This window comes from Ostrinia nubilalis, chromosome 30, assembly GCF_963855985.1.
Source record: "Ostrinia nubilalis chromosome 30, ilOstNubi1.1, whole genome shotgun sequence".
NCBI lineage: Eukaryota > Metazoa > Arthropoda > Insecta > Lepidoptera > Crambidae > Ostrinia > Ostrinia nubilalis.
Window position 1 is genome coordinate 1339070 of NC_087117.1, and position 288358 is coordinate 1627427.

At 39.9% G+C, this 288358-nt stretch overlaps 4 protein-coding genes across 4 annotated transcripts; 3 read left to right on the forward strand and 1 right to left on the reverse strand.

Moving 5' to 3' along the window:
* The first annotated feature begins 402 nt into the window (after positions 1-402).
* Positions 403-24185, forward strand: LOC135085890 (serine/arginine repetitive matrix protein 2). The gene is made up of 21 exons (XM_063980675.1): positions 403-518; positions 796-923; positions 3793-3893; positions 4641-4761; positions 5147-5239; positions 5932-6108; positions 8585-8681; positions 14655-14767; positions 17531-17657; positions 18686-18885; positions 18983-19108; positions 19453-19599; positions 19823-19892; positions 20299-20475; positions 20527-20648; positions 21284-21488; positions 21690-21850; positions 22368-22556; positions 22643-22704; positions 23343-23469; positions 24020-24185. Exons 3-21 carry the CDS (start codon positions 3794-3796, stop codon positions 24183-24185), a joined length of 2580 nt encoding a protein of 859 aa, XP_063836745.1. The 5' UTR covers positions 403-518; positions 796-923; position 3793.
* Positions 24186-31109: 6924 nt separating this feature from the next.
* Positions 31110-37374, forward strand: LOC135086206 (uncharacterized). Its single transcript, XM_063981005.1, has 4 exons — positions 31110-31231; positions 32436-32545; positions 35538-35686; positions 36637-37374. The coding sequence occupies exons 2-4, from the start codon at positions 32461-32463 to the stop codon at positions 36766-36768; spliced, it is 366 nt and encodes a 121-aa protein (XP_063837075.1). The 5' UTR covers positions 31110-31231; positions 32436-32460; the 3' UTR covers positions 36769-37374.
* Positions 37375-46386: 9012 nt separating this feature from the next.
* On the reverse strand, positions 46387-182804 carry LOC135085891 (1-phosphatidylinositol 4,5-bisphosphate phosphodiesterase epsilon-1-like). The gene is made up of 43 exons (XM_063980676.1): positions 182698-182804; positions 177826-177941; positions 161835-161993; positions 139388-139533; positions 120947-121120; positions 115259-115357; positions 114015-114138; positions 111722-111906; positions 109248-109449; positions 108107-108239; positions 107562-107691; positions 106684-106884; positions 105553-105706; positions 104799-104912; positions 102352-102464; positions 91058-91162; positions 89375-89497; positions 88048-88181; positions 87322-87420; positions 86691-86803; positions 85492-85619; positions 82544-82697; positions 70053-70183; positions 69659-69752; positions 69018-69113; positions 68037-68146; positions 67543-67691; positions 66172-66362; positions 62975-63103; positions 62130-62314; positions 61256-61447; positions 60523-60742; positions 59799-59923; positions 58971-59178; positions 57830-58044; positions 55887-56034; positions 55333-55409; positions 51109-51205; positions 50532-50658; positions 49321-49420; positions 48543-48645; positions 47796-47921; positions 46387-46459 (listed from the first exon to the last, which is right to left on the reverse strand). Exons 1-42 carry the CDS (start codon positions 182756-182758, stop codon positions 47805-47807), a joined length of 5781 nt encoding a protein of 1926 aa, XP_063836746.1. The 5' UTR covers positions 182759-182804; the 3' UTR covers positions 46387-46459; positions 47796-47804.
* LOC135086208 (cleavage stimulation factor subunit 1) lies at positions 70737-81954 on the forward strand. Its single transcript, XM_063981007.1, has 11 exons — positions 70737-70901; positions 71435-71521; positions 71988-72091; positions 73079-73233; positions 75477-75568; positions 76220-76358; positions 77715-77875; positions 78705-78855; positions 79543-79636; positions 80411-80561; positions 81605-81954. Exons 1-11 carry the CDS (start codon positions 70822-70824, stop codon positions 81693-81695), a joined length of 1305 nt encoding a protein of 434 aa, XP_063837077.1. The 5' UTR covers positions 70737-70821; the 3' UTR covers positions 81696-81954.
* Positions 182805-288358: the final 105554 nt, after the last annotated feature.

Sequence of the window (288358 nt, forward strand, 5' to 3'; positions counted from 1 at the left end):
ATGCACCCCCCGAGAAAGCTGCGGTAAAACTATTTTTTTATTCATTCTTGTCTTTCTTGATTGACAAATTTTATTAAGAAAGAAAAAACGCAATGTTAATTTATTATTTGATAAGATAACTTTAATATCTTTTGGTTTATTATTTTGTTCTTCCACTTCATTTTATTTCCGGAAAAGCCTGAATTACATTGATCAATAAAATAATTTCGAGAAAAAATACTAAGCGATATGCAATAACGAAACGCACTAGCGTAAGAAAAAGGTCGATGTCCCTTTTCACAGCGTAATCACCAATGAAACGCGGTGAAAGTATTAAGCGTGCTCGCTGATTGGTCGATAAGCTGTCAAATGATAGGTAATTTATTTTTCAATACGTGACGTTTCATGAATGAAAGAAAATCTCAGGCAAAACAAAATGGCCGATGGTCCGTGCAAGGTGTGTCGCGGATAGTCGAGTTATTTTTACAGCGAATTACCATTGAACTTCAGTGAAAAAGTTACGGTGTTTATTGCTACTGGTTCGTAACTTTGTTTTGTGATTAATATAAGGTGGAATAAGTATGTTTAATGTTCAGCCGCCGCCGCATCGCAGCTGGGGTGCTGCGCACAATCCGCACAAAGGAGTTGAAGTTTGTATGGCGCCGTGTCTGGCCTTTTCCGTTTGGCCCCGTCGCGTGAGCCCGGAGGCTGCATGTTTGCCTCACGTGGGTCGTTTCGTGCGCGTAGCCTCGCCTCGAGGTGTTCGTTGTAGCCCGCGCGCCGCTCCCGTGAAATTAAGGATGTCGATGTTTGCAGCGGCGCAGCGGGCTTCGCGTCAGCCCGGCGCGGTTCCGTCGCCCGCGACATCGGGGCTTCGCCCTTCGCGACTCGCCGCGCGCGTTCGGAGCCCTAGCTCCCTCGGTACCGTGAGCCCTGCAGTGGAGGTAAGGTTTTCAATGATTTGAGATGGCTGATTTTTGGATCAATACCTGGGCGGCCATTTTGTGAAAGTAACTAATTTTAGAATGTATTTAGGGCATAGTTGGAGATGATTTGATTTTCTGTAGGGTTCTTGTTATTCCATGTAGTATTTACACATCATTTTCTGTTTTCTAGGTGACTTACATAAGATGTAAGTCACCTATTTATTGGCTCACATCTTCATCTACTGAATTCAACCAGTTGTGTGTCGGTGTGTCATTTTGTGTAGATAAGAATCTTACTTTTGGGTCAAAAACACCATGCTTTTTCTATGTTATGTCAAGGGATTCTTTTAATGTCGACTTTCTTCTTTCTACTGTTCTAAAACTATGTGTTATCCAAATAATCAGGTACTTCTGTAATGTTACTTGAACTTGGCTTAACATGCTACCGCGTGTCTAGATTGTTAGCGCTTCCATCACCAACGCTAGCGTCATCCACTTTGTTAGCAACTACCATACTTAGGATCCCACCATCATCGTAGATGAGTGTCCGTTCAGAATGTAACAACTACCAACAAACGTCACTGAGTCTGCAAAGCATATCGAGTACGATTTGTAGTTTCGATACTATTTGTCTTGGCAGTCGATATAATTATTATAATTTAACACAATATCTTTGAGTTAAGTTTTCAGAGAAGCTTCTTCTTCATATATTTATTTTCATCTTTTCTTTTCTAACATAATGAATATCATCATACACTCGACAGCAAATAAATCGCACCACCCGCGACGCGAACTTTAAAGATTTTCTTTTGACACAATAATGGTGCCCCAACAATATTGGTGTTATTTGAAAGCCCAATAAATATCCTTAAAGAAAAACACATTTAATTTCTTAATAAATGATTAACATATACCATAAATGTGACTTGAAAAAAGACCTCACTTTGGGCTCACAACTGGGATCAATTAGACCAAATTTTATGGTTATAAAACCAAATAATGATCACACGTGTCCTCTTTAACAGATGGATAGCGATTAATCCCAACTTAACAGTTTTATCTATACTTATAATAAATCTGTAGAGAGGTCAATTCTGTACATGAAATATATTTTCAAAATAACTATCAGGGGGTGATTAGTGATCGATACTGATGCCAAAAATGCAATCAGTAAAATTTTTGTCTGTCTGTCTGTCTGTCTGTCTGTCTGTCTGTCTGTCTGTATGTTCCTTATAGAAACAAAAACTACTTGACGGATTTTAACGAAACTTGGTACAATTATTCTTCGTACTCCTGGGCAGGTTATAGGATACTTAGGAATTCCCACGGGCACGGGAATTAGCGGGAAAATCCTTTTGTATGAAAATTCTAAACTGCTTAAGTTAGACGCTTGAAATTTAGCATGCAGGTACCTTAGTAAACTTAAAGCTTAGTTACAACAGGATATTGCAAAATTCCCACGGGAACGGGAGTTAGCGGGAAAAAACATTTGTATCAAAAATCTAAACCGCTTAAGTTAGACGCTTGAAATTTGGCATGCAGGTACCTTTGTAAACTCAAAGCTTAGTTACAACAGAATATTGCAAAATTCCCACGGGAACGGGAGTTAGCGGGAAAAAACATTTGTATGAAAAAATCTAAACCGCGTAAGATAGATGAAGGGGGTAAAACGGGATCCACGCGTACGAAGTCGCGGGCGGCCGCTAGTAGTCATAAAAAATGGCTATAGCGTAACTACCTATTTTTTGAAGAAGTGACTCTGGATCCTTGTAAAGACTTTTGGGGTAAAAACCTTTCCTTTAATAAAATTAAGTTTAGAACTAGGCTTTTAAATGGTGCCAATATTGGTGGGAAGTAGGGATGGTAACGTTTGAAAATGCTTGTCGCGGGTGGTGCGATTTATTTGCTGTCGAGTGTATTTCGAACTTCTATCGTGTTGTAAAATATCGTCTATAATGCTACATATTCATGGACTTATTTACTTCTCTAAAAGATCACAAACATCTTCTAAATAGTTATATTTCTCTCTTCTTGATACTATGTATTTATTTTTGTCTTGGTCATTAATATGTAATATTTGTTCGGTTCGTCAATATTTGTGGGTGTGGTACATGCTCTTTCTGATGTTTACGTTATTATAGAAAACTTCCAGTAGCACATTGAGTAAATCTAATTTCTATAGGCTCAGTTACTATTCTTACGTAGCAGCGATCATCGTTCTGTCAATAACTTAACTTATTTATTAAATTAGGATCATGTTGACATCATCATTGGGATATGCTTACTTTGTATATTATTAAAAATGCAATAATTATAAACAATGCCTCATTAACCTCAATTTGCAACGTTTCAATTAATTTCCTAACTGTAAAATGTTTCGATTGTTGCATTCCTAACATAATTTCTCATTTATAAATGCTTTTGTCATCGCTAAATTGTGTAAGAACGACATATCAAGCTAAAAACTGTTGATACTTAAATTAGTTGTAATAAGTGTGTTTTTGCAAAGAATATGTATAGGTTGATTGTCTTTTTTCCTTAGTATTAGATATTTTTTATCCACAATGGGTAAGCTCTTGGCCTGTATCTCACTAATGGAATGTGATAATTATTCTTTTATGAGTTTTATTACCATCATTATTTCAGACGTCCATTATTGAACATAATCCCCCAATGATTTCCACATCGCCCGGTTGGTAGCGACCTGCATCCATCGCCTGCTACTTATATGGGACTTCCCACCTCTCGTTCCCACCGCTGCAACTCCTGTGTAGCCAGGATCTACAGCTTGACCGCAAATAACCCAACCAGTGAAGGTCAAGTTTGTCCCGGGGGAAAGTTAAACTGCTACCTATATGAGGTTATAACATCCTGTTTCTTATTGCAGGATGTCGTCCCGCCGCAACGGGTCGGTGTCCCGCGCCGCGGAGGCCGCGTCCAAGAACCGGCTGCACATGGACCGGAACCCCCAGCACTCCAGGATCACTGGTAACGAGTAGTGAATGTGTAGCGGTGCTTTTGTATTATTTTTTAGTTAATACAACCTTAGTTTTTTATTTTAGAATGTGTACAGATTTGTAGTTTTACAATTCTTTATTTTTTTTAATCATATTAAAACACTAGCGGCCTCCCGCGACTTTGTACGCGTGGATCCCGTTTTACCCCCTCAGGGGTGGAGTTTCGTAAAATCCTTTCTTAGCGGATGCCTACGTCATAACATCTACCTGCATGCCAAAATTCAGCCCAATCTGTCCAGTGGTTTGGACTGTGCGTTGATAGATCACTATGTCAGTCAGTCAGTCACCTTTGAGTTATTTAAATTTAGATTATTTTATAAGTAACTAGCTTTTACCCACGACTTGGCTCACGTTAAACTTTGGACCCCCATTTCATCCCCATCAGGGGTGAATTTTAGATTTTTTCCTTCCTGCCTTTGCCGAAATCGTAATAACTATCTGCACACATAATTACAGCGCAATACGTTCAGTCGTTTGTGCTGTGTGTTGATAAGTCTGTCAGTAAAAGATTGCCTTATAAAAGACAGCATTTGCCCACGGCTCAAAATCTTACCAGCGCAGAACTTAGGTGTTCTGCCTTGTCTATTTTACTATTTGAGTTTATTGCTTTCATAATGTAGGTGATACATACATTGATTTTACAGTAGGAATAATGGTTTTACTTTCAAGACTCAGGTGAAAGTATTTAGGAAACGAATAAACCCTAACTTTTTCTCAGATCCGTCGAACCCTGCCGGTCGGCGGAAGGAGATCGACAATGTAATGAAGCGAGCGCGCCAGGCCTCGCCCGGCAGCTGGGACCGAAAGCTGTTGGAAGTCGAGGAGAAAGACCCCAACAGGTAAGCTACTAAAGCCTGGTCCGTGAGCACGTAGAATCCCGTCCAATGACCCCAAGCTACCCATCCTTATCGCTCGCGCGTAATTATATTTCTGTCGCGACTGTGCGACGCGCGCCCGCAGTGACTGCGAGCGCGACAGCAACATAATTACGTGCGAGCGACAAGGATGGGCAGCTTGGGGTCATTGGACGGGATTCTACGTGCTCACGGACCAGGCTTTATAGACTCGTAGTCTTCACCGACAGATGGCGTTGACGCGGACATAACTATGGCACGCGCCGCTGCGCCTACAATCCTGCATCGCGGTATCAAAGTTTTTCGCCCTAAGGTTCCTAAGGGACCGATGTTCGTTCTGATTGATACTGATTGACGTTTTTGTCGACAGATGGCGCCACACGGGCTACAAGCAGATGTACATAGACGGGTCCGGGTCGGTATCCCCGCGACGGTCTAGGTCTCCGAGACCCCGTCGGTCCCGGTAAGTAAAATCAAGTTTCAGTTAACTAAAATGATACTTATTACGTGCCGTGTAAGCTATAAACTACTGTATTGGATTGAAAAAGAGGTTGACAAAGGTGACCGAAGTTTCTTCCGGCACTTCTTCTCAGCACCAGCCCATATGTTGTCCCGAAGTGGTGGTAGAAGCTATACTTGGGGCGCGTATAAGTGCCCTGGATAGGGCCTATGTACTGAATAAACAATTTCATTTCGATACCCCATGAGACTGGTGACTTTCTGCCATGTATTGAAACCAAAAAGATGTAGTTTAGCTGACAGAAGGTGCTCTTGAGTTACTGGTGAAATAGTCTCTTAAATATCTGAAGTCTTTTATAAAAAAACTCTTGGATGGCCAAAAGAAGGGCCATTTGGTCCTATGGCAAACGCGGCACCGGGTTCGAATCCCGCTAGTCCAGGGGCAAATGTGTGGCCTGCGCATCGGCCATGCGGCTAGTCTTAAGCCGGGTCCAGCCAGACGGCTTTAATGTGTAATGTAACACTAATTCTATGTGTGGCACTACGAGCATTACATGTAAAGTGCTACCCATACTATTTCCATTACATTACACGATACATTCCATTACGCGTTACACCGGTCTGGACTCTGCTTTACGTGCTAACATCCCTAATAATATTGTAGTTTTCTATTACAATGTGTCTTTTGCATTACAGTTCGCCCATAGCCGCTCGTCGCTCGCGTACGCCGATCGCTCGCCGCTCGCGCTCGCCCATCGCTCGTCGCTCTCGTTCGCCGATCGCGCGGCGCTCGCGCTCGCCTGTAATCCGGCGCTCGCGATCGCGCTCGCTCCGCCGCTCGCCGCGGCGCAGTCCTAGGAAGAGTCCTGTCAGGTAAGATAATGCGTGTATTTAAAATGTTATGAAGCTCTTTGGCTTGTATTTCATAAATCACTAGCTTTCCGCCCGCGGCTTCGCCCGCGTGGAATTTTGTCTGTCACAGAAAAACAATATCGCGCGCGTATTTGCTCACCGTTTAGACCTACCCTGGACTACGACAAACATTTTAAAACCAAAATCAGCTCAATCGGCCCAGCCGTTCTCGACTTTTAATCAGACTAACGAACATCAATTCATTTTTTATTTATATAGATATATAGATAGATGATAGCTAGCGGCCGCCCGCGACTTCGTACGCGTGGATCCCGTTTTACCCCCTTCATCTATCTTAAGCGGTTTAGACATTTTTCATACAAATGTTTTTTCCCGCTAACTCCCGTTCCCGTAGGAATTTTGCAATATCCTATTGTAACTAAGCTTTAAGTTTACTAAGGTACCTGCATGACAAATTTCAAGCGTCTATCTTACGCAGTTTAGATTTTTTCATACATATGTTTTTTCCCGCTAATTCCCATTCCCGTGGGAATTTTGCGATATCCTGTTGTACCTAAGCTTTAAGTTTACTAAGGTACCTGCATACCAAATTTCAAGCGTCTAACTTAAGCGGTTTAGATTTTTCATACAAAATGATTTTCCCGCTAATTCCAGTTCCCGTGGGAATTTCGGGAATTCCTTTCTTAGTGCACCTCTACGGTACCTAAACTACGTCCCTTCCAAATTTCAAGTGCCTACGTTTAGCCGTTTAGGCTGTGCGTTGATCTGTCAGTCAGTCAGTCAGTTTCTCCTTTTATATATTTAGATATTGTAGACCAGTGGTTCTTAACTGGTGGTCCGCGGACTACTGGTGGTCCCTGGAGGCATTCCAAGTGGTCCGCGAAGACATCGTAATAAACAAGTGACGTGACGTGATGAGTCAACACAACGCAAACGGCGCACAGTGGGAGAAATCGACCTCCCCTTTCATTGGATTTTCAAAAAAAAAGTGGTCCCTGTCAAGACAGAAATTTGGTAAAATGGTCCTTCGTGACTTTTGGTAAAATGGTTAAGAACCACTGATGTAGACAGTTGAAGATTTCACATTTCGGAAATTTCTGTTAAACAGATAATTATTGAATAGAAATAAATTAAAATAGGACAACCCCCATTCTGTAGATGTCGAAAGAGGCGACTAAGGGGCAAATATGCGAACATCTAGCCTTTCATTACCCAATATAAATATACTATAGTAAACCTTTTAATCAACGTGGAAGTCATTGGGGGAGGCCTATGTTCAGCAGTGGACGTCCTATGGCTGAAATGATGATGATGACGAAAGTGAAACCTTTCAAAGTGGCTGACAAAATTGCCCGAGTTTTTGTGCTGCTTCTTCTCAGCAAAGGCATCTGTTCTCGAAGCAGAAGTGGTAAAGTTAAAGTTACACAGGGTGTCCCGTAAATTGAAAGAAAGAAAGTGTTTATTCAGACAACCTTCCTGTCACATTATTCTATACATAGTGGTGACCAACTTTTGTTGTGACCTAAAAATGTGAATATTATTTTTTATAATTCTATACAAATTCAATTGGCTGTTTGATAACATACAAATATTGGAAGACGAAAATAAAAGAACAAACGTTTTTCAACGTGAGTTGTAAGCAGTGTTGGCAAGAAGTTAATCTGATTAATGATTAAAAATTAATGATTTAAAAAATAATCATTTTTTTTTATCATTAATCATTAATCAAAAATTTTGATTAAGATTAATTAATCATAATCATTAATCGTTAATTTGATTATTTGATTAACTATCTACTATTTTCATAAGAAAAGGGTTGGGGGTGTATGAAAAGGTACCCGCGACTTATAAAATGTCTAGCAAAGGGGGGATCTGGAGTTGTACTGTCGTTTTCTCAAAAAACTGCGTCAATTTTCACTACTCAAAACACTTATCGCACTAGTTTTGTTTCTCACAATTCCTTCTATTCTTCCGGTATCCTCCAGCAAAATTGGGTCAGGAAAGAAGTTAAGCGGGCTGGCTGACGATAGGGGAGGAGTTATGATTACTTTTTTAATCATGATTATTTTAATCAGGATTAATTTAATCATGATTCATCATCAACAGCTCTTTACAGTCCACTGCTGGACCTCCACTATAGTGGAGGGTTTTGCCATAATCTCCACGCTAGACAGGCGGGTTGGAGATCGCAGTTTAAAAGATTGATGTTTTTCAGAGAGCGCTGCTGCCCATTCTCTGTTTGATGTGTAGTCCCTAAGTCGCCTCTTACGACACCCGCGGGAGAGTAGGGGTTGGTGACAAATGTATTCTACTCTGCCGTCACCACACGGCTTAATCATGATTAAAATTAATCAAATTAATTAATTGATTAAAAAGTTTATTGATTAGTGCCAACACTGGTTGTAAGGTTGTACCTGAAAATATTCCGTATAGGACCGAGAGACGTGTAAAATGAATGATTGATTTTTTGTTGCAGACGCAGCCCGGTGGCGCGGCGTCGCACGCGCAGCCCGCGCGCGCGCCGGCCCCCTGCGAGGCCCCCGCGGCCGCCCTCCCCGCCCGACCCCCGCCAGGTGAGACACGGCTTATTTCAGTGGTTCCTAACCTAAAACGGAAGTTCTAGAGGGGTAACACGGGATGGCACGAAAAAGTATGAAAATAGAAATAAACAAAATAATAGTACGGTATAGGCCGCGCCAAACTTATTTAGCAAAAAATTGCGTGATGTTGGTAAATTTGGCCGTCGTAAAATGTATCATCGTATGCCTTCGGTTACAGAGTACATTTTACAATGAGCAAAAGACAATGCCGGAAATTGGCGTCTTTTTTTTTTCGCGCGGCCATCGACCAAACCTTGTTTTTTGATTATAAAATAGTGTAATAAACCAAACTTATTATGACATGTATACCTCTAAACTCAGTCTGAACTGAGTTACGAGCATTAGAAGTTTGATGATTTTCATACTAGATTTGCTTTTTGCGCGCAAAGTTTTCTAAGAAATTGCAACAAAATAGTGAGATTGTATGTGTAAACAAACAATATCATCCATTAAAGGCTCCAGACATCAGTATGGAGCAGAATCAGCGCAATAAAAAAATAGCGCAATATTTTGTTGCAATTTCTTACAAAACTTGCGCACAAAAAGCAAATCTAGTATGAAAATAATTAAACTTCTAATGCTCGTAACTCAGTTCAGACTGAGTTTAGAGGTATACATGTCTTACTAAGTTTGGTTTATTACACTATTTTGTAATAAAAAAACAAAGTTTGGTCGATGGCCGCGCGAAAAAAAAAAAGACGCCACCTTCCATACAAAATCTGGCATTGCCATTTAGCGTGGATTAGCGGGGAGTTGCCCCGAATTTTGTCAGTGTGTGCGTGCGCGCCGCATACGTATTGGCGCGCTCACACACAAACCGCGCTCGGGCGTTTCTATGAAGATGACCTACTCATTTGTATTTACTCTGTCTATAGTCTGGTCTGTGAGCACGTAGAATTTTGTCCAATGTCCCCAAGCTACCCATCCTTATCGCTCGCGCGTAATTATATTGCTGTCGCGACTGTGCGACGGGCGGCAGCAGTGAGTGTGAGATAAAATATAAATGAAAAATGGGCTTAAACTTGACAAAATGTATTTATTAACTTTTAGCAACTCGTAACCAAATACAGAACAACCGCCATGACATTTAGAGAGAGAAGACGATATCTCTGTCTCACTCGCACCTAGACCATATTACATTGCACATTATTAACTTTTCATAACACCCCCTCTCAATGTAATAATCTGGATACTTAATTACTATTAACTTAAACTAAATTATCTACTGAGAAATGAACTTTGCAATGCAACTACTAAAACAATAGGTACTCTAATAACATTCTATGCAGTTGAGTTACTTTAAACCACACATATTTACAAATTTTAACAATGTATTATTTTTCAAAGGTTTCGTCAACATATCAGCGATTTGCTCCTCAGTTTTCACATATTTAAGACATACTTTTTGTTTCTCAATAAGTTCCCTAATAAAGTGATACTTAATATCTATGTGTTTTAATCTCTTAACAGTGTTGGTATTAGCAATAACCATGGCAGACTGATTGTCACAGAATAAGATAGCTGGAGTTACATTTTTTATATTAAAATCGCACAACATATTGCTCAGCCAACATGCCTCAGCTCCTGCCATACTCATTGCTACATATTCGGCCTCGGTGGAAGAAATACTAACTGTGCTTTGCTTCTTTGAGCACCAAGAGATCAGGCAGTTTGCATACTTAAAACAATAACCTGTGGTAGATTTCCTATCTGTCAGGTCTCCTCCCCAATCAGCATCACAAAATCCCACCAACTCCTCATCATTACAATTATAAATCAATTTATAGTCTATTGTGTGTTTGATGTATCGCAGAACTCTTTTCAAAGCTACTAATAACATGTTACTAGCTCTATCTTGATATCTACTTAAGATTGATATTGTAGCACAAATGTCTGGTCTGGTACCACAAGCTGCATACATCAAACATCCAATTATTTGTCTACATAAATTTTCAGTTTCAGTTGAACACTTATTATTCTCAAATTCCTTTACATTAAAATTCTGGTCCATAGGTGTGCTAATTTGTTTACATTCATACATATTGAATCTTTTAAGAACATTTTCCAAATAATTTCTTTGACATAATACTGTAACACGAGTTTCTAAATTTTGCTTTACATTAATTCCTAAAAAATCAGAGACCAGACCCAAATCTTTCATTTTAAATTCCTTTTTTAATACTGACTTTAAATGTGACACAGAATCTTCATTACTACCAAAAATCAATAAGTCGTCAACATATATAAGTACATAAATCTTTTCAGTTTTATTACATTTAGAATACAAACAAGGATCACATTCAGATCTTTTAAAATCTTCTCTAATTAGCACAGAGTTGAACTTATCATTCCAGTACTTTGGTGACTTCTTTAAGCCATACAACGCTTTATTTAGCTTTACAATACAATTGGAATTTTCATAGGCTCCATCAGGTAATTTGATGTATACACTTTCATTTATTTCCCCATATAGAAATGCTCCCGTAACATCCATTTGATATACAGGTAAGTTGAATTTTGTTGCAATAGCTATAAACAGTCTAAAAGTAGCCAACTTAGCCACAGGGGCATATATTTCACTATAACTTAATACATTTTCCTGCTCAAAACCTCGTGCTACCAACCTAGCTTTATATTGAATATCATTGTTGTTTTGTTTTATTTTAAATACCCACTTAGTACTAATTGCTTTCTGATTACCTGGTAGATCACTCACTGTCCATGTATTATTTTCTTTTAATGTTTGTAGTTCCCTCTGGATCGCTTTCTTCCACTCAGATGCCTCTGGACTCCTCATAGCCTCCTCATACGATTTAGGCTCACAATCTTCTACCAAAACATTATTACAATTAAAGAATTGAGTCTGCTTTCTGACACGCTTGTTTTCATGGTTTATGGGTGGATTTTCATAATTTTCGCCTTCACTACTATCACTTGGTTCATATAAGCTGCCCTCAGAATCACTCTGTAAGGTATTCATTGTGTTATCATCTTCTTCAACAAGTTGCGCTCGATCTTCAGCATCCTCCTTCCCTGCATCATCCGGATTGAACTCCTCCACTTTGTTGTATACATATGGCACTGTTGTCGACTCTGGTTCTTGTTCTTTATTTTCTTTCACAAAAACAATATCTCTTTTTGTTTCTACAGTATTCAAGTGTGGGAAAAATACTCTGTATCCTTTAGTTGTCTCTCCATAACCAACTAAAATACCCTTTTCACCTTTAGGGTCCCACTTACGCCTCTTTTCTTTCGGTATATGGACATATACTGGAGTACCAAACACTTTAAGGTTGTTGATATCAAATGTTTTGTTTGACTATAACTCATATGGAGTTTTTCCATCAACTGAGCTTTTTCCAGTTCTGTTAATTACATATGCTGCTGTATTTATCGCCTCTGCCCATAGTTTGGTAGGTAAATTTTTTGCAAATAACATTGATCGGGCCGCTTCTACTAAAATTCGATTTTCTCGTTCAGCTCGACCATTTTGTTCTGGAGTAAAAGTCACTGATGTTTGATGTACTATTCCTCTTGCCTGAAACATTTCTCGTACCTCGTTATTTACGAACTCAGTTCCGTTATCAGTACGAAAAATCTTAATTCGGTTTCCAGTCTCATTTTCAGCTCGAGCAATAAAATTTCTAATACACAGTTTAATTTCATGTTTTCCTTTAACAAAACACACTTCCCTGTATTTTGAAAAATCGTCCTTGAACACGACGAAATACCTCGAACCCCCAATAGAACTCTCTTCCATCGGTCCGCATGTATCTGCATGAATTATTTCACATGTCCTGGAGCTAACATTTTCACTTCTAGGGTAAGGCAGACGGTGAATTTTACCCTTCATGCAACTTTCGCATGTCGCCGAGTCGGACAATTGAGTACAAATATCAACTTTATTGTTCTTCAACACTTCTTTCACATAAGTCATGTTTTGATGCGCCATTTTTTCATGCCATTCGTGCAAAACTGAACGCTTTATCTCCGCAACGTTGGCTTCGGACGTATTATGGTAACGAAAGTTCAAATAATACATGCTCCCATTACGCTCAGCAACTGCCATTACCATATTTTCTCTATAAAACTTGCATTCATTTTCACTTGTCACAATAACATAACCTTTACTTGTTGCGCGGTTCACAGAGAACAAATTGGTTGACAGTTCGGGAACATGTAGTACGTTGTCTATGGTAGTGTTGATCCATTCGTTCCCGTTCCATACTTGTACTGCCACCTGTCCGCTGCCCTTGACACTAATTTGCGTTCCGTTTCCCACAGTAACATATTTACCTTCTACGGAACAATATGAATTGAATAGTTCGTAATCACAACACATATGTTCGCTTGCACCCGAGTCCACCAGCCATTTTGTTTTATTAAAATATGCAGTAGATTCACTAATTTTGTCCATGACCACGAATGCATTACCTTTTTTGTCCTTTCTAAAACGGCACTGACTTTTTATATGTCCTGGCTTATTACAGTAATAACACCTCACTTCCAAATGATGATCCTTGGAATTACGAAAGTCATCAGTCTTATTAAATCGGCACTCACTTATATAATGTCCTAGTTTATTACATTTAAAACACTTGACAGTTTTTCTGTTTGTTTTTTTAGCCACAAACGCTGCCGATGATTGCGAGCTTCCGCCTTTTTCTTTAATTCTCTCTTCTTCTATTAACAACCTGGCGACTAGGTTATCATAGGTTTGCTTATCGTCTGGAGCGGATTCCCAAGCCGAGACAAAATGTTTATAATCTTCCGGTAACGACATCAAAATCTTAGTTATAACAAACTTCTCAGATATTGCTTCGCCGAGCTGTTTCAGGTGGTTTTGTATCTCCTGTATCTTCGATAAAAATACGGACATATCTGAATTTTCATCGTATTTGAATTGGAAGAAACGTTGTTGTATTATGTGGATGCTTGTTTCGGATTTCTGTTCATAGACACTCAGTAATTTCTGCCACATACTAGCTGAGGTCTCACACGAAATGATATGTAGCATGACTTCTTCCGACATTCTTGTGACCAACAACATTTGAGCTTTCGCATCCTGAGCCTCCCAACGACTTCGTTGTACTTCATCCTCAGGTTTAACTGAAGTTCCATCCACTATATTGTAGACACCTTGACCCCGCAGTAATACGGACGTTTGAAATTTCCATATGTTCCAATTTCTGGCACCTTCCAGTTTTATAGTAAAATGATTGTTCTGTACGGACTCCATTTTCTTCCTTCCTGTAGACTTTCCTGCCTTGTTGAACTTTTTCGAACAAGTAATTTCCTTCCCGACTTAACCTCAAAACTTTTGCTGCCAACGCTCGCCGGTTTTTGCACTTTTAAACTACAGTATTTACTTTCCTTTTAAACTCTTACATTTTTCTATTTTAGTTCGTTATCTGGGCCCATAACCAGATAAAATATAAATGAAAAATGGGCTTAAACTTGACAAAATGTATTTATTAACTTTTAGCAACTCGTAACCAAATACAGAACAACCGCCATGACATTTAGAGAGAGAAGACGATATCTCTGTCTCACTCGCACCTAGACCATATTACATTGCACATTATTAACTTTTCATAACAGTGTGCGAGCGCGACAACAACAATTGAACAAAATTCTACGTGCTCGCAGATCAGACTATACTAGCGGCCGCCCGCGACTTCGTACGCGTGGATCCCGTTTTACATATTTAGATATTCCACTATCCTATAACAGTTTTATTTGATTAATGTCTATTTCCTTTGTTTGTGGCCCCGCTTGGATAAAAGCGTCATCTTTCCCTGCCGTTAGCTGTGTGCATCAAAGTTTTCTCTGTCTGGTTTGTTATTTATTTATATTTGTTTATTTACACACACGTTATGTCATCAACCCATCTGAATTTAAGTACTTGTTTCTATGAAAATGTAACCTGTTAAATCTTGTCCACAGTCATCCCCTTCTGGTTCGTCAATGAGTAGCTGCTCGGACGAGTCCTGCTCTGTCTGCTCTGCCAAGAACAAGAAGCCTGCCCCTCCGCCAGGGAAGCCAGGGAAACCGCCCAGGTGAGAACAAAAATAAATAAACAAAAAACAACTATTTTGTAAGACACACAACATAACAATCTTCAGAGTTCAGGGAAGCCCAGATAAGAACAGATACTTTAAATAACTCCAAAGGCTCAATTGCTGAATAACTTTTTCCTCATACGGATACGGATAAATAGACATAATATAAAATTATTTATTTGTGTCAAAACATTGTTCAACAGTAGTAGGGTGATTGCTATAGTAATTGGCCTGTACATAGTTATTGGCCACCTTGGCTAAAATAAAAATAAACAAGCATATGTACGTTATTAAGAGTGGAAAAGAGACACAAATACTTTCTCTGTGCAATACGCTGTCCAATGTAGTATGTCAGAGTAAGAACAGATGGCACTCTAAACAGCAGAAGCTTTCTTTCGACAACGAGTCGTCCGAGTAGCCGCATGCTTGTCAAAATTTTAAGGTAAATATTTATGAATATTGTTCGTAATTTAATTGTTTTTGCTTGTTATAGTAATTTTACTGTTTTTTTGTAAAGAGATAAATGGTAGCTTATGTAGATAGATTAAGTTACTTTGTTTTGGAATAAAATAACTTTAAAATTATACCGGCCAATAACTATACCACGTTTCAATTTATTTCAGTTATTGGCCATGGGTGGCCAATAATTAAATTTTACTTTTATTGTATTTTTATTCAAGATTAAGTTAATTTAACCCTTAAATATTTGCTATTAAAATACTAACGTCCTAACCTATTAGGATCAGTAATTAGCCGGGGGGCCAATTACTGACACTTATGCACGGCCAATAACTATTTTTATTGATTTACTTTACCTAGATTGTTACAAGATGCCGTAGGTAACACAGTATACTAAGGTTGGTATAAGTAGTTGGAACAGAAACACTTAATCAGTTTAAAAAAATAAAACAAATAATACCTGAAATGCAAAACAATGAATTTTTTTTATTCTCTATCGTTTGTGGGACTATTTATTATAAGCAAAATGGATTGGAAGCGGAAGTTACAGATGAACCTGAACCTGTAAGTCGGGAGAAAGAATCAACATTGAGTGAAATAGGAGAACTTCAAACTAGAGATAGAGAAAGAGAGACAAAAGACCCTAAAACTGGGACCCAAGAAGATGAGATAGGTACTTGTAGACGAACGAGAACGACGAGATGAACCGTTGGCCCAAGAAAAGGAAATAACAGTTAATGAAGCAGCGTTATCTGAATATAGAACACAACAAAAAATAAATATGACGACCTGGAAAAAACTGAAACAAGGACTACCAATACTTTTATTAGTAGCACAGCAGAAGACATCCACTACCGGCTAAATTGACGAAAAAAAGACAATGATCACTAAAACGTACATTAAGGTGAAAGAAATAGAACGAAACAACTTTGATTTAATAGAAATAGAAAACGAAAACTGTAAAGAAACTTTAGAAGCAGAAAGAGGAAGCTATGCTGATCTCATCACTTTTTGCATCACGCCAACGGCAAAAAAAAAATCAAGTCTGAAGGACTTTCTACGGATTCCCCCAGAGCCAACTCGAAAAGGGAAGAGAAATATATCGCGATTACCGTTTCACATATCAGGCCAGAATATCAGAGGATTCTGGAAGAAAAAGCTTAAGAAAAAGAAATCCTCGAGAAAAAAAAAGGGAACGGAAAATTGAAAGACAACAAAAAAGAGAGGACAGAAAACGGAAAGCTGAAGAAAAGAAAACTGCTAAAATAAAAAAAGTAAGAATAATATATCTGTATCCAATCAAATCTGTAATATTTGCAAAAAGCTTATAAAAATAGACTTTTAGTATGCTCTGAATGTCACCGTGTCTTTCATAAATCTTGTGCAACAGCATATTCCTGAAGAAGAAGGAGACAGTTATCTTTATCACAATTGTTACAATGTTACTGAATGTACTGACGATGATGAGATAGATGAAGAAATCGATAAGAGTGATACTGATGACGAATTCTTAGCTAATCTTAAGGAAAGACAAAATGAGTTAGGATTACAAAGCGTGAAGTTTCAGTGATTTTTATGGTTTTTTTTCGGTGGCTAATAACTGTACTTCTAGGAGCCAATTACTGTGTTTTTGGGGCCAATAGCTAAATTTAATGTGATCTCTGATATTTTTAAAATTATTATTGTAATTCTTATCGTATAACACCAAATAGGTACTAGCTTAAATAGCAGCAATATTGTTTTCTCATAATAAAATATAAAAAGTAAACAAAAGTCGAGTTTTTGTTACATTTTACACAAGTTAACTTACACAATGCTCTTAAAGGGCCAATAACTGTAGCAATCACCCTATGTTCCAATATGGTCTATGACTCAGTGACTGATCCTGCTTTAGCCTAAATATGAATATCATTTTGCACTTAAATAACAATAAAGTAACAATAATTAGTTTCGTAGGAAAAAGTCGGAGATATAACCATATTTAAGTGCAAAATAATATGGCATTCACTGCGTGTGCATAGATCGCCGCGGCCAAGAAGCTTTACGCATTTAATTTGGCGCCCAAAAAGTCGTATCGGCAGAAAGTAAAACTCCAAAAATGGTCATCGTAGAATAACAGCGTCATGTTCTGGGTTTTATTTACTACTCCAGACCATGACACATGCTGAACGGTGGCCAATTTTGGTTCTAACTACTTGTATTTGCTTTTTGTTATCTGTGTGGTATATTTTAGGTTGGAACCAAATAAATGTTTTTCTTTCTTCTTTCTCTCTTTCTAAATGATTTATAAAATCTTCACAGGCCGGGTTCTACGTCTCCAAGACGGGCAGCCAAACGACCAGCGCCGCCGCCCGCCGCCCGTGCCGTTCAACCTACTAGAGAGTTGCTCAAGGCGAGAGAAGCCAGCAAGCGGACTAGAGAGGAAAAGGTATGTTACTCTCCGTCCTCTCAGAATTACAGGCTACATTCAGAGTCTTCCTGAAGGCTAGAGGCGAGCAAGCGGACCCAGGAAGAAAACGCTGCTACACTTCTAATGTCCGTTTTCACCATCAATCCCTAATTTTTAAGTGACCCCTTTGAAAACAAAATTCTTGTTGTGTTACCATAGGGGTCACTTAAAAATTGGGGATTGATAGTGAAAACGGGCATTAGATTGCTAGATTACATTATGTGCGGTGCGCGACAAAGCACGGACACGAGAGGAGAAGGTATGCTGTCGAGAAAGTTTGCTGAACCTTTACACGGTGTCATCAGTAAGCGGTATGCGTGATACGATGATACGTCGCATAATGGCGCTTAGACTGTAAAAAAAGGAAATAAGGGTTCGTCGCCGTCGACTTATTGCATCGTAATAACAATCACCCGCAGAATCGCTAAAATCAAATGGCAGTGGGCGGGGCACATAGCTCGCAGAGACGATGGCCGTCGGGGCAGAAATGTTCTCGAATGGCGACCACGGGCCGGAAGACGTAGCGTGGGTCCTAGGTGGTCCTAGATCCTCCTGCTAGGTGGACCGACGATCTGATAAAGGTCGCGGGAAGAGCCTGGATGCGGGCAGCGTAGGACCGTGCATTGTGGAAAACATTGGAAGCCTTTGTCTAGCAGTGGACGTCATTTTTCTGAAACGAACGGACGAACTGTACTTACCCATCTAACAGAGGCTTTATTTGCAAGTGTTGAATTAGAATAGAATAGAAAACTATTTATTTGCAAGAAAGGTATACAAGCAGGCAAGACATAGATTAAAACAGAGAGAAATATACAAGTGGACAATTAACTGCTTGTGCCCCTCTGACAAAATGGCACCCGCTTAGTGTACGTACATCAAGACTGCCAGGGCTTGTCTTGAAACTGATTTTCAGCGGGGGCTCTCTGTTGTAACGGCTTACCCCTGCTGACGGAGATGTAAGAGGAGAATTGAACATGCTTTAAACGTAAGTAATTCTTTTGTTCCAGGTTCTAGAATGGCAGCGCTCCCAGCTAGCGGCCCGTGCGCCCCCTCCCGGCGCGCCCATCCCCCCCGCGCACATCAAGCGCGAGGGCGCGCGCCGGGGCCCCGCCCGCGCCCCGCGCGCCGTGTCCCCCGCCGCCATCGCCGCCGCCCTCGCCGGCAGCGGCAGCGGGAGCGACTCCACGCCCGACCAGCAGCCGCCGAGGTGAGGAACATGTTGGCTTTGTGCCCAAAATTGCCGATAGATAAGCCAGGAGCATTGTCAAAATAGCAGGGAACAGGAACATTATCAATATTGCCAGGAACAGGAACATTGTCAGAAAAGCAGGGAACAGGAACATTATCAACATTACCAGGAACATTTTGCAAAATTGCCTCGCTGGCAGCGGCAGCGGCTCGGACTCCACGCCCGACCAGCAGCCGCCGAGGTGAGTCGGCCATATGACGTCCATAGATAGACAAAGACGTCCCCCAAAGTGTGTTTATGGGTGACCTTGAGTCTTTTTATGAAGTCCACGCTGGCAGTCGCCCGCTGAAAGCGGGAACGATAGCAATAGGACGCTGGAAAAGCAGCCGCCGAGGTGAGTCAGCCAAATGACGTCCACAGATAGACACAGGCGTCGCCCAAGGTCCCACCTTGAGTCTTATGAGGCAGTGGCAGCGATAGTGACAAGATGCCGGACCAGCAGCCGCCGAGGTAAGGAAACATTGTCTACACTGCCAGGAACATTGTCGAAATAGCAGGGAACAGGAACATTATTAATATTGCCAGGAACATTATCAAAATTGCCAGGAACAGGAACATTGTCAAAATTGCCAGGAACAGGAACATTATCAACATTACCAGGAACATTTTGCAAAATTGCCTCGCTGGCAGCGGCAGCGGCTCCGACTCCACGCCCAACCAGCAGCCGCCGAGGTATGACGCACACAGCTAGACAAAGACGTCCCCCAGAGTGTGTTTTTGGGTGACCTTTAGTCTTCTTATGAATCCTACGCTGGCTGTCGCTCGCTGAAAGAAGGAGCGGCAGCGGCTCCGACTCCACGCCCGACCAGCAGCCGCCGAGGTAAGGAAACGTTGTCTATACTGCCAGGAACATTGTCGAAATAGCAGGGAACGGGAACATTATCAATATTACCAGGAACATTATCGACATTGACAGGAACATTATCAACATTTCCAGGAACATTATCAACATTTCCAGGAACATTGTAAAATTGCCGGGAACATTGGCAATATTCACAACGACGTCCGCCATTATTATTCCTGTAACAGCGAGGGGAGTGACATTTGAGAATTGTGGCGACATCTAGCGACTCGTCACTGTAAACGAGTGGCAGGCATCAGTCAATTGATGACGCTGATTCTAAGTTACTATAGGACACGCCTATCGCGCTCTATTCCTGCACAGAGAAGTCTCCTAGACTGCTAGTAAGACGGCAGTACTTGTATAAGTATCTAGCTACACGAGCCCGGGCCCATCCCCCCCGCGCACATCAAGCGCGCGCCGTGTCCCCCGCCGCCATCGCCGCCGCCCTCGCCGGCAGCGGCAGCGGGAGCGACTCCACGCCCGACCAGCAGCCGCCGAGGTATGACGGCACTCCAGCGAGTGTCTAGCTACACGAGCCCGGGCCCTGTCCCCCCGCGCACATCAAGCGCGAGGGCGCGCGCCGGGGCCCCGCCCGCGCCCCGCGCGCCGTGTCCCCCGCCGCCATCGCCGCCGCCCTCGCCGGCAGCGGCAGCGGGAGCGACTCCACGCCCGACCAGCAGCCGCCGAGGTATGACGGCACTCCAGCGAGTGTCTAGCTACACGAGCCCGGGCCCTGTCCCCCGGTGCACGTCAAGCGCGAGGGCGCGCGCCGGGGCCCCGCCCGCGCCCCGCGCGCCGTGTCCCCCGCCGCCATCGCCGCCGCCCTCGCCGGCAGCGGCAGCGGGAGCGACTCCACGCCCGACCAGCAGCCGCCGAGGTATGACGCCCACAGCTAGACAAAAACCTCGTCCAAGCTCCTCATCGTCTTATGGTCTTTCTTATGAGGCCCACGTTGGCAGTCGTCCAAGGTCCCACCTTGGAGTTTTTTTATGAGGCTCACAGTGGCAGCGACAGCGATAGGACGCTGGACAAGCAGCCGCCGAGGTGAGTCAGCCATCGTCCACAGAAAGACAGGACTTCCCCAAGGTCCTCATCGCTCTTTGGGTGACCTTAAGCTTTCTCATGAAGCCCACGCTGGCAATCGCTCGCTCGCTAACAGTGGGAGCGATAGTGACCGAATGCCGGACCAGCAGCCGCCGAGGTATGACGGCACACAGCTATAGGCTGGTCTGCGAGCACGTAGAATTTTGTCCAATGACCCCAAGCTACCCATCCTTATCGCTCGCGCGTAATTATGTTGCTGTCGCGACTGTGCGACGGGCGCCCGCAGTGAGTGTGCGAGCGCGACCGCAGTGAGTGTGCGAGCGCGACAGCAACATAATTATGCGCGACGGACCAAGCTTTAGACACAAGCCTCCCCCAAGGTCCTCATCGCTCTTTGGGTGAACTTGAGCCTTCTTATGGAGACCCACGTTGGCAGTTTCTCGCTGAAAGCGAGAGCGATAGCAATAGGACACTGGAAAAGCAGCCGCCGAGGGCGCCCCCTCCCGGCGCGCCCATCCCCCCCGCGCACATCAAGCGCGAGGGCGCGCGCCGGGGCCCCGCCCGCGCCCCGCGCGCCGTGTCCCCCGCCGCCATCGCCGCCGCCCTCGCCGGCAGCGGCTCCGGGAGCGACTCCACGCCCGACCAGCAGCCGCCGAGGTATGACGGCACTCCAGCGAGTGTCTAGCTACACGAGCCCGGGCCCTGTCCCCCGGTGCACGTCAAGCGCGAGGGCGCGCGCCGGGGCCCCGCCCGCGCCCCGCGCGCCGTGTCCCCCGCCGCCATCGCCGCCGCCCTCGCCGGCAGCGGCAGCGGGAGCGACTCCACGCCCGACCAGCAGCCGCCGAGGTATGACGGCACTCCAGCGAGTGTCTAGCTACACGAGCCCGGGCCCTGTCCCCCGGTGCACGTCAAGCGCGAGGGCGCGCGCCGGGGCCCCGCCCGCGCCCCGCGCGCCGTGTCCCCCGCCGCCATCGCCGCCGCCCTCGCCGGCAGCGGCAGCGGGAGCGACTCCACGCCCGACCAGCAGCCGCCGAGGTGAGGAACATGTTGTCTATACTGCCAGGAACATTGTCAAAATAGCAGGGAACAGGAACATTATCAATATTGCCAGGAACATTATCAATATTGCCAGGGAGATTATCAACATGCCAGGAACATTTGCAATATTGCCAGGAACATTGCAAAATTACCGGGAACATATTGCAAAATTGCCTCGCCGGCAGCAGCAGCGGCTCCGACTCCACGCCCGACCAGCAGCCCCCAAGGTATGACGCACACAGCTAAAGCCCGGTCTGCGAGCACGTAGAATTTTGTCCAATGACCCCAAGCTACCCATCCTTATCGCTCGCGCGTAATTATATTGCTGACGCGACTGTGCGACGGGCGCCCGCAGTGAGTGTGCGAGCGCGACAGCAACATAATTATGCGCGACGGACCAAGCTTTAGACACAAGCCTCCCCCAAGGTCCTCATCGCTCTTTGGGTGAACTTGAGCCTTCTTATGGAGACCCACGTTGGCAGTTTCTCGCTGAAAGCGAGAGCGATAGCAATAGGACACTGGAAAAGCAGCCGCCGAGGGCGCCCCCTCCCGGCGCCCCCATCCCCCCCGCGCACATCAAGCGCGAGGGCGCGCGCCGGGGCCCCGCCCGCGCCCCGCGCGCCGTGTCCCCCGCCGCCATCGCCGCCGCCCTCGCCGGCAGCGGCAGCGGGAGCGACTCCACGCCCGACCAGCAGCCGCCGAGGTATGACGCACACAGCTAGACAAAGGCGTCCCCCAAAGTGTGTTTTTGGGTGACCTTGAGCCTTCTTATGAGGCCCATGTTGGCAGTCGCTCGCTGAAAGAAGGAGCGGCAGCGGCTCCGACTTCACTCCCGACCAGCAGCCGCCGAGGTATGACGGCCACAGCTCGACAAAGACGTCCCCCAAAGTGTGTTTTTGGGTGACCTTGAGCCTTCTTATAAAGCCCACGCTTGCCGTTGGATAAGCCAGGAAAATTGTCAAAATAGCAGAGAACAGGAACATTATCAATATTACCAGGAACATTATCAACATTGCCAGGAACATTATCAACATTTCCAGGAACATTGTAAAATTGCCGGGAACATTGTAAAATTGCCGGGAACATTGGCAATACAACGACGTCCGCCATTATTATTCCCGTAACAGCGAGGGGAGTGACATTTTGAGAACTGTGGCGACATCTAGCGACTCGTCACTGTAAACTAGTGGCAGGCATCAGTCAATAGATGACGCTGATTCTAAGTTACTATAGGACATGCCTATCGCGCTCTATTCCTGCACAGAGAAGTCTTCAAGACTGCTGGGTAGATAGCAGAAGTATCTAGCTACATTACTGGGTGACCTTGAGCCTTCTAATGAGACCCACGATGGCGGTATTTTAGCCACTAAAAACTCAATAGATGGCGCTGATACTAAGTTACTATAGCACACGCCTATCGCCGTCTATCCCTGCGCACAGTAGGCTCCAAGACTGCTAGTAAGACGGCAGTATTTGTATAAGTATCTAGCTACACGAGCCCGGGCCCCGTCCCCCGGCGCACATCAAGCGCGCGCCGTGTCCCCCGCCGCCATCGCCGCCGCCCTCGCCGGCAGCGGCAGCGGGAGCGACTCCACGCCCGACCAGCAGCCGCCGAGGTGAGGAAGCATTGTCTATGCTGCCAGGAACGTTGTCAAAATAGCAGGGAACAGGAACATTATCAATATTACCAGGAACATTATCAACATTGCCAGGAACATTATCAACATTGTCAGGAACATTATCAATATTTCCAGGAACATTATCAACATTGGCAATATTCACAATGACGTCCGCCATTATTATTCCCGTAACAGCGAGGGCAGTGACATTTTGAGAACTGTGGCGACATCTAGCGACTCGTCACTGTTAACTAGTGGCAGGCATCAGTCAATAGATGACGCTGATTCTAAGTTACTATAGGACACGCCTATCGCGCTCTATTCCTGCACAGAGAAGTCTTCAAGACTGCTGGGTAGATAGCAGAAGTATTACTGGGTGACCTTGAGCCTTCTAATGAGGCACATTATGGCGGTATTTTAGCCACTAAAAAAACAATAGATGACGCTGATACTAAGTTACTATAGCACACGCCTATCGCCGTCTATCCCTGCGCACAGTAGGCTCCAAGACTGCTAGTAAGACGGCAGTATTTGTATAAGTATCTAGCTACACGAGCCCGGGCCCCATCCCCCCCGCGCACATCAAGCGCGAGGGCGCGCGCCGGGGCCCCGCCCGCGCCCCGCGCGCCGTGTCCCCCGCCGCCATCGCCGCCGCCCTCGCCGGCAGCGGCAGCGGGAGCGACTCCACGCCCGACCAGCAGCCGCCGAGGTGAGGAACATGTTGGCTTTGTGCCCAAAATTGCCGATAGATAAGCCAGAAACATTGTCAAAATAACAGGGAACAGGAACATTATCAATATTGCCAGGAACATTATCAACATTGCCAGGAACATTATCGACATTGCCAGGAACATTATCGACATTGCTAGGAACATTATCAACATTGCCAGGAATATTGCAAAATACCGGGAACATTATGCAAAATTGCCGGGAACATTGGTAATATTCGCAACGATGTCCGCCATTGTTCCCGTAATACCGAGGGCAGTGACATTTTGAGAACTGTGGCGACATCTAGCGACATCTAGCGACTCGCCACTATAAACTGGTGGCAAGCATCACTCAATAGATGGCGCTGATTCTAAGTTACTATAGGACACGTTTATCGCGCTCTATTCCTGCACAGAGAAGTCTTCAAGACTGCTGGGTAGATAGCAGAAGTATCTAGCTACATTACTGGGTGACCTTGAGCCTTCTAATGAGGCCCACGATGGCGGTATTTTAGCCACTAAAAACTCAATAGATGGCGCTGATACTAAGTTACTATAGCACACGCCTATCGCCGTCTATCCCTGCGCACAGTAGTCTCCTAGACTGCTAGTAAGACGGCAGTATTTGTATAAGTATCTAGCTACACGAGCCCGGGCCCCGTCCCCCGGCGCACATCAAGCGCGCGCCGTGTCCCCCGCCGCCATCGCCGCCGCCCTCGCCGGCAGCGGCAGCGGGAGCGACTCCACGCCCGACCAGCAGCCGCCGAGGTAAGGAACATGTTGTCTATACTGCCAGGAACGTTGTCGAAATAGCAGGGAACAGGTACATTGTCAACATTTCCAGGAACATTATTAAAATTGCCAGGAACATTATCAACATTGCTAGGAACATTATCAGCGTTGCCAGGAACATTATCAACATTGCCAGGAACATTATCAAAATTTCTAGGAACATTGCAAAATTACCAGGAACATTGGTAATATTCGCAACGATGTCCGCCATTGTTCCCGTAATACCGAGGGGAGTGACATTTTGAGAACTGTGGCGACATCTAGCGACTCGTCACTGTAAACTAGTGGCAGGCATCAGTCAATAGATGACGCTGATTCTAAGTTACTATAGGACACGCCTATCGCGCTCTATTCCTGCACAGAGAAGTCTCCTAGACTGCTAGGAAGATGGCAGAAGTATCTAGCTACATTACTGGGTGACCTTGAGCCTTCTAATGAGGTCCACGATGGCGGTATTTTAGCTACTAAAAACTCAATAGATGGCGCTGATTCTAAGTTACTATGGTACTCGCCTATCGCCATCTATCCCTGCGCACAGTAGTCTCCAAGACTGCTAGTAAGACGACAGTATTTGTATAAGTATCTAGCTACACGAGCCCGGGCCCCGTCCCCCGGCGCACATCAAGCGCGCGCCGTGTCCCCCGCCGCCATCGCCGCCGCCCTCGCCGGCAGCGGCAGCGGCAGCGACTCCACGCCCGACCAGCAGCCGCCGAGGTACTTCACACTAGATGACAGAAATGATGATGTATCTTCATTGAGAAGACGTCCACTGCTGAACATAAGGGAAAGCCCAATGATTTCCGTATTTACCGGTTGGCTAGAGGCATGCATCTAGCGCCTTCCTGGTACCCTTCTATCCATTTAGTGGGAGGCATGCTTACACTACGTCTTTCAACTCGTTGCTGCCACCACAGAATAACAATAAGTACTACGTACAGAAGTTTTACTTCGCGAAGGTATTTAAAAAAATGTATGCTCAATGTCATTAACAATATGGTGTAATTTAGCAGTGATCGGCACTGCGCCGAAGTTATAGGGCTGACTTCGGTAAAATGATATGACGTGAGGTGCCAAACTGCGGAAAATGGCGGAGGAAATACATGATTTAGCATGAATTATCATGAATAATATTAACTACTTATTTACCTCTCAGTGTATTTGAGGCAACTTAAAAAAGTACATTCTGTGTTTTTATTATTATTTAGGCAGTTAAATACTGCACAGTATTTAGTACACCATTCTCTTTGTTTTCTTCCATCATACACAAGAATACGCGTGCGTGAGTCAATGTTCGCTCGTATGTGAGGCCTTGTCGAATACTATCCTGTAGGTGGGCCATCGTGCGTGTTTTGTTTTCGATGTAAACTCGCCGAGATGAACAGGCCTGCCCACGCTGGCAGTCGCTCACTAAAAGCGGGAGCGACAGCGATAAGACGCTGGAAAAGCAGCCGCCGAGGTGAGTCAGCCAACGTCCACAGCTAGACACAGGCGTCGCCCAAGGTCCCACCTTGAGTCTTACGAGGCTAACAGTGGCAGCGATAGTGACAAGATGCCGGACCAGCAGCCGCCGAGGTATGACGGCCACAGCTAGACACAGGCCGCGTCCAAGATCCACGTGGTCCTATAGTTCACCTTGAGTCTTTCCCCCAAGGTCTCATCGCTCTTTGGGTGACCTTAAGCTTTCTCATGAGGCCCACGCTGGCAATCGCTCGCTCGCTAACAGTGGGAGCGATAGTGACCGAATGCCGGTCAAGCAGCCGCCGAGGTATGACGTCCACAACTAGACAAAGGAGTCCCCCAAGGTCCCCATCGTCCTGTGGTCTTTCTTATGAGGCCCACAAAGGCCCAAGGTCCTCATTGTTTTTGGGTGACCTTGAGCTTTCTTATGGAGGTCATGCTGGCAGTCGCTCGCTGAAAGCGAGAGCGACAGCGATAGAACGCTGGACAAGCAGCCCCCAAGGTATTTACCTTATTATCATCATTTCAGCCATAGGACGACCTTTATGTACCATATGACAGCCATATGACGTCCACAGCTAGACAAAAATCCAAGGTCCTCATCGCTCTTTGGGTGAACTTGAGCCTTCTTATGAAGCCTACGCTGGCAGTCCCTCGGTGAAAGACAAGCAGCCACCGAGGTTAGTGTCATTTTGGCCCCCAAGGTCCTCATCGTCTTATGGTCTTTCTTATGAGGCCCACGTTGGCAGTCACTCGCTCGCTGACAGCGGGAGCGACAGCTATAAGATGCCGGATAAGTAGCCACCAAAGTGAGTGTCATTTTGGAAAATGCAAACACTAAAAACCCCCCAGTAGATGAGGCTGATACCGAGTTACTGCGACACGCCTCTGCGTCTAAAGTCCGGTTGCCGAGCACATAGAATCTCGTCCAATGACCCCAAGCTACCCATCCTTATAGCTCGTGGTCGCCACACGAAAACTTTCTGTCCCAGCAGTCGTCAACTACGAGCTACATAACTCGTAGAGCAAGTGACAGTGGGCGGGACACATGCAATATTGGCGAGAAAATTGGTAATTTTGGCAATATTGCCGGGAATCATTGACAATATTACCGCAAATATTTTAGTGGTTAGTGGTTGGGCCTATGTCCAACTTTCTTATCTTCCTTTTCTTCTCCAACTTTCGGTGGCTCCAACTCTCAAAATTATCTAGCTGCATGAGCTGGTTTCCCACCAATTTGTTTATCGGATTCGGGGCCAGCACCTTCGCAGGAGCCAAGTGGCCAGTGTCGCGTGACACTTGGAAAAACCTCTATAGTAAATTAAGAAGAAAAATCTCTATGTTGTCTTGGAACGTCTGTCAATGAAGTCATATGAAAAAGTCCGCTGAATATAAATTGAATTAATTAAAACCGCAAGAAATATCGACGGGTCGACCCTCGAAGCCTGGTCTCCGTCTCCTGATCCGCAGGTTGGTGGTTTCCGTTTTATGCAGCTGTATTTTTGAGTTGTTTGGAGTCACCAGCCGATCCCCGCATCGCCTTCCTTCCCCGCAATTTTTATTCCTGGTGTGGCTATTTACACGCCACACCAGTTAGAATAGAATAGCATAGAAATTATTTTTTTTAAAACAGAAAAAAATAACAGGTACAGCACAAAGAAGCTTGTGTTATTTTACTATATTTTATTTATATTTCTTCTTGTTCCCAGGCTGACACTATCCGAGCGCTTCGGCAAAATGGCGCAGTGGTCGGCCGACCGCTCGGCGCGCCTCGACAACATGCGTATCACGCGCCGTGACGCCACTCTACACGTGCGCATCGAGCGGGCCGAGGACGAAGGAGATCCGCCGGCACCCGGGGAGCGACCGTGAGTGACCGCTGGTGACATCCCTAGACACCCCTAGTGTGTTCCCTAGACAAAGCTTTTGACCTACCTAGACACTGCTGATGACCTTCCTAGACACCGCTGGTGACCACTCTAGACACCGCTGGTGACCTCCCTAGACACCACTAATGACCACCCTAGACAACTGATGACCTCACTAAAGACCTCCCTACACACCACTGATGACTTCTCCTTTCACCAATGATGCCATTTCCCCTTACCCATGATGACTTAAATGATGTCTCGACAACATGCGCATCACGCGCCGCGACGCTACTCTACACGTGCGCATCGAGCGCGCTGAGGACGAAGGAGACCCGCCGGCACCCGGGGAGCGACCGTGAGTGACCTTTGACATCACCTATGACCGTAAGGTCTTCTGTAAAGAAGACCTCCCTAGACACTGGTGGTGACCTCATTGAAGACCTCCCTAGACACCCCTAATGTGTTCCCTAGACACTGCTGGTGACCACTCTAGACGCCGCTGGTGACATCCCTAGACACAGCTTGTGACCTTCCTAGACATTGACCTCCCTAGACACAGCTGATGACCTACCTAGACACCGCTGGTGACCTGCCTAGACACAGCTTGTGACCTTCCTAGACACAGCTTGTGACCTCCCTACACACCGCTAAGGACCTCCCTAGACACCACTAATGGCCTCCCTAGACACCACTAATGACAACCCTAGATACCACTAATGACCTCCCTAGACACCACTAATGACCACCCTAGACAACTGACGACCTCACTAAAGACCTTAGACACCACTGATGACATTCTCCTTCACCAATGATGCCATTTCCCCTTACCCATGATGACTTAAATGATGTCTCGACAACATGCGCATCACGCGCCGCGACGCCACTCTACACGTGCGCATCGAGCGCGCTGAGGACGAAGGAGACCCGCCGGCGCCCGGGGAGCGACCGTGAGTGACCTTTGATACCGCTGGTGACCTCCCTAGACACTGCTGGTGATCTACCTAGACACTGCTGGTGAACTCTTTACACACCGCTGATGACCTCATTGAAGACCTCCCAAGACAACCCTGGTGACCTCCCTAGACACAGCTGGTGACCTCCCTAGACACCCCTAGTGTGTTCCTTAGACAAAGCTGGTGACCTACCTAGACACTGCTGGTGACCTCATTAGACACCGCTGGTAATCTCCCTAGACACAGCTTGTGACCTCCCTAGACACCACTAATGACCTCTCTATACACACCGCTGATGACCTCACTAAAGACCTTAGACCACTGATGACTTCTCCTTCCCCAATGATGCCATTTCCCCTTACCCATGATGACTTAAATGATGTCTCGACAACATGCGCATCACGCGCCGCGACGCTACTCTACACGTGCGCATCGAGCGGGCTGAGGACGAAGGAGACCCGCCGGCACCCGGGGAGCGACCGTGAGTGACCTTTGATACCGCTGGTGACCTTACAGAAGACCTCCCTAGACAACCCTGGTGACCTCCCTCGACACCACTGGTGACCTCCCTAGACACTGCTGGTGACCTCCCTACACACTGCTGATGACCTCACTGAAGACTTCCCTAGACGCCACTGATGACCTCCCTAGACACAGCTTGTGACCTCGCTAGACACAGCTTGTGACCTCCCTAGACACAGCTTGTGACCTCACTAGATACTGCTGGTGACCTGCCTAGACACTGACCTCTATAGACGCCCCTGGTGACCTCCCTAGACAACCCTGGTGACCTCACTGAAGACTTCTCTAGACACTGCTGGAAACCTCCCTAGACACTGCTGGTGACCTCCCTAGACAGCACTAATGACCTCCATACATACCGCGGATGACATCCCTAGTCACCACTGATGACTTCTTTCACCACTGATGGTCTCTCCCCTCATCACTGATGACCTATTACCTCCCCTCCCCCATGCTTCTCTTCAAAACTGATGACCTTTCTTCCTCCAATCTACTGAGATGGTAGTAAAAAGCCTCCACTGCGGTTGTAGACATCCGTTTTGTAACCGGACGACGGACGGACCGTCAAAAAATGGATATCCTTTGTTTGCTGTCAATTTTCTCGCCGGACCTATGTCCGATGCATCAAAACCATACACCACCGCGAAATCCGCCGAAAAAACGAGTCGTTGTTCGGTAAAAAAACGGATGTTTACAAACGGCTTTTTGATCTCATCTTTTAGTTAAGCCTGCCACTGACAAAGCAACGCTTCATTTGTCATATCTTTTACAACTACACTCAACATCAAATAAACCGCACCTTCCGCGACGCGAACTTTAAAGATTTTCTTCTGACACAATCATGGTACCCCAACAATATTGGTGTTATTTGAAAGCCCAATAAATATCCTTGAAGAAAAATACATTTCATTTCTAAATAAATTATTAACAAATACCATAAATGTGACTTGAAAATAGACCTCACTTTGGGCTCACCTCTGGGATCAATTAGACCAATTTTTATGGTTATAAAACCAAATAAAGATCTCACGTGTCCTCTTTAACAGGTGGATAGCGATTAATCCCAACTTAACAGTTTTATAGTCATAAAAAATGGCTATAGCGTAACTACCTATTTTTTGAAGATGTGACTCTGGATCCTTGTAAAGACACATTTTTGGGGTAATAACCTTTCCTTTAATGAAATGAAGTTTAGAACTAGGCTTTCAAATGGTACCAATGTTGGTGGGAAGTGGGGATGCATACGTATGATAAGTGCTTTTCGCGGGAGGTGCGATTTATTTGATGCCGAGTGTACATTATTTAATTAATCCATCCTTCCACAGGGGCCTGGAACCGGCTCCAATAGGCAGCTACCCTGAAGAGCTGTTGGCGGCGGCGCCCGGCGGCCTGCCGTCCTGGGACGACGTGCGAGTGCGCTACGATTACTACAAGAAACGCGGATACTTGCGGGGTAAGTTTAAGGCATTTATTTATAACCCCCGACTCAAAAAGTGGGGTGCTGTAGTAGGACCAATACGGTATTTGACACCACCAATCAATGGAGAAGTTTCCACGGTAAGCATTGTTTTTGAAACTAGAACGGGCGCTGCGGCACCGCCTATAAATAATAATAAAAAAATAAATTTATTTCAACAACAAAATGTGACTTACAGAATAGTCGTATACTTGTAAAGTAAGTAGGTAGTTATACAAAAAAGAAACTATAAATCTAAAATGCAATTTAAGTAATCTAAGTAATTAAAAATAATAAATACAGTCTTTTAAGATTAAAAACTATGATGGAATACATTAATAATATGTTGGTATACGGCTAAAATCCTTTACCTCCCGTACTAGTTAAAATTGTGTTACGGCCTATTTTTTAAATATGTAGGTAATTTAAATAATTAATTACTCAGCAATTTCTTGATGGATTTAAGAAAAAACTTAACCGTCTTTTTAGTTTTGGTCTATATTTTAATCCCATTCAGAGAAATATAATGTTTTTACTATCAGGAAACTTCTCCATTGATGTAATTATGCAAGTAGGCTTTTAAAAAGCACTTTTACACGTCCCAGTATTAACCCTACCACTGCTTCAGGACAATAAATGGCCAGTGCTGAGAAGAAGTAGCGCAAGAAACTCAGTCACTAATGTCAGCCTCTTTTTCAAGGGTTTACAGACTTTAACATATTTAAGAAGAATAGAATAATGTTTTATCTGAGTCTAAATGCAGGATGTCTCAAAATTACCACTGTAGAAGGACCTTTTCTAGATTACCAGAAGCAAAGATTAATTTGAACCAAATCTTATATGCACATAAAACAGTGTACATAAGGCGGACTTAATGCCTTTCGGTATTTTCCTCCAGTCAAGGCCCTAAGGTTAGGGCCAAACTGAAAATAAAGTAGGCGATATAAAATTTATATTAACTTAGATGAAATAAGATTACATAACCATGGTTAAGGAAAAGGAAAACCTTTCCATAAGTCCACTTTGGAACCGATGGCATTGTCTCTACAGGATCCAAGAAAAACTATCGTGTTCTATTGTAAAAAAAGTCACATGACATTTTCAGAAATGAACCTCATAAAGTAGTGTAGTGGCTACAAAGACGGGAGCAACTTCACAATTATTTGCTTGATATTGTGTTAATGGTGTTCGTTTGTTTCAGGTCTAACCCTGAGCGACTATGTCAAATGGGAGGAGTGGTGGTACAAGTACCAGGAGTGGCTGAAGAGAGAGCGGGCCTACGAACGCTGGGCCGAGGGCGAAGTGGGAACGGTGAGTGTACAACTTAGATTAATAAAGCCTAGATAAGTAGATAGTGACGACCACGAGCCGGAAGACGTAGCGTGGGCAGACCTCCCACTAGGTGGACCGACGATCTGGTGAAGGTCGCGGGAGGTGCCTGGATGCGAGCGGCGTAGGACCGGTCTTTGTGGAAATCCCTGGGGGAGGCCTTTGTCCAGCAGTGGACGTCTTTCGGCTGAAACGTGTAACGTGTGTAAGTAGATAGTAATCGCAAGAAATAGAGGCAATTTGAACGGGACCACTGGTTCCTTTTTTCTATAAATTGTGACAGTTGACAAAAGTCAAACATTAGTAAAAAAACTGCTATTGTCCACGTAGCGTCTCTTCATAGACGCGTATTTGTCATTTTACGCTTAGTTTAGTGTTACTGTCCACAGCGGCGAATCAACAGCGTCGAATACTTCGTGACACCCAAAGTGGCCACTATTTCAAACTTAACGACACTATTTCAATCGTAAAAAGACGTGTTGTGAAATTTTTGGCTACTTTGGGTGTCACTAAATATATGACGCTGACTGTCGATGGAGTGTTATGCACGTGTTAGATTTTTGGGCATTAGTCATTTGTAAATTAGGAAATATTAATGCATTAATGCAGATTCTTTAAATAATAAAGTTACCACAAAAAGAAGAATAATAATAAGCAAAATCTAGCATAAATACTCTATGTTATATTTCTATCATTTCGTTTTATACCGTGGAAATATATAGGACTGTAATTTAATAAGTTCCAAATTAAAAATCCAATTTCAAATTCAAATAGTTTATTCAGTATAAAGCCCTTTTCCAGGGCACTTATACACGTCCCAAATATAGCTTGCCCTACCACCACTTCGGGACAACATGGGCTGGTGCTGAGAAGAAGTGGCGGAAGAAACTCAGTCACCTTTGTCAGCCTCTTTTCCAACCAGTTACAATAATTTATAACTTACATAAAAATGAGTAATCTAGCAGTAATTACGTCTTATTTATTATTAACATTTGGACGGTATTTTGTACAATCAGTATTTATAATCAAACACACAGAACACAAGTTCTAAGTTAGGTTACGTTAAGATTTAGGTTCAGGTTAGGTTAAGAGTTAGGTTTAGGTTAGGTTACGACTTAGGTTCTGTACCATAACATAACCGGCAACTATAAGCATTGTCCTTCTTTATACTGGTCATCAAATTACCGACCCGACCCCGTGGCATGTCACCATCAATTGGCCAGGTGTCAATATAATAAGCCTGGTGCAGCCACATAGCCAGGTGTTAATACAATATCACAATAATACAATACAATTACACAACAAGCATAATAATAGTACCAATAAACAATAAGTACTTAACTTTGGTCAGCATCACCTCAAAGATCCGTCGAGACTGCCCCTCATGAGAAATTCCATCTATTTATACCCAAATTCTCCCTCTTTTTACTCAACTCCGATTGGTCGGCCTAAAACGACCAATCAGAACAGTCGACCAATCACGGCACAGTATTTTATAACTATTTTTATTCGGAAGCGGAAGTTGGAGTTTCTCATTTTACAATATATTAAAAATAGGGTAATATTATCTTTCATATTTAGAATCGGTGATCTTAATCAAATTCTGAATTATTAAGAAACCAAAAACCTTACAATAAATTCTAATTTACGAATTATATAAATCTGAATTTTAATCTGTCAGTTAATATGGCGGCTGTGCAATGTTTTGTGTGTGTAGTGTTTAACAAGTTAAATAGTGTACCAATTATACATTTTTACCATGGAATATTAATATAAATCAGGTATGTACATATAAATATCCTAACACACGCGACATTATATGCAGCGAACATCAAGCGTACGATGATGAATACGCATCTAAATTCCGGTCGCCGAGCACGTAGAATTTTGTCCAATGATCCCGAGCTTCTCATCCATCCTTATCGCTCGCGCGTAATTATATTATTGTTGCGCTCGCACACTCACTCGCGCCCGTCGCACAGTTGCGATAGCAATATAATAACTCGTGAGCGATAAGGATGGGTAGTTCGGGGTCATTGGACGAAATTCTACGTGCTCGGCGACCGGACTATACAGGGTGGAATTTTGTAATGCCACCTGGAGGGAAAGTACTCTTAATACTGTAGATAGAAAATTTTACTTAAAGAAAACATTCCTTTACATTTGAAAAAAAAAGAGAACTGCATTCAAAGATTTTCGAAAATTTTTCATAAATTACTACCATACCATAATTTTTTCTGTAAATAATAAAAATAATTTAAGATTTCATCGTTTTCCTTTCATTTGATTTATCAAGTTTGTTAGAGAGATTTCATCCTTATACTTAACCCTAACGATCGATGCAATAAAAATACAGGGTGTAATTTTTAACAGATTTTAGTTGGTTCGATTCCCGGGTGTGGCTATGGCTAGCAAATTTTAGAAATCTTTGAATGCAGTTCTATTTCTTTTCCTAAATTAAGGAATGTTTCCTTTGAGTAAAATTGTCTATGTACAGTATTAAGAGTACTTTCCCTTCAGGTGGCATTACAAAATTCCACCCTGTATACTTTACGAAACGTACTTTCGAAAATGTGATCTGGGACTTCATTTGACGCTTATGCCGTATCAAAACTCATTAAAAACTCATTAAAACTCATTTATTTCTGTAAATAGGCTTAAAAAAAGCACTTTTACACGTCCCAGTATTAACCCTACCACTGCTTCAGGACAATAAATGGGCCAGTGCTGAGAAGAAGCAGCGCAAGAAACTCAGTCACTATTGTCAGCCTCTTTTTCAAAGGTTTACATGCTTTAAAATGTACAAAGTTATAAATATTTATGCGAGCTAGGCAGTAACGTATCCCAAACATTTTTATCTTTTAAATAATCATCGACTTTATAGTAGCCCTTTTTCATTAAGGTACTTTTAATATGTGCTTTGATCGAATATCTTTTCCTTTATTCGTTTTTATCTAATCTTTGTCCATTACAGGTTCGTCGCGAGCGTCGTCGCAGAGGCGGCCGCCACCGGCGCAGCTGAGGAAACGCCGCCCCCGCGGCGGTCCTGGCTGTGGACCTCGCCGCGGGGGCGTCGCGCCTGTAGGCCGGCAACGCCCCGCCCACGCCCCGCGAGCACTGCCGGTAGGTAGTAGTAGAATTGGTGCAGTATGACAGTCGCGTCAATAGGTTAGCGAGCAGCGACGCCCCACCAATGCCCCGCCCACGCCCCACCAATGCCCCACCAATGCCCCGGCAACGCCCCGCGAGCACTGACGGTCAGTACACTAGCCTGAGACACCACACGCCGCCCCCGCGGCGGTCCTGGCTGTGGACCTCGCCGCGGGGGCGTCGCGCCTGTAGGCCGGCAACGCCCCGCCCACGCCCCGCGAGCACTGCCGGTGGGTAGTAGTAGAATAGGCACAATATAGCAGTTTCGCCGTGGGTATGTCGCGGTAATAGGTTTGCGACGCCCCGGCAACGCCCCGTTAGCGCCCCGCCCACGCCCCGCGAGCACTGCCGGTAGGTAATAGTAGAATAGGTACAGTATGACAGTCGCGACAATAGGCTAGCGAGTAGCGACGCCCCGCTAATGCCCCGCCCACGCCCCGCGAGCACTGTCGGTGGGTAGTAGTAGAATGGGCACAATATAACAGTCGCGCCAATAGACTAGAGAGTAGCTACGCCCCGCCCACGCACCGCGAGCACTGCCGGTGGGTAGTAGTATAGGTAGGATATGACAGTCGTGTCAACAGGTTAGCGAGTAGCGACGCTCCACTAATGCCCCGCTAATCCCCCGTCAATGCCTCGCCCACGCCCCGCGAGCACTGCCGGTCAGTACACTAGCCCTGGCTGTGGACCTCGCCTCGAGGGCGTCACGCCTGTACGCCGGCAACGCCCCGTCCCCCGATTCTACAGTCAAAAAGTGCGTTTGCTAACGCCCCATCGACTCCACGCTGAGCCGACGCCCCACGAGAGCTGACCGACGTAATATGAATATTCATTTTCTTAGCTAAAAGGAAATTTTAAAAAATATCTGACTTGGATATACTGCTCAATAGAAATTGTTTTAATTGACCTCTTTCTATTTCCAGGTAGACTCAACTCCCCACAAAATGTGTTTTGATATACACCATCCTATATCACTTGAGACAACATATAACATACAACTATTGTTATATTCTCACCGACATATCGAGTTGACACCGAGCACTGTGGAAAGTTAGCGGCGGTTGTGGTGCAAAAGACTGTGTGTTATAGTGTTTAGATTACCTTTTACAGTACATATTTTAGTGTATTATAATACATAGATTTATACTTGCCGAAATTGTAAACGAATGAGGTATTTTTTGATTTGATGACACACTAGGCGCGTCATGATAAAACTTTTAGGAAGGTTAGACGCGCCAGGTGTGCCATCAGAAAAATATTTTATTAAGATTTTCAAATGTCATAAAATCTTAAAATTGTTTAAAATAATAATTTTAAGATCTATTAAAAACAATTTTAAGAAACTGCTACTTTGATATTCGTATTTTTATGCTATTCAATTGATTCAAATTGTTAGAAAGAGAGATGATCTTTCTTCTAACTACCTTCTATAACTTCTTTAAAATACTTTTTTGTTTATAATTTTGGCAAAAAATATAGTATATTGTATTATTCACATGTCTTCAGCATACAGTAGACTGTATAATGTACATAGTTTAGATATTATATTTTGTTTGTAAAGAACAACATTTATAAAATAGTTATTTTTATTAAATAATGTGTATTAATGTCCTTTTTGATCAAAAAATTATGTTAGATTTAGTTTTTATGCACATCTTAAAACCTGTATGCTTGTTCAAAAGTATAAATTTTTTGTTAATTTGAAAGAATATGTGTAGTTTTTGAAAATAATAGTTTTGTAATGATACTTTAGTTCAAACTATCTCTATTTAAAATAAGTTTTGAATTCGTTCTGAAAATAAAAACGATACATGCGATTTTTAATGATTTCATTCAAGCTGTTAAATATTAAAATAAACAATTTTTACATTATATTTTAATGTTTTTCTTCAACGCACACACTTCAGTGCAATATTCTCAGATATTATCATTAACTTTGTATATAAACACGATTACATAAACTATATTATCTTTTAGCAAAACTTTCTTCCGTCTTAGATTAAAATTTTCTCACTCATGTAATACCTTGAGTATTATTATTTATTTTGTAATATTTAGGTATTAAAACGGTCGTTTGAATACAATATTAGTTTTAGAGTCAAAAGTATACCACAATGTGGTATGTCATTATGTCACGAAGAATTCTAATAAAATGACAATCTATCGCCCGTATTCACAAACATTACTATGAGGTCTCACACGAACCAATCACAGAGCTCTATTCAACGCTGTGCGTGCGGTTTGCTGCTTCACTTACGCAAGCATCGTTTGTGAATACGTGCATGCATTATAAAGTCGCGCAGCGAGAGATGGGGCGATAACACAAGCAAAGATTTGTATCTGTATACGCTCGCCGCGCTGACGTAGTTTCTCTGAGAAGTGCTTTCTGTCTCGCTTGCACGCATTTAGCAAGAGCGACGTGGGTATAGTCCGGCCGCCGAGCTCGTAGAATTTCGTCCAATAACCCCTAGCTACCCATCCTTATCGCTCGCGCGCAATTATATTGTTGTCGCGACTGTGCGACGGGCAGCCGCAGTGAATGAGTGGGGTAGCTTGGGGTCATTGGACGAAATTCTACGTGCTCGGCGACCGGGCTTTAGTGTATTCGACACTAGAACTTGAATGTGTTGTGTTATATATTCAAGTATTACATCAGTGTGTGTTCGCCTTCACTCTTGCTGCGCGACCTATGAAAGGATGTGATTCCTATCACAACTTTCTTTAGTCAATTGTGACTGAGAAAGGTTTTAGTCAACAAACCAACACTCATATGAGACCTATAAATCATCGTAATTACATACGCATTTTGTAAACTTGATTTTTACCATTATCAGGTCAATTAGTCTCCATTCCAGGAGCACGACCCTCTAATTCACAAGGCAAATGATATTTCGCCTACGTATAGTTGTAGCCACAGGCTTCATACACTTCATAAAAATATTTAGATCCGTACATTATGTACGTTGTAAATAATTGAAAATCTCATAATTATTTAGAGATATAGATGTTTATAATACAGTGTGAGTCACGTTAAAGTGTACATATGAAAATAGATGAAACTAGACCTATTTTTATCGACAAAAAAGTGGTCAAAATTTTTTTGAGATTTTTTTTAAATTTTTTATAGAATTTTTTTTCTACCAATTACTTATTGTAAAGAAAACGTAATAACTTTTAAACTAAGCAGTATATCCTGATAAAATAAAAACAGTAATAATGCTAAATAACAGGCGATACTAAAAAAATACATACAATACACAAAAAATGCCAACAAATAATAAAAAATGATACTTTTTGAAAAAAATCTGCTTAAAAATTCGTGTTTTTTTGGTTATTTGATAAATTTCTCCGAAAAATGCCCCTATAACAGTTGGTTTTTATTATTTTGTATTATTCTCTATTGTATTACCTTTGTAAAACCAAAAATTGCATGTCTCTATCCCTATCACAACATTTGCTATGATCGTTTGAACTAAGCCTCTCCGGGCGCGCTATTCAACGCTTCGTTAACAACGAAACTGAAAATGGCTCTAGATTTGTAATTTTGATAAAGACAAGTTAGATTTCAAGTAAAAACAAAAGATTTCGAAGTAAAATAAGCATTTTAGTTAAAATTAAAATTGTCCCTACCTGTAGAGGAGAATAATGTTGTGGTAGGCCTTTGTTCAAACTATCATAGCAAATGTTGTGATAAGGATAGAGACATGCAATTTTTGGTTTTACAAAGATAATACGATAGAGAATAATACACAACAATAAAAACTACCTGTTATAGGGGCATTTTTTGGAGAAATTTATCAAATAACCAAAAAAACACGAATTTTTAAGCAGATTTTTTTCAAAAAGTGTCATTTTTTATTACTTGTTGGCATTTTTTGTGTATTGTATGTATTTTTTTTAGTATCGCCTGTTATTTAGCATTATTTCTGTTTTTATTTTATCAGGATATACGGGTTAGTTTAAAAGTTATTACGTTTTCTTTACAATAAGTAATTGGAAGAAAAAAAATTCTATAAAAAATTTAAAAAAAATCTCAAAAATTTTTTGACCTCTTTTTTGTCGATAAAAATAGGTCTAGTTTCATCTACTTTCATATGTACACTTTAACGTGACTCACACTGTATAGTAATAGTATGTAAGCAGCTACTAAAAGTATGTTTACATTTTATTGATTTATGTATGTAAGATCTTATGTCTGGCTCTCAAAAGTATACTGATTTATATTTATGAAACGACCGAGATCGTAAGGCTAGCGGATTTCTGACCAGAAAAGCATTAGCACACTTATCAACCTGGAAAGGGATCAACAACGTATAGCCTTTCGCCGCACTGTCTACCGCGAGGCGTTTACGTTACAGTGCGGATAAGTGTGCGTTGCAGTACGGAGTTTCATACAAAGAATACTGACCGCCTCGAGTTGATCAAGTTACGATCCGTTTCCGGGTTGATTCGTGCTTCGTCCTTTATCCGGCTCGAAGGACCATTTGTGTTTCGATCGTATTGAACTTGTTTTTTAAATCTCTGCTGACCTGTAAACCTTAGTGGGTCTATATGAACTACAGGCTTAGGTATAACTGAGTAAATTCCTGAATTTTGCGAGATGTTTCACTTCAGGAAACTCAAAACGTAACCTTCGATTTGTCTCCTGTTATCCGCTTTGCACTGGAGGGAAGTCGAACATTAACTTTGAACTCCTCCTATGTTCTTCTGATTAATTTCGTTGCGGGTCCAATGACAGTTTAACTTTCCCCCGGGACAAACTTGACCTTCACTGGTTGGGCTATGGCGGTCAAGCTGTAGATCCTGGCTACACAGGAGTTGCAGCGGTGGGAATAGTCCCGCTCAGTTATAAGCTATGCCTGTAGAATTTAAACTAACAGCAATTTTATCTGATAAATTGTAATATTAATTTTGTAAGCTAGTCTAAAATGAGATTTATATTCAATTACAGCAAAATTAGAATATATTTTCATTGTGCATTGTTTGTATGGGACCCGACATGTGACGTGTATGATATGGCAGGCGTCACGTGATACGTGATCACCATACAACGCATGTACAGTCAGCGTCAAAAAGTTCGTGACATCCAAAGTACCCAATAACAGAGAGAGTAAGTACCTACAAATGAGTAGGTTATCTTCATAGAAACGCACCGAGCGCGGTTTGTATGTGAGCGCGCCAATACGTATGCGGCGCGCACGCACATACTGACAAAATTTAGCGTGGATTAACGGCGAGTTGCGCCGAATAAGTTCGCAACACGTCTATGTTACAATTGAAGACCACACGGGAAAAACAAAGAATGTCATTAAAAAGTAAGTTTCACAAAAAGGTGACATTCATTGTTTTTCCCGTGTGGTCTTCAATTGGAATAAGGTTGTGTTGTCAACTTTTTGGCCACTTTGGGTGTCACGAACTATTTGACGCTGACTGTACCTAGCACATTTGGTTTTTCTTAATTTCCAACCTAATATTGAAGACTTTAAGGTCGAGAATCGACCAAGGCTAGGCGGCTGTCTATCCAAAAATACATTGTTTAGTACTGATCATAGAATGTAACTTCGTAAACAGATTTATAGCGCGTAACTGTGTAGGTTCCTGCGGTGACATGTGACGTCACAGACCTGTCCCTATACGCCTGAAGACGTCATATTATGACGTAACAATCCCGTACAGTAGGTGTCAAGTAGTTTGTGACACCCAAAGTAGCCAAAAAATGCGATAGTCCTCCTACCACTTTAGCACTCACCAGTTGGTGCCACTGTCTTCGCTACTAGCAAGTGACAGGACCTTACTCTACAGTGGCGCTAACTGGTGAGCGCTAAAACGATAGCCCTCATTGGAATAAGGTTGTGTTGTCAATTTTTTGGCCACTTTGGGTGTCACAAACTATTTGAAGCTAACTGTACAAGTCCACTACTGACAAACCTACTTATTTATGCGCTGTACCTTTAGTTATAACTTCTAAAACCCTGCTTTTGTACTGAATAGTAACGTACTAATTTTAGATGTTATTTGATGGATCAAAATAAAATTATTTATGAAAAGGCAAAATTTCTTTTATTTATTACCAAATGCCCTTTGATATCAAAATATTCTTCAATCGTAGGCACATAATAATAGCCTAGTACATAGTACGTTCGTGATATAGTAGAATCAAAAAATTGTTAACAATTAACCAAAATGTCTCGAAAAATTTGATTAAACTCAGATTATTAAAAATAAAATCACATTAATCACAGTAAAATAAATTGTATTTCTCATAAAATATAATAGAAACATTCTGTCAACTAAATACATCTATTATTTATAAATTGATTTACAAAAACAATATAACATTGCGCTAGAATTGTTAAATGTTAATAAATTAACACAATTTTATATGTAACTAACTCTAAAACATTTAAACTAAATCTATTATATGATAACACTGCAAGTTATAAAATATTTGGATTATACTTTTTGATTAAAACTATTTTTGATAAGGTTTTTTTAAAGAATAAAATCACTAATCGTTCTTCCTGAAAAGTAGGTCTTATTCCACTTTGAACACCTGGATTTGATCACCCAGGTGATCTTATCCATGGGTGATCAAAGGGTGTCTATTCCAGTGGAATAGACTGACAAAAAATAGATAAAAGTTATATGTATGTTAAATAGACAGATACTTTAAGAAACATTAACAGATATAGTTTTTAAATTAATAATAACAATACATAATAATTTACACATGGTAACATTATTAGGCTTGTGCGTGACTTTAGTAGATCTACTTGTAAATAAACTTTAGAACTTTCTATTATTATTATAATGTATAATATTAATAATAATAATATGTATTTTCCACGAAGTCAACCATGTAACAATTTTCTTGTATTATTTTTCATACAAAATCTGTACTCTAAAATAGTAATGTGCTACAAATAATGTGATTAATATTTCATACATAAGAAGTGCTGCTAAAATCACACACATACATTTAGGCATTAGATACAGTCAGCCCCAAAAACATCTAACTATAAAATAATTCTTTTTTGAGACTAATTGTAAAAATAGGGTTCTTTGGCGACTAATATGTCTTTTCGCAATGATTTGTGCTATGATATTTTTTATAATAATTTTTATGACGATATTGCCTCGAGGGACAATTACGAATAAGTGATGGACATTTTAGTAGCCATAAAAATTATTGTAACCAGTAAAAAAGTATATTATGTAACATTTTTCGAAATATCATAAGTTTTCACAGCAGTAATAATTTACTTTAGAAATAGATTAGCTTTTTTAGAAATTATTTAACTTGTTTTCATCGTTATTAAAGAATTTAAATAATTTTTTATACGGATTTTTATGTGGATTTGATTAGATAACATTATTTTTCGGACAATCATTTTTGTGTATTTAAGCAAATTTTGTTTAGTTGATGAAAACAAGCTAAAATAAAGTTTCAATTGTATTTTTATTCGACATTTTATTAATAAACTGCCGTTAAAAAATACAATCGAGACCGTGCGATAAAATCTCGTTTTTATACATTTAGTTAGTATAAAATTCACTATTTATTTTAATATAATTTTCTTTTTATAAATTCAACTTGTGATAAATATGTACGCCATTATTATAACACACACTAATATATTATTTTCTAGTACACTACCTATATCTATATTTTGATTCGACGGTGATATAAACTTTGTAGATGGATGTTTAAGTAAAGTAATACATAACTATCAATCGGAGGAATGTAAAACATTATGAGAAATATTATCAAAGAAAATTATCATTTTCTTATCGTACAGAATAGTTCCGAAATTAGTTAGTAGTCTTTTATTATATCTTAATGCAAAATTGTAATTATTTAAGAAACCGTTGTTTTTTGGATAATTTTCGTATTGGTTGCTGAAAATGAAAATTACAACTTATTGATGTAGCTAACTGTACTATTTTTATATCAGTAATTTATTTGATAGATACTTATTTTATATCACCGCCGAAATGTGTAGGTATGTAATATATTATTAGATTACTATTATTAATAATATTCAAAAATCTCACTATTAACTCGGACCCCTAAGATGCGGCCGAAAGTATATCGTATTATTATTATTGTTGAGTCAAATTCAATAATTATTTCCCAACTGCATGAATCTAGGTGATTCTATTTCAACCATTTTTTTGTATGGGTTCAAAAATAATCACTTCTTGATGGAATGGAATCACTGATGGAAAAAATGGTAAGTATGTAAAAAACTCCATGGAAACGACAAAATACTCTTTTTTACGATATGTTAGTTTTGTACATGACTGTTATCTTTTAATATTATGTGTATGAGTAATTTTTCTTTATGCATTTTTGTGTATGACTTTTTTTATTGGGTAGTTGACACCAGCAATTATTTCAAGGCACAGCTACTCTACGAGCCAATTTTACTTAAACTTTAAATACTCCTTCGATTTTTACTGTAAAATGAAAATTATTTGATGTTCAGTGACATTGATAAAAAGCCCAGTTTGATGAAAAGGTGACGCCATAGTGCTATTCCTATTACAAAACTATGAGGGTAATGTAGCATTTGTAAAACGTCAATAATTCAATCAATTTTTTGATTGTTGTTGTCAACTACTCAATTAAAAGTGTTTACGAGTGTCTCGTGATCAAATTCGTAGATTAGCTTATATTTTATCCTCTTGTGTATCCATTATGTTTTCTTGCTCATCATTTTTAACATTATCTTTACGATCATCATCACCATTTGGTTCATCATCATCAACATTTGGATCAACATTATCACCTATTGGTTCAACATCATCACCGTTTGGTTTACCTTCATCAACATTTGGTTTATCGGTATCACAATTTGGTTCAGCATCATTACCTTTTGGTTCAACACCATCACCAATTGTTTCATCATCAACAATCTTGTCTCCTTGGTTTCTTTCTTCTGTTTCATTCTTGTTGCCTTCTTTCTCATTCTTCTCCAAATCATTGTCTTCTTGCAAATCTTCCACATCATCCAGACTCGCTTGGCCAGCTTTGTTGTATTCATTGTCACTTTTACTGGTTTCAGAGTCGAGAAATATCATTTTAGGACTTTTAACTTTTTCACCATTATCCTCTATTATCTCATCGATAATCTCCAGTCTCGATTTAGAGAAGAATTTGTGCAACGATTCGATTTTGTCCATCGCTCGCTCGTTCCTCTCTGAGCTCGATGTTAATGACGTATCTTCCGTCATACAAGCAGATTCGATTCTCTTCGATAGATCTGAAATCGAGTCTGATATCTCGGTTGTTGATGTAGATCTGCTGATTTTGACTACTTTCGGCTTGATGATCATGCTTGGAGGCAAGTCTGGGATATTTCTCAGATCGATCAGACTTATAGAAGATCGTTTTAAACTCGAACAGATGTCAAATTCTCGGCTGTCAGAAGAGGAGTCGTCTTCGAAATGTTCTTCGATCTTTTTCTCGATGTATCGAACTAGATCTTCGGCTAATTGTCTAGCGTACTCAAGTCTGTCTTCGCTTGATAGCTTCCTCTCCATCCCTCTAGAAGACGGCTCATCTTCTTCCATAATATCTGATAGTTCAACGCTATAAGGCAAGTACTGCATATACTGCAGTAAAGGAGGTTTAGTATACGCATTAAAGTTTTCTATGTCTTCCTGTTCGGTCATAGTATCGTCTTCGTTAGGCACATGTCTAATTCCACACACTTTGTCCACCGCTTCATCAAATATATCTTCCAAATCTTCCTTTACGTGACTTAAATCGACCACTGTCTCAGATATCCGTCGACTAGACTTCTCAGATCTGTCATCGCCTCTCTCAATGACTGTGTCTTGAGTATGAGTCAACGTTGAGTCCGATTTCGTCTTATTCATGTCACTAAAAGTCTCCAATTTACTTATGGTTACATCTGATTTAGACTTTTCAGATAATGATGGAGTTATGGACATTGATTTGTTCTCTTTAAACTTCTCTTTGCTGCCATAATTGTCCATGTATTTCAGCAGCATTTCAACTAGCGTCTCATTGCCTTCTTCGTCTGGTGTTTCGTCAATGTACGACAATTCTTTAACGTTAATATTGGACTCTGATAAACTGATGCCCTTACTTACAAATTCCGGTTCAGTTTTGATCTGTATAATAGGTTTCTCCACCCATTTCCCCTCCTCAGGACCAAATAAGAACTCCATAAGCGTTATTTTCTTATCATCCTTCGTCGTGATTTCTTCGTCTCTATCCATACAACCAGTAGACGCTAGAAACTCGATCAGCGTTTCCATTTTCTGTTCCAACTCAGTATTCACTTTCGTAGGTATATACGTTTCGATTTTGCCTTCCGTCGGGCTGTTTTCGCTTTTGAAGCAACTCCCACCGCTGCCTTTGCGCTCCTCCCTCTGACTCTTAACTATTGTAAAGAAGAAATCAATCAAATTCGCTATCCTCTTATCACTGCCATCGTCTTCATCCGAACTGGTCAGCTCCGATTCTTCTTTAGCTAAAGGGCATCGTTTAGGCGTTTCATCAAATCGCTTCAGCACAGTTTCCTGGACGACTTGTAGCAGATCCCTGGCCAGTCTAACCGGGGATCGGGTGTCGCTGTGGATGGGTTCATACGAGGCTGCAGGGGCCGACCGCCGGCGGTCCTTGTCGATGCGAATGAAGTCCCAGAGGGAGCCGAGCTCGGAGGAAAGCGACGCCCGGTGGTTGGCGAGGCGGGTGCCTAGCCGGCGGAAGACCTGGGAATCAAAATGATTATTAGAATGAAATTTTAATCAAAGTAGCTCGAAGCATAGAAATCGTTTCATCCACGAAGACGCGCCCCACCAATGTTTGGTCGAGGGAAGCGCGAGGAGTTTGATCCAAACAATCCGAGCGTCATTATTGTAGTGCGCGTGTGTACTCATGGATCATTTAGCGTGTACCGATACCCCTCAAACATTAGCGGAAGAATGGTGGGGCGCGTCTTCGTGGATGAAACGATCTATAACATTAGCGTATCCGCGTACTTATCTAGGGAAATTTTTAAGCGCGATGAGACACGATGTAGTTGTTACTTAAATTATTTTACTGCCAAGTTATCTTGAAGCCCAGTATCATCATCCTGGGGAGGGCAATGGACCATTCTGGGGTAGGTAGGTACCTACTGATTTGATCTCGTAAGAAACACCAAGCATAGCTCGCTGTGCAACTTTGAGCTTCTTAAGGCCTATAGTGAGAAGCCTCGTTTCGGAGCCATATTCCCCCTAATTACAAAAACTTAGACTGGTTGAACTCTGGTTTAATAAATTGACAGCTTTGGTCTTGTGCCACCAACGCCGCGTCACTAACTCGCTTCGAAAGGCCACCTTTAAGACCAAAGCTAAAGACGCTGCGTCTGTGACGCTTAGGTCGAAAGGCTACGGTCATTTTAAACCAGTGTTTGTCCCGGGCTTAACTTTTTTGTAATAAGGGGGATAATATCATCACTGATGGTAACACAAACTGATTGTAGTAGGCCAGGAGGTCACGTAAACGCAGCGTGGGACACGAAAGTAAACCGACGACAAGACCTTGTAAAAGGTAGCAGAAAGGCCCTGGATGCAGGCCACTACAAACCGGGCAGTATGGAAATCATTGGGGGAGGCCACAGATCACAGAAACTAACTAAGATGTGACATTGTGCCCAAAAACCTCAGATCATTGTCTTGAGAAACGCAGAACACACTGCTCGTGAAAGCAATGATGACAGCAGCGACGTCATAATGTAAACATTGCTTGCGTACTTAGTACTAAAGATTATTCGAACGTTGAATAAGAATAAGAAATTTATTCATAATGTTCATTACATGTCAAATTTTCAATATATTTTCTTATTAATAATAAACAATTGCAGTTGAATACTGACCAGCGCAGTGGATAATGAGAACATATTTTGATTACTTTGTGTGCGTGGGTTTCTAATGCGACACTGAGTTTCGAACTCAGCGTATTAGTTGGCATCTCTCTATATCTATTGGGGAGGCCCATGTTCAGCAGTCGACGTCCTGGGTCTGAAATGATGATGAAGCAAAGATAGAATTTATTATTTATCACCTGCCACACTCAGGAGCGCCACGCGCGCAGCTTGCGTAAGGAGACTCTCTTGAAGCGCGCTACCTGCGCTGCCAGCGCCTCTGCCCCTAAAGACCCGCCCGGGGCCGTCTCGCCTTCCGAGTGCACCTGGGACGAAACATAACCCTCATTTTGGAGAAGTGGGGTAAGAAGACATAACTCGTTCTGGCGAACTCAGATAATTTAGAAAACATAGGGTTCTCTGGCGTAGTCGGGTAATTCAGAAAACATAACTCTCACTGGTGCAGTCGAGTAATCATAATGATTAGATATTGACTAAGTAAAGTAGTGTATTACCAACCCTACACTGTCGACATTCCACCAGCTCGCACTAAGCGTTTCGCTAACTCATTTCAATGCGACAGCTAGGGACTGGAATTCGCTGCCTGCTTTCTCTTACACTATAATGCCTCTTTAAGGCGAGAGTGAATAGGCATTCAGTTTTCATTACAAAAAACGACCCTCTCTAATTTGCCAGAAACAAAAAAAAAGAGTTGACTCTCGCTGGCCAAACGGAGTGGCCTGATGTTCGCAAACCATGTAGTGACTAAGGGACAAACCCTTAAGTAGGTAGTTGCTTACGACATCCACAAGAAAAGTGGGAGTGGTCCTAATTCACTCTACCAGAACCACACAACACTGGAGATAATGGAGTTGCCATTGCCTCTAGTAAATTAGATGGTCGTGCTCATGCAATGGAGACTAAATGACCCGATGATGTATCCTCACCTCTCTTGCAGCCGCTCGCTTCTGCATATAAGCCCGCATGTCCTTGTCCGAGTGTCCCTTAGCGCGGCCGATGCCTTTACCCAGGGGAGTTGAGGATACGCGTCTGAAAAACATTAGATTTTACCACTTGTTGATAAAATGAGGATTTTCAGGGAAACTACAACTTCTGGTTTCAGGTTTGAGGCAGTATGTCCATTTCGTAAACTGCGTACTTTTCTATAGCCAAAAGGCTGAAGAGTTGGATTATGAAATTAGTATGGAAAAGTGCACTTTCTGCGACAGACCTCTGGTTTCATATGTCTCTGATCATCAGATGGCAGTTAACCTTCATTTATTGTGGTGAGCCCACTCGTAACACGAGCTTATTTAGCTTAACACGAGGGGCTAACGGGACTATTAGTAATTTGTGCAATACAAATTGCTAATAATATTATTTTTGAATAAAAAAAAAATTATTTGTATGATAACGATATTGAAACTATCAAAAATCTGTAAAAAGAGAACTCGACAACTCGTCGTCAAGCCAATACGAGTTTAGTGTATGATTTAAGTGCTCAAAAAACTTATTTATTTATTTATCGATGACTTTAAAAGACTAGAGATCTTCAACGTTATGTGCATGTTCATAAGACTAAAATTATGTAGGTAGGTATGTTTTTATACAGTGACAGGCCATCAGCCTACATTTTTGTTGCGAAATATCCTAAGATGCCCTATTCTTTCTCTTGATGTGCTTTTGTCTGTACAACTTAATACCTACTTATTAAGATAATCTTACCTGCAATGAGTGGGGTCGCTGTATGCGGCTTGTATCGGAGGCTTGCCCTCGTTTGGAGGGTTTTCGGAAATACCCCCTCCCAGAGGGAAAGGCGACCCTCCTGTAACAAAAACTCACTTTAGATTTATTTTACTAAACAATATAAAATAAGAAAAATAGGTAGATATGTATCTGCATAGATAGCCATAATATCCTTGTTCTCGAAGATAATGGAACCCATTATCAACAGCCAGCTCCTTCGGTACCTAGAGGTCCACCAGTAGCTAAGTGACCGACAATACAGTTTCCATGGAGGTTGTTCGGCTGGTGATCGTCTGGTCTACTTGACACATTGTTGGGCACAGGCGATCGAAGAGGGAAGCATTGGCAGTTAGTTTGCATTATAGCGAAGGCCTTCGATCGAGTTTGGCACAAAGCGCTTCTTTCGAAGCTCCCTTCCTATGGGCTTCCCGAGAAATTGTGCGGATGCGTCGCTAGCTTTTTAGCAGACAGAAGCATTAAAGTCGTAGTCGACCGTAAATGCTCAGATTTTACGTTTCAAAATGCTGGTGTCCCCCAAGGTTGTGTGCTATCGCCTACGCTGTTCCTTCTGCATATCAATGATATAATTATGTCGAAAACGCATTCATGTAATGCGGACAACATCACGGTAGATGCCTCTCTTTCGGGGGAACGTCATTACCTGCGATGGCTCTCCTAGTCATGCTGAGCCCGCGCTGTATTACGAGCGATGCCGGCGCGGTGTCCCCACTCTCTATATACCTGTAATGGCCCCGCTCTCTATCTCTTTATTTATTTATGGCCCCACTAGCCCTGATCTCTATCTCTCTACTTGCTATGGACCTACTGTCTCGCTTTCTATGTTTCTCTCTGCCAGCGATGGCCCCTCTCTCTATCTCCCTATATGTATAGACGTACCAGCGTCACCGCTCACTATCTTTTTACCTGCGATGGCTCCCCGTGTCATGCTGAGCCCGCGCTGTATGAGCGCGATGGCGGCGCGGTGTCTCTTTTCTCTACCTGCAATTGTCCCGCTATCCCCGCGATCTATCTCTCCACCTGCTCTCTATCTCTCTACCTGCGATGGCTCCCCGTGTCATGCTGAGCCCGCGCTGTATGAGCGCGATGGCGGCGCGGTGTCTCTTTTCTCTACCTGCAATTGTCCCGCTATCCCCGCGATCTATCTCTCCACCTGCTCTCTATCTCTCTACCTGCGATGGCTCCCCGTGTCATGCTGAGCCCGCGTTGTATGCGCGCGATGGCGGCGCGGTGTCGCGGCAGCGGTGCGCAGCTGCCCTTCTCTTGGAGGACGAAGCGGCCCAGGGTCTTCCAACTGGCCTGTGGAGAGAGAAGTACCTAGGTGTTTTTAATATTTTTTTAAGATCTTGCAACTTTAAAAAAATCTATTGCTTAAGCGGTGGGATCGAACCCACGACCATTTACCTGCCCAGTGAGGTCTAGTCTCTACCAAGGTGGAGCGGAGAAATGTTTTGAATAACCAATCAAATTTCATTCAGATTTACGAAGCCGAGCTACGGAGACATTAAAAAGAAATGGTATGTGGGTACGTCCGGGCAATATTGAAATGGCGAAATTTACTACATAATAAAACGGTAAACCACCTAATGCCTCATCATTTCTCCGCTCCTCCCCGCTTTGGTGGAAACCAGGCCTAAAAATTATGTCAATTGACTAGTCAACTAGTGTCCGGTGACCAGTCCCTGTTATGGTTAGTAGATTAAGCTTCATGGTCAAGAATATGGATGGGTGACCGCCCATGATGCTTACCTGGGCAGCGTAGACGACCTCGTCATCCGCCAGTGCCCGTTGCTGCGGCCCGGCGCCGGCGCGCCCGCCCCACTCCAGCTCCTCCACCAGGACAAACCTGGAATGGATGGTTTTGTTCCCATTAATGAGGGTAGAAAACAGAGGTGGAACTGTGTAAAGCAATCGTTATCATTGACAGTTCATAACGTACGATTATTCTGTCAAACACTTTGTTTAACTGACTTTATCGTACGTTATGAACTGTCAAATGATTACAAACGATTGCTTTACACAATTCCACCTCAGGTTAAGCCAAAATTCAACGATAAGCCGGCGCCGTAGGGTGGACATAATCCACACTGAAAAAGTATCAGATCTCAGGTCTTTCAGCATAACTTTACACGCCTCAGTCGAAATAACGGCCGTTTCGCTGTCGTTGTAATTAAGATGGGCAAAAGGTGAAAAATGATACAGTTAGTCTATGTTCATTACTTTTCTTTCTGTCATAAGTATAATCGTTTTTGTAGTAACGAAACAGCCAAGCCACATTTATATTTGTTACCGTAAAATTGTAAATTCCGTCAAAGTCAAAGTCAAAAGTCAAAATTTCTTTATTTGTTTAGACTAATAAATAGTTCTTACAAATCGTCATTTTGCTCTTAAGGAGCCTCTACATGTCTCATAATCTTTTTACCCTACCAGCGCTTCGAGACCAACATTTGGCAAGTGCTGAGAAGAAGCGCCGCAACAAACTCAGTCACCACTGTCTGCCGGTTAATATAAATAAATAGAAATAGCAGTAGTAGGTACATTCGATTCAGGAGCAGTTCACTGAATTTACCATGCATTCTTGTATAGTGTATCTTATAAGAATGGGTATACAAAATTGCGTGGTATATTAAACAAGGTAGTGACGTGCTAATATCTAGACTTACAGATTACATACTTAAATACTTGTAGAAATGACTCGCATACATAAGTTGGAATAACTTGGATTGACCAGTCCCCGAAAGCAGCGCCTGTTCACAGACATGACGAGTGAACCAGCCATCGCTTCACTCGACCATATTAGTCGTCAGATTATAATCGTATATATAGCCTGACCAGGAACATAAAAACCCTGGCACAGAGGCGCGTCAATTGCATTTGATAGTGCAACACTGAGTACAGTCGTAACTGTATTAAATTAATAGCCTAACTTTATGTATCAGGATTCAGGATTACGGGCTAATTTGATAATTTCATAAATTAACGAAAAAATATTATTATAGGTAACCTGGTTTAAATACTTAAATTAAATGAAACCATCAATCGAGCTACCTAGTAGGATTTATTTTATTATTCATCAATAATCAAATTCAGGACTTGAATATTCAACTGCAATATCTGCTCATGAACGCTTCAAACTCGGTACTTCTTTCCCAATTCCATAAAATTCAACACTTAGAAAGTGACAATTTTTTTAAAATAGGTAAGGTAAACGGCTACTAGTTCGTGATAGTACGTAAGTTCGTAAGTTTTTTTTCTAGCTCAAATAATAAGCAAATGGAATATTATTTATAAAAATTCTTCATTACTATAAAAACTCTATTATTTAAGCTATCTAAAAAACCAAGTACCAACATTGTGGCGCCAAAAATGAGAGCAATACGAAGCTTCAAACTCTCAGAGAGCCAAAAACAGCCGTGCGGCTTGCAAAGGTTGTTCTCACCGTAAGGTTAGCGCTCCAACTTCTTAAGCTTATAAAAAGGCGAAGGAACGTCCATTTAAATAAAACTTGTAATAGTGGTTTCATGTGTTCCTTGACAATTGATTTGGCTTAGAAAAAAGTTATATGAAAACGTAGAATTCCTTTAAAATTGCGATTAATTGACTCACGAAATAGCGTACATATAATTTTTCGGGTGTCCCCTATTTCGTGACACTACCGATTTAAGGATATTATGGATAACATTTTGATGCTTGGTTTTTAAATAATTATTTATGATAATTTAAATGTAAGTTATGAAACAAATAATGCATTTATTTAAGTTTCTCATGACCTAAATTCGGTATATGTTTCGTTCACTAGAATTTATATGACACGAGTTTGAAGTTCACATATATGACCAATTTTAAGATAAATTAGCTTAAGTAGTACCAGCATAATTTTGGTTTTATTTCGATTTGTTTTATTTATCTTTGTTTATTTGTATTGTATATGGGATAGATAATAGTTAATTGACACATTTTGACAATAATCCACTAATTTTACTTGGGGAATTTGGAATAATCAGTATCACGAAACAAGGAACCGTATTATTGTTACTTTTTTCCAAGTTCGTGATATGTAAATGTATGGTGTTAGGTACTTTTATGACACATACCATTATAGAAATCGACATATTTTTTAGTTTTTAATACTTACCTACCTAAGAAATTAATTACTTACTTTTTATTATGAGTCATTGGCGTATCTGGGGTTATTTTCAGGAGAGGGGGGGGCTACCCTCACTTGAAACAGCTCCAGGGGTGGGATTATGGGGAGAAGGGGGGGGGGGGGTGTTACAAATAACAAATCAAAATTTTATGGCTACGAAGGGGGAGGGGGGGGGGGTAAGTCCCCCTCCACATTTCTAATGGTTATATAAATATTTTCACATATCGCTAGAAATAACAAATCAAAATTTCATGGGTACGAAGGGGGGGGGGGGGGGTGTTAAGTTTCCCCCCCCCCCCTACATTACTAATGGTTATATGAATATTTTCACATATTGTTACAATTAACAAATCAAAATATTACTAGACACATTATTTCTTATGAATATTTCAGGTAAGTAATATCGTCAATTTCACATAATTATTTTATTCTAAATTTTTATTATCGTTTTTCAATTTATTAAACCCTTAATCATTATTTAAATATCCTAACTGGATGCATAAAACCTTATCCCGAAATAGGGGACATGAGTTCACGAACTTAGAAACAGAGCAAAATTTTGTCACGAAACAGGATCCAAACAAGAGGTCCGCAGAACAATTAATAAAAAAAAAAGTTCAAACTATATAACTATAAATTATGTATTAACTTACTGTCAAAAGACCAAAGTTTAGCATACAAAAGCTTTCATACTGATATCATGCTTGGTTATTTTTAAATAAAATGTTAAAGTCGTAAGAGCCTTAATATACCGAAGTAGGGGGCACTTACCTTAGTTGAAACAAACCACGGCTAATTTTCATATAGTTCCAAAATACTGAACTGTCCTATGCATGACATTGACAGTGGGGCGCCACCGTTAATACCGGATCGCTGGTTCCGATTTTTGCCATGTTGGAAACCATATAGTTGAACGATGGTAGCGCCCCCCTGTCATTGAGTTTGGTGGGACAGTTCAGCGTGGGTCATCTATAGTGGAATGTACTATACGATAAACATGTCAGTCAATTTGACAACCATTGTCGGAAACATTATTCAATGAAAATATTGTCCGAACCCTTAGTATTTTTCTTCGACAAATACTTTAACACATTGTGAACCACTTTTCTTTCACGACTATAAAAAGATTTTAGCAATTTAATTCACAAAATCAATTGCGCACATTTAAAATAAAGTTTGTTTACACTTTGACAGCAATAGACTGACATGCTAGGTGACATATATCAATGAAGTTTTCAGTTACTGTTGCCATTAAAAGAAATTAGTATAGATGACCCACGCTGAACTGTCCCACCAAACTCAATGACAGGGGGGCGCTACCATCGTTCAACTATATGGTTTCCAACATGGCAAAAATCGGAACCAGCGATCCGGTATTGACGGTGGCGCCCCACTGTCAATGTCATCGATAGGACAGTCCAGTATTTTGGAACTATACCATTCGTTTTCCGCAACATGGCGAGGGTTTTTATGTTCCTGGTCGGGCTATAAGTTAAATTACAATCTAACCTAACGCGCTGGTAGTTTACAATCTAACGCGTTATATTATAAACTGACAGAGTTCACAATTTTATTTCACGTTGACGTTATTATACCTGCCTTTTAATGCATTATGCATTACAAGGCAGGTATTTGACCGCAATCGCACCTGATGTGAAGTGAGATGCAGTCTAGGATGGTACATATCTGCCCTGTAAGTGCCTATTCACTCTCGCCTTGAAAAGGCCCGGATTATAGCGTTCGGGAAAGACAGCAGCATGAGCGAATTCCAGGTGAGGTGTAGAGTTAAGGAATGTAGAGTTAGAAGTTGTGAAAGAGATTCTTACCTTTTGGGATCATCCTGGCATCTAGCTTTGGTCAACGCCTGATAGACTACGTAGGATGCTGTGGCGCTTAGGGGAACCTGAAAGAAATATCAGAAATATCATCATTAGGTCGTTTAGTCTCCACTGCAGGAGCACGATCCTGGAGAGGATTGCCGAGAGGAAAATAGAAGTTTTGGCTTGTTTACCTACACTCCTCACGCTGTGTCAGGCAGGCATGGCGTTCAATAAAATGTCCAAGGATTCATTTCAGCCAACTGAAATTCACTGGTTCCTGGTCTATTCCTTGAGGATTGCCAAAAGCAAGATTTCCTTCTCATTACATAATTTGATCCTGATCGATCCGGGGCCAACTTTTATTGTGTCTTCCATTTTAGCCTGCCTTAAGACTAAGTATTTCTATAGTCTGGTCTGTGAACACGTAGAATTTTGTCACATAATTACATGCGAGCGATAAGGATAGGTGGTTTGGGGTCATTGGACAAAATTCTACGTGCTCACAGACCAGGCTTTACACAGCTGTGAATTTTGATCTAACAACAAAAATGTAAACTTACCTTCAGTATAGCGTACGGTATCTCATGTGAAACATTGTGGACGCACACCAAAAAGCTGTCTGGAGGCTTCCGGGGCTCGTCGTCCTGCGTGCTGGACTCCTCATCCGAAGGCACCGACTTGTCCCGAGACCGGTCCGTGGACGCCGACCTGGGAACACATTGAAGTCTTTAAAAGGCAGTGGGAATATAATTCCCACCATTTTGAGCCTTATTCGCTTATCTTAAGGTCCAAAAACAATGAGAGTTTGATTATGTTATGACTGTTAAAGGGTTAACCGACTTTAACAAAAAGAGGAGGTTAGCTCTATTCGGTTGTTTGTGTATAATTTCATCGTCATCATCATCACTTCAGCCACAGCACGTCAATGATTTTCACATTAACCGGTTGGTAGAGCCTTGCATCAGTCACCTTTGATTTGTCATTTCTCTACGTGATTGAGCCAGAAATGTGGAGATTTGGTAGGAGAAACAAAATAACCGACACAACCCACAGAATCCCCAAACTTAAATGGCAATGAGCGGACCACATGAATGAGTAAATCAGAAAACTAATGGGCTGGTGGGACTGAAAAGTTCTCGAGTGGCAACTGGCGGCAACCACGGGCCGGGAGACGTAATGCAGGCCTCCCACTTGGTGGACTGACGACCAGTGAAGGTAGTAAAGGCACCTGGATGTGAGCAGCGAATAACCGGTAGTTATTTAATGGGTGGCTGGTCGCCTTTGAGGGCGACAGTGACTTCTAATTCGTCTACTTTTGTTTGTAGAATTGCGTTTTACCCCCTTATGGGTTGAATTTTGCAGAATCTCGTCTTAGTGAGCACCTACGTTCTAAAAGGAACCCACCCCCCTGCAACATTTGAGACTCTGTAGTTTCTGAGATTTCGTGTTGAGTGAGTCAGTCAATCAGTGATATTTCGCTTTTATAGATATATAGAATCTGTTAAATGAGGCATTGTTTCTGATCAGCTCACCGTATGCTAGTCAGCCAGGCCCGGCTGCTAGGGTCGTCCCCCACCCGCTTGAGGAGCAGGCGGGCCCCGACCTTTGCAACTACACCCAACTGGACATTTTAATATTAATAAGAAAGGAATAGGATCCACCAGCTTACCGTATGCTAGTCAGCCAGGCCCGGCTGCTAGGGTCGTCCCCCACCCGCTTCAGCAGCAGGCGGGCCCCGACCTTTGCAACTACACCCAACTGGACATTTTAATATTAATAGAAAAGGAATAGGATCCACCAGCTTACCGTATGCTAGTCAGCCAGGCCCGGCTGCTAGGGTCGTCCCCCACCCGCTTGAGTAGCAGCCGGGCCCCGACCTTTGCAACTACCTACACCCAACTGGACATTTTAATATTAATAGAAAAGGAACATGGTCCACCAGCTCACCGTATGCTAGTCAGCCAGGCCCGGCTGCTAGGGTCGTCCCCCACCCGCTTCAGCAGCAGGCGGGCCCCGACCTTTGCAACTACACCCAACTGGACATTTTAATATTAATAGAAAAGGAATAGGATCCACCAGCTTACCGTATGCTAGTCAGCCAGGCCCGGCTGCTAGGGTCGTCCCCCACCCGCTTGAGTAGCAGCCGGGCCCCGACCTTTGCAACTACCTACACCCAACTGGACATTTTAATATTAATAGAAAAGGAACATGGTCCACCAGCTCACCGTATGCTAGTCAGCCAGGCCCGGCTGCTAGGGTCGTCCCCCACCCGCTTCAGCAGCAGGCGGGCCCCGACCTTTGCAACTACACCCAACTGGACATTTTAATATTAATAGAAAAGGAATAGGATCCACCAGCTTACCGTATGCTAGTCAGCCAGGCCCGGCTGCTAGGGTCGTCCCCCACCCGCTTGAGTAGCAGCCGGGCCCCGACCTTTGCAACTACCTACACCCAACTGGACATTTTAATATTAATAGAAAAGGAACATGGTCCACCAGCTCACCGTATGCTAGTCAGCCAGGCCCGGCTGCTAGGGTCGTCCCCCACCCGTTTGAGCAGCAGCCGGGCCCCGGGGCGCGCGGTCGCCACCCGTAGCACGCGCTCATGAGGCGCCAGGACCCTCTGCGTGGGAGCCCTGGATGGAAGCTCCTCGACCAGCACGTAGTTCCCGCGGGAGGAGCGGCACACGCCCGTCTTGGTTAGGCATTGGGCTATTGCCTGGGAAAACAAAAGACATGATGACTATTCCCGGTTCAGGTTTCCACGGGATGGCAGCTGCTAGGCAGCACGTAGATACCGCGGGAAGAGCGGCACACGCCCGTCTTGGTCAGGCATTGGGCTATTGCCTGGGAAATACAAGTTAGACACGATGACTATTCCCTCAGGTTCCCACTGCTGCAACTCCTGCGTAGCCAGGATCTACAGCTTGGCCAATAAAAAATTAACCAGTGTAGGCCCAGTTTGTAAGGGGAGATTTACCCCAAACCTATCTCAAGATTCTCAAGTGGATAAACTACACCAAAAACTAGAGTTAAAGATCAATTTCACACTAGTGAAATCACAGTTCAAACACAGTTCCAGCACAGTACACCGGCACAGTGCAAAATTTTCTTTCACACATTCTCTATCTAGACATCCGACGTCCTCATAAAGATAGCAGGAAAGCGTTGTGTGCAGGCCGCTACCAACCGGGCAATGTGGAAAATAATGGAGGAGGCCTATGTTCAGCAGATAACGTTCTGTGGCTGAGATGATGATGATGATGACATTATCTCTGAACGCATGCCCACTTGTCAATGAACGAACACGATGACTGTGGCTTTACTGATTGTGAATCGACCATCATCATCATCATTTCAACCATAGGACGTCCACTGCTGAACATAGGCCTCCCCCAATGATTTCCATGATGACCGGATGCTAGCGGCCTGCATCCAGCGCCTTCCTGCTTCGTCTAAGCTGGCAGCTGGCAGTGGGCGGGGCACATAGCTCGTAGAGACGATGGCCGTTGGGGCAGAAAAGTTCTCGAGTGGCGACCGCGGGCCGGAAGACGTAGCGTGGGCAGGCCTCCCACTAGGTGGACCGACGATTTAAGGTGGCATCATTTGGCTGAAACGAACAAACTGTCTAAGCTGTCAACTCACCTCATTGGCCGTGGTATCCCTCGTGACCTTCAGTATAGAGTACGGTTCATGTCGTGCCACTGCGTAGACCACCAAGAAGTGAATCTTGCGCCGCTCGCGTGGCGACGAGGGCTCCACGTCACCGCGACACGATTCCCCTGCTAGTTCTTCAGAGCATCGGGAGAAGATGAGCAGGGAGGCCATGTTGAGAGGCTGGTTTGTTGGGGACCTGTGAAAGTGTTGTTATGGCGTCAGTCATGGGCGTAACCAGGAGGGCAGGGGAGGGCTGCTGCCCCCTGGAAATCTCGGAGAATCGTTAAGTCAAACGATCTAACCTAAAAAAAATAACTCCCCCCCTCCAGGCCAGAAACTAGGTAGGTATGACTTGACAGTGGAGACTAAAATACTAGTGATCGAAGTAAAATTTTAGCCAGTCCCTCTGTGGTTTAGGATTTTGGGTGAAGCTTGCTCGCTTCCATCTTCAGCCTGGTCATTACTTTCCATCGGTTAAGTTAAGATACAGGCTAAGAGCTTAGCTGTTATGGTTTTATGGTTAAAAAAATGTGACTATAGGTAAGAATTTAGGACGTAGCGCAGTTATCAACCCGGAATGGGATCGTAATCTATCGATAAAATATCATAATACTGTGTTTATCCAAATGATAAAAAAATAAAAAAATCGTATCAACTCGAGGCGGTCAGCTAATTTTATAAAATTTCACACTGCAACGCACACTATTGTCCTCCACTCCTCGCTTTGCGGTTGACAGCTCACAAAAGGCGATACGGTGTTGATCCCTTTCCGAGTTGATAAGTCTGCTATGAGCTTTCTTAGCACAAAGGTCTTACCGAAGCCTGACATGCCTGTAGCCGGGTCGTAGGCACTGCAGCGGTATCACTCTCTGGGACAGCATGTAGTTGGTGTCAGCGTCGTACACCTCGAAGCGGACGAAAGCCAGCTCTGGGAAGTTTATCTGGAAGATAAGTTATGTTTAGAGTTAGTGACGTGTATTTCTGTACATAGAAAAACAAAATCAAATAAAAACAGTAAATTTATGGGCCCAAAATCGTGCCTTGAGGTACTCCAATTGATTTGTAAGACGTGGTTACGAAAGAAATCTTTAAACACCTATGTTGTTATTAATTTACCGATATTAAAATTAATCATAAAAAGTAACGAGGTTACGTTTTTGAGTAAACGAGAAAAGTGTCAATAAGTATTTAACAGTATTAAATGCTTCGTCAACATCTTGACTGTTATTTTCTGAAAATAGGTTTTTATAGGGGTTTTATTACACAAAATCTCCTCTCTCTAACAGAGTTCTGACCAGCATAATGTTGAAAAAATCTATATCTATAAAAGCGAAATGCCACTGACTGACTCACTCACTCATCACGAAATCTCAGAAACTACAAGTGCTAGGAGTCTCAAATTTTGCATGGGGGTTCCATTTAGAATGTTAGTGCTCACTAAGACGGGATTTTGCAAAATTCATCCGGGATCCACGCGTACGAAGTCGCGGGCGGCCGCTAGTGTATAGTAATAACTAAGACATATTTTTATCTATCTTACCTTGAAATTAAAAGTCTCATTCCATATCGGGTTCAGCGCGTTCCTCCTGGCCACCTTGGTCCTGATCTTCCTGCAGTCAGCGGGCACTCCCAACACCTCCACCTCCACGAAGGCATTGTAGAACGAGTATACGTTCTCAGCGACGTACTGCCCGGATATGACTGCGAGTGTCAGGTGGGCTGCGTGGATCCCGTCGAATTCCTTGTCGATTGGGTTGAAGCTGGAAGAAGATCAAAAGAGTTCTTAAAAAATAATATCGTCAGATCATTTAGTCTAGGCTGCAGGCGGACGACAATCTCTACTAATACTGCTAATACTTCCCAAGCTGGCCAGACGGGTTGGGAGACCTAATGTTCGCATTATTTGTCCCTTAATTAGTCACCTTTTATAACATCTACAGGAAGAGTGTAGGTGGTTTTACTCTCCCACAGTTTCGTCCGAATTTCATTCTGTCACAGAAAATTATCATGACGCAAAAGGGATCACCTCAAGTTGACAGACAGCTAAATTTACGGGACTCTTCTTCCCACTGCTGCAACTCCTGCATCTGCCGCTTGCCCGCCAATAAAAACCCAACCAGTGAAGGTCAAGTATGTCCCGGGGGCAAGTTAAACTGTCATTGGATCCGCAACGAAATTGATCAGAAGAACATAGAAGAAGCTCGAAGTTTAGACTATGGAGGTTTCTCGCTGCTCGAATCCATCTAGAATTTATTACTATTCTAGTATCTTACCGTCTATAAGCGATGTGTTTAGGGTCCCACATGACGGGCGGTTTCCTCACGAAGCCCACGCAGCCGTTGCTCTCAAACATGGCCGCGTTGACCGCCATCGCCGCGTCCTCAGTCTGGTAGTTGAGAGCCACCAACTGGACGCCGCACGACCAGAATACTACTGGATCGAAGTTGGACGAGTCGATTCTTAGGCTGTAGGGAAATTTGTTGTTAAAGAAAGAAAGAAAAATATTTATTTGGTTGTGTCTGTAGGCATCCTAAGTACACATCCCTCATCGCAGAAAGCGGACAGGGGGATTCGTACTAATACGGGGTGTCAGACTGAGCTGGCTAGGACGCTCCGTTGCTTGGTACCAAAAATAAAACAAAACAAATCTACATAAAGATTTGTCCTCCTCTGTAAAAATAACTAGAGGAGGGGATTGGGGTCCTCTCGCAGCCAGAGAGGCTCGCTCGAGTGCGAGACGCGAGTTAACCTGAGCCGGAGCTGTGGACGAATGTCCAGGTTAGGACAATAACTTGCGGCTTCGTTTCATTGGGCTCCGGTAGACACAGTCGTATTATAGTGGGTAAGCCGGGAGAGAGACCCATATTTCGCACTGGTCTCTTTAATGCGGGCTGCATTATACTCATATATCTCACCCAGCTCAAGGCGGGGCACATAGTAAGTACGGCCGATGTGGCAGCGAGGGTCTGGAGTGGAAGCCACGTAACGGAAAACGCAGCGTGGGACACAAGGTGGACCGACGACCTAATAAAGATAACTATAAGGAAGGCGCTGGAAGCAGGCCGCTATCAACCGGGCGATATGGAAATCATTGGGCATATGTTCAGCAGTGGACGTCCTGTGGCTGAAATGATGATGATGACTCACCCAGCAGGGTACGTCCTCACGAGCTGCGTCTCGGTATGAGCTATCAGTGCCCGCGAGTGCTTCCTGCAGATCTTCTTGCCGATGGCCTCGTTGACGGACGAGCAGCGGTAGCAGGGGTGGTGGACCGCCGGCGCGTTGAGGCAGCGAGCTCTGGTGGTGGAGGCTTGGGACTGCTGCGCTAGTTGCTGGAAGAAGGATATTTAAGTTTATTCGATGCTTCCTTTGCTCTTTTTTTATGCAGAACAAGGAAGGTATTTGGACTGCAATCACACATAACGTTACAACGATCGAGTTAACACGCACATTGCGGCCGTGAGTGACGTTACATTAAACTCTCTGAGACGGACGGGGCGAACGCGAGGAGGTGTGCGGAGAGAGAGAGAGAGTCGCATTCCAACGAGGTGCGCAGTTAGCTCGATCGATATGTAAGTGAAATTCAGTCTAGGATGGGACATACATGCCCATTCTCTCTCGCCTCTTAGAGACCCGGTTTATAATGTGCGGGAAATACAGCAGTAGGCAGCGAACTATAGTACAAGTAACTAGTTGTTCAATTTTATAAAAATGTCAGCGAGACGCTTCGTGTGAGCTGGTGGAATGTCGACAACGTAGGGTAACGTGTTACACTAGTCCTGCCTATGGTTCCAGTGTGGGAGTTTTCATTGAACGTCGTCGCTAGCGAGTGCGTCAAAAATCTATTTTAGTTCTTGAAAGTATCCGCTAGGGACGCTGTACAATCTGCCATTCTGCATAATTGCACAGTCGCTAGCGAAGACGTTTGTAGTAAACTCGCCTAAGCCGCCTAGAAGACGGCTGCAGGTGGGATTGATTGGAAAGAAACTCACAGTGCCGGCGCTGTCGCTGCTCTCCGAAGACTCGAAGCTGCTGCACGGAGCACTGTCCTTGGCCGCCGTGCTCGGCTGCTTCACCGAGCTTCGGGGGGAGAGCGGGTTGAGGCCGCGGAACTTTATTGCCTGAAGATAAAAGTAATTTATAGTCTTTAAATAGACTTCGGACGCAGGTTGGCCGTAGTAAGGACAATCTGGCCAGGTGGGGATTCTTGGATGGCTTGAGCATGGAGTGCAGGTGCGGTTTTGTTCCCCAGTCGATGAAGCACCTGATGTCGTGCCCTGAGTGCCCAAGCAACTGCACTCAGGAGGATTTGATGAGTGCTACTGACAACGCCACTCTTGTGGCGGAGTTTTGGGCTGACACTGTGTAGGTTTGTTGTCGACACGAAAAGAAGAAGAAGTTAGCCACTGTTATTTTTCATAATTGTGTCGGAATTCATTGACTTTTCAAAAGACCTAAGCCGTAATCGAGAGGGCCGGGGATCGTCAGGGCATTTGCCCTGATCGGACATCTATAAAAAGTTATTAAACCTCCACAGGTGGGGGCTAGCGGGGCGTTTGTTTGGGCCCATTCTTCGGAGAGCCGCTCTCGGTTCTTCTGATCTGCAGAGCTGACTGAGCAGCGGCATAGAGCAGACTGTTTCACCCGGATGGCAATGAGGGCTATCGTTTTAGGGTCATTCCACCGGCCATGAAAATCACGTGTCCGGGGCCAAAAAGTACCCAAATATCATAATATTTTAGTAACAAATATTTTTATCTAATAGTATAACTTTGGTTCTTGTTGTTAAACCACAGAGATAGTTAATAATAGTTAATTAAGTAATTTAAAAAAAAACGTGAGTCATCAAAAATTTATTACCACGGCGTGTCCGCGCTCCCGATTTCAGAACAAATTTGCTCGTATAAATTAATCCGTTATTATTACCGCTTTCAATGCTTATGTAATCGATTACTGATTAAATAAACATTGATAAATTAAATACGATATAACTATATGACTAAAATGTTTTGTAAAATAACTATTTGAAGTTGTGTCCGGGCGTTAACCGTGATTACCCCGACACGTCACTAATGTGCGCCTACGTCCCTAGCTACGCAATTTAGAAACGAGCTCTATCCTCCCCCGTGAACCTTTAGTGGTGGCCTGCGTGCCGAGGTGATCGGTAATGCAACTCGTCGCAGGATTTCGGAGTTATCGAGATAAGAATATGATTACCCCGACCTTGGTTCAGTGCACGATTGATTTACTCTATCCTGTTTTTTTAGGTTTCTTTACATGGAAAGTTCTTGAGAATGTACAGGAATAATGGTCCATGTAACCGCATTTTTGTGTATTAAAACATATGGGATTCAACTTACAGATTGGGCAGGGCTCAGGATAAACCTTAATTTTTTGACTACCCCGACCTTGATTACCCCGACTTTTGTCACCGAGTAATCAATAATACTGTAATTTTACTAATGAATGATTAACTAAATAACGTTTAATAAGCAAAATTACCCTTTACTAAAATGAAATCCTTTCTCCTATTAATACATAATATTATCCCTCAAAATTGGCAAGACCCCTGGACTCGACCTTATCACCGCTAAAATGCTGTAAGCCGATGTAAACTCCTCCGTTAACGTCCTGACACCTGTCTTCGAAAACATCTGGATGGAAGAGGAACTCCCAGACGACTGGCATAAGGGGCTTCTAATTATTGTGCCGAAAAAAGGTAAAGCAAGGGTATCAGTACCGGAAGACCCAAGAGATGCGATCTGGAGTGAGGAATTGCACACCGTTGGTGCAGAGGATGTCCAACGAGTCCACAATTTCACTTACCTCGGGAGCATCGTTTCAGAGCCTGGAGGTACCGAAGAGGACATCACTTCGCGCATTGCCAAGGTCAGAGCTACCTTCGCACAACTTCGAGCCGTATGGCAGTCACGGAAATTGACCCAAGCAAGATCAAGTCCAACGTCAAACCAGTTCTGCTCTATGGGCGTGAAACGTGGAAGGTCACTAAGGTCATCTCGCACCAGCTGCAGATCTTCTTCAGCCGCTGTCTTCGCCGAATTCTCCAAAATCTTCAAACGACGAACTTTTGGAACGTTGCCACGAAATACCGATCTTTCAGCAGATTAAACGCTGCAAGTGGAACTGGATCGACCACACTGCGAAGGGACCCCGATCACATCCCCAAGCAGGCTCTAGATTGGAACCCCCAGGGAAAATGCAAACGTGGTCGCGCCAAAAAAACATAGCGGCGCACTGTTAAGACTTGGAGCGAGATCAAACACGAAGCTCAAGACCGAATGCGATGGAGGACTGTTGTGGACGCCTTCTGTCCCATATATGTATGTTTTTTACTCTTTTACGCAACAACTACTTAACAGATTTTGTTGAAACTTTACAATATTGTCGTTTATACATCAAAATAACAAATGGCTAGTTATAATAACATTTATTTTACCATAACTTAAAAAACCCTTAGAAAATAAAATATTTTGTTTTATTTTTGATTACTCTGACTCCCAACTTTGATTACCCCGACCATGAAAATTTTGATGTCGCATAACTTTTTATTCCTGCTTGCTACAGATGGGCCAATATAAAAAATATGCTCGTAATAATGTCTATTTTGAAATGTTTTACCTAAACTTACTCTAAATTCAAAAATAAAAAAGGTCGGGGTAATCAACAAAATAATCCAGATCCGGAGAATGACCGTTTAGCGCTCACCAGTTGGCGCCACTGTAGAGTAAGGTCCTGTCACTTGCTAGTAGCGAAGACAGTGGCGCCAACTGGTGAGCGCGAAAGTGGTAGGAGGACTATCGCATTTGCGCTCATCAAGATGGCGCCACTGTAGAGTAAGGTCCTGTCAATCGCCAGGGGTGCCAACTGTTAAGTATAAAACGATAGCCCTCATTAAATGTGTTTCCAAAAGTATACGAATGAAGATTAATAAATTGATCTTACTGATCAGCTCAGTATGACAGAAAAGTGTACTACTCCACCTTTGCCTCTTGAGTGTTGTTCCCCCGCTGCGACTCCTGTGTAGCCAGGATCTAGTTCTACAGCTTGACCGCCATAACCCAACCAGTGAAGGTCAAGTTTGTCCCGGGGGAAAGTTAAACTGTCATTGGACCCGCAACGAAATAAATCAGAAGAACATTAGGAGGAGTTAACGAATGTTGTCACTCACCTGTACATAAGTGACCATGTCACTCAGTTCCCTCGCTATCTGGTTACTCCTCTTCCTTGTAGGGGCGTGTTTGACACTCCCCGACGTGGTCTCGCCGTCTCCTTCACTCCTGCGGAAGCTCTGGTAGAGCGACAGAGAAGTCCGACCGCACTTGTCCTCCATGGAGTTGAGTATCTTGTGCAGTTCTTTTTCTGTGGAAATAAGACTTTTATTAACCGCTGAAGAACGAGATAATCGAAGAAAGTTACAGTAATTATGTGCAGGAATTTTATAAACAACATTTTTTAGGTGTAAAAAGTGTGTAGGTTTTAAAAAAAATAACAATCTTTGAAATTAGCTATAGTAAAGTCTGGTCTGCGAGCACGTAGAATTTTGTCCAATGACCCCAATCTACCCATCGCGCTCGCACGCTTACTGCGGCCGCCCGTCGCACAGTCGCGACAGCAATATAATTACGCGCGAGCGATAAGGATGGGTAACCCCAATCCGTCCCCCGGACACGGCCTGAGCCGAGGTCCGAGCCTACCGTGGCGCCCTCAGGCCGCGTCCGTAGTCCCCCTCGATCGGGCCCACTAGAGTGAGCCCGCCGTAGGCTGGACTTTGGTCCAACACCGCGGTGGGCAACCCTCTAGTTGGGTTCGCCACTGATCGGGCGCCTTATGCGCTCGATACGGCCCGATCGCGAACGTCGGTCTGCGACCGACGCGGACGAGCCTGGGCTTCGCTTCGCGAAGCCCACACTCGGCCTCGTCGGCACGCGCACCGACGATCGCCAAACGGCTAGAGTACCTTCTGTACTCGCCACTCTGCCCGGTGAAGTTGGAAAAGCTCTTCAAGCTACCAGCGCGCGTCCCTTCAAAAAAAAAAAAAAAAAAAAAAAAGGATGGGTAACTTGGGGTCATTGGAAAAAATTCTACGTAGGTACTCCCAGACCGGGCTTTAGATACAAAATCGTTTGCTTAGTTTGAGACTAAAGTAAATAGATGGCGCTGTGTAAAATGCCCAAAAATAATATTAGCAACTGATTTCTTTTCGTTTCGATTAGAAGAAGGCCTCTTCCAAGTATTTGCACAACGACCGATCGAGTGCTATTCTCATACAGGTGCTTCCCGTATCACCAGATCATCAAAAGTTGCAGGAAAGTGCTGGATACAGCCGTTTTCAAAAATGACAATTACCTATAGTCATAATTTTGCATACCTAAAGGAAGATGGAGATACCTACTTGAAAAATTGTAACACCTACGGGATTAAACCCATTTTCGCAAAATATAATTTGAATTTGAAAAATTTGAATTCAACCGTCTTTTAAAGTGCGGAAGGCACTTCATTAGTGGACGTCCTGTGGCTGGAATGATGAAAAATATCTCACCATCTAGTTCCTCATCATCTTCATCATAATCCTCATCGGAGAAGTACTCCGTGAGCGAGCTGCCGGCCGACTGGTTGGACATGATGGAACTGGTTCTGTTACTCTGCTCCGGGAGAGATGTGCTGGTCTGCCGGATGCCGTTGGAGCTCCTGTGGAATCATCAGGTCATTTAGACTCCATTTTTTTTTTTAAATACTTTATTGCACACACAACAATGTTCAGTACAAAAAGGCGAGCGAACTAAATAATTTAATTTACACGTGTTTTCATGCGATGGCCAAGTCAATATATTTATGTAAAACGTTGAAGATTTCCTGGCCTGGACTTGGTATTACATGGATCTCACAACTTTTTACCGTAGAACAACTGAGTTGCGAGACTTGGTTTTTTTGACAAGTATTGTTTTTGATGGGATGTAGTTAATACCTAGTTCAATAATTAAAATCTTTCACACACGCTGTAGGCTTAGTGAATGACAAAATGTAGGTAGTTACCGAAAAGCACTAGCGAGAACACCTCCATATCCCTGCGCCGAGCTGGCTCCCGTTAGTCCAACAGTGGGACTGGACTCAATGGGTAGCAGCTTCTTGTTTTTTATTAGCACCTGGAAAACAAGTCATGGCTTAGGTGGAAAGAGAACAAAAGTATTCCTATTTTGAGCTATAAGTCCAGCGCTTTACAGTCAGTGCCTGAGGTGGGCACGGGAGGGGTGACATTGGCATCTATGACGTGACAGAGGCACAGAGCATCAAAATCTGAAAGTAATGCCCGTTTTCACCATCAATCCCTAAACAAAACAGGAGTTTTGTTTTCATAGGGGTCACTTAAAAATTAGGGACTGATGGTGAAAACGGACATAAGTCTCGCTGACGTTTGACGTCCCTTACCTCAGGCACTGAGTCAGAAAAAAAAATGAAAACTTGCAAGACGATTGCATCAGGTGTGAATTGAACCCAAGATATTTTGCTTACGGATTCTGGACCGCCAAGCTATACAGAAACATTGGGTATTTCGTAGTTTGGTCATCATCATCATCATAATATTGGCTCTAACGTAGGAAGATTCTTGTACTGAGTTTCTTCCGCCTTAGTTTCTTCTCAGCACCAGTTAAATGTTGTCCACGACCAGAAATGGTGGTAGGGCAAGTATTTGGGACGTGTTTAAGCGCCCGAAAGGGCCTACTGAATAAAAACTTTGACTTTGACTTTGAGCACAGGCGAAAGGGAGGGGTCTGTAGGTTACGCCCGTATTCACAAACATTACTTTGATGTCTCACAGTGCGCGTGGACGCATAGGGTGACACGAACCAATCACAGAACTCTATTCAACGCTGTGCGTTCGATTTGCTGCTTCACTTAAGATAAGATAAGATAATAATTTATTGTCTTTTCTGTGTAAGCAAGCATCGTTTGTGTATACGGGCATTAGACAAAGTTATGGACAAAAGTGAGTCATTTAAAATTGAACCTTATTACCTTGTGTTTGAGTTGTTCCGGACTCGGCAGGCGCGGTTCGTCGGTGTAGTCGGCCTCGAACAGAAACGACGTCACCAGCTTGTCTCCGAATACTGCCTGGATGAAGACGCAGCCAGTAACGTTACCGATTCCAAGTTATGCATTTTGACAATAACGCTATCAAGCTAACTGCGCACTTCGCTGGAACCCCGTCAGTACCAGTCGATGTGACGTCACGACTGCCAGGTGCGCAGTTAACTCGACCGGGTTGTACAAACAAACGTGTGATGATCGCAAAATAGTAGGTAAGTATATTAAAAAAATTAAGTGACTCCAAAAAAGAGCACTTTAAAGTAAGTAGGTACCTATACCAGAGTCCCAAATAAATGTGTTAATTAATTTGTTTTGTTTTATGTGTTTTATGAATGTGGCTGTTTATTTCATTAATAAATAAACTTTGAGCAGGCACTCAGCTGTAAGATTAATATTTTTAAAGAATAGTCATGGAGGTTCCATGATTTTAAAATTTTGTGAAATTGTTGCACGGAATGTTTGTGTTTTTTTTAAATGTTATCATGCTATTAATCGCCAATAATTATGCCCATAATTATAAAAATATGTGATAATTATAGGAAAGGATAACTAGGTAGCCGTATTCTGACCTCAAATGTGCTGGCCATGACCTGCTGCTGCGGCAGGCTGCAGTGGTTCTCGATACTCAGGATCAGAGGGTAAGGTGACGCTACGAACGCGCTCCTGTGGAAATTTACAAAATTGATTTTAATTTGTCTAAACAGGAATATTATTCCCATCTTTTGTTCCCACCGCTGCAACTCATGTGTAGGATAGCTTGACCCCCATAAGACCCAACCATCGAAGGCCAACGAAAAATTAATACTTCGTGGATTTGATTGGTGTGAATTTGTAATAAAGACAGTGAAAGGATTTGATTGAAAACAATTTTCGTGCGTAGGTAATTTCAACATGCGTAGGTAATAATTTCAATATTAAGTCACAGGCTATTATTATAAAATGTCTCCGAATAAAAAATTGTACCTTGCTATTGTCTCGACGACTCTTCGAAACGGGATCTTGGTGGTGAATGTGTGTCCGTGGTAGATGACAGGACTACCATCGTCTCCGTCCCAGCAGTCCAGCTCCACACAGCGGCAGCCAGTGAGCAAAACCTGGAAATATAATTGTAAATACTTTAATTTTTTCGATTATTCACTTCTGAATGTGAAAGTGTAGAAATAGTTCCATCTACCTAAGTAGTTTTAGAATTTTAGTCTGTTAGATGTACAACGCCACCTGTAGTTAAAAGCAAGAACTGTGTACAGCGCCATCTATTGTTAATGTTTAGAACTTTGTAGTGTGCTAACGCCATCTAGTTTTAGAGTTAGAGACTAAGTTAGATGTACAACGCCATCTGTAGTTGAAAGTAAGAACTATGTACAGCGACATCTATCAATCATTTTTCGAACTTTGTGGTGACTTAACGCCATCTATTAGTAAGATTTCGAACCTGGTTGTGTGATGAACGCCATCTATTATTATGATTTAGAACTTGCTGGTGTGACGAACGCCATCTATTATTAAGGTTCTGAACCTAGTTGTGTGTAAGCGCCATCTATATTCTTGGAACAAAAACTTAACCTGCGCCATTTTGTCTATGGCCTCAGAAAATCAATAGAGAAAGTAGAGTAACGTCAAATTCCTTCATTCAATTTCATTTGTCAAATTTTGTTTTGCTGTGGTTGCGCTTTGTATCGCCGGCGAAAAATAATTATTTCCCTTGACATTTGTGTCTTGTTTATTGTAAAAAATGAAGGAAAACAATTCTGAAGTTGTGGACAGCAAGAATGTCGTCAAGAACCGGGAGCTTCTGTACCGTATGATTATCAGGTAATGTTTTAAAAATGTTTTTTGTTTGCGTGGTATTTACAGTGTAAAAACACGTATTTAAAGCTTATGTAGGATTAAATTTGCCCAAACAAGGCCTTTCAATAACGATACCATCTAATTTCTACGTCATTTAGCCTATAAAAGCTTTTTCTCGCAAAAAAATTATAAATTACTTTCATAGTTTGCAGGTTATGTTTTGAATGTTATTTCTAATTAAATGTTGAGAAAAGTGGTATTATTTGTATAAATTTGTTCACTTGACAATTTATATAATTTATTTGAGTTTATACATATGCACGTATTTCTTAAAACTGAATTTCTGTCTGTATTTTTACTTGACTGTGCTAGAAGGAAGGTTATTATCACAAGATTTTCATATTAAAGGCTCTTTCAGAGCATCTTTAAAATTTTAACTTGTAACAGCTACCTTCTTACATATTTTTAAATAGAATTTTTTTTTGTCACTATCATAAAACAATTAATTGTATAATCACTGGTTCAATGAAATGGTATAACTTGTTTCTTCTTTACAGTCAGCTGTACTATGATGGCTATCAGCCCATCGCAGCGACCTTGTCTGCTGCGGTCCACGCGGACCCTCCGTGCCCACCGAGCGATAGGTAAGGTTTCCAATCCTGAATTACAAGATGTAATAGAAATAATGCAAAGCCAACCCGATGAGTATGGAAAAATGGTATTTTTTCGAATTGTTTAATTTGGAGTTATGGTATTTCTTATTATCTTGTTGGTTCTATAAGAAAGTTGTATTGAGCAAATAATACTGTGGGCTATGAAATTACCTATAAAATTGCTATTTTGTATGGAGAATTTAATGAAACATTCCCTTGCAAATTTTTTGTCTTTTTTAATTTAACATTACAACTAATTTTTTTTACTTTGATGTGTAGATTGAGACAAAATTAAGCTATAATGATATGAAATTGCTGTTTTGTATGGAGAATTTAACAAAACTATTTCTGTACAAAAATGCTTGTGTTTTTTAAGTAATCACAAAAATATTTAATTTGTCGCACAATAAATGGGGTATCCACACATCAATACATAATTATTTCTGTATTATGCCAGGCTCCTGAACCTAATGATGGTCGGTCTGCAACACGAGCCTGACCGCAAGGACCGTTTAGCAGCGTCCAGCGGAGCCGAGCATCTACTCGGGACAACTGGTTTGGGTGAGTCGTTGGTATTTTTATCTTGGGAAACTGGGAGCAGCTAGTTATTATAAGGGTAGATTCGTTTAGCCATGTGGTTCCTACAGAGTAGAATAGGCCGCCTTCCCTTAAATGCCGTAAGAGGTGACTAAGAGTAGGCGCACACCGTTGATTTTTAGTTGGCCAATAGTTGTGCCCGATTTTAATTTGTATGAAGAATCGGCCAAATCGAATCGGCGTAGTGTGCGCACTCCCATACATGCCCATACTGATCAACTGCCCGACTAAACTATCGGCCGACGAAAAATCAACGGTGTGCGCCTACTCTAAGGGACAAATATCAACATTATGTGCCTCTGGTAAAATAGTGAGGACTCCCCCAATGGAGACTATAAATGACGCTGTTGAAGTTAAAAAACTACTAAAGTTAATGTTTTTGTGATACAACTATTTTGTAGGATGTGTGTCTTCTCACACTTAGAATCTGTTTTTCTCTTGTCAATTATTCTTTTATTATGTAGGGAGAAAATAAAATCATGTTCCCATCAATCAAATTTTATCATAGCGCGCATGTAGCTCTGATAAAAAGATAGATGATTCTAGACGACAAATATATGGGCTTATTCCGCAAAATCGATAAAATGATAAAAGCTTATAGTGGCGCGCATCCTAAGCCTAGTGATCATATTTTTATTTAGTGCCAAAACTTTCCTCTTGAATCACCCTATTAAAAAAAACCGCATCAAAATCCTTTGCGTAGTTTTAAAGTTCTAAACATACAGGGACAGACAGCGGGAAGCGTTTTTGTTCTATACTATTATAATATTTATCTGGAAGACGTAGCGTGGGCAGGCCTCCTACTAGGTGGACGATCTGGTAAAGGTCGCGGGAAGAGCCTGGATGCGGGCAGCGCAGGACCGTTCATTGTGGAAAACCTTGGGGGAGGCCTTTGTCCAGCAGTGGACGTCATTTGGCTGAAACGAAACCAATATTTATCTGTCCCCCCAGACCTAGAGTTCGAAATGGACGCCTCCTCCTTAGCACCGGAGCCGGCGACGTACGAGACGGCGTACGTGACGTCACACAAGATGGCGTGCCGCGCCGGCGCCTTCAGCGCGTGCGGACAGCTCGTGGCTACGGGCAGCGTGGACGCCAGTATCAAGGTATTTACAAAATTCTAATGAGGGCTATCGTTTTAGCGCTCACCAGTTGGCGCCACTGTAGAGTAAGGTCCTGTCACTTGCTAGTAGCGAAGACAGTGGCGCCAACTTGTGAGCGCTAAAGTGGTAGGAGGACTATCGCATTTGCACTCATCAAGATGGCGCCACTGTAGAGTAAGGTCCTGTCAATCGCCAGGGGTGCCAACTGTTAAGTATAAAAACGATAGCCCTCATTATGTAGTCCCTTAATCCCTTTACAGCAATGGGCAGGGCACAGTACGCAAAACTGACGGCCGATGGGGCAGCAAGGTTCTGGAGTGGAGGCCGCGTACCGGAAAAGGCACGCAGCGTGAGACGTCCACATAAAAGCAGCTAAAGCCCGGTCTGTGAGCCGTAATTCAAATTCAAATTCAAAACGTTTATTGCATGTCACATGAACCGTAGAATGTTGTCCAATGACCCCAAGCCACCCATCGTAATTATATTGCTGTCGCGCTCGCACACTCACTGCGGGCGCCCGTCGCACAGTCGCGACAGCAATATAATTACGCGCGAGCGATAAGGATGGGTAGCTTGGGATCATGGACAAAATTCTACGTGCTCGGAGACCAGACTATAGAAGGCGCTGGACGCTGCCAACCGGTCAATTGGAAATCATTGGGGGAGGCCTATGTTCAGCAGTGGATATCCTATGGCTGAAATGATGATGATGATGAGTTAAAGGGACCTTTTTAGGGTTTTGTACCCCAAAAGAAAAAAAATACGGAACCCTTACAGGGTCACTTGGTTGTCCATAGCTTGTGCCATCTTTCTTGTTTGACGGTTCCGGTTTTACGGTTAAATTGGTATTAATCGTTATCCATTTGTTAAAGAGGACACGTGAGATCATTATTTGGTTTTATAACTGAGACTGTGAGGGGCAACATTGGCTTTTTTAAAGTCACATTTATAGTACCTGTTAATCATTATTAAAAATATAAATGTGTTTTTCTTTAAGGGCTTTCAAATAACACCAATATTGTAATTAGAGATGGGCCGACTAGTCGCCGACTAGTCGGGAAAGCCGACTATTCGGCATCATTTGTAGTCGGCCGACTAGTGACGACTATTCGGCAAAATATGCCGATTATAATCGGCGCATTAAAAAAATTAAATATGTGAATGAAATAAAACTCATAATCACCAAGATGATTATGAGGTGGACCAAGGGCGTTTATCTAAACCACTTTTGACTGCAAAAAATCAGTAAGAAGTGGTTTCACCTGAATGGAAATTTTGGCAATCAGTCTAAATTCATACAAAGTTAAGATTAGTTAAAATGACCAGGAAATCATAAAAAATGTGTAAAGTTTATGTAAGTCCATATAAAAATTATGACACCTTTTTCGGGGAAAAAATGCATGAATGACCTTTTTCGGGGGAAAAATGCATGGAATTGCATACCTATACCGGGGAAGTGGTAGATTATTTGAAGCTCCTCTCATCGGAAGGATGAGGAATACCCACATAAATAACCCTTGAGATCGCCTTATGGCTCATTTTCATTAAGAACTATGGGAACCGGACAAAGCCATCAACTATCACAGTCCGTCCCAGCAATTGCCCACCTGTATGGCGGGCTCTGCATATCCGACGGTGGTGGTAGTCCGTGCTATGCAGACGGGGGAACCCCCACGCCCCCAGCTCGCTGACCATCACCGTGGAGGGTGAAGAGGAAACAGTGGGCCTAGGTAGGATGCGTGCCGCGATAAGCGCAATTTTGCCCATACCATTTTAACGTCGATAAGTAAGAATAATATCACGGCGCGCATCCTAGCCCAGCAGGAGGCGATCATATTGTCACCTCTTCTGACCCCTCCCCCGTCGAAAATTATGACATCTACCTTAGGTACTGTTAGGTGATTGTAATGTTGCTTTACTTTTTCTCATGTTGAAGAAATCTCATTTCTCAAGAAGTTATATTTATCTCTTTAGAAATCTAGATATCTTTAGAAATCTAGATATCTTTAGATATCTATTATTCTTCGGACAAGTAGGTATTAGAATGATCGGCATTGCCGATTAGTCGGCCGACTAATCGGCAATTTGAAAACCGATTAGTCGGCTAGTCGGTTAGTCGGCAAAGACCATAGTCGGCCCATCACTAATTGTAATTGAACACCTATTGAGGAAAATCTTTAAAGTACACACAGTCCACATTATTATATTTTCAGTGACATTATTTTATTAATATCTTATTGTTTTAGATCTTGGACGTGGAGCGAATGTTGGCCAAGTCGGCTCCGGAGGAGGTGGATCCTGGCAGGGAGCAGCAAGGACATCCAGTAATTAGAACTCTGTGAGTTGCTCAATTTTCCCCATAAAAATAGGGCACGGGTTAGCACTGAGATGGAAGATGCAAAAATTAAAAATCCACAATAATCTCTACTTTTCATGGCGTCATTAGTAACTCTAAAGATACTAATGGACAAGTTTCCAATTTTTTTCTTTTAATAAAATTTGAAAATGTAAGTAAAACTAATAATAATTGTGAAAGAATCATGCGAATATCTCTACAAATACAAAAGTAACAGGGCCCTAAAGTTGCGCATAACAAATATTCGCGCCATTTTGATTGGTGTAGTCACGACAGTCATTCGGAGTACAAACAGTAAATCACCTCTGGTCCAGTCCTGTTGACAGATCCATTTTTGTCATCTCTATGTCCCATAACCTGCCTTTCTGTTCCAAATATTTATCTGTCCCTAAATGACTCTGTCCCATAACATATTGTTTCACTGTCCTATTTTATACAATAAACACAATTTTTTAAAATAATTTTAAAAAATTTCTTGGTCTGGTCTGCGTGCACACTCACTGCGGGCGCCCGTCGCACAGTCGCGACAGCAATATAATTACGCGCGAGCGATAAGGATGGGTAGCTTGGGGTCATTGGACGAAATTCTACGTGCTCACAGATCGGGCTTTACTAAATATTTCTTTCTTCCAGCTACGACCACACAGACGAGATCACAGCGCTAGATTTCCACCCTCGCGAGCAGATCCTAGTCTCAGCATCGCGAGACTGCTGCATCAAGCTGTTCGACATCACCAAGGCATCCGCGAAGAAAGCATACAAGTCTATCACTGTGAGTTCCTCCTATGTTCTTCTGATTAATTTATATACAGGGTGGAATTTTGTAATGCCACTAAACTAAGGTACTCTTAATATTGTAGATAGAACATTTTTCGCAAATAAAACATTCCTTAATTTTTGAAAAGAAATAAAACTGCATTCAAACATTTCCAAAAATTTGCTTGCCACACCCGGGAATCGAACCAACTAAAATCTGTTAAAAATTACACCCTGTATTTTTATTGCATCGATCGTTAGGGTTAAGTATAAGTATGAAATCTCTCTAACATACTTGATAAATCAAATGAAAGGAAAACCATGAAATTTTAAATTATTTTAATTATTACAGGAAATTGTATGGCATGGTAGAGAATTTTCGAAAAAAAATCTAAAATCTTTGATGCAGTTCATTTTCTTTTCAAAAATAAAGGAATGTTTTCTTTAAGTAAAATTTTCTATCTACAGTATTAAGAGTACTTTCCCACCAGGTGGCATTACAAAATTCCACCCTGTATAATAGCTCATAAGATAGCCTTAATTGATGTTTATTGTCCGTGGTGCATATCCTTTCATAAAGGTTACTAAACCTTTGTTTGTCACCTGTCATCCGCTTTGCAACGGAGGGAAGTCGAACCTTAACTTCGAACTCCTATGTTCTTCTGATTAATTTCGTTGCGGGTCCAATGACGGTTTAACTTTCTCCGGGACAAACTTGGCCTTCACTGGTTGGGTTAAGCGGTCAAGCTGTAGATCCTGGCTATACAGGAGTTGCAGCGGTGGGAACGAAACACTAGAAATCTTAACTTAGTGGTTAGAAATTTTGGGAATGTTCAAAAATTAGATTTACAAATTGTTATATTCGAGGAAAAGCTTCTAACGAAGTTATTCTATCACCAAAGTTTTATATTTTATAATAAAGAGGGTGATTTCCACTCTTCCCTTGGATGCTATTAAAGACGACTAAAGAACAAATATGTGAACATAAGGCCTCCCCAGCCCGTCTGGCCAGCGTGGGGAGTGTAGACCAAACCCTCTATTTGCCAAATTCAAATTATTTATTTGCATTAAATATGCCTCTGGTAAATTAGAGGGTCGTGCTCCTGAAGTGGAGACTAAATGACTTCATCATGATGATGATGATGCAAGGATACTGTATTTCCTGTTTCCGTAATCACGGCATATGCTGAGTGGGGTCCCATTGCGATGGGCATCGCTGTGTGTCAGGGTGGCACTGCTCAGTACACTTTGTCTTTCCTTGTAATGTTTTATGTGATATTTCTGTCTTTTTTTTCCATATACCTTTTTGTCCTTGTGTGATCGTAATAAATGTTTCTTTCTTTTTAATAATTTGATGATAATATTTATCTAGGACGCCGAACAAGTCCTGTGCGTGGCTTTCCACCCGCTAGGCGACCATATCATAGCGTCGACCACGCACCCGGTCATCCGGCTCTATGACGTCACCACCAGCCAGTGCTTCGTGTGCCCGATCCCTACTCATCACCATAAGAAGCAGGTCAACTCGATACGGTGAGTTTGGATTAAAAATTATACTTTATACTAATATTATAAAGTTGAAGAGTTTGCTTGAACGCGCTAATCTCAGGAACTACTAGTCCGATTTGAAAAAATATTTTTGTGTTGGATAGCCTATTTATTGAGGTAGGCTTTGGCATGGATAAGTCAGCCAATAGGGGCGGAGCAGTAAAGAAAAATTTTGCACAAACGAGAAATGTTATTCAAACTATTTTCACGCGTACGAAGTCGGGGGCACAGCTAGTTTAAAATGATATTTTTATTTTAAGTTTTGAAACACTTCATAAATATTTTAATAAAACAAAAAAGGGTCTAACCGGTGACCTTGTCCGATATTTCAATTCAAAACCTGTGAAACTGAAGGTTGTAGTTTATCCGTCAGATAAGTTTCTGATACACTATCAGGGACTACTGAAACATACCCTAGCATTTGTTTCAGTATTTCTTTCAGAAATATGGGACATATTTCATTTCTGCCTGAGATACAGGAATTATAATTCTTAGTTCAGGCACGTATGTACTTTTACCTATTATAGTTTAATATTAGCCTATTAAATTATCACTTCACGGGATTTATTGCAACAATATCTATATATTGATAATTATATAGTAAATTAATGTGATAATTTTATAGTAAAAAATGCAACATAATAGTTTAAAATATTATATTAGCCTATTGTTAAAAACTGTCAATAAGTTATTCAATAAAGAATTTATTTATTTATTTATTTATTCGTTTCAAAACTTAAATTCAACGTATCTGTCAGATAACTTTCTGATACACTATCAGGAACTACCAAAACATGTTGTATTTTTGTCCCAGGTTCTCTCCAAACGGCAAATACTTCGCCAGCGGCAGCGCGGACGGGACAGTCAAGCTGTGGGACACGGTGTCCAACAGATGCTTCAACACGTTCATAAACGCGCACGATGGCGCTGAAGTTTGTTCAGTGGCTTTCACAAGGAACAGCAAGGTTTGTGTACTTTATTTATTTAAATATTTAGGTACAAAAGGCGAACTTAATGTCGTGTGGCATTCTTTACCAGTTAACCTTTAAGCCAAACAGATAATTTACTCTATTGTGAAACAAAACATGTCCCGTAAGTGTCTTTCTGTCCCAAGAAGGTGTCGGTTAAGGCGTCCCACTTTTCTAAAATGTCACAGAGTTGCTCTCAAGGTAATTTTAGTTGTCCTTCTGCCTCTATCCGTGTCCCGTAATGTGACTCTGTCCCAAGATGTCCCATTTTTCTAAAATGTCACAGAGGCGATCTCAAAGTTGCTTTAGCTTTCCCTCTGCCTCAAAGGTGTCCCGTAAAATGTCTTTCTGTCCCAAGATTTTACATTACATCGATAGTCTATCACGTACGGTGTCCCCATTTACAAAATGTCACTCAGGATTGATTTCAAGGCTTCTTAAATTGTCCCACTGCCTCTATCCGTGTCCCATAAGTGTCTGTCCCAAAAAAATTTGTCAGGTAAAGTGTCCCACTTTTAAAAATCTCACACAGGTTTGGCTTCGAGGTTCTTTTAGCTGTCCCACTGCCTCTATCCGTGTCCCGTAGTGTTTTTATGTCCCAAGAAGGTTATAAGGTAGTCTACTGTCCTATAAATGTATCTAGGGTCAAAAGTTAGTGTTATAATGTATCCATTTCTTCCACAGTACCTCATGACGTCGGGACTGGATTCTTCCATCAAGCTATGGGAGCTGGCAAGCAGCAGGTGCCTCATACAATACACCGGCGCAGGCACTACGGGCAAGTATCCTATCCTATTAAACTATCCTACTGAGCTATCTTACTGAGCTATCCTACTGAGCTATCCTACTGAGCTATCCTACTGAGCTATCCTACTGAGCTATCCTACTGAGCTATCTTACTGAGCTACTAATGTCTTAAGCTATATTTCATATTCGGTTTACTGCTATATTAATATGAACAAAAAGTCTAGTCTTGAAAACTTAATTTGTTGTGAATCCCTACTAATATTATAAATACAAAAGTAACTTTGTCTGTCTGTCACGCTCTCACGCCTAATTCACTGAAGCGATTTTGATTAAATTTGGCATAGAGTTAGTTTGAGTCCCGGGAAAGGACATAAGAAAGTTTTTCTGTGACAGACAAAATTCCATGCGGGCGAAACCGCGGGCAAAAGTAATATCAATAAATTGCTTTCAAGGTAATGTCATATGATTAGCTAGTCTTTGCAATAATGGTGTCAATTTTGTCATCACTTAAATTGGAAAAATATGCCATAATATGGCATTATGTTCGCCATTTTGCTAAACATTGCGTGCAAGAAAGTTCTAAATAGTCTATAGCCACGATAGCCGAACGGTGAAGTGGTCAGAGTGACCGACTCGAGATCCGAGGAACGCGGGTTCGAATCCCACCGCCGCTCGACTATTGTGGTGAGCCCACTTGTAACACAAGCTTATTTAGCTTAACACGAGGGGCTAATGGGACTATTAGTAATTTGGGCAATACAAATTGCTAATAATCTTAAAAAAAAAACTGTTTTTTTCTCGCCAGGCAAGCAAGAGCACCACGCGCAAGCCGTGTTCAACCACACAGAAGACTATGTGATGTTCCCAGACGAAGCGACCACTTCTCTTTGCACGTGGCACTCTAGGAGTGCCAGCAGATGTCAACTGATGTCTTTGGGGCACAACGGCGCTGTCAGGTTGGTATTTATACCTTTAATAGTAGAACTAGCGGCCGCCCGCGACTTCATACGCGTGGATCCAGTTTTACCCCCTTAGGGGTGGAGTTTCGTAAAATCCTTTCTTAGCGGATGCCTACGTCATAACATCTACCTGCATGCCAAATTTCAGCCCAATCCGTCCAGTGGTTTGGGCTGTGCGTTGATAGATTACTATGTCAGTCAGTCACCTTTGAGTTATATATGTATATTTAAGATAGGACCACCCCCCCACTCTTTCCGTGGATGTTGTAAGTGACTTTAGGGATAAATATATGACCATCAGACTTCCCCAACCCGTCTGGCGAGCGTGAGAGTGTAAGACAAATCCTCCATTTGCCTCTGGTAAATTAGAGAGGGTCAAGAAGGCTCTCAATTCGGTTGTATGTTCCCTGACAAAGCGACTATTCCCTCTGCACGTGGCACTAGGAGTGCCAGGTTGGTATTTGACGCCTTAACTGCGTCAGTGCCTGAGGTATGAGAGGGGTGACAAATGACGTGACAGAGCATACAAGTATAAAGCACATTTGAAGTCTCGCTGACTTTTGACAACACAAAAACACCCTCACGTGTCACTTTTTCAACAACATTTTCAACACACCCGGTATTCGGTGTAATGATTTTATATTATGTCATCTTATAACTGAAACGTGAAATGGCAGAAATCGAAACTAAAAACCCAGTGTTGATAATAGCGCCCTTCTATCAATGTCATAGCTAGGACGGTTCATTGTTGAACATCTATACATACATTTTCTATTATTCCCACCTCTCGTTATCCAGGATCTACAGCTTGACCGCCAATAAAAACCCAACCAGTGAAGGCCAACTTTGTCCCGGGAGAAAGTTAACTGTCATTGGGGGAAAGCTAACTGTCAATACATTTTCACTAGTCAACTGTCAGAGTGTATGAGAAAATCTAAGCCAGTGGTCTAGTGCGTCTCTTTTCTTGCGCTTACTATCCTTCTAGGCTTAATTAATCTAATCTTAAAGGCAAATTAACTAATTAATCATTGTTTTTCCAGGTTCATAGTCCATTCCGGCACGGCACCAGCGTTCCTGACATGCAGTGACGACTACAGAGCTAGGTTTTGGTATAGAAGGAACACGCACTAAAGTTACACCAAATTGTCTGTGTGTGTTTGACATTGTCTAACGTTGTTTGACATTGTCTAACGTTGCTTGATATTGTCTAGCGTTCTTTGACATTGTCTATAGCTGTATGACATTGTCTAGCGTTCTTTGACATTGTCTAACGTTGTTTGACGTTGTATGTAATTTGTGTAAAATCTTGCTATATTAAGCATGAAAATACTTTCAAATTTTTAGGTTAAGTTTAGGCTAAGATTTAAAAATAAAGATATTTGCAAAAGCACGTTGTTTATGTTATTTTTTATCTGACCTTGACCTCTTTAACTTTGTTTTAGTCCATTCATACACAACATAATTATTTTCTCACTCATAGGCGAACTCGTAAATACTGCTCAAACTTTTAAATATTGCTAGTGATTAATGCAATCAATTACGTATTTCACTTTTTTTAAACGTTGTCTACATTTGTTTTTACACACAATTGTTTACCATTTTAATTGTCTACACTTGTTTAAATTAAATTGTCCACTTACCTGGCTATACAGCTCCACAGACGATTGTCCTTTAAGCTGATGACCGGTCAGGTAAGTATTGTTTACGTATTGTTTAAATTTGTTTTAACACTGAGTTGTTTATTGTCTACACTTGTTTAACATTAAATTGTTTACTTTTGTCTACACTTGTTTTCCCACTAACCTGACTATACAGCTCCATTCACGACTCGCCTTTCAGCTGATGGCCGGTCAGATAAGTATTGTGGCTTTTTACTTTGTTTATAATTGTTTTAAACATTCAGTTGTTTATTGTCTACACACAACTAATTGTTTATCCTTGTCTACACTGTTTTGTTTATTATCAAATTGTCCACTAACCTGGCTATACAGCTCCACAGACGACTCTCCTTTCAGCTGATGGCCGGTCAGGTAGGTGTTATGACTGCTAGCGATGTAGTATTGGCTGAGCGGACCTGACATCTGCTTTGACAGCTCCTTGTTGGCGTCGTCTTCCTCGGGGTTTGCGATCTTGCTGCAATTGGAATAGGGAATGAAATTGTTTGAATTTGTCACTAGATTTCGAATTGATAATTCTTCTTCGGAATGCAGTACTGCGCGAGCGCTTGTTAGCCTAGGCGCAGACCATCGATTTTTAGTCGACCGATAATTGGGCCTGATTCTAATTTGTATGAAAAATAAATCAATCGGTGTAATGTGCGCACTTCTACAGGGTGGAATTTTGTAATGCCACCTGGAGGGAAAGTACTCTTAATACTGTAGATAGAAAATTTTACTCAAAGGAAACATTCCTTTATTTTTGAAAAGAAATAGAACTGCATTCAAAGATTTTCAAAAATTTGCTTGCCATACCTAGAATCGAACCAACTAAAATCTGTTAAAAATTACACCCTGTATTTTTATTGCATCGATCGTTAGGGTGAGGTATAAGGATGAAATCTCTCTAACAAACTTGATTAATCAAGTGAAAGGAAAACCATGAAATCTTACATTATTTTAATTATTTACAGAAAATTGTATGGCATGGTAGAGAATTTTCGAAAAATTTTCGGAAATTTTTGAATGCAGTTCTATTTCTTTTCAAAAATAAAGGAATGTTTTCTTTGAGTAGAATTTTCTATCTACATTATTAAGAGTACTTTTCCTTAGAGATGAAACGGATATCCGGTAACTATCCGGTAGGCCGGATATCCGGCCTAAATTTACTATCCGGCCGGATACCGGATAGTAGCTCACTATCCGGCCGGATACCGGATATTAAAAAACTACGACAATTTCCTATTAATAAAATGAAATACATTAATCTTTGAGGTAAATATCAATAAAATGGCTTATAATAATGACGGCTTTTATTTAAAGTCCAAAAAGTTACAAAAAAGCCATATTAAGGCCTTTCAAAAAACTAATTTCTTTTTCTGGGCTATTCACTCTAATGACGAATACATAAATAAGTAAATATCTGTTTGTCGAAATATTGCCAAGGCGATCTTTTTTTCACTGATGCATGACATGATGCATGCAGTTCGCTATTCAACCACACACTCACGATAGCAACCGAAATCGCCCGAATTGATCTGCCCCCTAGACAAGTGGCAAAATCTGACATTCTACTCGGACGGATTCGATTTTCGAAAAGTGTGACTAGTCTACTAAAATAGACCCACTGATCGCGTTCGAAGCACCTGTGCGGCGCTAAACTCGTCACGACATGAAACGAGACAATGGGCCAACTATCCGGCCGCCGGATATCCGGCTATCCGGCCTACCAGCTGGCCGGATATCCGGTATCCGGTATCCGGCCAAACAACTATCCGTTTCATCTCTACTTTTCCTCCAGGTGGCATTACATAATTCCACCCTGTATACATGCCCATACTGATTAACTGCCCGAATAAACTATCGGCCGACAAAATGTTTGCAGTCTGCGCCTAGGCAGGGAGACGTGCCTCAGATATCATCGATCATAAGTGCCACTTGTGGTCTAAACTGAATAAATAATTTTGATTTTGATACTGATTCAGTTATGCACTAATGTCCGATCGCCAAGCAAATAGAATTTCGTTCAATGACCCCAACCCCAATCGCGACTACGACGGGGGGCCGCAGTGAGTGTGCGAGCGCGACAGTAAAATAATTACGCGCGAGCGATAAGGATGGGTATAGGGTTTCTGCTCGAGCTTTCTCGAACTCGAGAAATTTGGCTTCATTCGAGACGAGAAAAAAATTACCGGAGCTCGAGAATTCTCGAGTTTCGATTTTGAAGCTTTAATATTCTTGAAAGCCTATTTTCTTAGACAAAAGTTAGTTTTTAATTATTTAATAGGTTAACGTTGCTTTTAGACTGGCCTAGTCTTTCCTTCCTTCCTTTAACTGATTTGATTTGCAAGTAATGATCTCAATCGAAACTAAGTAATAATGTTCACCAACGAGTATGCTATATTTATTATGTATGTTTTAACTCTGACTGATTTAAAGACTGAAAAATTTATTAACTGTCTGTTAGGTTAGGTACTCGTGCCTCCCCCAGTCCTGGGCGGTTTCCCGCCGTGTAGGCGGGCAATCGCCGGGAGGGACTGTGGTAGTGAAGGCTTTGTCCGGAATACCACAGTTCCTTCCCACTTAAGGCGAATGACGGAGCACCGGGGTCTTTTAGTGGGTATGCCTTGTCCTTCTGACTTGGTGGGCCCCACATAACCTACCCTGTCCCCGTAGGGTAGGTATGCAATTCAATGCATTTTTCCCCAAAAAAAAAAGTACTCGTGCCTCCTCGTAAAGTTTATTCAAATCGTTATCTTTAAGAAATTTAAACATTTATTAAAAAGTTTTTTATGGTTTATAAAAAAACCTATTCATCGTAATTTTGCTATTTGGACTTGTGTTCTTTGGAAAACAAGTGATTCAATTGTAGCTCCAGATATTTATTGTTATTTATCCTTAAAGTGCACGTGACTTTATGACTTTTGTTATGATTATTAGTTAATATTAATTATGAAAGAAGATTTTATTTTTTGTTACTTTCCTTACCAAAATAAGTGGTACTAAATTCTAATATTGATTGTTGTGTAATAAAAGTAGGTATATTAGATTAAAAAACCTGTGTTTTTATTAAATTTCGACCGATTTTAACAGTTTTCATTAAAAGACTCGAGACCCGAGAAAACTCGAGACTTTGGCCTCGAGAATTCTCGAAACTCGAGAAAAAAAATAGGTCGAGAAATGAGAAACCCTAGATGGGTAGCTTGGGGTTATTGGACGAAATTGTATGTGCTCGGCGACCGGACTTTAGCTAGACCTGTGACCTAACTCACCTAACATAGTTGTTCGCTCTCCTCTGCTCAGGAACGAACGCATAGTTGTCTTTATCAGTCAGGAACCTCACGAAACCCTCGAAAGAGAGGCACTGGTCCGCTCTCAGGGCTGGGTCTGGCTCGTGTCTCTAAAATAAAAGGGTTTCTTAGAATCTTAGACACCTAATCTACCACAAGGTGGACCGACGTCCTCATAAAGGTAAGAGGAAGGCGCTGGAAGCAGGCCGCTACCAACCGGGCGATGTGGAAGTCATTGGGGGAGGCCTATGTTCAGCAACACGTTCTATGGCTGAGATGATGATGATGATGAATCTACCAGAATTGCTAAACACTACGACATGTACTTAGGTAGTTGTGATAGTAAGAAGACAGAAAACGTTAAGTTTATTTGATTTCGTTTCATTTCAGCCGAATGAGGTCCACAGCTGGACAAAGGCCTCCCCCAAGGATTTCCACAACGACCGACGACATAAAATAAAGAAAACTTATCTGTTTCTTTATTTTGGTTTATAAAATTGCGCAGGTTAGCACCTACCAAAGTGGTGAGGTAACCTTTAATTTCTAATCACTCTAAGGGCCCTCACCCACGGCGAATTTCTGTAGCGCGTTAGTAGCGTGTTGGCATCACTTCTGTAGTGCGTTGCAAATGCGACTAACGCTCGTTAGTAGCGATGATGTCGCGCGTTTCCTAAAAAGTCGCCGTGGGCGAGGGCCCTAATTGTTACACAAAACCGTTCGTTTGGGCATAGTAGAAGACCACCCCCACGCTTCCCTTGGATGTCGTAAAAGGCGTCCCATTTGTACCTTATAAATACGCGAACTTAAGGACTCCCTAACCCGTCTGGCCAGCGTGGGGAGTGTAGGACAAATCCTCCATTTGCCTCTGGTAAATTAGAGGGTCGTGCTCCTGCAGTGGAGACTAAATGACCTGATGAAGCTATAAAACCTCCTAGATCAGGGATTCCCAATTTTTTTTGCCAAGGAACCCTAATTGATTATACTTTACCTAGCGGAACCCCCGTACTACTCCACCTGCACGCCCTGCCCCTCCCTTGTGAGTAAACAAGTCGGTGCGAGCGAACAACGTCGGTCACGAAACGTGGGATAATATTTTTTACGGAACCCTTGCGGCCTTTCCACGGAACCCCAGGGTTCCGCGGACCACCATTCGGGAACCGCTGTCCTAGATATTCGCTCACCTGAATAATGTCTCTCAGTTGCTCTTCAGTCTTTGGCTCGTTTTGTCTCGTCTCGCAGAACTTGCCAAGCGTGGGCAAAGACAACACTCTTCCACTCACGTCTGGGCAAGCACCTAAAATAATACATAGATTAGAAAACTATCAAAGGGGAGCTGAAAATAAAAGCCGGCAAAGTTAACTGCGCACCTGGCAGCCGTGACGTCACATCGACGCTCTGATACGGATGGCGCGAGGTGCGCAGTTAACATAACGTCACATAAAAAAAAACATAATTACAAAAAAAAGTCGATTTTAGATTACGCTCGAAAAGCTTGGCTTATTTTAGTTTATTTTACAAATTACTTTATTCAGTCAGAATTCATTAGAAACCTAGAAGTGACGTGAAATCATTTTTAAAGCTCATAAAAAATACCACAATTAATTATTTCCGTACTGCATTTCCATTCAATTGGCGCCACTGTACTCAAAGGTTCTGCCACTCGCCAGTGGCGTAAGGTAGTCAGCACATCAATTGAGACTGTATCAACTACTCTATTCTAAGGTAAATTTCTAATTATTACTATTATACACTTCCAGTCATCCCTCAAACCTGAATACTTTTTCTTCAGATTATTGGAATGTGGCTTTTTACCTGGTAAGGCAGCGGCAGCTAGAAGGTCGAAAGCTTTCTTCCTGCCAGCCTTGTCGCTCGGTGGTTCTAGGTCTAAAGACCCATTCCTTGTCAGTAGACCTGAAAGATGAACTCAATTTTAAAATAGTAGGTAAAAATCATGCTGGATTATTTGACCATAAGTTTTCGTGGACAAATGCAAATGCATGAGGAGTAGTAGTATAGATCTGGCAGTTGGATTTAAAATAACTAGTTCTTTGATTAAAGATTTCAGGAGAAGCTAACTTTGGGCTGATCATCACTTCCATCAGCTAAGATGCAAACCAAGAGTATCCTTTTCAAACAGGTCTACCTGATGCAATCACTGCTGATATTATAATATTTGGAACATCCTACATTCTTCAGATTTTTGTTACGGGTTCGAAGACAGTAAGCTATCCTCGGAACTCCTCAACCTTCACTGCTTTATTTTCATTGGATGCTAAACTGTAGATCCTGCCTATACTGGAGTTGCAGTCAGGCCCCTTTTTCCCACTGGGCACTCAGGGCACGTGCCCAGGGCCCTGCGATCGAGGAGGTCCCCGTCTGTTCTCATAAAGGATCTTTCTCCAGATGAGAAGGGCCTCCCTTGATCCTTATGTGCCTAGGGCCCCTAGTAGATTCAAGACGGCACTGGAGTGGTTGCAGTGGTAGGAAAGAGAGGCGGGCTTACACCCATATCACCGGATGACGTCAGACTCCACTCACCAGTCCTGAAGATGGCTCTACTCCTGAAGAGCTCAGGGGAACTTCTGCTCTTCTCAGCGCATAGCAGAGGTGACCTGTTCCTTGGCACGGCTAGTTGCTCAAACACGTCTCTTAGTTCTGACCGCATTACTAAACTGAAAAGAGGAGAAGAAATGTATAAATAAAACTATTCCTCATTTTACATTCTGCTTCTAGTTAGAAAGAAACATTTGTTGCGATGAACATCACTTAGTTAGGACAAAGAAGGTAGGTATACGGAAAAAAAAAGAGAAATAGCACATAAATAAAAAAGTGAACTGAGCAGGGTCACTCTGTCGCAACAGCGATGGCCATCGCAATGGGACCCCATTCAGCATATGCCGTGGTACACGGTGAGGAAGTACCTTAAATGGTGCTGGTAATCATCATCATTACCAGGTTATTTAGTCTCCATTGCAGGAGCACGACAACCACTTGATTTACCAGAGGCAAATAGAGGATTTAGAAGAGTAGGACTTCCACCCACAAGGTGGACCGACGACCTCATAAAAGTAGCAGGAAGGCGCTGGATGCAGGCCGCCACCAACCGGCCATTGTGGAAATCATTGGGGGAGGTCTATGTTCAGCAGTGGATGTCTTATGGCTGAAATGAAGATGATGATGCTGAAATGGAGGATTGGATGTCGTAAGAGGCGACTAAGGGACATCAGCAGGCCTCCCCAACCCGTCGGGCCAGAGTGGGGACTGTAGGCCAAATTCTTTATTTGGCTCTGGTAAATTGGAGAGTTGTGTTCATGCAGTGGAGACTAAACGACCTGATGATCATATAAACGCGACTGACCGTCTGGCACTTCTTCTCAGCACTGGCCCTTTTATTGTCCTGAAGCAGTGGTACTGTCAAAGTAATACTTTGATATTATGACGACGTGTAAAAGCGCTTCTCAAAAGCCTATTTCTTTTTCATTTTCCATAGCCCTTTTCCCCATTATTTGGGGTCGGCTCTCCTTCTTCTGAGGCGTCAGGACAGTCGTTTGTCCTGGGTTGTCTAAATATTTGTCTGGGCACGCTCTAAGTCCTTGGCCACCGTGGACCGCCAGGTGGCCAGTCTTATAAGCCCACTAGCGGCCGCCCGCGACTTCGTACGCGTGGATCCCGTTTTACCCCCTTAGGAGTAGAATTTTGCAAAATCCCGTCTTAGTGAGCACCTACGTTCTAAAAGGAACCCCCATGCAAAATTTGAGACTCCTAGCGCTTGTAGTTTCTGAGATTTCGTGATGAGTGAGTGAGTCAGTCAATTAGTGACCTTTCGCTTTTATAGATTTGACGAAAAAAGATTTTTTTGACTTACCTAAAACTCCTAAATAAGGCCACGAAGTCCATAAAGTCTAGTTGGGTGTCGTAGCCTACGGAACCCGTCCGCAAGTGTTTCAAGTTCTCCCAGAATCGCTCACTGGTCTCTAGTCTTCTTAAACTGTAACAAAAAATAATATTTCAACTAAGTATTCGTGTAATACTAGCTGACCCGGCAACTTTGTACCGTCTATGTTCATCACAATAAATAATATAGGATTACTAGCGGCCGCCCGCGACTTCGTACGCGTGGATCCCGTTTTACCCCCCTTAGGGGTGGAGTATCGTAAAATCCTTTCTTAGCAAATGCCTACGCCATAACATCTACTTACCTGCGTGCCAAATTTCAGCCCGATCCGGCCAGTGGTTTAGGCTGTGCGTTGATAGATCACTATGTCAGTCAGTCAGTCAGTCAGTCAGTCAGTCAGTCAGTCAGTCAGTCATCTTTGAGTTTTATATATATAGACGAGCTTTATATAATATAGATAATGGTGTTTTTCTTAAATCGGTCAAATGACCATTTCCACCATACTCAATCGCTAAGATCGTTCTGCCTCCTTCCAAAAGTTGCTGTACCCTAACTGGGTCCACATTGTATAACTGCTTACCTAAATAGTAAGGTAAAGTCATACCTAGCTTCTGGCCTAGGGGGGCAAGTCTTTTTGACTTGATCAAAATCTATGTGTTATCTGACAGATAAGTTCCTGATAGGCTATCAGGGACTCTGTTTCTGAATTGAGATTTTTTAGCTTGAGCGTTATCATGTTCTACTTGAGTAACGAACTTAATATGAAAAGTAAATTTAATTCAATGAGCTAGTGTTAAAAACATAACCCTTTCAGGCGCAGTCGGGTAAAAACAACCTTTAATGTGTCCTCATTTTATTACACACGATAGGATAAAGTCAATACCTATTTAAGTTGCGGTAATTATAAGCACACGTTGTCCTAAATTCGGCTAATTATCCACGAGGGTGACCATGCGTTGTAAAGGTCACGGGACAGGCGTTACAGGTCATTGCGTAATTAGGTCAAGGTCATCCGAAATTTTGCTTTGTTATTTTTATACATGGTGTCCTAAAATATTAGGTAGATAATTTTCACTGAAAATTGGTGTGCTGTAAAATAATATTTTACTTAATTTTTAAAATAACATAAAAAAGATAGATAAGTACCTACCTACTTTATTGAAATTAAAATTTTAAATTTTTTCTGCAATTTTATATTATTGTTATTTGAATGGATTACTTAAACTGTTTCGTTGTAAAAATTGCTACAGGTTTGTAGCGAATTTTACAGAAATACAATCTCTTAAATAAACTTATTTCTCTTTTCCATTTTTAGAGTTTCTGGAACTTGTAGATGAATCGTCGTTTCAGCCAAATGCCGTCCACTACTGGACAAAGGCATACGCCAAGAATCAGCGCACAGCGACCAGTCATGCTCTGCTTGCATCCAGGTGCTTCCAGGTGGTCCGACCATCTAGTGAAGGTTGCGCTTCACCTAGTGGGAGGCCTGTCCAAACTAGGTTAAGCGGCGCCACGTCACGGGATACGGCGAAATCATTGCGGTGTGACGTCTTATCGCACCGTGTACTTTGGCTCTATGTTTAGCAATTCTGCGGGATTCAAAGTGTAACCTTCGGGCAAAAGCTAGCATAATTAAATAAAGTTAAATCTTACCTGCTCCTATTGGGAGAGCCAGCGATGATGCTTGTGGCCGCTGCCGTGAGGCTGCTGTGTCGGGGCCCGACCGGGTGGTGGTGGCTCGACGACGCCGAGTACGAGCTGGACATAGAGAAATATCAAGAAGATCAAACAAAAACATAAAATTCATATTAAAAAAACAAGCTTTTAAATAAGGCTCTAATACCCGTTTTCACCATCAATCCCTAATTTTTAAGTGACCCCTATGAAAACAACATTCCTGTTATGGGTTACCATAGGGGTCACTTAAAAATAAGGCATTGATGATGAAAACGGGCGTAAATCTAATAAAAGCGGCGACTTTATACAGGGTGTTAGGTAAATGGGTATATGAGCCGACACTAGCCCATGTTAACATGGTTAACATTGATATCTTCATTTTAATTACTTTAATTTTCATATAAATTGGATTTTATACAATTTATTTTGTATGAAAAATAAATAAAAAAATGATGATATCAAAATTTCTGACTTCACCATACCATTTATATTTATTTATTTATTTATTTTATTTTACTTTATTCGGAAAACAAACAGTGTTAATTGACTTATTAACTATCTGAATATAAAGCTTTACACCAATTATATGTTTTCGCATACAATAACTGAAATAATGTTTACTAATATACTTAAATTATTTTATACTTTTTACGCCACAAATTACGCTGCAAACTAAACAACATACTTAAAGATAAAAAATAAATATAAAACAGGAACAAAAGAACCTCCGGTCAGGGAACCAACTCAAACCACTCTTTCGACATAGTTTTTTTAAAATCTACTGGTTTGGAGTTGAACAGGTCCAGCTCACGATCATCGACGAGCCCGTTCACCTGGGCCGCTGCTCGCACAAGGAAAGAGTTCTGTCTGTAATTTGTAGAACATTGAGGAATACAGATTGCAGTAGGTCGTCTGACTGATCTGTTTGGTACTTTAAGTTTAATTGAGGAAAGAAGGTCTGGCGTATCTATTTGAGACTGTGCTATTTTCACATACAGCACAACGTCTGCGATTCTACGTCTCTCACTCAAAGGCAGTATATGATGTCTCTTACACCTGGATTCATATGAGGCATCGTATTTTTTACATTTATACTGCAAGAATCTCATCAGCTTACGTTGTATACTTTCTAATCTATTGATGTATATGTTATACTGTGGATACCAGATCTGTGAACAATATTCCAGGGCACTACGCACAAATGAACAGTAGAGTATCTTGATGATTTTGATGCTCGAAAACTGAGAACAAGATCTCATTACGAATCCCATGAGTTTAATGGCCTTTCTAGAGATAGTGTCTACGTGTTTTTCATAAGTTAGTTTAGTGTCGTGGGTAACGCCCAGATCCTTGATTTCGTTAACACGTGTAAGTTCTTGCTTTTTTAAAATATAGTTATTTAAAATAGGTTTAGGTTTGCGGGTGAAAGTTATCGAGAAGCATTTACTAACATTTAGGTCCAGTTTGTTCCGATTGCAATAATCTTCCAACCTTACGAGATCACCCTGTAATAGACAACAATCATGAAGCGTTTCAATCTTCTTGAATATTTTCATGTCGTCTGCATACAGCAAGAATTTTGAAGACTGAAAGCATGAGTTTATGTCATTGACAAAGATGTCAAACAGTAGAGGCCCCAACAAAGATCCCTGTGGGACACCGGAAGGGACATCATGCCATGCGGATGAGTATCCGTTAACTGCAACGGCCTGAGATCTATTCTCGATATAAGATGAAAACCATCTGAGCAAATTGCCATGGATTCCAGCAGACAAAAGCTTTTCCAGCAGTATTGAGTGATCAATACGATCAAATGCCTTGCTATAATCGGTAAATATAGAATCAACCTGACCACCAGAATCCATATTTGAGGTGACAAAATCCGCAAATGAGAGGAGATTAGTTGCTGTTGACCGCTTTTTGAGGAAACCATGCTGCTCAGGGATAAAAAAGTTAGATAGGGCACTGTATACTTGGTTGTGGACTATCCTCTCAAACAATTTTGAGAAGATGCACAACTTGGATATCGGCCTATAATTTTTCACTTCACTCCTACTTCCGGATTTGTGAATGGGCGTGACAAAGGCAGATTTCCACATTTTAGGTACAATACCCTCCTTAAGGGAGCGGTCAAATAATATGGTAAGCGGTTTTGTTAATTCATCAGCACATCTAACTATGAAAAGTGGCGAAATGCGATCTGGACCGGCTCCCTTATTTAAATCAATTGACTTTAATAACTTAAGGACGTCTTCCGCTAAAACCTCTATGTCGCTAATCGAATAAGAACTATTACAGTCAGGTGTGTCCTTACAATCTCTGTTATTCAACGATGGTGATAAAAAAGTTGATTGGAAATATGTTGCAAAGAGATTACATATCCCTTCGCCAGATTCAGATGTGATACCATTATATGATAGACTAGAAGGAAGAGTATTATTACCTTTCTTAGTATTTTTTATAAATGACCAAAACAATTTAGGATTCTCAGTTATAGATACTTCCATTTTATTGAGGTAATCACGATAACATTTATTTTCGATTGATTTCGCTCTTTTACGCAGAAGAGAAAAGGTACTATAGTCAGATGTGTTACCATAAATCCGAAATTTCTTTAGGTATTTAGACTTTTCTCTCAATATTTTAATCAAGCTAGTGTTGTACCATGGCGGGTAAGTAGAAGGGTAATATTTTTTTTGCGGTATGTATTTATCTATAGCGTCATAGAGGCATTTGTAAAAGAAGTCAAGAGCGTCGTCCAGAGGATCATTATTTATTAAAGAGTATTCCCAGTCCACTGAGTTGAGGTATTCACGGATCCTCTCATAGTCTCCCCTACTATATAGGTACTTGAGCCTATGGTTTGCTTTCAGGGGTTCGAAAACGGCAGCACTTAATGAAATACTGAGTGATTTGTGGTGGGCATCTTCTGGTACTAAGGGATCATCACTACATGAGACAACCAAATCGACATTACTTAAGGTTAAGTCCAAAAGCCTATTGTTTATATTTCGACATAGATTATACTGATTCAGGTTACATTCAGTCAGAGTGTCGAAAAAGTATATTTGAGCTTCGCCTACAATTCCCATCGGTTCAATAGTATCGCCGTTTTGATACCAATCCACATTACTGAGGTTAAAATCACCCAATATGATGAATGTATCGTTTGGACAAGAATTTATTATGTGCGAGAGTTTATCTGAGAAATTTATAAGCTGAGTTTTGTAGGAATATCCAAGTCTTTCTTCACAGAGGTAGAGAGTACATATGTGTATTTTGTTTGAATTATTATTTAATTTATTTTTATAATTAATAGTGACCCAGATATCTTCGGCTGTCGAATTCCAGTCCGGTCGGTCAACAGCCGTGTGTTCACGGCGCACAGCCAAAAGCACACCCCCACCATATTTTACTTGGGTTTCAGAGTAATTCCTATCGCGTCGAAAGACGAGATACCTATCATCAAAAAGCTCCGCGTCACCTATTCCAGCAATAAGCCATGTTTCAGTCAATGAAATAACATCATAGGAATTCATAAAAACATTTCGCTTAAAAGAGTGCGTTTTTGTGCGCAGTCCCCGGGTATTCTGATAATATAAACTCAGTTCATTAGCCATCACAACTAAAAATAAATAAAAACATGTAAAACACTGTGTTAAACGAAATACAATAATTATTGTGGTAAAACAATCTGCAAATATTAATGATCATGTGAGAACAATAATAAAATGTTAAAATAGATATGTGCCAAACCATCGAATACTTCCTCCAGCCAACCATTCCCAATAAAAACAAATCATATGAAAAGCAGCCATACAGGCAAGCAAGCTCGCCAGCAACAGATAAGCCCCAAAAAGTCCCGCAAGATTCGCCGCCCAACTCCAAATAATTATAAAAATGCAGGGTATACTTAAAACAGTCGAGTCGTATCAACGTAGGCATAAAAACTAAGCATTCTTGGCTACGCGCAAGCGAACATAGGCGCAGCTTTATTAGCGCGCAGGCGATAATGACCATTAAAACCGGGCGAGCGCAGTCACGGGCGGGCGGAAACCGGCTGAGTAACAGAGAACTTACGTGCGTAGACCGCTCGCGCAGTGTTATAGTTGCCGCGAGCGGAACCGGTATGCAGAGAGCGGGGATGAGTGTGGTTCCCAAACTGTGCGCAGCTAGCAAATACAAAATACAAGCAATCTGTATACTAACGATTAACAAATTAATTATTAAGCGATTTTTAGTAAGTCCTTTTCGGTTTTTATAAAAAATATATTGGCGTGGTGTCCGATCTTCTTGCCATAATCTTGCAATGCTTGACCCAAATGTATTGAAAGTTTTTTTCTTTAGCTAATGTCCTCGCTTTGCTCAATAGGTTTTTGTTATATTGTGTTAAATGATCATTAACGTAGAAATTCCCCTCCGCCGCGTAGCCTATATCTGACAGTTTGTTTTGTTTCTTCTTACGCGACGCTGCTACGTAGTTTTCTTTTGTGTAACGACTGTGGAATGACACTATTATTGGCTTTTCAATCTTAGGGACTCTAGTTGGGACACGTGCGATATAGTTGATATCTTCTTTTTTTATAGCGTAGTCGTTAAAATTGCCAATTTTTTGAACAATTTCGTATAAGTTTTCTGATTTTCCTTGTGGAACTCCCCTAATTTCGATATTGTTGGCTCGATCTCTCTGGTCTCTGTCCTGTAACTCAAGGTTGAGTCTATTCACCTCAGAGCGCAACGTAGGAACCTCATTTGCAACTTTCTCAAGGCTCACAATTTTCGCATCCAGGCTTTTGACCTTATCTGAGAAGCTGTTAATCAGCTCGTGCGCCAGTTCCAGTGAGTCCTTAACGTTAGTCAACTCATTTTTTATCTGCTTGATGTCTTCAACGAGTGATGCCAGTGGAACTAGTTGAGTAGTTATCCTCTTGAGTTGTTCTTGCATCTGATCCAGTTGGCTTGATGATTGTTGCAATGAGGACGTAGCTGGTGATGGAGACGAGCTTGATTTGCATTTTAGGCAACGCCAGGTGTTTTTCCGGTCACCAAGTTTGCGATAGCCCGATTCTGTAATTCCAGAGCACTGAAAGTCATAGTGGCGTCGGCAGGCGCTGCATGTAGGTCCGTCAGTATGTTGCACTCCACAGCTTGCACACGTAAACATTTTGTCAAAAAGTTTGAGAAACACTGGATTGTCGAGTAGAGTAAACAAGCGTCTGTCCACGAAAGCGACTGAGCGCAGACTGACTGATATGCACATGTTAACATGGGCTTGTGTCGGCTCATATACCCATTTACCGAACACCCTGTATAATATTTTTTATTATCCCTATACTTGTCAAAGACGGTTTTGGTTAATTTTTGTGATTTACACTATAAATATTGGATTTAGGACGAGTAAAAATCATGTAAAAAATACGAAAAAAAATCTTAGGTATGTAGTTTTGGAAATATAGTATGTATCTTTAAGTGCACATTGCCAGCTTTGTAGTAAATTAAAACATGGTTTATTTGTTAGTAAAAATTAGTTATTTAAATGAAAATTACTACAAAACCTTAAGCTATTCCTTATTTGAGAAATAAAAAATAAGTATCTTCTACAAAAAACTGAAAACAAAGTAAAAAACCCACTTCAAAGTCTGTAACGCCTTGCAAGTATAGCTGCATTTGGATGTATGAGAACCACTCCATCAGCGTCGTTGGAGTACCTCCTGAACCTCACACCCCTCTTACCATCCTGTAGAAGCAAATGTAGATAGGACACATCGAAATCCTGCAAGACCATTAAAAAAATACGAGGGATATTGACGCCAACTGGTACCGAACTGTGTTCACGTCTTCGATTGAAGATAATTTGATACCCAACGCAAGATAGCGGAAATGGATCTCTAGAACTCTCTGGGAAACTATGCAGCAGTCGAACTGGCTGAAATTCTTCAATCAGCTTTATAACCAGAAGCATGCAGCAGCCTGAATAGGCTGCTCGCTTTTTGGGGGTGATCTGGGTTGTTTGGAGTAGAAAGATAACCACCCAAGAGAATCAGGAGGCTAAGTGCGGCTTCTAATTCATCATCTGAAGTGGCACCGCCACTGATTTTCGACCTGGTTCCAGATTTTGGAACCAGAACCAGCATTTTGCGCGCCTGATTTTGTTGCTGAAGCACAAAGTTGTCCAAAAAACAAAATTTTTTATTACATGAATTAAAACTCACATCGGCATATAATTTACAGCTTTAAATATTTAATTAAGAAAGGCATAAGAAAGTTTAATAAAAACGCTAAAAATAAGCAACAAAAATTAAATACAGAACTCATTGGCATTCCGGGTACCTGTACACCGATCTACGTTTCGGAACTCCTGTCATTACAAATAAAAAAACTCTTTTTCCGTGCACAAGAGTTTGCTAAAACATATAAATATGATTATTGCTGGACATCGAACGGAGCAGTGTATCTGAGAAGGAAGCAGGGCGAGAAGCAAATCATAGTTAAATCAGAACAAACTTTATCAGACTTGCAGAAGACATGACTAGGCATAGCTTCTTTTTGTTTGTTTAACTTGTTGATCTTTTTGATACACTTCATTGTAATTTACCCTAGTAATATTTACAGAGAACACTCATCACACTCACACACGTACAAAAAAACTTCGCACACTTACTTACACTCTCACTTAACAATAAACTTTCACACAAAATACAAAACCAATCACTTCATAACATTTTCACATGTACAATCTAAGCTCTGCAGGTTTTCTTTAATATTAGCCTATGTATTGTATTTAAACCTAGTCATCAACAATCTGTTACTCAAACTAAATGATCTATTAATCATCATAAATGGCTAATGAAATAAATAGCCAAATTGATGACTTATGTATCTCGCAAGCCATTAAATGTGAACCTCAAAACTGTAGAAATTATATAGAATATCACTTGAAATCCTTGTCAATTTTGCATGCTAATATCCGTAGTATTAATAAAAACTTTGATGAACTTCGACTATTTTTAATAGCACTTAACATTACCTGCGATATCTTGGTCCTCTCGGAATGTTGGCTATCCAAAGTTACCAGCTTACCCAAACTTGAAGGCTACTCGTCATACATGTCTGAACGCATACATAACCAGAATGATGGCGTAGTCATCTACATTAAAAACTCGATCTCACATAAAGTTTATCAGCCATTTTTTGAAGATGCAAATTGCGTAATCTGTACTATAAATAATAACTTTGCGATAGTCGGCCTCTATAGATCTCCCTCATATAGGAATTCTGAAAAATTTCTAAATAGCATAAATGCTACACTAAGTGATCTTTCAACAGTTAACAATATTGTGTTGATGGGCGACATCAACATAGACATTAAGGCAAACAGCACTGATCCAAATTCTCACGACTACTTAAATCTTATAGCGTCCCATGGCATGCTACCAGCACACCAAATTCCAACCAGATTGGGTAACTGCTTGGATCATGTTATTTTAAAGACAAAACTACAATCTAGGACTCTAGTTATAGAAACATCTTTAACTGACCACTTTCCAGTCCTTCTTAACCTGAATCTTGCCAAGTCTATCTCTAGCCAAGCAAACCGACATATCAATAAAACCAACTTTACACAAATTGCACTTGATTTAGAAAGAACAGACTTCTCTAGTATTTTAAGCTTTGACAATGTTGATGAGGCGACTGATCAGTTCCTTGACATATTAATATCTACATTAAAAAACAATACCATCTCGCACACAGTTCCTTGCAGGCAGCGAATCCTAAAACCGTGGATTACCACGGGCTTGCTGAGATGCATACGAAATAGAGATCGTATGCATAAAAAGGCTAAACTAAATCCATTTAATATGACACTTCAAATTACATACAAACGTTATAGGAACTTCTGTAATAATCTTTTAAAACACCTAAAGAGAGATTATGAAAGAGCTGAATTTGCTAATGCAAGAAATAACCCTAAGAAAACTTGGGAGATCATTAAAAACGTCACTAATACTAAGAAAGTAGCTGAACCACCTACAGAACTTCTAAATTTAAATAATGATCCGATGGAATGTGTTAACATTGTAAACTCATTTTTTGCACATATAGGGAAAGACTTGGCAAACAAAATTAAGCCTAATCCAAACTCTGAGGCTCACGAACTACCCCCCGAGCATCAGTACTCTCCTCCTCATTCGATGGCTATTCTAGAGATCGATGAAAGGGAGGTACAAGACATTGTTATGAGCCTCAGGAATGACTGTGCAGTGGGATGGGACGGATTGTCAGCCAGAATCTTCAAGTCCTGTCCAGTTCTTATACCCGTCATTACCCACTTATGTAACCTAGCAGTGAAAACTGGAAGGTTTCCAGTTGCCTTGAAAAAGGCAGTTGTCCACCCCATATATAAGAGTGGGGACAGAGCCAGTGTTAATAATTACCGTCCAATCTCGGTGTTGCCTACCTTGTCCAAGATTTTTGAACGTTTTCTGAATCGCCGTCTGGTTTCCTTCCTCGAAGCAAATAACCTAATCTCAAATAATCAATTCGGTTTCAGGAGAGGAAGGTCTACCGAGGACGCTGTGGCCTCACTTGTAGAATACGTAGTCAGTGAGGTTGACGGTAATAGAAAATGTCTAGGCATTTTCCTGGATCTCTCCAAGGCTTTTGACACTGTCTCTGTCCCCTTACTCTTGAAGAAGTTGGATGCACTGGGTGTAAGAGGGTGTGCGTTAAGCGTTTTTTCCGATTATCTATCGGGAAGGACGCAATGTACAAGGATAGGAGAATTTGTCAGCCACCAAGAGGCTCTTGACTTCGGAGTTCCTCAAGGGAGTATACTGGGTCCCACGTTATTCTTAATATACGTTAACCAGCTCTGTGACCTACAGTTACCCCACTCTCGAATAATAGCCTATGCAGACGACACGGTTCTGGCTGTCTCAGGAAATGATTGGGCTGAGGCTTTCGCTTTGGCTGAAAATAATTTTAAAATTATCATGAATTGGCTAAGGCTTAACCTTCTTACGCTGAACGCAGACAAAACTAAAGTTTTAACTTTTTCAATTCGCTCTTCTACACAACCTCCGCATGAAGGCCTTCAGATACGTGCCCATAAATGCTCCAGTGGGTCCCTAAACTGCGACTGCCCCCAGTTACAAAATACAACCATCATGAAATACCTGGGTATACAGGTAGATCACTGCTTAAACTGGCATAGTCAGGTGGAATCCGTAGCATGTCGATTGCGTAAGATGATCTTCATCTTCAAGACTTTGCGCAATTCCGCAGATAGAGATATCCTGTCAACAGTCTACTCAGCGCTTTGTGAGTCAATCCTTTCCTACTGCATCCCAGTGTGGGGTGGCACCTCCAAGACAACCTTCATTAAAATTGAACGTGCACAAAGAGCCGTACTTAAGGTTATGTATAGAAGGCCCTGGAGATATCCAACCGCACAACTGTATGAGGAATGTAATTTACTCACGGTTAGACAATTACATATCCTTCGGACCACCCTGTGGCTACACCCGACTGTACCAATAAACTGTCCATCAGAGTCTAGACGTCGTCCCAAACCACCTTGTCCTGCAACCACCACTAATACTGTTTTCGCTGATAAACAGCTGCATAACTTAAGCACAAAATTATATAATAAACTAGACAAAATACTACAAATACATAAATTAAACAAGTTTGAGCTTAAAAAGAAGTTAAGATTGTACCTGCAAAATCTTGGCTACACTGACACTGAAGATTTGTTGTCCTAGACAACAACACACACATACACTTACACTTATATACATTACACTTACACATACCTACACATACACTTACACACACACACACACGCTTATACAACAAGCAACACTCACAGTTCTCTGTCGTCTTATTATCTACTTTATATTTCCTTTGTTAAATTCACATATCTTTTCACAGTAATGTTTAAACTTAGAAAATTGTAAGAATTCTTATACCCATATCGCGAGCCGAACCACTGACCCTTCAAAGCTCAGGTTTTTCCTATTTTGAAGGTCAGGGGAACAACAAATTTGCTTAAACACGAAGTTGTTAATTAACGTGATTAAGATTTTAAGCTGTATTAGTGTTATGGTTTGGAAATAAACTATTTATTATTATTATTATTATTATTAATTACTAACTAATAACATGATCCCTTTTTTATGCGATAAAATCTATGAAAAAAATCAAAAAATAAATTCAACGAGAACCTGGCAATGTGTCTTTAAAGATACATTCAAAATTGAAAGTAAAGTAAAAAAAAAAAAATGCAACATAATAGTTTAAAATATTATAAATTACTACGTATCTGACAGTGTGCATTTAGAGATACATTCGGACAATCCGCGTCGTATAAGAATAATTATACAAGTATTAGGATGAAAAAACAGCATTATCATCAAGAAACCTTTATTTACTATCCATATTACTACAGATAATCACCAATATTCTTTAAAAAAAACACCGAAAATAATAAAAAAAATATTAGCCGGTGCGTAGACGCCTGTCAACGGTCTGACATTTTGAATATTACTGTGGGTCTAGACAAAGTGCAAATTATAATCGCAAACCAGTCGAAAAGTGGTCGAAAAGCCCCTTTTTTGTATGGAGATTTGACGGATTCGATTTTCGATTCGATCAAAAAGTGCGTTTTGTCTAGGGGGGCTGTTAAATCTGTGCAGCCTGTAGCGATTCTATACTGTGAGTCTGTAGTATTTGGGCTAACGTTATATTAAAAAAACATTTAAAAATAGTTTTTGGTTTCTGCCCCATATTTTTGTTTTGGTCAACGTATCTCTAAATGCACAATGCCAAGAAAAGGGTTATAGCATAAAAAATTGAGTCACGAAGAGCAAGTTATTCTATTGATAGTTTATTTTTAGTGAATTGTAAATTTTTACCGCCTTGTCGGTTTTTTGAACACAATATCTCCATTTTCCGTTCGTGACATTCAACGTCGAGATTTTTTTGTCATCTCAAACGCTTGGAGGGCGCCACAGTAAAATTTTACCCCGGTTGAACAGGACTATTCCCACCTCTCTTTCCCACCGCTGCAACTCCTGTGTAGCCAGGAACTACAGCTTGACCGCCAATAAAAACCCAACCCGTGAAGGTCAAGTTTGTCCCGGGGGAAAGTTAATAATTGGAACCACAATGAAATTAATCAGAAGAACATAGGAGGTGTTCGAAATTGCCACGTTTAGAATAAAATCCTAGATCCGTGACAATTTTACACGAATTTTAATGGTTCTTACCTGTGTCTTGGTGACCCCTGAATGACCTCATCCTCGCTCCGTGTCCCCGAAGTGTGTGTGGACCCGTAGCTTTTGGGAGAACTTGTCTTTAACTCTGAAGTCGACTTGTTTTTCTAGAAGAGAAAAAGTTTAAATTATAATCAGCTGTTACTTGTAGTCCAGACAGTTCTAGTAGCAATAAATGTTTCTTTCTTTTTAGTCCCAAGCAAAAGACGTTCTCTGTTGGACAAAGACCTTCCCCGAGGATTTGCACGACCGGTTCAAGTGGGTTTCTTGCGCTGCTTCTTCACAGCACTGGCCCATTTATTGTCGCGAAGCAGTGGTAGGGTTAATCGGCTGAACCATTTAAGAACCTAGTAAGGGACATGTTTTCAGATTTTCGTTTTTTATCATAAAGCTACATAATATTAAGGTACCTACCGAATACAAAGACAGAAATTGCGATCAAACAACTAGAAGCCTAAAAGGCAAGGGACTCCAAACCTAGTAACTACACCACAAACCCAATTTGACCATTTTAAAAAACCAGTAAGTAACATAAACCATTTCGAAACCTAGTAAGTGCATGAACATACTAGGTTTTATAATGGTCAATGTGCCTTACAGGGAAATGAAAATTCGTGTCCACCCACCTCCCGACCATAAAAAACCTAGCATCACTGGCAACACACACTGATCAAAGACTTTTGTCTTGAGACACTGCGGTATTTCGGACGTGAGAATATTGCAAGCTTCCCGAACGCTACCCAGCCGAGTTGGATTCGACGATTGACCTCTTTCTCGAAGTTGGACCTACCTAACTGGACTGTTTGTGCTAGGTACCTATACATAATTGTCAACAACTTCGAGTGTAGTGTCTCCAACCTTCAGAGGAGTGGGTACAACACGGGTATTTGACATGATTTTTGTCTTGTCCATGTTCATTTTAAGACCCACTTGTTAAGAGGCTCTACTGAAGCCATCGAGCATTGTGCTTAGATCCTCCACGGTCTCAGCCATGACTACTATATCGTCCGCTAAACGAAGGTGGGTGATGTACTCGCCGTTGATATTTATGCCGAATCCGCTCCAGTCCAGAAGCTTGAAAACATCTTCCAGGGCGGTGGTGAATAGTTTCGGACGTAGACATGGCTCAGAAGTGAGATGGGTCTATAGTTTTTAACAAGATTTTGTCGTCTTTTTTGAAGAAGAGTATCACCATACTTCTGTGCCATGCCGTAGGCGTTTTTCCCTCTAGTATGACGGAATCGAACAGCCTCTGAAGATCCTTTTACCGGGGTTCCGCCTGCTTTTAGAAGCTCAGCCGTGATTCCATCATCACCCGGTGCCTTGTTGTTTTTCAGCTGCTTGAGAGCCATTCTAATCTCGTACAGACTGACGTCCGGGATATCTTCGGTGTAGTGTCGGGTCAATCTAGCTCTTGGCTCTCCGGCTAGATTTGTGACAGGTATACATACACTCGTGTATAGTTGTCCGTAGAACTTCTCAATCTCTTCCAATAACTCAGGCCCCAACGAGATGTCTCTGCCATCCTCGGTCTTCAGCTTGGTCAGTTGGCTTTGGCCAACAGACAGATCCCTTGCGAACACTAGAGCCTTTGGTACGCTCAATCGCCTCTTTAATACGATCTGTATTAAATTGGCGTAGGTCGTGAGTCAAGGACTTGAAGATCTGTCTGTTAAGATGCCGATACTGAGCAGCATCTTCAGAGGACTGAAGAACCAAGTTCCGTCTCTCTTGCATAAGTTTATTGGTGAGGTCAGAGATCTTTTTGGTTCCTTTTGAACGACGGTTTTAAAGAACTTAGACCCAGTCGTTTGGACAATTTCCACGAACCTGTCATTGTATTCGTCCACATTTTCACAGTCTCCTAGGTATTCGAAACGATTTTGCAACTCGAGCTGAAAGGTTTCGGGGTTTTGGAGTTGGATGGGCGCTGGGTGGAGCGTAGACTTCATCAGTCGACGCCTCTCCAGCTTGGTTCTGATATTCAATGTGCCTCTTACCATTCGGTGATCACTTCCTGTTTTGACCGACCTATGGTAAGATTGAAATGGACCCTGACCCCAATAACCATTTTAAAACCTAGTAAGTGCGCTCATACTAGGTTTGGATTGTGGTTTTTACGAAGTAAAAAAAAAAAGAAAACCATTTGAGTGTTAGTAAGGGCCATAAAACTTGCTATTTAAAAGTTAATTAATTAATTTATTGTAAAATATAAAGTTAAATTATTAAGCTTCAAAATAAACATCAAAAAGTTTTCAAAAGTTTGAGTACCTATACCAGTATGGTAAACGAAAATGTGTTTTTTCGCGCTCCTGTAAAATTTACTCCGCTGCTCTTACTAGGTTCTTAAATGGTTCAGCCGTAATACTGGGATGTGCAAAAGTGCTTTTTAAGAGACTACTTGCAAAAATAAACGAGTTTTGTGAGTTTTTTTTATGTACCTTAAATTTGATCCCTGCGCTTCTAATAGAGTCTGAATGTGAGTCTGTGAAGACCCCCTTCACTGGTGTAGAGTGTGATGAGCTGCCGGATACCGATTCCCGGCCGCCGAATACCTGGGAAGGTTAAATAAATAAATATAATCCTTCCTTGGACATTAAGTCCAGTTAAATAAATTAATAATAGACAATCAAAAAATACATTGCCCCACACTAAACAAAGCCTGCCTTACTTTACTACATACTCAGTGCAACTATGTCATAGTGTTTGTAGAGCAACAACCACGAGCTGTCAAACGAAACCGATTTTAGGATGTCAATGGATGTCATTTGTGTCAGTTTTCAGGTTTATTTAACTTTTTTTGAGACTTTTTTATACAATAATCAATCACTGAACCAGTCATCACGTTTCTGAAGCACATTATTTTCTCAAAAACATCCACGATTTCACCAAAATCAGACCTCTTTTCAGCGTGCCAATGAGTGCTACGAACTGTCAAAAAATTGCAAACAATGGTTCTGTTAAGGTTCTGTCCCGTCGCATTACGCATCTCTTTTTATCACACAGTGTTGCTGCTAGTGACATCTCGCTCGATCAGTCCTTTGTTGCTCTTTTCTGCTAGGTATATTATCTTTATAGTTTGGCCTGCTAACTTTTAAACAAGGTATACTAGCAAGGTATAAAAAAATACGGACTCATAAAAACTTTACTTAGTTAATTAATCTTAAATATGATAGTAGGTACACTCACACATACCCTGATAGCATCTGAGACCAGCGGTTCGCAGCAGCATCCATCCTCGTAGTACAGTGCTGTGTATTTGTTCTTTAGCCACGCCAAGCTCCGGTCAGCCAACTTGGCTTGGCTCATGAGCGCCTTGATCACGGAGTGGAGGCCCACTGCCCAGACTCTAATAAAAATAAATAAATAAGTTTAAATGTCGGTGTTTCTTTACGAGATCGAATCAGAAATGAGGAGATCCGTAAATGAAATAAAGTAGCTGACATAGCCCGACGGATCAGCGAGTTGAAGTGGCAATGGACGGGGCACATAGTACGCAGAACTGACGGCCGATGGGGCAGTAAGGTTCTGGAGTGCAGGTCGCGTACTGGAAAACGCAGCGTGAGACGTCCACCCACAAGGTGGACCGACGACATCGTAAAGATAACAGGAAGACATGATTGATGGTTGAGATGGTGATGATTAATAGTTTAAAATAAATAAATAATTTCAACCACAGGACGTCCACTGCTGAACATAGGCCTCCCCCAAAGATTTCCACATCGCCCGGTTGGTAGCGGCCTGCATCCTGCACTTTCCTGCTACCTTTATAATCGTCTGTCCGCCTTCTAACAACACGGAAAGAAAGAAACAAAAATCTATTAAGGTCATAGCACACTTATCAACCCGGAAAGGGATCAAGACCGTATCGCCTTTCGCCGCGAGGCGAGGCGTTTATGCAGTACGGAGTTTCATACAAAGAATACTGTGGGTAGAGTTTACTTACATCAAACGTCGTCACTTGTGTTCGTTCGTTCGTTTCAGCCAAATGACGTCCACTGCTGGACAAAGGCCTCCCCCAAGGTTTTCTCCAGGCTTTTCCCGCGACCTTTACCAGATCGTCGGTCCACCTAGTAGGAGGCCTGCCCACGCTACGTCTTCGTCACTAGTGAGATCATTAAAAAATGTATGAAAATTTTAGTTCTTGCAACGTTTTCGCTAGGGGCGCTGTACAATCCGTCATACATTTATTTAATGTCATTTTTTTACGCGCTCACTTATGTGGACGTTTGATGTAACAAACTCACACTAAGCCCTCTGATCGCCTAGAGTTGATACGGCTACCATCCGTTTCTCTGTTGATGTCTATGCCTATCCTATGCTTACTTGTAAGAATACGAAGGCAGCACAAAATGTACAGTCCTATTGTCGCTCAGCGTCCTGCCGTACACCAGGGATATGATGTGAGGACTGTGGGAACACTCCAAGCCGTGCTTCCTGGCTGCTGCGGTCAGCTCTGCGATGTCCCGTGGCTCTAACAACTTCCCGCCTAATCGCATGTCCTTCACGCACTGGAGGTCGATGAAGCTGGAAGGGAATTATTGTGAAAATTGGCTGAAGGAATCACGCATCGAGGTTGTGAATGTTGTGATTTACGGAGAAATCAAATTGCGTAGTGGTCAAGTCAAGTAGTAGTCATGTCAAACAGTGGTCAAGTCACTTAATGGGTCAATTAACATAGTGATCTAGTAACACGCCGTACAATGGTCAAATCATGCTGAAATGGTCAACTCACAGTGCACAGCAAAGTAGCACGGCGCTCATGTCACACTGTTGATAAGTCGTACAGGACCCAAGTCACTTAGTCGTGAGGTCACGCAATGGTCAAGTAACACAGTGGTAAAGTAACAAAGTGGTCTTGTTACACAGTGGTTAAGTCACGCAGTAGTCAAGTAACAAAGTGGTTTCATCACACAGTGTTACAGTAACACAGTGGTCAAGTGACACAGTGGTCCATTAACAGTGGTTTCGCACACAGTGGTCAAGTCACATAGTCGTCAAGTAACACAGTGGTAAAGTCACACAGTGGTCATGTAACACAGCGATAGAGTAACATAGTGGTTTTTTTGGCGGTCTAGCTGTAGATCCTGGCTACACAGGAGTTGCAGCGGTGGGAACGAGAGGTGGAAATAGCCCCGTAACATAGTGGTTTTGGTAAAATAACTCAGTGTTAATGTAACACAGTGGTAAAGTCAAGTACTTACCCTTCCTCCCCCACCACCCCCGCCTCATTTTCATGCGCGAGATTTGCCGTGTACTTCAGTGGTATCACCTCTTCTGGATTGTAGGAGAGGCTCACTTCTGGCTGCTGCACGTTTTCTGATAGAGGTTCTCCTGTAACAAACAATAATAAGTATCAGGTCACTTTTTGAGTCCAGGATTTTGGAGCCCAGAACCCGGAAATGTCAACAGGGTTTTTTAAAACTTAGTCACGTCGTCTGGGATTGGCCTAACGTATTTCTAACGTGGGAAAAATTGGAACCAGCGATCCGGTATTGACGGTGGCGCCCTCCTGTCAATGTCACGGGTGGGACAGTTCGTTGTAGTTAATCTATACGTTTGATGTAAACTCAAACTAAGCTCCCTGACCGTGTCATGATCGTTGACAGATTGTTTTTTATGGACCGCTGACCCCTGATCGACAATGTTGTTCATGACGCGGGCTGCGTTCATTTTGACCTGACCGCTGAACGCATCCAGTGTGGCAATTCCTTTACTTATTACCATAAATAGCATTTCCATTACTTACCGTGTTGCGTATGAGGCTTGTGCGCGGTCCGGCACCAGGCCAGCAGTGCGCACGCTCGCTCTAGCCTCAGCTGTGCTAACGCTCCCCCCCATTCCGCCTCCCCCACCACACACGCTGTGCCGTGCTGCATTATCTGTGGAGAAGCAGAACAGAATATTTATAATATTTGACAGCTTTAATCGCTGGGACTTCTTGGCGGGAAAGTGGACCTATTTTAGTTCGCTTGTTCCGAACGAGTCACTCAAACAAGTAACCCTGTTACTCGTTGGAAAAAGAATTCCCATTCAGTCACACCGTTACTCGATGGGACATCTCTTTAAAATATTTCGTCCCAACGAGTCACACTGCTACTGGCTGCACTGTTAGTAAGCTGCCACACTGGCGGATTACAAGCGATTTCAAAGCGGAGCGGCGACGCGGGTTGAGACACCGCGGATGCGCAACGTTTCCGCCTAAAGTCCGGTCGCCAAGCACGTAGAATTTCGTCCAATGACCCCAAGCTATCCACCCTCATCGCTTGCGCGTTATTATATTGCTGTGGCGATCGCACACTTACTGCAGCCGCCCGGCGCACAGTCGCGACAGCAATATAATTACGCGCGAGCGACAAGGATGGGTAGCTCGGGGTCATTGGATGAAATTTTACGTGCTCGGCGACCGGACTTTAGAGTTTTCGCCTTGTGTTTGCTGCGGAGACGCGACCCTTGGGTCTAGCCACATTGGCGGATGACAAGAAGCGGTTTCAGCGGCCGCCCGCGACTTAGTGCGCGTGGACCCCGTTTTACCCCCTTAGGGGTTGAATTAAGCAAAATCCCGTCTTAGTGAGCACCTACGTTCTAAAAGGAACCCCCATACAAAATTTGAGACTCTCAGCGCTTGTAGTTTCTGAGATTTCGTGATAAGTGATTGAGTGAGTCAGTGATCTTTCGCTTTTATATAGATTCATCATCAGTACATCAGGTAATTTAGTCTCTACTGCAGGAGGACGATCCTCTCTGGATCCTCTATTGGAAGATTTGGTCTACACTCCCCAAGTCAGATGAGTGGGAGTTATTTATAAAACGTGCAATTGCGCTTTTGCGCCATCTAGGGGTCATAGGACCATAAGTCATGTAAGTCAAGTCTGTCTATGTATACTTACTTGTAGTATATGCCTATCAATTCTTTCCCCGTTCTGTGGTGCCAGAGGGAACATCGTCACTCCATGGTCGTGGGGCAGGGGTTGCACAGGGCAGTACCCTCCGCCCTCCAGCTCATACAGGGCCTCGTTCTCGAAGTCGCAGCCGCTGGTCTTCTGGGAAGACTGGGAGAAGACCGGCTCGTCACATGAAGACAGTGCTGCTCTGAAAAAGACGGTACGGCTTCAGACTATAATAATTATAGAAAGAAAACTAAATTTAATAGACGTGTAGTTCCGGCAGAGTGGAGTGGATATCGTAAAAAGCGACTTAGGGACTTTAATATTATCCTTGCCTTCCTTTTGGTAATAAGTGACAGATTTCCTTTTATAGTTAAGGTCATTAAAAGTGATTATCCGGCTCGAAGGACCATGCCAAGTATAATGGGAATGCTACCTATTAGTTCTGAGGAAATTTCAGAAGACGTACTGGTACTACTAAGTCTGGCTGTAGAGATAAGGATAATAAGTGCTTATCCGGCCCGAAGGACCATATTTGTTTCTTAGTCTACGACCTCCACGGACAGAGTAGGAGTCCCATTTATTCTACTCTGTAGAAACCATAGAGAATTAGGTGTTTATTAACGAAGTAGTTTAGAACTGGTGATTGGATGCTTTAAGGCACTTTAGTAGTCATTCAATAACGGGAAGAGTGGGAGTGGTCCTACTCTACTCGGTCGAAACCACAGCATTTTGTCAGGTTACAGAATTAAGGAGATTAAGTGATTATCCGGCTTGAAGGACCAAAATTTCAGATATATTATAGGGAATCCCTATCCCTATTAGGGATAATGAAATAGAGATTACCATAAGGCTAATTACCATTACCATCCACTTTTTCAATAAGTCGAATGATCACCTCCTCAAGTATTCTCCAAAGACTGGCGTGTTATTCCTTGCCAACGCGTAGTGGTGCTGGTGGAAGGAGGCGATGTGGTCCATCAATGCTCGAATCCGGTACACCTTCTCAAGGTTCACCAGACCCTCGCGGCCCACGCACATTTGTGTAAATACATTGGTTTTGTAATCTCGTATTCGTTTACAATACTACTAACTCAGGCCATAGAGATGAGAATAAGAGATAATCCGGCTCGAAGGACCACATTGTTGCTCAGTTGCCTTTTACGACATCCAAGGCTGTCAAGGACAGTTTTGCGTCATCTAATGGAACCACGCAAATCCTGACGTTTAACATCATGTATAACTAGCACAACTTGAATAATTTGTAACGTATCAATTCCGCTAGGGGGCGCTCCGAATACTTTCTACTACAACTGTGACATTTTGTAAGCAAACAAGCAAGCAAACGAAACGATTTTTTCTGTTGTAACTAAATTCTCTTGAATAGATCAAACAACGGGAAGAGTGATCACCTCAAATACTCTCCGAAGACTGGCGTGTTATTCCTTGCCAACGCGTAGTGGTGCTGGTGGAAGGAGGCGATGTGGTCTATGACTGCTTGCGTCCGGTACACCTTCTCAAGGTTCACCAGACCCTCGCGGCCCACGCACATTTGTGTAAATACATAGGTCTCGTACTCCTTTACAATACTAATAACTCAGGCCATAGAGATGAGAATAAGAGAAAATCCGGCTCGAAGGACCACATTGTTGCTCAGTTGCCTTTTACGACATCCAAGGCTGTCAAGGACAGTTTTACGTCATCTAGTGGAACTACGCATTTCTGGACGTTTAACGCCATCTATTGTAGGTAGTTGCAAAAACTTGAATAAATAATTAGTAACGTATTAATTCCGCTAGGGGCACTCCGAATGCTTTTTACACCTGTAACATTTTGTAACTCCCCTATATGTGGCTAGCAAACAAAACGATTTTTTTCTGTTAAACCTACCTAATTACCTCTCGCCTTGAAAAGGCCTGGATTATAGTGTTCAGGAAAGACAGCAGCAGGCAGCGAATTCCAGTCCCTAGATGTCTAGTAAAGAGTCCCCCCCCCCCTGTAAAGAGTCTTTAAAATCGAATGATCACCTCAGATACTCTCCGAAGACAGGAGTATTGTTTCTAGCCAACGCGTAGTGGTGCTGGTGGAAGGAGGCGATGTGGTCCATGACTGCTTGAGTCCGGTACACCTTCTCAAGGTTCATTAGACCCTCGGAGCCCACGCATGTTACTTATGCGTCTCATACGTGTATATTTTATAACTAAGCAGAAAATGGAGTTAAGGATGTTAAGTGATTGAATATCCGGCTCGAAGGACCATAGTTCTACCTTAGTAACTTAAATTACGACCTCTACGGGAAGAGTGGGAGTGGTCCTACTCTACTCTGCTTGAACTACACAGCCTTTAGTCAGGATATAGAATTAAGGATATTAAGTGATTATCCGGCTCGAAGGACCAAAATATCAGGGATAGAGTTAATGAGTGAGCCACACGGCCTTAATCAACAGCTATCATATCTCAATAAGTCGAGTGATCACCTCAGGTACTCCCCGAAGACAGGAGTATTATTCCTGGCCAACGCGTAGTGGTGCTGGTGGAAGGAGGCGATGTGGTCCATGACTGCTTGAGTCCGGTACACCTTCTCAAGGTTCACCAGACCCTCGGGGCCGACGCGTCTCCAACCGGGCGTCTGGTCGCCTTCTTCGTCGAAGGATGCTATGTACTGGAATAAAACAGGATAAGTATTAAATGACATTGAGTTTCATCCGTCACTTCTTTTCAGCACCAGTCTTTAAGTTAAAGCCGCCAGTCTGCTTGTGACCACGGCTGCAGCATCGCAGCCGAAACGTCAAGCCGTGAGTACATAATGTAACTCATTAATAAACGTCGCCTTAAGACCCGTGTCTTGCTATTTTAGTTGAAATGGAACGCGAAAGTACCGCCTAGAAAGAAAGAAAGAACGCACCTGTAACGCCCCTGGGTCTGCGGGTGTCTATGGGCGACGGTAATCACTTACCATCAGGTGATCCGTTTGCTCGTTTGCCTCCTATCACATAAAAAAAAAAAAAAAAGTTCTGAAGTGGTAGGGCAAGCTTTATTTGGGACGTGTAAGAGCCTTGAAAAGGGCTTGCATGGTATGGACTTCCTTTGCCTAAAAGTAGGTACCTTAAAGAAAAAGGGCTCCTAATACAAAGTGTCTCTCCCCCATGTATGTTCTACGATTTTGCTTAGTTTATGAGTTGACCAAAACATCTGGAAGAAAAAGTCATAATGCTCTCAGAGTGGCCAGGATATACTGAGCGTGTGTCCATTTTCGCAAATTTTTCTTTTTTAAATTCTAAAGGTAATTTAAATAGTGTATTTAGTGCCAAATAAATAGTTTTTTTTATTAAATTGCATTAAAATAATGAAATGCTATTCTTTGCCCTTAGATTCAACCTACAATTAAGCGCTGTTATTTTAAAACTCCCATAAACAAAAGTTGCAAAATAGTTAAAATACCACCCCTAGAGATTTCAATTTCACGCGAGCGCCATTACAGCACACCCATTCAGAAATAACTAACGTTTGACCTCTATACTCGTTCCAGACCATTGCGAATCCTTCGGGAACATTAAGATGGAAGACAGTAGGCTCACTTCAGCTGAAACTGAATGATTTCTACAAAAGAACTTTTTTAAATTGTTTTTACCTGTGGGAACCTATAAGTGGTTTACTCGTTGCCTATCTTATGTCATTATTACACACTGTAAAACCCTGGTTTTCTTAAATAAATAAATAAATAAAATATATTTTTAATTTTATTGACAAGTTGGCTCTGACCTGAACCTGTGCCTGAACCATAAACTTAAAACTCCTATTAAGTTCTTCTGATTTATATCGTTGCGGGTCCAATGACAGTTTAACTTTCCCCCAGGACAAACTTGACCTTCATTGGTTGGGTTTTTGTGGCGGTCAAGCTGTAGATCCTGGCTACACAGGAGTTGCAGTGGTGGGAACGAGAGATGAGAATAAGCAGGCCCGTTTTTGTATATTGCAATGATACCTACTGAGTCTACCTCCATTACCCCGAAGACGCATCAAGGCCACCGGTTACATTATTAATGTTCAAACTGTAATTGTTTATGGTGGGATCATAAATTACATCGCTTTTCATTAACATTGAACGGGCAAAAACTAAGTTATGAAGTTTTGAACGCTGACCCCATGTTTGAAGGCTTCTACAATCTATACTAATATTATAAATGCGAAAGTAACTCTGTCTGTCTGTCTCTCTTTCACGCCTAAACCACTGAACCGATTTTGATGAAATTTGGCAGGGACATAGTTTGAGTCCCGAGAAAGGACATAGGATAGTTTTTATCCCGGTTTTTGAAACAGGGACGCGGGCGATAAAGTTTTTCTGTGACAAACAAAATTCCACGCGGGCGAAGCCGCGGGCGGAAAGCTAGTAATATTATAAAGAGGAAAGATTTCCTTGTTTGTTTGAAGTAAATAGGCTCCGAAACTACAGGACCGATTTGAAAAATTCCTTCATCATTATTGTTTTAAATTATCCCTGATGAACATAGGCTTATTTTAAGACTTTTTATTGGCGATTCGAAGTTTTGCCTGGTGAGCTGAACTATACTTAATTTATAAGGCTGAAGAGTTTGTTTAAACGCGCTAATAGGAACTACTGGTTCGATTTCAATTAACTTTCCCCCGGGACAAACTTGACCTTCACTGGTTGGGTTATTGGCGGTCAAGCTGTAGATCCTGGCTACACGAGGAGTTGCAGAACGAGAGGTGAGAATAGTCCTGTTTGTCTGTGCTTGATAATGGACGTACCACTTGTCTGCTGGGCTCGCTCATCCTCGCGTCCCGTTTGCAGCTGTCTCGGAGGGGGCTGGTGGTGGTCCCCTGGTCGACCCGCTTCCCGCTCTCTCTCCTTGGGTCCTTCTTCTGTGTACTTCTGTAGAAGAAAGTTTAGGGTAAGAAAGAAATAAAGAAAAGAAAGAAATAGACTTTATTGAACACAGAGAAGCACAAATTATAAACAATATTTTTTTAAATTATAAATAACAACACAAAATGAATAAAGAAAATAGTGGGCCACTAAGTCAATAGGCTCCAGCTCAGCATTTATCCTGACATGCTCGTGAGGGCATGCCAAGAAGCTGGCCTTCTGCGAGAGCCCTTGTTGTGGCTTCGCGCATCCCTTCAGAGAGACATCGACTCGAGTTCGATATCTCTCAAAAGGGGTGAGCAAAGAAGGGACACCCGGGTACTTTAAAGATACTTTTTTTTTCTTTTTTTCTTTTTCTTTATTCAGAAAACCACGATTTTATACAATTAGACCACAGATTACTAATAAGTTATTGGTACAGTTTTTGCTTCAATTGAGCAGGCCTGGGAAATTGACGGAAAAGTTTCTCGATGTAAATAAGGTAATTTATTAATACCACAAGCTTTTGCAGAACTACCATTCATGAATGAATTATGTAGCGCGTGAGACCCGACTAGTTTTAAGTGAGTCCTTCCATTGCATTTTATGTGGGGTGTCATGTGTTCAATACTATGTTATTTTACCACGATTTTCTATTTTGTGACAAGCAATGAAATAAATACCTAGGTAAAATTGATCTTCCAGTAGATAGAGAGAGAGCCTGACCCACCGGCACCCCCGGATCGCTAACTGTCAGCACCGCTCGCTATGGAATTCTATCGTAGAGGCAAGCGAAAGGTCGTGGGTTCGATTCACTTTAGGCAGTTCGATTTTTTTCAAGATAATTTATAAGTTACTTTGAGAAGCGACTTTAATCGCAAAAAAATTTAACAACTTTAGGCTGGTTTTAGTGTCATGCGGACTGTCAGTGCGGATCGCTCCGCACAGCCGATCTGTATGAACTGCTAGGGAGCAAGCGGTTCCTCCGGACCGCATTACTCTAAGACGCTCCCTAGAAGTTCATACAGACTGGCCGTGCGGTGCGGGTCCGCACCGGACGGTCCGCGTGACACTAAAACCAGCCTTAGAGGTCTATGTTCAATGGACTTCTAAAACTTATGGTGGTGTTACAGATCATATTATTTACCTTTCATCTTTCCCCGACTCTCTTCTAAAGTCTCTTCTGTGTGTGGGGGTGGCAGCCACCGAGTGGCTCGTCAGCGCTGGGGTGGCTGAGAGGATCTCTCTGTAAACAAAGAAACTTAAATGAATAAAAACCTCTTAGCACCATATTATACATATACATAGCCACGATAGCCGAACGGTGAAGGGGTCGGACTGGCCGACTCGAGATCCGAGGAACGCGGGTCCGAATCCCACCGCCGCTCGACTATTGTGGTAAGCCCACTCGTAACACAAGCTTATTTAGCTTACCACGAGGGGCTAACGGGACTATTATAATTTGGGCAATAAATATTGCTAATAATCTAAAAAAAAATCGTTCGTTTCAACCGAATTTCGTCCACTGCTGGACAAAGGGTTTCTACAACGACCGGTCTTGCGCCGCCCACATCCGAGTGGTTCCTGCGGTCTTCACCAGATCGTCGGTCCACCGAGTGGGAGGCCTGCCTACTCTACGTTTTCCAGTGGACGCCTTCTTACAAACACTATAGAAACTTGACTTGGAACTCCTCCTCGTTCCCCGGTACAAACTTCACCTTCACTGGTTGAGTTATTGGCGGTCAAGCTGTAGATCCTGGCTACACAGGAGTTGCAGCGGTGGGAACTAGAGGTGGGAATAGTCCCATAACACTAAGGAACCTTCCGAAATAAATGATTTGAATTTGAAATAATAAAGCCTCAAAGTTAAAAAACTCGTCAAGATCAAACAGCATTTCGTATCTTTGAAACGTTTCGTATCAATTTTGAAACGTAATCCCCTGGAAGATACTGAAACTGAAGCACGCTGAATTGGAGCCAATTTCCCTTCGGATGACGTTCAAAAACAAACACGGGCTTGTGCGAGTAATTAAAAATAACACTTGGAGATACTGAGCTGGGGCGCCATAATTAATATGTCTATAGAGTTGCTACAACGATATAAATAAGTTTATTTACATACAAACGATCAAATCTTTCTTCTTTTAATAACAGTGTTCCCCAGTCGACGAAGCACATGATGTGCATGCCCTGCGTGCTCAAACAACTGCACGCAGGAAGATTTAATGAAGGCTACTGTCATCGCCATTCTTGTGGCGGAGTTTTGGGCTGACGCTGTGTAGGTTTGTTGTCGACACGACAAGAAGAATAACAATGTAGATAATAGATATCTTTGGAAAGAACTCGTAGAACTGATGGCCTTGGGGCAGAAAAATTCTCGAGTAGCGACCACGGACCAGAAAATGTAGTATAGGAAGGCCAGGCCTCCCCACTCGGTGGAGTGGCATTCTGGTGAAGGTCGCGGGAAGCACCTGGATGCGGGTAACGTAGGACCGGTCTTTATGGAACTCCGTGGGGGAAGCCATTGTCCAGCAGTGGACAAAATTTGATTGAAATTAACGGAATATCTTTGGAAATTTTACACTACGCCATTGTAGTCCCCCGAACTAAGCAAAGCTTTACATTAGGGTGTCCCGTCGTTGTATGGGAAAAAATTTTTTTTGAGCTACGGTTACGCAAGAGGTGTCAAAAGTTGCGTTTTGACATATTATAGATTACGATTAGCATTAAATTTAATGAGATATCAGTCATCTTGAGGCCTCTACCTGTCCTTAAAAAAAAATTAAATTGCTATTTTAGGGGTTCCTAACATAAACTATTAATATTACAAAAATAGCGTTTTTATGAAATTTGAGGGTACACAATGAGTCACGGCAAGTTTTAAAATAGTTTAAAAATCAATAAATCCATAAATACTTTCAAAACAGAATTGGCTTTTTGACCAGAATTAGGCATTTACGCGCGCGATTTTAATGTATTCCTAATTAATCCATGGGTCAGCCAAGATATCGATTTAATTTGAGGATACTCAATTCCCTTCTCACAGCAGGTTAATAATTTTATTACGCTATTATGAAACAATGATTGGCATCTCTAAGTCGAAGCTAACAAAAATAGCAGTCAATTTTAGAAAATCAACCATAACTTAAAAACCATTTGTCCGATTTCATTACTTTTTTATTTAAATGATAGCTCTACGTGTGCGCTTAATATTTTGTGGTATGAATTGTATCGATAAAATCAACCTTTAGTTAGTAATTAAAGGAAAATTGATTTTTTTTACATTGTTGTGATACTACTTTTTAAATCATTTTTTTTACAAAATGTCTTATACTCTACTAAAAGTTTTAAACGAGCCAAAAAGTGTATTAAATTGTCTTTAATTTGATATATAACATGTATGCGTTTCATAACTAAAAATATATTTTTACTTCCGTTGAAGTTCACCATTGATAAAAAACTGCGTAGACAACAAAAACTTTAGCTAGAAAGTGTATGTAACGTAGATAAATGTTATTTATATTTAATTGTATGCTAAAACTATTTAACATGTCAATTAGTATTCTGTTTAAATATAATATTATAAAGATTTTTGGCTAGGTAGTTTTTACCTGAAAAAAATCAAAAAGTATATTACTACCATATATTGCTAAATTTTTGTTAAATTTATGCTAAAAGTATGTAATATTATAACAAAAAAGTGCGGTGCGATACCTTACAGCAATAAAACCTCAACAGAAATAATACCAACAGCCTTGCCGAAGGAGTAGAAAATTTGAGAAAAACAAGTCAAAACATGAATTCTGCTAGTTCGAACCAAACCTATTCCTCACTGGAAACAGTCTGTCATTGCCTGCAAATCATATCTTAGGGTTCAACTGCCACTGTTATTACAAAATAAAATGAAACAATTGTGAAAAAAATATAATAGATGACAAACAGTGAAGGGCTGATTAAGTGATTTTTTGAGACATAAAAATGCCGGTAGAGCCCTTGAGACATTATTTTATATTTTTTTAATTATTTTTACGGTAATCTACATCTTATGACGCAACTTTTGAGGGGTCTTGTGTAGCGAAAATATAAAAAAAGATATTTCGGGACACCCTACTTTACATAGGTGTCTAAGATATTTATAACTCAAGAACTGATAGATTGATTAAAATGGTTTCTGATTTGTTGTTCACGTAAAAACCGAAAAAATGGCAGTTTAAATGTATTTTAAAGTTATTAATTAGGCTTGGAAAATAGCCATCTTCTGCAATTCACAGCTCACGTCTTGCAAGCTCTAATTTATACATCCCAACTAATATTATAAATGCGAAAGTAACTCTGTCTGTCTGTCTGTCTGTCTGTCTGTTACGCTTTCCCGCTTAAACCTCGCAACCGATTTTGATGAAATTTGGCATAGAGATAGTTTGAGTCCCGGGAAAGAACATAGGATAGTTTTTATCCCGGTTTTTGAAACAGGGACGCGCGCGATAAAGTTTTTCTGTGACAGACAAAATTCCACGCGGGCGAAGCCGCGGGCGGAAAGCTAGTATTATTATACATCACACAACACATAAACAGACAAAGTACTATGAAATTTTTTTTTATTGATTTTATTTGATTTGATTCAGTTATAACAGCTCTATACCCATATTTCGCGTTCACACCGTTCAGAGGGCAATTGTTAACATGAGTATTTCCACTTATCTTGCCATTACTAGGTCTCCAGGGCTGGGTAAAGTGGGTTACCCGATCTAATACGCGTCGGATAGTGTCCGGCTGGGGTTCCGTAGAAAAATTGGTAAGGAACCCTGATAATTTGGCCGTGACTTCTACTCGGCATGGGGCGCACTGAAAACCAGGGTAGTGGCCTTCCTCACTGTGGGCCAGGCCACAGTATATGCAGTGGTAGCACTGCCCAGTTCACTTTTTCTATTTGTCTTTTTTCTTTACATTTATCGTAAATAGAAGAAAAGATATAATAGTTCTTTCTTTCTTTTCCTTTCTTTCTCTAAGGACGCTACGATGTCTATCTGTAGAGTTTTTTTAAAGATTGAGTTCGTTGCGGGTGCAATGACAGTTTAACTTTCCCCCGGGACAAACTTGACCTTTACTGGTTGGGTTATTGGCGGTCAAGCTGTAGATCCTGGCTACACAGGAGTTGCAGCGGTAAGAACAGGAGGGAGGAATAGTCCCGTAGAACCCTTTGGGTTGGGTTTGATTCGATTGAAATATTTTGATAGAGTTTGTTTAACTAAGGACAGATGTAGGGTACGGAACCCTCAGTGAGCGAGTCCAACTCGCACTTGGCTGGATTTTTTCATTCTGAGAGAATTCAGGTCAAATTTTTTGTCAGCACTAGTCAATCTAATTGTCTCTGTGCAGTGGTACGGAGTTGGGACGGTTAAGCAACGTTTAGATGTAGAAATTGGTTCTAAATGTAGTGTGGTGTAATAAATATAGGTTCTTTCTTTCTTGGTATAAGTCAAATTTTTAACTACAGCAGGAACTATTAGCTTGAATTCAGCATGATGGAAAGTGATGATCAGGCCGAAGGTGGAAGCGAGCTTCACCCGGAATCCTCAACCACAGAGGAACTGGCCATCTTGCCTTCAACAGCTTCAACTACCGAAAATGGCGACCGGACTTAGGTGAGAGATTTAAAGGATAGCCTGTACCTAGGTTTTAGAGCAACTCGTACGATAGTCTTACTAAAGGACGTAGCACAGTATCAACCCGGAAAGGGGTCGTAACAGTTACAACTCGAGTTTCCTTGTATGAAACTTAATACTGCAACGCACACTTATCCGCACCGTTAAGTAAACGCCTTGCATCGAGGCTGACAGCGCGCGAAAGGAGATACGATGTTGATCCCTTTTCCGAGTTGATAAGTCTGCTATGACCTTTAAAATTCGCACGGACGTAGCCGTGAGCAAAAGCTTCACAAAATCTTTTTAAATGGCTTTAAAAAGACTAAGGTTATAAATTCGGCTATATTTTTTGTTTCTTTCAAGAGAAAGATCTCGCTTCTATAATAACATTAACAACATGGGACGGATTGCACAACGAAAAAATATCGTTTATTTTGACCAACACTCATCTCAAACGAGCCGTTTCGTGGGCCAAGTTACTGAATTACCCGTTAACCTCCGCTTAACCTGTCGTTACCCTTCGAGGGTTAACCTGTAATCTAATGGAACTGGGGCGCCCTATAAAACATACGTTAGAGGTGTCTATTGAGTTAGAATATCACCCTCTAAGATCATTGGATTTCGATGTAATACTTATTGCAGAATAATAGGGTATTTGCCACCACCAATCAATTGAGGTACTTTTTAAAACTGTCAAAACGAGACTCTCCCATAGATTTTGTATGGCAATACTAGCCAGTGACGTCACTATTTTGTCAACTCAATTAAACTACTTTTTTCAATTACAATGCAACCAAAAATCTTAATTTACAGGTAATTTAAAATTAATTCAGATTTTAAGACCAGAATGAAGTGCCTCTTTATTAAAAAAGTTGTGCTTTAGAATTATTGGGGAAATATCGTACCTACCCAATTTCTGGGTTTCACCTGCTTTTCATTGTGAACGAATTGGGGTTTAGGGTTCAAATGGAGTGCTTTTTTAAGCCGAGTTGAAATTCAAACGCCCGTATTCAAAAACATTACTATGATGTCTCACAGTGCGCGTGGACGCACAGGGTGACACACGAACCAATCACAGAGCTGTGCGTTCGATTTGCTGCTTTGCAAGCATCATTTGTGAATACGGACGAAATTAGTTTATTTTGCAAGTAAGCTTATAAAAATCTCTTTCACGTTAGGTTTTTTTTTCTCACCTGAGTTCCCTCAAGAACGCGCCAAAGAACGGTATCAGCCTGCACTCGGGCAGTGCCAGTGCCCGGCCCAGTGCCCGCTCGTATTCAGCCGACAGCAGCGCTGCTGATAAGAAGTCTAGCGCTGGCAGCGGCTCATCTGATATGCTGAACCAGAACGCCTTTAGCTTGCTCGACCTGGAAAGAAAAAGTGCGGTTAGATTCCTCATAAAATCTTTAAAAGCGAAAGGTCACTGATTGACTGACTCTCTCATCAGTAAATCTCAGAAACTACAAGTGCTTGAAGTCTCAAAGCATGGGGGTTCCTTTTAGAACGTAGGTGCTCACTAAGACGGGATTTTGCAAAATTAAACTCCTAAAGGAGTAAAACGGGATCCACGCGTACGAATACACGTACAAAGGTGACTGAGTTACTTCCGCCACTTCTTCTCAGCACCAGCCCATATGTTGTCCCGAAGTGGTGGTAGTGCAAGCTGTGTATATGTACTGAATAAAATATTTGAATTTGAAGTCGCAGGCGGCCGCTAGTAATAAAACTCATTTTATTTTTGCAAGTAGGCTTTTAAAAAGAACTTTTACACGTCCCAGTATTAACCCTACCACTGCTTCAGGACAATAAACGGGCCAGAAGAAGCAGCGCAAGAAACTCAGTCACTATTACGTATGTAGTACTTATTATTATTCTGTGCTATTACTAACATTGTCTCATCATTATTTCAGCCACAGGACGTCTACTGATAAACATAGGCCTCCCCCAATGATTCCCATACTGACCGGTTGGTAGCGGCCTGCATCCAGCGTCTTCCTGCTACCTTTATAAGGTCGTCGGTCCACCTTGTGTGCCTAGTGCCTCAGGTATGGGAGCGGCACGGGGAGGGTGTTTTTGTGACGTCAAAATGTGCTTCAGATTTGTATGCTCTGTCACGTCATAATATGTCAATGTCTCCCCTCCCGTGCCGCTCCCATGCCTCAGGCACTGAATGAGTTTAGCTTTAGACCTATAGCTACGAAATAGTCGCGTAATAACAGCACATTATCACAATATACAAAACAAATGTAAGGTATTACAAGTGCTATTATTAGTGAGTACCATTAATCAAATATGGACGGAATATCACACACATACGTGTTGCTCATAGGTAACTCTCTAATAGGGCCTTATTCATAAAGCGATCCTTGTTTTGGATATTTTCGTTATGGGGCTAGTTTTTTTTTTCAATGATTTTTAGTACTAATAGCTAGCTTTCACAACTACATTTTATGTCTTAGCCAGTAGCCTTATTCACGTAACAAAACTTCAACGACAACAAATCGCTGAATGCGATCCTATCGAGTTCTATCGAAATGACCCTTGTGAATACGGATTTAGAACTGTTTTTCAATGGGACGACTTCTGAACGTCAGCGAGATCTTGACTGTCAAAATACGTGAATTAGGCCACTGGGTTGCAACATCTTACTTTAATAATAACAAATGTCAAAAATCTGTCAAACTTCACACAAAAAACACAGGATAGCTACAGTTAAAGTTAGGTGGTGCAACTCAGCTTTAGATTTCTATGGCAGAGCTATGTAGCCACATATTGCTGGAAAATATTATCCATTTAGAAGCCTCTATACTGAGAAACCTGTACATAAAATTAATCAGAAAGTTTCAGGAGGGGTGATGTTCATTTTTGAGTTTGTTGCGGCTCTTCTTCTCAGCACTTGCCAAATGTTTGTCTCGAAGCGCTGGTAGGGCAAAAAAAGAATGAGACATGTATAGTCTGGTCCGTGAGCACGTAGAATTTTGTCCAATGACCCCTAGTTACCCATCCTTATCGCTCGCGCATAATTATGTTGCTATCGCGCTCGCACACTCACAGTCGCACAGTCGCGACAGCAATAGCAACAATTTACGCGCGAGCGATAAGGATGGGTAGCTAGGGGTCATTGGACAAAATTCTACGTGCTCCCGGACCGGGCTTTATCTAAAGGCTCCCTTAAGAGCATTTAACGATTTGTAAGTACTAATTAATTAATCTACACAATTAAAGATAATTTTGATTTGAGTTGATAATAAATATGACGTGACAGAACATTACAAATCTGAAGCACAATCTGAAGTTTTGCTGACGTTTGACGTTACAAAAACACCCTCCCGTGCCGCACACTTGCCTCAGGCACTGACGGAGTTTAGAGATAGACCTATAGTTATTACGATGACGTGTCACAACTCGTCTCTAACTGACGTAACTGACATTCAGCAAAATTTTCAGGCGATTAGACAGATCGATTCGTTTTGCGAAATTGATTAAGATGGTGTAGATAACTCAGTTTCGAAAAAAAATGTCAGATACGTCAGTTAGAGAGGCAAGCGACGAACTTTGGGACCGGTTCGTGAATACCGCAATATATCAATATGGACTAATGCCGGTACATCAATCAAGCGGACGTCCGAGCGACATTAATCGAGTAATTGGATCAGACTCGTAATTATTACAGATATAGAATATATTTTATCATATGTCCACCTTGTGGGTGGACGTCCTACGCTATGTTATTCTGGATTATAAACAATGATACTGTAAAGTTTCATCAAAATCCGATCAGTAGTTTTTGCGTGAAAGAGTAACAAACATTCAGATATCCAGACATCCAAACTTTGGCATTTATAACACTGGTCAACACAATGTTTTTTTTCCTTTAATTTTTTTTCTGCTATTGGGTATTTCTATGGCCCTGATTATAAAAAAAATACTGGGAGATCGTCAACAGCTTTACTTTTTAAAATATAGAGTTTTATTATTTTGACAAAAAAAAATACGAAAAATTATACATTGTGTTGATAAAATATCTATTGAACACTAGCAAATGATCTTTTATATGATTTCTTTGAATAGACAAGTTTGAGTAGATCTCGTTGCAAACTACAGCAATGGTGTGCCATTCATATATGATCACCACCGCCCCTGATAACCTTCTTTCATTGTCCGAAAATTCTAATGACATCTTTTATCCTGCTCCTCACTAAACTCACCCACATTTTGTGGAAATCGATGTTAATGCGAGTACATGAAGTGTATTTTTATGCCCATGTTGCACCCTAGCTCTTGCAAGTTGGATAGCATGCTCTTAACAATTTCTTTTTGCTTAGGAAATTACTTTTAACCAAAAAAATGAATTCTAAGCTTAGGACTGGACTTCAGTCATTTACCAGTTTTACCAGTTGCCTAATGTGAGTCCCATCAAAAATTACCAACATTAAAGTTTTCTGTGCTTAATCCTGAAAACTTTCATGAAAGAAAATTATAACATTCGTTACTTTTGTCAAGCGCCTTCACAGACTGTTTCAAGATGCCGAGGTTAATATAAAGTGGTGGAAGTACGGTGATACGGTCTTGGCTAACTAAAGGCATGTTTATAAAATAGTTTGTATCAACTTTAGCTGAAAAGCAAAAAGTTGTGTGTGCGGGAAGCCGCACTGGTCAAAATTTTTGTAACAAATGCTTTTGTTTGTTACGACTATTCCAGATATACATGAAACGGGACTTTTGTGTAGCCCCCTTGTTGGCCTAAAGTAAGTTACCTATTCTCAGAACACAAATAACCCATTTGTGGTCTTGATTAATTAATTTCAAATATTTATTTTAAAGTGTCGATGTTACGCAGTTTTCATGAAATGCGATAGAGGTTTTCGACATTTTTCAAATATTATATTTACCACAAACATAGCAGAAGCAATCTGGATTAAGCACACAACATAACGAAGCAATATCGAAAACACCAACAAAATATATTTTTTTGTCCAATTAAATCAAAAATCTAAGTAAAAATATTAAATGAAGGTAGATAGCTATAACTCATAAACAAAAGCTGTTAAAGAAAAACTGTTGCCATATTTAAAAAAATATGCGTCAATTAGAGATAGAAACAGAAAAAAAATCACAGGAAACAAACAATTTTATTTTTTTTGTTGACTAGTGTAATATTAGTAGGATAGCTCCTTAACAAAAAAAATATCGTCTAGATCAGGGTTTCCCAATTTTTTTTGCCAAGGAACCCTAATTGATCATACTTTTCCTAGCGGAACCCCCGTACTACTCCGCCCGCACGCCCTGCCCCTCCCTTGTGCGTAAACAAGTCGGTGCGAGCGAACAACGTCGGTCACGAAACGTGGGATAATATTTTTTACGGAACCCTTGCGGCCTTTGGAACGGAACGGAACCCCAGGGTTCCGCGGACCACCTTTCGGGAACCGCTGTCTAGATATCAGTATTTTAGATCCCTGACAAAAAGACAGAAAAAACGGTCGGATGCATGGTCAGCAAAGTTTTACAAAAGGGTCCCTTAAACTCATAGCAGACTTATCAACTCGGAAAGGGATCAACACTGTATCGCCTTTCGCGAGCTGTCAATTGCGAGGCGAGGCGTTTACGTTACCGTGCGGATAAGTGTGTGTTGCAGTATGGAGTTTCATACAAAGAATACTGACCGCCTCGAGTTGATACGGTTACGATCCCTTTCCGGGTTGATAAATGTGCGACGTCCCTTACGCACCCTCTGGGTATGGAACTCCGAAACAAAACAAATACAAAATTAAAGCAATATTTCACTATAAAACAAGCAGAATAAATTGGATCTAACCACAAAAACATTTTCCATTTAATATCGCTGTGTTTACTTGTATAATTAATTGGATTGGCTTGTATGGTCAGCAAATAAGTGCTTGTTCCCACGGCGATCCCGTTTTGCGGGACCCAGTAATGCAGGACTGGTAAAACTGGACTGTCGTGTGAACACACAGTGTGAAATTCGTTTGTTAGTCGTATACCTCGAAATCAAAAAATCCTTGTAGCTTTTCTCCTATTCGCATTTCGCCGCGATAGCGTTTTTTGTTGTAGCGTGTAATATCGGTAGTATATTTTGTTACTAGCATATATTTTTAACAGATTTTTACAACAGTAGCAAATTTTGATGTAGCATGTATTATCAAGAGCCTATTTATTAAGCCGCATATATTTTGAATAGATTTTTACAACAGTAGCAAATTAGGTAGGTAGGTAGGTATAGTGCTTAAAGGAAATATCGCGATATGTAATAACGCATTACAAACAAATATCTATCAAGGTGAAAAGCGACTACAGTGAAGACAGGCAGGAAAGTAAATCTACTATGAATTTTTTAGACAATTGTAATTAGCGATCAAAATTTAAACTACAAGAATAAAAATCTATTCAGAAATTTTGATATCGCGGCGAAATGCGAATAGGTGAAAAGCTACAAGGATTTTTTGATTTCGAGGTATACGACTAACAAACGGTGAAATTCGAATTACATAATCGAAATCGGTTTTTGCGAGAATTATACAGGGTGTCCCAAAAAGTAGTGTAAAGCCGAAGCTCAGAGGTAGAGCATCACTAGGGCTACCGGAATCATCGCGACTTTTGATAATTTTCGAGTTATGGATATTTTTTTACAACATAAAGGATTTTTAACTTTTTTGGTTTATATTCGTGTTAAATGGATGTAAATACATCTGAATTAGATATTACCTAGTATGCATCTAATAATAATATTTAAAAAATCAGACATGTACCTTATCTATTCGTGCCACAGTGACCAAAAAAGTGCCTAAGCATAGAAATTTAAAACAATCATAACTCGAAAACTATCAAAAATCGCGGAACATACATGGGGGTGATTCGGATAGCCCTAGTGATGCTCTGGGCTTCGGAAACTACTTTTTGGGACAACCTGTATATTTAAACATCATTCATCATCATCGTCAGGTCATTTAGTCTCCACTGCAGGAGCACGACTCTCTAATTTACAAGGCAAATGGAGGATTTGTCCTACACTCCCCACGCTGGCCAGACGGGTTGGGGAGGCCTGATGTTCGCATATTTGTCCCTTAAGTTAGTGCCCTTTACTTCCTGAAAATTGGTAATTAAAAAATCCTTGACAAAACCTTTTTTTTTGCTAACTTTACTTCAACTTTATGGGGTCAATACGACACTGTAGTCATAAACAACGTGCAACATGTCAGTCAAATAATAGGTACTTATAGTTGATAAGGCTTTTTAATTACGTTTAGTTGGCCATCAGGCTTAGTGGTTTGGGTACCGAATGCTATGTCAGAGGTCGCGGGTTCGATCCCGTACTTAATATAAACATTTGTGTGCATGAACATTGTGTTAGTCTGAGTGTTTTCTATGTAAATACCCACTCATATAATATACATGAATGTATGTATATTTATAAAAGCGAAAGGTCACTGAGTGATTGACTGACTGACTCACTCACTCATCACGAAATCTCAGAAACTACAAGTGCTAGGAGTCTCAATTTTTTTTTAGGATTTTGGGGTAAAACGGGATCCACGCGGGCGGCTGCTAGTTTACTATAAATTTAAGCCCTTGGACTGCATCTCACCTGATGGAAAGTGATGATCAGACCGAAGGAGGAGTGAGCTTCACCCGTAATCCTCAACCTCAGAGGAACTGGTTATCTTACCTCTAACTGCCGGAACACAACAATGCTGTTAACATTGTTGTTATGGCGACAGACTTAGGTAAGATGGTGATAGCTAGCAGACTTACGCCCGTATTCACAAACGATTCTTGCTTAAGTGAAGCAGCAAATCTAACGCACGGCATTGAATAGAGCTCTGTGATTGCTTCGTGAGCCATGCGTCCACGCGCACTGTGAGACCTCATAGTAATGTTTGAATACGGGCGTTAGAAAAACCTATATGATTTCCGCAGGCAAAACCAGGGTATATCACTAGTATCGTACACACTAGTGTTCGGTCAAAGATAAGAGAATAATGTCTATCGGTCACTCACAATCGAGCTCTATTCTCACATCGACAAATCGAGGCTCAGATTACCTCTCCGATCACGTTTACTAGTGCTGTCCAGTTGCTCGATATCGATGTATCCAGTCGATGAAGCACCTGATGTCGTGCCCCGAGTGCCCAAGTAACTGCACTCAGGAGGATTTGATGAGTGCTACTGACAACGCCACTCTTGAGCGTAGTTTTGGGCTGACACTGTGTAGTTTTGTTGTCGAAACGAAAAGCAGAAGAAGTATCGATAAAAGTGATAAAGGTAACTTATTTTCTGAAAACATGCATTTGAAAAGCGCTTTTACACGTCCCATTATTAATTCACCCTACCACTGTTTCGGGACAATAAATGTGCCAGCGCTGAGAAGGAGCAGCGCAAGAAACTCAGACACCTTTGAAACTTGTTTCGTAAGAGATGTCTCGTAGTTATATTGATGTATCGATACTTGATTTCTGACTGCTGATGAGAGATTCGAGGAACGCTAAAAACTATAAACTCATAAAACTCATTTATTTCTGTAAGTAGGCTTTAAAAAAGCACTTTTACTAACGGTAAACGACTAGTGCGATTCCTGTCGATAGCTGGACTATTTTGGTGAACTCTCTTTTTTAACACAAGTATACATTTAGACATGGAAGGATCCCTATTAGTAAAATTGTTTACGAGAAATTAATAGCATTTAAAAAATCGTAATTCTCACTAAAACGGGATTTGGCAACACATAAACACTTATAAAAAGGTTTACCTTCCCGACGTTTAAAAATCTTGTTTTTTTCCATTCTCATGGGCTACGAGATTAGAAGTGTTTCTCGCCGGAGTGATCCCAGTCGATGAAAACCATAATCGATATATACGATCAACGTCAACGTACATCACTAAATAACAATGTTTGTTCGTCGATCGATAGCAGGTTGAGCCAGTAAAGAAATTTGGTGCGATTTGAGCTAAATCCCTGACTTCGGGAATATACTGTAACTGAAATTTAAGCTGAATCAACGCTTGTTAATGTCGACTCGACAGCACACCAGAATAAACATTTTGTTGCTACATCTGTTACTATAGGCAGAGTAAATACAAATGAGTAGGTTATCTTCAAAGAAACGCCCGAGCGCGGTTTGTATGTGAGCGCGCCAATACGTACCTATGCGGCGCGCACGCACACACTGACAAAATTTAGCGTTGATTAGCGGTGAGTTGCTCCAAATTTTTCTCAGTGTGTGCGTGCGCGCCGCATACGTATTGGCGCGCTCACATACAAACCGCGCTCGGTGCGTTTCTATGAAGATGACCTACTCATTTGTATTTACTACAGTCACTGCCTGAGGTATGTTAGCGGCACGGGAGGGGTGACATTGACATATTATGACGTGACAGAGCATAAAATATAAATATAAAGCACGTCTGAAGTTTTGCTGACTTTTGACGTGCCGCTCATACCTCAGACACTGATTGAGTTAAATGCTAGCTTTTGTTCACCACTTTGCTAGTTTTAGCACAGAATAATAATAAGTACTACGGTTTTAGTAGTAACAGATTTTATTCACTATTTCACGAGGACTCTGAACAATATTTTTTTAATAAAAATTATTAGTTAGCTGTCTCTCTCTCTCTCTACTGGCTCTACTACTGACTCTAATCGATCCAGCCATTTCAGAGACAAATAGACAGAAAGAAAAGCCCTATAAAGTTCCTGCTGCTCCTGTGTTTATTAATCTTACTTTTTGCTTCTTGTGTGTCAATGTATTTTGCAAATAAACCATAAATCTATCTATCTATAAAAAGCTGTCTACTTCCATCTCCACGTTCACGTTAATGTAACAAAACTGGTATGCTCACAGGTAAGGTGAAAGTTATTTCTTTTGAATTGAATGAAAAAAGTTTTATAATGACAAGAAAAAAAGAAAGAAAGAAAAAATTTTTATTTGGTTCAAACATAATGCTTGTAGTATTTGAAACAGTCGCTGGATACAAATATCTTATTTTATATGCATAACAAGGCAGGTATTTGACCACAATCGCACCTGATGTTAAGTGGGATGCAGTCTAGGATGGTACATATCTGCCCTGTAAGTGCCTATTCACTCTCTTATCAGTATTTTTCCAAATGCCCTTGTAAAACAATCTTACACCTAGCGTGGGCATCACAAATAGGCGTGTAGGGCGGGCGGCGCCCACGGCGTAGGTACCCCGAATTTTTATGTCATAGATGTAATAATTACAGCTTTTCTAGGAATAATGAGTAAGTATTGGAATAAAAATGTAATTAACTACTTATTAAGCCTAGTCACTTTTTCGAGGAAAAATGGATTTTCCACCGGCTACTGATGTGACTTACCTATATGGAATTATTTTTTTGTTCTTTATTTCACACAATGTGTTAACAAGTACCTACACATGATTGATAAATGATTATTATTACATTACCTAAAACAGGTTACATACTATGACATGCCTCGTACTTTAGATAGAAACACAAGTTAATATGTATAACATGACTTTAAAACTTACACTATTTAGCTTAATGTTGTCTCAATCTACCAACTGTCAAACCACACATGTAATGCAATAAATGATTTGATTTGATGTGATCTACTCCCAAAATTTTATAAACTTAATATTTTGATGTTTCTAAAAGAAGTTATCGGTACCACGGTAATATTATCTATACAGTATTCCAACTCGGCCATATTTTTGAATTAAATGTCAACTGCCGCGCGGTACGTCACGGAATGACAACATGCGATAGGGCTGCCCATCAACAGTACCTATTTCAATTAACATCTGCCTACTTCGAATTTCTAACAAATTTTTTGATCGTATTTTTTATTTTATTTAGACAAATAAAATACTTTGTGAATGGAATAAGAAGTGTTATAAAAATGCATGTTGTTTTGATTAGTAGATTTAATTAAAAATAATAATTAGAATAAAGAACAATAAAAATAAGACTAATAAAAAAATAAACAGTTTCTCTTAAGGAGCCTTTACATCCTTCCTACTAATATTACATACTGCCTGAGATACAGGAAAACATTTCCTAGTTCAGGCACATGTATAATTTTACCTTTTGTAGCATAAGATTAGCCTAAAGTTTAAACTGTCAAATAAGTTATTCAATAAAGAATTTATTTATTTATTTATTATAAATGCGAAAGTTTGGATGTCTGGATGTTTGTTAGTCTTTCACGCAAAAACTGCTGAACGGATTTTGACGAAACTTTACAGTATTATTGTTTATAACCCAGAATAACATATAGGCTACAATTTATGACGATCTGTGACAAACTAAATTTCACGCGGGTGAAACCGCGGGCAAAAGCTAGTGTATCATAATCTTTTTACCCTAGCAGCGCTTCGAGACAAACATTTGGCAAGTGCTGAGAAAAAGCGCCGCAACAAACTTTGGTTAAAATAAATAGAAATAGCAGTAGTAAGTACATTATTGATTCAAGAGCAGTTCTCTGAATTTACCACGCATTATTGTATGGTGTATCTTATAAGAATGGGTATACAAAATTGCGTCGTATAATAAACAATGTAATGATGAGCTGATAAATCTAGACTTAAGCGCGTCACACACGTTATGTTATGTTAAGGCGGATTTATACAATAAAATATAGTAATCAAGTGTAATAACAAATCCTATAAATTTGCGACTGAAAAATATTTGCGCCTCGACTGAGACGTACGAAACGCTTGATTGTTATATTTTAATGTGTAATAAATCCGCATTCGAATAAAAAGCTTTATTAAAAATTGTTTTTGAAAACATGGACAAGGAGGAGAAAAAGGTATATCTTTTATTTGATTATAAATACCTGCAGCTACTTTACAATTTATATATTTGGTTTTAAATGAAGTTCGGAATATTTCCTCCATTTTTTCTATATACTCCACGAAATCGTCGCTGGGTACAATTAAAAAAGTTTGCGAATTAACCTTACTGTAGTCCCGGTACCTCAAATAACGACTGTCTATACTGAAATTTTGGCTTCTTTGATCGGGCTTCACATACGACTTCAAAGCCTGACAATCATTATGTTTTTCCAAACAGCGCTTCAGAAGATATCCACAAATATAAAAAAGCGCATTTTTTTGTGGCATATCTAACTGGTTATAATCAGAACTAGTAATTTGGACGCTGGAAAATTCTTCATAAACTGTATTTGTTGTTTCGTTGGTTGTAACCGGTAATGCACTACTGCTACTGCTAGGAATTTTGTCTGTTGTCGTTTTAACAAGAAGCGATCCGAAACCATCTGCACAATTTCCTGCTTTTGGGGGTTTTATTATGTTGCAGAAAAATAAATTTTTGAAGGCCGATGAAAACTGTTTGCAAGTTGGATTTTGAGCCGTGCCATTTTTTGTTCTTATTTGTCCAAACAAATTTTCAAGAGCGTCTTGGTTACATTTTCTTGTCATAAGAAAATTATATCCTTCCACCCGCAAGTCATCGAACAAGAGCATTATGGATGTAATAGTAATTTGGAAACCATCAATGAATCTAACACTTGATGTGACGTCTTTACCATTCTTTGGGTTTTTTAATTTTAAATCTTTGAAAAAGCTTAACATCTGTTTGAAAAATGCTTTTTGTGACTCATTGCCTTCATAGGCTCTTTTATATTCATAACTATTTCTCAAATTAGATGTATTCAAAGAATCGAACAAATTATTCATCATCATTAAAAAGTTAGCCGTTTCTCTGCCGGATTCTTCAATTTCATTGTTATCTACATACGTAAGAATGCCACTTGCAACGGATTTGCTAAGAAGTTGTGTTGCATAGCAAACCTTCATTTTTTCGAAGTTTGTTGGTTTGATATGGCTGTTGTTAAGTTTAGGTGCAAGCCTTAAACTCTTTTTTATATCCTGATTAAAAAACTGTACAATGTGATCGTATTTTGCTATAGAATTTTCGAAGTGAAAATCATATTGCATCAGGTTATTTCGCACGTTTTTTATTAGATGCGGTGCATCAAAGATGTAATAAATTTTTCTGTTATTTATAAAAAAATAAGGTTTTTCAATTGAAACAGATCTTTGTTTGGCAGCTTTCCATAAATCAGACCCTTGATCGGACACAAAAATACGAACGATAAGACCAATCTCGAACAACTTTTGTAGTACTTTATCAACCCATTTATTTATTTCATCATAGTTTCGACATTCTGAAATTAATGCGTATGATATAGGCTGTTTCCAGTTCACAAATATACCACGAACCATTATTACTAACGCATTTTTAGCGGGCTCAGGAGACTGCAATCCTTCAATTTCGTGGAATCCGGTAATTTTGTCTTCTTTAATATTATAGAATAGATTTGCTTTTAATGACATAGCATCAATCATAACTGAACAATGTTTTTTTATATCTTTCATTTGTGCAACTTTGAATTTAAGAACAGACATAGCTCTTTCATTAATTTCGGTTGTAATTGGAAAAGAATGATTATACAATGTTGAAGGACAGGGAAGACATAACGCACTTTGCAAAAACCGGTATGCTTGTGGGCTGATGTAGTATAAATTTAAGCAGTAAATAATGTAGTCCTTATCGTATCGATTTCCTTTTCCATGTTGTTTTAGTTTACTTTGTGCTTTTATCAGGAGAGCTAGTTTGTCAGCAAAAATTTATCGCAAAGTCGATGGAAAGTATTTTCTTCAGCTTTTTGTGTTTTATTTTCAGTTTCGTGTAATTTTATCTTCTTTCTGCATTGGCGGAGTTCAGCCTTTAATTTTCTTTTCCTTGGACTGTTGCTAGAGAGACTCGTTGAGGTTTGAGCAACGGCTTCATTCGTTGTATTTTGAGTCTGTGTACAATTTGCATCTCCTACCAACGGAGCAGTTTCAGTTTCTTTGTCTTTTTTTAGAGAGTCCCCTTGAACGGTAGGACTGACCAAGCTTGGCAGCATCAACAATGGTAGGGCATTCTTTTTTAAAAGTTTTCGGTTTGACGATTGCAGTATATCCTCCAGATTAAAATGTTTTTCACAAACACGGTAGGAAGTAAAGTTAGGTTTGTTTTCCAAATCATCTCGACGGATCAGTTGCAGCCATTGAAGACGTCTGAAAAAAAGTCCTTTTATAGGCGAAAATATCTGCTATAGCTGAAGGTTAGTCCAATCCTTACTCAACACCGATTGATAGCCTAGTACAATTATCATGTAAAAGGTCCCATATGACAAAACTCCTTGGCCGGTAAAAAACTTCTTTTTAATTTTTTGGCCTTTATGATTGTCTCTTAATTTTCTGCACTTGACTTTTCATGTCATGTGAATATCATACTAATAATAAAAATGCGAAAGTTTGTAAAGATGTATGTTAATCTTTCACGCAAAAACTAATGAATGTATTTTGATGAAACTCAAACTTGACAGTATTATTATTTATACTTAAGTACATCAGGCTATCATAATAATTTATAATGATCTGTGCTTATTTAAATTCAGGCGGGCGAAGCCGTGGGCAAAAGCTAGTTTATACAATATAATTTACACTTTACATTAAATTTATTAATTTTATGTAGGATGAATATTAAAATTTCTTATTCTTATTACTTTTAAAAGCCTAATATCGTAGTGTCGGTCATTTTATAGTCTTACGTCTTACCTTTCTGAGTTTCCAGGTAATTTAAAAAAAGTTATCTCGGGGTGCGTTATTGAAGAATTGGTGCAACCAAGCACAGCACAATATATTCTACATGCCATATTAGATAGGTACTTGTACGTATTTTTATATACTAAAAGAAATCCCGCTTATTGTTAATAAAACTACGACATCCGCAGGAATGTAAAATTACTGAATCAGTGTCAGACACTATTGTCAAAAACCATAAATGACCGGTCATTTAATGTCAATTATTACGTACTCCTACCAAATAATTTATTTATTTAGGAACCTAATTTTTATGCAATTTTAAAAGAAGGAACGTTTTATTTTGTTTGGTTACGAGAGAATAAGACGGCAACAAAGTCGACATGTGCGGCCATACAATATTCCCTTTTCGCCTATAATGCACGTGAGGGGGTGCGGGGTTATTGCGAAGGGAAAGAAAGAGAACAAATAAATAATTACAAACCACTTTTTTGTTTCAATTAAGAAGTTAAGTATAGACTTTTATCTGTGATTGATAATGTAAGAAAAAACTTTAAAAAGTACTAAAATATCACTGTAATTAAACTGACTGAAAATGACCATATTTGACTTTAACTGACATTTTTGACTAGTTTTTGACCAACTTGACCGTAAATGACGGTCAGTCAATTTCAATCACTTTAGTCATTTTCAACTCTAGGCCATCGACATCCGTTCGTTACTGCGGCACATTTGATTCGCGACACCCCCGACTTTTGCATGTCGAGCGCATACCGAGATTTGAATTTCGAAGGAAAGCTCGCGTTTCGTCTGTATATATGAAGTTACAATACTGTATGATAGTATTACCGTGTCGGTACTATTGAAAAAATGTTTTTTTTTATGTGACAGGAGGCAAACGAGCAGACGGATCACCTGATAGTAAGTGATTACCGTCGCCCATAGACATCCGTAGTCCCAGGGGCGTAACAGGTGCGGTGTGTTTTTGTAAAATTCTTAAAAAGAGAAAAAAAATATTTGACTTAATAAAATACTAAAGACTTTAACTTTGGGTGTCACGAACTATTTGACGCTGACTGTACGCTGATTTCCAGCGGATTTCTTCATATAAAACGGAAATTTCCTCAAAATCTATTATTAAGGTCTAAACAAAGAAGTGACCCTTCTAAAACCATATTTATTATGCGCCTTTTAATAAAAGCTGATCCAACATGGCCGACGCAAAAAATATGCTCATAAAACGTCGTTTGTGATGCCAGTTTTACGCATTTTATGGGTTTGGAGTACCGGTGTATCGTCAGCATAGCAGAATATAAATATTTTGTTGAAATATGGCAGCTTTTTAACAACAAATGGTGCTACCGTTCAGCTAGATTATAGATACGATGTAGCATGTGTAATTAAAACTTCAAAAATTATAGAATGTTTGTCTAAGAGTAGGCGCACACCGTTGATTTTTAGTTGGCCAATAGTTGTGCCCGATTTCAAATTGTATGAAGAATCGGCCAAATCGAATCGGCGTAGTGTGCGCACTCCCATACATGCCCATACTGATCAACTGCCCGACTAAACTATCGGCCGACGAAAAATCAACGGTGTGCGCCTACTTTTGGAATTTACGTGATATTTTTGTATATTGAGCCGTGTGATTCCAGCACCAGACCTACCCACCGCTGCAACTCCCGTGTATCCAGGATCTACAGCTTGACCGCCAATAACCCAACCAGTGAAGGTCAAGTTTGTCCCGGGGGAAAGTTAAACTGTCATTGGACCCGCAACGAAATTAATCTGAAGAACATAGGAGTTCGAAGTTAAGGTTCGACTTCCGCGAGTTGCGAACTTGCGGTAGAGTAGAATAGAACCACCATATTCTTCCCGAGGATGTCGTATGCGACTAAGGGACAAAATACGCGACCATCAGGCCTCCCCAACCCGTCTGGCCAGCGTGGGGAGTGTAGACCAAATCCTCCATTTGCCTCTGGTAAATTAAATATGGTCGCTTAGTGCTATGGAAAAGACTATGAACAAGCAATATACTACGACGCATGACGCTTCAGTCTACGACACTCACTACGATGCTACGAAAAAGTTTATCTTCTACGAAAATACGTGACGTCATTCGTAGTCGCTACGATGACTGAAGATTTTCTTGCGAGTTTTCTAAATTGAATTACATTTTGGTAATAATGTTTGAGTGTGTAGTCATTTTAAGATAAGGAGCCACGATAACCGAACGGTGAAGGGATCAGACTAGCCGACTCGTGATGGGTTCAACTCCCGCCGCCACTCGCCTATTGTGGTGAACTCATTCGTAACACAAGCATATTTAGGTAACCACGAGGGTTTAATTAGTATCTACAAATTGTTATTATTAAAAAAAAAAGTGATCTGATCTGTGACAGGTCTCCTTTATGTTATAGCTGTGGTAGTTTTTTCAACAAAAACTATCAGTTTTCTATCATTTATAGGATAATGATAAGTTAGAAACGTTGTATAGAGGCCTGTGAGACTGCATCTGACACAAGGGACTCCAAAATCGATTATTCTCTTCCTATGGCGACAGACAGATTAGCTCTTCAAAAAATAAGCCCACACTGACCAAATTCAAATACATATCATCATAATTTCATAAAGCGACGTCGCTACTCGTCCACACGTATGGTATGAAGCATACATAATATAGGGCAAGGGACTAGATTGTGCCCAAATTATGACATATTGCTTGTAATGGGTACGACGCGACGGCAGGACTGTAGTCTAGGGGAGATTGTCCCTAACATTCACAGCAAATGCAGCACATTTACAGCGTTAATAAATATGCCTGAAAATTTCGACAGGTTTGCCAGTCTCTATAGTTCAGTTGGTCAGAGAATTTGGCGAGCGAGAGATTATGGGATCAAATCCTGGAAAGACAATTATTTTAAGCGAAAATTCATTTTCATTTTTTAGCATCTTACATTGTAGTATATCAATCAATATTATACCTACTTAATTAAAAAGCAGATGTGGAAGAAATCAGCAAAATAATAATCTGTTAAAGTTATCCGAGGAGTAACAAACATTTTTGGTATATTTTTCGCGAGTTAGCTAATATCAAAACTTCCGAAGCAACCGCTTAAATGAAAGTACTATTAATATTCGATATTGGACGTCTTTTGGCTGAAACGAACGAACGAACTATTTATTCATCACTTTAAAGAAAGTACTAAAAATATTTAGAACTGTATGAAAGTAATAATAAAATAACCAAACAATAGATGACAAATCGGAAAAAATCAAACTTCCGAAAGTAAGTCACTAAAAATCTTTGAACTATATCCCCTGGCCTACACTAAGATGGTGGTCGGACGACGATATGAGTAATTCACGTCAAACGACATCGCCTCGGACTTGTGAGTTCTGACATATCACTTTGGAGATTGAGTTCCCTGGGTACTATGTTCAAGTTCATGTCAATCTTAGATCGTATAAAAAAAACTCATTTATTTTTGCAAATAGGCTTTTAAAAAGCACTTTTACACGTCCCAGTATTAACCCTACCACTGCTTCGGGACAATAAATGGGCCAGTGCTGAGAAGAAGCAGCGCAAGAAACTCAGTCACATTGTTTCATCCACGAAGACGCGCCTTTCCATTCTTCCGCTAATGTTTGAGTGTTATCGGTACCCGCTAAATCATCCATGAGTGCACACGCACACTACAATAATGACGCTCGGATTGCTCGAATCAAACTCCCCGCACCCCGCGCGACCTCGACCAAAAATTGGTGGGGCGCGTCTTCGTGGATGAAACGATCACATTACACAGGATAATATCTTTTTCACAATCTTCGTTCCTTACATGACTAACTCTCATATCTCAGTTTTGCCACTTTCTCAAAATTATTTTTTTTCAAGTTATTTTTAAAAACGTTAGCTACACACGTGTCTATAAGTTGAGAACCAATGTACATACAGATATGTTAGTTAGAGAAAATCGTAGACAATGGAAGCAGGAAAAAATTTGTAGTCCTAACTCAAATCGCCAAAAGACAGATAGGTTAGTCATGCGAGGGACGTCTTGCTCGATTTGTAAGTCTCTACAATCTTTTTAGCTAAAAAAGATGATAATGATGATTCTTCCCAGTTCTTCATCTCCACCGTTGCATTAAGTACAGTCAGCAAGTAGTTTCCGCCGGCCTACAGTCTACACACAGCTGAAGGCCGAAAGAAACCCCTGCCGATTGTACTTCGTCTTCTTTCTTCCAGATCTTCTTGATAGTTCTTTTCATCTTCTGCTTTGGAGCCCACAGGTAGACACATAAATAAATATTATAGTCTGGTCTGAGAGCACGTAGAATTTTGTCCAATGACCCCAAGCTACCCATCCTTATCGCTCGCACACTCACTGCGGGCGCTCGTCACACAGTCGCGACAGCAATATTATTACGCCCGAGCGATAAGGATGGGTAGCTTGGGGTCATTGGACAAAATTCTACGTGCTCATAGACCGGGCTTTAGACAACACCAATCTTTAAGATTATACAATGCGTATTTGTTTTATAAAACTATTTGCAAGACAGCAAAAGTTTATACTTTTGGCATTATGTTCGTAGATTACGTCATACGAGTATCTATTTTTTTTTTAATTTCTTTTACATGTTTACTATATTATGTGTTCTATTTAGGTACCTTTTACTCTAATTTTCAGCTTGGCTCAAAGGTGGACTGGAAAAGAATGCCACAAGGCATTAAGTTCACCTTTTATACTCTGTTACATTTAAGTTTTAAATAAATACATACATAATATCAGCGTACTAAAACTTATTTTTACACGTGTTTCACATATTTAGTAAATTGGACCAAGATACCATACTTTCCCCTACTAACAGACATTAACACACTACATTGACCTCCACTGGTTGGGTTATTGGCGGTCAAGCTGTAGATCCTGGCTACACAGGAGTTGCAGCGGTGGGAACGAGAGGTGGGAATAGTCCCGTTACTAACACACATTGAAAACTATGAAAAATCCACTTACTTGAGTCCAGCTACAATTTCCATGGCCCCGTTGAAGTTCCCGATATTCCAACAGGTCAGGGCGACCCTCAGTACGCAGGCGAGGGCTGCCTTCCTCTCCTCAAGGGATCCCTGGTTGAGGACCAGCTCCGTCACCCAGGCTGACACCTGCAGACAAAGAGAAAGACAAGAAATAAAGCCCGGTGCTCACAGCACGTAGAATTTTGTCCAATGACCCCAAGCTACCCATCCTTATCGCTCGCGCGTAATTATGTTGCTGTCGCGTTTGCACACTTACTGCGGGCGCCCGTCGCACAGTCGCGATAAGGATGAGTAGCTTGGGGTCATTGGACAAAATTCTACGTGCTCGCAGACCAGACTATAGCTATTTCTAAAACAACCGGGTCCGCGTTCCAAAATCCTCAGTGCCTGGGCGAAAGTTTTACAACCAGTTTCAAATCGAGGGGGATAGCCCCCTCGATTTAACCCTCGACCCCTCGACAGAACATTGCTGCCCCATCGGCCGTCAGTCATCGGAGGTCACGTACCGGAAAGCACAGCGTGGAACGTCCATCCACAAGGTTGACAGTCGATCTTATAAAGATAGCAGGAAGGCGCTGGATGCAAGCCGCTACCAATGGCTCAAGGAAATCATTGGGGGAATCCTGTGGCTGAAATGATGACTGTTTAAGGATTCGGCAGACCAAACGCGGGGCAGTAGCAGCGCAGTTTCTGACCCACGTTTGGTCTGTGGCAGCCTTAAAAGAATGTGCGAAGGAATTTCACAATCTAATTCCACCAGCCCCCTTCCATCACCAGGTTAGTGTACAATGAAGAATGTTCACTAATTTTGTTTTTTAGCTTTCTGTATTCTCTGTTAAAAATAAAAAATACACGTGAAAGAATTATTTCGATACGTCAATTAGTTTCCAAGATATTGAATTTTAAAAGTGCGGGCGGCGGCCGGCCCGCCATTTTATGCGCGTGACGTCATATTACAACGACTGGCTCATATTTGTATGGGTGGAATCTTGCAAACTGAATTAAGACCCACTTCCAGGCAACCGATTAAGCTGAAATTTCGCAAACACATGTGATTTGGATGACCATGCAATATTATGATGACATGGAGCTGATCTGATGATGGAGCTGGAAGGTGGCCATAGGAACTCTATAATAAAACGACTTAAATGCATCGAGTTTGGGCTCGTTCGTTTTGTATTGATGAGTATTTTAATTCTATATAGTAATCGGGGTCTAATGATGGAGCTGGAAGGTAATTCGCAATAAAACGACACAATCGCATCAAGTTTGGATTTGGTTCAATTTTAATTTCTGTGATGGGTCTGGGTGTTAATATGTATAATAAGTTTGTATTTACAAAAAAAAATTATTTAAGTATGTTTATATCCGTTTTCTAGTGAGCGGACGCTGTGAATGTACGTCACACGGGGTCACGTGACCGTCGGCGGGACTCAATATTTAAGCGAACTTTGAATGCCTATAAAATCATAACTACTGGGTATTTTTGAATGAAATAAAAACTAATGTATTTGTAAATGTAAAAGCTTAACTGTAACATAGGTTTCAAGTGATTTTGCATACCTAGTAACATTCTCAATTTTTGTTTTTACTTCTATAAAAAATGTTTAAATTGAAACAGAATCGCGCCGTAAGGCAAAAATACTTTATTTTTCAGAACAAGGCATTATGTTTAGACTGGAATGTACAACAATGCCAGCGTTATAACAAGCACGAGAAGCTTTGTTTCGTAGTTACCTTCTTTGTTTTGGAAAACACGAGGTAATCTTGTGGGAGGGGTTTTATTCATATTTTTAGGGTATCGTACTTATGGGCTCTTTCCCATTAAGACATCCCGTTTTTTGCAGGATCCCGTATACTTAGTATAAACAGTATAATAAACGTGTTTTAATATTTACGTCACATGAACATCCCATTTGCAGTGTCCCGCAAAAAAAACGATCCGCTCGAATTTCGTATTCGGTTTTATCATTGAACTGGACCAGTACCTAAATAACAGTATCCAGTTTTAATAGTGTTTCCACCAGCAGCTTCCTATTTAATTTTGTTACAAAAATATAGTACATTACTGGATGTCTTAAGGTTCGGCCAAACCAACGCGATCACACGCGATCATCCGGCGTGCAGCGATGGCGATCAGTGCATTTAAGTCTGGTCATAGAAGTGTTTTCCCACCAGCAGCTTCCTATTTAATTTTGTTACAAACATACAGTACATTACTGGATGTCTTAAGGTTCGGCCAAACCAACGCGATCACACGCGATCAGCCGGCGACCAGACTTAAATGCATTGATCGCCATCGCTGCACGCCGGCTGATCGCGTGTGATCGCGTTGGTTTGGCCGAACCTTTATTAAACTGGATTGCCATAGGAAAGGGCCCTAAGGCTTTTTTGCCACGTTATAAAAAGCCTGTTTATCCGTTAGAAGTTTATGGACCCATCCAATCAATAAGTAGCTAAGTATGAAATATGGAAGAGTAAATAATATCGGAAACGATCGCTGCTTCCAAAAAGAATAGACAGGATATCCAATTTTGGCGCAACTCTCGAGTAATGAGATGTCTAAAAAGGTGGTAAGGTTTGTGCACACAGAGAGCGAAGATAACGGGACTATTCCCACCTCTCGTTCCCACTGCTGCAACTCCTGTGTAGCCAGGATCTACAGCTTGACCGCCAAACACCCAACCAGTGAAGGTCAAGTTTGTCACACAAAAAGAAGTTAGAAGAGAAGCTAGGTAGAAGAGAGCCTAGCTATCTATTTACGTCCACACCACACCACACGTTAATTCAAACTCTTCCTATGTTCTTCTGATTAATTTCGTCGCGGATCCAATGACAGATAACTTTCTCCCGGAACAAACTTGACCTTCACTGGTTGGGTTATTGGCGGTCAAGCTGTAGATCCTGGCTGCACAGGAGTTGCAGCGGTGGGAACGGGAGGTGGGAATTGTCCCGTAGACCGCAGTCACAAAGGTGACTGAGTTTCTTGCGCTGCTTCTTCTCAGCACCTGCCCACATACTCGTATTTGTCCCAAAGCAGTGTTATCTTACGCCCGTATTCACAAACATTACTATGAGGTCTCACAGTGTGCGTGGTCGCACAGGGTGACACGTGAACCATTCACAGAGCTCTATTCAACGTTGCGCGTTTGATTTGCTGCTTCAAAATCAAAATGAAAAATATTTATTCAATTTAGACCACAAGTGGCACTTATGAACGTCAAAATATAGTAAATAATAAAAAAGAAAAGGTAGCCCTTATGGTGCACTTTACATGTCTCCTTATCTTTTAGGCCCTACCAGCGCTTCGAGACAAACATATTATGGCAAACAAGTGCTTCACTTAAGCAAGCATCGTTTGTGAATACGGGCGTTAACTGTTTATAGTATAGCTAACAGTATACACAAGCTTTAGGGGTGGACGAGGGTAGGCGATGCGGACTCAATAACTGTGTAGAGAGTGTTTAGCCGAGACGGAGATCCGATACTGGCGCCGCATTAGTGATGTGACCGTATCGATGGAATATTGTCGATAAATACTTTTAACATTGATTTTATTAAATCGGTCCAGTAGTTTCGGAGCCTATTCAATACAAACAATCAAACCTTTTCTCTATTATATTAATAGTGTGTTCTGCCCGTGGTTCAGATAGAGCAGCCAGTCTTCTTCTTCTTGTCTTGTCGACAACAAACCTACCTAGCGTCAGCCCAAATCTCTGCTAAAAGTGACGTTGTTAGTCAGCATTCATTAAATCTTCCTGCGTCAGTATGTTTTAGATGCGGTCAAAGAAATACATATTATTTTTATCCAAGGCTCTTAAGTACGGAGCGAAGTTTTTACAAAATAACTCTCCTATTCTAATAATATGTATGTCTCAGTCATAGATTCTGTCTTTTGGTGTATAGGTACACAAAAGTTAAGTAGATACGAGGACAAACTTTGTTGTAGACATAAGACAAAAAAGAAAGGAATTTAAAAAAGTTACGGCACTATTTAGGCGGTAAGATTATGGTACATCCCTATTCCTAAATCACGAGTGACGTCACGCATGTCCTCACGGATAGCTTTCGACGGAGGCATCCTATAATTTGGTTTCCATGAGGTCAGCTCCTTCGCCCTAGGGCATCAAGGTCACCTATTACTCGTGCCTTCATTATCTATTGTATAGAATAACCTTGTCAAAGCGTTATTATTTACAGGAAATACAGGACTTTTTTAACCAAAAACTAGTATGGGACGTCCACCCACAAGGTGGACCGACGACCTCATAAAGGTAACAAGGAAGGCGCTGGATGCAGGCCGCTACCAACCGGGCGACGTGGAAGTCATTGGGGGAGGCCTACGTTCAGCAGTAGAAGTCCTGTGACTGAAATGATGATGATGATGATGATGATGAATGAATAGTGAATAAAAATTTCACGTTTTGCCTCTGGTATGCTTAATTGTCGCTGTTATTGGCTTCTTGTTAGAATAATTTCCAGTTTCTTATAGCGTTCAATATTGACCGCTTACACATTTTTATTCATTTTTGCAAAGGGGTTGCTCGATACTTCATAGGGGGATGAAATCAAAAAGGAAAAGTACCCCTTTGGGCTTACTCCCATCAGCGTTTCTGTTTATTTTTTCTTTTAACTGTTTTATATTATTTTTACAAAGTAGAGGTAATTAGTGTGGGAATTATTTAATCAAAACGAAGGCTCTGTAGTTAAAAAAAGCTGTTCTAACTAAATAACTGGCACGTCTATCCACGAGGGGGACAGATGAACTTGAGAGTGAATAGAATATAACTCATTTATTTGTTGCAATATTTTAACAAACTAGAGGAAAAAAAGTCCTAAGGCTAAGTCGTGATAGAGTAGGTTTACCAAGATAAACATCGTTTCTTTTATTAACAAACTAGTGGCCGCCCGCGACTTTGAACGCGTGGATCCCGTTTTACCCCCTTAGGGGTTGAATTTTGAAAATTCCCGTCTTAGTGAGCGCCTACGTTCTAAAAGGAACCTCCATGCAAAATTTGAGATTCCTAGCACTTGTTTTTTTTTATCCACTTCGAGGAAGCTCTTGGCCTGTATCTCACCTGATGGTAAGTGACGATCAGGCCGAAGGTGGAAGCGAGCTTCACCCAGAATCCTCAACCACGTAGTTTCTGATATTTCGTGATGAGTGAGTGAGTGAGTCAGTCAGTCAGTCGACCTGTCGCTTCTATAGATATAGGTAATCTTGGACCACCCACACATAACCTGTAATTTCTTTATTCGTTTATAAATGTAAAGCCATATTTCTCTGTTCTGGCGAACTTTATAACGTCGTTCAACAAAGGCGTGTTCCCCTAACTCAATGTGCCCTTAACTTTGTTTAAACTTTTTGATGGATGTGCTTCCTTGGCCTAGTGGCAAGATTCAAACCGGAAACAATGATTGTGACAAAAATATGTTAATGACAGACACGTGTCAAGATGTATTACCATACCATGAAGGTATGATCTTTTGCATGGGTGATAAGATCTTTTGCAAAGTATGATATTTTGTAAATGCGACTAACGACCGTATCCACAAAAATTACTATGAGTTCTTACAGTGCACAGGGTGACACACGAACCAATCACACAGTTCGATTTGCTGCTTCACTTAAGCAAGCATCGTTTGTGAATACGGGAACACATTCTCAAGACATTTTAACTACTTTTTATTCATAGAATACTAGCTTTTCGCCCGCGGCTTCGCCCACGTGGAACTTTGTCTGTCACAGAAAAACATTATCGCGCGCGTCCCTGTTTCAAAAACCAAGATAAAAACTATCCTATGTCCTTTCCCGGGACTCAAACTATTAGTACGAGAGCCCACGACCAAAACCATGTCTCATAGCAATACGGCAAAAACCCTATAAAATCGTTAGATTGTATGATTCTGAACCCGACTAGGTGTGTAGTAACGGTCGAAAGTGTAGCAACTGCGTGGGAGGCCATTTCTGCTGTGTCAAAAAAAAAAGACAGTCGGTATTATAGCAATACGTCTGATAGTGAAAATGTACATAGATTTTATAATTGTATTACGAAAAAGTTTGTTTTCAGACATTTTGCGCGTAGCATATAGCCTGAGCGCATTTTTGAAAATGTCAACAAATTTAGCCGACCTGTATCATAGCAATACGGATAAATTTTTTTTTCAACTTTTCGTATTGCTGCCATGATTACCAAAAACCTGTTTTCAGACACTTTAAGTGTAGCATATACTCCCAAAAACGAAAATAACGTTTCGGAGTCGCCTGGCCGACGCCTCTGTTAAATGTTTTTTTAAATTTACAGCCTTCATAGATATTCAAGAATCTCCCTTGTCTATTATATGTACGATGTTTATTTTACAGAAGAGGACGTTGAAGATCTCCCGAGCGACGTCGAGAGTGATTTCGAAGACGACGATTCCGAATCCGACAGCGATTGAATACGAGAATATTTTGTAACTTTGAATAAACCGTTTTTTTTTTTTCAACTAAATCCCAGTTTCCTTTTGTGCGATTTATTTCAGTCCTTCAACTTCAATGTTACGGTTTCGGGTAAATTCTTTGTTAATTATCATCTAATAAATTCAGGGTCGCAACGTATTCATTGGTTTGTAACAGAAAATTCAAGATGCCTCAATACGATTTTTAAATGATATCTGAGTATCGAAAAGTTGTCTGATAGAGAAGGTGCTACACTTAATTTGTCTGATATAATTTTTTTGCACATGTGGACAACTTATTTTATCATGTCCAACAATTTTCAGACATATTGCTATGATACCGATCGGTAAAATTTGTTAACATTTTCAAAACGGTCTCAAAATTTAATGCGTTCACATTTCCGTCTGAAAATTGTTTTGTTCGCATCAAATAACCAAAATTTACTAATAAAAAAGATTTTCAGACGTATTGCTATGAGACATTTTTTTTGTCTCATTTTTAATTTTTTTAAGTGATTTTACGGGTTTGCGCTACACCACTAACGTCTGAAAAATATGTTTCCGGTGTCTCAGAACTATCATTCAACTACAGTCTGCAAATCAGACATATTGCTATGATGCAGTTCGGTAAATTTTTTTGACAATTTTGAAAATTCGGTCAGATCAAACGCTACGCGGAAAATGTCTGATATTGGTATTTTCGAGTTCAGGATAATCGTATCTATCGATTTGATGCGGTTTTGGCCGTATTGCTATGAGACAAAAATTTTGGTCGTGGGCTCTCGTACTATATCTCTATGCCAAAATTCATCAAAATCGGTTCTGTGGTTTAGGCGTGAAAGCAAGACAGACAGACAGAGTTACTTTCGCATTAATAATATTAGTATACAGGGTGTTTCTTGTAAGGTGTCAAGCCGAAGGCAGGTGATAGGTGAGGACTAGATCTATCGATTTCACCCCCATGTATGTTCAACGATTTTTCGTAGTTTAGAAGTTATCGTTAATTTTGTGATTTTTTCAAATTTCATGACCTAGTGGCTTAATTTTTTTTTATCTTTTTTTTTGGGTTGACTTTTCTCAGATTTCTTTTTGTTGACAGATTCCCTATTAGTTGCAGATATTTGAAAAAAATAATCATCTTCCTATCTTTGATGCAAGATACAAAATTTTTGCTAGAAACATAAAAAATATGCTTTTAGCAGAACATTCTAAAATTTTCAATTGAAATGTATGAGAAAAAAAAGAATTTCCATAGGTCCAAAATAATTTTAAAAACTGCGCAGTTTTCTAAACTTTCATAATAACACAAAAAAACATGTACTTAATAGGCCATTATTTTCTGTAATCGCTCCACTAAAGTGGTAAGTCGGAGATTCCGTTACATGTTTTTGACTTTCTTAGGACTTAGTAATATTTGCAATCCCCTAAGTTTACGTTATGTAGAACACATTTAGAGACAATAACTGAAAAGTTTTTTTTATCCACAACGTGGAAGCTCTTGCTCTTCATGTGGTATACAAAAGGGAATATGAAAATTTTGATGATACTTAAACCATATTAGAATGCAAGAAGCTTTTGTAAATATACGAATAATTGTTTTGCGTCGTTGTCGAATGTGCATTCGGGTCAGCGACGGACATTTACTTTAAATTAAATCATTACACCCTTTTTTGCTCTCTCTCTCTCTCTCTCTCTCACACAGACACACACACACGCACACACACACACACACACACACACACACACACACACACACACACACACACACACACACACACACACACACACTCACACACAAACTCTTTCTCTTTCCTTTCACACTCTAATAGGTAGGTATATCAAATTTAATCGTAAAGTAACAATCACCACTGTGGTCTAGTGGTAACACTACCTATTTAGGACAGCCAATTCCTCTGTGGTTTAGGATTCCGGGTGAAGCTCGCTGATCATCCAGCAGTTTCCAATTTTCCATCAGGTCAGATGAAGGGCAAGAGCTTCCTCGTTGTGGATAAAAAATGTTCTGTTCAGTTATTGTCTCTAAACGTGTTCTACGTAACGTACACTTAGTGGATTGCAAACATTAGTTAGTCCTAAGAAAGTCAAAAACATGTAACGGAATCTCCGACTTACTACTTTAGTAGAGCGATTACAGAAAATAATAGCCTATTAAGTACATGTTTTTTTGTGTTATTATGAAAGTTCAGAAAACTGCGCAGTTTTTAAAGTTATTTTGGACCTATGAAAATTCTTTTTTTTTCTCATACATTTCAGTTGAAAATTTTAGAATGTTCTGCTAAAAGCATATTTTTTATGTTTCTAGCAAAAATTTTGTATCTTGCATCAAAGATAGGAAGGTGATTATTTTTTTCAAATATCTGCAACTAATAGGGAATCTGTCAAAAAATAGAAATCTGAGAAACGTCAACCCAAAAAAATGATAAAAAAAATTAAGCCACTAGGTCATGAATTTTGAAAAAATCACAAAATTAACGATAACTTCTAAACTACGAAAAATCGTAGAACATACATGGGGGTGAAATCGATAGGTCTAGTCCTCACCTATCACCTGCCTTCGGCTTGACACCTTACAAGAAACACCCTGTATAATTATGTAGATACACCTAAAAATTTAGTAAATCAAAAGGAGCACGTTGTATACCTAGTTAGTACCTAAAGTTTCTCTTCAGCAGTGCCTTACAAGGTACCTTCATGAGCTCTGTCCGAAAATCGCTTATTTTTACTGCGTGCCCTTCGGCTAGGGATTACAATGTTTCGAAATCGACGCAGAATTGATGACACAATTACAAACCCTTCTCCTGTAGGGCGACAAGGGTATTTGAGGTTTTGAGTGAGGATAATAATTTCGTCAATTGGGATTATTTATTTGGAAGAGGAAAGATTTTGAGAATAACATCTGCTCGTCCTATTTTCTAGGCTAGTTAGCATCACTTCAAATTCTAACGCCCGTATTCACAAACATTACTATGAGGTCTCACAGGGCGCGTGAACGCACAGGGTCACATACGAATCAATCACAGAGCTCTATTCAACGCTGTGCTGCTTCTTTTAAGCAAGCATGGTTTGTGAATACGGGCGTATGTCACGATTTCTTCCAACTTCAGTCAATAATAGATTTTTAAGTAGTTCTGAAATCAATAAGTAGTCAGTTGGATTCGCGATATTAGGTACTTAATTAAATAAATAAAAACTGTCCTTGGACATTTTACACTGCGCCTCTAGTCCCAAAATAAGCAAAGTTTGTATGTACTATGAGTGAGTAGGCCACTACTACTTTTTATGAGAATGTTTAGAGAAATTTTCAACCAAGTTTGAAGTTTGTTTTGGAAATATTGATCAGCTACCGTCTTGTCTAAAAATCACATTATTTTCGAACAAAATAGCCTGTCTATCGGTTAGTACAAGTCTTTGATTATAAGTACTTCATAGAGGTCCACAAAAGGCCACAGACTCGCCCGAAGCGTCGCCTCAGCAAATGTTTGCTCCATTTTAAATTAAACGTTTGTTTGCCCACGCTTTCTTTCTTCTGTTTGTTTTGGAGTGTAATGACAGTTTTTAGTTGTGTTTGCGAGCGGTCAATTTGGACGGGGTGATTTTTTAAAACTGTTTTTTTATCTAGAAATGCGGTGATGATTTTACTGGCTCACTGTTTGTCAATATTGACAAAAAAGTGTTTTATTGTACAAACTTAGTCAGTTAGTTTGGTCATAAATAACTTGAAAAAATCAAACTGCCTAAGGCGGGAATCGAACCTACGACCTTTCGCTTGCCGGGCGACTGCTCTTCCAACTGAGCTACTTCTAGACAATGGATCCAGTCGAAATTTTCAAGTGTTACGCTATTTTGCGTTTGAGTTAGTTTGGTCACCCTATTTTAGGCCCAAAAAGGGATCTGTCCCATCTATGTAATCGGATCATAGGCAACGTATTTGCATATAATATGACGGTATTTTACATATAACAGATATTTCGTAGGCTGGTACAGACTGGAACCCTCGAAACATGTTTTTTTCAATATAGTATTTTTTTTAAGTGCCTAGGCACAGCTAGCTAGACTTTAGATCGTCAAATTCTGAAAGACTTTTGAAATAATAATTTAACTGTTGAATGTTATAACTCATTATTCACGCTTAAATTATAACCGTAAACTTCTACGAATAAACTAAATTTAACCGAAACTAACATAACTGAATTCATACAAAATTAACACAATCATGTTACGAACAATTCGTTTAATTAACGCTAACGATTTCAGTAGAGCCTTTGACAATGTCGTTCGCACGGGAATTGAAGTAATGGATGTAAACATTATTCGGTATAGCGCCTGCAAATTCGACCACCGTTATAGAAAGGTCGTGCTTAAATTTTATAAGGTAATAAAAGTGCTCCGTGCAGGGGTCCTCCAAGGAAGCATCATGGGACCAATTTTATTCCTACTTTTAGAGAATAGACGCACGTGAAAGTTTTTGAGACTATGCAAAGCAGGGTTTTCGTAAGTTAAATGTTTAACCGACTTCAAAAAAGGAGGAGGTTCCAAAGAACCCATTCGACTGTATGTATTTTTTTCCTATGTATGCTCACCGATTACTCGTCAATTGTGGACCGATTTTCAAAATTTGGGGAAAAACATAGGGTGGGTGGTTTTTATCCCAGGTTTTAGAAGGAGTACGCGCCTTGATAGTAATTTCGGGGCAAAGCCGCGATCAAAAGCTAGTCTGATATCATAGTAAATCTATCGCAAACATCTCAATTCTGACGAACTTACAGAGTTCATTTACCAATTTTGTTTTCAAATTACGTTCAAACTCAAGGTTCTATTACAAACTGTTTTCTTCTGGCTCCTGAAACAACTCGAATTACAGCGTTCTTTGTTATTTCAATAAACTCCTGCATAAAATCAGTTTTGGAGAAGTTACTCACTACAAAGTTTGTATTATTATTTAACAAGAAATGTAAGAGTATAACAGACCTTAGCATAACAGAGTAAACATTTTTGTAACTCATGCCTATTGCCCGTGGTTTTGCCTTGCTTACTCGTGTTCTCATTTGAAAATCCCATGATCAAACTATCCCAAGTTTTTCCATGGTTATTCAACTATCTCAATCAATCAATCAATCAATCAATAAGTCAATACTAAATTTAATCCAAATCCAGTCAGTAGTTTTTGCGTGATAAAGTTAGAAACATCCATTATCACAAATTTTCACCACGAGCCGGAAGACCAGGACCGGTCTTTGTGGAAATCCTTGGGGGAGGCCTTTGTCTATCAGTACCTTTGTCTTTCGGCTGAAACGAACGAACGAAGATAGGAAGTTGTAAGTAGGATTGAACAATAACTCAATTCAGCAGAATCAAGTAATGAATGAAGACGTTGATTTGGCAGCTTCCCCCCTTTTACTTGTCGTTTCACCGTGCTTTCAGCAATCAAAATAATCTCAAGGATTGGCCAATTCACGCTCTCGAATTATACGGATCTATCTAACCACAGTGTAAGTTAAGTGCAGTAAAACATCTTCTAGACTACCATTATTGAACGATTCCACTTCAACTTTACATTAACGTTTTTCAAAATATTTTTTTTTATTAGTATATCGTGAGTAAAGTTCTAACATTGTGAGTAATTCTTTGACGGTTTTAACATTTTGATGCCATTGGATGACGAAAGACCGCGTGTTTTTTGTGAAAAATGCACATTTTTGACTTACGCACTGTTAGAACTTCATTGATTTTCATGGCCTTCGTATTTATGGGGCATTTGCCTTTCTGGGTCGGGACAACATTATTATTAGGTGCTAAGAAGAAGTGGCGGAAAATACACAGAGGAGTTCATTATCATAAACCTGTAGCTTCTGTCACCTTTTTGTACTGTGGTTCTACGCCCCGACGCCCCTCGGAGGCGAACGCAAAAACAGGTGGTGTGCTATAAAATTCATTTCTACCCACTTCCGAGACTTAATTGGCCATTGGAAAACAATTATTCCTGCTTTTATTAATACCAGAATGGGAGTAAAATGGCGAAGATGAGAAGCGATAATTTGAATTAGAATAAGGTTAAATATTGATAGGTAATTAGTTTTTCTCTCGGTTTAGACCTTATAAAGAAGCTCAAAGTTGCATAGCGAATGGACTATGGCCTATGAATTATGGAGATATAGAGGCATATGCTCGATGTTTCTTTACGAGATCGAATCAGAAATGAGGAGATCCGCAAACGCTCTAAAGTCGCTGACATAGCCCGACGGATTAGCAAGCTAAAGTGGCAATGGGCAGGGCACATAGTACGCAGATGGAGCAGCAAGGTTCTGGAGTGGACGTCACACAAGCGCAGTGTAGGGCGTCCACCCACAAGGTGGACCGACCTCATAAAGGTAGCAGGAAGGCGCTGGATGCAGTCCGCTACCAACCGGGCAATATGGAAATTTGAAGAGGCCTATGTTCATCAGTGGAAGTCTTGTAACTGAAATGATGATGATGATGACTAGTCGGAGAATTTATCTTTTCTTAAAGGTTTTAAACCTTTGTTTTTGTTTGTCATCTGTCATCCGCTTTGCAATGGAAGGAAGTCGAACCTTAATTTCGAACTCCTCCTATGTTCTTGTGATTAATTTCGTTGCGGGTCCAATGACAGTTTAACTTTCCCCCGGGACAAACTTGACCTTCATTGGTTGGGTTTTTGTGGCGGTCAAGCTATAGATCCTGGCTACACAGGAGTTGCAGTGGTGGGAACGAGAGGTGGGAATAGTAGACGGAGAATGTGGTAGACACTGGATGTTCACTGCGGAATATAGGCCTCCCCTAAGGATTTCCACAACGACCGGAGGTACGCTGCCCACATCCAAGTGAAGACACACGGGAAAAACAAAGAATGTCAAAAAACTACAATTAAGAGAAAAACAGTTTTTAAAGGTAATTTGAAAGTCCATATTTCTTTCATTTTAGACTCTTTTATGTGAAATATTGAAACAACTTATTACTGTGTTAACAAATGCTTTGTCTGTACTTCTAAAACTCGATTTGTTTAAATAAGTTTTAAGTTATGGTCCATAACATAACCGTTTCTTGTCTTGAACAAACAAACACAAATTGAACTATTACAGTTGACTACGATGATTTTACCCAATTCTGATTTTTGAAATATAATGTTTCCCTAAAAAGCTAACAGATGGCATTAAAAAGTCCGTTTCACAAAAAAGGTGACATTCATTGTTTTTCCCGTGTGGTCTTCAAGTGCTTTCACAAGCTTCACCAGATCGTATTCACCTAGTGTGAGGCTTACCTACACTGCATCTTCCATTGTATACCTTCTTCTTCTTTTCGTGTTGACAACAAACCTACACAGTGTCAGCCCAAAACTCCGCCACAAAAGTGGCATTGTCAGCAGCCGGCTTTTACCCGTGGTCCCCCCAACATGTCCCCACCTAGGTGACATGCAATGTTTGCCACTTAGTGCGGTGGGACCATGGTTAAAATAAATTACCCGTAAACCCACTGGCAAACACTGTTCAGAACGGTGGGACAACGGGTAAAAAAAATTACCCGTGGACGCACCAGGGGGACATGTTGGGGGGACCACGGGTAAAAGCCGTCAGCAGCACTCATCAAATCCTCCTGAGTGCAGTTGTTGGGTGCACTCAGGAGGATTTGATGAGAGGATGCAGTAAGCCTTCCCGTAGAGCGACTTCTTTGCTCGGGTCCTCCCCGTGAGCAGCGGCAGAAGCCGTGAAACGAACTACTGCACCACGATGACAAACCGAAGTTGAAAACTTTATTATAATGCTTAAAGCATCAGGTTATAAACGTTTTTGGCCGAATCTTGCGAAATACTTAGTCAAAATCAACACGGATAATCCGCTTTGCGTAATAGAACAAATTTCCATGCATTAAAATATTTTGAGCTTCCCCACGAAATTGATCCTTAATTCGTTGGTTTAGGACTCAAAATATAAGAGCTTATGGAAGACACTTCAAACACCGTTATAGAAGATATGACATGCTAATTTTCTATTCAACGAGGCGAATTTGATGATCGATTTAAAACAGAGCATTAGGGATGTCAAGGTTATCGATAATGGAAAATATCGATTGCTTTATACCCATTCATCATCTGGTAAGAGCACTTCCCTATTTGATTTACCAGGGGAAAATGGAGGATGTGTCCTTCATCCCTCTCACTCCAATAATAATTAGCGACGTATAAAAAGATATAGGAATATAAAGACAACTAAGTATGAGCAGACCTGATCATCTCCGCGAGTTTACGAAAACAAAACACGCACGATGGCCCACCTACAGGATACTATTCGACAAGGCCTCACATACGAGCGAACATTGACTCACGCACGCGTATTCTTGTGTATGATGGAAGAAAATAAAGAAAATGGTGTACTAAATACTGTGCAGTATTTAACTGCCTAAATAATAATAAAAACACAGAATGCACTTTTTTAAGTTGCCTCAAGACACTTGAGAGGTAAATAAGTAGTTAATATTATTCATGCTAAATCATGTATTTCCTTCGCCATTTTCCGCAGTTTGGCACCTCACGTCACATCATTTTACCGAAGTCAGCCCTATAGCTTCGGCGCAGTGCCGATCACTGACGTTTGTCAACAAAGTGGTGCTTGACTCTTGAGACAGGCTAAATTACACCATATTGTTAATGACATTGAGCATACATTTTTTAATATCTTCGCGAAGTAAAACTTCTGTACGTAGTACTTATTATTATTCTGTGGTATGAGTCAGACACAAGACACAGTCACCCACAAGGTGGACCGACGACATCATAAATACCGACGACTCATGTGTGATTATGAAATTCGAAATCCAAATTCGAACGGTTTGGTTCGGTTCGTAATTTTTTTAATAATATATTTTTTTTTATAATTTTCTTTCTTTCTTACTAATTTGTCTGTTTGAACTCTGACTCATCATCATCATCATCATTTCAGCCATAGGTCGTCCACTGCTGAACATAGGCTTTCCATGTTGATCGATTGGTAGTGGCCTGCGTCCAGCGCTTCCCTGCTACCTTTCATAGTCATAGTCATAGTCATATATGTTTATTGCATCATGTTGGTACATTTGGATCTTAAATATTAATACAGAGTCCCGAAACATGGCCCTGTAAGGGCATTGCAACATTATAGGTACATACAATATTAAAATCTAAATTATCAAAATAACAATATTACAGACAATTGCTTAGGTATATTTATTTATTTATCTAGATTTGAGATCAAAGAATTCTTTTAACGTGTAGAAACATTTACTTAGTAGCCATTCTTTTAATTTTTTACAAAACAAATTATCTTTTTCAATGCCTTTTATTTCCTTAGGTATCATGTTATATATTTTTATTGACATATGATAGGTTCCTGAGCTAACTAGATGTAATTTAGTGAAAGGTGGAACTAGTCTATTTCTATGTCTAAGGTTTCTTTCCTGAGGATAGAGATCTTTGGCTTGGGAATATTCATGACAATTTTTTCTGACAAGTTTACATATTTCTATAACATACAAAGAGGCGAGTGTAAGAATGTTAAGTTTTATGAAGTGAGGTCTGCAACTTTCCATATCTGTAATGTTAACGAGTATTCTAATACATCTTTTTTGCAATATAAATAATTGATTTACTTCTGTACTATTACCCCAAAGAATGATTCCGTAATTTAACCAAGAATGAGCATATGCATAATAGGCGCTGGTTGCAGTTTTTAAATCTGTACATTTTTTTAATTCATATAGTGCATAAGTAAATTTCGATAGTTTAGCGGCTATTTTCTCTACATGTGGTTTCCAATTAACATTTGTATCTATTTCTATCCCTAACATGGTAGACGAGGTCACAAAATCTATGTTACTGTTATTAAATGTTACATCTATTTTAAGGGGTTGTTTTTGCCTTGGTTTAAATTGCAATAATTTTGTCTTGGATATGTTAATTTCTAAATTGTGGTCCTGTAACCAGTTCAATATTTTATCTAGTGTACTCTGAAGTTGCTGTTGTAGTTCTTGGCGTTTATTAGTGATGATGATGATGAGTCAGAGTTCAAACAGACAAATTAGTAAGAAAGAAAGAAAATTATAAAAAAAAATATATTATTAAAAAAATTACGAACCGAACCAAACCGTTCGAATTTGGATTTCGAATTTCATAATCACACATGAGTGTTCACACTACAGTCCAGTTTTGTGGGATCCAGTAAGGTGGGATTGCCGGTTGCTGTGGGAACGGGCTCTAAGTCGATAATATTCCATCGACAAATATTGGAAAAGTCACACACATCCCTACAAAGCCTTTGAACGTTTATTAAGTTAAAAGCAAATTAAGAGACGTTTCTAAAAGTCTTAAGACTAAGATATAATTTTCTATAAAATGAATTTCAAAGATAATCTTAATTTTAAAAATAATACAATAAGAAAGGACCATTTTAAGATTAGGTCGCTCAAAAGTGACGGCCAAATCTTCCATTTGCCTTTAGTGAATTAAAGAGACGGATTAGCAAGCTGAAGTGGCAATGGGCAGGGCACATAGTACGAAGACCTGACGGCCGATGGGGGCAAGGTTCTGGAGTGGAGGCCGCGTACCGAATTACGCAGCGTGAGCACTGAGCATCCAGCTACAAGATGGACCTACGATCTGATAAAGGTTGCAGGAAGGAGCTGGATGCAGGCCGCTATCAACCCAGCAAAGGAAATAATATTTAGGACAGCCTAAAGAACATAGTCTTAACTAGCAGTGAACCCTACCTAGCAGTTTAACCGCCTCTGTGGTCTAGTGGTAAGACCACCTGCTTCAGACGCAGAGGTCCCGGGTTCGATTCCCAGTGGGGACAGTTTTTTCTGTTCGGTTTGGTTGGTGGTAGGGCTTGTTCTAAGTCCGCCTGGCTAGCTACCACCATCTTACCTAAGTCTGTCGCCATAACAACAATGTTAACAGCATTATTGTGTTCCGACAGTTAGAGGTAAGATAGCCAGTTCCTCCGTGGTTGAGGATTCCGGGTGAAGCTGGCTTCCACCTTCGGCCTGATCATCACTTTCCATCAGGTGGGATGCGGGACAAGGGCCAAAAAAAAAATAAAAATTATGTTAAGTGAGATGCAGTCTAGGATGGTGTACACCTGCCCAGTGCCCAGTAAGCGCTTATTCACTCTCGCCTTTAAGAGGCCCGGATTATAGTGTTCAGGAAAGACAGCAGCAGGCAGCGAATTGCAGTCCTTAACTGGGGGCCTAGTGTGAGCTTACATCAAATAGTGAGCGCGTCAAAAAATGACATTAAATGTATGACAGCGCCCCTAGCGGGAAACGTTCAAGAACTAAAATTTTCATACATTTTTTAAACGTGCTCAATAGTGAGCGCGTTTGATGTAAACTCACCATCCACTGTTCGCATTATAAAAGAGTTAGCGAAACTTGGTGCCAGTTTTTTCAGTAAATCCTGTCTAAATGTGTGTCTACAAAAGAAAAATACTTTTAATATACACTTTAGAATCTAATCAACAGAAGCGAACGTCTCGCCATTCGTAAAATGTATCAAATTGGAACTTTTTTACTTACGATATTGTACACAATCTCGTATATCAAGTGTCACTGGAAATGTACGGAATCCAATCAAATATTTAGCAATGACGGGGAAGACACAGTGTGGAATTGTACAGTAGACTATATTAACTGATAGAATAGAAAAATATTATAAAATATCTTCACAGAATGTTATTTAAATAAAGTATCTGTTGGTTGTGTCAAAAGACAGTTCAATTTCAGAAAGTAAATAATATTAGTGAGATGGGATAAAAATAAATCTTAATGTACAATCCATATACGTAAAATAGATTTAGCCTCGTTTGTTAACTCGGCCAAATACCATAGTAGAACAAATACCTTCCTAAGGCTTTCCACGACGATCGGTCCTGCACTGCCCGCATCCAGGTATATCCCGCAACCTTCACTAGATCGTCAGTCCACCTAGTGGGAGGCCACTCTACGCTCGCCTTTCGAGAACTGAGAGTCAGTGAATTCCAGTTTCTAGCTGTTAGCAAGAAAAGAGAAGCTCAGTACGAGCTAGTGGAATGTCGGCTTAGGTGACTCCTAATAGACCTAACCTTTTTTTTTCGGGGAAAAATGCATTGAATTGCATATCTACCCTACGGGAACAGGGTAGGTTATGATGACGAGGCATACCCACTAAAAAGACCCCGGTGCTCCGTCATTCGCCTTAAGTGGGAAGGAACTGTGGGATTCCGGACAAAAGCCTTCACTACCACAGTCCCTCCCGGCGTAATAGACCTTTTTTTTTTTTTTTTTCGTCGGGAAATGCTTTGCGCATACCCACTGGTCTATGGGGACGGCCAGTGGGTTATGTGGGACTCTCCCCGCCTACCCACTAAAGGCGGGGCCTACCCACTAAAACCCGACGGTTTCCACCAGAGCCCAAAGAAACGGAGCCGCGAGTTATTGTCCTGGTTGGACATTCGTCCGCAGCTCCGCCTCAGGCTAGAGGCTCGCTCACGTGCAAGCCTCTCTGGCTTCGAGGGAACCCCCAATTCCCTCCTCCAGTTGTTTTTTATAGAGGCTTTCTCCTCGCGGCCCTGGTAAAACAGGACCCCCGGCCCGCCGTAGCGGGTTACGGTCTGCTCTATGCCGCTGCTCGGTCAGCTCTGCTGATCAGAGAAGTACCGAGAGCGGCCCTCCAAAGAATGGGCCCGGGCAAACGCCCCGCCAGCCCCCACCTGTGGGGGTTTTTAAAGATGTCCCCTGCATCGTGGCCCGGGCAAATGCCTCGACGGCCCCCGGCCCACTCAATTTTGGGTTACGGGTTGCCCGACAGGCCCGCCGAGTTGACGAGACCTGCCGCGCAGGTGAGAAGTTAGCCGCCCGCGTGAACAGACCACGCGGACGTTGCCCAGGGTGCACCACGAGGAGGTCCCTCACCATCGCTAATAGACCTAACCTAACCTAACCTAACCTACTGCATACAACTATGCTGTGGCAAATCTTCGAAAGATACTGTGTTCCGAATCACGCCACTCGAAACTTGATTTGTCGCACTCACAGCCCCGGAACAAAATTACGATATCGTACACGAAAAAAATCGAGTGCTATTTAGAAAGAAACCGGTCAAGTGCGAGTCGTTCTCGCGCACGAAGGGTTCCGCACGAGGCTTTTGTTGTTGAATGGGAGCATCCCTTAAATGTTTATTTTATTTTAATTTACTTTTAAAGTGAATACACGACCAAATATTCCGTGAGTATTTCAAGCGGCTACCTGTTACCGTTATTAATATCGAACAAAAAAACCCCTTTAAATATTAATTTTATTGTTTTTAGTAACTATTTGTTGTTACCTATATCAGGCCTGTTCATCTCCGCGAGTTTACATCGAAAACAAAACACGCACGATGGCCCACCTACAGGATACGATTCGACAAGGCCTCACATACGAGCGAACAGTACTAAATACTGTGCAGTATTTAACTGCCTAAATAATAATAAAAACACAGAATGTACTTTTTTAAGTTGCCTCAAGACACTGAGAGGTAAATAAGTAGGGGAGAGGGGGGCAGCTTTGGACAGGGGCAGCTTAGAACAAATGAATTTAAAAATCACTGGTTTAGGCTACAATGGTATAAATCATAATTTATATTGCCAGCACTGATGCGAATAGCCGTCACATCTAATTTTTAATATCTAACTGTAGGTTAACCGGCAAAAGTGGTTTCTTGTTTTTCGCATTTTTTTATTTTGGTTCTAAGGTTTTTGTGGACGTAGTTTTATAAAATAGTGAGTGGTTTGTTTACTATATGGAAGTTTAAATAGTTTCAATGAAGATTTGATAAGAAATTGCGATATAAAAGTATGTTCCGTTATTAAATTTATGTTTTTTTCTGGAAATATACCCATGGGGCAGCTTTGAACGAAATGGTTGGGGCACCTTTGAACTTTATAAATTTTCTTTTTTAAGTGGTATTATGAAACCTTAAGTTTTCTAATACTTCGTAGAAGGTTTTTACATAAAAAATAAGCAGATTGCTTTACTGTGACAGATAAAATTTCAAGCTGGGTGAAGTCCGGGCAAAAGCTAGTTTTAGTAGTTGATTGATATTTTTTAAATTATGCAGTTTTGTCTTTGATGTGTCATTAAACAGAAAGTTTATTATTATTTAGTTAATTGATATATCTTATATTTACTTTTTTTTAAACAATATCCCTAAGTTTTGTGTTAATTTGTACAGAGTGATGTAAAATAAAATAAACATGTTAAATTGATCCCAAATGACAGTGATCATTTAAAATTTTGTTTATTAATTATTTTAAAAATACACATTCATAAATATTCAGTTTTATTTCATTGAAAAAAATACTAATTCAAAACTGCCCCAGGCGTGTTCAAGGCTGCCCCGACTACGGGGCAGTTTTGAACGTTTACAGGTCTGTGCAAAAATCTAAATATCTTAATAAGCGTTCATGAATAATTAAGAAGAACATCATTATTTTGTTGTGTGATAACCATGACCTCTATCTAGGAAGAAAAAATTAATGAAATCGTTCAAATTTGGAAGATATTTAATAAAGTATGAAAATTGTTCAAAGCTGCCCCCCTCTCCCCTAGTTAATATTATTCATGATAATTCATGCTAAATCATGTATTTCCTCCGCCATTTTCCGCAGTTTGGCACCTCACGTCACATCATTTTACCGAAGTCAGCCCTATAGCTTCGGCGCAGTGCCGATCACTGACGTTTGTCAACAAAATGGTGCTTGACTCTTGAGACAGGCTAAATTATACCATATTGTTAATGACATTGAGCATACATTTTTTTAAATACCTTCGCGAAGTAAAACTTCTGTACGTAGTACTTATTATTATTCTGTGCCTATATCGGCAACAGAAATAATTATTATCATCTGTGAACATTTCAACTGTCTACCTATCACGGTTCATGAGATACAGCCTGGTTACAGACAGACAGACAGAGAGTGAAGTCTTAATGCTGGTTTTCTATGTATAGTTAATCAATTTTTATCCAAATCTGTCCGGCAAATGTCCTGTCTTTGGACAGAATTTTCGAAATTTTACCTTCATACTGTTCATAAGACATCATATTTAAACAATTTTAAAGTGTAAAAGCATCAAAAATTATGGATTTGATCGAAACCAGATTGAAAGACAGTTGAAGGACGGATTTTGGACAAGGATTGATTAAACTTATAGGGAAGCGGTCTTAGAAATAGGGTCCCGTTTTACCATTTGGGTACGGAACCCTAAAAACCAAGAGATATTGGAGATACAAATGAGATTTTTTCTAATTTAGAAGATATTTGATTGCTTATAACCTTTCGGGTATGGGGAACCCTTTCACAAGGTTCTAAATTACTTTCGAAGGTTGGAAGTTTTTACCCGAAAACGCCAGAAGGCTATTGTAGATTGCGTTCAGTCTATTGGATTACAATAAGTACGGCTTCTAAAAGTGTATGATGCTCACGTAGAATTTCATGATTTTCGTTAAAAGTCATAAAAACATTTATTTTTTGTAAGTAGGCTTTTATAGTGCACTTTTTTACACGTCCAAATCTTACAACTTCTTCAGAAGAAGTCTAAAACTAAAGTTGTGGGAAAGAGAGGTGAGATCCCGTAAACTCTACTCTATCAGAATTGCAGTTCTTATTTTTATGCATGTGCCGCTCACTCCTATAACTTCTTTGAGTTTCTTTTAATGATTTTAAATGACTTATGATTTTTATGACTTGTGTTATTTATTTGTGACATTTGTGACTTCTGTGGCTTCCATGACTCCTATAAATTAAAATTCAAATTCAAATCTTTATTGCGTACTAAGTGACAAAATCTTCTGATTCTTATGACTCCTATGACTCATGTGACTTCTATGACTTCTACGACTTCTTACGACTTCTAATGACTTCTATGACTTCTGTGACTTCTATCAATTCTTTGAAAAAAATGCTTACCTCGTTGAACCTCCTGATAAGAGCGCGCACAGTGCTTTTGGCTTGCGGCGTATGCGTCGGCGGCGCCCGTCGGATCATGTGCCGCTCACTCACGGCTCCTAGCACCCCTTCACCTCCAAGGTCGAGCGTCACCTGCCTGAGGTAGTCTATTGGTGGTACCTGTGGAGACAGATGGTTATGTTAGTATATGACCTACACTGAACTGTCCCACCAAACTCATTGACAGGGGGGCGCCGCCATCGTTCAACTATATGGTTTCCAACATGGCAAAAATTGGAACCAGGTATCCGGTATTGACGGTGGCGCCCCCCTGTCAATGTCACGGGACAGTTCAATGTATTGGGTTGGGTGTATAGGTTCGTATTTGACGATTATTAGTAGTTAATTTGTTATTACAAAAATTACTAATAGTCCCGTTAGCCCCTCGTACTAAGCTAAATATGCTTGTATCACGAGCTCAGATCATAGTAATGAGTCCGCTCACCATAATAGTCGAGCGACGGCGGGGCTATAAAAAATCTTACATATTTTTTGACTTTTTCCTTAGATAAAAACAGTGGGTCTAGACAAAGTGCAAATTATAATCGCAAACCAGTCGATAAGTGGTCGAAAAAGCCCCTTTTTTGTATGGAATTTTGACGGATTCGATTTTCGATTCGATCAAAAAGTGCGTTTTGTCTAGGGGGGCAGGTCTAGTTTCACCTATTTTCATATGTGCACTTTATCAAGACTCACACTGTATTTAAAGCTTTGAATTTGGGAGAGTCGCATTTTGCCAACTCATAAAAAAAGCACAGTAAAAAACATAACCCTCCTTCTGGCGCAGTCGGTTAAAAAAAGTATGCCAATGGACTAGCGTGTCAACTACCCTATTGAATTTATATCTAAACTGTTTTTCTTTTGATACAAATAACAAGCAAGCGTTTTTATGACAACAAACTCAAATTAAACCGAGCGTAAAAACTAGTTTCCCTCCCTCCACCCCCCTTTATAGCCGCAGATGTCGCCACCACTTAACTTCTTGTGAGTGTAAAGGAGACTACACACCGAACCCGCCGACTTGGGGTCGCCGAAACGCCTTGGTGTCGGCGGATTTATTCTAAACTAGCTGACCCGGCAAACTCCGTGCCTTCTATGTTTTTATGGGAGAGGAGGCAAACGAGCAGATGGATTACTTGTGTGCTTACCATGAGTTTACGTTACGTGTGCGTCAAAAAATCTATGAAGATATTAGTTTTTGAAAGTAGTTGCTAGAGGCGCTGTAGGTATAATCTGTACTTCTATACTAATATTATAAATGCGAAAATAACTCTGTCTGTCTGAACCGATTTTGATGAAATTTGGCATAGAGATAGTTTGAGTCCCGGGAATGGACATAGGATAGTTTTTATCCCGGTTTTTGAAACAAGGTCGCGCGCGATAAAGTTTTTCTGTGACAGACAAAATTCCACGCGGGCGGAAAGCTATCTGTCATACATTAATATCATTTTTTTACGCAGTGCACTAGCACCTAATGTAAGCTCATGGTAACCACACTTGGTGGTATAGCCTTATTCCAATTGTAACAAAGACGTGTTGCGAACTTTTTGGCTACTTTGGGTGTCACGAACTTTTTGACTCTGATTGTACTATCCTGACTGCCTCTCACTTAACATCAGGTGTGGTTGCATCAAATACTTGCTTTAAAAAAAAAGATTATTAGTAATTTGTTATTACACAAATATTACTAATAGTCCCGTTAGCCCCTCGTACTAAGTTAAATATTCTTGTGTCACGAGTGAGCTCACCACAATAGTCGCGCGGCGACGGGGACCGAACCCGCGTTCCCCGGACCACGAGTCGGCCAGTCCGACCCCTTCACTGTTCAGTTATCGTGGCTTTGACATCATTATTTCAGCCATAGGACGTCATCTGTTGAACATAATTTTGCTGTACTTGCTTTGTACAGCATTAAAAAAAATACTCAAGTCGGCGGGCCGCCAGTTTAGTATGTAAACCCCTTTATACAAGTTGCGTAACATACAGAACAAATATACACAATTTTAAACCTTACTGTATGGACTTAAGCATGTGAAGATGTTTCTGCCACTAATTGCGAGATAGGAACCGTTATGGTGGGGTAAGTTGGGTAATAAACAATGGTGGATTTAGACAGAGTTTATGGTGTATACCATATTCCTAGTACGTTCCTTCCTATAATTATGTTTCTATAAAATTACCAAGTACTATGTTCCTACATTGATTCTAAATTATCAAGTATTTTCATGAAATATTTAGCTGAATGTTTAAATGTAACTACAGTAGGCTAAAAAGCCGAAGCAATTTCGTAAAAAGTGTGTCTCCTTCATGACTATCGGTCAAAAGAGAGATGCAGGTTAAGTTTTTAAATAGACTTCGGACGCAGGTTGGCCGAAGTAAGGACAATCTGGTCAGGTGGGGATTCTTGGATGGCTTAAACATGGAGTGCAGGTGCGGTTTTGTTCCCCAGTCGATGAAGCACCTGATGTCGTGCTCTGAGTGCCCAAGCAACTGCACTCAGGAGGATTTGATGAGTGCTGCTGACAACGCCACTTTTGTGGCGGAGTTTTGTGCTGACACTGTGTAAAAGAAGAAGAAGCAGAGAAAAAGTGTCGGTTACAAAATCTTCTATATCATCAAAAGTTTAATTTCGTTGCGGGTCCAATGACAGTTTAACTTTCCCCCGGGACAAACTTGACCTTCACTGGTTGGGTTTTTAGTCAAGCTGTAGATCCTGGCTACACAGGAGTTGCAGCGGTGGGAACTATAAGTGGGAACAGTCCTGTAGGTCGTCTATAAGGTAAATTAAGCTCATAGCAGATTTATCAACTCGGAAAGGGATCAACACCGTATCGCCTTTCGCAAGCTGTCATTGCCTTTCGCGCGCTGTCAATGAGGGCTATCGTTTTAGCGCTCACCAGTTGGCGCCACTGTAGAGTAAGGTCCTGTCACTTGCTAGTAGCGAAGACAGTGGCACCAACTGGTGAGCGCGAAAGTAGTAGGAGGACTATCGCATTTGCACTCATCAAGATGGCGCCACTGTAGAGTAAGGTACTGTCAATGGCCAGGGGTGCCAACTGTTGAGTATAAAAACGATAGCCCTCATTGCGGTGCGGATAAGTGTGCGTTGCAGTATGGAGTTTCATTCAAAGAATACTGACCGCCTCGAGTTGATACGGTTACGATCCCTTTCCGGGTTGATAAATGTGCGCTGTCCTTTACTCGGCGTCTGCCCAACGGATTGAATAATTGATTATTAATCAATTTAATTGCTCGTTAATAAGTTAATTTATTATTAATCGACCGTTAGTGATTGGACGGACGGGATAAGCCGTGGTTATAAAAGTACCATTGGTTATTATAATAGTTTGATATTAATTAACCCTAATAACTTATTTAAAGGTAAAACTTTTATAGAAACCATTTTACACGTCATGATAAGTTATATTGATATGAGTTCATAAATAAATAAATAAATATCCTTGGACATTTTACACTGCGCTTCTAGTCCCAAACTAAGCAAAGCTTGTACTACGGGTACTAAACAACGGATATAAACATACTTAAATACTTTTTTTTTGGAAATACATACTTTATTATACATAGAAAACACCCAGTCCAATACAAACAAATATGTTCATGCACACAAATGTTTGTACTGTGCAGGAATCGAACCCGCTACCTCCGGAATAGTAGACCGTTTCGAACCACTACACCAAACGGCCGACAATAGATCTATATATATAAAAGAAAGTCGTGTTAGTTACTCCACTTATAACTCAAGAACGGCTGAACCGATTTAGCTGAAAATTGTCAGGGAGGTAGTTTAGAGCCAGGAGAAGGACATAGGATACTTTTTATCCCGTTCGTAATAAAAAAAAAGTCTGCTTATTTATTGCCATTAAGGCGGAACAAAGTTCGCCGGGTCAGCTAGTTAATTATAGTTGTTGCAATTCACGAAGGCGAGTGAGCTTTCCATGTGTGGTGGCTCGCTACTGTTCGTTTTCCAAAAGTTTTGACAGACATTACACTATCGTTATTACACGTACACACACACAACAAGTTAAGCTCACTCGCCTTTGTGAGTTGCAAGAACTATAGCTGATTTACATAGTTTCTATCAACTTTACCGCCTACCAATTTCATTAATTTACGAATTAATAATTATGAACTACGAAAGTCTAACGTAGCGAAATAATCTTCACCGCTACGAAGTTGCTACGATCTGACTCTACGAGTTTCGTAGCTAAGTCAATAATCTTCGCGCTACGGATTCCGTAGTATGCTACGGTTTGTAGCGTTTAGAGAAACGCGTTTTTGTTAACCCTTAACTGGTATCGTGGGGGCCGCGCGGCCCCCACGCATGACGTTTTCTTTGATTTCTAAGAAGCTACGCATCTTGGGCACCCAAAATTTTTGGTATTCTCATTTCGGCGCTACTCGCGTCTGGTACAGGCGTTTCAGCACTGTATCATTCACCAGGACGAAGATATGCATGTGTTGGGGTCCGCGCGGCCCCCACAATACCAGTTACGTTAGTTTTTTTTCATGGCAATTTTTATTTGATTTTTGTTTTTTTGCCGTATTGATGGCTTACTAGTGATAAAACAATAGAAGGATACCTAGAACGACGTTTTTGATTCCAAATTAGTGATTAGTAGCATGTCAGAAGAAGGATATAGTGATAATAAAATTATACGTCATTGTGAAGACCCAATAACCAATATTAGGTCGATAATGAGGATATTGATTCTGATTTTAGAGTTTTTTCTTCAGAGAGCACAGTATGTTATGAGACTGTATAATCGGACATTCTCATTTATTTGATGAATCGTATAGAACTCAGTCATACAAACATGATAGTAAAACTCCCGTTTGAAAATTCCAAGTAGTTTTCGCGGTATAAAAATTCAAAGTTACCTATTTTATTACTTCAAAATTATGCAAAAATATTCTCACTCGTTAACTAATAACATTTAATTCAGAATTGTTATAATACTTCATAGAGCTTTTAAAACTACACGTAATAAGCGTATTAAGTGCTTCGTAAACGCATTCAGTTAATTAGGAAAAATGATTTTAGTGATTTTTGCTTTTATTTTTTTTCTCAATTATACCTTAATATATGCAAACATTTTTAATTGCAAGATATAGTCTGATATTTAATCTAATTGTATAAAAAAAATCAGCTTTAAATTCCGTGATATATTTGAGGAAAATCAAATTGAAAATATGCGCCATATAGAATTGTAAATTTCCCATCACTTTTTAATAGCAATATTTCTTTTGGATGTTTAAATATCATCAGCTCGATTGTACCAGATTATTGTATTGACATTCGATTTACATAGGTTTCAAATAGATGAGAAAATGATTAAAGGTAGGATAAATTCGACTTCCCAGATTTGTTTACATACTTTTTTAGTTAGTTACTTACATGCAACTTAAATTAATATAAGAGTGTTAAAAAAGAAAAAAGACTCGACTTGAGAACCTCCTCCTTTTTTTGAAGTCGGTTAAAATAATGTGAATGTGACTTTTTAGAACCTACAACACTATGCACATAACAGGCGGGATTTGAAACTTTTTAGACATGAATTATTCCTTCCAAAATTGTCGACATAAAAGACTAGACTAGACTCGTAAAAATTTTATAAAGTCGTTTTATGTTTTTTCTCAAATATATCACGGAGTTTAAAGCTGATTTTATTAATACAATTAGATTAAGTATCAGACTATATCTTGCAATTAAAAATGTTTGCATATATTAAGGTATAATTGAGAAAAAAAATAAAAACAAAAATCACTAAAATCATTTTTCCTAATTAACTGAAGGCGTTTACGAAGCACTTAATACGCTTATTACATGTAGTTTTAAGAGCTCTATGAAGTATTATAACAATTCTGAATTAAATGTTATTAGTTAACGAGTGAGAATATTTTTGCATAATTTTGAAGTAAAAAAATAGGTAACTTTGAATTTTTATACCGCGAAAACTACGTGGAATTTTCAAACGGGAGTTTTACTATCATGTTTGTATAACTGAGCTCTATACGTTTCATCAAATCAATGAGAATGTCCGTTTATACAGTCCCATAACACACTGTGGAGAGTGAAAATGAAGATGTTGTAGGACCTAGTCAATCCAGCTACTATGAAAAAATAAATACAAGTGGTCTGAAAATCCACCAGTACCTGCTAATGTTTGTCAATATAATATTTATGTTTTTATTTTTATAAAATGCTTATTATTTTTATTAAACTTTACATTAAAACTTTATTTATTATTAAGTTCACATTATTATGGATTAATTAAAATAATAATATTTTTGGTTTTAACTTTCTAAACGTAGGTTTCGTAGATATTTGTAACGTTAAAAAAAATTAAGTAAAAAGTTGTTACTATTATGTAATGTCTTGAAGTATACAGTGTGAGTCACGTTAAAGTGTACATATGAAAATAGATGAAACTAGACCTATTTTTATCGACAAAAAAGAGGTCAAAAAATTTTTGAGATTTTTTTTTATTTTTTTATAGAATTTTTTTTCTTCCAATTACTTATTGTAAAGAAAACGTAATAACTTTTAAACTAAGCGGTATATCCTGATAAAATAAAAACAGTAATAATGCAAAATAACAGGCGATACTAAAAAAATACATAAAATACACTAAAAAGGCCAACAAATAATAAAAAATGATACTTTTTGAAAAAAATCTGCTTAAAAATTCGTGTTTTTTTGGTTATTTGATAAATTTCTCCAAAAAATGCCCCTATAACCGGTAGTTTTTATTACTTTGTATTATTCTCTATCGTATTACCTTCGTAAAACCAAAAATCGCATGTCTCTATCCCTATCACAACGTTTGCAATGATCGTTTGAACTAAGCCTCTCCGGGCGCGCCATTCAACGCTTCGTTAACAACAAAACTGAAAATGGCTCTAGATTTGTAATTTTGATAAAGACAAGTTAGATTTCAAATAAAAACAAAATATTTCGAAGTAAAATAAGCATTTTAGTTAAAATTAAAATTGTCTCTACCTGTAGCGGAGAATAATGTTGTGGCAGGCCTTTGTTCAAACGATCATAGCAAATGTTGTGATAGGGATAGAGACATGTAATTTTTGGTTTTACAAAGATAATACGATAGAGAATAATAGAAAGTAATAAAAACCACCGGTTATAGGGGCATTTTTTGGAGAAATTTATCAAATAACCAAAAAAACACGAATTTTTAAGCAGATTTTTTTCAAAAAGTATCATTTTTTATTATTTTCTGGCATTTTTTGTTTATTTTATGTATTAGTTTAGTATCGCCTGTTATTTTGCATTATTACTGTATTTATTTTATCAGGATATACCGCTAAGTTTAAAAGTTATTACGTTTTCTTTACAACAAGTAATTGGAAGAAAAAAAATTCTATAAAAAATTAAAAAAAAATCTCAAAAATTTTTTGACCTCTTTTTTGTCGATAAAAATAGGTCTAGTTTCATCTATTTTCATATGTACACTTTAACGTGACTCACACTGTATAAGTAAGATGATTTAATACAATTAAAACTAAATGATTACATAGAAAAAGCCTGATATATGTCATTTATGAGCATTTATTCAAGTATATAGGTAAAACATGCTTGCTAGAAGCAAACACAGTATGGGGGCCGCGCGGCCCCCCACGATACCAGTTACGTATGTCCAATTTACGATACCAGTTAAGGGTTAAATATTTACTCGACGTAAGGTTACGACGACGGAAGGGTTTTATATGACAGTAGCTTTTGCCCGCGGCTTCACCCGCGTGAAATTTTGTGTGTCACAGATCGTCATAAATTATAGCCTATATGTTATTCTGGGTTATAAACAATAATACTGTAAAGTTTCATCAAAATCCGTTCAGTAGTTTTTGTGTGAAAGAGTAACAAACATCCAGACATCCAAACTTTCGCATTTGTAATATTAGTAGGACTAGCGGCTCGCCCCGGCAATGGAACTTCCCGGCTTTTCTCTTCTTTAATATGCATGTTTTATACCTATAAACCTTCCTATTGAGTCACTCTATCTATTAAAAAAACCGCATAAAAATCCGTTGCGTTGTTCTAAAGATCTAATAGGCCAGTAGAATTAAACACAAAAATTGATTAAATCGGAAATAATTCCTACAAAAGATTTTTTTGCTTTAATGGCTTCATTGGTTGCCCATTAAGACTCTCCTAAGTTTTCGACTTCGACGGAGTTGTGCTTAAGTGGTGGGGGCCCCCGAAAGCGGCGTTTTTTCGGTCTTCCGGTTATACCGCGTAAAGGACTTACCCTATCGAAAAGTGGTCTTCATGACGGTTAAAGGGCACTTAATCCTGCATTGAATAAGACCAAATTCATATGTTTTGGACAAACAGTTCTCGCGCTAAAGTTCGGCAAAGTAGAAAATATACGTATAATTAATGACCCTCTCCACGTCCAATGGCTTGTTACCCACATGCTTCCAAGCCTTGTAAAGGGTCGCCTTAACCAGTGTAACCCTAACAAGGCTCACGAGTTTGATTCGCTTATCCTTGTTCGTCCCAGCCGTTCCTTAACTGCGGTTGCTGCACCTCTTCCTGACACTCTCCTGAACGACTCTGTGTTACCTAATGTGGCTGCCTCTCTTCCTTGTACCCTCCTGTACGATTGCATTGCTTAGCTATATGCCTGGTCCAAGGTTCGACGCCACAAAATCAACTTTGTACGCGTGAAAATAGTTTAAATACTATTTTCCGTGCTTGCAACATTTTTCTTTACTGCTTCGCCTCTATTAGTCGTAGAGTGATTGTATATATCCTATAGCCTTCCTAAATGTATGAGCTATTCAACACAAAAATAATGATTTCAATCAAACTAGTAATTCTTAAGATTAGCGCGTTCAAACAAACAAACAAAAAACTCTTCAGCGTTTTAATATGAACTTGTTGTTGTTGATTTTTGGCGTCGAACCTTAGACCAGGCATACGGCTAGGCAACGTAGTCATGCAGGAGGATACAAGGAAGAAGGGCAGCCACAGTAGGTAACACAGAGTCGTTCAGGTGAGTGCCAGGAAGAGGTGCAGCAACCGCAGTTAAGGAACGGCTGGGACGAACAAGGATAGGCGCATCAAGCTCGTAAGCCTTGATAGGGTTACACTGGTTGAGGTGGCCCTTTTCAAGACTTGGAAGCCTGTGGGTAACAAACCATTGGACGTGGAGAGGGTCATTAATTATACGTATATTTTCTACTTTGCCGAACTTTAGCGCGAGAACGGTTTGTCCAAAACATATGAATTTGGTCTTATTCAATGCAGGATTAAGTGCCCTTCAACCGTCATGAAGACCACTTTTTAATAGGGTAAGTCCTTTACGCGGTATAACCGGAAAACCGAAAAAATGCCTCTTTCGGGGGCCCCCACCACTTAAGCACAACTCCGTCGAAGTCGAAAACTTAGGAGAGTCTTAATGGGCAACCAATGAAGCCATTAAAACAATAAAATCTTTTGTAGGAATTATTTCCGATTTAAAAGCTAATTCTACTGGACTATAAGCATACCCTCGTAAGCCCGGATGTGCCTCAGAAGGAACTGAAACTTTGTAGTCGGTAACGCCGAGACATTTTCGGAGGTGAATTGTAAGTATCGCCGGATGTGCTTTCAGAGGAACTAAAACTTTAGCGATAATTTTAAGTTCAAAAATTCGCGCCTATCGAAAAAAACGAGTGATAGTCTATGGCTCAAAGTATTCAAAATCAGGTATCCGAACTTATTAATGTAAAAAAAACAGAATGTCACTGTCAAATTATCATTTTTCTTTGACAAGGTGGTTCTTCCGAGCGGACGTGATTTACGATTAATTTTTTTTCTTCACGTAAACGTAGTTTAATTGAAAAACTAACCAGTGTAATTAAAGTTAAAATACTGCTAAACAAGCAAAGAAAATATTTTTACCAATTCGAAGAAGTTTTGTATGATTTTTTTTCGTTTGAAAATAATAGTTCTTTGCAAGGAACATTCGGTCTTAATGGTGAAAGTTTTATTTTTGTATATTTTTTCTATTGAGATGAATTGAGAATTGGACTTTTAAAATTATGATATGATTGAGAAAATTTACTATGAGAACGTTCTGATTTTTAGTTTAATAAATATTATAATTAACATGAATATTGACTTTACTTCTTATACATTCTAACCTATCATTATTGTATGTTATAAAACCGATAGTACTTTTAAAAGTACTAATTATGGAACATTAAATAAAATTAAAATACTTGTGCCTTTTCAGTTACATTTATTAATATCATTATTGTATCTTTATGTAGTATTAATTTATTAAGGAGGTTACATTTATGTTTTACTTTAAAGTATAATATACAATTTATTTACTTTTTCTTTTTAAAGTCTGTAATACCGAATGTTCTTTTAAGAGAAAACATTTTTATATTATTTTTTACCTAAAATAAGCTCTATGCACTATTATATAGGGTCCCTGAAAATATGGGTGCAAAAGAAAATCTCTAACATAGAAATTTTTTTACTCGAAGTGCTCGGCGTTTACGACTTCAAATTATTCGTTCTTCTAAAAGCACATTCGGCAATACTTAGAAGTTGACAAAATTTACTCTTCGGTCTTACGAGGATACATGGGGACAGACAGCGGATAGCGACTTTATTTTCTATGTAGTGACTATCACCTATCACATAAAAAATAGCAGTTCCCACGACTTCGTACGCTTGAAAATAGTTTGAATAATGTATCCCGTTTTTGCAACAATTTTCTTTACTGCTCCGCCCCTATTGGCTGTAGGGTGATATTATATAGCCTTAAACCTACATCGATAAATGGGCCATCTAACACAAAAATAATATTTCAAATCGGACGAGTAGTTCCTGAGATTAGTGCGTTCAAACAAACAAACTCTTCAGCTTTATAATATTAGGACGTAAAAAAGAGCTTTGAAATGAGTAGACAGTTATATCAGCTGTAATTTATTGTCATCATCATCATCTCAGTCACAGGACGTCCACTGCTGAACATAGGCCTCCCCCAATGCTTTCCATGCTGCCCGGTTGGTAGCGGCCTGCGTCCATCGCCTTCCTGCTACCTTTATGATGTCGTCGGTCCACCTTGTGGGAGGACGTCTCACGCCGCGTTTTCCGGTACGCGGCCTCCACTCCAGAACCTTGCTGCCCCATCAGCCGTCAGTTCTGCGTACTATGTGCCCTGCCCATTGCCACTTCAGCTTGCTAATCCGTCGGGCTATGTCAGCGACTTTAGTTCGTTTACGGATCTCCTCATTTCTGATTCGATCTCGTACAGAAACACCGAGCATAGCCCTCTCCATAGCACGCTGTGCAACTTTGAGCTTTTGTATATTATTATGGCCTATAGTGAGAGGCCACGTTTCTGAATTCATTGTAAAGAGAGAAAACGTAATTGATTGTAAAGAGCTGTAATCGTATCACACAATACGCTTCAGTTAAAACGGACGTGTCTCTCCCGTCGCAAGCGGTATAAAATTAGACAAAATCGATATGCGGGTAGTCAGCCTCCCTGTAGCCGAGGCTCTGGTTAAATAATGCCGATTAAAAACTTAAAGCTCAAAGCTTCGTGAGCTTTCGTTACCGAATATGATTTGTGCTTTGTTGAAGATTTGTTTAATGACAAGTTGACATCTCTACTCGTAAACAAAGTTAGCTAGAAGAGAATGCCATATGGCGTTAAGTCCGTATTTTGTATACTATTCAATGTGCAAATGAATTTGATCTAATTGATGAAATCTTATTGTGGAAATCATTGGGGGGGGGGGGGGGGGGCTATGTTTATAAATCTAAATATAAAAACTCAAAGGTGACAGACTGACTGCCTGACTGAGTGACTGACTGACATAGTGATCTATCAACGCACAGCCCAAACCACTGGACGGATCGGGCTGAAATTTGGCATGCAAGTAGATGTTATGACGTAGGCATCCGCTAAGAAAGGATTTTACGAAACTCAGGGGTGGAGATTCGTAAAATAACGGGGGTAAAACGGGATCCACGCGTACGAAGTCGCGGGCAGCCGCTAGTTACAAAATAAATACTAAAAAGTATTTGCTTGTTTCTCTCTCTCTCTTTCTCAAAAGATGCACAAATGATGTAACACATATTTAAATTGAATAGCTTTCGAAATATGTATTCTATTTGGATGGAAAAATCCTATAAGCTCAACGAAATAATAACGACATAAAATTTTCCAGTACCTTCAAATTCAAACTTAATAGAAAATGCATTTTCTTTTTACCGCAACAAACTATATATTTTAAGCTTTGAATATTAAAAGATCCAATGAAAAGGTTTTACGCAAAAGATTATGTAGAAAAGATAAAATATTCAATATTGTAAGCCTTTCAAAAAGAGCTGACAATAGTGACTAACGCCCGTATTTACTTTACTATGAGGTCTACTCCCAGTGCGCGTGGTCGCACAGGGTGACACACGAACCAATTACAGAGCTCTATTCAACGCTGTGCGTTCGATTTGCTGCTTTACTTAAGCAAGCATCGTGTGTGAATACCTTTCAAAAAGAGCTGACAATAGTGACTAACGCCCGTTTCAAAAAACATTACTATAGGGTCTCCCAGTGCGCGTGGACGCACACTGCACAGGGTGACACACGAACCAATCACAGAGCTCTATTCAACGCTGTGCGTTCGATTTGCTGCTTTACTTAAGCAAGCATCGTTTGTGAATACGGGCATCCCGCAAATTCTGGATTACCTGCATCGGGAACGAGTCCTAAATATTGATATTCATTTTAAAAGCTCATATTAAAAGTAATAGACTTATTAGGCTTAAAGTCGCATTGACACCTGAAGGGTATAACTTCAGGTGTCAATGCGACGTGCTAATTTTTGGACACCCTGTATACGTAAATGAAACGGGACTATTACCACCTCTCGTTCCCACCGCTGCAACTCCTGTGTAGCCAGGATCTACAGCTTGACCGCCAATAACCCAACCAGTGAAGGTCAATTTTATGTTAATGAAAATTAAGTTTTGAAGGTTATGTGTAGGTAAATGAAAATGATTATTTAGTTATTCGTCATTATTGTACTTTATGTGACATACCGAAATCTCTCAAACCCTCTATCTTATCTATATCATGCAAAAGGTGACTGACTCACTCTCATCACGAAATCTCAGAAACTACAAGTGCTAGGAGTCTAAAATTTTGCATGGGGGTTCCTTTTAGAACGTAGGTGCTCACTGAGACAGGATTTTGCAAAATTCAATCCCTGAGGGGGTAAAACGGGGTCCACGCGTGCGAAGTCGCGGGCGGCCGTTAGTACAAAATAAAAGTGAAAATGATTATTTATTCGTCATTATTGTATTTTCTGTGACACACCAAAAACTCACGAAAGCCTCTATTTTTATAAAAAGTCAAAGCTAACCTCTGAAAATAAGCCTCCAACACAACACCGCCGGGATCTCCATAATGAAGCATCATGGCATCATTCATCAAATATGCAGGCGGAGGCGGCCATTAAAGCAAGAGTGATACGTGGATTTGCTCGTTTATCTTTGTTTTTGTTTGTGGTTCGAATACGGGGTTTTTGTTTACTTGTATTTTTTAAGGATTATTTTCAGCTAGGGCTTTAGTATTTAAATATGAAAAACTTTAAATTCTCCTTTATTTGTCAACTAGCGGTTGCCCGCGACTTCGTACGCGTGGATCGCGTTTTACCCCCTTGGGAGTTGAATTTTGCAAAATCCCGTCTTAGTGAGCACCTACGTTCTAAAAGGAACCCCCATGCAAAATTTGAGACTCCTAGCACTTGTAGTTTCTGAGATTTCTTAATGAGTGAGTCAGTCAATCAGTGACCTTTCGCTTTTATAGATATAGATGAGAAAGTTTGTTTGTCCATACATCCTTAATACAATCTTTCGCTTAAAAACTACCGAACGGATTTCGATAAATTTTTACAGTACCTGTTATTGTTTATACATCAGAATAACATAATCTATTTTGTTTGTCTGTGACAAACTGAAATCCACGCGGGCGAAGCCGTGGGTAAAAACTAGTTTTCCATAAAAACGGCAACTTATCTAAGGTATAAAATAAGGTACTATAAATTGAAACTGATTTCAGAATCTAAATGTCCAGAATTATCTCTAAATTACTAATGTACTTGTATTTTAACAAAATGCCCGGTCAAGGGATGAGTGCTTTCCAATCTTCAATTTCAAAAGCCTTTAAGTACCAGCCAAGGGTTCTCTCAAACTTTAAAACCCTGTTACCCTAATCAAGAATAAATAAAACAGTTTACGTAGAAAAACAAGCTACGGTTGATTTTTCGTTTATTTAAAGTAGGACCTTTTGGGCATGTGTCCCTATTTGAAAAACCGGTATAAACACTATTTGTTTTTATCTTTGACACTTTATACATATATGTATATTATAGAATTACCTTTGTAGTAAATCACGCTATCTATTAGTGACAACCGCATAAAAAACGTAGTTTTTGAGTTTCGCGAACTAACAGTCGCAGTGGACTGTTTTATATTAAAACGGGACTATTCCCACCTCTCGTTCCCACCGCTGCAACTCCTGTGTAGCCAGGATCTACAGTTTGACCGCCAATAACCCAACCAGTGAAGGTCGTTTGTCCCGGGGGAAAGTTAAACTTTCATTGGACCCGCAACGAAATTAACCAGAAGAACATCGGAGAAGTTCGAAGTTAGGGTTTGTTTTCCCTCCATTTTATTTTCTTCTTCCCTTCATTGACAAATGTGACTGAGTTTTCTCCGCCACTTCACAGCACCAGCCCATATGTTGTCCCGAAGTGGTGGTAGGGCAAGATATATTTGGGACGTGTATATTATTATGCGCCCTGGAAAGGGCCTATTTACTGAATAAAATATTTGATTTGATTTCAGTAGCTATTTAGTTGGGGTGATATTCCAACCACACTTTGAGAAGCCGATATCTAAAATGGCGGCCCGATCTAAAATACCTTTGAATTTAATTAAAATTACGCAAAACAGACGCCCAAATTAAATTATAAGAGACTAGTTGATCCTCAATTCCCAAACAAAATGACAAAAGGTGTTATTTCCATTATTATAAAGACGGTGCTTAGAATTTTGATGTAATGAACAATGGATGGCTTCATTTGTATGACTTCGAACTAAGAGGTTGTTCTTTAGATTCTTTACTTGGATAGTTGGATTCGATTTCTATGAATGATAGCTATATTTTTATAACCTTAACTTCGAACTCCTCCTATGTTCTTCTGATTAATTTCGTTGCGGGTCCAATGACAGTTTAACTTTCCCCCGGGACAAACTTGACCTTCACTAGTTGGGTTATTGGCGGTCAAGCTGTAGATCCTGGCTACACAGGTGTTGCAGCGGTGGGAACGAGAGGTGAGAATAGTCCCTGCAAGAATATGACCTTCCAATTTATAGAACAGAACAGAACCACTTTTGATTTAACTAGTAAAAGTTACCCAAAAAATCACCTTTCAAAAATTTATTTGACTAGGTATACGTGGTCGCGTCGATGTATTGGCAGACGAACAGTGAGGTAAAGTGAAACCCCGACGTAGATGCAAAAATGTATTCACAAACGGGTGTTTACATATACGTAGACCCGGTAAGTTTGGAGAGTAACTCTGCAAGAGGCTCTGTAAGACACTCCATAGCGTCAAGCTAAGCTCTCCTTAAGCTAAGTATACTCTCGAAGCTAACTTACAGTAGTTCGCCAAAACCCTTAAACGCTGACAAGAAAAAACTCTTATACCGCGATGTAAGTGATACACAACGCCATCTATTGGCAACCGCGGGAACTAACTAGTCATACGCGCTGATACATCGTTCGTAGTGAGCTCAAATGACGGTCGATGTCGCTGGTCTTTATAATGATTGTAATGTTTTGGTGTAGTACTTTACTTATTTTAAATTAAATAATTATTTTTCTCTCTTTCTTACTTGATAAAAAAGCTGGTACTCCGTATCCGTCAGCCTTAAGGCCACCTCCTCCGGGAAGTTCAGAAGAGTCTTCAAGGAGGCTAGTTCTTCGAAACTGGAATCCTCTTGGTTTGAACCTGGGAAGATAAACAGAAACCTTATAATAATAATAATAATAATAAATATATATCCTTGGACATTTTACACTGCGCTTCTAGTCCCAAACTAAGCAAAGCTTGTACTATGGGTACTAGACAACGGACATAAACATACTTACATAAATACTTTTTTCTTTGTAAATACATACTTATTATACATAGAAAACACCCAGTCCAATACAAACAAATATTATGTTCATGCACACAAATGTTTGTACTGTGCGGGAATCGAACCCGCTACCTCCGGAATACTAGTCCGTTTCGATCCACTACACCAAACGGCCGACTTTATTTTATTATTATCAAGTTTAATGTTTAATACCAGAATTACGCCCGTATTCACAAACGATGCTTACTTATGCGAAGCAGCAAATCGAACGCACAGCATTGAATAGAGCTCTGTGATTAGTTCGTGTGTCACTCTGTGCGTTCACGCGCACTGTGAGACCTCATAGTAATGTTTGTGAATATGGGCATTAGGTAAGCTGACAAAAAAGTTTCGGCCAGTTTCACCAAAAAGGTTTTGCAAACATTTACCCCTTATTAATAAAAATTTATAGGGATGGACACTGGATTACTCGTAAAATGACATTTTCATTTCATATTAAATAATAATCTATGCTAGTCTATACTAATATTATAAATACGAAAGTAACTCTGTCTAACCGTCTGTCTGTCTGTCACGCTTTCACGCCTAAACCACTGAAGCAATTTTGATGAAATTTGGCATAGAGATAGTTTGAGTCCCGGGAAAGGACATAGGACAGTTTTTATCCCGGTTTTTGAATCAGGAACGCGCGCGATAAGGTTATTCTGTGACAGATAAAATTCCACGCGGGCGAAGCCGCGGGCGGAAAGCTAGTAATAAATAAATGACAATTTAGACCAGAGCCAGAGTTCAACTAGGGAGATTTTTTTAATAAGGAGAATAAAGGTCATACCACACTTATCAACCCGGAAAGGGATCAACACCTTATTTTATTATTAGTTCCTATCTATACCAAAATTCAATCTATACCAAAATTCATTCAAATGTACGATATTTGTATGGATTTTAGTTCTAAGATGTTGTCAAACTACATCTCCCATTCAACATATCTATTAACATACAATATGTATGACAGCAAGATTCTATAAATGTGGGTAGTCATTGATTATTCAGACAAACCATTATTCGCTGTCTGTATGGAGCAAACATGTTCCCGAGGGAATCAGGACTGATCTACACTAATACATGATCCTACTTTAATATTGTCACCCTGTATTACTGTGTTTTTAGCAAATAAACGTTTTGAATTTGAATTTGAATAAATTAAGAGGAAAGATTTGATTGTTTACGGGACTATTCCCACCTCTCGTTCCCACCGCTGCAACTCCTGTGTAGCCAGGATCTACTGCTTGTCCGCCAAAACCCAACCAGTGAAGGCCAAGTTTGCAGATTTGTTTGCTTGTTTTAAATATCCGAAACTACTGGACCGATTTGAAAAATTCTTTCACTATTAGAATCCTACATTATTTCTGATAAACATTAAAAAAAGTTTGCCAAAAAACTTCGTTAGTACAGTGGACTGTTTAATAAATAAATTATGTATTTACCCGTCATATTTCGAAATTGACACCTTATCTCACACAGCTTAATTGAAAAAAGTTCTCCAAGCCTGCTATTGTCAAATATTTATACAGGGTGGAATTTTGTAATGCGACCTGGAGGGAAATTTTGGGAAATTCTGGGTGGATAGAAAATTTTACTCTAAGAAAACATTCCTTTATTTTTGGACCTATTTATATTAAGTCAAAATCAAATTCAATTATCCTACTAATATTTTATATGCGAAAGTTTGGATGTTTGGATGTCTGGATGTCTGGATATTTGTTACTCTTTTACGCAAAAACTACTAAATGGATTTTGTTCAAACTTTACAGTATTATTATTTGTAACCCAGATTAACATATAGGCTATAATTTATGCCGATCTGTGACACTAAATTTCACGCGGGTGAAGCCGCGGGCAAAAGCTAGTTGCATATAAAGTCTGAACAGTTTAAGCTGAAAATACTGCATTATTCATTCAAACACTTCAGCTTGCAAAGTCTTTTCATAGACAAGAAAAGCGTGAGTTATTCTAGCACATTACGGGTTCCGTAGCTTTTTACTTCTTCGCAGCATCTTTCTTCTCTTTTTTCGGAATGCATTCATTTTGACCTGACCGCAGACCGCAGCATGCATCCAGTGTGGCAAATCCTTATAAAGGGTTTTTTATAAAAAAAAAAATTTTTATTCACATCGAGGAAGCTCTTGGCCTGTATCTCACTTGATGGTAAGTGACGATCAGGCCGAAGGTGGAAGCGAGCTTCACAAGGAATCCTCAACCACGGAGGAACTGGCTATCTTACTTCTAACTGTCGGAACACAACAATGCTGTTAACATTTTTGTTATGGCGACAGACATAGGTAAGATGGTGGTAGCTAGCCAGGCGGACTTAGAACAAGCCCTACCACCAACCAAACTGAACAGAAAAATCTGCTCCCACTAGGAATCGAACCCAGGACCTCTGCGTCTGCGTCTGCGTCTTACCACTAGACCACAGAGGCGGTTGACAAACTTGAAAAAATCGAACTGTCTAAGACGGGAATCGAGCCCACAACCTTTCGCTTATCTTCCATCTGAGCTACTTAGACACTGGATGATACCATCGAAATTTTCAACTGTAAAACGCTGTTGGGGCCACGTTTTTCAAAAGGTCATTTTAGATACGGATACATAAGGTGGACCGACGATCTGGTGAAGATCGCGAGAGGTGCCTGGATGCGAGCGGCGAAGGACCGGTCTTTGTGGAAATCCTTGGGTAGGCGTTTGTCCAGCAGTGGACGTCTTTCGGCTGAAACGAACGAACGAACGAACGAGATACGGAACCGTAAAAAACCGGCCAAGACCGAACACATTCCGCAATAACGAACTTCCGTTGCGAATTTCGAAATCGTTCCATTTATGAATTCAAAACTTCCAACGGTTATTGGTGTTGCCAGTTCCCGCTTATTTGTTTTATTTCCCGCCAGTACTTTTGTTATTGAATTTGTTTGGAAGAATCCGTTTATCTTGTGGTGTGGAAAGAGTTTTAAAATGTAAGCTATTTACAACACAAGAACGGGTTGTTTGTACTGTATACATTTATGGGCACGGATATTTTTTATGGTTTCAAGTCTTTGCTTGGCACTTAGAAACTTTAAAAAATAACCTACCAGTAGTGGTTCTTGACAAAGAATTCAATATTATGTCGTCACTCAATGATAATTGTAATGTATTTATTTACAACTAGCGGCCGCCCGCGACTTCATCATTATGGGGTAGGGGTTGAAATTTGCAAAACACCGTCTTAGCGAGCACCTACATTCTAAAAGAAACCCCCATGTAAAATTTGAGACTCCTAGCACTTGTAGTTTCTGAGATTTTGTGATGAGTGAGTGAGTCCAGTCAGTCAGTGAGTGACCTTTCACTTTTATAAATATAGAAAAAAACCTACACTAAAAAGTAGAAAAATAATTACTAATTACCTACTTATTTATTAGGACGAATTATTAATATTTATGTAGGTATACCATGATTGATACTTCTGGAGTCGGTGCCAAGATTATGAAACATGTAAAGTTTGCCTGCACCGACTCCAAAAGTATCAATCATGGTATACCTACATAAATATTAATAATTCGTCCTAATAAATAAGTAGGTAATTAGTAATTATTTTTCTACTTTTTAGTGTAGGTTTTTTGGAGTCGGTTTTATTTTTTTTATAAAATTTTACTTATTTCTTGCTTTTTAGTTAACTAATTATTACCTTGATGTTACCACTGAAGGTAGGCAGTACATTGAGACCAAAAAAAAATTGGTTCATAATCGGCGGAGATATTGCGTATAAAAAAGTTCATCCCCAATTTTCCACCCTTGGGGGTGAAATATTTTCTTCAAATTCGCATGAAACCACCCTTTTGATAATACCTATTCAACAAAAAAATAATCGTTCAAATTGGTTTATAATCGGCGGAGATATTGCGTATAAAAAAAATTCATCCCCAATTTTCCACCCTCGGGGGTTGTTTTTTTATTTTTAAATTTAAATGGGACCACCCTTGAGGTATTACCTATACGAAAAAAGATTTGTTCAAATCGGTTCATAATTGGCGGAGTTATCGCGTAACAAACATAGAAAAAAAAAAAAACATACGGGTCGAATTGAGAACCTCCTCCTTTTTTGAAGTCGGTTGAAAACTAGCTTTTGCCCGCGGCTTCACCCGCGTGGATTTTAGATTGTCACAGATCGTCATAAATTACAGCCTATATGTTATTCTGGGTTAAAACAATAATACTGTAAATTTTCATCAAAATCCGTTCGGTAGTTTTTGCGTGAAAGAGTTACAAACATCCAGACATCCAAACTTTTGCATTTATAATATTAGTAGGATAAAGTATTATAATCCATCGTACGAGCTTTGCTTAGTTTGGGACTAGATAACGCAGTGGAAATAATTTCCAATCCTAAAATATGTGTGTATTAAACGTACAAACACTTGACAGCACATTTGACCAACATTTTAATGAGTGCTATCGTTTTAACTCACCAGTAGGCGCCACTGTAGAATAAGGTCCAGTGGTGCCAACTGTTAAGCATAAAAACGACAACCTTCATTGAAAAATCAAACTTATGACAAATACATAAGGTTTCAAATGCCTTGTACATACCTTCATCATTATCTACGCTCCCTGAGGCTCCACTCGGGCCAGGCTTGGTGCCGTCTCGCATTTCACTACCTACACAATACACTAACTACACTGCACTAGTCACTATTTCACGATTGTCACGTTTAGCGCCATCTAGCGGCGTCTCATGACGGCTTGTTACGCTGGAGCGGCATATTTGTGTTAATCTGAAACAATGGAAAAAACATAATTATTCATCATTATTCACCATCACTAATTTACCAGAAGCAAAATAATTTGGCCCACACCCATGGGTGGACGTCCTACGTTGCGCTTTCCGGTACGTGGCCTCCACTCAAGAACCTTGCTGCCTCATCGGTCGTCAGTTCTGCGTACTATGTGCCCTGCCCATTGCCACTTCAGCTTGGTAATCCTTCGGGCTATGTCAGCAACTTGAGTTCGTTTACGGATCTCCTTATTACTGATTCGATCTCGTAAAGAAACACCCAGCATAGCCCTCTCCATAGCACGCGTTGCAACTTTAAACTTATTTACATGTATCTAAAAGCTCAGGAAAAAATGTTTCTTACGTTATATATCAGAGTAAATACAAATGAGTAGGTCATCTTCATAGAAACGCCCGAGCGCGGTTTGTATGTGAGCGCGCCGCATACGTATTTGCGCGCGCTCACATACAAACCGCGCTCGGTGCGTTTCTATGAAGATGACCTACTCATTTGTATTTACTCTGGTTATATTCAGAATAGCTTCTCTAGTATTCTATTTACTTAGAAATCTATCGCCAGTATCACAAACGTTGATTGCATAAGTGAAGCACCAAATCGAACGCACAGTGTTGAATAGAGCTCTGTGATTGGTTCGTGTGACCCTGTGGGTCCACGCGCAAGACCTCATAGTAATGTTTGTGAATCATCATTATCATCATCATCATCATCTCAGCCATAGGACGTCCACTGCTGAACATAGCATACAAGGTGGACCGACGACATCATAAAGGTAGCAGGAAAGCGCTGGACGCAGGCCGCTACCAACCGGGTAACATGGAAAGCATTGGGGGAGGCCTATGTTTGTGAATACGGGCGTCCTGTAACGTACAATAACCTCAATAAAAATTACGTAACTGCCCTTCATACACTACCCATTTGTCACTCGATAAGTAAGTTCTTATCGGTACAAAATACCTACGTCCCGTCACTCGATATCCTAAATAACGGTCTGTGATAACGTCACACCTGCCCCATTGTCGGGCCCACTTAGTCGGGGAAAACGGGAAAAGAACGCTTGGAAAGGGTATAGGGAGGTGGTGGTGGCGATTCATTTAGCTATCGATATGAATAAATGTTAAGGAGTGGATTGTATGGTTAATTTATCGATTTGAAGAATTGTACTCGTAACGCAATAGCTTTGTTTTTTCTTTATATCGTTTAGCATCTTTTGAATTTTAATATTTTTTCCTATTAACTTTGCAGAAAACCGTATTAGGATATTGGAGTTTATAAAAAAAAATGTATTGCAAATGCGACATTAGTGTCGATATCTTATCACAAGTATTACGATTGTAGCTGTTTTTGGTGCAAATAAAAACCCAGTAAAACTGATTTGCGCAATAGGATTGTGAAATTTTACCAAAAATTTACCTAGAGGGAAACCGCGGGATAAAGTTAGTCACTTATAATCTGGAGTGATTTAGGCAGACTAATCTCACTTTTGGAACTAAAAAAAAGATGTCAGTAACTTTAAAAAGCCGATAGTCATTCCATATCGAGGCTTCCTTCGTTGACAAAATATTGTCGATAAAATTAAAAGAAACTTTTTATTTTAATCGATATTTACGATACCCAGCACTATATTGGAAAACGTATCCTATTTCGCTTAAGGAGTAGAGTTGATTTATTTTCTCTTTCACCGTTTTATTTGGGAATGGCTCAGTTGGTTACAGTGTGTATAGAAAGCAATGTTATTTAATTCGGTGATATCATCATCTCTTACAGAAACGTGGTCCCTCATTATAGGCCTTATACAGAAGCTCAAAGCTGCACAGCGTGCTATGGAGAGGGCTATGATATGTTTTTTACGAGATCGAATCAGAAATGAGGAGATCCGTAAACGAACTAAAGTCGCTGACATAGCCCTACGGATAGCAAGCTGAAGCGGCAATGGGCAGGGCACATAGTACACAGAACTGACGGCCGATGGGGCAGCAAGGTTCTGGAATGAAGGCCGCGTATCGGACGTCCACCCACAAGGTGGACCGATGACATCATAAAGGTAGCAGAGAAGCGCTGGACGCAGGCCGCTACCAATCGATCAACACAAAAGATCAATTGGCAGCTATCTTTCTTAGGTCATCGGTCCATCAAATAAATAGGTCCTACTCTACTTTTACGAGATAGGGTATTTCCTACATAAAAATTTGTCAAGACAGGGTCTCTGTAAGAACCTATTTGCTCTTTTTTTCGTCGGTACAACATGGCTATCTTAGATGAAAGATAGATCCCAATCTTAACAGGTTTAGCGTATTACTCAGTCAGTATGAGATGAGGTATGAGAGTGGTACGGGAGGGTGTTTTTTGTTACGTCAAATCGTCGCTTGCCTCTCTAACTGACGTATCTGACATTTTTTTCGAAACTGAGTTATCTGCACCATCTTAATCAATTTCGTAAGACGAATCGATCTGTCTAATCGCCTGAAAATTTTGCAAAATGTCAGTTATGTCAGTTAGAGAGGCAAGCGACGAAATGTCAGCGAGACAGTTCAGTTTTGTATGCTCTGTCAAGTCATAAATGTCAAAATTAATCCTCCCATGCCGCTCCCATACCTCAGGTACTAACACCCCTATTCACAAATGATACTTGCTTAAGTGAAGCAGCAACGCTATGCGAAGTCGAACGCACAGCGTTGAACAGAACTCTGTGATTGGTCCGTGTGTGTCACTCCGCCACTGCAGTATTTTCTATGAATAGGTTTTTGGGTAGCGTGGGCACTTAGGCCTTCTACTAGGGGTACCGACGATCTGGTAAAGGTCGCGGGAAGAGCCTGGATGCGGGCAGCGCAGGCCCGTGCATTGTGGAAAACCTTGGGGGAGGCCTTTGTCCAGCAGTGGACGTCATTTGGCTGAAACGAACGAACGAACGAAGGTTTTTGGGATCCTGTGCGTGTCCACATGCACTGTAAGACCCCATCCATATGCCCGTATTCACAAACGATGCTTGCAGCAGCAAATCGAACGCACAGCGTTGAATAGAGCTCTGTGATTGGTTCGTGTGCCACCTTGTGCGTCCACACGCACTGGGAGACCTCATAGTAATGTTTTTTTTTTTATACAAGACAGGGCAGGTATTTGAATGCAATCGCACCTGGTGTTAAGTGGGATGCAGTCTAGGGATCAGCGTTGAATAGAGCTCTGTGATTGGTTCGTGTGTCGTCACCCTGTGCGTCCACGCGCACTGTGAGACCTCATAGTAATGTTTGTTACGGGCGATAGTAATGTGCATTGTGGAAAACCTTGGGGGAGGCCTTTGTCCAGCAGTGGACGTCATTTGGCTGAAACGAACGAACGAACGTAGGATTTTGGGACCCTGCGCGTCCACGCGCACTGTGAGATATCCTACTTAATATTATAAATGCGAAAGTTTGGATGTCTGAATGTTTGTTACTCTTTCACGCAAAAACTACTGAACGGATTTTGATGAAACTTTACAGTTTTATTGTCTATGACCCAGAATAACATATCCCAACTAATATTATAAATGCGAAAGTAACTCTGTCTGTCTGTCTGTCTGTCTGTCTGTCTGTCTGTTACGCTTTCCCGCTTAAACCTCGCAACCGATTTTGATGAAATTTGGCATAGAGATAGTTTGAGTCCCGGGAAAGAACATAGGATAGTTTTTATCCCGGTTTTTGAAACAGGGACGCGCGCGATAAAGTTTTTCTGTGACAGACAAAATTCCACGCGGGCGAAGCCGCGGGCGGAAAGCTAGTAGGCTATAATTTACGATGATCTGTGACAAACTAAATTTCACGCGGGTGAAGTCGCGGGAAAAAGCTAGTCCATAATAATGTTTGTGAGTACGGGTGTGAATGAGTTAAGTGCTAGACCTGGAAGATGAGAGAAAGATTCCAACCTTTAGATAGCAGCATCGTGAAACGAACCAGAGGTGGAATTGTGTAAAACAATCGTAATCATTTGACAGTTCATAACGTACGATAAAGTCAGTTAAACAAAGAGTTTGACAGAATAATCGTACGTTATGAACTGTCAAATGATAACGATTGCTTTACACAATTCCACCTCTGATCATAAGCTATCAATTACTTTTATTGCCATTCTCCGGATATTCGGAAGTACAGTCAATACCACGTTACTGTACCTACATTTTTGTTGGAGTGTCACCCCTATTGCAAGGAAATAAGAGCCCAGTGGTTAGATTGACGTGCCGAAGTCTGTATACAAGGACCTACGTCAACTAAAGGTTGCGATAGTAAAGGTTGATTCGGTAGACCCGTTAGGAAACGACGCTTAAAATTGATTCAAAACTTCTATCCTAAAATGCTTTGCAAAGTAAACTTCAAATAGGACTTCAAATCTTCTATCTATAAAAGCGAAAGGCCACTGACTCACTCACTCATCACGAAATCTCAGATACTACAAGTGCTAGGAGTCTCAAATTTTGCATGGGGGTTCCTTTTAGAACGTAGGTGCTCAATAAGACAGGATTTTGCAAAATTCAACCCCTAAATTGGGTAAATCGGGATCCACGCGTATAAAGTCGAGGGCGGCCGCTAGTTAATAATGTTTGTCAAAGTGTGAGCGCAAAGGCCATAATTTTAGTAAAACCCAATCAAAGGCTTGATTTTTTATTCATATTTAATTTCAACAAGAACTTTCTTAATATAAGACTGCCGAATGCACGGCCAATTGTAGACGAAAGAAGGATATAAAGCTCGCAATTCGCGGGTCGACATAAAAGTATACGACTCACCGCACGTGCTGTCAGCACGTGCAACCGCAATCGGAATAAGTTGTCTTTTGAAAGTAGTCTTCTTCTAACTGTATTGAATTTGAATTTGAATTATATTACAGTCAAAACTCAAAATTGGTCAAAACCACTTTTGACTGCTAAAATCAGTCAAAGGTGGTTTTCACTGATGCCCTTGGTCGTCTTGGTCCAAGATTCGGTCGATTGGTTCGTGTGTGACCCTGTGCGTCCACGCGCACTGTGCGACCTCATAGTAATGTTTTTGAATACGGGCGTTATATACTTTTTAAATAATCCTGTGATGAACAATAACAAGGAAATACATAGTCACAGAGTGTATTTAATTCCACGAATAATTAATGTAACAGAATGACCTAATTTTGTAGTACACTTTAGGGATGTTATGGTAGTTTCGGTTATGTATACGGTTACGGATATAGGAATAATATTATATCGGTTTCGGTTACGGTTATCTGTGCTTTAGAATGCAATTTACAATAGTTGTCCAACACTGTTAATTTATGGCCGCACACTTTACATCGAATAAAAAGTAATAAAAAATTAAAATTGATACTAGATGATGGCATTATAAAGGTAAATCAGGCTGTTATGCCTTTACATGTACTTATTGCTATACAAAAAACAATTTAAACAACATCCGAAACTATCCGAAACTATCCGAAACTTTTGAATCGGTTACGGTTACGGTTTCGGATATTTTTTTATTTCGGATATCCGAAAGTTTCGGTTACGGTTACGGATATCCATAACATCCCTGGTCCACTTGTATCCACTCTAAAAGTTGTTCTACTTCCCGTAAACAATAAATCTTGTAACAAAGGCTAATCTACACAAAACAGCGAAATTTTAAACGTAAAGAACAAAAAGTCCGCCTTTGAACAGCCGGCATTATTTAGCCGAACATTTGTTGTAAATCTTAAGAACTTGCTATTCAAGTATAGATAGATACAGTGAGTTCAATAGAGAAAATTCTCTAAAAGAGCTATCAATTAATCTCTCACTCATCACGAAATCTCACAAACTACAAGTGCTAAGAGTCTTAAATTTTGCATGGGGGTTCCTTTTAGAACGTAGGTGCTCACTAAGACGGGATTTTGCAAAATTCAACCCCTAAGGGGGTAAAACGGGACCACGTTAGTACTGTATAACTGCATCTTCTTGAATCAAAACAGCAAAAAGTATTTTGCTGTTCTTTGCTATTCAGTGTTAGCTAAATCCTGCATTTGCTTCTGATAAGTTATGAAAAATCAAAGATACATTGTCGACATTCCAACAGCTCGCACTAAGCGTTTCGCTAAATCTTCTATAATGCGAACAGCTAGGGACTGGAATTCGCTGCCTGCTGCTGTCTTTCCCGATTCACTATTATAATTATTTAATTATGTAAGCTTTCCGCCCGCGTCTTCGCCCGCTTGAATTTTTTTTTGTCACAGAAAAACTTTACCCCGTGCGTCCCTGTTTCAAAAACCGGGATAAAAACTATCCTATATCCTTTCCCGCTGCCGCACAATTTATAAACGCAGTAAGTAACACATGAACAGTTTCGAGAAAAACGCGATCAAAGTTGAAATTTTATTTTGGGGTGTCTACAATTAGTTACGCAAATATTTGTAAAAAAAAATATATGGGCTTATAGAGCTAAACTCAAAGTTTATTTTGATATGAGGTTTTTGTATTTTAATTAATATTTTGTATTTAAAATTATTAAAAAACTGTTTATGTTATGGATTAACTAAGATTTCGTTCGATACTTACTACCCATGAATGCAGTATGATTGTTCCTTACTGCGTTTATCAGTAGTTTTCGTTACTTACGGTACATGTGTTAAATGATTGATTTAAATTTTAGTTCTTACAACGTAATATATGCGCCGTATCTTTACAACTTACTGCATTTATGAGTGGGAGTGTGAATCAAAATAATTTATCAAAACTTTAAATGCGCAGTAATAATACAATTATACTGCGCTTATCATAAGCCAATAACGCTTTCATGTTGAACTTTCCCAAATGACCAAGGGGTAAATGAAACAAGTATTACAAAATAATTGCTGAGATCGCTTGTTATTCAATCAAAAATTAAGATATGGCACCCACTTTTAGATCTTAAATATACCAATCTAATAAAATAAAGACTCGGTCGTTGGTTTCAGCCGAAAGACGTCCACTGCTGGACTACGGCCTCCCCCAAGGATTTCCACAAAGACCGGTCCTGTGCCGCTCGCATACAGGCACCTGACGCGACCTTCACCAGATCATCGGTCCACCTAGTGTGAGGCTTGCCCAAGCTGCGTCTTCCAGCTCATGGTCGCCACTCAAGAACTTTCCTGCCCCAGCGGCCATCAGACAACTCATAGTGTCTCCAACCTTCAGAGGAGTGGGTACAGCACGGCATTTGACATGATTTTTGTCTTGTCCATTAAAGACCCATTTGTTGAGAGGCTCTATTGAGGCAATCGAGGATTGAGCTTAGATCCTCCACGTTCTCAGCCATGACTACGATATCGTCCGCGAATCAAAGATGGGTGATGTACTCGCTGATGATATTTATGCCCAATCCGCTCCAGTCCAGAAGCTTGAAAACATCTTCCAGAGTGGTAGAGAACAGTTTTAGAAATATCACATCTCCCTGTCTAACCCCTCGCTGCAACTGGAGTCCTGATCCCGGAGACCGACTGACATTGTGGCCTATTCGTACAAGCCATTCAACGATTATATCTATAGTAAATTTGGCACCGTTGGAGAGACTAGCTTGAAGAGAGAAGTCTTTCTCATAGACCACAAATGCCAGACAAAGTTGCTGATTATTCTCCTCAGTTTTCTGCCATAGATAAGTATGTGGTCTATCGTACTAAAGCCTTATCGGAAACCGATTTGTTCGGGAGGCTAGATGTCGCGTGAAACCATTCGTGATGACTCTCAAAAACAGAATCAGAAGTGAGATGGGTATAAAATAAATTCTTCAACAAGGTTTTGTTGCCTTTTTTGAAGAAGAGTATCACCACACTTCTGTGCCATGCCGTAGGCGTTTTTCCCTCAAGGATGACGGAATCGAATAGCTTCTAAAGAGCCTTTAGTACCGGCGTTCCGCCTGATTTCAGAAGCTCAGCCGTGATTCCATCATCGCCCGGTGCATTGTTGTTTTTCAGCTGTTTGAGAGCCATTCTAATCTCGTACAGACACGTCTGGGATATCTTCGGTATAGTGATGGGTCAATCTAGCTCTTGGGTCTTCGGCTAGATTTGTCATTTGGACAGGTTTTCAACTTCTTCCAATAACGTAAGAGTCAGCCACTGCGTTCATAACATGTTAACACCTAGGCAGCACTCTGACAATCCTTAGTATGTACGCAGTATAATTGTAATTACTGCATTAATATTAAGTACAAGTCATCTGTTTTTCCTATGGAAACATAATATCAGTGTGTGTTTAAGTGGAATTACTGCACATATGCTATGTACAAGGTGAACTTAATAATTGTAGAAACATAATAAGAATGTTGTAATTGGCACATACTGCACTATTACTGTGTAGCAAATTAAGTAAGCGCGAGTATTCACGTAATATTAAGTTATTATGTGCTCTTACTGCTAACATAGTATGTGAAGAAACCTACAATCTGCACTTTACTGCGTTTATGATAATATGTATCTTCCGTTCTAAGATAGATAGAAAAAAACGGGTCTTTGATTCTTATAGATCGCGATGTCAGGATTCAGAATATTCAAAACAATCATAAATGCAGTAAGTGGTACTTACTGCGTTTATAAATTGTGCGGTTTTGGAAATATCACATCTCCCTGTCTAACCCCTCGCTGCAACTGGAGTCCTGATCCCGGAGACGGACTGACATTGTGGCCTATTCGTACAAGCCATTCAACGATTATATCTATAGTAAATTTGGCACCGTTTGAGAGACTAGCTTGAAGAGAGAAGTCTTTCTCATAGACCACAAATGCTAGACAAAGTTGCTGATTATTCTCCTCAGTTTTCTGCCATAGATAAGTATGTGGTCTATCGTACTAAAGCCTTATCGGAAACCGATTTGTTCGGGAGGCTAGATGTCGCGTGAAACCATTCATGATGACTCTCAATAACAGAATCAGAAGTGAGATGGGTATAAAATAAATTCTTCAACAAGGTTTTGTTGCCTTTTTTGAAGAAGAGTATCACCACACTTCTGTGCCATGCCGTAGGCGTTTTTCCCTCAAGGATGACGGAATCGAATAGCTTCTAAAGAGCCTTTAGTACCGGCGTTCCGCCTGATTTCAGAAGCTCAGCCGTGATTCCATCATCGCCCGGTGCCTTGTTGTTTTTCAGCTGTTTGAGAGCCATTCTAATCTCGTACAGACACGTCTGGGATATCTTCGGTATAGTGACGGGTCAATCTAGCTCTTGGGTCTTCGGCTAGATTTGTCATTTGGACAGGTTTTCAACTTCTTCCAATAACGTAAGAGTCAGCCACTGCGTTCATAACATGTTAACACCTAGGCAGCACTCTGACAATCCTTAGTATGTACGCAGTATAATTGTAATTACTGCATTAATATTAAGTACAAGTCATCTGTTTTTCCTATGGAAACATAATATCAGTGTGTGTTTAAGTGGAATTACTGCACATATACTATGTACAAGGTGAACTTAACAATTGTAGAAACATAATAAGAATGATGTAATTGGCACATACTGCACTATTACTGTGTAGCAAATTAAGTAAGCGCGAGTATTCACGTAATATTAAGTTATTATGTGCTCTTACTGCTAACATAGTATGTGAAGAAACCTACAATCTGCTCTTTACTGCGTTTATGATAATATGTATCTTCCGTTCTAAGATAGATAGAAAAAAACGGGTCTTTGATTCTTATAGATCGCGATGTCAGGATTCAGAATATTCAAAACAATCATAAATGCAGTAAGTGGTACTTACTGCGTTTATAAATTGTGCGGCAGCCCGGGACTCAAACTATTGCCAAAATGCCAAATTTCATCAAAATCGGTTCAGTGGTTTAGGCGTGAAAGCGACACAGACAGACAGAGTTACTTTCGCATTTATAATATTAGTAGGGATAATCTGGGCATCTTCTATGTGAGAGTGAATAGCCACGGGGCAAGAATGAGTGTACCATTCTAGACTGCATCTCACATAAAAAAGGTTTAACCACCTCTGTGGTCTAGTGGTCCTGCTTCAGACGCAGAGGTCCCGGGTTAGATTCCGTGTGGGAGCAGGTTTTTCCGTTCGGTTTGGTTGGTGGTCGGGCTTGTTCTAAGTCCGCCTGGCTAGCTACCACCATCTTACCTAAGTCTGTCGCCATAACAACAGTGATAACAGCATTGTTGTGTTCCGGCAGTTAGAGGTAAAATAGCCAGTTCCTCCGTGGTTGAGGATTCCGGGTGAAGCTCGCTTCCACCTTCGGCCTGATCATCACTTACCATCAGGTGAGATACAGGCCAAGAGCTTCCTCGTTGTGAATAAAAATAAAGTCTTACTGATCATCTTTGTATTATGACCGTAAATCTCTCTTCCCTGTTCGTGGGTTGCCTCCAAATGGGCCCGGAGGTAGTTTTAAATATTATTCTTTGTAATAAAATATCTTGGCGTATTGTTTTCTGAAGGAATTTTCGTAGCAACTTTATTCTCTATACGTGGCACCTACGGATAGAACAAGTTTCAAGACATCTTAGTTCTTGTTTTTACAGAGACATCCCGTTTTTAACAGGAACTGTTTTTTGCAGGATGCCGTTGCTTATATTATCGTTAACATGAATATCCCGTTAAACAACAACACAAAAAAGACATTAATGCCGGTTTTCACCATCAATCCCTAATTTTTAAGTGACCCCTATGGTAACACATAACAGGAATTTTGTTTTCATACGGGTCACTTAAAAGTTAGGGATTGATGGTGAATACGGGCGTAAGGCCGAGTTGCACCATCTTACAAACGTCAAAAATCTGTCGAACTCCATATAAAAAAGGTATGGTTACTGTTAAAGTTAGGTGGCAACTCAGCCTATGTGTTTCACACGATAGTTCAGTTTTGCGGGATCCGGGAATGCAGGATTCCCGTGGGAAAAGCACCGACCCTGAGAATATCAAAGATGGTGTAATCGTTTCGTTTCGTTTCGTAACGAAACGATTACAGCCAAATATTTTATGTATGTATGTCCAGGTGTAATATTTTGTTCTAATAAATAATGTAATAATTTTTAACTTTTTAGGGGATTATTAAATTTTAGGGGTAGAGTACCTAGATTATTTAAAATATTCTTTTCCTTGTTCCATATGATAAAGGCAACATTTTCTCGTACGTCCTCACCATAAAGGTCTCGCTTTAAAAAATGAACACGTTTATTTATTTATTTATTGAGGCATACCAACAACATTACATAGTTACAAAGTGATTACACGAAAATCTTACTTAATAGAAGTTTAGTATGAAACACGTGGAAATTAAAATGAATTTCATTTTTAGTGTTTTTTTCCCTTTACGTGTTCCGTACGCTCGGCTTGAGCTTACACGCGCTTTCAAGCTCCGATGAATCGATTGAACTTTCACCCATTTTAGCTTGTAAGAACAGCATATTAGAGAATATGCTGAGAACTGTAGTTAAGAACTTGTAATTCGCGACTATTCCCACCTCTCGTTCCCACCGCTACAACTCCTGTGTAGCCAGGATCTACAGCTTGACCGCCAATAACCCACCAGTGAAGGTCAAGTTTGTCCCGGGGGAATGTTAAGCTGTCATTGGACCCGCAACGAAATTAATCAGAAGAATATTGGAGGAGTTCGAAGTTAAGATACGACTACGAATGACTACTTTGTAGTAGCTACTACGATTGACTACGTCGTAGTAATGATTGCGAACGAATATTTCGTAGCGGTGACTACGAGTGATTACATCGTAGCAGCTACTACGATAGGCTACGTCGTAGCAGCGACCACGACGATGTAAGTTGTAGCAGTGACTACGACAGATTACGTCGTAGTAATGACTACAACTGACTACGTTGTAGCAGAGTAAATACAAATGAGTAGGTCATCTTCATAGAAACGCACGAGCGCGGTTTGTATGTGAGCGCGCCAACACGTATGCGGCGCGCACGCACTTACTGACAAAATTTAGCGGGGATTAGCGGGGACTGCGGGGAGCCAGTCGTGGTTGCGCCGAATTTTGTCAGTGTGTGTGTGCGCGCCGCATACGTATATTGGCGCGCTCACATACAAACCGCGCTCGTGCGTTTCTATGAAGATGACCTACTCATTTGTATTTACTCTGGTTGTAGTATGTATAACAAACTATTAGCAAAAGACACACGATGTCTGTCACCATAACAACAATAATTTAACAGAATTGTTAATTTCAACAGTTGCAGGTAAGACAGCCAGTCTCTCTGTTGATTATTTCTGGTCAAGCTCGCATTCATCTTCAGTCTGATCATCACAGCTTTAGATGAGATGCTAACAGCTTTTCTGTAGTGCATTGGTTCCCAAACTTATTTGAGACGCACCCCCTTTCGACCATACACAAAATTCCGCGACCCCCCTCCTCCAGTCAAGATTATATATTGGTCGTATCGAGCAGTCTGGAATGCATTCCCTCAGCGGTCGCAGGTTTCTTACAGATGGTTCGCGCCCCCCTTTAATAGTCTTTGCGCCCCCCCCCCCCCCCACACTTTGGGAACCAATGCTGTAGTGGGTTAAAAATAAATATTCGTACTTACAAAACCCAGCGTTATATCACTGTCGCTCATCTGTGGGCGACTTTCTGCCCTTGTGTGGGCATGTGTAGGGATACACACTCCTAAGTATGCAGACCCTCATTCTTCCCAAACTGAGTTTAATTATAATTGTTTCGGAAGCTGCCTAAGGCTAAGAACTCACGGCGCGATTTTCACCCGCGCCTGCGGCGGTTGTGGAATTGCGGCTTTATTTCAAAACTCACGGGAGCGGTTATTTTAAGAACTCACGGCGCGATTTTCACCCGCAGCCGCCGCGCGCTATGTCACTGGTACAAAATGGTAGCCCGCCGATTGGGCGGTTTTCGTGCGGTTACCGCGGCCCGCGCGATTCTACTAGTCGCCCGCCGGTGCCGCGGGACGTGCATACAACCGCGCCCGCTGCGGGCGAAAACCGCGTCGTGAGTTGTGCATTAGTTTTTACATATGTATCTACATTTTACAGAAGCTGCGGGCCCGCAACCGCGGGCGCGGGTGAAAATCGCGCCATGAGTTCTTAGCCTTAAAAGTAAAGTTATGTAGGTACAGTCCGTTGCAAGAATATGAGAGATGCGGGCTGCGATCACGTTGATGAGATCGCAGACAGCATCCAGTGAGACAAAATTAAATCCTTCTAAAGCTCATAGCAGTCGTGGTCTGTCGTCGTGGGTTACGCGACCTGTCATTGGCCAATGATCGCGTTGGCGATGGCGATCTGCACGCGTTTGGTGTGGTTGAAGCTTTAGATATACTTACTTCACTTTACCTGCTCAGATTCTAGGCTATTCTATAAATAAATAAACTCAAATGAAATTAAATTATTATTATTTTCCATTCCAAAGTGTCACAATAGGCACAAATCGCAATTAATTTCATTGTAGAAATAAATAACTTATTTTATTTGACGATTATAACTTCACGCGGCGGACTGTGCCAAAATCCGGTAATATTTCATCTAATTCCGTCCCAAAAGTTTTGAGCAATCCGGTAACGACCGGTCGCGAGTAGTTTCGTCCGGTTCAAACCGGTCTGGGTCGGATTTTATCAGATTTTACGGTTTGTAACCGTTTAAAGAGGCTTCTCACGGCATTTGTCGGTGAAGTTTTGATATTAAGGTTATAGCAATGAGTTTACGTTAGGTGTGCTCGCTAGCGAGTACGTCAAAAATATCAATAAAGATTTGATTTCTTGAAAGTAGCCGCTGCACAATATATCATACATTTTAGTAGATTAGAATAGAATAGACTTTATTGATCATAGTAAGCACAAATTATAACAAAACAGCACAAAATGAATATAGAAAACCAGCTTTCCGCCCGCGGCTTCGCCCGCGTGGTATTTTGTCTGTCACAGAAAAACTGTATCGCGCGCGTCCCTGTTTCAAAAACCGGGATAAAAACTATCCTATGTCCTTTCCCGGGACTCAAACTAAGTATCTGTATGCCAAATTTAATCAAAATCAGTTTAGTGGTTTAGGCGTGAAAGCAAGACAGACAGGCAGACAGATAGAGTTACTTTCGCATTTATAATATTAGTATAGATTTTATTTATTTATAATTAACCGTTTTATATATTTGATTAAATAGTGTCTTACTTAAATACTTAAAATAACTCAACATTTTCAAAGTTAAAGTATAACTAGGTCGTTAAATTCAATATTTTAATAGTAAATCTATTTTTAGTTGAAACAAGTAGCAATAAACTAAATCAGAAATTAAGATTGTGAGTAACTGAACTAAAAATAAATTATATTGTGATAATTACTTTATAAAAATGCTAAGTGTGTTGACTCGAATCCGGTGGTTCAGTAGGTAGTATTTAAAGTTACTTAAGTCTTTAACCCTGGAAATTATTTATTTGACACCATTCACCAAGCACAACTATTTTAAAAACACACTTACAAACATTACTATGAGGTCTCACAGTGCGCGTGGACGTACAGGGTGATACACGAACCAATCACAGAGCTCTATTCAACGCTGTGCGTTCGATTTGCTGCTTCACTTATCCAAGCATTGTTTGTGAATACGGGCGTTAATTCTGTTCTAAAAACTCAATTAATTTTAAATCAACTGTACAAATTAAGATTTTTGGTTGATTTGTAAAAATTGATAAAAACTTGGCAAAATAGTGACGTCATCGGCTTGTATTGCCCTACAAAATCTAGTCACGATTGGTGGTATCAAATATCCGATTAAATAATAATATGTTAGCGCGAACTAATGAAGCACATCACCATCTTTTATTCAAATTAGTAAACAGATTGTACAAACTTACTAAATTGCTTGGTAGGTTAGCTTTTGTACTTATACAAACTGACAGTACATTTTCTTCCGCAACTTACAGCATTTTAAATCAAATCAAATCATTTATGCAAAAGATTATCAAATTAGACTAAAATAACGTCGGAAATATTAACCAAAACTGCGAAGAATTCCTAGTACCTACCTACTTGATAGATAAAATTCCAAGAATGTATGTTCCAGATTTCTGCTCAGTCTTTATAAAGCCAACTATTTATATTTAGCTCAAAGTTACAAAGAATGTTTGGTACTTCAAAGAAAATTCTACGAAAACAATCCTCAATACGGTAAAAGGAATAATTTCTGTCTAAAAGTTTTTATGGATTTCATTTCAAGATAACAAATGTTCTACTTTTTTGTAGCTGACATATAAATCTTACTTATTTCTTCAAAAAAAATATTTGAAACTAGCGGCCACCCGCGACTTCGTACGCGTGGATCCCGTTTTACCCCCATAAGGGTTGAATTTTGTAACATCCCGTCTTAGTGAGCACCTACGTTCTAAAAGGAACCCCCATGCAAAATTTGAGACTCCTAGCACTTGTAGTTGCTGAGATTTGGTGATGAATGAGTGAGTCAGTCAGTGACCTTTCACTTTTATAGATATACAGATCGCGTTAAGACCCGTGTTTCTCTATTTTAGTTGAAATGGACCGCGAAAGTTTAAAAAATAACTGAGTTGCACCACCTAACTTTGACCGTAACTTTAACGATAACCGGTGTTTTTTGTTTGGAGTTTGACAGATTTTTGACGTTTGTCCAAGTTAAGGTAGCCTTTCGAACTAAGCGTCACAGACGCAGCGCCTTTAGCTTTGGTCTTAAAGGTAGCCTTTCGAAGCTAGTTAGTGACGCGGCGTTGGTGGCACAAGACCAAAGCTAAAGACGCTGCGTCTGTGACGCTTAGTTCGAAAGGCTACCTTTAAAGTAAGATGGAGCAACCCAGCCGTATTATACTACGGAACCCTAGAAACCTTTGCGTGCTGTTCCCTATCAAATAAACAGGTCGACTGCGTCTGGCGTGGGGCGAGAAACATGATTTGTGCCTATTTCTTTAATGTTCTCAGCTAGGAATGTTTTTCAGTGCTTTCCTTGGGTTTTTACAATTGATATTTCTTCCTCTTTTTGTTATTTTAAGTGAGAGAGACTTGTTAAAGCAAAACTTGTAGTTAGAAGTTAGCTATTATTATTAAAGCTCTATTAGTAAAGTAGTTTTAGTTTCACAAGCTTTAAAGTTTTAGACATTTATTGCGTGTTGAGTGGAAAATTTTACGTACAATAAAATAACAAATGAAATAGTTTAGTACATAGTGTTATGTGGTGTTTACTTTGTTGAATGGAGTTTGACAGATTTTTGACATTTGTTAATGTTAACCGATTGAGTCCCAGACGGCATTAATTAATGTCATAACAATTGATTATCTATTGTGTCTAGATTCGCGGAGCTTGAAGGATTAAAGTAAGATGGTGCAATCCAACCTAAGTGATGTAGCACTGTTATGTTTCATTTAATTTTGCCTTCACTCCTGGACGTTCACTAACATTTAATGGTCGATGATCCACCATTATAACACTTTTTATGCATAACAAGGCAGGTATTTGACCGCAATAGCAACTGGTGTTGTCTAAGACGGTACATTATCTGCCCTGTAAGTACCAATTCACTTTCGCCTTGAAAAAAACCCAATTAAAATGTTTGGGAAAGACAGCAGGCAGCGAATTCCAGTCCCTAGCTACTCGCATTGTAAAAGAGTTATTAAATGAATCGTCGTTCGTTCGTTTCAGCCAAATGACGTCCACTGCTGGACAAAGGCCTACTCCAAGGTTTTCCACAATGCACGGTCGTGCGCTGCCCGCACCCAGGCTCTTCCCACGACCTTTAGCAGATCGTCGGTCCACCTAGTAGGAGGCCTGCCCACGTTAAGTCTTCCAGCCCGTGGTCGCCACTCGAGAACTATTCTGCCCCAACGGCCATCGTCTCTACGAGCTATGTGCCCCGCCCACTTATTAAATGAATAGTAGTCAAAAACAAAACGGTTAATTTCCCCGTCAAGATGTCAAAGCCTTAATTCTTACACTATAAGTAGGGTAGTCACCGCAAAAATCTACAGATACATGTGTGTCTACCCGCTGAATAATAAATAGACGCGGTCGCGCCGAGGTTGATATCAGGGCTGCCAATATTTAAATACCAACCTATTTATTTTTTTGGCACAAAAATAGTCTTCGTATAATTAATTTTTTCTTTGTTAATTTGTATTTTCGTGTCAAATAAAGATAATTATATTCTAATTAAATCAGTGTGAAGGTGAAGCTCTGAAAATAAACTTCTCTTGGCAATAAAACAATACTGTCTAATTAAGTTGGTATCATTGATTAACGAAATAGTTTCCTATTAATAAAAAACTTAAAAAAACACTTTTCCCAATGTGAAGAATTTTTTTTACTAAAATACTAAATCTACGAAAACAACTTTAAACAACCACACATTCATTCTGTGAGAAAAAAGGTAGGTATTATGAAAGTAGTTATGGCAATTTTCAATTTTAATTGCTCCATGTTGTCTTATTTTTTTATTTCCAGTTTGTTGTTTCTATGAAAACGCAGAATTGTATGTCCTACTGAAAAAATGGTTTTAGTTTAATATTCTAAACGAAACTTCAATTTCATAAGTACACACACACAGTAATGATTAGGTATAATATAAAACTCAAAGGTGACTGACTGACATAGTGATCTATCAACGCACAGCCCAAACCACTGGACGGATCGGGCTGAAAGGCATGCAGGTAGATGTTATGACGTAGGCATCCGCTAAGAAAGGATTTTACGAAACTCCACCCCTAAGGAGGTAAAACGGGATCCACGCGTACGAAGTCGTGGGCGGCCGCTAGTTCAAGTATATTTCAATCGTAAGTGAATGAAGAGTAACAATGACACAAAGTCAAAAGTCAAAATTTCTTTATTTGTTTGGACTAATAAATAGTTCTTACAAATCGTCATTTTGCTCTTAAGGAGCCTCTACATGTCTCATAATCTTTTTACCCTACCAGCGCTTCGAGACCAACATTTGGCAAGTGCTGAGAAGAAGCGCCGCAACAAACTCAGTCACCACTGTCTGCCGGTTAATATAAATAAATAGAAATAGTAGTAGTAGGTACATTCGATTCAGGAGCAGTTCACTGAATTTACCATGCATTCTTGTATGGTGTATCTTATAAGAATGGGTATACAAGATTGCGTGGTATATTAAACAAGGTAGTGACGTGCTAATATCTAGACTTACATATTAAGATACTAGTAGAAATGACTCGCATACATAAATTTGAATAACTTGGATTGACCAGTCCCCGAAAGCAGCGCCTCAGCACAGATATGGATAGATGCAGCATGTGTCAAAAATTGTATGAAGCCGAGCGTGCCACTTTTTAAACGTCATTAGTGTCATTTTAGCGAATTTTAGTGATTGCCGCAACGTAAAAGTAATCGTATCATCGTACTGCATTCGCAAAGTCATCGAAAGATATCGTGTGACTCGATTCGAAAATTAATTAATTCCGATAAAACTGATATCTGGTTAAATTTATAGCTAGTCAGACTGTGGATTAACATAATTTTGTAGCGGTAGACGTTATTCTACATTATTAATTTGCAAATAATATTTTTATTGTGCCTAATGTTTATGAAAGTAATGATCGTTATCCATTATGTTAAATAGTACTACTAGTGATTCATATTTAATTCCATACTTTTAAATATCCTAGTAAGTACCTGACCTAGTTTCATAAAATAAGGACTATTTACTCAAGCTTTTTATTTTTAATAAATGTAAAAATGCGTAGTTTTGCCAATAGGTTTTGTTTCATAAAGCTAAGTCAGGTACCTAGTTTTGAAGATATTTCTAAATGACAAAATTCAATGTGGTAAAAAACGTTCGAAGTAAAATGAAACACAAAAGATTTTTCTTCATAATTATATTATTATTATAAGTGCAATGAATAGTATTGTGCTTTAGACGAGCCCTATAAAATAATCAAAACAAATCAAAAGGTTTGAATAAAATTGTTCTTCCGCCGTCATTTATAAAAAAGGTAATGGCAAAATTATAGAACTTCCTTAGGCAGATGCCTCTACCAGCCTCTACTCTGTCTATTTGAAAAAGTCTGGCACTTGGGGTTTCCCGGGGGCCCGATACAAAACCAAAAACATCTTTATTTTCCTCTTTAAATAAATTAATTCTTACAAATCGTCAAATCTCATTATTTTTTTTTACCCTACCAGCGATTCAATACAAAAACTTGTCTGGTGTATGAATAAGTTATGAGTAAGTACAGTTCCTTGGGATCGTTATAAGTGCACCACATACATTACTCTTAATAGTACATCGCAGGATATGTATTAAAAACAATCCTACTTTATACTTCTTCTACTGCTACTTTATTCTAATTAATTATTATTGTTACTTGTGCTGTAAATTACAATTCTCAATCCGTTAATAATTTATTCATTTTACCGTGTTCGTACTATAACTGTCCTCGTAAAATCATCAGTACCGATTGTTGTAATCGACTTACAATTAACAACGTGTACATCACTCGACCATGTATGTCCATTTGGACATATCGGAATGGCACGCTTTGACGAGCAACTTGCTGTATCTACTCTAATCCATATCTGTAAATGACACCAAATTGTTGTCTTTGACAGAACGAATTAGTCTGTAAGTGGCAGCCCTGAGTTAAGTTGAAAGGGTAGGGGCTGAGAGGGTTTGGAAGGCCCTCGGCGACAGATCCAAGGTCACTGGCGCCATGGAGGTTCGCTCGCTGGAAGAATAAACGGGGTTGATTATAACTTGTAACATAAAGGGGTAGTTTTGCTTGTAATGGTCAGCGAGAAACAAAATTTTATCTACATATACTTACTTACAATATAGACTAAGAGCTAGTGAACGCCAGACCTACGTCATTTTATAAAAGCTGAAAGTTTGCCAGCGTATGCTCTCAATATAGGATAGAATTTTGGTGAATCATGAAGTTTGGGTCATCGTGGCTTTGGGAGCTACCCTAAAAAAACTGTCTGGCAAGGAGTTGGAACTGTCAAAACTGTCTGGCTGATGAGGAAAGTACTTCTAATTATTGTCCAAATATTATAGGTACATAAAAATCAGATTTAATAGTACCTACCTATAACTTTAGTAGAATAGTCTATTGAATATAGAGAAAAAGCCACCGTAAAAGTTAGACTTACGTAGGACTGGCGTTCACTAGCTCTTACTCTAATATTATAAAGCTGTAGAGTTAGTTTGTTAGGTTGGTTGAATGCGCTAATTTCAGGAACTACTGTTTGAAAAAATATTTTTGTGTTGGATAGTCCGAGACCGAATTAGAAATGAGGAGATTTTTTTTATGCACAACAAGACAGGACCACAATCGCACCTGATGAATCCGTGAACGAACTAAAGTCGCTGACATAGATCAACGGATTAGCAAGAGTGGCAATGGGCAGGGCACATAGTACGCAGAACTGACAGCCGATGGGTCAGCAAGGTTCTGAAATGGAGGCCACGACGTCAACCAACTAGGTGGATTGACGACCTCATAAAGGTAGCGGGAAGGCGCTGGATGCAGGCCGCCACCAACCGCTTATTGTGGAAATCATTGGGGGAGGCCTACTTATGTTCAGCAGTGGACGTCCTATGGCTGAAATTATGATAATGATGATGATGGATAGTCCAATTATAGAGGAAGGCTTTAGGCTATATGACATCACTCTACAGTCAATAGGGACGGAGGAGCAGTAAAGAAAAATGTTGCAAAAACGGGAAATATTATTCAAACTATTTTCGCGCGTACAAAGTCGCGGGGTCAGCTAGTGCCTAGTATACTATATTTATAAAAGCGAAAGGTCACTAATTGACTGACTCACTCAACACGAAATCTTAGAAACTACAAGTGTCCTAGCACTTAGGAGTCTCAAATTTTGCATGAGTATGGTTCCTTTTAGAACGTATGTGCTCACTAAGAACGGATTTTACGAAACTCCATCCCTGAGGGGGTACCTAAATAAGATCCACGCGTGCGATGTCGCGGGCGGCCGCTAGTCAATATTAATAATGTTGTACAAATATCCATAGCACACAGAAATTATTGGCAAACTAGTTCTGATAATAATCCTAGCATTTGGGGAATAGATCGATCAAAACTTGGCAATAAATAACACGCTCAATCATTTTCGGAACTTATAAGATATGTACTGCCTTTGGCCGCGGGTTTGTCTACTTTATTAGACTTGTTTTCTTTTTTAGGGGTCTGTACCCAAAAGTTAAAAACGGGACCCTATCTCAGGAACTACTGGTCCGAATTGAAAAAATATTTTTGTGTTAGATACGGGACTATTCCCACCTCTCTTACCCACCGCTGCAACTCCTGTGTAGCCAGGACCTATAGCTTGACCGCCAATAAACACCCAACCAGTGAAGATCAAGTTTGTCCCGGGGGAAAGTTAAACTGTCATTGGACCCGCAACGAAATTAATCAGAAGAACATAGGAGGAGTTAGAAGTTAAGGTTCGACTTCCTTCGTTCGAAGTTAAGGTGTTGGATAGCCCATTAGTAGAGGAAAGCTTTAGGCTATACAAAATCATTCTACAGCCAATAGGGGCGGAGCAGTAAAGAAAAATGTCGCAAAAACGGGAAATATAAAGCTCATAGCAGACTTATCAACTCTGAAAGGGATCAACACCGTATCGCCTTTCGCGAGCTGTCCGCGAGGCGAGGCGTTTACGTTACGGTGCGGATAAGTGTGCGTTGCAGTACGGAGTTTCTACTGACTGCCTCGAGTTGACACGGTTACGATCCGTTTCCGAGTTGATAAGTGTGCTACGTCCTTTAATCAAAATATTACACGCGTACGAAGTCGCGGTCGGAGCTAGTAAAAAACAAATGAAAGATAAAAGCCATTAATGCCCAAACATTACTATGAGGTCTCACAGTGCGCGTGGACGCACAGGGTGACACACGAACCAATCACAGAGCTCTATTCAACGCTGTGCGTTCGATTTGCTGCTTCACTTAGGCTGGTTTTAGAATCACGCTGACGCACGCTGACCTGACGGTCATCACGCTGACGCGCTGACAGCCGAAATATATGAGGCGTCGGCGCAAAGCGATCAGCGTCACTCAGGAACGTTCCCAATTCAATGTAAAAGTATGTAATTCAATTCAATTACATACTTATGTAGGATTGTTCTGTCAGCGCTGACGTTCAGGGAGCGGTCAGCGCGACTCTAAAACCAGCCTTAAGCAAGCATCGTTTGTGAATACGGGCGTAAATATGACCAGAGCGGTCACCCATTCGTTACTGGCCGCAGCGTAGGTTGCACAACTTCATCGCTTACTGACAACATACTCTGTTATAATTAACCAGAACTATAAACTTTATTTATTACAGCGAACACTCGCAAACTTTGCTTTCAAACTTAAGAAATAAAACCACATTCGTGCATTATAAATGTAAGGCCCGGTCAATGTTTCCCAAAGTTTTCAATGTAGCCCACTGTGATTTATTTAGAGACAGAATTCGTCTTCTGTCAGTTCAGTAAAACACTGCGGGGCTTATTACAAAAAGTTAAGCGCCCAGTTGAACACTTGTTTAAATTCTCATTTAATGGAAATGTCATTTTAACCCAATTTTCAACGTATGTTTTACAAGTTTTTTGTAATAGGTAGTCGCTTGGATTTTCATGACATTATCTGTGTAAGTTACAACGAATATTAATGTGCTTAAGATAACCCAACGCAAGCTTACGAGTAAGTCCTACTTAAATAATATTGGCTTTAGTCAACTTATAATGTATTATTTTATAATGCACAGTTAACAAAACATCATGCTTAACATTTTATTTAGCAAAATACCGGTTATTATTTCTTGATCAAATGCCACAGTGTTTTAATCCCATAAATAGTTGCAATTGATCATCAGCTTCAAATCGCCCAGGGGTTTTTCTCGCTGCAACCCTCATGGGGGTTATGTTGGGATATTTTGAGAATCATAGTTTCAACAATCAAGTATACTTATGTAGTTGAGGCTCTCAGTTGTTTTGACTCAAACAAATGTTGTATAATTTATTTGGGTTCTAAGTTTACGGTTCAGTTAAGCCTGATAAAGGTCATAGCACACTTATTAACTTGGAAAGGGATCGTAACCGTATCAACTCGAGGCGGTCAGTATTCTCTGTATGAAACTCCATACTGCAACGCACACTTATCCGCGCCGTAACATAAATGCTTCGCCTCGCGGTTGACAGCGCTTCAAAGGCGATGACAGCTTGCGAAAGGCGATACGGTTTTGATCCCTTTCCGAGTTGATAAGTCTGCTATAACCTTTAAGGTTACGGACTGACGCGGTGATGCGATAGTAAATTTATCATCATCATTATCATTTCTGTGGGCGGGTAACATAGCTCGTAGAGCTGATGGCCGTTGGGGCAGAAAAGTTCTCAAGTGGCGACCACCGGTCGAAAGACGTGTGGGCAGTTCTCCACTAGGTGGACCGACGATCTTGTAAAAATCGCAATAAGCTCCTGGATGCGGGCAGCGCAGGACCGGTTGTTGTGGAAATCCTTGAAGAGGCCTTTGTCCAGCAGTGGACGTCATTTGGCTGAAACATCAACATTTCATCCAACAGCTACTGTCATTCTACAAGAATATTTTTTAAAGAGAAACAAAATACAGGGTGTCCCAGAATGGGTTAATCAAACTGATAGGGAAGGTAGCTCTACTAATGTAATATCCCAAAAAAATATGAAAAAACATTTTTGAGTTCCGATTTTTTTTTTAATAAAGTGCTCTAAACTCGAAATCTAGTCATTATTTTCAAAAGTTTGTTTACAGATAAACGAAGCAATCATATTAGTAAGAAAAAAGTACAAAATCTCCAAACGCAGCAATTATAGCCAGATACTTAGGCAAAGCTGATTTATTGTCACTTTTTCAAAAAAAAAATTTTTGTTTCCTTATGCGCTTTATTTTTTTATTCATATTTTTTAGGGATAGTACATTAGTAGACTACCTCCCCTAGCAGTTTGATTCACCCATTCTGGGACACCCTGTATAAGAACTTATCTCAGTTGAAATAAATGAAATGGCTCAGAAAATACGAAAGTTTTACACAGAAATATTTTCGACACCCTAGTAAAAATATCTCACAAATTACCTGTTGTGCAATTTGGAGCCATGTCTCAAGGGCTTACGTTTGGAATTGAAATGATGATGAAATTTATTTGGGCCAGCTCAGCATGCGGTCCAATTAAAACGAAGTTACAGAGAGAAAAGGAAAAAATAGTTTTTATGTTACATTTCACAAATTGAGGTAACAAAGTTAAGGTATTATTTGTGGTTTGTAACACATGTAGTTATTTGCGCTGTTAGTGTTGTGCGGTGTCCCGATTTTTACGGTGTCCCGGAATATAGAAGCATTGATTTATTAAATAATTTCATGGCACAGTCGACTAATACGAAACATTTGATTTGTCACCTGCCATCGGCTAATATGATCCCAATGTGATTGAAATAAATATTTTTTTAATTTGCACTGGAAAGTTGTACTTTATCTTCGAACTCCTCCTAAGTTCTTCTGATTAATTTCGTTGTGGGTCCAGTGACAGTTTAACTTTCCCCCGGGTCAATATTGACCTTCACTGGTTGGGTTAATGGCGGTTAAGCTGTAGATCGGTATTGGCATTGAATAGATACATTGCTGTTTATGAAAATCTCAAATACTTAATATGCTTAATGCTTATGCCAAAAGAATACGAAGACTTTCGATTCTCGTTAAAATTGTGTACAAAACGGTTTACTTTAGCGTCTGTCCCGATTGTTACATTGATAAGGCAGCACCAGTATAAGTAATTCATTTTGCGGGCAAACTATTCAGTTATTTGCTGTGGGTCTAGTTTGTTTAAAAAGCAAATACTGTGACATGAATACATGATAGTGAAATATTAAATTTTAACATAGACTATTGGGGAGGCCTATGTTCAGTAGTGGAAGTCCTGAGATTAAAATAATGATGAGTTTCAAGTCATCTCTGTGGCCTAATTCACGTATTTTGAAACAGTTAAAATGTCGTTCATGTTTAGAAGTCGTCCTATGTCATTTCGATAGAACGATGGCTCAATAGGATCGCAACTCAGCGATTTGTCACTTCACGTTTAATCACTGGCACCAAACTTCAAAACATAAAGGCACGATCGAATACGGATAAAAACGAAATCGAATCAAAATCGGGCGATTAATACGTGAATACGAACAGTGACAAATCGCTTGCATGTCGTGGAAGTTTTGATACGTGAATGAAGCCACGTTTTCACTAGGGGACATGTCGCAGAGATAAGTCGTCCGACATTCACGTAGTTTGACTCTGCAACTTTGTCCCTCGACATATGACTTGTTCACACTAGCCAGTAATGCATAGAGCATCGACAAGCGACAAGCGACGTCGGGCGACATCGCGCGAGACACGTGAATTTCGTGTCGGGCGACAGAGTCGCGGGACAAATGTCTCCCAGTGAAAACGCGGCTTAAGGCCACAGGATCATTCTTAGCTTTTCAAGCACCATGGCAGTCAAGTATTTACAAATAGGATTTGATATTGTTTGCTTTGTTGGATCAGATCTAACTCCATCTACGAGTAGGTACCTAAATAATGAATTTATTATTTTTAAAACAAAATTGGACTTATTAAGGAAAGTGTACAGTACATTTTTGATTTACAATTAAACAAATCTTGGCCTAAACAAACGCATCTTTTCCCCAATCATTTCACCCCCTAGTTATTTTCGGCTCCCACAAAGGGGATAAATTGGGGTCAAGGTCTAATTCGTCCCTATAGACTTCCTAAAAGGCATTCAATAAATAATGGATCCCAGAAATAATCTGAGGCAATCACAGAACAAATTAGATGTTGAATTGGTACGATTTTCAGTGGGGTCAATTTAAAGAATTTTTGATTTGGATTGGATGAAGTTCTTGATTAGAAACTTTATTTAAATTCGACTAAAAATAATGTAACAAACGATTTTTCAATGGGTCCTTCCCGGAATCGAACTTAGGAGTTCTACTATGAGATTTACAGAGTCCAAAAAACATCTTAACGCGACCGACTGACAATAGTGACTTACGCCCGTATTCACAAACATCACTATGAGGTCTCACAGTGCGCGTGGACGCACAAAGTGACACACGAAACAATCACAAAGCTCTTGAATAGAGCTGTGCGTTCGATTTGCTTCTTCGTTTGTGAACACGGGCGTGAGTTTCTTGCGCTGCTTCTTCCCAGCACTGGGCCATTTGGGTTAAAGTCATAATGGGACGTGTTAAAGCTCTTTTTAAAAGCCTACCTGCAAAAATAAATGAGTTTTATGATTTTTAAACTAACAACTTTAAAGCCCAACGTTCAACAAAACATGCAAAAAGTTACACACAAGCTTTTTGTTTTGCCCTGAGCTTTCCCGCTACAATGAAAGCTTTATCATACGTCACAAACTGAGTTACTGGTCGCGCTTGAGCTTTTAAAATCAAAAGCTCGATTATACGATTTGTGGAGCTTTCGGGTGCACTTATGGGAATATGGAATTATCGAGAGAGCTTCATTCGATAAGCCTACGCCTTTGGACTACAAATGTAGTCCAGTGGTAAGCCAGTCAGACTTTTTCCACTTGTAGTTCTGGATTCGTTTCCTACTTACTTGGGACATTGTCGCCCGTATTCACAAACGATGCTTGCTTATGTGAAGCAGCAAATCGAACGCACAGCGTTGAATATAGTTCTGTGATTGGTTTGTATGTCAACCTGTGCGTTCACGCGCACTGTGAGACCTCATAGTAATGTTTGTGAATACGGGCATGTGTGCAGTCACTTTGTATGTGTTGTTTTTGAATCAACCTAATTTGTCTTAAATATTACGTTATTGTTATAACCATTATAGTTTTTTTGCAAAATATTTTAATCATTTTACGTAGTATTAGAGACCGGTAGATCTATTCTTATAAATAAAATACTGGATACTTAACTTTCACATTATATTGCCTCATTTTAAAATACATTATTCATCACAATTTAGCACAAAAGCGCGCGAAGTCCCTCTAATCAGACGTTTCTAGTGTGACATTGACATGACGTCAATGTCAATATGATAGCAGCTCATTGACTATAACGATATGTTAAATTTAAAAGTATGTCAAACTCTATACAAAAAACACCGGTTAAGGTTAAAGTAAGGTGACTCACGGTCGAATACTGAAACGCCATTTAAATATTTGACGGCTTCTCAAATAGTTAAGCAGCTCCTAAACTTACATTTCGCATACTCAAAACAATATCTGAGCAGTTCTCAATTTTTAAGCCCCTCTCAAATTAAGTTGCACTCAAACGCCACTTAAATGAATTTTCGCATACTGAAACGCCATTCAACGCTAAGCATTACTCAAACAACTGTCAAATCGTCTTAAGCAGCTGTTAAATTTGAGAGTGCTTGCGCGGTATCTTAAATCCTATTCTTATACCTAAATCGACCTAAATAGTGGTAAATAATGTGTGTCATCGTTATCATTTCTTTCGAGCCTCGAGGAAATACCTAGATCTAATCGCAAGAACGCAATAAGGCTGAACGCTATTGAAAAATATTATTATAATGACATGCAATTCCGAGCGAGGTTCCGCGTCTCTAAAGAAACGGTGTTGTTTCTGGATTCATAATTTGGAAGCTCTTTGAAACCCACACCAAATGCCATACAACCAGTGGACCAAATACTTATTATAACCCTACTGTTCTACGCAACGAGAAGTTATGAACGTGTACTAGGTGATATCTTCCACATCTAACAGCCAACTGTGCATCGTATAGTGCACGAAGTAACAACCAAAATAGCTGCTATGAAATCGCTTTACATAAACATGCCTATTTCTGAGGATTAAGGGGACATCGCATAGCAGCATTTCCAAGAGTTGTTGATTTGTCAATTTGATGCTCTGTCAGTCAACAATGATAAATGTCAATTGTGGTTACGTTTCGGTCCACGATCGCCACTTAATAGATTTCAACAATAAAAAGTATCACATTTAAAATTATTTTATTAATTAAATAAAAATGCAAGCATTAATTTTTTTATATGATAAAACGAGATTTATATATAATAGAAACTAAAAATAAACTGTTCTATGTTAAGCTGATTGAGTATATTTCCATAAAAGACAATACATAACCAAACGATGCTGCGTGTAATGGATAAAAGACGTAAAGTTATCATTTGTGTAAATGAAAACATACTTTTTTTGGTAAATGTTGCCATTATGTAAACATTTGAGAGCTGCTTAGCTGATCACGGCTTCAAATCCGTTGAGTAGCGTTTGAGAATACCATTTAAAATTGAAGGATACTTAAATTTAGGAGCCCGTCAGCTGAGTGACAGATTTGAGTAGTGTTTCAGTATTCGGCCGTAAGTTTACTAAGGTACCTACATGACAAATTTCAAGCGTCTAACTTCCGTTAAGCGTTTAGATTTTTCATACAAAAGGATTTTCCCGCTAATTCCTGTTCCCGTGGGAATTCCTAAGTAAACTATAACCTGCCCAGGTGTATGAAGAATAATTGTACCAAGTTTCGTTAAAATCCGTCGAGTAGTTTTTGTTTCTATAAGGAACATACAGACGGACAGACAGACACAAAAATTTTACTGATTGCATTTTTGGCATCAGTATCGATCAATAATCACCCCCTGATAGTTATTTGAAAATATATTTAATGTATAGAATTCTGTCCGTCTGTATGTTCCTTATAGAAACAAAAACTACTCGACGGATTTTAACGAAACTTGGTACAATTATTCTTCATACACCTGGGCAGGTTATAGTTTACTTAGGAATTCCCACGGGAACAGGAATTAGCGGGAAAATCCTTTTGTATGAAAAATCTAAACGCTTAACGGAAGTTAGACGCTTGAAATTTGGCATGTAGGTACCTTAGTAAACTCAAAGCTTAGTTACAACAAGGAATTCCCGAAATTCCCATAGGAATTAGCGGGAAAATCCTTTTGTATGAAAAATCTAAACCGCTTAAGTAGACCTGAAGTGATGCAGTGACCGCGCGCTCTCCGCCCTCTATCTCGAAAACGGTTCACCGTATAAAAAAAGTTTTTAAACAAAATTTGTAGAGAATTTAGTATTCTACAATATTGATAATAAATACAAATAGCAAAAAACCCATAGGAAATGAGATATTTCTAAAAAAAGCGCAAAAAACCGATTTTTGTGACCGTTGACCTTGAAATTTAATAGTTGCTTACACCCTACCATATGTAGGTTTTGAGACAACTTTTAGGGTGTCAATATACACGTATTTACAGACTTACAGCTGGGTATCTAGAATTCCGAGGTGAACTTACTATAATGACTGGACTATATAACCGGGACGCAATAAAGCAATGAATTCAGTTGACCTCAAGACAGTGTTTCATTCACTAGTAGTTAGTAGTACCCAGTCAGTGGTAGGCAGGAGTGAGTGATAGCGCCTAGGAAGTGCGCAGGGTGAGGGAATTCCACCCTCCTCTATGGGAGGGTTAAACATGGTCCTTCGAGCCGGATGCTGTGAGAAGGTACTAGCATCCTAAGGAGTGGATCCCTCCTCCACGCGAGCAGTGGACTGCTGCTGTGGGGCACCTCAGAGGTCCAGAGGAGGGCCTCAGACGGCGCTGGGCTTAGCCGGCGTATACGTCAGGAACCGGTGCCATTTGAGGACAGAGGAGGGTCCAAGGGCAGTCCTCAGAGGCTGCAGGAGGTGAAGATCTACTTCACCTAAGAGGTCCTGAGGAGGATCTCGACGGCGCTTGGCTTGGTCGGCGCACGTCAGGCTGAGGACGGAGTGACGTCCGCGGAGCAGCCCTCCTACCAGAGGTTGCAGGAGGTTCAGCAAGGATTGGCAGAAGCGAGACTTCAAACTTCGGCATAATTCGTGAGAAATGTCACTGTGAGTAACTTTTTGATTGACTGTCAGTGTCAGTGCGGGTTTTAATTTTGACAGTCAATTTACTTTTTAGAAGACTTTTAAATTTTTGATTTTTCGGTGACAGGTTTTGTATTTTGTTTATTCTGTTTTGTCAAATTCATAAAATGGCGAAACGTAAAGAATGTAAATTTGAAATGGAAAATACTATTAGATTTCAGTATGATATTTTTAAGCGTTTGGACAAACATAAAGTTAATTTCAACAAACTTTCGGAAAGTCAAATAACTAAACAGTATGTAGAAAGTAAATTGGAACTGTTGGAACAGCTGTGGGTAGAGTTTTCTTCAGGACACAAAGAGTTGATGCGTAGTGCATGTCCTGAGGAACTAGCTGATTCTTTGTATGTTAAAGAGGACTTATGTGATCAAGTAGAGGAATTGTACACTTGGTTCAAATGTGATCTAAAAACCTGTTTGTTGAAGTTGACTTCCAACATCGATTCAGATAGTACTCCGCAAGTTGTTCAGGGGAAAAGTAGTCAACTTGAATTGCCCAAAATTATTATTCCATCATTTTCGGGGAAATATTCGGAATGGCCCACATTTTGCGATTTATATAGTTCTTTGGTGCATTTCAATGAGCATTTGACAAAGGTACAGAAGTTCCATTATCTAAAGAGCTACCTTACAGGAGAAGCAGAACAACTTGTGAAGCACATATCTATAGCGGAATGTAATTATGATAGGTGTTGGCAATTATTAGAGGAGCGTTTTAATAATAAGAAATTCATTTGCCAGCAAACATTAAATCGGTTCTTTAGCCAGAAAAATATTGTAAAGGAGTCAGCACATGCGCTGAAGGAATTAATTGACACAACTAATGATTGTTTGGCTAATTTGATGAATATTGGTGTAAATGTAGATAGCTGGGATGTAGTTCTTGTTCATGTTTTGACATCGAAGTTGGATACTGAATCTAGACGTCAGTGGGAGTTCATGATTTCGGAAACTCATACATCGGATGAACTGCCTACTTATGATCATTTTAAAGACTTTCTAACTAATCGTTACAGGGCATTGGAGTTTTTAGATTCAAAATCCACTTCGGTAAATGTAAATAATGTACATAATATAACTACTAAGTCTATGCATATTGTAAAAAATGTGCAATGTCCGTTTTGTACGGAAGGAGGGCATAAACTTAGTTATTGCAAAGAATTTGCAAGGGAGGCGGTGGAGTCTCGTCGGGAATTTGTTTTAAATAACAATGTTTGTTTTAATTGTTTAGGACTCAATCATTCTGCCAAATTCTGTAAATATGTAACTAAATGCCGAATCTGCAAACGCAGACATCATTATCTTTTGCACCCTCGAGGTAATGTCCATAGAGGTGTAGGAAATAGAAATGCAAGTGAGGAAGTTAAAAGTTCTGGGTCTTGTTTGTCGACAGGAAATAATAATCAAGTTTTACTGCCGACTGCGGTAGTCAAAGCTATGTCGACCAAGAAGGAGAGTATAGAGATTAGAGCATTACTTGATCAGGCCTCGGAGTCGTCTTTCGTAACTGAAGAAACAGTACGAAGACTTGGGTTGAAAAAGACTCCAATTAAAGAGCGCTTGTCAGGAGTAGGTGGGGATAGTTTAGTATCCGAGGCTGTTGTTGACTTGAATATTAGTTCAAAGATTCATCCAGGGGAGAATTTAGGGGTGAGAGCTTATGTTTTAAAGTCAATAACTTCTCTATTACCATCCCATAAAATAAAATCTGTGCAAGGGGCTGAAAGTATGAATTTGCCGTTGGCAGATCCTGGCTATCACACGCCAAATCGTATCGATTTGTTATTGGGAGTAGATGTGTTTAGTCAAGTCTTGCTAGAGGGAGTTAGGAAAGGTCCAAGCGGTACCCCTGTTGCACAAGAGACATTGTTTGGGTGGATTTTATCGGGAAATTGTACAAAGTCAACAAACAGAAATTTTAGGGCTAAGGTTAGATATAAGGATAGTAGTAAGGTTAGAAGGCAGACTGAGTGAAGTAATATAAAGTGTTTAAAATGTCAGGGTAATCTTTCAAAATTATTATGCCTTCTTTCTTGAGTTTTAAGTGTTCATAATGGGCGATTGTCATGGTGGGCGATGTAGTGAAGGACGAAGCCTAGCTCGTCCTTGGTGGGCGATTATGTTAGAGTTAGTGTAAAGTTCGTTCATTGTCCTATCACTAGATGGCACCACATGCTATGTTTGTGTTTAAGTTTACATAGTTTTACCAATAGATGACACTTGTATTTTATATGCAAAATATTAGCCCGCGGTGTCCAGATTTTTTGCCCGGCCTTTAAATATAACCGGGACGCAATAAAGCAATGAATTCAGTTGACCTCAAGACAGTGTTTCATTCACTAGTAGTTAGTAGTACCCAGTCAGTGGTAGGTAGGAGTGAGTGATAGCGCCTAGGAAGTGCGCAGGGTGAGGGAATTCCACCCTCCTCTATGGGAGGGTTAAACACCTACTACTGCCTTTTCTATTTATTTCTATTAACCGGCAGACAGTGGTGACTGAGTTTGTTGCGGCGCTTCTTCTCAGCACTTGCCAAATGTTGGTCTCAAAGCGCTGGTAGGGTAAAAAGATTATGAGACATGTAGAGGCTCCTTAAGAGCAAAATGACGATTTGTAAGAACTATTTATTAGTCTAAACAAATAAAGAAATTTTGACTTTGACTTTGTTTCTTTCTTTCTAATAGAGTCCCGTTTTCACCCTTTAGGTACGGAACCCTAAAAATGGGTCGAGTTAACAAAGGCTTGGGCGGGTGCACATTAATTATTGCGTCATAATCATATAAGTTGTTGTAGACCCTTTCGAGGTACTTGAGATTAGGGATGTGTATTTTACACTAGGTTTGCCCGTGACTTTGTACGCGTGGATCCCGTTTTACCCCCTTAGGGGTGGAGTTTCGTAAAATCCTTTCTTAGCGGATGCCTACGTCTTAACATCTACCTGCATGCCAAATTTCAGCCCGATCCGTCCAGTGGTTTGGGCTGTGCGTTGATAGATCACTATTTCAATCAGTCAACTTTGAATTTTATATACTAGGTTTGCCTGCGACTTTGTACGCTTGCCTTCGTAAATCCTCTTACGCCCGTATTCACAAACGATGCTTGCTTAAGTGAAGCCGCAAATCGAACGCACAGCGTTGAATAGAGCTCTGAGGGCCTAGTGTGAGTTTACATCAATTAAAAAAATAAATTGAAATTTTAGTTCTTGTCAGGTTCCGCTAGGGGCGCTGTACAATCCGTCATACATTTAATGTCATTTAACATTTTTTTACGCGCTCACTAGAGATGACGTTAGATGTAAACTCACACTCAGTCATCTGTGATTGGTTCGTGTGTCACCCTGTGCGTCCACGCGCACTGTGAGACCTCATAGTATTGTTTGTGAATACGGGCGTTAATTTCTTTCATTAGTAGGTAGGTACTCGGAATCTTTTATTTTCTTTCACTAGTATTTTGACAACTAATTTCCCCCGATCGCTGCCAAAACCCATCATGGCTGCCAATATGGCCGCCAAGATCTCGACAGCCTAATATAAATTCTCGTGAACCACAAAAAGTCAATTAAAATACCTCCCGTATCGTTTTTCACTGACGACACAACATACTTCAAGACCGTAACTCCAAGCTTTAATTTTTTGGGAAGAGCACTGAACTGCCATACACTGAATTAAAGTCAGAGCTTGGAGGGAGGGGATTGGGGGTTCCCTCGAAGCCGGTGAGGTTCGCTTGTGAGCGAGCCTCTAGCCTGAGGCCAGAGTAAATACAAATGAGTAGGTCATCTTCATAGAAACGCACCGAGCGCCACAACTTGGCGCAACACACAACGAGACAACTTGGCGCAACTCCCCGCTAATTTAGCGGGGAGTTGCGCCAAGTTGTCAGTGTGTGCGTGCGCGCCGCATACGTATTGGCGCGCTCACATACAAACCGCGCTCGGTGCGTTTCTATGAAGATGACCTACTCATTTGTATTTACTCTGCTGAGGCGGAGCTGCGGATGAATGTCAGAGCTAGGACAATAACTCACGGCTCCGCTTCTTTGGGCTCTGGTGGAAACCGTCGGGTTTTAGTGGGTAGGCCCCGCCTTTAGTGAGCAGGCGGGGAGAGTCCCACATAACCCACTGGCACATAACCCATTGGGTATACGCAAAGCATTTCCAGATGTTAAAAAAACAGCCAACAAGAGAAAGGTCGTATCGTAGGCTCGATTCCCATCTGAAGTAATAGATTTCTTCAAAATGAAATGTTAAAACTTAACTTACTGCTTATTCTTGAGTTACATCGTTAACCAATCAAGCCTGCGTCCGGCGCGGACGGCAGCCGGCCGGACGTCCGGCGATCGATAGCGGACACTACATAAATACACCGGACGTGTTTAATTGATAGCTTTGATGGGGCTGATAAAGGGCTTAAGTTTTAAGCTTCATTCAGTCGGTAGCTAAGGCGTTTTATGGCAAGAATTAAACATTTTATAAATTACTAGCGGCCGCCCGCGACTTCGTACGCGTGGATCTCGTTTTACCCCCTTCATCTATCTTACGCGGTTTAGATTTTTTCATAAAAATGTTTTTTCCCGCTAACTCCCGTTCCCGTGGGAATTTTGCAATATCCTGTTGTGACTAAGCTTTAAGTTTACTAAGGTACCTGCATGCCAAATTTCAAGCGTCTAACTTAAGCGGTTTAGATTTTTCATACAAAAGGATTTTCCCGCTAATTCCCGTTCCCGTGGGATTTTCGGGAATTCCTTTCTTAGTGCACCTCTAACGGTACCTAAGCTACGTTACGTACCTTTTCCTTTTATATATTTAGATTAAAGATTAGTTAGTTACAAATTGTGTGGATTAGCAAGCTGAAGTGGCAATGGGTAGGGTAGGTTAGTAAAAACTCATAAAACTCATTTTATTTTAGCAAGTAGGCTTATAAAAAGCACTTTTACACATCCCAGTATTAACCCTACCACTGCTTCAGGACAATAAATGGGCCAGTGCTGAGAAGAAGCAGCTCAGGATGTATGGCGGCCATTCTCAGATGAGCTAGTTTTTGCGTGTCCGGGCTGTTAAATCGTTAAAAATGACAAATTAGAGACATGCAAGTATTTTTATATGTTACTTAACAACCCTATCCAGTTGTGCATTAAATCATAGGCCTCTATTTTAAGTATTTGTGACTTAATTAATTTCATGAACCTCTGTTCTCTAATTACCGTTACGCGTCCGCACACCGACTTAATGTTAAAAGTTGGCTGTAATTATTATGTCGTATAGATTTGGTTCACTCCATTCAACATTTTAAAGAGTACAAAAGATTGTCTTATGCATAGCAAAATATCTTTTCAATAGAACCATTCTGTAAATAATTAGAATTAAAAAACTGCTTGTCCGAGCGAAAGTCCTAATTCCCGTGACGTTTTCTGTTTTTGGGCACACAAGCCTAAATAATAATATTTGACACATCATTTACGCGCGCGGCGCGAGCCCTTAGTTAGTTCTAAGACCTGTTAGCAAGTAGACGTCTATTGCGTTGGCGTACCGTCGATGAATTGCGTAAGAGTATAATTACCATATCTTTGGTTTTCAATTTTTCTATTTACCATGTCCTTATTTTTATATTCGATTTTTGAAGGTAGATCCACGTTGTTAATTTAAATAGAATCAGTACTTTGGCCTTCATACGTTGTAGTAAGACAGTATTTGCATACGGTGCAGATTTTGGAAATTTTGAAGAAAAACTATCGTTTTATAATTTCCATGTACTAATTACCATATATTTATAATCACCGTTGTATGAAATTATTACCTACAAATTGCACTCACGATTGAATAAGTATGATGATAAAATATGAAATATACCTAGACTTTCCCATAACAACTTTACGGACTTTTCTTCCAATCTGACATAAAAATTTTGAAAAGCTTCCGTTAGAGTAACCTCGAAATAGATTCGATTTCATGACGAATGTTCAGCTTCAGTTGCTGCATGGTTGTTGGATTTTAGAGTATATTATAACCCCTAAGGTAACCCCACAAAAAGAAGTTAGCTGGAGTGAAATCGGGGCTTCTTGATGGCCAGGAGATGTCACACCTGCGTGAAACATGTCTCGTACCAGACACTTATTTTTACTATTAATATCATTGATATTTAAATGTTAAATCATTAATTAATTCTAATATAATACCATTAAAATCTATCCATATTACCTTTGCCCTAAGAAGATGAGATTGTCCAACATTAACACTTACCTGGCGTGATCACATTAAGAACAAAAGGGAACAAATCAACAGCAATGGGACTTTTCAAGACAAGAGTGTATAGGCACTTTGTACCATCCTAGACTGCATCCTAACTGATTTGTTATGCATAGAAAAAACTTCGTGATATGCAATGGATACTGGGCAGAAGAAGCTTGGAGAACAAATTATAATATACAAATGCATCCTAAGACCCATGTAGACATATGGCATCGACTTAGCCTCGCAAATGTAGAAATACTTTAACGTTTTCAAAATAAAGTATTAAAAATCATGAGCTCTGCACCTTGGTTTACAAAGTTCACTGAAATGATACCAAACGTCAAAGAGGGTGTAGAAAATACCTGTAAAGCTTACAAACAAAGACTAGACCGTCATGAAATCTATTTGCTGCATCCCTTCTAAATTCTGAGAATTCTGCATTCAGGCTCAGGAGAAAGCGAATAGCATCAATCTGAGAACTTGTTGTAAAAGAATCGAGGTGACAAATCATGGGATATGCAGAGCTGGGACTGTCATTATTACAAATTCAATTTAATCTGATAATGGCTGATGGCTGATCGCAGATAGATTAAAAAGAGAAAAATCACTTATATCATTAATTACTTTTTCGATATATGCATATCCGAAAAGTCTAATTCGTGAGACCTCCTGATCCATTAATTATCTGTACGTTAAATCGTTTGTACCACATTTAAATCAAATAAATTATGATTAAGATTCTGATTCAGCTAAATGCTCTCATTTGAAATGTGACACGTAGCCCCTTCTTGCTGAAACTAGGTGTTCCTGTTATAGCCTCGATTCTTGCAGTATACTGAAAATATCTTGATACAATAAATAATAGAAATTAGTGTTTTTCTTTTTGCAAAGGGTTTATTAAGTGTACCTACAGCTTTTTTTATGACGCTATATATTTGTATACAAATTTATCAATGCAAGATGTTGTTTTTTTGCTATTTTACATATCTTTTCTAATTACCGTTAGATTAAGTATTAGACTTATCTAATTACCGTGACCATAAAATTTTTGGATCTCATTTACGCGAAAACCGCTTTGAATAATTTGACGCCTTTACGATTGTTAAATTCGTACTTTTCATGTGTTTTATATTTAAATGCATTTAAGTCAGTTAAGCCAAATTTCAAAAATGATATGGTAATTAGGCTGAGAACGCCTGATCGTGAGAATGACCGATGGATGTTTGTTACCCTTTCACGCAAAAAGTACTGAACGGATTTTATTGAAATTTTGCAATACATATAATTGTTTATACATCATAATAAGATTACAAGCTATAAATTATTACGATTTGTGTGCTTACCATGTGCGACTGCGTAAAAGAATGACATTAAATGTATGACAGATTGTACAGCGCCCCTAGCGGCTTCTTTCAACAACTAAAATCTAGATTTTTTTTGACGCGCTTGCTAGCGAGCACTCCTAACGTAAACTCATGGTAATTTAAATATCACGCGGGCGAAGCCGTGGGCAAGAGCTTAGTCTATACTTATAATAAATCTGTAGACAGGTCAATTCTGTACATGAAATATATTTTCAAAATAACTATCAGGGGGTGATTAGTGATCGATACTGATGCCAAAAATGCAATCAGTAATATTTTTGTCTGTCTGTCTGTCTGTCTGTCTGTATGTTCCTTATAGAAACAAAAACTACTCGACGGATTTTAACGAAACTTGGTCAATTATTCTTCATACTCCTGGGCAGGTTATAGTATACCTACTTAGGAATTCCCACGGGAACAGGAATCAGAAAATCCTTTTGTATGAAAAATCTAAACCGCTTAAGTTACACTCTTGAAATTTGGCATGCAGGTACCTTAGTAAACTTAAAGCTTAGTTACAACAGGATATTGCAAAATTCCCACGGGAACGGGAGTTAGGGGGAAAAAACATTTGTATGGAAAATCTAAACCGCGTTAAATAGATGAAGGGGGTAAAACGGGATCCACGCGTACGAAGTCGCGGGCAGCCGCTAGTTAGTAATAAATGTCTTAGACTATTATTCCGCCAATGCAGTGTGGACACCCTACTAAATAAGCAATCTAAGTTAGCGAGACACCTTCGCACTATCTACTCCCAAGAGACCACTGGATTATTTACTACTGACCTACTATACCTAGTACGTAGGTGCCACAGGTCACAGAAACTAAAGGGAGATGTGACAAGGGGGCGGGGCCGGTGTCGCAGCAATATGCCCAAAAACAGCCCCCCTAGACCAAACGCACTTTTTGATCGAATCGAAAATCGAATCCGTCAAAACTCCATAAAAAAGGGGGCTTTTCGACCACTTTTCGACTGGTTTGCGATTATAATTTGCACTTTGTCTAGACCCACAGAACACATTGCTCGTGACAGCAATGATGACAGCAGCGACGTCATAATGTAAACAGCTTACATTGCTTGCGTAGTACTAAAGATGGTTCGAACGTTGAGAAATGATACCGCAGTGCAATTTTGATCATTTCTAATGCGACAGTAGACGCTTTTAGAAATTCTGACTGTTCAATAAAGTGACGGTTTGCGTCGCGATACAGACAAGAGACTGAGAGAAGACTCCATAACAAAAGACCGAGATAAGAGACCGATTCAAGAAGCTGAGACAAGCGAGAGACCAAGACTTCAATTATAATATGACTGCGATTGATCTGACATATTTAAGTGAAATTTATTTTTTATGTAAATGAAATTTGATAAGTTTGATTTATAATTTTGCATGCCAAAAGGTGGAAGATGGAGATACTAAAATACTTGTAATACCTACGTTTACCCATGTTCGCAAAATAAATATATTTGATTTGATTTGACTATAAGAGACTGATTGAAGAGACCGAAACGAAACCGAGACAATAAGCTGAGACAAGAGACCGAGACAAAAGACCGAGACAAAAGACCGAGACAAAAGACCGAGACAAAAGACCGAGACAAAAGACCGAGACAAAAGACCGAGACAAAAGACCGAGACAAAAAACCGAGACCAGAGACCGAGAGAAGAGACCGAGAAAGTAAGAGACTGAGAGAAGAAACCGTGACAGTAAGAGACTGAGAGAAGAAACCGTGACAGTAAGAGACTGAGAGAAGAAACCGTGACAGTAAGAGACTGAGAGAAGAAACCGTGACAGTAAAAGACTGAGAGAAGAAACCGTGACGGTAAGAGACTGAGAGAAGAAACCGTGACAGTAAGAGACCGAGAGAAGAGACCGAGAAAGTAAGAGACTGAGAGAAGAAACCGAGACCGAAATCCAACAACAACCCAAAAACTTTTTACGAAGTTGACTAGCACACATGCCTCACATTTTTGTAAGCTTCTTAAAAGTCAATATCAAATTATTTTTAATAGTCTTTTTCCATAAAAGCAGAAACACTTGTTTAATTTTGGTATATTCGATCAAAATCCTTGGGGGAGGCCTTTGTCCAGCAGTGGACGTCTTTCGGCTGAAACAAACAAACGAACGATCAAAATTAGTATCTTAGCGAAAAATATAAAAACTTCTGTTTCAAAATTTTCGAATTTTCCGAATCGCGATCCATTCGACCTTCAGCGCCATCTATCAAGTACAATCAACAACACTGACCACATTTTTGTTACAAAATGACTCTTATTGCATGGACATAAGAGCTGCTATTTAGTTAAGCTGGAGGCTGTTCAAACTTTGTTAAAAGTTCGTCTTTCGTTCGGCCATCTTAGTTTTCTTAACTTGCTGGAATCTTGGAAGCCAGTCAAATTAAAACTAGGTAGAGTCAATAGTTATTACGTGACATTATTTAGTTAAGGGGAGGTTCTACATTTATTTAGATTCAAACGTTATCTTTACCAGTTTTATTTGGTTTTCTAAAATAATCTACTATATAAAAATAAGTCGGGTTTTCCTTCCTGACGCTATAACTCCAGAACGCACGAACCGATTTCCACGATTTTGCATTCGTTGGAAAGGTTTCGGGCTCCGTGAGGTTTATAGCAAAGAAAATTCAGGATAATTTAACAAACGAAATTCCACGCGGGCGAAGCCGCGGGCGGAAAGCTAGTCTTCTATAGATATAACAGCGAAAAGTCACTCTCTCATCACGAAATCTCAGAAACTACAAGTGCTAGGAGTCTCAAATTTTGCATGGGGGTTCCTTTTAGAACGTAGGTGCTCACTAAGACGGGATTTTGCAAAATTACCCCTAAGGGGTAAAACGGGATCCACGCGTACGAAGTCGCGGGCGGCCGCTAGTTTGAAATATTGATGACACTGCCTAACGCCCGTATTAACAAAAAAAAACCTTGAAGTCTCACAGTGCGCGTGGACACACAGGGTGACACACGAACCAATCACAGAGCTCTATTCAGCTGTGCGTTCGATTTGCTGCTTCGTTTAAGCAAGTAAAACCGCACGAAGCTAATAAGCCAAACAAAAAAACCGCTGGTAGGGCTCAAAAGATAAGGAGACATGTAAAATTTCCCATAAGGGCTACCTTTTTATCTATTTCTTATTATTGAAGTTCATAAGTATCAAAGTACTGGTCAAAATTGAATAATATTTTTTATTTGATTTGACTTGATAAACCTGCAAAACTTAGAAAAAAGCCACCCAACCTCATTCCACGAATAGATTTCTCATCAAAGACCATACAAACAAAGGCAAAGAATCAAAACCTATCAAAGTTGAATTGATATTAAAACAATGAAAGCCAATCAGGGCACAAAGGATACGTATGACCTATAAAGAAACGTAATAATAGGTCTGGCTCTTAGCTCAGTAGTGCTTGAGGTATGGGAGCGGTTCGGGAGGGTGTTTTTTAACGTCAAACGTCAGCGAGACTTTTTTTTATGCAAGACAAGGCAGGTAAAAAAAAAACTGACTGACATAGTGATCTATCAACGCACAGCCCAAACCACTGGACGGATCGGACTGAAATTTGGCATGCAGGTAGAGGTTATGACGTAGGCATCCGCTAAGAAAGGATTTTACGAAACTCCACCCCTAAGGGGTAACACGGGATCCACGCGTACGAAGTCGCGGGCGGCCGCTAGTAAATAAATAAATAGAGAATAGTTAGAAAGGCTTCTAAAGCCATTTATTACGTCTAGTCTAACAAATCTCTCAAAGTTATCTAAAATCTAAATTTAGTTCGCAGATTTTGTTTAGGGGAATTCGATCTCGCTTCTTTCTAGGAAAGTGTGGGAGGATAGATGAGGTTTATCTAGAAAGTTATCTTTTAGATAGATTGGAATTTAGGCAAAAAAGTTCAAGGGCCTCACCGGCTCTGAAAACCTTCGCCCGTTTTCACAAACATTATTAAGAGGTCACAGTGCGCGCGGACGCAGAGTCACACACGAACCAATCACAGAGCTCTATTCAACACTGTGCGTTCGATTTGCTGCTTCACTTAAGCAAGTATCGCTTGTGAATACGGGCGTTAATCTATAACTAGCGGCCGCCAGCGACTTCATCATCATCATCATCATCATAATATCTTTATTGCTTCATGTGGTACAAACAAGGTATTAAAAATAAAATAGTCCCAGAACATGAGCCCTGTGTGTGAGGGCATTCGTACGGGTGGAGTTTCGTAAAATCCGTTCTCAGTGGATGTCTACGCCCTAAAAAACCTACCTGCCTTTCAAGTTTGTAGGTGTTATAATTTCTGAGATTTAGGCTAGTTTCCTAAAAAAAATTTTTTTAGTCCGTCATGTTTAATATCAAAAAATATTGGACACATATATTTTTATTTGTCAATCTAACAAATAATTACATAGTTATGGTGCGTTGAAGTTCCGCACGCGACGTCACAACGCGCGGCACTTTTATGCACGCATTGACGTCACGGGCCTCTTCTTATGAACTTTGGCGCGCTTTATCTCTTTAAATTTTCATTAGTTTGAAAAAGTGAAAAATACGTATAGAGTATTTTTTGATAAGTTAACTGACTGACTAATTAAAACTCTTGCTTTTTGACTCAGGAAACATCCCTCTTTCACCATATTAGAATTCTCCATTAACCCTAATAAATATGAATGGATAAAAACCATTCTGAGCCTGACCGAAATTAAATTCATATTCAAATTCAATAATTTATTTGCCAGAATACCATCACCCGCGCGGCCGCGTTAATTTTGGTTTCGACAGCGAGCCACGAGCAAAACCTATAAGTATTAAATTAATATGTACATAATAAATTACGTATCCATTCGTTTTTTACAACAATACGCAGTGTCCATTCTACACCAAACTATTTTACCCTTTGCCCGCCAGGGGGAGGGGAGGGTGCCTAATGACTCGGAATGGCTAAACAGAGAGGCCATGTTTGAAATATTTACTCAACGCGTTGTGATGTTGATAAATCATCCATTTCCTGTAAGAAATCGCTGTTTAGGTATATTTTATCTTTGAACTGTTTCTTTTTGGGGTTCCGTAGCTAGAGGTTGTCAACGTGATAGGTAGGTATAAGATGGGCAAAGATGGACAATAGGTATAAGATTTTTTGCCAATTTTTTCTTTCAACACTTTTTCTCGAAAACGATTCGAGGTAGGCATACGCATTTCTGTAAGCTTATTATGTTGCTCATTAAATAAATAAATAATACGTGGGTGATAGTATGAGTAGTGCATAATTTCATGATTTTTTTGTCACTATAAAGCGCTTCATAAAAGAAAATGATGCTTTTTGTGTATTTTTTTACCACTTTGGCTGTAGAAAGAAAGAAAAATAAATGATTTTGTCTGGAACTTACCATTTACAGGCATAGTCGATCTGAAACAATTAAATAGATTGTTAATAAACGTATTCGTTCGTTCAGCCAAATGACGTCCACTGCTGGACAAAGGCCTCCTCCAAGGATTTCCATAACGACCGGTCTTGCGCTGACCGCATCCAGGTATATGACTTATTTATTTAAATTAGCTGTACAAAAATGTATTTTGTTTTCAGTTCGAGACCAGAAAGTTATTTAAACTACACAAAATATAGAAACGTATAAATCCCCACCCACTGTGCATGGAATTTTGTGTAGATATTATAGGTCTCCCCCAATGCTTTCCACGTTGCAGGCCTATGTTCAGCAGTGGACGTCCTGTGGCTGAAATGATGATGATGATGATGATGAGTATAGGTCTAGCGCTTAACTCAGTCCTTAACGGGACCCCGTGACATTGATATATTAAGACGTGACAGAGCATAAAAATCTGAAGCATATCTAGTCTCGCTGACGTTTGACGCCTCTAAAACTGCCTCCCGTGCCGCTCCCATACCCCAGGCACTGACTAAGGCTCGAACTAGTTTAGAAACCCTGTCTATAGTCTTAGTACGAGAGCCCACGACCAAAATTTTTGTCTCATAGCAATACGGCCAAAACCGCATCAAATCGATAGATACGATTATCCTGAACTCGAAAATACCAATATCAGACATTTTCCGCGTAGCGTTTGATCTGACCGAATTTTCAAAATTGTCAAAGAATTTTACCGAACTGGATCATAGCAATATGTCTGATTTGCAGACTGTAGTTGAATGATAGTTCTGAGATACCGGAAACATTATTTTCAGACGTTAGTGGTGTAGCGCAAACCCGTAAAATCACTTAAAAAAATTAAAAATGACACAAAAAAAATGTCTCATAGCAATACGTCTGAAAATCTTTTTTATTAGTAAATTTTGGTTATTTGATGCGAACAAAACAATTTTCAGACGGAAATGTGAACGCATTAAATTTTGAGACCGTTTTGAAAATGTTAACAAATTTTACCGATCGGTATCATAGCAATATGTCTGAAAATTGTTGGACATGATAAAATAAGTTGTCCACATGTGCAAAAAATTTATATCAGACAAATTAAGTGTAGCACCTTCTCTATCATACAACTTTTTGATACACTTAAAGTGTCTGAAAACAGGTTTTTGGTAATCATGGCAGCAATACGAAAAGTTAAAAAAAATAATTATCCGTATTGCTATGATACAGGTCGGCTAAATTTGTTGACATTTTCAAAAATGCGCACAGGCTATATGCTACGCGCAAAATGTCTGAAAACAAACTTTTTCGTAATACAATTATAAAATCTATGTACATTTTCACTATCAGACGTATTGCTATAATACCGACTGTCTTTTTTTTTGACACAGCAGAAATGGCCTCCCACTCAGTTGCTACACTTTCGACCGTTACTACACACCTAGTCGGGTTCAGAATCATACAATCTAACGATTTTATAGGGTTTTTGCCGTATTGCTATGACACATAGTTTTGGTTGTGGGCTCTCGTACTATCTGGTCTCCGAGCACGTAGAATTTTGTCCAATGACCCCAAGCTACCCATCCTTATTGCTCACGCGTAATTATGTTGCTATCGCGCTCGCACACTCACTGCGGATGCCAGTCGCACAGTCGCGACAGGATGGGTAGCTAGGGGTCATTGGACAAAATTCTACGTGCTCACAGACCGGGCTTTAGTTCTAGTCGACTAATAACACAACAATATCTATAATCTATTTCTAAGAGTATCAGATATTGGGATAATATAAGTTTACCGATTGGAACAATCAATTCGTACGAGTGTACATAGTATTGCCCAACTTTGATCAATTTGCACAATATAGGGTGACCAAGAAACAACTGGATACGGATTTACTAAAAAGCTATTTCAAACTCAAATTCAAATACTAAAATAGAAAGACTTAACGCGACGTTTACGTTTGTGACCATGGTTGCAGCATAGCAGCCGAAACGTGAAGCCGTGAGTAATCATAATCATAATCACAATCATAATCATTTATTGCTTCATAAGTGTACATAATGTAACTCGCTAATAAACGTCGCGTTAAGAACCGTGTCTTTCTATTTTAGTTTAAATGGAATGCGAAATTTTAAAATCTTATATAACCTTAATACTGTCCGAATAATAGATAACTCTGGATTCAAATAAGATTAAGCCCGTGACGTATTTTTGAATCCCGATTATAAATACGTCGGGCCCGTGACGTAAGTCAAATCCCCTTGATGCATCATAATTTCGAACTCCTCCTATGTTCTTCTGATTAATTTCGTTGCGGGTCCAAGGACAGTGCAATTTTCCCCAGGACAAACTTGACCTTCACTGGTTAGGTTTTTATTGACGGTCAAGCTGTAGATCCTGGCTACACAGGAGTTGCAGCGATGGGAACGAGAGGTGGGAATAGTCCCGTGGTAATCAAACCAGAGATTTTATTATGTTTAGTAAAATATTTTTCGTGAACTCATATTTTGTGGTCACCCTGTATAACTCTTCCCAACAACTTTAATATTGGCCTCGCTGGTTTACTGTTAGGAGTTCTCAAGTTATTTCAAAGTCTTGCTTGAATTTGTTATAGTCAAAACTATTACAATATCATTTTATTCTTCCCTAGCTTTTGCCCGCGGCTTCGCCTGCGTGAGTTTAGGTTTATCATAAAAAGTTTTCCTCTCCCAAAACCGGGATAAGAAATATACTATGTTTTCTGTGGATTCCAAACTATCAATCAAGATAGATTAGAGTAGGTACCTACGTTTACTTAGGCCCTATCCAGGGCACTTATACACGTCTCAAATATAGCTTGCCCTACCACCACTTCGGGACAACATGGGCTTGTGGAAGTAAAAAGTGGTGGAAGAAACTCAGTCACCTTTGTCAGCCTTATGACACCTTTGTCAGTAAATCTTGATTTTTTTTTATCCACAACGAGGAAGCTAATAGTCTGTACCTCACCTGATGGTAAGTGATGATCAGGCCGAAGGTGGAAGCGAGCTTCACCCGGAATCCTCAACCACAGTGGAACTGGCTATCTTACCTATGGCTATAACTGCTGGAACACAACAATGCTGTTAACATTGTTGTTATGGCGACAGACTTAGGTAAGATGGTGGTAGCTAGCCAGGCGGACTTAGAACAAGCCCTACCACCAACCAAACCGAACAGAAAAATCTGCCCCCACTGGGAATCGAACCCGGGAACCTCTGCGTCTGAAGCAGGTGGTCTTACCACTAGACCACCGAGGCGGTTGATGTGCCACATGAGTCATCTTGCCAGTTAGGAGTCAATTTAAATTGAACCTTCTTGAAAAAACTTTTGCTTGTTCCTCCAGCAACAAATGTGATTACTTATAATTACACAATGTAAAGTTCTCACAATACACAAACATCCAGTATTGACACTCCCACCTCTCGTTCCCACCGCTGCAACTCCTGTGTAGCCATCTACAGCTTGACCGCCAATAACCCAACCAGTGAAGGTCAAGTTTGTCCCGGGGGAAAGTTAAACTGTCATTGGACCCGCAACGAAATTAATCAGAAGATCATAGGAGTTCGAGGTTAAGGTTCGACTTCGCTCCATTGCAAAGCAGATGGCAGGAGACAAACAAAGGTTTAATAACCTTTAACAGGGTGTCCACTGCAAATGTTCGAAAAAATTCCCTGACTTTTCCCTGACTTTCCCTGACAATTTTTTCAAAATTCCCTGACCAACTATGTATACAACGTGTCCCAAAATTCAAGGATAAGCCGACGCCACAGGATGGACATAGTCATGACTACTTTAGGAAAAATAAGGAAAAAAATCTATCTCAATTATTTTTTAACTTACACAATAAATTATGAAATTCAACGAAAATTGACACCCCTTATGATATTTTACATTACCACGACCACAATTTTTCAATTATTCCTGGTTTTCTGTTTATATCGGAAACTTAAGTAGTGCTGCTGTTCACCCCAACTCTTAAAACCCCCAGAATCCTTGCAGTTTTTACACAAAAGTTAATCAAAATATTTTATTTCCTTAAAATTTTGAACGATTTTTACTTTCACTCCACTTTGACTCATCGTTTTGTAAAAAAAAGTATGAACACTACTGCGGCAAGTTTTTTTTAAGTTGACGCAACTATCCAAGATTCCAAAATGGTACTCTAAGAAACCTAGTCGCAAAAAAGATATGCGTACCATTTTTACAAGCACTTCGCTTGTTAGTTAGTATGGGATAAATCTTACAACTGAATTTAAAACCAGTTCTCCTTAATCAATTGAGCTGAAATTTGGTATACTTGTGTAAGTACGATGACAATGCAATATTATGGTACCATTGAGCTGGATGGAGTCAGAGTCAGAGAGACATTGAGATAGGAACTCTTAACGAAACGGCGGAATTGCATCTAGTTTGGGTTCGTTGGACTTGTCTTTTCGAGCACTTTAGTGCTAGATGATGTCCAGGGTCCTGATGATGAAGTCAAGAGGTGGCAGGAGCTGGCCATAGGAAGTCCTAAACGAAACGGCGGAAGCTTATCGAGTTTGGGTTCGTTGGATTTGTCTTCCCGAGCACTTACGCCATGAGATTGAGAAACAACTAAAAAGTTTAAAATAAAGTTGTAATAAAAAAAAACTTTTTTAAAAACAAGCTTGACTTCGTTTGAAAATTATAATTGACTTCATCATCAGGACCCTGGACATCATCTAGCACTAAAGTGCTCTAAAAGACAAATCCAACGAAGCCAACCTAGATGCAATTCCGCCGTTTCGTTTAGAAGTTCCTGTGGCCACCTCCAGTTTCAGCTCAATGGTACCATATTGCATTTTCATCGTACTTACATAAGTATACCAAATTTCAGCTCAATCGGTTGAGAACTGGTTTTAAATTCAGTTGCAAGATTTATCCCATACTAACTAACAAGCGAAGTGCTTGTAAAAATGGTACGCATATCTTTTTTGCGACTAGACTTCTTAGAGTATTATACCATTTTGGAATCTTGGATAGTTGCGTCAACTTTATAAAAAACTTGCCGCAGTAGTGTTCATACTTTTTTTTTACAAAACGATGAGTAAAAGTGGAGTGAAAGTAAAAATCGTTCAAAATTTTAAGGAAATAAAATATTTTGATTAACTTTTGTGTAAAAACTGCAAGGATTCTGGGGGTTTTAAGAGTTGGGGTGGACAGCAACACTACTTAAGTTGCCGATACAAACAAAAAAACAGAAATATTTGAAAAATGGTGGTCGTGGTAATGTAAAATATCATAAGGGGTGTCAATATTCGAAGAATTTCGTAATTTATTGTGTAACTTAAAAAATAATTGAGATAGATTTTTTTCCTTATTTTTCCTAAAGTAGTCATGACTATGTCCATCCTGCGGCGCCGGCTTATCCTTGAATTTTGGGACACGTTGACTTTTCGGATAGATCCAGTTAATTCTGTAACCTATTACTGATATCGTTTGAAAGAGCTCGTGAAGCACTTTCAAGATCAGTAAGCAGTTTTTCGATATCTTGTGTAGTTTAGAAATAATCGAATAAGATCACTTATCGTTTCCACCCTGTATTAATAGCACTCACAGTGAACTGCTCACTAGTCTGCACTCAATAATCAAATCAATAAATAATTATAAAAAATATATAAATAAACATAAGTTATAAGTTGCACTTTCACATCGACAATAGAAAATATTATTATATTATTTTACTGAAACAAAAAAAGTACAACTATTAAAACAAAAAGGAGTAATTTAGTTATGACAAAAAAAATCATAACATAGATCACTCTAATCCTGAAAAAAGAACTATATGAAAGTAATCTAATTATGAACAAAATTATGTCATAATTTAGATCAATCCACTTCATTAGATAAAAAACTAAAAAGGAGTAATATAATTATGACTAATAACAAAGTCATAATTAATGTAGATCACTCCAAACCTGAAGAAAAAAATGCTTCGATAGTCAAGATCAAAGGTCTTTCTAGAGCATAAATTAATTAAATCCCTCATTTTACAATCACTGGGAAATTTCGGGAGACAAACAGTGTTTTGGTAGACAAAATCTCAATTTTTCCCTGACTTTCCAGGTGACCCCTCTATTTCACTGACTTTCCCTGACTGCTATGAGCTTCCCTGACTTTTCCCTGACTTTCCCTGACTTTCCAGAATGTGGACACCCTGTTTAAGAAAAGATATGCATCACGGACAGTAAGCATACATTATGTAGACCTATCTAGTGAGCTTAGCCACCTGCCATATTTTTCACAAAAAGCTAGGAACTTATAGATCGTTTCATCCACGAAGACGCGCCCCACCATTCTTCCGCTAATGTTTGAGTGTTATCGGTACACGCTAAATCATCCATGAGTGCACACGCACACTACAATAATGACGCTCGGATTGCTCGGATCAAACTCCCCGCACCCCGCGCGACCGAGACCAAAAATTAGTGGCGCGCGTCTTCGTGGATGAAACGATCTATACCAGGGTCTATAAACATGCTAAAGCCGGTCCGTGAGCACGTAGAATTTTCTCCAAGGTAGCTTGGGGTCATTGGACAAAATTCTACGTGCTCACGGACCAGGCTTTACATATATTACCCGAAGAATACAGAAAAAAAAAATTTCCCATCGATTCTCAGCTCCGCCGCGTAAAAAAATTGCTTGGGATATTCACCCAAAGTTTCTGTTCCCCTCTACGTTATGTCCTGAACAGTGTAACTCAATTCTGCCGGCTCCAAAGTCGTCAATTTCTTAAAGTAAGTAATTTAAGTTGTGCGCAGTCCCCGGGCCTTTGTACAGTGAGCATCATATTTCGTGACACACAAAGTAGCCAAATACACAACGCGTCTTTGTTACAATTGGAATAAGGTTGTGTTAACTTTGTGATCACTTTGTCATGAACTATTGACGTTGACTGTATCTACCGATCGAGATAGCAACTTTATTTTGGTAGCTACTCGATCGAAGGGTTTGATTTCTAAAGTCATTAACAATTTAATACCTTGTCTTTGATTGAAAATGTGTCGAACAAATGAAGCAGAGTAATTAATATTGACTGAAATCTTCTATATCTATAAAAGCGAAAGGTCTGATTCACTCATTCATCACGAAATCTCAGAAACTACAAGTGCTAGGAGTCTCAAATTTTGCATGGGGGTTCTTTTTAGAACGTAGATGCTCAATAAGAACGGATTTTATGAAACTCCACCCCTGAGGGGGTAAAACGGGATCTACGCGTACGAAGTCGCGGGCGGCCGCTACTTTATCGTTCGTTCGTTTCAGCCGAAAGACGTCCACTGCTGGACAAAGGCCTCCCCCAAGGATTTCCACAAAGACCGGTCCGCCGCTTGCATCCAGGCACCTCCCGCGACCTTCACCAGATCGTCGGTCCACCTAGTGGGAGGCCTGCCCACGCTACGTCTTCCGGCTCGTGGTCGCCACTCAAGAACTTTCCTGCCCCAGCAGCCATCAGCTCTTCGATATAGCTCTTCGCTAGTTTATAATATGTCTTTAATATTTACTAGCTTTTCATTAGGGATAATGTAGAATTCTAATGGTGAAAGAATTTTCAAATCGGTGCAGTTTCAGAGCCCATTCAATACAAACATACAATAAAATACGCGGGCGTAGCCGCGGGTAGAACCTACTCATGAATAAATCTCGCTAGTAGTCGTTTCCATTAACAAATTAATGTACACATTAGTATTTTTCTTTGCTTATTTACTTAGTAATCACCCACTTTAAACAAATCGTTGCTGCGTAGAAACCATCTCACGTTGCTATATTATGTTAAGTAAATAATTATGTTGTAATTTTTTTCTTCCCTTGGTAAAAAAAACTGACTTTTTGCCTATTAAAAAACTCTGTAAATATTTTTATACCTAAACCAAAAACGTAAAATGAGTTATTTAATTTTTAGACTTAAGTATCAATATAAATCTCAAACTAATTTGAAAATTATAAATTACTTGAATAATCGAACTACCTAAGGCGGGAATCGATCCCACGACCTTTCGCTTGCCAGGCGACTGCTCTTCCAACTGAGCTACTTAGACACTGGATGAACCCGTCGTCAAAAATAAAAATGAGTTTTGAATATAAAAAAATAAAAATTTGCATCTTTTTTCACCCCTTATGATTTTCAAGAGTCATAAAGTCTTAAACTAAGAAGCAAAAGCAGTTTTATTTCTTAGTTTAAGACTCATTTGTATTTACTCTGGTAAAAGTCATTCAAAGTCATTTATTTTCTGCAAATAGGCATTTCAAAAAGCACTTTTACACGTCCTGGTATTAACCCTACCACTGCTTCGGGACAATAAATGGGCCAGTGCTGAGAAGAAGCAGCGCAAGAAACTCACGCCCGTATTCTCAAACTATACTTGCGTGAAGCAGCAAATCGAACGCACAGCGTTGAATAGAGCTCTGTGACTGGTTCGTGTATCAATTAAAATTCGTGTATAAAATTTGACATGTAATGAACATTATGAATAAATTTCTTATTCTTATTCTTATTCAACCTGTGCGTCCACCTGCACTGTGAGACCTTATAGTAATGTTTGTAAATACGGGCGTCAGTCACCTTTGTCAGCCTCTTTTTCAAGGAAAACTATAATCTATCATCTTAATAGAGTCTGTTCAGTGTATCAAATACATGAAAAGTTAGCACAAAGACAGACTTTCGCTTTGTATTGTTCATCATCATCATCATCATCATTTCAGCCACAGGACGTCCACTGCTGAACATAGGCCTCCCCCAATGATTTCCACAATGGCCCGGCCTGCATCCAGCGCTGTCAAGGACAGAAAAAAAGTAATTTAAAACAAAAGAATAAAACGTCACTTTTCCGTCAACCGAAGAAAAATATGGTTTTATTTGCTCTCTTCTAATACGAAATATTATGCAGAAATTCAAGCGCCTTCCTACTTTTATGAGGTCATCGGTCCACCTTGGGACGTCCTACGCTGCGCTAAACTTTTTATTGTTACCATTAAATAATTACTTAGGCTCTAATTATAATTGCGTCACAATGTAATTAACATTGTCCCTTTTGCAGACGGTACAGTCAGCGACAAATAGTGACACCCAAAGTAGCCGTTATGTTTTTTTTATCCACAACGAGGAAGCTCTTGGCCTGTATCTCACCTGATGGTAAGTGACGATCAGGCCGAAGGTGGAAGCGAGCTTCACCCGGAATCCTCAACCACGGAGGAACTGGCTATCTTACCGAACAGAAAAATCTGCCCCCACTGGGAATCGAACAGAATGCAGTGGAATGCAATAAAGAATTGAGTATTGAGTATTAACCCGGGACCTCTGCGTCTGAAGCAGGTGGTCTTACCACTAGACAGAGGCGATTACTCTAGTTAAATTATTATTTTAGTTTCATTTGAATACCTATAAATAAATCATACCTTCAAATGGAACAGACCAACTTTTTGAAATCTTTTGGTGTAACGAATTGATGCTGACTGTACCTACGTCACATGTCTAATTGTGTTGACTCTGTGGTCCGCAAACCACACAACCTCAGAATGCAACCTTAATTGGAGGTCTCAGTCACAAAATACATAGGAGCAGTAGACAATCTACATACGAGTACAAAGTGCGCTCGGGCGACGTAGACAATGCTCACCGCTCTCGAAAGGTCGCAAACCAATCTAAACCACAGGCGAAGTGTCGCAAACCAGTCTAAACCAGTACAAGCGCGCGCCGCCCTTTTGAGATGCGTCTGTGTGCGTAAGTAATGTAGTATAGTTGTTGCAATTCACGAAGGCGAGTGAGCTTTACATGTGTGGTGGCTCGCTACTGTTCGTTATATGCATGTACATGTACACACACAAGTAAATCTCACTCGTCTTCGTGAGTTGCAAGAACTAACTATACTACAGGTGATTGTCTTCTGTTCTTATTTGCTTTGTGTCATGGTGTTGGTTTGGTTACATCATGGCATGGTGGTTTGCCATGATGTTGGTCAGTCTTTAAAGAAAAGTTGACACTTTTGTGTCTTAATTGTGTCGCTTAAAGGCCAAAAACTGATATTCTATTTAAACAAATGCGAAAGGTCACTGAATCACTCACTCATCACGAAATCTCAAGTGCTAGGAGTCTCAAATTTTGCATGGGGGTTCCTTTTAGAACGTAGGTGCTCTCTAAGACGGGATTTTGAAAAATTCAATCCCTAAGGGGGTAAAATGGGATCCACGCGTACGAAGTCCCGGGCGGCCGCTAGTTAGTGTGTTAAGAAAAGATATACGGACAGTAAGCATCAATTATTTGGTTTACCAACCAGTGCGTCAATGGAGGGAAGTCGTACCTTAACTTCGAACTCCTCCTATGTTCTTCTGGTTAATTTCTTTGCGGGTCCAATGACAGTTTAACTTTCCCCCAGTACAAACTTGACCTTCACTGGTTGGGTTATTGGCGGTCAAGCTGTAGATCCTGGCTACACAGGAGTTGCAGCGGTGGGAACGAGAGGTGGGAATATTCCCGAGTCAGTGTGTCAGAAGCTTTAAGCTCGAATCAAAGTCCACTAAGTACATAGAAGCTCTATGAGATTATGTCTAACTTAGTTATAAAGGACCAAGGCGCCATGGGCCGCATTAATTTGAAGGACTGTGTGTCTTAAGTCGATATGTGTAGGGTGTGTTTATGAGTGACGGCCGTTTCAAGGGCATTCAGGGATAGTCGACTTAGATATTTGAGTTAGCAACTTGAACTTGAAACTAGTGATGAATGAATATTAGTTGGTAATCTTTGATATAGTAGGCATAGTCCGTGCCTATAATATAATCTATCTAAATTAATTATATAACTCAAAGGTGACTGACTGACATAGTGATTTTCAAAATTCGTTCACCATTAGAGAAAGAAAGAAAGATACATTTATTACAATGGGCATCACACAAACACAGGCAATTACATAAACATGACAGTGGCACTTAATAAAGAACCTCATTATGGCCGTACACACACACACACACACAACCTGCATGCAAGCCTATGTTTCCTTTTTTTTGCCCCTTTGACTGATTTTTACGAGATTGTAATAATATACATATAGAATCCATTATTGGCTGTAAGAACAAAAATACCTGTTTGTATTATTATTATAAAGAGCTGTGGTTTTCTGAATAAAGAAAAAAAAATGGCGCTCTGAGACTGTAGCAAATATATTAATAGAAAATAAATTCAATAGAATATTAAATTATTAAGTAGTATATTACTCATACTTTCTTATCTATAAAAATAAATAATGTAGCCCTCCCATCAAACCTTTGCAATGCCTTAACTAGGTAACTAAGTAATAAGCACACATGTTAGTGATAAGACGTAATATGTACACTTAGTATGCAAATAAACAATTTGAATTTGAAAAAATAAAAACAAGAGTAAACTGAGCAGTACCACCCATTCACCAACAAGATGCCCACTGCAACGGGACCCCACTCAGCATATGCCGTGGCCCACGGTGACGAAGGCCACGGCGCTCGGCACATTAGAATCCTACAATATCCCTGATATACATAGGCTAACAGAATATTTTCAAAGACGGCGGTACTAAGTTCGCCGGGTCAGCTTGTGTAGGTAATTAAACACGTCATAACTTACGGAAAAGTTATTCCCATGACTGACAAATGACTGTATTGATGACAAAAGCTTTAATCTAATGATAAGATAAGATAACTGACCATTAGTTTGGTTATCAGATATTCATTTATCGATCAGTCTCGGGTTTGACCGCTGTCAGTAGTAGTTATAATTTTGATCAGTTTTTGACTTGATAAAGTTTTTTTTATCCACTACGAGGAAGCTCTTGGCCTGTATCTCACCTGATGGTAAATGATGATCAGGCCGAGAAGGTGGAAGCGAGCTTCACCCGGAATCCTCAACCACAGAGGAACTGGCTATCTTACCTCTAACTGCCGGAACACAATAATGCTGTTAACATTGTTGTTATGGCGACAGACTTAGGTAAGATCGTGGTAGCTCTTAGCCAGGAGGACTTGTACTTCATTCAAGTGGCTTCCGTAACAGATATTTTTGTCCCCATTTATTTTAAAATCAAACTTAGTTATTTCTACTTCAACGAATAACGTAAGCTTTCGCATTCGAAAGCTACCCATATCTTTCCTTTCCAATTGTTTTTCTGTCCTATTTCACTTTAAATCTATTTGTCAGACATTTTACCTTATTTGATACAACGTAGGTTTTCACAGAACTGTTCGTAGTCGGTACTCGAGAACTTTCTGCTTTTTTTGTCATTTTTGGCTTCAAAAATAGCCCGTATCTATTACCATATAGTGGAGACCGCGTACCGGAAAACGAAGCGTGGGACGTCCACCCACAAGGTGGACCGACGACATCATAAAGGTAGCAGGAAGGCGCTGGACGCAGGTCTACCAACCGGTCAATTTGTAAGACAATAGTGACTGAGTTTCTTGCGCTGCTTCTTCTCAGCACTGGCCCATTTATTGTACCGAAGCAGTGGTAGGGTTAATACTGGGACGTGTAAAAGTGCTTTTTAAAAGCCTGCTTGCATAAATAAATGGGTTTTATGGGTTTTTATGAGTGTCATTGGGGGAGGGCTTGCTCAGCAGTGGACGTCCTACTGAAATGATGATGATTACCACGTAGAGTCAGTGCATCATCTATATCTATAAAAGCGAAAGGTCAATAACTGATTGACTGACTCACTCATCACGAAATCTCAGAAACTACAAGTGCTAGGAGTCTCAAATTTTGCATGGGGGTTCCTTTTAGAACGTAGGTGCTCACTAAGACGGGATTTTGCAAAATTCAACCCCTAAGGGGGGTAAAACGGGGTCCACGCGTACGAAGTCGCGGGCGGCCGCTAGTACTATACATTTTTGTTCTAAAATAGCTTCTATTACAACGAAATAAGACTGTGCTTAGCTTGAAACCCTGTCTCTTGATAGAGATCAATACACGAGCTGTAGAAAAGTTCACTAATAAACAAGTCATTATTGTAATTGACTTTACGTAGAATATGTCTGTAGGCTATCTATTTATAATGATATAAAAAGTCACTCCGTCTGTCTGTCACGTTTTCACGACTACTGTACGGCTAGCACGAAAATCTTTCGAGTTGGAATCGTTTGCGTATTCGAATCGCCATCAAAAGATTTAGTACGAAAATTACAACAGCGCCCTTGTGAACGTGTCGTAAAGTGAACTGTATGAGAAATGGTTGCACGAAACTTATTTTCAGTATCAAAATTGTCACGTTATTGTTAAATTCGAAAAATTGAATTTGTCGAATACGCAAACGATTCGAAGACAAAAGTTGTTCATGCTAGAGGTACTGCTGAGGAAATTTTCGATGAATTTCTGTTGGTATAATTATGAGCGGATTTCTATGAATTTTGGCATAAAGGAGTTACAAGAAATCTAAAAATATAGATGTATCTTATTTAACACCAATCATAAACCAGGGATGTTATGGATATCCGTAACCGTAACCGAAACTTTCGGATTTCCGAAATAAATAAATATCCGAAACCGTAACCGTAACCGATTCAAAAGTTTCGGATAGTTTCGGATGTAGGCAGTTTAAATTGTTTTTTTGTACAGCGTTTCTTCCGCCACTTCTTCTCAGCACCAGCCCATATGTTGTCCCGAAGTGGTGGTAGGGCGAGCTATTTGGGACGTGTATAACGTCCGTATTCATAAACATTACTATGAGGTCTCACAGAGAGTGACACACGAATCAATCACAGAGCTCTATTCAACGATGTATTTTCTGCTTCACTTAAGCAAGCATCGTTTGTGAATACCGACGTAAGTGCCCTGGAAAGGGCTTAAGTACAGAATATAAACTTTTGACTTTGACCAGGCCTGTTCATCTCCGCGAGTTTACATCTAAAACAAAACACGCACGATGGCCCACCTGCAGGATACTATTCGACAAGGCCTCACATACGAGCGAACATTGACTCACGCACGCGTATTCTTGTGTATGATGGAAGAAAATAAAGAAAATGGTGTACTAAATACTGTGCAGTATTTAACTGCCTAAATAATAATAAAAACACAGAATGTACTTGTTTAAGTTGCCTCAAGACACTGAGAGGTAAATAAGTAGTTAATATTATTCATGATAATTCATGCTAAATCATGTATTTCCTCCGCCATTTTCCGCAGTTTGGCACTTCACGTCACATCATTTTACCGAAGTCAGCCCTATAGCTTCGGCGCAGTGCCGATGGTGCTTGACTCTTGAGACAGGCTAAATTACACCATATTGTTAATGACATTGAGCATACATTTTTTTAAATACCTTCGCGAAGTAAAACTTCTGTACGTAGTACTTATTATTATTCTGAGCTTTGACAGACAACCCACGCGAACGAAACCGCAGGCACAAAGTAGTATTGACACAAACGTGATTATAATTCGGTCTGACCACTAAACCAATTTTGATGAATTATGTAACATATTCGTCAGACCTTGGAAAGGACAGCTACGTTTTGTGGAAAAAACCTGGAAAAGGTCAAACCGAGGCGGACATTTTGGTAGGTACAGGACGTGTAACCAGTTACGACATACTAAGTTACATATACGTTGGTGTTCCGGCAGTTAGAGGTAAGAGCCAGTTCCTCCGTGGTTGAGGATTCCGGGTGAAGCTCGCTTCCACCTTCGGCCTGATTATCACTTACCATCGGGTGATGTACAGGCCAAGAGCTTCTTCGTTGTGGAAAAAAAAATCATCATCTCAGCCAAATAATGTCCAATATTAGACAAAAACCTTCCCCAAGGATTTCTACAACGCCCGGTCGTACGGTGTCCGAATCCAGGTGCTTCACGCGACCATTCATCATCAGCATCATCGTCTCAGCCATAGGACGTCCACTGCTGAACATAGGCCTCCCCCAATGCTTTTTATAAAACTTAGTACCTTATGTTGAGTAGAATAAGATCTTTCCCACTCGCCGTGATATACTTTATCGATGTCAAAATGTATGGGCAAAATCGATAAAATAGGGTGATAACCGTTTATCGAGGCGCGCATCCTAGGCGTACAGATGATGATGTAGATTTATTGACATACTAGCTGCGCCCGCGACTTCGTACGCGTAAAAACCTGTTTTTGCATCATTTTTCATTGTTGCTCTGCTCCTATTACTCGTATCGTGATGGTATATAGCCTATAGCCTTCCTCGATTAATGAGCTTTCTAACACTGAAAGAATTTTTCAAATCGGACCAGTAGTTCCTGAGATTAGCACGTTCAAGTAAACAAACAAACAAACAAACTCTTCAGCTTTATAATATTAGAGATGATAAATAAATAAAAATAAATAAATAAATAAATAAAATAAATGATTATACCTAATCTGAGAGATATTCTGATATTTTATCAATGAAAGTCATAGGTAAAAAAAACTTATTTTTCTGAAAATATAGGCTTTTAAAAAGCGCTTTTACAAGTCCCAGTATTAATTGAAACCTACCACTGCTTCAGGCAAATGGAGCGCTGAGAAGACGTAGAGCAAGAAACTCAGTCACCCTTCTTTATTAAAGAGGTAGGTATTCTAATAAATATTTTTATTAATGCAATGAGTAATAATGTAAAATTACATCAAAATCCGCTTGGTAATTGTAGCGTGAACAAACATTCTTACAAACTTTCGTATTATTAAATTAATCTAATAGATATAGACTAGCAGCCGCCCGCGACTTCGTACGCGTGGATCCCGTTTTACCCCGCGGTTTTACTTACGCGGTTTAGATTTTTTCATACAAATGTTTTTTCCCGCTAACTCCCGTTCCCGTGGGAATTTTGCAATATCCTGTTGTAACTAAGCTTTAAGTTTACTAAGGTACCTGCATGCCAAATTTCAAGCGTCTAACTTAAGCGGTTTAGATTTTTCATACAAAAGGATTTTCCCGCTAATTCCCGTTGCCGTGGGAATTTCGGAAATTCCTTTCTTAGTGCACCTCTACGGTACCTAAGCTACGTCCCTTCCAAATTTCAAGTACCTACGTTTAGCCGTTTAGGCTGTGCGTTGATATGTCAGTCAGTCAGTCAGTTTCTCCTTTTATATTATTTAGATAGATGATATCTAATTTCTAACGAATCGAAAACTCGATGTCATTCCACCCTATAGATTGGGTATCAGTACCATGGTGGATCGATACCATAAAATATGCATCGCGACCCATTTACGAAGTTTTTTGGTATTTGAAGGAAGCACAATCGAATTATCTGTAATACGCCATTATTGGATTGTAATTTGTTACTTGACACTTTTGTAATTGAAATAATGTTTCTTTCTGTTTTTATTCGACTAATAATTTTCAGGTGTAAATTTTTACTACTAATATTGTTTGTAAAAGATGGATGAATGTGTCTGTTACACTTTCAGGCAAAAACTACTGAACGGATTTTTATACCTTACATTATTATTGTTTACCTTTACCTCAGAATATAATAGGTTATAATCTGTAACAAACTGAATTAATCGAGCTAAGCCGCGGGCGAAAGCTAGTATTTTATACTCGTTCCGATTGTATAATAAACTAGCGGCCGCCCGCGACTTTGTACGCGTGGATCCCGTTTTACCCCCTTAGGGGTGGAGTTTCGTAAAATCCTTTCTTACCGGATGCCTACGTCATAACGTCTACCTGTATGCCTTTCAGCCCGATCCGTCCAATGGTCTGGACTGTGCGTGCGTTGATAGATCCACTATGTCAGTCATTCAGTCAGTCACCTTTGAGTTATTTTAGATAGATTAGATAAATATCCTAAATCCAGAATCCCGAACCCTTAACTCCTAAATACGCTTTATTTAAGGAGTTAAATAAAAATAATGGAATCCAACAAAACCTCTCAAAGTAAATCGCAGGAGCCAAATTAGTATTATTTCATCTCCATACATAAAATATTGGCGTTGACCGTCCTGTCGTTCAACAATGAGATTTATTCTCGAAGTTCCAAGGTCGCTTTTTGATTGGAGGATTTGTTCTAAAAATGTATAGAGATGGTAGTATCCATTAAAAGTTTTGAATCATTCGAGTTTGTGAAGCGTGAATAACATTTTGTGGGCAGATTTAGGTATAAGAGTGCGTTTCCATTATTATAAAATGACTAAAGACGTTTTTTCTGCAGACTAGACTTAGTCCACCAAGTAAGGCTAAAGATTAAGTAGGTTACACCAACTAAACCACCGACAAAGTCTAAAATCTAGATTCGCCCACTAAGCCCACTTTTTAGGTATCCTGTCGACTAAATCCTCCGACTAAGTCCACCGACTAAATTCGCTGATCAAGTCCCTTCACTAAGTACGCCTAAAAAGCCACAGACTATAACGGCCGAATACTGAAACACTACTCAAATCTGTCACTCAGCTGACGGGCTCCTAAATTTAAGTATCCTTCAATTTTAAATGGTATTCTCAAACGCGACTCAACGGATTTGAAGCCGTGATCAGCTAAGCAGCTCTCAAATATTTACCTACTGGCAACATTTACCAAAAAAAGTATGTTTTCATTTACACAAATGATAACTTTACGTTTTTTATCCATTACACGCAGCATCGTTTGGTTATGTATTGTCTTTTATGGAAATATACTCAATCAACTTAACATAGAACAGTTTATTTTTAGTTTATCTCGTTTTATCATATTATAAAAAAATTAATGCTTGCATTTTTATTTAATTAAAAAAATAATTTTTAAGGTGATAGGTACTTTTTATTGTTGAAATCTATTAAGTGGCGATCGTGGACCGAAACGTAACCACAATTGACATTTATCATTGTTGACAGAGTATCAAATTGACAAATCAACAACTCTTGGAAATGCTACTATGCGATGTCCACATATTCCTCAGAAATAGGCATGTTTATGTAAAGCGATTTCATAGCAGCTATTTTGGTTGTTACTTTGTGCACTAGTACGATGCACAGTTGGCTGTTCGATGTGGAAGATATCACATAATACACGTTCATAACTTCCCGTTGCGTAGAACAGTAGGGTTATAATAAGTATTTGGTCCACTGGTTGTATGGCGTTTGGTGAGGGGTTTCAAAGAGCTTCCAAATTATGAATCCAGAAACAACACCGTTTCTTTAGAGACGCGGAACCTCGCTCGGAATTGCATGTCATTATAATAATATTTTTCAATAGCGTTCAGCCTTATTGCGTTCCTGCGATTATATCTAGGTATTTCCTCGAGGCTCAAAAGAAATGATAACGATGACACACATTATTTACCACTATTTAAGTCGATTTAGGTATAAGAATAGGATTTAAGATACCGCCCAAGCACTCTCAAATTTAACAGCTGCTTAAGACGATTTGACAGTTGTTTGAGTAATGCTTAGCGTTGAATGGTGTTTCAGTATGCGAAAATTCATTTGAGTGGCGTTTGAGTGCAACTTAATTTGAGAGGTGCTTAAAAATTGAGAACTGCTCAGATATTGTTTTGAGTATGCGAAATGTAAGTTTAGGAGCTGCTTAACTATTTGAGAAGCCGTCAAATATTTAAATGGCGTTTCAGTATTCGGCCGTAAGACAGATATTTTTTCCCTATGAAACCCTACTTTAAAGGTATTAGCAAAAAAACTTAAAACTGGGATTTTTAACCTCCTCCCCTCACTCCGACAACATTTTTTGAATGGACTATTTACACGTATTTGTGCAGCAGTGACGTTATTTTGCCTCCGGATTTTAGTCGTGCCGACAGTGGAAACAGTTATCCAGATAACAACGACTATAGCCGTTATTATAACTGTCACTGGAGTTTTCGTTTTCCATCTGGAAACTCGGTATGTAATTACTACTTCGAGCATCTAAATTATGTAGTTGACTGCGACAACTTTCGGGGCATTAGGTATTATCTTATACAGGGTAGCAGGACAAGGTTTGGATGTTATCCGATTGCGATGCAAAAGAGGGTAATGTATATCTATGTATTCTTTTGTGATCAGATTTGTAGTATGTTAGGTTCTTCTTTTGTATACTGTAGATATTATCTTCTTTGGATGACTTTGCTAATTGCTCTCGCCAGTGACTTATTATAATTAAATCAGAGAAACAAGACATGGAAAATTGCCTTGTCTTGCAAGTATATTTTATAATTAAAGCAGGAAAATATTATTTTTTATTTGGTAAGACCCACATGATTAGAATAAAAATGATAAAGATTTAAGAGTATTTCGGAGATTTTATGTGCATGTTTAATCTTTTATATAATTTTTATTAAAATCATGATGTACAACAGTGGGGTTATCATTGAATGTCTAGTGGTATTTGAATTTGAATTTGAAAAATCATCGCAAGATTTCCTGAAAGGTGTGCATTTTTTGCGTATGGATTTATTTTGTACCCAACGAGGGCAGGTGGGTAATATTTTTATTTTATTTACGACGCTGAGTTCAAGTCTTTTAAGCCAACGAATTTTATTCACACTCGAACGTCGCCATTCTAATACGCCCTGTATATTGCAGCTTTCAAGGCCTGTACGTTCTGTAACTTAGTTACTGTGTTAAAGGCACAGCGAGTAGTCGACGATTCGATTACCGGTAGGTACACGGTACGTGATCCTTGCTAAATTGATTGCGATGCCAAAGGATATTGATTTAAGCAGGCCATAATTTTTAGGTCATAATAATATGTGCGTGCATCCAGCGCCCCGATTGCGATAAATATTTTCAACTGCAACGCGACTGGACGACGAACGAAAATCAGCTGTTTGCACAAATTCGTATCGCAGTGTCACTTTGACAGCTAGTTCTAGCGATGCTGTAATGTAAACGGAACGCAATTGATATTGACCAAGAGCATCAGTGAAAACTACTTACTTTTGACTGATTTTTGCAGTCAAGTGGTTTTGACCGATTATTGAGTTTTGACTGCAACATACACATCTCTGAAACCGTGATACTTTTATTAAGGTCATTATTTTGTCTTTACGGTCATCCATTACTCTATTTTCTCCTTAAGTTTTCCACGTTCTTTATAGGACACCCTGTATAACCTCCAATTAATATCACTATGGTAGACTAATGTCAAATGTATACAATGAGTTAATCCGACAGAAGCCTAGTTAGCTTTGACAATGATCCTAATCAAATAATTAATGGATTACGTTGGAACTAATTTTACACCTCATTTGTTAACATCAAAGTGTGGTTGAACAATTAATATTAAATTAATTAATTTGAATTCGGCACAGTTGAAACCACCAACCGGCCATTGTGGAAATCATTGGGGGAGGCCTATGTTCAGCAGTGGACGTCCTGTGGCTGAAATGATGATGATGATGACGTTGAAAAGGTGGCTGCTATGTCAGAAATGCATGTTCAAAATACAATACTTAAAAGTATATTTGTGCCTGAAAATAGATTAAAATTCTGTATGCATCTGTCTTTCAATTTCGATTTATACCTGTAATTTTTTTTAACCACAACGAGGAAGCTCTTGGCCTGTATCTCACCTGATGGTAAGTGACGATCAGGCCGAAGGTGGAAGCGAGCTTCACCCGGAATCCTCAACCACGGAGGAACTGGCTATCTTAGCTTTTCAAATACCTCAGACATGGACTATTCTCTACATAACAAACAAACTTACAAAACTCTCCCTTTCAATATTAATAGTATAGATTTTACGGCCATAAACTATACAGATCATGCGCTATTGTGACGTTTTTATACGTCACTAAAACGTCGTGGTCGTAAATATATGACGTGGAAGGAATTCGGATAGTCGCTATTTTAGGTATTATTGAACTAGTTCTTTCGCGCGACTTCGCCTGCGTGCAATTTTTGACAGATTTTTGACGTTTGTCAAAAATCAAAGTTAAAAAAAGATGGTGCAACTCGGCCTTAATGTTAGAAATGCGAAAGAGACTGTCTGTCAGGCTTTCACGCCTAAACCACTGAAACGATTTTGAAGAAATTTTGAGTCGTTGAGAGTTGAGATAGTTTGAGTCCCGGGAAAGGACATAGGATAGTTTTTATCCCGGTTTTTGAAACAGGGATGCGCGCGATAAAGTTTTTCTGTGACAGACAAAATTCCACGCGGGCGAAGCCGCGGGCGGAAAGCTAATTTTCTATAACTGATTAATTTAACAGTCTTTATTTGGAAAAAAAGTTAACACTCTTTGCAGACTCGATGATGATGATGATTGTGATTTATGTCATATAATCCGTTGTGCTGTATCCAAAAAAATAAATATCCTTAATTTCTTTCATTTGACTGTTGTTTCTATTAAAATATCCCTACCTATTTAGTTTTGTGACCGTAATAAATTACAGGTAAATCTTACCTTACCTCAAACGGGGTCGAAGCCTATTTCCCTCCGTGTTTGATCTCATAATTTATGTTTTGGCAACTATATTAGCGGTAAATCAACTGACCTTTGTAACAAGCCTATAATATCCTACTAATAATATAAACTAACTGACCCGGCGAATTACGTACCGGCTATTTCTTCCGCCACTTCTTCTCAGCACCAGCCCATATGTTGTCCCGAAGTGGTGGTAGGGCAAGCTATATTTGGGACGTGTATAAGTGCCATGGAAAGGGCCTATGTACTGAATAAACTATTTTATTTCATTTAGAAATAATGTAGAATTCTAATGGTGAAAGAATTTTTCAAATCGGTCCAGTAGTTTTAGAGCCTATTCAATACAAAAAAACAATCAAATCTTTCCCTTTCATAAATTTTAGTGCGCGCTAATCTCAGGAACTGCTAATCCAATTTGAAAAATATGTTTGTGTTGGATAGCCCATTTATCGAGGAAGGCTTTAGGCTATATAAAATCATCCTACAGCCAATAGGGGAGGAGCAGTAACGACAAATTTTGCAAAAACGGGAAATATTATTCAAAATATTTTACTTTTATTTTACGCGTACGACTGGTACGGCAGTCGCGGGCACAGATTTACCGTTATTTACAAAATTATCGTGTCCTTCACCTTTAAAAAGATACTTATTTATAATATTCATTTGTTTGCCGACAGCCCTGCATCCCCAAGGATTCATTGCCCCACCCTCCCCCCAGGGGAGAAGGGGGTAGATTTATGCCTCGCGAAATTACAGCCACTTTTATTCGGTAAGGGTGCCCTTGGTATTAAATACTATTGAAATTTAAAAGTTTTATAAACTTGCGAAAGAGGTGAAAGGGTTAACGGTTTCCGTAGTGATGAAATGGTTAAGAAAGCTTGACGATATGGTATTACTAGCGGCCGCCCGCGACTTCGTACGCGTGGATCCCGTTTTACCCCCTTAGGGGCCCGTTCCCTTGGGAATTCCGGGAATTCTTTTCTTAGTGTACCTCTACGGTACCTAAGCTACGCCCCTTCCAAATTTCAAGTGCCTACGTTTAGCCGTTTAGGCTGTGCGTTGATATGTCAGTCAGTCAGTCAGTCAGTTTCTCCTTTTATATAATTTAGATATTGTCGTCTATGGTGAGGAAGACAGTGGGCTGGAGTTTGCATCGTGCGGTCCACACAGCTTATGACCGCAGTCTGTGGTCGCGATCCTCATCAGTGAGGGACCAAGGAAGAATGGTGAGAAGTGATGCCATTCACAAACATTACTATGGGGTCTCACAGCTCACAGTGCGTGTGAACGCAGGGTGACACACGAACCAATCACAGAGCTCTATTCAACGCTGTGCGTTCAATTTGCTGCTTCACTCTAAGCAAGCATCGTCTGTGAATAGAGCTCTGTGATTGATTCGTGTGGCATTGAATAGAGCTGTGATTGATTCGTGTGTCACCATGTGAGTCCACGCGCACTGTGGGACCTCATAGTAATGTTTGTGAATACGGGCAAAAGCTAGTTTAGTAAAAAATAATTAACTTACCCGAAATAATAAGAGTCCATCCATCAGCAAATGACGAATTACCTTTAAAATAAGATTTATTGTTAAAATGTGAAAAAAGCGAACAGATTAAACAATAATTTTATCTGGGGCGTAGCTACTAAGGGGCAAGGGCCCCCAAGCCCCTAAATCCTTACCAGAAAATCTCAATTGAACTGAACTTTGAAAATGTCTCCCATTTTCAAAATAAATAGAGAGAAATCCAAAAGCTGTATCAGGAGTAAGTAAGCTTTAATGTCAATAAACTTGATAAAACCTAACCAGTTTAGATTTCAGTGGGGCCCCATTTTTTTATTTGCCCCAGGACCCTTGGTTACCTAGCTACGCCACTGATTTTAATGGGTAAATACATACGAAAATACATCTTGGGAATCGAATCCGGTTATTTAATGTAAAAAATTGACTCTGCGCGTATTTTATTATTTCAAGCTTTATATATTGAATTCGCTTGTTAGTTAGTGAGGGACAAATCTTGCAACTGAATTTAAGATCAGTTCTCCTCAACCGATTGAGCTGTTTGGTATACAAACTTACTCGTATGTAAGTACGATGACAATGCAATGTTATGGTACCATTGAGCTGGTCTGATGATGGAGTCAGGTGGTGGCCATAGGAACTCCATTAGTAGTAGTGACATTTTTTTTTGTTTTTTATCCACTACGAGGAAGCTCTTGGCCTGTATCTCACCTGATGGTAAGTGATGATCAGGCCGAAGGTGGAAGCGAGCTTTACCCGGAATCCTCAACCACGGAGGAACTGGCTATCTTACCTCTAACTGCCGGAACACAACAATGCTGTTAACATTGTTGTTATGGCAACAGAGTTAAGTAGATGGTGGTAGCTAGCCAGGCGGACTTAGAACAAGCCCTACCACCAACCAAACCAATCTGCCCCCACTGGGAATCGAACCCGGGACCTCTGCGTCTGAAGCAGGTCGTCTTACCACTAGACCACAGAGGTGGTTAGATTATTACTTCAATGTCATGTCAATAATATGTCAGTTAATTGAAAAGGTGTGAACATGAGATGTAAGTAAAAGCTCTTTGGTTCGACGACCTTATTGCAAACACATTAGTAGTCAATACAGACCATTTTCGAATGCACCCGATTTTGTTTTGCTCTTCGGAAATGGGTACTGTAATGCACTGCTGGCATGCCAGGGTCAACGACTTTGGGTACGGATAGCAAAAAAACACTGAGAAAAACCTAATCTATATTAATATTATAAATGCGAGAGTAACTCTGTCTGTCTGTCTGTCTCTCTTTCACGCCTAAACCACTGAAAAGATTTTGATGAAAGGCAGGGAGATAGTTTGAGTCCCGGGAAAGGACATAGGATAGTTTTTATCCCAGTTTTTGAAACAGGGACGCGCGCGATAAAGTTTTTATGTGACAGACAGTAATTCCACGCGGACGAAGCCGCGGGCGGAAAGCTAGTTTTGTTATAGATCGTTTCATCCACGAAGACGCGCCCCACCATTCTTCCGCTAATGTTTGAGTGTTATCGGTACACGCTAAATGATCCATGAGTGCACACGCACACTACAATAATGACGCTCGGATTCATCATCATCATCTCAGCCATAGGACGTCCACTGCTGGACATAGGCCTCCCCCAATGCTTTCAATGCTGCCCGGTTGGTAGCGGCCTGACGCTCGGATTGCTCGGATCAAACTCCCCACACCCGGCGTTTCCCTCGTCTAAAAATTGGTGGGGCGCGTATTCGTGGATGAAACGATATAAACTTTACACCATAAAGTTTAATACCTAGTGGAATAGAGCAACAAATGACTGAGCGAGATGTCACTAGCAGCAACACTGTGTGATAAAAAGAGATGCGTGCAGCGTGATTCAACGTAACAGAAATGTTTATTGACAGTTCGTCAGCACTCACTGGCACTGAAAATTTGAGCTCTGGGATTTTTTCAGATTTTACGTAAGTGAAATCGTGGATTTTTAAGAGAAATGTCCTTCAGAAACGTGGTGACTAGTTCATTGATTGATTTATTGTACAAAACAGTAAATTAATCCTGACAACTGACACACAAATGACATCCAGTGACATGCTAAAATCAGTTTCGTTCGACAGCTCGTGGTTGTTGCTTCATGAACTACACTAATAATAAAGAGGAAAAAGATTGTTTCTTTGTTTGTTTTGAATGAACTCCGAAACTACTGAACTGTTATTAATTCTTTCTCCATTAGAATTTTATATAATTTCTGATGAATAGGCGGTAGTTCGCCTGCTTAGCTAGTTTTAAAATATATAACATTTCCTGAGAGGAAATTTAACATGCCAGCTGCGTTGGTGAGTTAAGCAGCACTTCTCTTTAACTTATGAGCACTTTTATGTTATGAATCATTTAAAAGAAAGAGGGGTTGTTAAGGTTAAAATTCAACTATGCTTTCGTATTCAAATAGGGATGTTTCCTGGGTAAAAAGCAGGAGTTTGGATTCCGCCCGTATTCACAAACATTACTGAGGTCTCACAGTCCGCGTAGATGCACAGGGTTACACACGAACCAATCACAGAGCTCTATTCAACGTTGTGCGTTTGATTTGCTGCTTCACTTCTTTCGTGCGCTGCTGCTTCTCAGCATTGGCCCATTTATTGTTCCGAAGCAGTGGTAGGGTCAATACTGGGGCGTGTAAATGTGGTTTTTAAAAGCCTATTTGCAAGAATAAATGAGTTTTATGATTTTTTGTGAGTTTTTTACGCAAGTATCGTGCGTGAACGGGCGTTAGTAAGTTCTTCAGTGAAGTGACGTACGGATGCGGTGCCGCTGCGATTCCGCTGAGGCACGGTAATACTATCTATACAGTATTCCAACTCGGCCATATTTTTGAAATAAATGTCAACAGTCGCGCGGTACGTCACAGTATGACAACATGCGATAGGGCTGCCCACCTACAGTACCCAGTTTAATTACATCTGCCTACTTACAATTTCTATCTAGTTTTGTGATTGTACTTTTTTATTTAGTTAGACAAACAAAATACTTTGTGAATGGAATAGGTTAAAAATGTGTGTTGTTTTGTGATTAGTAGATTTAATTTATTTAAAACTACGTAAATAAATTTGAAACTTATAATCATAATGATCTGTTACGTTAATTTCGGGCGAGCGAAGTCGTGGGCAAAAGCTGGTTTAATACAATATAATTTTCATTTCAAATCAAACTGACTGAAAATGACAAATTGACTAGTTTTTGAACAATTTGACCGTAAATGACGGTCACTCAAATTCAATCAGTTTTGTCATTTTTAACACTTGGCCACCGACGTCCATTCGGCACATTCGCGACACCCCCGACTTTTGCATACCGAGCGCATACCGAGATTTGAATTTCGAAAGAAAGTTCTCGTTTCGTCTGTTTATATGAAGTTACAATACTGTATGATATTATTACCGTGGCTGAGGTACGCACTGCAACGTTTACCTTCTTTAACTTGTACGGATCATAATAAAGCAACAAGTAGTTCCATACCAAATATAATTAAATTAAATTAAACACATAATATGCTGACGGTACATACTCGTAGCTAGTATATAAAAGACATGTTTACAATTTAAAACCACCCGGGGTGTCCTGGCTTCATCCAACGACAAGGGAATGTGTGGTTCATTATTTATGAGACTAATATATGCGGTTGACTATACTTGCACACATTCCCCTTACTAGAGATGTATTAAATTGACTGAATCAGATCGGACACGATGGTCAAATACCAATGACCGGTCAAAAAGGGTCAAATTCAGTCAATTTGACTCAATATTACTGTACTACCACCGAATAATTTATTTAGGTACCCAATTTATATGCAATTTTAAATGAAGGAACGTTAAAAAAAGATCTAAAGTTAAAGTTCTAAACTATTACTGAAATCAAATTGACCGAAATTTACCGTTTTTGACAGTTTATGACTGGTTTTTGACCATTTTTGACCAATTTGACCGTAAATGACGGTCAGTCAAATTCAGCTTTAGTCATTTTCAACACTACCCCTTACTAATAATAAGTTACACGCTTGATGAACACTGTTTTAAAGTGACATTTCCCTAATAAACGTCAATTTGAAACACTGTTTAACGAGTGTGTATTTTTTATTAGCAAGGGGATATAGGCCTAGCTAGAGCTTAAGTCTTAACCACACGTACCGACTAAACGGGCGAGACAGTAAAATGTTTACTCGGTCGAGACAGTTGGGTGAGCGAGTCACAAACCCGGGGCTTCATCATCATCATCATCATTTCAGCTATAGGACGTCCACTGCTGAACATAGGCCTCCCCCAATGCTTTCCATGTTGATCGATTGGTAGCGTCCTGCGTCCAGCGCTTCCCTGCTACCTTTACGATGTCGTCGGTCCACCTTGTAGGTGGACGTCTCACGCTGCATTTTCCGGGGCTTCACTCAAGTGAATTTCAGCAGTGAAACTCACGCCCGTATTCACAAACATTACTATGAGGTCTCACAGTGCGCGTGGATGCTCAGGGTGACACACGAACCAATCACAGAGCTCTATTCAACGCTGTGCTTTCGATTTGCTGCTTCACTTAAGCAAGCATCGTTTGTGAATACGGGCGTAAGGATGGGCCAACCAAACAATATATTACTTTTTGAGAATACATAACAATATAATTGAAAGACCTAAATAAATACAAACAGAATATGTGTTCATGCCCACAATTGGTTCGTGTGTTACCTGTGCGTCCACGCGCACTGTGAGACCTCATAGTAATGTTTGTGAATATTTGGCGTGTGATTGGTTCGTGTGTCACCCTGTGCGTCCATTCGCACTGTGAGACCTCATAGTAATGTTTGTGAATACGGGCGTGTGATTGGTCCGTGTGTCACCCTGTGCGTCCACGCGCACTGTGAGACCTCATAGCAATGTTTGTGAATACGGTAAGTATCATCTGGGCATCGAACCCGCGACCTATACCAAAATAAACAAAATAGAATATAAACCTACCCTACCTGTAGCCATAAAAATGTGTACTGAATTTTTCACACCCCGAACGCTATGGGACTACGTACCGACTACAGCAAGGTTTATTTTAGTTCTTATTTGGTGGTAATAAGAGTTGTTTTTCAACAAAATAGTTTGTGTTGTGTTGTACAGCAAGGTTTTATGTGAGGTCCCAAACTACGGAACCCTTTTAGCAAGAGTGCACGGACTAATATAGAAAAATAGGTGCAGTTTTTGGGTCAACTAGTTAGAGTACCGTACTTTAAAATTGTTATTTATTAATACTAATCCCACTTAATAATGTTAAAGTTTGTGATGATGTTTGTTTGTTACTTTTTCACGCAAAATCTACTGGACGAATTTATTCTAGAAGAAGTGGCGGAAGAAACTCAGTCACCTTTGTCAGCCTCTTTTTCAATCATATACATCAATTTACAACTTACATGACACGTAATAAGTGCGAGGGCTATGATTGGTTTCTTTGCGAGATCGAATCAGAAATGAGGAGATCCGTAAACGAACTAAAGTCGCTGACATAGCCCGACGGATTAGCAAGCTGAAGTGACAATGGGCAGGGCATATAGTACGCAGAACTGACGGCCGATGGGGCAGCAAGGTTCTGGAATGGAGGCCGCGTACCGGAAAACGCAGCGTATGACGTCCACCTACAAGGTGGACCGACGACATCGTTAAGGTAGCAGGGAAGCGCTGGACGCAGGCCGCTACCAATCGATCAACATGGAAAGCATTGGGGGAGGCCTATGTTCAGTAGTGGACGTCCTATGGCTGAAATGATGATGATGATGATGATGATGATCAATAAATGCGAGCTAGGCAGATAAAGTACGAGTACGTACTGGTTTGAGACCTAGAAGAGCCAATTTAATCGCCTCTATAGTCTATAGGTCTGGCGTTTAACTCATTCAGTGCTTGGGATAAGTGTCACGATAGCATAACGGTGAAGGGGTCGGACTGGCCGATTCGTGATCCGGGGAACGCGGGTTCGGTCCCCGTCGCCGTTCGACTATTGTGGTGAGCTCACTCGTGATACAAGCATATTTAGCTTAGTACGAGGGGCTAACGGCAGTATTAGTAATTTGTGCAATAACAAATCTATACTTAATATTATAAATGTGAAAGTTTGTTTGGATATCTGGATATCTGGATGTCTGGATGTTTGTTACTCTTTCACACAAAAACTACTGAATGGATTTTGATGAAACTTTACAGTATCATTGTTTATAACCCAGAATAACATACAGGCTTTAATTTATGACGATCTGTGACAAACGAAATTTCACGCGGGTGAAGCCGCGGGCAAAAGCTAGTAATTAATAATCTTAAAAAAATAGGATTTATAAGTGCCCTGGAAAGGGTCTAAGTACTGAATAAACTTTTTTTTCTTAACAATATAAATAATCTACAGTCTTCTAAATATGGTGAAACTTAAAAAGCTTGCAAAGCTCTATGAAACAAGTTCCTGTACGTGACCTTATTACGGTTGAAATTGGGGCTTTTGTAAAGCTTGCTACTCACTTGAGCTTTTGCTTCAATTTGCCTGAAAAATTATGGTTTATATTTTTAAGATGCGGTTGCGACTTTGTTTTTTGCGGTCTTTTTGTGCTTGAAATGAAATCCAGTTCATCAAAAATAATGTAGTAGACTAAGAGCTGGTGAACGTCAGACCTGCGTCATTTTATAAAAGCTGTAAGTTTGTCGTCATACCATAAAAGCTGAATTTTATATAAAATATTAGGGCAATAATTAGAAATACTTTCCTCATCAGCCAGACAGTTTTGACAGTTCCAACTCCTTGTCAGAAAGATTTTTTAGGATAGCTGCCAAAGCCACGATGACCCAAACTTCATGATTCACCAACATTCTATCCTATATTGGGTGCATACGCTGACAAACTTTCAGCTTTTATAAAATGACGTAGGTCTGGCGTTCACTAGCTCTTAGTCTATAGGATTCTAATGGCATTAGAATTTTTCAAATCGAACAATCAAAATATCTTTTCTCTTTAATAATATTAGTGTATCATACACTGACAGGAAGGCGCTAACTATCAATACTTCAATGAGTTAGTTTAGATTTTTGCCTCGTTGAATAAGTGGTCTAAAATGTGCTTCAAAATTCAGTTATTTCATTATGTTTTTTAATAACAGCTCTACTACTAGCAAGCGGGAAACAATTACACTCGACAACTTATCGTAACTTCCTGCCCTTAAAATGTTCACTCTCTTGAACAAACAACTCTAAACTATCGACACACTCTTTTCATCTTCAAACTCTAGTGTCACGTAAAGGAGGGTGCTCACTGAGGGCATCTAGGGAGCATTCGTCACGCGAACGTTAGCTGCTTTTAAGCTTATTATAAAACCCTGATGGAATTATAGGTAACAATATATTTTTTTAATTTGTGGACTAAATTAATAATAATTATAAGAAAACTGGATGGGGTACATAGCTCGTAGAACTGATGGCCGTTGAGGCAGAAAAGTTTTCAAGTCTCAAGAGAGCTTAGAGCTCTATAAAAGCGAAAGGTCACTGACTGACTCTTTCATCACGAAATCTCAGAACCTACAAGTGCTAGGAATCTCAAATTTTACATGGGTGTTCCTTTTAGAACGTAGGTGCTTACTTTGACGGTATTTTGCAAAATTCAACCTTTAATGGGGTAAAAAGGGGGCCACGCTTACGAAGTCGCGGGCGGCCGCTAGTTATCAATAAAAAAATTGAATACTAAAATGTTCGGTTCTTTTACGTTGCAAACGTTCGCAACGAACGCTCGCGAGCAATAAAAACGACTCTCTGTGTGTCCCAACCCTAAACGTAAGACGCTTTGTTAGATTTTGTAAGAAAACTTTCGACGAAGGATCTTTGGCAGTCTTTAGTTTTTGGGGCGCTACTTCAAAGGGATCCATAGAGAAAGGTCGCTTTAGGATGATGCTATAAATATACTAGCTTGATTAAATACACTAAAGACTTCTTTCCGTGAAAGTGAATCGCCATCTTGGCAGTTTTGTTTTATCCAAAATTGTGTTTCATCATCATCATCATTATTTCAGAAACAGGACGTCCACTGCTGAACATAGGCCTCCCCCAATTACTTCCACATCGCCCGCTTGGTAGCGGCCTGCATCCAGCGCCTTCCTGCTACCTTTATCAGGTCGTCGGTCCACCTCGTGGGTGGACGTCCCACGCTGCGTTAAATATTTATGTGCCGCTGACCAACTATATCTCTCTTGCTTAAACTCAACTTGGGAGAGGTCTTTGTCCAATAGTGGTCGCCATTTGGCTGAAACTGGGAAGTGGGAAAATAGTTCCCACCATCATAGGTATTTTACCTATTTTTCCTTATCTTAAAGTGCAAAAGACAATAAATTTAAACTTAAAGCTTTAACCATTCAATTTACAAAAGGCCGTGTACTTCCCTAATTCAATAAGACGGTTTTTGTCCAACTTTACGGACCCGTTTCAAAATGATATATCCCCTGACCTTCCCTTAAAACGGAATCCTACGGGCATTGGGTGAAATGGACGACCGATTTTAGAGTTATACTTAAAAAAACACACTGAAGCTCGAAGCTCGGACTAATCCAACCTCTCATTCCCACCACTGCAATTCCTGTTTTCAGTGAAACTTCTAGAATTACGGGTTGGTAATGTTGTTCCACCCACAAGATGGACCGACGACATCATAAAGGTAGCAGGAAGGCGCTGGACGCAGGCCGCTACCAACCGGGCAACATGGAAAGCATTGGGGGAGGCCTATGTTCAGCAGTGGACGTCCTATGGCTGAGATGATGATGATGATGAATGTTGTTTTGCCCCAAGAACCAAGGGTGGGGGTAGGTTAGACCTACTGAATTATCAAAACACAAAATTTCATAAGAATCGGTCACAGCGTTTTGGAGGAGTTTTGATATAAGCACTCACACAAAAATTTTAGTTTATTATTACTACAGTGCACTATTTTTCGTAGTCAGTTTTAATTTTGTTAAAATGTATTTAGGTATTTTAATATTACCTTAATAGGTAACCCCCAAAAGCAACAGGGGCAACTGTTGCCTGACGGAATCTTTTTTTTTGTTTGAAATAAATAAATAATAAATGACAAACTGAAACACAGACAAAGCAGAAGCATATGCTAGCTTGCATGAATCTTTACTTCCCTTGAAATAACTCCCTAAAACAAATAAAATGATGCAATCTCAAAGTTTTTACAAGTCGGGGTCAGAATGAGGATAATTTAAAAGAAAAAGTTGGGAATTCTTCTTTTTACCCCAAGTATTTAGGGTAAAGAGATTTTCAGGTAAAGCATTTTACAGGTTTTTTGCTTATTTTGTTTGTATAAATACTGATATTATACATAGGTACAAAAGTAACTCCGTCTGTATATTTAGTTTAAAGGTTGTACATAAAACAAAGTTGTGCTAGTTACATCATTTATAACTCAAGAACCGCTGGACAGATTTTAATGAAATTTGGTATGGAGGTAGCTAAAACCCTGTGTTAACATAATATATGCATTTTACCCGACTACCTAAAAAGGAGGGTAATGTTTTTAGTATATCTAATAAACTGCGGGTATTCCGCGACGTAGTACCATCTCAATGACAACAATCATTGTCTGATAGCTGGTACGAAGTTCGCCAGGTTATTGGTAATAAAATATGTATAAAGTATACATTTAAAGCAAATTATTCGTATCAATATATTATCATTTTCATAATTTCAATAAAACTTAGAATCGAGTCAAAAATCTATAAGAACTTTTTAATAAAAACTGTCCATACTACGAGAAAATCACATCACGTCCGTAGCGTCTCGTAGTCGACTAACAATTTCATACTACGCCGTAGCGTCCGCAGTCTACGCTACGAACATTCTTGTGATTTGAGAAAATGTCTTTGTAAATATGACCACATTTTTACATTGACTATGTCAATATTTTTCTTATTTACACAGTGTGTGTCAACGCCCGTATTTACAAACGATGCTTGCTTAAGTGAAGCATCAAATCGAACGCACAGCGTTGAATAGAGCTCTGTGATTGGTTCGTGTGTCACCCTGTGCGTCCACGCGCACTGTGAGACCTAGTAATGTTTGTGAATGCGGGCGAAAATGTTTGTATAGATGTATTTCCATTTTAACCGACTTCAAAATGGAGGAGATCTCGATTCGTCCGGAAGTTTTTTAAGTGTAACTCCGTCAATTATGATCCGATTTCAAACACTCTTTTTTGCTTGATAAAATTTGATCAGTAGTTTAGTTTTAAAATTAAAATAACTGGGAATACGGATCACGAACTCGACGCTTCAGTCAGCCTGTAACCACGGCCAGTGCAACCCGGTCGAAACGTCAGGCAAATACAGGTAATATTTCAGTATTACTTAACCGCGTATCGCGTTAAAACCTGTTTTATTTAATTAAGTTATGTAACGCGAAAGTTTAAAATTAATTAATTGAGAAAATGTGTCATCCATGTAAATAAATAGCGAGTTTTGTTCAATAAAAATTCTCAAATATCATTCATGAGATAATAATTATTACTGACGGGATTGCTACCATGTACCTTAATTTTGAGTTTCCGATATTTCGGCACTGTTGCAAGCGCCATGGTCACGGAGTAACTGAGGAAACTTGCGGGTGAGAAGTTATGGGCAGACATAACAGTCTACCCTCTTTCGCAGTCTTAGAGTAGGCGCACACCGTTGATTTTTCGTCGGCCGATAGTTTAGTCGGGCAGTTGATCAGTATGGGCATGTATGGGAGTGCGCACACTACGCCGATTCGATTTGGCCGATTCTTCATACAAATTAAAATCGGGCACAACTATCGGCCAACTGAAAATCAACGGTGTGCGCCTACTCTTATTATTATGTTAGTGACTATGAAAGTTTAAAACAATTAAACGTTCCATAAACAATTAATCATCAATTAATTAAACGTTCCACTGCCAACCTTCAGTAGTAACATCAAATTTCACTAAAAGCATAAAATAGATTCAACTTTTTAGTGCGCTATTTTACACCCAGCCTACCTTTTTGGAGGCTTTTTGCTGACACAACTTTGCAATGGTCGAGCCAGCGGTCGATGCGATATCAATTGGAGGGCGTTTTGATTTATGTTTCGACTATATTTCGATTCGGCACGTTAGAGTCGGTAATATAAAATCGAAAACTATTTGGTGGGTAGAAATACTACTTCTATAAATACCTACACTATACAGTGTGAAATTTTGTAATGTCACCTGGAGGGAAGGTACATCTTAATACTGTAGATAGAAAATTTTACTCAAATAAAACATTCCTTTATTTTTGTAAAGAAAGAAAACTGCATTCAAAGATTTATATTTATACTAGCTTTTGCTCGCGGCTTCGCCTGCAAAATTTTGTCAGTCACAGAAGAACATTATCACGCGCGTCCCTGTTTTAAAAACCGGGATAAAAACTATCCTATGTCCGTTCCCGGGACTCTATCTCTAGGTATGCCAAATTGCATCAAAATCGCTTCAGTGGTTTAGGCGTGAAAGCGTGACAGACAGAGTTACTTTCGCATTTATAATATTAGTATAGATATAGATTTATAGGCATTACGAAGTTCAATGAGTCAGCTAGTAATAAACAAAAATCTATACTTGCAAGTAAAAAGAATCAGTTATTTTACTATTCGTCAGTCAATTGGAAAATAAATAAAAATTTGCACAACACAGTGGATACACGTTACTGCTAAAAGTGCCTCAGATAAGTCTAATATCTTGTTGAGATCCGATTTTTCACTTTCCCCACTGTGTTTGCGATATAAGGGTGATTTGTGTCCCATTCCCTGTTACTGAGAAATAGGGGGTGGATAAATCACACCTACACCGGCTGCTGCTAAGGCCGCTTGGTAAAAATCAGGGATGTTATGGATATCCGTAACCGTAAAGTTTCTTTCGGATATCCGAAATAAAAAAATATCCGAAACCGTAACCGTAACCGGTTCAAAAGTTGCGGATAATTTCGGATGTCGGCAGTTTAAAAGTTGTTTTTATATAGCAAATATATAAAGGCATAACAGCCTGATTTACCTTTATAATGCCATCTAGTATCTAGTTGTACAGTCGCGGAATGAAAAGGTTCGTCACCTTAGTGTCGGTTTTTGCTTGCACTAGGTACTGTAAGAGTCAAACCTGCCAACATAACCGTGCAAGAAACAGTGCTGCTAACATTTAAATAAATATGACGGTTGCTAACGAATAAGGTTTTGCTTGTTTATTTTTCTATCCCATCAGTGCAATGCAGTGATGACATTGACCAATTGTTTTTTTTTTATTTAATAGACATAATAATGGCAGGTTGAACCAACAAGAAGGTTTTAGTTTATCAATCATGGACCTATAAAAAAAGGCGGACGGAACTCGCGCTACAACAAAACTGTGACGCAAAATTTTGGCGTTTGTCTATTGTGTGAGTGAATTTAGGGATGCCATGTTAGCCAAAACATTTTACCCATTTATTTTAAGAAAAACATAGATCGGCAGATGTTACTTGGAAATGTAGACATAATTATTCCGTGCCATTTTAAAAGGATGAAAGGTGAATGCGTTGAGGTAGGCGCGAAATTTTCAATGATCAAATTTTCTTACATTGTTTGCAAGTCAGTGTGTCAGGGTATGTACATAATGTTGATCAAAAATGATTCACGCAGTTACAAATTACGAATCTTGTGTACATTATAATCATAATCTTATGCATCATCAATATATTATTATTATCTCTGATAGATTTTTTTTAACATACAACCTGACACTGACTTGCAATCAATGTAAGAAAATTTGAATTTTGCAGTTCCACATTTTTGGGAAGGATAAAATTTGCCTATGAAAATATATCCCATTAAAACACAATTATTATGATAAATTATTTTATTTCAATAGTATGCGTAATAAATAACTAAAAAGTCCTAAAATTATTATTAATTTCCCATATTTCGGGTAATTTTCCCACGTAAATAACTGAGAACACTGGTCTTTGACGTATTATTTTTTCGAGTGAATGACGTTTGATTTCAATTAATTTCAATATTTTAATGTCGTGAAATAAGTGATTGGATTATTATTTTGCCTGTGAAATGTGATTCCTTAATTTTTGTTTGTTCGAACAGAACGGTTTTTACACAATTTCATCACACAAGACATGTCGTATTCGTGTTGTTTTTTCGCTGCTTAAATGTGTCAACTGTGTGAAGTTTGCACTCGAAGTGGTGTATCAGGGTGTGAATGTGTGCGTGCCGGCCTGTACGTACAGGCAAGCTGGTGTATCCTAATGTCACAGTATTTTGTTGATGAGACTCCGTCCGACTTTTTTTATAGGTCCATGTTATCAATCATGATAATCTTCTTGACAAGATAAATCGTCAAACAACTTTGATCTGAATAATTTTGAACTTTACTTACGAACAGTTAAAGATTATTTTCTCTAACTCGAGATTATTCTGTAACATAGTTTCAAAAGGTAATATGTGCTCGCTGTTCGTTGAAGGAATCAATTTGAAAACTGACGAACCTTTTCATTCCGTGACTGTACATAAAACAAAGTTGTGCTAGTTACATCATTTATAACTCAAGAACCGCTGGACAGATTTTAATGAAATTTCGTATGGAGGTAGCTAAAACCTTCTATTAACATATAGGCTTTTTACCCGACTATCCAAAAAAGGGGTATAATGTCTTAGAGAATCTAATAAACAGGGTATTCGTACCATCATACCATTGACGTAGTACCATCTCAATGACTACAATTATTATTATCTGTTACACGGTACGAGATTCGCTGAGTTAGCTAGTATAATTATAAAGTAACAATTTCATCATTTCAATAAAACTTAGAATCGAGTCAAAAATCTATAAGAACTTTTAATAAAAACTGTCCATACTACGAGAAAATCACATCACGTCCGTAGCGTCTCGTAGTCGACTAACAATTTCATACTACGCCGTAGCGTCCGCAGTCTACGCTACGAACATTCTTGTGATTTGAGAAAATGTCTTTGTAAATATGACCACATTTTTACTTTGACTATGTCAATATTTTTCTTATATACACAGTGTGTGTCAACGCCCGTATTCACAAACGATGCTTGCTTAAGTGAAGGAGCAAACCGAACACACAGCGTTTAATAGAGCTCTGTGATTGGTTCGTGTGTCACCTTGTGCGTCCACGCGCACTGTGAGGCTTCATAGTAATGTTTGTGAATGCGGGCGAAAATGTATTAATTAAGATTTTGAATTATTGGTATATTTTAACCGACTTTTAAAAAGGGGAAGGTTTTGATTCGTCTGGATGTTTTTATGTATAACATTGTCAGTTATGAGCCGATTTCAAAAATTATTTTTGGGTCCGACAGGATATAATTCCGAGTTGGTATTATTCAAACTTTATTAAAATTGGATCAGTAGTTTAGTTTTAAAATTAAAATAACTGGGAATACGGATCGCGCACTCGACGCTCAAGTCAGCCTGTGAACACGGCCGGTGCAACTCGGTCTAAACGTCAGGCAAATACAGGAAATATTTCAGTATTACCTAACCGCGTATCGCGTTAAAACCTTTTTAAATTAATTAAATTATGCAACGCAAAAGTTTAAAATTAGTTAATTGAGAAAATGTGTCATCCATGTAAATAAATTGCAAGTTTTGTTCTCAAATATCATTCATGAGATAATAATTATCACTGACGGGATTGCTACCATGTACCTTAATTTTGAGCTTCCGATATTTCGGCACTGTTGCAAGCGCCATGGTCACGGAGTAATTGAGGAAACTTGCGGGTGAGATGTTATGGGTAGACATAACAGTCTACCCTCTTTTGCAGTCTTATTATTATGTTAATTATTATTTTAGTGAAAGTTATATTACAACAGTATATTCATGAGATAAATCATCAGTTAATAAAACAATCAACTGCCAACCTTCAGTAGTAACATCTTGGTCCACTAAAAACATAAAATAGATTCAACTTTTCAGTGCATTATTTTACACAGCACCCAGCCTGCCTTTTTGGAAGCTTTTTTGCTGACACAACTTCGCAATGGTCGAGCCAGCGGTCGATGCGATATCAATTGGAAGGCGTTTTGATTTATGTTTCGACTATATTTCGATTCGGCACGTTAGAGTCGGTAATATAAAATCGAAAACTATTTGGTGGGTAGAAATACTACTTCTATAAATACCTACACTATACAGTGTGAAATTTTGTAATGTCACCTGGAGGGAAGGTACATCTTAATACTGTAGATAGAAAATTTAACTCAAAGAAAACATTCATTTATTTTTGAAAAGAAAGAAAACTGCATCCAAAGATTTATATTTATTCTAGCTTTTGCTCGCGGCTTCGCCTGCTAAATTTTGTCTGTCACAGAAGAACATTATCGCGCGCGTCCCTGTTTTAAACACCGGGATAAAAACTATCCTATGTCCGTTCTCGGGACTCTAACTATCTCTATGCCTTTCATCAAAATCGCTTCAGTGGTTTAGGCGTGAAAGCGTGACAGACAGAGTTACTTTGGCATTTATAATATTAGTATAGATATAGATTTATAGGCATTACGAAGTTAAAGCTAGTAAGAAACAAAAATCTATACTTGCAAATAAAAAGAATCAGTTATTTTACTATTCGTCAGTCAATTGGAAAATAAATAAAAATTTGCACAACACAGTGGATACACGTTACTGCTAAAAGTGCCTCAGATAAGTCTAATATCTTGTTGAGATCCGATTTTTCACTTTCCCCACTGTGTTTGCGATATAAGGGTGATTTGTGTCCCATTCCCTGTTACTGAGAAATAGGGGGTGGATAAATCACACCTACACCGGCTGCTGCTAAGGCCGCTTGGTAAAAATCAGGGATGTTATGGATATCCGTAACCGTAAAGTTTCTTTCGGATATCCGAAATAAAAAAATATCCGAAACCGTAACCGTAACCGGTTCAAAAGTTTCGGATAATTTCGGATGTCGGCAGTTTAAAAGTTGTTTTTATATAGCAAATATATAAAGGCATAACAGCCTGATTTACCTTTATAATGCCATCTAGTATCAATTTTTATTTTTTTATTATAATTTTTATTATAAAGTGTGCGGCAATGAATGAACCGTGTTGAACAACTATTGCAAATTCCATTCTAAAGCACAGATATCCGTAACCGTAACCGAAACTTTCGAATATCCGAAATAAAAAAATATCCGTAACCGTAACCGAAACCGGTATTATTATTCCTATATCCGTAACCGTATCCATAACCAAAACTACATATCCATAACATCCCTAGTAAAAATGCGAGGGTATTTTAGACAGACTGAAAGATATGGCCCCGATAAATATGCCGTTGTACAGGCGAGTCACCCCTCCCGTGCTCTCCCATACCTCAAACTAGACCTATAGTAAAAGATTGCGTGAAACGTTCGTTCGTTCGTTCGTTCGTTTCAGCCGAATGACGTCCACTGCTGGACAAGGCCTCCTCCAAGGTTTTCTACAATGAACGGTCCTACTCTGCCCGCATCCAGGCTCTTCCCGCGACCTTCACCAGATCGTCGGTCCACCTAGTAGGAGGCCTGCTTACGCTACGTCTTCCAGCCCGTGGTCGCCACCCGAGAACTTTTCTGCCCCAACGGCCATCGTCTCTACGAGCTATGTGCTCCGCCCACTGCCACTTGATTTTAGCAATTCTGCGAGCTATGTCGGTCACTTTGGTTCTCTTGCGGATCTCCTCATTTCTGATTCGATCACGCAGGGAAACTCGGAGGCGTGAACAACATTATCTAATGAAGCAAAACTGACGCAGAAAAGTCAGGAAACATAAGAACAATAGATTAATCAACATCCCAGCTTCCACGAATATATTGTACTATCCAATACATCTTACAAGGAAAACGGATACAAAAAGATTGAGTCAAAGAAATAATCACTTAGCTTGAGACAAATAGCGAAACAACGAAGAAAGAAACATTATCAAATGTAGTCTATGTCTAATAAAAGTGATGTATATGTCATAAAGTAAAGTTTCAATCATTAAAAAACCATTTACTAGGTGGACCGACGACCTCATAAAGGTAGCAGGAAGGCGCTGGATGCAGGCCGCTACCAAGGCGATGTGGAAATCATTGGGGGAGGCCTGTGTTCAGCAGTGGACGTCCTGTGGATGAAATGATGATGATGCTGAATTAAAAACTTCAGCATGAAGTTATGTATACTTCTCATAATTATAATCTTAATTAGTCCTTAAAACAAAGTCCTTCGCCGTATCTGTCTTTTGACTACAAACTCAAAAACTACTGAACGGATTTTCATTCACTTTTTACCAATAGTTAGTGCTCTATGAGAAAGATTTAAGTGTATAAATTTTCAAATTAAGATAAACGACAGATAATTTTTATCCCGGTTTTTGAAAGGGGGACGCGCGCTATACAGGTTGCTTTTCGGAAATCAATGATTGCAGTTCTTTCTTTAAAAAAAATAAAGGAATGTATACTTTGAGTAAGATTTTCTATCTACAGTATTAACGATGCTTGCTTAAGCGAAGCAGCAAATCGAACGCACAACGTTGAATAGAGCTCTGTGATTGGTTCGTTTGTCATCCTGTGCGTTCACGCGCACTGTGAGACCTCATAGTAATGTTTGTGAATACGGGCGTAAATTAAGAGTACTTTTCCTTCAGGTGACTGTACAAAATTCCAACCTGTATAGTCTCTCTGTCAGACAGGCGAAACCGCGGGAAAAAGCTAGTACAAAACATCATTGTAGTATTTCAAATCAAAATTAGGTCCGGAACGGCACGCTTTGCTCTGAATTCTCAGCCTATTCAGAGAATTTGAAAGACTCTTCATTTTTTAGTTTTCAATAGGCACAATTGAGAAAGTTTGAAAAAGCGTGCCTATTTAGAAACTTATTTTCGCTCTCTTAGTTCGAAACTGTTTACGCAGCTCTCAAAAAAAAAAAATTACCGACTTGAAATATTCTTCATTGGTGCTCCGCTCCTATTGGTCTTAGCGTGATGATATATAGCCTTAAGCCTTCCGGAATTAACGGGCTATCCAACACAAAAATATTTTTTCAAATCGGTCCAGTAGTTCCTGAGATTAGCGCGTTCAACCAAACAAACTCTTCAGCTTTATAATATTAGTATAGATGTATAGGCGGTACGAAGTTCGCCGGCTCAACTAGTTGTTTATAAATCAGAATAACAGGTGAAGCCACGGGAAAAGCTAGTCTTACTAATTCTTACTAATATTATAAATTCGAAAGTTTGTATGGATGTCTGGATGTTTGTTACTCTTTCACGCAAAAACTACTCAGCTGATTATGATGAAACTTTACAGTATTATTTATAACCCAGAATAAGATATAGGCTATAATTTATGACGATCTGTGACAAACTAAATTGAACTGAACGAAGACGTGGGAAAAAGCTAGTAAGTCATATAAAAGCAACATGAAAAACGCCCTGAATCCTTTTTCTTTGAACGTTGTAACAGAGCTTTTGCGACAAAGCTTCTGCGTCTTTAAAAAGCTCATAAACTCGCCCAGCTTTAACAATGCCTATACATGTAAAGCTCGTGACAATTAGGCGGTTATCACACTGCGCCGCGCTCCGCCGCGGAGCGCGTGATTTTCATATAAAAATCACGCGTGCGGACGCGTTGTCAGTGTGAAGTGCCGCGCGTGTTTTCTATACAAACTGACTGTACTTGCATACAATGATTAAATCTGTCGCCCCGCGCTCCGCGGCGGAGCGCGGCGCAGTGTGATAACCGCCTTACTGCTTAGAAAGAAGGAAAATGTTTAAATTATTTGGCATTATATCTTTACTAATATTATAAAAGCGAAAGTAACTCTGTCTGTCTGTCTTGCTTTCACGCCTAAACCACCGAACCGATTTTGATTAAATTTGACATAGAGATAGTTTGAGTCCCGGGAAAGGACATAGGATAGTTTTTATCCCGGTTTTTGAAACAGGGACGCGCGCGATACAGGTTTTTTGTGACAGACAAAAATCCACGCGGAATGCTAGTACCTATATAAATAGGTAGGTCTAGCCTTAACTCAATCAGTGCCTGAGGCATGGGAGCGGCAGGGGACTATTCCCACCTCTCGTTCCCACCGCTGCAACTCCTGTGTAGCCAGGATCTACAGCTTGACCGCCAATAACCCAACCAGTGAAGGCCAAGTTTGTTCCGGAGGAAAGTTAAAGTCATTGGACCCGCAACGAAATTAATCAGAAGAACATAGGAGTTCGAAGTTAAGGTTCGACTTCCCTCCGTTGCAAAGCGGCAGGGAAGGGACATTGACATAGTATGACGTGACAGGGCATATAAATCTGAAGTCTCCCTAAAAAAAAAGACGTTTGATATCACAGAACCAATCCCGTGCTGTTCCTATACGTCTGCAGGGTTGAGAAGAAGTGGCTTCTTTCGCCCGTATTCACAAACATTACTATGAGGTCTCACAGTGCGCGTGGACGCACAGGGTGACACACGAACCAATCACAGAACTCTAGTCAACGCTGTGCGTTATATTTGCTGCTTCACTTAAGCAACCAGCGTTTGTAAATACGGGTGTCAGTCACTTTTTCAAGTACATAATAGATACAGGAAATACATTTAAATCTATACCCATAAAATCGAAAGGTCATTGACTGACTCACTTATCACAAAATCTCAGAAACTGCAAGTGCTAGGAATCTCAAATTTTGCATGGGGGTTCCATTTAAAACGTAGTGCTCACTAAGACGGGATTTTGCAAAATTCAACCCCTAAGGGAGTAAAACTAGTAGATAAGTGCGAGTTAGGCAAGTAAGGTCCATGAACTCTCTAAATCTCTCTCTCTCTGTAATCATTGAGTCATAGACCTTTTAGTCTCATACCACTGTTGTACACTGTGATAATTTGTAAATAAACCTGTTTTGGGACAATATAACTTAGTATCATCATCATCATCATTTCAGCCACAGGACGTCCACTGCTGAACATAGGCCTCCCCCAACAATTTCCACATCGCCCGGTTGGTAGCGGCTTGCATCCAGCGCCTTCCTGCTACCTTTATGAGGTCGTTGGTACACGATGTAGAGACGCTGCGTTTGTCTCTTTATAGTGCAAAAATTACTGGACAGATTTGATAAAAACTTGACCAAAGTTAAATAAGCTATTTGCTCGTTTATTAACCTCGCGCGCCTACTGTACCTTAATTGTAATTGCCTCGCTCTATATTACATGGTTTCATATATCAATATGTGGATTACGTAGTGGGATGCGTTACCACATAAATAATACATAAGTCTAGTAGATAAGTTAATTTATGTAACACGTTTGTTTGTAATTCCTAAAATAAATAAATAAATTAAGTCCAGTTCGCAGGCAAAGCTCGTTTATATTTATTATCATGAAAGGCAGCGGTCACATTAGAATGACTAAGCTTACTGATAACATAATAATGTTTATCTTTTTATCATTAATAGATGATAAGATATTTTTGTAATCGTACGACATTAAAAAGTATTTTTTTTATTATTTAAGCGAATAGCGCAGCGTAGGACGTCCAACCACAAGGTGGACCGACGATATAAAGGTAGCAGGAATGCGCTGGATGCAGGCCGCTACCACCCGGCCTTTGTGGAAATAATTAAGGAAGGCCTATGTTCAGCAGTGGACGTCCTATGGCTGAAATGATGATGATGATATTATAATGTTCGGGAAAAACAGCAGCAGGCAACGAATTCTTGTCCCTAGCTGTTCGCATTATAACAGTTATAGATAGATGTCATTTTGTTACAAGACACCCTGTATAAGATAGTTAGATTTGTGAATACCTATAATCTAGGTAGGTTTCAGATTATATTGGGTCATCAAGAAATTAAATTAAAATTTGTAGCAGTTTTATTACTACAAATTTTTCCTCCATGGTTGAGGATTCCGGGTGAAGATCGCTTCCACCTTCGGCCTGGTCGTCACTTACCATCAGGTGAGATACAGGCCAAGAGCTTCCTCGTTGTGGATAAAAAAAATAGTTTTTTACCAAGTATTTTACTTGGAAGACAGTAATTACCTAGCTTACACGTAGGGCTCCTAAAAGCCCCTAATAAAGTATAATTTATTAAGTAATTCAGTTTCATTTAATGACAAAAATTTGTAGCAGGCAATTATTGTTTTATTACTACAAGTTTTAATTTAAAATAATTAGTTTTTTAGCAAGTATTTCACTTGGAAGACAGTAATTACCTAACTTACACATAGGGCTCCTGAAAGTCCCTAATAAATTATAATTTATGTAATTAAATTAGTTAATTTTAATGATAAAATGTTACCTAAATTACTTATGTTAATACAGTTAGTATAATTACTTCTAATTTGAATAAATCATAATCCAAAAAGTTGGCTTTTAAAAAGCTTCTTTAAAATCGACCAATTTTTCGCAACGTTTATAAAAAAGCTCTTAAGCTGACAGTATCAGGTAATGGTACAAAAGCTCGTTACATTACACGCCTGAAAAAGCTTTTCTAAAACATAAACTTACTCTATAGACGCACAATGGGCTTTTTCATTGTCGTTCTGTAATTTTCCAGAGCTAAATCTCTCTTAAAGTAAACATTTTTTTAGCTTAAGCTCTCCTAAATTAGTAATCAATTAAGTTTAATTACTTATCGAGCCTAATTTTACTTTAATTGACAACAAATATCCTAAAAAATAATTGCTTAATCATTTTTAATTCACGAAAGTACGGAAAAGCTCGTATCTTACGAACTAAAACACCGATTCAGGCACAAAAACCGTAACAACTCTGCTGAAATTTTCAGGAAAAAAAAGCTGACGAACTCACCTGCACACACTATTTCTAGATCTCATCAAGATGCTTGCAACACACGAAAACACAGCACATTCGCGTTGAACACCGAACGAATGTCCTCTCTCTAAGAGGGCCACGCATCGACTGGCCTCCGCCGCACCTCCTCTCCGTATAAATATAAAAGTATGTACGTATACATGTATAATAATATGGATACCAGAGGGTTCAGTCTGAAATTCGGGATCCCTTGTAATTGGTTAGGGTTCTGTAGTGGTTTGTTTTGGACATTTTTGTTCTTGATTAAAGGAGCGCTGTTTTAGGCGTGTAGAAGCTTTTTAGGAGCTTTTTTTGGAGGAATTCATTTGTGATAATTATACTTTGAAGTCATGTACAACTGTGGGTGGTTAATATATTTGTTTGTTAATGTATTTATCCAGCGCCTTCCTTCTACCTTTATCAGGTCGTCGGTCCACCTTGTGGGTGGACGTCCCACGCTGCGTTTTACGGTACGCGGCCTCCATTCCAGAACCTTGCTGCCCCATCGGCCGTCAGTTCTGCGTACTATGTGCCCTGCCCACTACTACTTCAGCTGGATTCAGGCCGCTACCAACCGAGCGATGTAGAAGTCATTGGGGGAGGCCTATGTTCAACAGTGGACGTCCTGTGGCTGAAATGATGATGATGATGAATGTATTTATAGTTTGCGCGAATAAAAAATGGTAATCATTTAACTAAATCTAAGTTGAATATTTCAAATTCAAATTATTTGATGAAATGACAAGAGTGCGTGGACTTTACCTGCCTAGCTCGCACCTATCACGTGTCATGTAAGCTATAAATTACTGTATTGGTTTGAAAAAGAGGCTGACAAAGGTGACTGAATTTCTTTCGCCACTTCCTCTCAGCACCAGCCCATATGTTGTCCCGAAGTGGTGGTAGGGCAAGCTATATTTGGGACGTGTATAAGTGCCCTGGAAAGGGCCTATGTACTGAATAAACTATTTCAGTTAATCATTTAATTGCAATAATATTTTCACCGATCTTTGTCTGTAGTTATTTGTTTAGTTTCATCAGAAAGAAAGAAACATTTATTGCTATGGACATCACACAAAGACTAAAAAGGTAAATAAAAAAAGACGTAGGTAGCACATAAAACATACAATGGAAGATAAAGTGAACTGAGCAATGCCACCCTGTCGCACAGCGATGCCCATCGCAATGGGACCCACTCAGCATATGTCAGCCCACGGTAAAGAAGGCCATGACGCTGGTTTTCAGTGTTATTTTTTTTAGTTATTATTTAAATTGTTTAAACTCATTTCAACCTAGTGCCGTCAACTGCTAGACAAAGGCACTTTCCGCGACTAAAAACAGATCGTCAGTCCACCGAGTGAGAGGTTTGCCTACACTACGTTTTCCGGTTAAACTGCATAGAGAAAAATGCTGTCTTTTCCCCTTTGAAATTAATTTAATTGTACTCGCCTTGTCGTATTTAAAAGAAAGTAATTTATTCCGTTGGAAATAGAATAATAAGTGAGGTAGCATGTGCATGGTTGGAAGTCCCATTTTTTACTCGACTGTGCAAAAGAGGGTAATGTGTCATTTAACTATGTATGTAATAATATGTACAAGTAGATTACTTATGTATGTTTCTATATGGGTCTCTAGAAGCGAGCAATAATAATATACAGGGTGGAATTTTGTATGCCACCTGAAGGGAAAGTACATAATACTGTAGATAGAAAATTTTACAAAAAAAACTTTCATTTATTTTTGAAAAGAAAGAAAATTGAATTCAAATATTTCCGAAAAATCGCTTGCCACAACCGGGAATCGATGTGACTAAAATCGTTAAAATTACACCCTATATTTTCCTTTCATCGATCGTTAGAGTCAATTTAAGGATGAATCTCTCTAACAGACTTTGAAAATCAAATGAAAGGAAAGCCATGATTTTTTTTTTAATATAAAAAACATTCGGAAATACTTGAATGCAGTTTTCCTTCTTTTAAAAAATAAAGAATTGCTTTCTTTGACTAAAATTTTCTATCTTCAGCTTAGACCACTGTCTCTTCAGGTGTATGTTCTTCTGATTAATTTCGTTGCGGGTCCAATGACAGTTTTAACTTTCCCCGGGACAAATTTGACCTTCACTGGTTGGGTTCTTGGCGGTCAAGGTGTGGATCCGGGCTACACAGGTGTTGCAGTAGGAACGAGAGGTGGGAATAGTCCCGTTTCCCTTCAGGTGGCATTACAAAATTCCACCCTGTATGTGTTAGAATGTAAACTTGTCAGCTTTTCAGGCTCAATTCGACACACGTGCGAAAAATGTAAAATCGTGCGCGAATTCCTGGATATTCTATTTCCAAATTCACGTCAAAGGCTTTGCTTCGAACCACTCGAATTAGAATTCTATCGGTAGAGTGACAAATGCATTCTATGCATAATAATGACAGCTGTCAAAATTGCAAATAAATATCAATATGGCGGATTATTGGCGGGAAGGTGAAGCAGTTTCATTTCATCATCATTTCAGCCACAGGACGTCCACTACTGAACATAGGCCAATCATTTTCAGATTAGCCGGTTTGGTAGCGGCCTGCATCCAGCGCCTTCCTCCTATTTTTATGAGGTCGTCTGTCCAGCTTGTGGATGGACTGTCTACCATTGGATTTGCCTCACATATTTAGGGAATGTACATTGTACATGTAACATGAGTAAAATCTTATTTTAAAAGGATTCAAACAGCAGCGCTGGTAGGGCATCAAAAGACAAATGTAAAGGCCCTTCAAGAGCATTTGACGATCCTAAGATCTAATTTAATTAGTTTAACATATTTTTATAATGAAACTAGCGGCCGCCCGCGGCTTCGTACACGTGGACCCCGTTTTACCCCCTTAGGGGTGAAGTTTCGAATTGTCCGGAAATTATTCGAACTTTTCTCGCCGTAAAAACCATCCTTGATGGACTTCAACGAACATTTAAAAACAAGAATTGGTAAATTGGTCCAGGCGTTGTTGAGTTATGCGCTTACCAACACATTTTGCGAATCATTTTCATATTAAAGATAAAATATTTTGTATTTTTTTTGCACAATGCTTTTTACTCAAGTCTAGAATTTTTTCATTAAAGTGAAATAGATTTACTCTTTAATTTTACTGTGGCTACCCTCTTTAGCTGTAATACTATTAGTGCAGCATCGGTGGTTCTCAAGGCATGTCAGTAAATTGTCTACATACCCCATTATTTGTATTATACTAGCTGCAAGACGCGAGTAGGCCGGGCTCGGTGGACAGATGACCTAGTTAAACTAAAGGGATGTAATGCAAAAGCCCCCTTAGACAAGAAACGTGACAAAACTTGTCTGGGAGAAGGAGTCTTACGTACCTATTCACAAACGATGCCAGCTTTAGTGAAGCAGCAAATCAAACGCACAGCGTCGTATAAATAATAAAGCGCTGTGATTGGTTCATGTGTCACCCTGTGCGTCCACGCGCACTGTGAGACCTCATAGTAATGTTTGTGAATACGGGCGTTAGAGTTGAATTACAGGCCCTGTTTTGATTCGACTCCCCGATTCGAACGGATTGGTTTTTTCCGGGACATGAAAACGTAAATTTTAATATTAAAACAGGTATACTACCACTATAGATCGTTTCATCCACGAAGACGCGCCCCACCACTTTTTGGTCTCGGTCGCGCGGGGTGCGGGGAGTTTGATCCGAGCAATCCGGGCGGCATTATTGTAGTGTGCGTGTGCACTCATGGATGATTTAGCGTGTACCGATAACACTCAAACATTAGCGGAAGAATGGTGGGGCGCGTCTTCGTGGATGAAACGATCTAAATAGGATCTTACAAAAACAGTTCCAATAAAAAACCGTAAAATGGGATGTTTCCAGGGGACAGAGACTTAATAGAGAATTTTGTACCCAAAATACCCAAATCTTATAACAAACGGCTGTCGTACTGTTTTATAACGATCCCCCGAGCTAACCGGATCAAAGGGACAAAGAGAAAAATAACCGCAAACAAACCTTACATAGTTTTAAATATCTGTCCGAAAACTGACCGCATTGGGCAAAAGGCTATTTGATAGCGAAATCTACAAATACTATAAAGAGAAAAGATTTGTAGATTTGTATTATTTATCATCATTTCAGCCACAGGACGTCCGCTGCTGAACATAGGCCTCCCCCAATAGTGACTGAGCTTCTTGCGCTGCTTCTTCTCAGCACTGGCCCATTTACTGTCCCGAAGTAGTGGTAGGGTTAATATTGGGACGTGTAAAAATACTTTTTAAAAGCCTATTTGCAAAAATAAATGAGTTTTATGAGTTATTTATGAGTTTTTTTATTTCCACATCACCCGGTTGGTCACTTTAAGCCGCCTAAAGAAGCTCAAAGTTGCACAGCGTGCTATGGAGAGGGCTATGCTCGGTGTTTCTTTACGAGATCGAATCAGAAATGAGGAGATCCGTAAACAAACTAAAGTCACTGATAAAGATTTATGTTTTTGGTGAAAACCTTGGGGGAGGCCTTTGTCCAGCAGTGGACGTCATCTGGCTGAAACAAAAGAACGAACGCATTTTTTTTTATTGAATAGGCTCCTAAACTACTGGACTAATTTGAAAAATTCTTTCACCATTAGAATCCAATTTTTTCTGATGAATAGACGGTACGAAGTTCGCCGGGTCAGCTAGTGTCTATTAAGCTTTAAAGTTTATTTTATTATTTTACATTATAATGGGCAGGGCACATAGTACGCAGAACTGACGGCCGATGGGGCAGCAAGGTTATGGAATGGAGGCCGCGTACTGGGAAACGCAGAGTGGGACGTCCACCCACAAGGTGGACCGACGACATCGTAAAGATAGCAGGGAAGCGCTGGTCGCAGGCCGCTACCAATCGATCAACATGGAAAGCATTGGGGGAGGCCTATTCAGCAGTGGACGTCCTACGGCTGAAATGATGATGACGATTAAATTAAAATTATTATTATCCCTTAAGATTAATGCTTATTATTACTATCTCCCTTGTAACCGCGCCTTTAAGATAACTAAACCCGCAGTTAAACATAAAGTTTAATTGGCTAACCTCAAATTGCAAAGTCGGTCAAGAGTCGGCTAATGTTTTGATTTAATTACACTAAAGTCCACAACGTCACAACTTAGGGAGAACAGCCAGGCTGGTTTAGATCAATATTTTTTATATCTTTAAAAAAGTTATGAGTACCTAATTTGTTTTTGCACAAATTACTAATAGTCCCGTTTGCCCCTCGTACTAAGCTAACTATGGTCTATGGTTGTGTCACGAGTGAGCTCACCACAATAGTCAAGAGTCCGCGGGGTTCGAACTCGCATTCCTCGGATGTCGAATCGGCCAGTCAAACCCCTTCCGTTCGACTATCATGGCTTCAAAAATATATCAAACTTTCAATAAGAGTCAGCTCTTAATCTATGATAATCGAATGATTCCACATCGCGCGATTGGTAGCGGCCTGCATCCAGCGCCTTCCTGCTACCTTTACATATTATTATGAGGTCGTGGGTCTACTTTGTGGGTGGATGATGTTCCACGTTGCGTTATCCATGGTCCCAGTTAAGCTTGTTAATCCATTGGGTTATGCCAGTGACTTTAGTTCGCACTATAAACCTCATAAAGAAGCTAAAAGTTGCACAGCGAGCAATTGCTCTCAACTTTTAGCTTTAGGGCTTATAACTTTTAGCGTAAAGGCTATCCTCGGTGTTTCAAGATAACGGATACAAAATGCGAATTAATTTTGTTGATTTACACACTGTTCTTTTTGGGCTATGGCAAAGACATTCTGCTAAAGTTCTAAAGGATAACTTCTGAACATTTATTTTGCTATAACCTGGATCTTACTGATCTAGGCTGACAGTTACCTTCACACTAATATTTTACAATTAAACTTAACAATCTTTTAAAATAAAAAAGTGCTCTAAGAACTTGTTTTTGGAGTTTTTAAAAGGTCAACCGACAGTTGAATTTAATTTTAAAAATACCTTCGTCACAGTGGACATTGTTGAGTAGGGTCCCATTGTAATGGGCAACGGGATTGTAATAAGGTGGCTCTGCCTAGTCCACTATTTTTTCTTCGAGTTTTCTTGTTCTACTGTTATTACGAGGCAGGCAAAAAATAAACTATTCCCACCTCTCGTTCCCACCACTACAACTCCTGTGTAGCCAGGATCTACAGCTTGACCGCCACAAAAACCCAACCAATGAAGGTCAAGTTTGTCCCGGGGGAAAGTTAAACTGTCATTGGACCCGTAACGAAATTAATCAGAAGAACATAGGAGAAGTTCAAAATTAAGGTACGAGCCAGGCAAGCCTGAAATACCAGGAGAAACTGGAAACTCATGCAAACGAACTCGCACAGGCCTTAAATGGAGAAGGTGGACTACAGTACAATCGACTGATAAGACAAGGCATTCCCAGTCTCGCCCAAAGATTTGAAGACGGAGCCAGGAAGAGATTTTGCTGGAAAAAGTTCAATTGATTGGCTCTCGAAGACAACATAAAACTCAGGATTTATAGCTCCAGCCAAACAAGTGGCTTTTTGTTTTCGAACAGATTGCCATAGGGCAGAAAATACATAAAAAAAAATTACGAGGCACATAGCTCGTAGAGCTGATGGCCGTTGGGGTAGAAAAGTTCTCGAGTGGTGACCACGGGCCGAAAGACACAGTGTGGGCAGTCTCCCACTAGGTAGACCGACGATTTGGTGAAGGGAGCAAAACTGTTATTTGTTTTATCTTGTGATTTGTGAAGTAGAATAGAACCACCCCCACTATTCCTATGAATATTGTAAGTATAGCTCGCACACTCACTGCGGGTGCTCGTCGCACAGTCGCGACAACAATATAATTACGCGCGAGCGATAAGGATGGGTAGCTTGGGGTCATTGGACAAAATAATTCTACGTGCTCACAGACCGGGCTTTAGAATAACACCAACTCTTCCCGTGGATGTCGTAAGTGACTAAGGGATAAATAAGCGAACATCAGCCCTCCCCAACCCGTCTGGCCAGCGTGGGGAGTGTAGGCAATCCTCCATTTGCCTCTGGTAAATTAGAGGGTCGTGCTCCTGCAGTGGAGACTAAATGACATGATGATGATGATGCATAAGATTTATTTTTATTAGGTTTATGTACCAACATGATTCAATAAAGAATTATGACTTTAAAAGCCATCAAAAGTGTATGAAATGTTTTCCCAAATAAACAGATTTAAGAGGTTCTCTCAAATGTTCAGCAAAACTTGAATTTGAATTTGAAAGATGCATCAACGCTTCGCTTCTTGAAGCTCCCATTGTTGTTGTTCGTTTTGTGTTGATGCAGTGGTTCTCAACATAATTATTTGTTTATCTCAAAATATCTCTGGATACATTTTTCCGTATTTGTATTAAATTGTAGTTTAGTCATTATTAGTATTAAATTAAACGTTGGACTGCTTAACTTGACTTGTAGACGCTTATATCTGTCGCTGTACTGGTTACATAGCACCACTGGGTGCCCACGACACAGGTTATTCCTAGTGTGGGACCCGCAGACAAAGCTATACAGGGTGTTTCTTGTAAGGTGTCAAGCCGAAGGCAGGTGATAGGTGAGGACTAGACCTATCGATTTCACCCCCATGTATGTTCTACGATTTTTCGTAGTTTAGAAGTTATCGTTAATTTTGTGATTTTTTCAAATTTCATGACCTAGCGGCTTAATTTTTTTTAAATCTTTTTTTTGGGTTGACTTTTCTCAGATTTCTTTTTTTTTGACAGATTCCCTATTAGTTGCGGATATTTGAAAAAAATAATCACCTTCCTATCTTTGATGCAAGATACAAAATTTTTGCTAGAAACATAAAAAATATACTTTTAGCAGAACATTCTAAAATTTTCAACTGAAATGTATGAGATAAAAAAAGAATTTCCATAGGTCCAAAATAATTTTAAAAACTGCGCAGTTTTCTGAACTTTCATAATAACACAAAAAAACATGTACTTAACAGGCCATTATTTTCTGTAATCGCTCTACTAAAGTAGTAAGTCGGAGATTCCGTTACATGTTTTTGACTATCTTAGGACTAACTAATATTTGCAATCCACTAAGTGTACGTTACGTAGAACACGTTTAGAGACAATAACTGAACAGAACATTTTTTATCCACAACGAGGAAGCTCTTGCCCTTCATCTGACCTGATGCAAAGTTGGAAACTGCTGGATGATCAGCGAGCTTCACCCGGAATCCTAAACCACAGAGGAATTGGCTGTCCTAAATAGGTAGTCTTACCACTAGACCACAGTGGTGATTGTTACTTTACGATTAAATTTGATATACCTACCTATTAGAGTGTGAAAGGAAAGAGAAAGAGTTTGTGTGTGTGTGTGTGTGTGTGTGTGTGTGTGTGTGTGTGTGTGTGTGTGTGTGTGTGCGTGTGTGTGTGTGTGTCTGTGTGAGAGAGAGAGAGAGAGAGAGAGAGAGAGCAAAAAAGGGTGTAATGACTTAATTTAAAGTAAATGTTCAAAATGTCCGTCGCTGACCTGAATGCACATTCGACAACGACGCAAAACAATTATTCGTAAATTTACAAAAGCTTCTTGCATTCTAATATGGTTTATCATCAAAATTTTCATATTCCCTTTTGTATACCACATGAAGAGCAAGAGCTTCCACGTTGTGGATAAAAAAAAACTTTTCAGTTATTGTCTCTAAATGTGTTCTACATAACGTAAACTTAGGGGATTGCAAATATTATTTAGTCCTAAGAAAGTCAAAAACATGTAACGGAATCTCCGACTTACCACTTTAGTGGAGCGATTACAGAAAATAATGGCCTATTAAGTACATGTTTTTTTGTGTTATTATGAAAGTTTAGAAAACTGCGCAGTTTTTAAAATTATTTTGGACCTATGGAAATTCTTTTTTTTTCTCATACATTTCAATTGAAAATTTTAGAATGTTCTGCTAAAAGCATATTTTTTATGTTTCTAGCAAAAATTTTGTATCTTGCATCAAAGATAGGAAGGTGATTATTTTTTTCAAATATCTGCAACTAATAGGGAATCTGTCAAAAAAAAGAAATCTGAGAAAAGTCAACCCAAAAAAAAGATTAAAAAAAAATTAAGCCACTAGGTCATGAAATTTGAAAAAATCACAAAATTAACGATAACTTCTAAACTACGAAAAATCGTAGAACATACATGGGGGTGAAATCGATAGGTCTAGTCCTCACCTATCACCTGCCTTCGGCTTGACACCTTACACGAAACACCCTGTATAGTGTTTACCGATTTCATTGTTACCAATTGTATTTGAAGGTGTATGCGTAAACGGTGTGTTTGCATAAATAAAATATTTGTATTTGTATTTACAAATCGGAAGTCCGAAGAAGCTTGCCGCTTTTATTCGTTTTTTTACCGGACAACGCACAATTTTTTTGCGGGATTTGGCGGTGGTGTATGGATATTATTGGTTCGGCACAACAAATTGACAACAAACAAAGGATATCCGTTTATTGAGGATCCTTCGTCTGGTGGAAAAACGGATGACTACAAACGGCCTAGGATGTACGTTGAAAATTATGCGGAAACTCATCGAAAAATAGTATGAACAGTGCAGTGTAGAGAGTAGAGACGCACTTTAAGTAAATCTAGATTAATAATCGTTTTTAAAAAGAGACTAACACCCGTATTCACAAACATTACTATGAGGTCGCACAGTACGCTTGGACGGACAGGGTCACACACGAACCAATCACAGAGCTTTATTCAACACTGTGCGTTCGATTTGCTGCTTTACTTAAGCAAGCATCGTTTGTGAATACGGGTGTAAATGAACTTAGCCACGGGCTGGAAGACGTAGCGTGGGCAGGCCTCCTACTAGGTGGACCGACGATCTGGTAAAGGTCGCGGGAAGAGCCTGGATGCGGGCAGCGCAGGACCGTGCATTGTGGAAAACCTTGGGGAGGCCTTTGTCCAGCAGTGGACGTCATTAGGCTGAAACGAACGAACGAACGAACTAAGCTACTTCATAGTTTACCCTAAAACCTCTCAAAAAGTCTAACTACCTACTTAAGGACCACAGAGTGTTTGGAAACCAGTGCCCTTACTTGGCCATTATGGTAATTTATGATAATGTACCCCTAGATGCGAATAATATATTATTGACTTACAATCGCAAGGAACTATTCATATCTATATTAGGTCACAAACATAACTAGAAACTATTTTTATATGGATGACACCACAGAACTGAAGTGACAATGGGCAGGGCATATATGTAGTACGCAGAACTGACGGCCGATAAAGGTTGCAGGAAGGCGTTGAACGCAGTCCGGTACCAATCTATTAACATGGAAATCATTGGGGAAGGCCTATGTCCAGCAGTGGTGTTCTTCTGATTAATTTCGTTGCGGGTCCAATGACAGTTTAACTTTCCCCCGGGACAAACTTGACCTTCACTGGTTGGGTTATTGGCGGTCAAGCTGTAGATCCTGGCTACACAGGAGTTGCAGCGGTGGGAACGAGAGGTGGGAATAGTCCCGTTTATGTCCAGCAGTGGACGTCATTTGGCTGAAACAGCCGAACAAAATCTAGTAATTACTTGCCTCAGAAATCGAACCAGCGCGCAGCGTCCCTGCTTCTACCCACCGATCAATCCGACCATTTAAACTTGCACCACTACCTATTCACCCCAGAGTTGCCTACGATACCTTTGAAACCAACTCTGTTTAATAATATACCGCATCTCAGTAGCCTGGTGACCAGGATTTTATGTGAAATAGGATAATTATTCCATTTTACAAGGCAAAAAACGGGACTATTCCCACCTCTCGTTCCCACCGCTGCAACTCCTGTGTAGCCAGGATCTACAGCTTGACCGCCAACAACCCAATCCGTCAAGGTGAAGTTTGTCCCGGGGGAAAGCAAAGGTTTATGTAACCTTTAATAAAAGATATACATCACGGACAGTAAGCATCAATAGTAAGGTAGCATCCCTATCGGTTTTCTACAGGCTACACTTCGGAGAATGTGCGAAAGAATTACACGAATTAATTCCACCAGCCCCCTTCCATCATCGGGAACCAGACGCAGGTTAGCGTACCATCCCTATATTATTGACATCCAGCTCGCACTAAGCGTTTCGATGACACTTTTATAATGCGAACAGCTAGGGACTGGAATTCGTTGCCTGCTGCTGTCTTTCCTGAAAACTATAATCCGGGCCTTTTCAAGGCGAGAGTGAATAGGCACTTACAGGGCAGATATGTACCATCCTAGACTGCATCCCACTTAACATCAGGTGCGATTGTGGTCAAATACCTGCCTTGTTATGCATAAAAAAATATAATATGTTTCACTAGGCAAAAGACAGGCTCCTAATTAAGAGAAAAAAAAAATTGTCTCTACTCTTCCCGTCGATGTGGTAAAAGGAAACAAGTGACTACGAACATCAAACCTCCTACAACCGCCTGTAGAAAATTGGAGAGTGCGTGGACTTTACCAGCCTAAGTCGCACTTATTACATACTGTTTAATATATTTCCTGTATCTATTAATTGATAAAACAACTTCTTCTCAGCACCAGCCCATATGTTGTCCCGAAGTGCCTGAAAAGTGCTTAAGGCCTTGTTCAGGAGAGCGAATTCGCCGCGAATTTATTCGCGCGTATGTATGACGCAATTTACACATGAATTTACAACTCGCGTGTGTCTTGTGGATGCAATGTATTTGGCTGCTAGTATCTCGCCAACCTCAGATCATAGCTAAGGGAATAGATGTGAAACGGGGGCGTGTCGCGTGTCTCCGCGATATGCCCAGAAACGAACATCGGCCGCGTAGCTAGGTTAGTCGCGATTCAGTCGTACTAAGGAAATGTTCTCCGATATTTTGGATAATGCGTCGTTACGTGCAATAAAACAAGTGAAACGAAGAACTACAGGAACAATGGAGTCATTTACTACATGTAAGTATTGCAAATCCATTGGTATTTTGCTTATAAATAAAAAAATCTAAACATTTTTACGAACGAATTCAGTGCCGTAACAGTTACTGCGATATCGAAATCAGTGGTGATAAAAATTCTAACACACTTGTACATTGACGATTTAGTTAGCAACCACTTTATGTCATGCTCAACTACTGCGCAATGTATTTAATTTCTTCCAATATCCACTGTCGTGTGAAAATACACAGTACGGCCGCATGTGCCGGTCGTAACATAGTGCCGTGCTCGTGTTCTAATTAATGCGGTTTCCTATTATCGATAAATAGAAGTAAATTATAATTTTCTATTTTGTAATTTTAAATAAAAAAATGATGTGTTACTTGCGATTATAAGATTTTACCAAAAAAATAATAACAGTAGAAGTAATTAGTAACTGTCAACTATGTAATTACTATAAGAGCTAGTTGAAAGCCTAATATAGGCATTATTTTTGATAAACATATGCGGTACGCAGATCGTCATAATTAAAAAGTAAATGCGTGATAGTAGTTAATAATAACGTATAATAATAAAAAGGTTTTCATACATAAGCATTTTGTGAAACCAGTTTCGAGCCTTGCCTAGCGATTTAAAGTATCGATATCTTGTCGACTCCATTTTATCTTTGTTCTCTCACTAGCGTTTTCAAAGTGTGCGTCACGTCACGCGGCCATTGATTGGCCATAAGGCACGCCTTCTGGCCAATCACAGCACTTTTAAGCCGGTTGCGCATGTTGTCGTAGACTCTCAGTCGCTTTGTTTTTACACAGTTGAATGTGTGTGTGGGAGCTGTGGTGGGGGAAATGTGGGGACACTGGTTCTCGTTGTAGTTACCCGCGACTTCATATCTATTTTCTTTCTATGATCTGAGTCGCCAACAATAGGCCGTCACCAACCGGCCTTTGTGGACATCATTGGGGGAGGCCTATGTTCAGCAGTGGACGTCCTGTAGCTGTAATGATGATGATGATGATCTCGCCAATGCGCGTATGATTCTACGCGTGTAGGATTGACAGCAAATCCGCCCTCCAGGGCAAGGCCTAAGTACTGAATAAATGATTGATTTGATTTGACTATCTAATTAAATAAGCTGTCCTTATTATTCCCAAATCATTGTCACCCTACCCAGAACCAGATTCGAAGCTAATAGAAAACCAGGTCTTAGGAAGTCATGTATTTTTCAGAGCGACAGAGAAGGCAGATCCTAGGCGTATTTATTGAATGGGAGAGAGAGAGACGGAGGTATTTCTAAAGAGTTCGCCAGTAGGACAGTATTGAAATTAAATTATGGACATTAAGCTGTACCGTGACGGGATGAATGGGAACGAGGGTAAGTAGGATTTTATGGATTTTTATTAAAAGTTGTAGAGGTGGAAATTGTGTTATTTATCAGATTTTCAATGCTGAAAAAAAAATCTTCAGCATGCCGCAGTAAGTAGTTTTTATAGATTTTTCCGATTCTATTCCTTCAAATATTTTTTATGTAGGCCAAGAAGTTTCATATCAGATATTAGAGCTCATATGAGTTGCACCACTTTAACCGTAACTAAAACCATAACCGATAGTTTTGAATAGTTTGACAGCCTTTTGACGTGCTAGAATTAAAAGTTGCTAGGTCATAGTCACATTTTTTCCGTATTTTCCTATAATTATGTAGATGTTGTTGAGGTTTAGTAGAAACAACACCCACTTAAATTTGTTAACTCCGTTTATTGCGGAAGAACACAGTCGTACATTCACAGTAGGAAGAAGATAGCACAATATACAGTAGAAAGAAACGTACAAACTATTATCAAGATGAAGAAATGCGATAGAACTAGCGAAAGCCGGCAAGTAGTATTCAAATAACAAATTGGAAGCGCATAGCAAGACGCGTACGAGCGGACTGGCTCTGCGTCGGGCGGCGGCCGAGCTTCGAACAATAGTCCATACAGAAAAAACGTTTGCCTACTACGCGGCGCGTGCGACGGGCTGAGCGTGTTCTATAAATAGCATCAACTTAACCGACCGACGCAAAGGAGGTAATGTTTTTTAAACAATGTAAGTATTTGATTTATAATATTTTTTATGTTTAGAATAAGTTATAAAATGCAAATATGTATCTAAATATATGAATATTTATGTAAGTATATTATAGATATATATTGAGCGATTTAATTATTTTATAGAATCTAAGTTAGCTAAAATATATTACTTTTTACGTTTGTATGACTTTTTATATCTTATAATGTATTACTAATGTTTTATTTTATGTTTCAGATGCAGCCGCCACAATTATAAAACGAAATTATTCTGTATGTGAAAAAAAAAACAGAATAGATGACTTTGTGTGTTGTGAAAAAACATTTTTTTCATTCTTCTAGTTAAAAGTAGGCTGAAAAACCAAACACGTAAGTATTTTGTAAAAGTTAATTTCTTACATGCGCCCTTTTCCCACCCTGCCTTGGCGAGTGAAAATTATGTCTAATGCCACGTTACACGAGCCGTAGCGCAGTCGGAAGAGCGTTTAGACTACGAATATACTGTCCATTATTGTTGGAGGCTGCGTCTTTAACATCTATACTTAGGTATAATAAATCTGTAGAGAGATCAATTCTGTACATGAAATATATTTTCAAAATAACTATCAGGGGGTGATTAGTGATCGATACTGATGGGAGCATTCAAGTATTACGTAACGCAATTTTTGAAGATTTTAGACTCCCCCTCCCCCCCTTGTAACGCACCGTAACGTTTTTCTGTACCCCCCCCCCCCCCTCCCCCTCTCTAAACGTTACGTAACACTCAAGTGACCATTTAACAGATGGATAGCGATTAATCCCAACTTAGGTAACAGCTTTAAAGCCATAAAAGTTGGCTCAAGCGTAACTACCTATTTTTTTGAAAAAGTGACTCTGGATCCTTCTAAAGATACATTTTTGGAGTAAAAACCTTTCCTTAAATGAAATTTTGTCGGCCGTTTGGTGTAGTGGTTCAGAACGGACTACTATGCCGAGAGGTCCCGGGTTCGATTCCCGGCCAGGCAGAAATTGAAATGATGAATTTTAATTTCTGTGACGGGTCTGGGTGTGACTATGTATAATATTTATGTATTTAAAAAAAAAAGTATATAAGTAGCATATCCGTTAAGCTAGCACCCATAACACAAGCATTAAGGCCGGGTAGCAGAGAAAATGGCGAAAATGAGGTTTTCATTTTTCATTTTTGAGGTACTAAACAGTAAAATTAAAGGCTAAGATTTTTATTGGGCATAGTTGAGGATATTTTCTAGGGCTATTAACGGATGGAAACACGATTTGATGAAGTTGACTCGATAGAATAAATTCCCAAAGTTACCTCTATTCGTTTTCTAATTATGGTTTTATTTTTAAAAAAAGCGATTTGAGATTCTAAATCTTTTACTAAACTAAAGTTCAGAAATAACTTGAGGGCTTTTAACGGATGGAATTTTTATATTGCGTCTTATTTAGTTACTATGTTAAAAAATGTGGAAAAAATCGTCCATGACGGCTTGGACAATCTCAATCAGTCGCGCGGTGGCGCTTACGGAGGACGGACGCGTGTCAGTTTTTTGGACGTGACAGTTCGCGATTTGTCAATATTTTTGACAATGACGACTTTGATGAGTCACTGTATAATAATATCAGTGTTACTGGAGAAAGCTAAAATATTTGATAATTAAGAATTATCAATTTTGTCTACCTATTGAAATTTAAATCGTTCGCATCCTTTTAAACGAAGACTCTACTCATGATACATAGTAAATTCCTTAAATATGAGACAAAACCAATGAGTTAAAATTACATATTAATAGTACCTACATACAATCGTCTTACACTTATTAGAAGAGCACACTGATACAAATAAATAATAAAAAATTAGGTCAGAGGGTCAAATATAGGGGCAGCTGCACGTCACTGAAAGACGATTCTGTTTACTCGGCATCTGGGCTGGAGAACATGAACCCTTGTTTACAGATGCAGATGTAAATGGAGTTATAACTGGACAAATTTTACATGAAATGTTTAACAGAAATCAGTTAAAAGACACATACATGGAATACCAATAAGGTTGCGGAGGGAAAGCTACCTATTATAAACTAGCGGCCGCCCGCGACTTCGTTCGCGTGGACCTCGTTTTACCCCCGTTAGATATCATGTTGATAGATGGCGTTTCACGGCTTCCCCCGAATGAATATTTACGAACGTCATACAGTAGTTTGTTCAGCGCTGTAGATTTTAACCAATGACGATAGGTAGAGTTCGCTTTTTAGACACGTCTTATTTATTTATTGAAATTTATTTGTCACATATCGTCATAAGTTAGCCTATATGTTAATCTGGGTTATAAACAATAATACTATAAAGTTTCAACAAAATCCGTACAGTAATTTTTGCGTGAAAGAGTAACAAACATCCAGACATCATGACATCCAGACATCCGAACTTTCGCCTTTATAATATTATAGTAAGATAGGATATTCACAATCCAAACTAATATTTACTATTTAGCATTTACTTACAGTAAATATATTAGTTTGGTTTTCACAATCGAACGGGTGCGAATCGACCCCTTTGAGAACTAGTAATCGCATACTACTAGTTCAAAAAAGAGTCGATTCGCACGCGATTTTAATACTTCTAATACATCCGGGCGAAACGCCTACTAAAAAAAAATTATTATTGAAAGGGGACGTTTCGCATATTCGTGCAAAGGAAAATCGTGCGAAACTACTACTAACCCAATAGGGGGTAATAGGATGTGTTGGTAAAATATGATCAGTTAAAAAAATAACACCTTATATAAAAACCGAAAAATTCTTATTCTTATATTATTCTAATTATGTAAGAGCATAATTATTAAAGTCGAAGTCAAACATTATTTGTGTGGACCTATATTAACGAGAGATTACAAGGCGTCAAATATTTCAAGAAAAAAATTAAAAACTATTATAAAGCTAAATTTTGCTCTCATGGAGCCTTTACCTACTCTGACAAATCAAGACTTAAAGAAGAAACTAATAATAAAACTATTTAACTGTCCTGCAATGAAAAGCTTGATCGGGTACAACACCTCAAGTTATTTTAGAACTTGATTTCATTAAGGGACTCTGAATATCAAATCGCTTAGGTATCTAAAGTCAAACGATTCTGAAATGTCAAGTGGTATAAAGTTGGGACTAATAAATAACCCATTAAGATAGTAGCGCCCTCCTGTCAATGACATACCTGGAACGATAGAGTATTGGACAACTAATAAAAATGCTTAGTCCTAAATGACTGACGGATATCGTAGAGACCTGAAAGTTGGAAGGTGTGTTCTTTGTATGACGTAGGCATCCGATTTTCCGAAATGGGGTCAAGAAATGAAGGGGGTGAAATAAGGGGGCAAAGTTTGTATGGGACAGTGATTATTTGGTTCAATCTACTTGAAATTTTGCTTAACAATTCCTTAATATTATAATTTATGACAAACGTGTAAAAGGGGTAGAAAGTTATTTTGGGAGTCTTACTGCTTTTGATTTAATTACTTTTTATTTTTACAAGTGTTTGAAAACTTCATGTCAGATTGCAATCAATGTCAAGTGAAATCTCAAATTGAAATGTCTCAATTTCAATGAGGAGGCTCTGCATTTATTCCTAGAATTCCCCTAACACCGTCAAATTACCCTTTCGAATTCAAGACAGTGCAGTTTCCCATCAAAATCTGCTTCGTAATGACTATAAACAAAGCTCAAAGTCAAACTCTAGCGACCTCTGCATAAACTCCCATGAGTGCTCAGAGCGGGTGCCTGCGGCAGGTAACCGCGTGTGATGCTCATAGTGATTTTCAATACAGAGCCCCGTACATACGTTATACATAAATTATGGAAAGAAAACACCCAGACCAATACAAAAAAATATGTATGCAATTTTAGTATGATATTATTATTTATTAATAAACAAAAAAGAC

Excerpts from the sequence above, each read along its gene's own strand:
- LOC135085890 (XM_063980675.1), top strand. The coding sequence starts at position 3,794 with ATGTCGTCCCGCCGCAACGGGTCGGTGTCCCGCGCCGCGGAGGCCGCG. Across the intron at positions 4,762-5,146 it reads GAGGAGAAAGACCCCAACAG|ATGGCGCCACACGGGCTACA; the intron begins GTAAGCTACTAA and ends TTTTGTCGACAG. Across the intron at positions 5,240-5,931 it reads CCGAGACCCCGTCGGTCCCG|TTCGCCCATAGCCGCTCGTC; the intron begins GTAAGTAAAATC and ends TTTGCATTACAG.
- LOC135086206 (XM_063981005.1), top strand. The coding sequence starts at position 32,461 with ATGGGAGGAGTGGTGGTACAAGTACCAGGAGTGGCTGAAGAGAGAGCG. Across the intron at positions 32,546-35,537 it reads CCGAGGGCGAAGTGGGAACG|GTTCGTCGCGAGCGTCGTCG; the intron begins GTGAGTGTACAA and ends TGTCCATTACAG. Across the intron at positions 35,687-36,636 it reads ACGCCCCGCGAGCACTGCCG|GTAGACTCAACTCCCCACAA; the intron begins GTAGGTAGTAGT and ends TTCTATTTCCAG.
- LOC135086208 (XM_063981007.1), top strand. The coding sequence starts at position 70,822 with ATGAAGGAAAACAATTCTGAAGTTGTGGACAGCAAGAATGTCGTCAAG. Across the intron at positions 75,569-76,219 it reads CATCCAGTAATTAGAACTCT|CTACGACCACACAGACGAGA; the intron begins GTGAGTTGCTCA and ends TCTTTCTTCCAG. Across the intron at positions 80,562-81,604 it reads GGGCACAACGGCGCTGTCAG|GTTCATAGTCCATTCCGGCA; the intron begins GTTGGTATTTAT and ends TTGTTTTTCCAG.
- LOC135085891 (XM_063980676.1), bottom strand. The coding sequence starts at position 182,758 with ATGCGAGACGGCACCAAGCCTGGCCCGAGTGGAGCCTCAGGGAGCGTA. Across the intron at positions 177,942-182,697 it reads GAGCGTAGATAATGATGAAG|GTTCAAACCAAGAGGATTCC; the intron begins GTATGTACAAGG and ends TTATCTTCCCAG. Across the intron at positions 102,465-104,798 it reads GCGCAGGGATCAAATTTAAG|AAAAACAAGTCGACTTCAGA; the intron begins GTACATAAAAAA and ends TTTCTCTTCTAG.